Source organism: Vanacampus margaritifer, chromosome 1 (assembly GCF_051991255.1).
Source record: "Vanacampus margaritifer isolate UIUO_Vmar chromosome 1, RoL_Vmar_1.0, whole genome shotgun sequence".
Classification (NCBI taxonomy): Eukaryota; Metazoa; Chordata; class Actinopteri; order Syngnathiformes; family Syngnathidae; genus Vanacampus; species Vanacampus margaritifer.
This window is the reverse complement of record NC_135432.1, coordinates 59,685,275-59,913,647: the sequence shown is the minus strand read 5'-3', so window position 1 is coordinate 59,913,647 and position 228,373 is coordinate 59,685,275. Positions and strand designations below refer to the sequence as shown.

Genomic DNA, 228,373 nt, shown 5'->3' with positions numbered 1-228,373 from the left:
CTCCAGCTCACCCTTAACTATGAATAAGATAAACGATGACACAAACGAATGTTTGATTACACTTTTTCCCTACCAATGCAGCATAAAGTTGTCAGTTACGCTAAACAGACAGAATAAAGGAGTACGTCCTGTTTATCTTCATGATCGCTTTGAAATGTTTGGTAGATGAGGCTTCAACTTGATGACTCAGCCCAATATTGGCACGGTCTTATTTCTTGGAACTTCAAAGTGCAAGTCAACCCAAAAATGTTCTTTACAATAATATGCTCTATGCACGATAGTGTGTTTAATAATTGCGTTTGTGTGAATTGTATGAGTAAAACAGCCAAATCCACACATTTATATTCATCTCAGATGGCAGCCATTTTGTCACTCGCTGTTGACTGAAAATGACAAGCGGCCATTTTGTCACTTGCTGTCGACTGAAAATGACATCACAAGTCACCAATTTTCTGAAGCTGAGGAGTTAGTTAGTTAGTTAGTTAGATCATGTAGGTTATAATATTTCATTTCTTTTAAGTAAGTAGTAGCTGTAGTAATACATAGTGAGTGACATATTAAAAATATGGAGACAAAATATTGCACAGTGTGGTCCACAGATTGAGATGTCATTTGTTCAGGAATTTATTTAATGTGCAGTAAGAGGTTACAACAAGGGCAAATCATCAATTCTGAAATGGAGCCCATTGCTGCTGACTTTAGGTTAGAGCCCCGTGTACACCCTGGACTGGTTGCCAGGCAACCCCAAGGCAGTTCTTCCACTTTTAGCTCAGTTTATAATGCTTGTCTGTACAGTGGAGGAAATTTTTTAGTGGAATGGCAAATTGAAGTAAAACAAAACAAAAAGCAACTTGAGGGTAGTGTGGTTTTGTGGTATGTCAGAAGGGGGGAGGGACAAACGGGGAACAGTCAAGAATATACAGACGTTTAGTTGGATCCAAATGCTGAAAACTGGCATGGTCAAAATGACGTCCATAGGTAGACTTTTTGACTTTTTCTTATTCCAGAACTGCTCCTGTCCACTCGGTTAGACTCAATATATTGTATATGGAAGAAAAGCACGTGCGATTCACAGATCATAAATTTCATGTGGAAAGTACACACGCTATACGAGTGATGCACACGTGCAATACAAATATATAAACGTCTTTCTGAACATTTGCTGCTGGCTGCACATCAGACAACCCACAGGTGACTATTTTTGACATTTACAGTCAATCTCTGCAAAATCACCTCATCATAGAGTCTCTCTCTCTCTCTCTCTCTCTCCCTTCCCCCCCCCCCCCCCCCATCGGGGAAACCCCTCATGTCCAGACTAGAGGCATCCGGGCCGACCCCAGCTCAGAACTGTGGAATCTCCACATGTTCCCCCCGAGGCATACGTAGCTTGTGCATATTTCAGGCTTTACCGTCAATGCTCAGACATGACAGCAAGAGTTATGACTGGCGCAACGGAGGGAAGCTTTATTTCGCGGGGCATGGAAAGACATGCGGCATGAGGAAGGGGAGGCGAGGGTTCCCGGAACTGTTGAACACCGATGACCTGATACTTCTTTTCCCTCTTTTCTGAGAAATGTCCTTTTTTTTTTTTTTTTGGTCATCCCGTAAAGTGGAGGGAAATTGACCAAATTCGTACAATATTTATGACGCATTTGAATGTCTCCACATGGAGCAATCTAATCAAAGTTCCTATTTATTGTTTGGTGAGGACGTGCACCACATCTGGTTAGCACATGTCAAATTAGGAAAGCCATTATCTTACATATATCTTAATCAGCCACGAAGTATGCTGTGTTGAAATATACAAATTCACAGACTTGCAGAGAACGTGATAAAAAAATGGAGACTCCGGAGAAAATTTTGCATGCGCCCACTTGTTGATAACGGGAAGTGATGCCTAAACGTTGCAGGACACACAATCGTTTTTGCTTTTCACAACTTGCGTACCGGCCAGTTGCAAGACACTGAGTCACCGCTTGGCAAGTGTCAAAAGCCACAATTCATGCGGATGTCGCCACGGTGGCAGGTGGCACCTGTTGAGTGTGCCGGGAAAGAAATGGCATTACCGAGAAATATCACTTCATGCCGCTGGACGGTTTGTGGATTTAGCACCCGAGCCTCAACGGATGACTTCCTCAACTTCAAACTACACCAAATGCAACAGAACAGCACTCGAATGTGCTACGGACATCATTCATTAATATGTATCTAATAACGTGACAAAAACATAACATAAAAAAAAAAACAACCTGAGATGCAGATGATGAAATGATTAGGCTATATTTAGTATAAATTTTAATTTAACTATTAATTATTGTTAATGTGTGCAGATCAACAGATGTGTTTTGCTTGTCAAACTTGGCTTGCTCTCATCCACCAATAAAATGACTAAAACTCCCAAAAAGATTTTTAATGAAATAAAATAAAAATGTTTTTAGAAAAAACACAACTGTAACTATATTATTATTATTATTATTATTATTATTATATTATAATGAAAATGTCTTTCATTTTTTGTCACTATAATACAACAGCTTTTAGGGTTCATTTTAAATGTATTTATGCTGTTCTAAGTATGAAGTCATAATGTTACACACAAAAAAAGTAGGATGGAAAAAAAATTATGAATGTCAAAAATCATACATAAATGAAGTCTGAGCCCTGCACCCTAAGTAAGCACCAGATGCGCTGTACATTAATCAGCTAATATCACTTAATAGTCTTTAGAACCACTTCTGGTTAGCTGATAGGTACTTACAGTATTTTGATATTGATGCAGCCTACTTCCATAGCTAGCAAAGAACCAAGGTTAGTTGAGAATTGTAGTTTACTTTTTTTTAACACAAAACTGAGTGACTTTTTTTTTTTTATCTCGCACTTGACAAATACTGAAAAAGGGAGTGATATTTACTTGAAAAAGCTTCTGAAGGTTGATGCGCTCAGAAATTCTGAATAAATTTGACAGAGTTTAACTAGAATTTGTGATGTGAAAAAAATTTACTATTTTTTTCCAAGTAATTTACTAGATTTTTTCAAGTAAATATCAATCCCCATTTTTTTCAGTGTATGTATACACACAAGACTAAAACCACATAACTAAACTAAAACAAATCCTTTAAAAATAAATAAATAAATAAACTAATTGAATTAAAAAAAACACGAGTACAATAATAATAATAATAATAATTAAAAATTTAAAACCTGTGATGCAAATTTGAAAATCCGGGGAGAAAAAAAGAAGAAGAAAAAAAACAGTCCAACTTCTTATACTGTGTAAATTCACCATCGCTATTGATTCTGAAGGCCCTGAGCAGATTATATTGACACGGCAGCACATGAAAGGTGAATTAGACTAACTGGAAGAAGTGCAGTCAAGAGAAATGCTACAAAATGAAATAAACAGACTTTTGGGAAATGACAATTTCACGGATCAAATACTCAAATTTAGATTTCCCTGACAGCCCGTTACTGCGTACTTCGCTACACACGATGAAAATGTCGATAGTGAACAAACTGTACAGTCTAAAAAAAAAAAAAAAAACTCCACCTTGTAAAAGTATTACAAGCACATGTACTGTATATTTTAAACATGGCGTGGTGGGTCGCCATCGCTGAACGGCAAGAAAAATAATCCTACATGGTGTGTTTTAGTGTCCTCCCGAGCAACCGAGATAACACGAAGGTACCGAGCGCACGCCAACCGTCTGCATTTATAACTTACTGCTTGTGAGGGTTTGCCAGTTCTGCATAGTTATGGAGGCTCGTATACCAGCCGTTTCCAACTGCCGGGCCACATAGAGAGAATGAACACCAAATATTTTATTGATGATCACAGTCAGAAAGAATTTTTATTTTGGAAAATCCGGTGCATCCGCACACATGTAAAAACACTTGTCTTGTGGTAGGGTTGTAAAAAAAAAAAAAAAAAGTAAGCTATCGCGGATGGTAAAAATGATTAAAAATAAATAAATAAAGATTTTGGAGAGCTTCATTGGAACGGAGGACGAGGTCAAATGATGAGACGGGAGAAGAAGAAGATCTTAAAATTTCCAAGAAAAAGAACGCTGCATTTAAGAGACTATACAGTATACATAGTGCAGCATGTGACTGGAAGGGGCGGGGCTTGGCAGGGTAGCATGTGACAATAAGTCTACATGTAACATGTAAGTCTCTGGATGTAAATTTTGGCTGACTGAGTTTGCTTACTGCCTTTATTCTCTTGGAGTTCAATAAAAATCTGAACGGAAGTCAACCTTAAACATTTCTTGACAATAATATGTTATATGTGACCTCGCTAGTCTAAACATGACATTCTGATTAATATTACATTTTTGGAATATGAGTTACGCAGCAAAATCCAACCGTTTATATCCATCTCCATTTTGCCACTTGCTGTAAAACTTGGACTGCAATCTGGTGAAGGTGGGATTCGAACCATCACCTCCTGTTTACCATGTCAAAGCTCCACTGGACTATCTGAAGAGTTATCCAAGCGGGGTTTGAATCTAGGTAGGTAGGTAGGTAGGTAGGTAGGTAGGTAGGTAGGTCTCTCTCTCTCTCTCTCTCTCTCTCTCTCTCTCTCTCTCTCTCTCTCTCTCTCTCTCTCTCTCTCTCTCTCTCTCTCTCTCTCTCTCTCTCTCTCTCTCTCTCTCTCTCTCTCTCTCTCTCTCTCTCTCTCTCTCTCTCTAGAATCCAGCTAGAGTCGTGAGGTTGTCAGGAGACCCGAGGAAGGATCAAAGCAAAGAAAGAAAAGTGAAATCTTCAAAAAAAAAACTTCATGACAAATGGATGTCCAATGCTTAGTAAGCAATATTTGCATTTGTACTAGCGAGTTATCCAAGCGGGATGCTTCACTCACGTGTTCCTCAAGTGAACGACCCCCCCCTTTGCAGATGCCACAAATCACACACTTCCTTTAAGACCTTCAAAAAATGCGTCAGGCGAGCCCAGAAAGTTGAAGAGATAAAGACCAGGCTATGTTTGTGTTTGCCGCATTCTTAGGCAGCCGTCCCGGGCACCCAAACCGGCCTCCGTCACACTTGTGTGCACACTAGTCAAAATATTGCTAGAGTGGCCAACTCAGTGATAAGAACATAAAACATTTTAAAAAACAAAAGGATGAATTGTATACACAGGATAATCAGATTGATTGTGGAAATGTATTAAATGCTATTGTAAAGTTGAGTTCTTTGGCCAAAGTCTCGCCAGTGACTGGAATGAGCCACTCGAGATGTTGGAAATAAGAGGGACTCTTCTTTACCAAGCACAGACGATAATAAAAAAAGAAAAGAAAAAGAAAAAGTGGCTCCTGTTGTTCATTAGCTTCTTCACAGAGACGGCACCAGACGACATTGAAAGGTTTCCAGGAGAAGCGCCGTGGAATGACGGAGCAAAAAAAAGCCTCGCACATGAACTTGACTGCACAGTACACGTGTTTTGAATTAACGCTTAAATGCCACTTGTGACATTTACACACATCAACAATACTTAAACGTGGAAAAAAAAAAAGTAAAACTGCAAAAAGAAAGTCTTAAAATGATGAAATCAAAGACTTGATTCCAAGAGCAGAGGACTTCCAAATGTTATGAAATGTATTTATTGTCCCTCAAGGGCAAATGGAATTATCACAATAAAATCATGTTGTTTTTTTTTCCAGGAAAAAAAAGCAATGCTGTTCTAAGTATGAAGTCATAATGTTACACACAAAAAAAGTAGGATTGAAAAAAAAATTATGAATGTCAAAAATCGTACATAAATGAAGTCTGAGTAAGCACCAGATGCGCTGTACATTAATCAGCTAATATCACTTAATAGTATTTAGAACCACTTCTGGTTAGCTGATAGGTGAAAAATAATCGAATAATCTGTCGTTTACTTTGCTGATTAATTGATCAATCGGATTTATAAACATGTTTTGATTTCCTTTCCATTATTTCATTGAAAAACAGAACGTTTCTTAACAGTGCAGAAAAAATGCAAACATAAATCAAATAATTCAGTTACTAATTTGGTCCGAAACACGGCAGAAAAAAAGTTGATCATTGTTCTCCAAAGTAAAAGTTATTATTATTATTTTTTTTGTAATTGTAAAGACAATCAGTCTGCTTTCATGTAGAACTACATTACTGTTGCGAAGCTGAAAGTATAAGGTTTTGGACCATTTTAAATTAAAAGCAAGATCTAAAAGATTAAGCGATTATCAAAAATAATCAATTACTTTGATAACCGATTAATCAATTAATCGTTTTGCCTCTAATGAAAAGAAAAAACATTTAAGTCTTAAAGATTTGACAAAAGTTATTGTGTTATTAAGTCAGAACGTTCAAAGAATAAAGTCACGTTATTTTGACAAAAAGTTATGAGAATAAAGTATTCAGTTTAATGAGTGCGTGTCAAAATTCCCATGCGAACCTAAATGCACCATTCTGAGACCAACATTCCGTATGAATCAGATATATCATCAGCAACCTTTAACAGTTAAATCTTAATATCACACATTTTTGCTTTTAACATTACAACTTTTCACCTCACAAAATGTCAACATTAATCATATAGTCATTATTATCTTTGAATGTCTCACGATTCGATTCAATTCCGATTTTTGGGTGTGCGATTTAATTCAGAATCGATTTTCGATTAAGAACGATTTTTGATTCAAAATGATTTGATTGACAATGAATTTTGCTTCAATTTATAGATGTTCAAGGAATCGTAACGATCTACTCCAGTCTGACTCACTAATGCTAATTAGCGCTCTACTCTCAGCACTTTTATCACTCAAAAGAACGGCACCACGCTGCAAAAAAACAACTTTTATTGGAATAACTTGAACGTGACTTTTTCCTTCTACTCTCTAATGTGGCAAAACTTAACAGTGTATCAGACCGCGCGGAACCACACTGCCCCTAAGTGGCCAAATTGAGCACAACATGAACAGCGCTCCCAATAAAGGCACACACAAACAAAGGGAAGACCGTATAAAATTATTTAAATAAAATCGATTTTGGGACATTTAAAACAGATTCTGAATCGCGATTCTTAGGAGAATCGATTTTTTGTTATTCTGCTTGCATCATTTACTATCTTTTTCAGTGTAGCTCCGCCTCCAATACAAATTTCGGTTAACGCAACAGAACCGTAAGAGGGCACAGGATTTGTTCGCAATTCCACATCATGCACTGATTTATACTTCCCGCAAAGTATACTTAAATATATACATTACAGGGCTCGAGGGTATTGGACGTGAAACAGGAGACAAACATGATCATGTGCAGCGTAGACAGGGAATTCCAGCACGTGTTTAAGCGGAATAACCTATAGCTTAGGGCAAGTCTGTGCCACACAGCTACTGGGAAATATCACCCCCTCCCCTCCCCCAGCTGGTTTGATTTAGCAAACACACGCATAAGAATGTAAGGAATCCCAAAGATAGGGCCTCACAAGTATCAGGTAGAACCTCACAGATGAGATCATAGAAGAAGCATATTAGCCTGGAACCTACAGGATGACACCAACATACGGATACAGTTGTATTTATTTAGGTCAAAAGTGACAACCAAATGCATCGGAGCCTCATCTGCTACCTTTAATGTAGGTCAGTCGCGCCACGGATCTTAAAAGGAACCCAAGTGACGTGTTGACCTCCAAACGTCTCGCCGTGCGCTGACCGCGGGGAGGTGATGAAGTCGAAGCCGTAACGCAGCGGGGATGTTCTGTCAGCACATTCAAAAAATGGCCAAGAATGTTCTTACTATACACGAGCAGCTCGGCGGCCATTTCTTGGAAAGTCATAAATACGTTGATAGTCTGCTGTCCACGAGCACGCGTGCGTATGATGTGGAGGAAGAAAACATACAGCTGCGACCTACAATTTGGAGCCAAATAAATAAATAAATACTTTTTGCCTATCCCTCATGATTTTGGCAAAATTGGCTAATCCTTCATTAACTCATTCACTGCCATTGACGGCTATAGACGTAAAAAATTCATTGAAAATATTTCTATTAGTTTAACATTTTTTTCTACTTTTGTTAACAGTATAAAAACCTATATTTTATATTGTACATTTTGAACAGATATAATTTTTTTGATTAATTGTGAGTTAACTAGTGAAGTCATGCGATTGATTATGATTAAAAATTTTAAAATTAAAATTAAAAATTAAAATTTGTAATTAATCACACATTTCATATCTAAAATATCTAGTTTTTTTCATAATCTTGTTAACAAAAGTGGAAAAAAAAATGTTAAACTAATAGAAATAGTTCAAATTAATTGTTGACGTCTATAGCCGTCAATGGCAGTGAATGAGTTAAACACATTGAAATGAAATTATTAATAAATAAAGCAGAGAGGCTAACGAGAAGAGTGAATGGGAAAAAGAACAAAAAATTGTGGTGAGACATAAAAAGCATTATTTGATTGCAATTTAATAAGTATACAATAGGCATATTCATAAAATGTATACTTTTCATGCAGACTAACATCTTGCTAAAACGACTTGAGGCCATTGTGTTCACAGCAGGACTTGAACTATGACCTTCCAGTTCTTGAGTTCAAGAGTCTGGCTGAGCTACTGCCAACCCAAGTGTAGCATATATTGAATTGTTTGCTTACCTAAAAATATGCATCTTTTTGTTGCAAATAAGGCTTTGAGCTTCAAAGTTGTGTATCAGATCCAGATGGACTGTAAATACCTGGAAATAAAAGCTCAACTGTTGGTCTCATTTTCCTCTTGATGTGAAAGCCAAATATTTTCAATCGACAGCAACAATGAAGAAATTGGTCTCACTTTTCCAATATTCTTGGAGGGCTTCCACAGTCAACGGTTACTCAAATGCAACTCAATTGTTACCATGTACCATTTTAATAATATGGTAAAGAAGGACATTCATTTTTGGGGTCATTGTGTCGAATGCTTGCTCTATTGTTGTTTGTGTTTCTGTGCTGTATGTCACAAAGACCTCATTGAAAACGAGGGCAATTATCTCTCCAGATTGAAAAAAAATGTGCTAAACATTTCAGAAGAAATAGCAATATATGTTTGCAAAGTTTGAGAATTGCAATGGGTTCCTTGACACTGACACTTCCATCATCAAGCAAGATGTCATCCATCCATCAAGAAAGATGACATCCATCCAGCAAACAAGATATCATCCATCCATAAAGCAAGAAGTCACCCATCCATCAAGCAAGATGTCATCCATCCATCCCATCCATCAATTTGTCATCCATCCATCCACCCATCAAGATTTCATCCATCCATCAAGATTTCAATCATCCATCCAACCATCTATCCATCAAGAAAGATGGCATCCATCCAGCAAACAAGATATCATCCATCCATCCATAGAGCAAGATGTCACCCATCCATCAATTTGTCATACATCCATAAAGCAAGATATCATCCATCCATCCCATCCATCCATCAATTTGTCATCCAACCATCCATCCATCCATCCATAAAGCAAGATGTCATCCATCCATCAATTTGACATCCATCCATAAAGCAAGATATCATCCATCCCATCCATCCATGAATTTGTCATCCATCCATCCATCCATCCATAAAGCAAGATGTCATCCATCCATCAATTTGTCATCCATCCATAAAGCAGGATATCATCCATCTATCCATCCATCCATCCATCAAGAAAGCAAGATGTCATCCATCCATCAAGATTTCAATCATCCATCCAACCATCTATCCATCAAGAAAGATGACATCCATCCAGCAAACAAGATATCATCCATCCATCCCATCCATCCATCCATAAAGCAAGATGTCATCCATCCATCCCATCCATCAATTTGTCATCCATCCATCCATCCACCCATCAAGATTTCATCCACCCATCCATCCATCAAGATTTCAATCATCCATCCAACCATCTATCCATCAAGAAAGATGACATCCATCCAGCAAACAAGATATCATCCATCCATCCATAAAGCAAGAAGTCACCCATCCATCAAGCAAGATGTCATCCATCCATCCCATCCATCAATTTGTCATCCATCCATCCACCCATCAAGATTTCATCCATCCATCCATCCATCAAGATTTCAATCATCCATCCAACCATCTATCCATCAAGAAAGATGACATCCATCCAGCAAACAAGATATCATCCATCCATCCCATCCATCCATCCATCCATCAAGATTTCAATCATCCATCCAACCATCTATCCATCAAGAAAGATGACATCCATCCAGCAAACAAGATATCATCCATCCATCCCATCCATCCATAAAGCAAGATGTCATCCATCCATCCCATCCATCAATTTGTCATCCATCCATCCACCCATCAAGATTTCATCCATCCATCCATCAAGATTTCAATCATCCATCCAACCATCTATCCATCAAGAAAGATGACATCCATCCAGCAAACAAGATATCATCCATCCATCCATCCATCCATAAAGCAAGATGTCACCCATCCATCAATTTGTCATCCATCCATAAAGCAAGATATCATCCATCCATCCCATCCATCCATCAATTTGTCATCCATCCAACCATCTATCCATCAAGAAAGATGACGTCCATCCAGCAAACAAGATATCATCCATCCAACCCAATCTTCCATCAATTTGTCATCCATCCATAAAGCAAGATGTCATCCATCCATCAATTTGTCATCCATCCATACATCCATCCATCCAGCCATAAAGCAAGATATCATCCATCTATCCCATCCATCAATTTGTCATCCATCATCCATCAATTTGTCATCCAGCCATAAAGCAGGATATCATCCATCTATCCATCCATCCATCAAGCAAGCAAGATGTCATCCATCCATCAAACAAGATATCATCCATCCATCAACTTGTCATCCATCCATCCATAAAGCAAGATGTCATCCATCCATCAATTTATCATCCATCTATCCATCCATCCATCCATCAAGCAAACAAGATGTCATCCATCCATCCAGCAAGATATCATCCACCCATCCATCCATCCATCAAGCAAGATGTCATCCATCCATCCCATCCATCAATTTGTCATCCATCCATCATCCATCCATCAAGCAAGATGTCATCCATCCATCAATTTGTCATCCATCCATCATCCATCCATCAAGCAAGATGTCATCCATCCATCCCATCCATCAATTTGTCATCCATCCATCTATCCATCATCCATCCATCAAGCAAGCTACCGTCCATCCATCCCGAAAGGCGCACTACACACTGAACTGGTCACCATTCACAGGGCACATGAGGTCAAAGGACCATTCACACTCATTCTAACCGTCACTGTGCGGGAACGGCACCATGTCGTTCCTAACGCACCACACCATCAGGCCATCACTTGCCTCTCCGCCCACAAGTCTTCCTGCTATCGCCTGAGGTTTTTCTCCTCAAAGAATCAAGTTCACTTTAATTGTGTATCGGAATGTCAGATACACAATGAGCCAAACCCACCACACCCAGAATGTGCTTCCAACCTTTACTACCACTGCACAATACGTGTAAACATTGATTGTAATTCAAGCTTTAAGGCAGAAATCATCACAACAGCAACCCATTCAATCAAACGCTGACTGATTACTTTACTACTGCCGAAATCAACATCCCAACACTGCGCAGGAAGTCTTGCTTAAAAACTTGAAGACATTCACATGACCCCATCATCCCGTGCCTGTGTGTTGTAAATAGACGACTGGCCCCGGGCGAGGTACACCTATAACCAATTGCCAGTCAATTGCAGGGATAAACAAACAACCAGTCACACTCAAGGTATACACACTAATCACTCGTGCCCTTTGACGCAAAACTTAAGTCTTTTTTTTAAATTTATATTAATGTATTGTTATTAAATGATCATCATTGTGTTTAACCTATTGATATTGATCCTGGCAGCATGGTGGCCTAGTGTTTAGCACCTGAACCTCCTTCCATACCCCCGGAACATTGGAATAACATTTATTCTCACTATTTTACCACTTTTGAAGTTCTCACCTCGGCCTCAAAATTCTGAGGTTTGGGGTGTGAATTTTGCCTCCAGCAACGCGTGGCACTCTTTTGACTGGGTCCAATAAGGTGGAGGAATTTGTATCATTTGGCTAAAGGCTTCAAAGTCATGGAAAAGTGGGTCAGATAGAAAAATCTGGAAAGGAGGACAACGCTGGACCGCAAACAAGGCAGCACAAAGACAACGGCGTGCCGAGATCAAATAGGAGGAAGGAGGGATAATAGTAAACACGTGCAGGTCTTCAAGGCGGGGCGGGAAAAACACGCAAGGGGAAAAAACAAAACACAACAGAAAGCAATAAGCAGCTGTTAGAAGTGGCAAAAGTACTCACTATTTTAGTGATTCAACTGTTCTACTTATAACGGAAGTCAAGTTGTCCTGATTCTTCCAAATGCTAAATCAAGTGTCAATCAAAATGATTGACAGAATGAGGTGTTAGCAGCTTTTACAGACTGCAGGGGGCGCTATGCTGTAAAATAGCCTCCTTGGTATCATGGAACGTTTAATGTCCACGTTTCCACGGCGACGTCTCAAAATCAGAGGTGGATTTTACGAGGATGGAGGCCAGGAAATGGGGTTTCCGCAGCAAGTGGAGCTTGGAAATGTGTGTTGAGGGACAAGGAAATACGTTTGGTCTGTAAAGCCCACTGGATAACGTCATGGATGATTTTTACAACTTCCTATGGAGACATTGTGGGGTAGGAAGTTTTTGTAATTTTGATTTTTTTTATGGGGGTTCCCAAATCTTTTACTCCTTTATGAAATGTTTTATGAATAACTGACTTTGTTAACAGTATGTTGCTACTAATAAAGACAAAAACACACAAACAAAACAGAATTACATTTAAAAACAAGACAACCCATTTAATAGTGGGTTTGTTTTTGTCAAAAACGCTGTTCCTCGTGACCACACAAGATTTTGAACATTGCTAACTGACATGGAGGATTTTAGCTAATTTTAGCATAAAAACTCAAGGTTTGAGGGAAAGGAGTTTAAAACAAGAACAAATCAGAATTGTTAAAAAAAAACAAAAACATTTTGTACAGATTTATAGATACGGTATATATTGCCAGGGAGACTATTTTAGTCCACTCGCTGTCTGACGCTAAGCTAACCTTGGCTAACAAACGCACACACAGGGTGACTGATTACCGGTAGTTTACTTTGGCCTCAAAGTTTGGAGAAAACAACTTTGATTTGAACTCACTTCTGTTCATTTTTAGTCCTGCTTGTCAAGAAGGTAAAAGTTTGGCGGAGGACCCGGTTGCAGGGAAGCAGGGCAAGGAGGCAAAGGTGATGTACAAACAATGGACTTTAATTACTACAAAACAAAAGCGAACTCCAAACGGCAAGAGAAAACAAAACATGGCGCGGACAGCAAGGCAAAAAATGGTAGCATGACGGGAGGGAAATGACAATGAACTGAATGACACAACAAGACACACCTGGGGCAAGACACAAGTGGCTGAGGGCACTGATTGGTTGACACGAGGAAGGGCAGGATTACACTTAACAAGACCAAGGGAGACACACAACCAAAAACAGAACCCAAACATGACACTGCTAATGAAATGAATACTTGCAGTTTAATAAAACATGAAAAATAAAGTTGCCTGAAATGGGCTAATTTTAACATTTTGAATGGTTCACCATATGCATATTATTAGATTTCAGGTTGGGGTAAAAAAATAAAAATAAAAATAAAAATAAAAATAAAAATAAAAATAAAAATAAAAATAAAAATAAAAATAAAAATAAAAATAAAAAATAAAAATAAAAATTAAAAAAAATAATAAAAAAAATAAATAAAAAATAAATAAATAAAAAATAAATAAATAAATAAATAAATTAATTAATTAATTAAAAAATAAAAATAAAAATAAAAATAAAAATAAAAATAAAAATAAAAATAAAAATAAAAATAAAAATAAATAAATATATATACACACATATATATACATATATATATATATATATATATATATATATATATATATATATATATATATATATATATATATATATATATATATATATATATATATATATATATATAAGCAAATTTTGACAGTGTTACACAAAGATTCAGTGGCATTGCCAATTGATAGAGTAATATAATAGATTAACCAAGTAGAAAACCACATAAATAATTGAAAGTCTTTTAGGTTTACGTATGTTACTATCCACTTGTGGGGTCGTGAGGAACGGCGCTTTTACAAAAACAAACCCACTCAGACACAAAACATCTTCAGCATGAGGTCCGCCGGTCCATTAGTCAACAACGTCCATTTAGCAGGATTAGTCATTGCACTGAAGCGACCCACAACTAAGGGTGACCATGGATGTCTACAGGACTGAATGTAGCATCCATTAAACATAATCCTGACATGATATCACTTGTCGGGATTGTACTATTTACTGCCACCAATTTATCGTTCTCTCCCATGCATTTTTCCTCACATACGTACGGTCGGACCCCAAATTCTGAACAGTGTCTTGACTCATGGTGACGAATGAAAGCGAGTGTGTTTTATGCTTTTCTCATGACCAAAAATAGAGATGAGTTCCTGTTACAGATAAGATCATTTCCTCTGTTTGACAGAAGCGCTGCTGAATGGCTCGCATCAGCAATTTATAGCGGCCACTGTTCAGGCATGCACCAGAGAAACAGAAGAAAAAAAAAAATCCCAACTCATCGCCTCTGCACCTCTTGGGAAAAATACTTTTTGACTCACAAACTTCCTGGTGTTCTGCATCAAATGTTCAGTTTTGACATGGTTGGACACTGTTATCAGTCCCTGTCGATAAATATCATTAAGATGGCCCTCATTTATTTTGTTGATATACGACACACACACACACACACATACACAAAAGAGGACTTATCTACAAATTAGCTCGATGATATCATTTCAGCTTCTTTTTTCTCTTCTACTAGATGGACAAAAAAGTCTGAATAACGGGGTTTTGTGTATATGTTGAGAGACACATTCAGAGCATAATTACCACTATTTATAATAGTCTGAATAAACAACATGTTTGAATAATTAGAATGAAGAAACATTAACAAATTGCCCAAAAACTTTTTTTATAGTTAGATTTCTGTATGTATATATTTATGTAAGTTGACCACCAAGAGAGAGAGAGAGAGAGAGAGAGAGAGAGAGGGAGAAAAAAATAGTGCTATTTGGTATTTTAAATGTATGTAAATAAATCTGGATGGAAAAAATACCTTGGATATTAAATATAAACATATAATGTTATTATGTTGCTGAAGAAATAAATACATTTGTGAAAAATTACATAAACAAATACATTTTATATGCAATCCCATCAACAAATTGGTCACTAAATAAAAATCAAGTAAAAAAAAAAAATATGAAAAATGTAAAGAAACAAAATGTTCCATTAATTGTTTCGATTTTTTTTTTTTTGTAGTGTATATAGCTTCAACTGCCAGGGCCCATGTTTTGCATGCCAACCTTGCCATGTTGCTTTGTGGTTAATAATAATAAAAACAATGAGCGTATGTATGAGTCATATTCTTTCAACGGAGAAATTTTGTATTTACAGGACATCCCAAAATTCACTTAGCACTTCATTTGTCAATGCTTTGCTAAATAACATTGAAGCCGTGTTGCAGAATTGGCTGGCGAGAAGTTTTTCTATCCTCAACTTGCAGTTCACCGCCATTTTGAGAAGCTTATTTGCCATCACCTGCTCTAATGAAATGACATCACTTTTCTCAAAATGGCAAACTCTGCGCTGGGCTCAACTGCAGTCAGGGTTTGACTAAAAAAAAACATCAGTGGCCATTTTGCATTCACAAATCATTCACATTTTAAATATTTGATATGTTTTAATAATCAGTGCACCAGGATGGCAGAGTGTTTAAGGCGTTGGACTTAAGATCCAATGGACATGTAGTCCTTGTGGGTTCAAGCCCCACTCCTGGTAAAAATGTGACAAATGAACTACACTAACCTGTCCCACATTTATGTCTTATTTATCAAATACAATTTAAGAATATCTTCCACCATGCAAACCTTTCTGTGAATTCTAAGTGAAAAATATGTAAATTAAAGCCATGTATGTAAATGAGAACTGTTCTGCCCTGTGGTGGACGTTGGTTCTCTACTAGTGTCACTGATTAACGAGTTTCCCGTGATTCAGCATTCTCCAACATTGATCGTCTGGCTGCTATCCAAATTTTCTTAACGTTTTTGAGTGAGTCACCGCGCGTGTGTGTTTGACAAGTAGCTACAGAGGCCTCTGACACACACTTTCCACTATCTCTGTTGGGCGTTTTGTGTTACCTGAACTTGAGGTCTCTCCCCGGGCCGTTGCAAGCTGATACCGCGGGAGTGGCAGGCCGCCTCCTCAAAAAAGTAAACGACTTATTGCTGCAGGCAACATCTTAATGGATGTTTGAAATTGTTTCTATTGTTTGGTGTTGAAATTATTAGTACACTCATAATAAAATAAAGCAAATACTGAGGTGTCTCCAGGTCAACAAATTAAATTGAACTATGTATAAAAAGAAGCTTATCTATAAAAAAAAGAAAAAAAAGGCTGTGATTTTGCTCTCAATCCACTGATATAAATCCGCATGGGGATTCGACCCGAGTTGAACGGAGCATGCGCAGCGTCAACGTTTGTTATCTATGGTCTGCTTCCGCCGAGGTTGTTGGCTCGGCTTGGTTGGTATTCATCAGTGCTTTTGGCGCTCCAGCGCGGTCCTGTCAGTTGTTCCTCCCACGCCGTGAGGTCACACTCGCGTAGTCGTCCCACCTGGCTGATATCAGCAAACAATCCTTCCCTCCGGGGCGAAAAAAACTCTGCTCCCACCTCCACAATGTTTTCCATTTGAATCACAGTTTTGGACCAGTGAGATGTGTTACCGCCTTAACGCCTCGTTTGGCCTTTACAACATGTAAGCAGGTGTCCTTTGTCACATATTGTACGTCGAACCTACTTTTAAACATGGGGTTGCTGTGTGACAGATACTGACCAACAGTTTTCCAACACCATGTTTGCACTGTGCTGGAATTTTCAGCACGCACATATGGAGACAAGGCCTTAAATCGGTTTCTTTTCTTGATATGAATGAAATTGTTATATTGCTCTTTTATTGTTATAAGAGCACAGCTAACGAGTACGGAATTGACTACATAAGAGGGCAATGCAAATATTGATGCATCAATTTGTGGTAGTACTTGTCGTATTGGTTATTTCTATATTTCTGATTTTTATATTCCCAATTACAAACAACTAGTTAACAAATTGAAATTAGGTTAGTTAGTAATCACATTTAATTAGTTAACACATTCTGATTGAGAAAAAAAATGCGGAAGAATTGTAATTATGGTTTAAATAACTAGTTAACAAATTGAAATTAGCTTGGTTAGTAATCAAATTTAATTAGTTAACACATTCTGATTGAGAAAAAATGCGGAAGAATTGTAATTATGGTTTAAATAACTAGTTAACAAATTGAAATTAGCTTGGTTAGTAATCAAATTTAATTAGTTAACACATTCTGATTGAGGAAAAAAAAATGTGGAGGAATTGTAATTATGGTTTAAATATGAATTTTACGATGTACTCAGAAAAAAAAAAGATTTTATAGATACAGTACGCTGATACATTAATTATTATTTTTATTGTATTTTATTATTATATTATATTATTAGTATGGGATTTTTTTTTATAGGCTTTAGGTGAACTGATGAATACACACACGCACGCACACACACACACACATACACATACAAAATATATATATATATATATATATATGTATATATATATATATATATATATTTATAAAAAATATATATATTTTTTTAATAAAAAAAAGAAAAAAGGAGAGCAATGATGATGTCAAATCGAATGAACAATGCTGAGCTCTCCTTAAAAAAAACATATATATATATTATTTTTTTGTAATTGTATGAATGTTATTATGCTGTATATGGTATTGTTCCTGAGCGGCACAGACAAGTCTCACTATGTTGCTCACTGAGTCACCTGGTGGCCACATTAAAAAATAACACAATATGAAACGTCTTCAGATGGGCACAGTTTGCGAACGAGGAGCTTGTTTATATGTAGCAAACAGTAGCTATTGATAATATAAGTGAAGGAATAATATTGTGGTTTTACTTAGCCTATATAAATAAACATGAGCCATCTATAAAAGTGTCCAGGTAATCCAAGCTCACGTCGTCCCATAATATAAAAGCTAATAATAGCACATACGTATTCAACCAGACGCTTAAGCTTTGATGTGACCGGAAACGCCCCCCCGCCTCCCCACCCCAGGTCTGGCACATGGTGAGTATATGGAATATTTGTCCGCTGAGCTTGTGGAATGCATTTTTGTGCGCGTCTCGGATGTGACTGCGACGAGCTGTGTGAGGTAAGAGGTCCCAGGGTCCGCCCAGCGAGCGCGCGGGTGCGCTCCTCTGGTCTGCCATTGGTGCAGCCCGCGGCTCAGGAATGTCTCTCAACCCTTCAAATAGTCTCCACTCGCGCCCTAACAGGCAGTCACTCAGTGCAATCGAACTTGAGAGCATCAATTGGAATTAAAAAAATAATAATAATAAAGCACGACTTTCGACTTGAGCCTCAAGAAAGAGACAGGATCAATAATAACTGAAGGACATCTTTTTTCTTCTTTTTTTAAATCCACTTAACCCTTATTCTTTGAAGGAATCTTCTTTTATAAGGTTTGTATAATATTTACATTATAACTATTCCTCACAAGTGACACATTTGGATGTAACATATCATTCATATTCTTGTCTTGATTTTAGCTTTGACTTGAGAGAACGAGATGATGCTGCGTGGCATCTTCCTGTTGTTGATGCTTTGGAGTTGCGAGGGTGCGATATTGGCAGGTGAGAATGCAAAAAAAAAAAAAAAAAGTCATCAAATGAGTTACGGCCGCATTTTCTTTTCATAATGTATATTAAAAACGTGCATGTGTCCTTGTTCCGCAGAGAGTCGCGATGACAACAGCGTTTACGACTTATTTGATCTGGTGCGGGTCGACAAGAGGCACAATGGAGTCACCTTAGTCAAAGGGGCCGACCCATACAGCCCGGCGTACAAGATTTTGAACGCAGACCTGATCCCCCCCGTCCCCGACAACTCCTTCGGGGATCTAATCGACTCCATCCAGTTGGAGAGGGGCTTCATCCTCCTGGTCAACCTAAAGCAGTCCAAGAGGAACAGGGGAAGCCTTCTGACCATTGAGAAGAAAGACGGCTCGGGTCCCGTGTTGGAGATCATCTCCAACGGCAAAGCCAACACCTTAGACGTCTTTTACTCCACCGGTGACCATCAGCAGCTGGTGTCCATCGAGGAGCCAAATTTAGCGACGGGACACTGGAAGAACATCACGCTCTTCTTCCAGGATGACCGCGTGAAACTCTTTGTGGGCTGCGATGAAATCAACGTGTCCGAGATGGACGAGCCCATCCAGAAAGTGTTGTCCCAAGAGCTGGTGGACATCGCCAGGCTCAGAATTGGCAAGGGAGCAACTAGGGACAAATTCATGGTAAGCACTTAGGTCAAGTCTTTCTTTTCATTGCTGCATGTTTTGTTTGGAACATGTCTGTTAAATCTTCTTTTTTTTTTATATATATAGGGAGTGCTTCAGAATGTGAGATTTGTCTTTGGGGCGTCCCTGGAGACCATTCTGAGAAATAAAGGATGCGAAAATGGAGGTAAGGTTTCAGAGTATATCGCACAAGTGAGGTAGAGGGCGGAGTTTGCTCTTTCTCCAGTTATAATTATATTATATAATTAGCTTGTTATGTCCCAAATGATGATGATTTGAAGTAATAAAAATCCGCCGCATTGTGCTTGCACCTGCAGCTGTCTTGACTGACGTGCTGACACTGGGAAACCCAATGAATGGCTCCAGCCCTGCCATCAGGACCGATTACACTGGCCACAAAACCAAAGGTGAGACTTTCTCCAATAATTTGTGGATTTGGTGTCAGTTTGTTGCTCTACCTTTTACTTACTGAACCTCTCACGAGATTAAAAAAACTGAAGGTGCCAGATAGAACCATATAGTTTGTTGAACCTCCTTTTCATCTCTTCACTTGTCATTTAAGGCAGTTGAAAACATACTTGACTGGTTTGGCATTACAGTAATACTTTTTAATATATTTAGAGTGGGACCAAATAGACTAAATTTTAGAGTAATATTTACACTTGGAAGAGAGTAAAATAAAGAATAAAAATTAATATAAATAAAAGTCACTTAAGGGTTGAGGAACGAACTCACAAACTTCAACTTGGGAGACATCCAATCTACTCCCTGAGCCATGCAGCTGTGTGTTATATATATGTATATCTCATGTCAGCTGGAATCTTCCAAGAGACCAAAAACGATGTTTATGGTTTCCTCTTGGAGATAAGCAAACAGTAGGCGGGGCATAGCTCAGGTGGTAGTGTGGCAGTCTCCCAAGATGAAGGTCGAGAGTTGGTTCCTCAACCCTTGAGTGACTACTCTAAACTGAGTCGATTTGGTCCCAATCTAAATAGTCAAATTGACTCTACAGAATTTACTGTATATGAATCAGTCCATTGTTATTAACTTGTCTCTCTCTCCATCCCAGATCTACAGTCATTCTGCGGCCTCTCCTGCGAGGACATCGCGGGCCTGTTCAAGGAGCTGCGAGGCCTCGGCGTGGTAGTGAAGCACGTGACCAACGAGCTGCGGAGAGTGGTAAGCGCCGCAGAACCTCTCCACCCGCCCCCCCCCCCGTCTGTTTGCATCCAAGCTAGCGCATTCCCGCTGCCACTTGTCGCCGTCGTGGCCGCCCGTGGCCAAGTTCCTAATGAGAGCCACGTGAATACACAACTATGTTGCTTATATTTGCATCGCTCCGCTAGAGTCAGGCTATGTCTTAATCATTTTGTCGGATGGTGATTCATTTGTGCTGGAACTTTGGCAAAGTGAAAGTTTTCCATCCTCGGTCCCCAGCTAGCACACCCCCACCCCCACCCCCACCCCCTCATCCCCCTCACTCACTCAATTTCTGTTTTTTTTTTTTTTTTTTGCAGTCTGAGGTCAGCGCCAGCATTCAAGAGCAAATCAAGAACCACGGCAGTGTTTGCATCCACAATGGGATCGTGCACCAGGACAGAGAAGAGTGGACCGTGGATGACTGCACTGAGTGTACCTGCCAGGTAAGTGAAGAAACAGTTGTGTTTCCTACTGTGGGTGCCAACACAATGTGAACAGCTTTAGGCAATAGTTTCTTGAGACAAACAAAAGCAAGCAGGGGGGGGACATTTTCCCTGAATGGAGTTATGATTTATGTCAGCAAAGCAGGATTGTTGAGGTTACAATTGTGAAAATTTTTTTGGGGGGGAAGTTAAGCCCGACATGCATTCTTGTAATAATCTGACTGTCTCTCCAATTAGAACTCTGCCACCATATGTCGAAAAATCTCCTGCCCTCTGATTCCCTGCACCAACGGCACCGTGCCAGAGGGCGAGTGCTGCCCCCGATGTGGAAATCGTAAGTTTTAGTTTCCTCAAATACAGTGACGTGAGTGCCTCAACTTACGAGTTCGGAGTGGAAACGTGATTTGAAATAGAAATTAAACTGAGTTACTAACTTGAATAGAATTCAACTCGTAAGTCAAGGCACCGCCCAACTTATTTCATTCTTGTCTCCATTCCGCCAAAATGTAACGTTTTTTTAAACCCGCTCCCCCGCTTACAGCAAGTGACTCTGCTGAGGACGACTGGTCCCCCTGGTCTCAGTGGACCCGTTGCTCGGTGACTTGTGGTCGGGGCATCCAGCAGCGTGGACGCTCTTGCGATCGCATCAATAGTAATTGTGAGGGCACCTCAGTCCAAACCCGGGACTGTTTCCCTCAGGAATGTGACAAACGCTGTAAGTAAGACTTCCTTTAAATTTGATCTACTCTAGCCATGAAGGATGAGGAGTGAATTGTGTATTTGGCACTCACAGTCAAACAAGATGGAGGTTGGAGCCATTGGTCTCCCTGGTCCTCGTGCTCTGTGACCTGTGGGGAGGGGGTCATCACTCGCATACGCCTCTGCAACTCTCCGACACCCCAGATGGGTGGCATGGACTGCCAGGGAGAGGGACGCCAAACTGAAATCTGCCAAAAGTCACCATGTCCCAGTAAGTTCAATTTCATCATCACAAATACTTCCACAGTCTAGAAGAACAAACTGATCGTTGTCATTTGTCCAACTTTCAGTCGATGGCGGTTGGGGACCTTGGTCACCGTGGGACACGTGCACGGTTACATGTAACGGAGGCATCCAGAACCGCAAACGTCTGTGTTCTGATCCCGTTCCCAAATACGGCGGAAAGGACTGTGTTGGTGACGCCACCATGTCTCAAGTGTGCAACAAACAGGACTGTCCCATCGGTAAGCACATCTCAAGAGTTATTTCCAAATGACAAAAATTTGCAGACATGACACCCAACAATGTTTCCTCTGCAGACGGTTGCCTCTCCAACCCATGCTTCCCCGGCTCAAAGTGTTTCAGCTTTCCCGATGGCTCCTTCAAGTGTGGCAAGTGTCCGCTGGGCTACAAAGGAGACGGTGTCACCTGCAAGGACATTGATGAGTGCAAGGAGGTCCCCGATGCTTGCTATACACACAACGCAGTCCATCGCTGTGAGAACACAGAGCCAGGTTACAACTGCCAGGCATGCCCTGCTCGTTACTCCGGCCCTCAGCCCTTTGGAAGAGGAGTGGAACAGGCCACTGCGAAAAAACAGGTTCGAATGATAACTTAGTGCTTGTTCTTGACCAGAAATCTGTTTCTGTGTTATTAAGCTTCTGGGATGTTTTGTTTTTAGGTTTGCAAACCACGTAACCCATGCCAGGATGGTAGCCACAACTGCAACAAAAACGCCAACTGCATTTACTTGGGCGTCTTCTCTGAGTCCATGTTCCGCTGTGAGTGCAAGCCGGGCTATGCTGGCAATGGCTTTATCTGTGGAGAGGATACTGACCTGGATGGGTGGCCCAACTCTAACCTCTTATGTGTGACCAATGCTACATACCACTGCAAGAAGGTAACCTCAAACTACTACAGAACTCCAAATGGTCACAATTTCATGATATGACATAAATGGACAAATCCTCTACTTGGGTCAATTTGACCCAACTTTGGGTTAAAAAAATTGGGTCATATTGTATAAAACAACCCAGAAAGTTGGGTCATATTGTCTGTTTGGGTCAGTTTCACCCACCTTTGGGTCAAAAATTGGGTCATTTTCTATAAAACAACCCAGAAAGTTGGGTTAGATCCTCTAGTTGGGTCAATTTGACCCAACTTTGGGTCAAAAATTAGGTCTATTTTATTTTTTAATTTTTTAATAAAACAACCCAGGAAGTTGGGTCAGACCTTCTACTTGGATCAATTTGACCCAACTTGGGATAAAAAAAAATAAAAAACAACCATAAAGTGGATTGGTCCATTTTTGAATCACAATTGGGTTACTTTTGACTCAACTGTTTTCAGAGTGTAAAACAGCTCAACTTAACTCCATATGTGTTTTTTTTTCTATACAGGATAACTGCCCCAACCTCCCCAATTCTGGTCAGGAAGATCATGACAAGGATGGCCAGGGTGATGAATGTGACTACGATGATGACAATGATGGCATCCCTGATGATAGGGTAAGTAATCCCAACAGTTTTATTGGTTTAACAACGAGCCTTCCCCACAGACCAGACAAATCAGTTTTATGCACACCAATAGAAATGCAAAGTTTATAATCCCTTATAATCTAACAATACCATGACATTTTCCTTAGGACAACTGCCCGAGAGTGTACAACCCCGCCCAGTATGATGCAGACAGGGATGATATTGGTGACAGTTGTGACAACTGCATTTTTGAGTCCAACACTGACCAGACCGACACTGACAATAACGGAGAGGGGGATGCCTGCGCTGTGGATATTGACGGTGATGGTAAGTGACCATTTACAATTCCTACAGTGGTATTACGTTTCAGAGCTTCCCAGGGTCTTAAACAAACATTAGCTTGGTCCCGTTGGCTAATACAACAATGTGCTTCAACTCAACAGGCGTTCTGAATGAGAATGACAACTGCCCATATGTTTACAATGTGGACCAGAGGGATACAGATCGGGACGGGGTGGGAGACCACTGCGATAACTGCCCTCTCGAGCACAACCCTGATCAGGTAAGGTCACATCCCGGCTTGCACTTTTACCTTATTCATCTCTCAGCACGGACGGACCACTGGCGTGCTGTGAAAAAATGTCAACGATCCGTCTGGAAGCCATAGAGGCTATAAATTGACTTTAAAGAAAGAGAGGAATGTGTCAGCCTCATCCAACTTTGAATCAGATGTGATTTGAGGATCGCGGTGATGATAGCTTGCATGCCGGAACACTTAATTCCTAACCAGAGAATTGTTTCTCATACTAAAGAATAACAGTCTCCCAGTGTCCGCGCCATAAAACGAAGAATTCCTCTCTCCAACAGACTGACTCAGACTCGGATCTCGTGGGAGACAAGTGCGACAACAACCAGGACATTGATGAAGATGGCCACCAGAACAATTTGGACAACTGTCCTTACATACCAAATGCCAACCAGGCAGATCACGACAAGGATGGCAAGGGTGACGCCTGCGACCACGATGACGACAATGATGGTATTCCCGATGACAAGGACAATTGCAGGCTGGCCTTTAACCCCGATCAGCTGGACTCGGATGGTGAGTCACTCCTTCAGTCAATCCTCTTATTCTGTATTTATAATGCGGGTGCCTCATGGTATCATGTATCGTTTTAGGCGATGGCCGAGGCGATGTGTGCAAAGACGATTTCGACCAAGACAAGATCCCGGACATTTATGACGTTTGCCCGGAGAACTTTGCCATCAGTGAAACCGACTTCCGCCGTTTCCAGATGGTTCCTCTCGATCCTAAAGGAACTTCTCAGATTGATCCCAATTGGGTTGTCAGACATCAGGGCAAGGAGTTGGTACAGACTGTCAACTGCGACCCAGGCATTGCCGTTGGTACGAAACCACATATCGACATGTCACCACGTCGTTCTTGGCAAAACCTAAACCTTCTCCTCTTCCTACCAGGTTATGATGAGTTCAACGCTGTGGACTTCAGCGGAACCTTCTTTGTCAACACAGACCGAGATGACGACTTTGCTGGTTTTGTGTTTGGCTACCAGTCAAGCTCTCGATTCTACTCGGTCATGTGGAAGCAGATCACACAGACATACTGGTCTGACGTACCCACGAAGGCTCAAGGCTACGCGGGCCTGTCCATCAAAGTGATCAACTCCACCACCGGCCCTGGTGAGCACCTGAGGAATGCGCTGTGGCACACCGGAGACACACCAGGACAGGTGAGCTCTCAATTTTTTTAGGACTCAAAAGAGTCCTGTCGGTTAAAGATCGGAACACATTTGAATATGTATATTGATTTACAGGTTCGCACTCTGTGGTACGACCCTAAGAAGATCGGCTGGAAAGACTTCACCGCTTACAGATGGCACCTGATCCATAGACCAAAGAGTGGACTTATCAGGTAAGTTGTAAAAACCAAGAAAGAAATTGTGACATTTTAATTTTTTGAGTTGATCTCACACGTTTGCTCTTTGGGTTTTAGAGTTGTGATGTACGAGGGCAAGAGAATCATGGCCGACTCCGGAAACATCTACGACAAAACCTATGCTGGAGGACGACTAGGGTTGTACGTCTTCTCTCAGGAGATGGTTTACTTCTCCGACCTTAAATATGAATGTAAAGGTAAGATATAAAACGCATACACATTACTGTAGGTCTTTGTAAAACATTCAACATGAGACTCATCTGTCTATTTTCAATTTCTTTCAGATGCGTAATGCAATTAGCACATCCTGGCAAAAAGGACGATTGACCAATTTGACGATACGACCCGGGCAATGCACGTTGGAGGAATGATGAGCAAGAGTGGTATAGCGTGAGGTAACGAACGTGACCTCAGGACTTGAAAGCTAAATGAAAGTTCAATGATATTTCTGCACCAAATTCATATTGCGAGCGCAGCTCTGCTCAGAAGAATTTGGCCCCTTCCTTTGCATCCAAAAGAGGGGCCACGTTTATTGCTTTGCACACCTGAACTTTGCTGGTATCCCTCTGCGGTGGAAGGATCAAAGGGAAATTCCTTCTTTTCGTTTTCTTTTCATCCTCGAGCATTAATGTACATCTGCTGTGGACTCTAAGATACTCATTTTGAAGAAAGCAGTAGGAGAACTTTCTTTGGCTGGGGGAATATTCCTTTCTCGAAGGAGCCATTGAGGGACCATGGACAGTTCGGAATGACTGTTATGATCTAAGATTGTGAGTGCGGTTTGAGTGAATGTGCACGTATATTGGCTCCCAAAAATGACGAGAAAAAAAAAAAAAAAAAACGGCAATTTTTTTTTTCACCTTTTCAGTAAGTCACTCTTCCAAATTGACTTTATTATTTAAGGTCTTCTACATAGGGATGGCCAAACGGTAGAACTTCTCAGGTTAAGAGCACAAAAAGGAGAGCACAGGGCCCAAAGCAGGTATACTCTGCATTGCTTTGGAACGATGATTTTTGGCAAAAATATATGTAGTGTTTTATGAAGATATTAAGGGACTAAATAGTAGGAACTGGCATGGAAGCTGAGCTACATCTAGGCTATGACAACTCCTCCAGGTAGCACTATTCTCTCAGTATCGTAACACGAGTTCAGAATTTTCCATTTAAAATATTTATTTTAGTCCACACTCCATTAAATGTTCATTCGTAATAGGAAATGAGAGTCAGTCTATTTTAAGTCAAGTGTTCGATTTTTTTTTTTTCCTAACTAAACTCTTAGGTCAAAAATCAACATTAGACCCCGGACCATGTACGCGTGTGCACAGCATGCATGGCTGGTGTGCCTGAGCTTTTTGTGTATATTTCTGACAAAGGAAAAACTAAAGGATATCCTTTAAACACAATTATTACCTCATGAATGTTTTTTGTATTGAGGCCAGCAATAGATAAACAAATCGCTTTTCTTACAACAAACTGAAAGTCTTCAATTTGCTTTTTTTTTTTTTTGGACTGTACTATCATTCATGTGTTGTATATAAGATATTTTTCTAGGGGAGGAAAAAAAAAAAAAAGAAGGCCAAACAAGAAAAAATAAGGAGATGTTGTTTTGACTGTGTTGTATTTTCCAGTGCCTTTGTTTTGATAAGTTATTATGTTGAAGTTATGTCATTTGTGTAGATATATGCTATTTAAATAATTTATCTCGAAGCGTAGCCTCGTGGAAACGCTTCTGTCTGTATAAACTCATTTGCACACTGATATGAGGATGTGTTTTTATTTTGATGACGCTTTTCCATAAACATGTACCATAGTTTTTACCCCCAAAAAAGTGCTGTTTATACTTGTACTTGTTATTTTGTTATTTGTCAAGAGAAAATAAACGCTTCCAGAAAGAAGTATTTCTTGTGAATTGTGATCTTTTGCGGGGGAGGGGGGGCTGTCAAGCAAAAAAGTTGAATAGTCGAACGGATAGTTCAAGACCCGGGATGTTGTATTTACTTTGATTGAGATCTCGTCCTTACAAAAGCAAAAAGAGTCGGGCCATGCTGTGTCAAGCAACTGGAATCCATTAGTTGGGTCTGCTGACAGTTCAGAGAAAGGGAGTATCCTTGGGAGTCAACGGCAGGAAAACTCACCATGAAATTTAATGCTCTTAAACAGCACATTCATACAGATATGATTACACATCACACAAGCATGTCTTCGAACCTGCAGACGATGAGGAATTTAACACGCCGGAGTTATAAATTCATTCACTTTAGTACCGTCAACGTGACTTTTCTGCTGAGAATTGTCTCTATGAGGAATGCGTATTAAAATGGCAGTTTTCTTAGAAAATGCCAGAATTTATGATTGTTTTCTATTCATCTCAGACGCAGGGACTGCACTGCTTACTAGCTGATAATTGTGACACATTTTTAAAGATTGGTAAGCCACAATCAATTGCTGCTTTACCGCTACTCAGTTTGAAGAAGGCTGAAAATGATCATTTAAATGACGAGGCACCTGCTGAACCAGCGAGCAACCATCAATGATTTACGTCGCAGCTTGGTTTTATCAGTTTAGCACACAGGGAAACCTGGCCGATTCGAACCTAGGCATAATATCTCTACACTAATAAAGTCCATTGTTTAATTGACTCCCACAGAGCTGATTTTAACACTTTTTCAGACTTTATATAGCTCCACACTCTTGTAAAGTAGTTAAATATTTAACATTGAAGGAGACAATTTTATTTTATTTTTTTATGATAAGCAAAAAGGAAAAGAGGAGAAAAATGCAGCTGACTTGCCTTTCTCAAATTTGAAAAATGGCAAAGTTATTTCACAGTGAGATCCGGGACAACATTTAACACCAAGAATTACACTTTGAGAGTTAAAATCAACTCCCAAAAATTTAACACTGGAATTTTAACACTCCATTTTTTTTTTTTGCTGTCTTACTATGGGGCTTGGGTTTTTGGTTATGCATCAATAGGAAGTTGAGTTGTGTACAGTTAGATATGGTGCAGTGGAAGGTCTGGCCAAAGAATCCAGACAGTCTAAGAATGCAGCATGTCTCTTTACATAGAGACATTAACACTGACTCATTCTTGCCTTGTTTAGCTCACCACTCTTAGCGCCCACCCCAAAAATGCTTCATCTCTTCCTTCCCTTTGCATCACTTAACAAATTGCGAAACCAGGCAAATCTTATCTGAGGGTCCGAGCTCATGGGCTCCACCTGGTTGACATGTTTTCAGTTGCCAGGAATGTGAGATTATTCCTACTGTCGGCACGGGGTCACGACATGAGGTGAAGATTGAGAATGAAGAGGGCGGTAGGTGTCAGCCAGGTGCGGCGTTGCTACTTGCATTGGGCAAGCACAAGCAAACCAAACTTGTCAATAGAGCTAAAAATATCTCTTAACTCTTTCACTGCCAGACGTTTTCAGAAACGGGTTGTTCCCAGTGCCAGCCGATTTAAGCATTTTGAGTGATCTTTCAAGGTCCACAGAAAATGTTGTGTTTGGACTATGGAAACACACATACTACCAAATGAAAGATTGGACTCTCATCTTTCATCAGAAAAAAAAGTTTGTTTCTACCTTATTCCGTTCTTCAGTAATCAACAATAGAAAATGGTTACTTTCACCGAAATTCTCTGTTTTGAAACAAAAAACGGAGAAAAAGAGCTTTTTGTGAAACGATGTTATTTCATGCACTCTAGTGAATTGTACACTTCTTTTTGTCCATGAATGATGCCACAAACACCTAAATAGTGCTTTACTTCTGTAAAACGCTTTCACCAACAATGAAAAAGTGTTTTTTGATTGCAAAATGCGTTTATTTCCATTCAACAGTGTAACAATTTGACAAAACAATTTCGCAAACTATTTACAAATGTGTGCAACTGTGGTACTATTTACAATTATGTGGATGTTTCAAATACAGTTTTTCTTTTTGTAACACTGCCCTGCGTGCAAGGAGACGCCGCTGGACTCGCACAACAGTTTACTTTCACTTTGTCCGTTTCGCGTGCAAACGTTACACTTTCTTGACCGCCTTTTTTTCCGGGGAATAAATAGCAAGTAGCAGACTGTACACACTCCTCAGATGAATATGCATTGGACTCGGGGCACTCTCCGTCGTCCGATCGAACGTCCGCCTGTGCGTGCTCGGTTGTGCTGCGCGTTTATGACGCAGTCATAGCCGCCGCGTCAGCGGTTCCAATTTCGCCGTCAAGCTCGGATTCACCATCATCATCATCATCGATGATGATCATCGTCGTCATCAATGTGCTCTTTTAGCGTTGGTCGATGCCTTTCGTCTTGTTAGTGTAGAGCTGCTTTGCAAACGGGCACCACTTCCTCCTCAGCCATATAGCTCCCCCCCCCCATAGTCCTTAGGCACAACAGACCTAATTGAAACTTTCACCACAGATGCGGAAGGCTTCCCCCCACACGTTTCCAAAAAAAAAAATAAAAAAATTGGATGACGTCTTTTGACGTCATTGGCAGCCCTCCGTAGGTTTTTACTTGACGTCTTTAAACGTCAGTGGCAGTGAAAGAGTTAAGCAAACCTGAGAGTGCTCAAAGCTATTCATTTTCTTTATTGTTGGGAGTTTCCCCCCAAAAAATGTTTAAGAAAATGAATGTGGAGACCTTGGAAGTATGACTTGTATGACTAAATAGTTCTTATTTTGCCGTTTTGAATGCACATATCCAACTGTCAACTGGTTTAATCCATAAATAGACCAAACAGATTCCTGAATCATATTTGCTGTTCACATTTTGACATCGTAAAGATTAAAGTGACACTTAACAACTGATGAACAGTACCTTGCCATTGCAATGCTTCTAAACAGACGTCCTTAGAAGGAAGTGGCCGTTGAGCTTAGTGCGTCATTTGCAGAGACCCAAAGAGACTAGTACAGTCACAGAATGGCATGGAATTGGACGTCCTTTGTAAAGTTTCATGGATCAATCACTTGTTGTGAATTTTGATGTCAGGTAGTTCAATGCCAAACCACTCAACCAAAAAATCTGAAAATTTAACCAAGCAGATTTAGATTTTTATGAAACTTGGTGTACTGGTTGGCAGCTACGCACTGCCGAATTTTGATTTTTTTTTTTTTTGCAAAAAGGGGCGTGGCTACCTCGCTTTGAACCCTTTTATTTCAAAAATACTGGATCAATCTTTACAGAACAGGTATTGTTAGTCCATATTTTAGCAACCTTTTTTCCTTTCTTGTTTTAGTTTACCTTGAAATTGACCTTGTGGATCACCTGACCTTAACACTTTTTTTTTCATGAAATGTAATCTCACATGTTCTCGAAAACATATAAAAAGTTTCAGATGTTAATTGTTTAGTTAAGCAGCAGCAGGGAGTAAATTTCCCGTTTGCTGAATTCACTTTCCAACAATGTTTTGAGAATATTGACCCTGCAGTTCCTGAGGCATAAGTGTTAAAACAAAGCTGGCCACGCCCCCTTTTTGCCAAAAATGCCAAGAATTGGCGGGCCATAGCTCTCAAACCCCTGCTCCGATTGGACCTAAAATTTGAGATTTAGTGTTGCGCCATCACTATCAGCAAGTACACCAAGTTTCATTAAAATCCAAATCTGCTTGGTTAAACCCACTAGTTGATTTGTCATGGAATGGACCTGCTCAGCTCATTGTTAAAAATATACTAAGGCATTGAACAGCTGGACAAGTCAAATCCTTCACGATGTACAAAAAGTACTGAAATACTAAACAGTAGAGAATGTCAAATTAGGTTACAGGCTCGTCCTTGTGAAAAAAAACTAACTCTTTGCAACAGGTTAATAACAAGGGCTTGCTTGATATAGTTTTTAAAATGTGGACACTGACCTCAAGAGAATGCATAGGAGGAACCTTGGATGGAATATTTGTTGAATATAGCAGCTTCAAGCACGTATATGCGCCGTTTTATTTATAGCTCCTTACATTCAAAAAGACTCACCATAAGACTGTGAATAATTCAAGTTTTTACGAGTTCAAATTGCATATCGTGACAGTGAAATGAGTACAAAGGGCAATCTCTCGGCTATACTTGCTTCCTACTCTGGAGGTCAGGAAGCGTGATGTCAACGATGGCGCGTGGTTTGACGGACATCTTGACAGCAGGGCCTCGCCTGGAGGAGGTCCATGTTCGTGTCAAGGTTCTGGCTCCGGCTCTGTCAGCTCACAACCATCCAGCAGGCAAAGTAACTGCTCCTCACTGAGGCTGCCTGGCTCATTCTGCACACAGATACAAATATATGGAGCTTGCTGACGAGTTTCACACCAGCCAGACTTTTATAAGCACTCCAACACATACAGTGAACCACCAGCAGTCAAATAATACATCTTACATGCCTGTTCTTGCTTATAACAAGGGTAGACACTACGTATTTTCCATCTTATTTTAGCATCCTCCTTAAATGTGCTCCCTCTGCAAACATTCTTCACCGGGCATTTGCTCAGCTTTTGACTAATCACCACAAACTATTCCTTGATGTTGGATGACCCGAGCTAACAGCGCTAGTTTATTTATCATAATAATATATGGCAGCAAAGTGGATGTTCCTTTTTCATAATCTAAGGAAAACACACTCCAATTGATGTAAGCCTTGTTAGCACTTGGATTTATTTGAACTGAAAAATTTGACTCCGCACAAGCAGACCTCTGGCAATGCATGCGAGTTTGCTTCTAGCCTGCCGCACACCGAGAGCTTTGGATGCTAAACTGGGACAATTCTGAACAAATTACAGTCATTGTTTCACCTGTATACCCTTGCATACATATCAACTCATTGCAATGCAAAAACTGTGGTATTTTTATTTATTTATCAGGAAACAATGTTTGAAGGTGCCACATATACTGGGCTATTATTTTTATACTCAACCACAAACAACAAAGAGATTTCCGTGACCGCGCACAAAACATAAAGGTGAGGACGCTTGATCACTCATCATACACGGAAACGTCATTTTTGTTGTGAAAGAATTCATGCATTTCAGCAACAGAGACTCTCCACACTTCACTTATTAGCAACAGGTAGATATGAAATTAGACATATAGTTAAGTATTATTGTAAACACTAATATATATATATATATATTGTAAACGCTAATGTATAAATATACACATATATATATATATAGAGAGAGAGAGAGAGAGAGAGAGAGGTGTATATATTAGAGGTGTCAACATTTGTGTGTTATTAACGCACTGAGCTGTAACCAACGTCTTACAAATGCAATTACGCCATCTAGTGGCAGAAAAATGACCTCAACACAATTAGATATCACACTCATTTTTTACAGTACAGTACATATTTTCAAATTGAACTCAATGTTTGAATTATTATGAAATTACTGAATCAATGCCTAAAATATGCACCCATATTTATATTAGTTAAAAAGTTTTTTCTACTTTTATGTTAACATGTGTCAAAACGGGGGGCTTTAGGACCCAGATGCGGGAAGGCAGAGCAAGGAGGCAGGGGTGTAGTTCAAAAAAAAAGGGATTTAATTTCTATTAACAAAAAGGTTTCCAAAGTTCAAAAACATAAAACAAAGCATGAACTTGAACAAAAAAAACAGACAGCAACAAAACATGAACTTGAGCTAGAACTTGGGAGGGAACAGAAAACAGGGCAGCGTGACATGAGGACAAACATACATACCACAATGCACCAACACAGACAGAGGAGAGACAGCAGACTAAATACACCAACACTAATGACGCAACAAGACACACCTGGACCAGACACAAGTGGCTGAGGGCACTGATTGGACAACACAAGGAAGGGCAGGGTCACAATCAACAAGACAAGGAAAACACACAAGGAAAGCAGAAACTGAGCATGACAGAACCAAAACCAAAACATGACAGAACCCCTCCGTCGAGGGACGGCTTCCAGACGTCCCTTAAAAAGTTCAAAAACAGGGCGGGCGGAGGGGGCGCGGAGGCGGGAACCTGACACATCCCTCCAGTCTAGTCCGGGGGACGTCCCGGACGCCAGACGAGGGGAGCCCGGCGGCGCTGATCTGGAGGGCGCCCCGGACGCCACACCGGAATAGGACGGCCGTGGGATGAACATCTCCTGTCCACCCCCATGGGCCTGACGCCGCCATGGAAGAAGCGAAGAGACCCCGCACGAGAGCGGCCGAAGCCAGGAGGCCCGGGGCTGCAGAGGGTGAGAATGCCCGGGGTCCTGAAGCTGCCGTGGAGGCGCGAGGACTTGAGGCTGCCGATGAGGCGCGAAGACTTGAGGCTGCCGATGAGGCGCGAAGACTTGAGGCTGCCGTGGAGGCGCGAAGACTTGAGGCTGCCGTGGAGGCGCGAAGACTTGAGGCTGCCGTGGAGGCGCGAAGACTTGAGGCTGCCGTGGAGGCGCGAAGACTTGAGGCTGCCGTGGAGGCGCGAAGACTTGAGGCTGCCGTGGAGGCGCGAAGACTTGAGGCTGCCGTGGAGGCGCGAAGACTTGAGGCTGCCGTGGAGGCGCGAAGACTTGAGGCTGCCGTGGAGGCGCGAAGACTTGAGGCTGCCGTGGAGGCGCGAAGACTTGAGGCTGCCGTGGAGGCGCGAAGACTTGAGGCTGCCGTGGAGGCGCGAAGACTTGAGGCTGCCGTGGAGGCGCGAAGACTTGAGGCTGCCGTGGAGGCGCGAAGACTTGAGGCTGCCGTGGAGGCGCGAAGACTTGAGGCTGCCGTGGAGGCGCGAAGACTTGAGGCTGCCGTGGAGGCGCGAAGACTTGAGGCTGCCGTGGAGGCGCGAAGACTTGAGGCTGCCGTGGAGGCGCGAAGACTTGAGGCTGCCGTGGAGGCGCGAAGACTTGAGGCTGCCGTGGAGGCGCGAAGACTTGAGGCTGCCGTGGAGGCGCGAAGACTTGAGGCTGCCGTGGAGGCGCGAAGACTTGAGGCGGCCGTGGAGGCGCGAAGACTTGAGGCGGCCGTGGAGGCGCGAAGACTTGAGGCGGCCGTGGAGGCGCGAAGACTTGAGGCTGCCGACGAGGCGCGAAGACTTGAGGCTGCCGTGGAGGCTGCCGACGAGGCGCGAAGACTTGAGGCTGCCGTGGAGGCTGCCGACGAGGCGCGAAGACTTGAGGCTGCCGTGGAGGCTGCCGACGAGGCGCGAAGACTTGAGGCTGCCGTGGAGGCGCGAAGACTTGAGGCTGCCGTGGAGGCGCGAAGACTTGAGGCTGCCGTGGAGGCGCGAAGACTTGAGGCTGCCGTGGAGGCGCGAAGACTTGAGGCGCGAAGACTTGAGGCGCGAAGACTTGAGGCGCGAAGACTTGAGGCGCGAAGACTTGAGGCGCGAAGACTTGAGGCGCGAAGACTTGAGGCGCGAAGACTTGAGGCTGCCGTAGAGGCGCGAAGACTTGAGGCTGCCGTAGAGGCGCGAAGACTTGAGGCTGCCGTGGAGGCGCGAAGACTTGAGGCTGCCGTGGAGGCGCGAAGACTTGAGGCTGCCGTGGAGGCGGCCGACGAGGCGCGATGACTTGAGGCTGCCGTGGAGGCGGCCGACGAGGCGCGATGACTTGAGGCTGCCGTGGAGGCGGCACGGAGTCCGGGGACTGTCGCGGAGCCGGCACGGAGTCCGGGGCCTGCTGTGGAGCTGATATGGGAACTTGGAGCTGACGCGGAGCCGGAAGTTGCTGTGGAGCTGATCCGGAATCCTGGGGCTGTCGCAAAGCCGGGACGGAAACCTGGGCCTGACGCGGAGCTGATACGGGATCTTGGGGCTGATGTGAAAACGGGACGGAAACCTGGGCCTGACGCGGAGCTGATACGGGATCTTGGGGCTGACGTGAAAACGGGACGGAAACCTGGCCCGACGCGGAGCTGATATGGGATCTTGGGGCTGACGTGAAAACGGGACGGGATCTTGGGGCTGACGTGAAAACGGGACGGAATCTTGGGGCTGACGTGAAAACGGGACGGAATCTTGGGGCTGACGTGAAAACGGGACGGAGTCCGGGGGCTGACGCAGAGCCGGCACGGAGTCCGGGGGCTGACGCAGAGCCGGCACGGAGTCCGGGGGCTGACGCAGAGCCGGCACGGAGTCCGGGGGCTGACGCAGAGCCGGCACGGAGTCCGGGGGCTGACGCAGAGCCGGCACGGAGTCCGGGGGCTGACGCAGAGCCGGCACGGAGTCCGGGGGCTGACGCAGAGCCGGCACGGAGTCCGGGGGCTGACGCAGAGCCGGCACGGAGTCCGGGGGCTGACGCAGAGCCGGCACGGAGTCCGGGGGCTGACGCAGAGCCGGCACGGAGTCCGGGGGCTGACGCAGAGCCGGCACGGAGTCCGGGGGCTGACGCAGAGCCGGCACGGAGACCTGAGGCTCCGACGGCTGACGCAGAGCCGGCACGGAGACCTGAGGCTCCGACGGCCGACGTGGCTCGGAGACCTGAGGCTCCGACGGCCGACGTGGCTCGGAGACCTGAGGCTCCGACGGCCGACGTGGCTCGGAGACCTGAGGCTCCGACGGCCGACGTGGCTCGGGGACTTTGGACTTCGGCCGACGTGGCTCGGGGACTTTGGACTTCAGCTGACGTGGTTCGGGGACTTTGGACTTCGGCTGACGTGGTTCGAGGACTTGGGGCTGCCGCGGAGCCGGCACGGAGTCCGGGAGCTGCCGCGGAGCCGGCACGGAGTCCGGGAGCTGCCGCGGAGCCGGCACGGAGTCCGGGAGCTGCCGCGGAGCCGGCACGGAGTCCGGGAGCTGCCGCGGAGCCGGCACGGAGTCCGGGAGCTGCCGCGGAGCCGGCACGGAGTCCGGGAGCTGCCGCGGAGCCGGCACGGAGTCCGGGAGCTGCCGCGGAGCCGGCACGGAGTCCGGGAGCTGCCGCGGAGCCGGCACGGAGTCCGGGAGCTGCCGCGGAGCCGGCACGGAGTCCGGGAGCTGCCGCGGAGCCGGCACGGAGTCCCGGAGCTGCCGCGGAGCCGGCACGGAGTCCCGGAGCTGCCGCGGAGCCGGCACGGGAACCTGGGACTGCGGCGGCAGACGTGGCTCAGGGATCTGAGGCTGTGGCGGCAGACGTGGTTCTGGGACTGGCAGGATAGGGACTTGAGGCTGCGGCGGCAGTCCTGGCAGGGAAAGGGACATGAGGATGCGGCGGCAGTCCTGGCAGAGAGGCTTGAAGCTGTGGCGGCAGACCTGGCAGAGGACTTGAGGCTGTGGCGGCAGACCTGGCAGGATAGGGACTTGAGGCTGCGGCGGCAGTCCTGGCAGGGAAAGGGACATGAGGCTGCGGCGGCAGTCCTGGCAGAGAGGCTTGAAGCTGTGGCGGCAGACCTGGCAGAGAACTAGAGGCAGCGGCGGCAGGCGTGGTAGGACAGGGACTCGAGGCTGCGGCTGAGCCGATACGGGGACCTGGGGCTGCGGCGGAGCCGACACGGGGACCTGGGGCTGCGGCGGAGCCGACACGGGGACCTGGGGCTGCGGCGGAGCCGACACGGGGACCTGGGGCTGCGGAGGCAGACGTGGCTCGGGGACTGAGAACAGCGGTGGCAGACGTGGTTCGGGAACTGGAAACAGCGGTGGCAGACGTGGCACGATAGGGACTTGAGGCTGCGACGGTAGACCTGGCAGGATAGGGACTTGAGGCTGTGGCGGCAGTCCTGGCAGGGAAAGGGACATGAGGATGCGGCGGCAGTCCTGGCAGAGAGGCTTGAAGCTGTGGCGGCAGACCTGGCAGAGGACTTGAGGCAGCGGCGGCAGGCGTGGTAGGACAGGTACTTGAGGCTGCGGCTGAGCCGATACGGGGACCTGGGGCTGCGGCGGAGCCGACACGGGGACCTGGGGCTGCGGCGGCAGACGTGGCTCGGGGAGTTGCGGCTGGCGACTCCGAGCTCCAGCATCTGAAGCCCAAGGACGCCCAACTTCCTTAACCAAAGAGGACAGCAGGTCCATTTGGGCGGCCATGACGTGCTGGAGCTCCTCCTGGCGCGACAGGCGCGCCTCCTGATTCCGCATCATGGTTTTCAGCACTCCCGCTGGGTCCTTCTCTGGTTGGTGCATTCTGTCAAAACGGGGGGCTTTAGGACCCAGATGCGGGAAGGCAGAGCAAGGAGGCAGGGGTGTAGTTAAAAAAAAAAGGGATTTAATTTCTATTAACAAAAAGGTTTCCAAAGTTCAAAAACATAAAACAAAGCATGAACTTGAACAAAAGAGGGAACAAAAAAAACAGACAGCAACAAAACATGAACTTGAGCTAGAACTTGGGAGGGAACAGAAAACAGGGCAGCGTGACATGAGGACAAACATACATACCACAATGCACCAACACAGACAGAGGAGAGACAGCAGACTAAATACACCAACACTAATGACGCAACAAGACACACCTGGACCAGACACAAGTGGCTGAGGGCATTGATTGGACAACACAAGGAAGGGCAGGGTCACAATCAACAAGACAAGGAAAACACACAAGGAAAGCAGAAACTGAGCATGACAGAACCAAAACCAAAACATGACAACATGAGTATGAAACCAGAAAAAAGTATTTTATTGTACATTTTATTGTACATTTAGAACAGGTATAAAATTTGATTAATCGTGAGTTAACTATTGAAGTCGTGCAATTAATTACGATTTTAAAAAATGATCACTATATATATATATATATACACATAACCAGTGTAACTCATCTGGCGTGATGTCTAAGCAGATGTTTTCCCCGCCACCCCACTGTAGCAAAAAATAAATAAAAAATCACATTCCTGCGTCTCATCTATCCCAACAAGCTGCAGCTAATACTCTTCATCGATCATGTGCACGCTGCCCCTGAGCGGACCACCCTGTGAAAGGTAGCACAGTTTTCATTTGTTGATAGACATCTCCACCAGATCCTGCCCCCTTGCTCCAAGTACTCCACAATGTAATGTCAGCCTTCGGGTCATAAAGGCTTCGCCTGTGTTAGTCATTTATGACCCCTCAATTACCCAAACACTGTATATCATTTTCTTTACAGACACGAGTCCACAAGCAGCGGGGGACGCATTCCAGCCTCGTTGACCCCCCCCCCCCCCCCCCCCCCCCGCAGCCCTGCAGGCACTGCCACGTTTTTGTCTTTTGACATGCAAGGTGCACTGTGGACTTGACCTTCAAGAGTAAATATTTGCCTTATCCTGTCATTCTTTCCAGTATTTTACATTCACTGTGGATTAATGACAGTAAAAAAGCACATAAGAGAGAAAATAATTTTTAAAAAAAACTACCATTTAAAACAAAACAAAACCTAATCTTCCAACCATGTCCATCCAGGCACTTTGGATACACGTCACTTCCACTAATAACTGACATTTCAAATTGACCCACTTGGAACTGGCAACTATGACATAAATTGGCACACTGATACATAAAAAAAAGCAGCAATTAGATATGTCAGTAGTTTTACTCTCTCTGAATAGGCCAATAAAAGTGTCCCACTGACTGGGCATGAAATTCTTTTGAACAGCGCCAGTCGTCACGGCAACGGAGAAGGACTCTTTACATGGGGCTGTTTTAAACTGAAAAATCTCTAATTGTGGCTATTCCTTTAGATGACAGCAATGTTTTAGGGCAGTGGTCCTCAACCCTGGTCCTCGAGGACCGGTATCCATCCTGTTTTCCATGCCTCCCACAGCCAACACAGGTGATTCATATCATCAGCCATCTCTGGAGAAGGCTGATAACGATCTCCACCTGTGTTGGCTGTGGGAGACATGGAAAACAGGCTGGATACCGGTCCCTGAGGATCAGGGTTGAGGACGACTGTTTTAGGGTATGTCTACTAACAAAAATGTAGCAAAACCTGCATCGAGTATGTACAACAATTCCAGATCACATTGACCTACAAATGGTCTTCCTTAGCCACCTGCCATGTCGTATGAGAATAAAAACTTTGATAAGTAAAACTACGCCACTCGATACAGCGCTTTAAGTTTGGGCGTGCCTCAGGGTCACCCCGGTTGAACTTGAAGGTGCCCAGAGGGAAGTCTGCACAGACAGCTGTCCCGCAACCTGGGAAAAGTAGAAGAAAATGCAATGGATGGATGGGGGGGGGGGGGGGGCATTACTTATACAGTGGTGTTTTGAGATACGAGTTTAATTCGTTGAATGACAACGTTCATAATTCAGCATGGAGCAGTTTAAAATATCCGTTTTGCACCGTTGTGGGCGTAAAAACAGCCGACTTAATTCGCCGCCAATCCAAGCGGCTTTTCTCATTCTCTTAAAAATGGCACAGTCATGACATGGTAGAAGGAGAAACAGATTTGCTGGAATATATACAATAGGTCAAATCATGCAAAGTAAGTATATTGTATATATATACTTTGATCAAATTCCCTAAAAATCACATTACACTACCGGCGCCAATACTTAGACGTGGTTTCAGACACTCTCGCCATAGCTTCAGCCATGGCAGCAACATCGCTTTAAGCTCGCCGACGTCACAAGCTTCCTCGCCAGTACCCAAATTTAAACACGCATATCGCTGCCTTGTACCTCCAAAACCGTCACTTTTCAGGAGAGCCCACTTTTACTTTTTCAATCATTAACATTGCATCATCAAAAAGAACAAGCCATTTTCAACACTTTAGATTGGTCAATAATTCGTATAAATCACACCCACAAGTGTGGACTCACCAAAAGTAGAGATTTTGGGAAAAATATGAAATTTGCCAAATTCTGATTTACAAGATTTCGGCCTGATACCAGCGATATAGCATAGCATGAAATTTAAATTTTGTACGTGTTAAAATGTGTTTAAAAATGTGGGCAAATAATCATTTTTTTTTTTTTTTTTTTTTCTGGAGAGCTCAGTATTGTTCATTCGGTAATTTTACTGATTTGACATGTCATCATCATTGCTCTTTTTTTTTTCTTTTTTTTTTGTATGTGGGTGAGTATGTGTATGTGCGTGTGTGTGCGTGAGTGAGTGTGTGTGTATTCATTAGTTCACCTAAAACCTATTAAAAAATCCCACACCGTTCACCTAAACCGAACACTTCCAGCCAGAGTCGTGAGGCCGTCAGGAGACCCGAGGAAGGACCAAAGAAAAGAAAGGAAAGTGAAATCCAACACCGACCACTCACCACCCACCGGGCCACCAACCAGAGTCCCTCACCAACCCCAGAAACATCAAATAATCCTTTCTAATATCAGAAATTTTCATTTAATTCTCATTTTTAATAGCTGAATGTCATGTAATGGCCCTAAATTTGCTACGGAGATGAAAAAAAAGGACTCAAGGAAGACTTTTTTTTTTTTTTACTACTGTAACTGTAAAAGATGACCTCTTCTCCCTTTTCCTACACATTACTCGAAAGGCCAAATGTGTTCATAGTGTCTGTCTCTTGTCTACAGAGTCATTTAATCTTAAAAAAGCCTTTTCAAGAACTCTCAATCCCGTACTTTAAAGTCTCCGTAATACATCGAGACGGCAGGAGTGAAAGTCATTGTGGCACAAGTTGACGTTTCCAAAGAAAAACAAACTACACGTATGTACTTCCGGACAGCACCATTTCTTCCACTAAATTTATCGCTAAGACAGGAACAACTATGTTGAGTCTGAAAAACTTCACAAGGAAACAGAAGATTAAAAGCAGCCGAAGATAACATTTTAGTGCCCTTTATGTCTCACAGCCCCAATTCTACAAGCATCGCAATAATGCTCCCTTTGAGCTTTTTCTCTACCACCTGCTATCCAGAACCACAACCAGTGGGCCTTGTTGTTTTGTGTCCAGCAGCTAGACACAAACCATATGACCAGAGACCGTGTCTGTGTATCTGGCTCTCATGCATGGAGCCATTTGTCTTTCCCCTTCCTCTGATGGTGAGAAACTATTTGTTTTCTGTTGACAAAGGAATCGCTGGTGACCTTACGGGATTGAAGCTATCCAGTATAACTTTTGACGGCGGTACGTCAAAGATACAGTAAGTCCGCCAAACGACCGCTCGCGGTTTTAACTCCTGTGCATTGAAAGAAGGCCGCAGGTTGGCTTTACACAAATTGTGAGAAGCTCGGCTTTCGTGGTCACTGACTCGAGTCACATAAGTCAACTGAATGGTCCAACGCACCCCTGGGGCAATATTGGATCCATGTGCTCCCTTCTACACATGTGGAATTTCTTACAATGAAGGTCAACAATGCTTTCTTCATTAGTAAACACATGATATCATCCAAGATGGGAAGTATGTCAATTCTCAAGATGATGTGATGGGTTTAGGGTACCTCTTTCGGACACCTTGTCCTCACTTCACCTCAGCACTTGAGCAATATTTCACCGCAGGAATGATCCTTTCATAAATTAAAAAAAAAAAAGGCTTTCCATGCAGGAGGGAGACGCGCATAGTTCTTTTACTGGCGCTACATGTGCTGCGGTCTTCGCTTTCGTTCAAAACAGAGAATGATAGAATAGTTTAGAACCGCCACAATCCACTGGGCTACCCCACCAGGACTTTTGCTGTGTCAGCAAAATAATTGCACTTACTCGCTGTAATGACTTGTGAATTTCGTTTTTATTTTTTTTAAACAATCACTTATGATTAGAACAATTAAGATCTTGCAAACTACCTGCTTCTTCTTTGCATTATGTTTGTTGTCAAATTAAGTCAACCATATTTTACTGAGCAGCCATGGCAGTGGCATATGTACAGCTTTTCTAAATCGTGTCCATTTCTTTTTTTTTTCTCTGGAGAGCTCAGTATTGTTCATTCTGTAATTTTACCGATTTGACATGTCATCATCATTGCTCTTTTTTTTTTTTTGTATGTGGGTGAGCATGTGTATGTGCGTGTGTGCGAGTGTGTGTGTATTCATTAGTTCACCTAAAACCTATTAAAAAATCCCATACCGTTCACCTAAACCGAACACTTCCAGCCAGGGTCGTGAGGCCGTCAGGAGACCCGAGGAAGGACCAAAGAAAGGAAAGGAAAGTGAAATCCAGCACCAACCCCAGAGACATCAAAATTCCAACAAATCAGGGAGACCTCAAGAGACCAAAGGAGAGACTGAGGAAAGGAAGGAAGGACAGACGAAGAAGAGTGAGATCCACAGACCGTGTCCATTTCTAAGGCAGCGATCAGCACAAATGACTCTCCTAGAATCGGGCTACCATTTCAACATGTGAAGACCTGTGTTTTTGTCGTTGAGATTACATTTAGTTTGGTTTCATGGTATGTCACTGCCTTGCTTGTTAGGTTTTTGTTTCCACCCTCGTCAACCTGGTTGTTGGCTCTCGACAAGATGTTCCTCACTTTCTCGTCAGTTTACTTGGAGATTTTTTCTGTTTGGTGGTTCGTTGTTTTTGCTTCTGCTTCTGTCAATTGTCACATACCTTTGTCATGCTATGTTCTCAGTTGTGGTTTGTTTCTTTAAATATATATATTTTTAAATGTTTGGCTTTTTGTTCTTTAGAAAATGAATACTAAAAATATTTTTTGGAGATTACTCCTTGTCTCCAGTCTTGTGACAGAACAGATACAGATATATATACAGATACATACATGGTGTCATGTTTATTTTCAGTCTTGTTTACTCCCTGTCATGTTTAGCTTCTGTTTTCCTTGTGTTTTCCCCTTGTCTTGTCATTTCCTTTTTTATTGTGAAAAGTCTGACTCCTCTCGTTTCAGGTCACTTGCCCTTCCTTGTTTGGTGTCTTTGTCAACCCTGATCCCTGATTGTGTCCACCTTTCCCCATTACCCTCATGTGTCATCCAATCAGTGCCCTCAGCCAGGTGTGTCTTGTTATGGCATTAGTGTTGGTGTATTTAGTCGGTTGTCTCCCCCCTGTCTGTGTCGGTTCATTGTTGCCACTGTCGTAAGTCATTCGCCACGTCACGCTGACCTTTTTGCCTTATCAGGATCCATGTCATGCTGTTAGTTTTGCCTAAGTTGTTTTGCCATGTTTAGCGTCATGTTTTGTTAGTTCCGTTTATTTTGCACTTTGAAGTTAGCTTTTTGATTAGAAATTAAAACCTCTTTTTTGGACTGCACCTCTGCCTTCCCGCATCTGGGTCCTAAAGCCCCCACCTTACTGACACATGGAGGCTGATTTTCATATTCATCCCTTGCAGTGAATCGCTTCAGACTATTATAACTTGTTGGTCCATATCTAAATATAGCTACAGTATATAATATGTATTGTACTGTCATAAATATGGTCGCAAAGCACCATGATTTGGGCTGACAAGTGAGAATGAGTATGATTGATGTTAGACTAATTACGAGCAAGACCTTCTTTTGGAACCGTCCCACCTACTTTTTCTAGTTGACTTAGGAACACAGCCAAATAAAGATGCAGGAAAACTAACCTGATAAGGCCAGTCCTCATAAATTCCATGGAAATCTCATCTTTCTGGAATTGTTTGCTTTTTTTGTACTTTATTTTGAGAGGAATATGTTATCAATGACAACAATGTAAGACACGCCAAATTGTGCTTTTTCCTGGAAAAGGAAATCAAAGAACATTGCTCACGTGTGATAGGTCAGCAAAGACAAACTTGAAATACATGAAAAAATGTGCAAAACCAGCTCCGCTTATGTTTTTGTGTCAAAGACAATATATATTAAGGGTGTGCAGCTCTCCAATCTCGAGGATTTGAGAATTGTATCATTCTTGATATATGGGGTACGATACAATTCAAGATGTAACTATTTTAAAATGTAACCCCGCAATTTGGTTCAAGTTCGTGGTATTGCAATTTGACTCGATACTGTAGCTTTCGTCATGTTTATTAAAGCGCAACATGTTGAAAGTCTTCCACAGCCCTAACTATCAAGTTAATTAAATTCAAACAAACAACAAATCCTCAGCAATGCACAAACTACGTATCTCCAAACACTGGGTGTGATACAACTGAATGATGCGATGATTTTAAAATGTAATGATTCGACTTCTTCCCGATTCAAATCAGCATAAAAATAACAGCACAAATGTTACCATCTCCCACACCGGACTCATCCAAGGACCATGCGTTTTGGACTGCGATACATAAAAGGGCCAAATGCTTAAAATATGAAGTTGGGGGAATTGTCTCAAATGTCTTGATGAGACTCAGCATAAACACCGAATGAAGACGTATGTCTCAATATTTGTCTCTAATTAAAAAGACTTTGGGCAACACTGTGGCCTACTCGGCAATTCTAAAAGTTTGGGGGACGAAACTCAATGCCCTGCAGATGGCCTCTTGCCCAACATACACTGGAATTGGCTCCAACTTCTAGTTCATAACAGGGACAAGAACTATAGAAAATGGATGTACGAATTCAAAGACTTGAATATCAGAATATGGTTTCCTCTCTACAATCCAAAAGGGGACATACCATCAGAGTTTAGGGTGTCAGTCAATTCACATTTCAGCACTCACTTATGGTCACAAGAATGTGGCTGAAGATGCGTACAATACGAACAGCTTCTTCCATAACGTGGCTGTTCTCCTTTCACACAATACGGGTGAAGACTCATGGAACGCCACATTTTATGCGAAGCATGAATGCATATTGTAACTGGGACAAAGTCAAAGTAAACGTAGGTCAACAAATGTTCATGTCCACATCAATCATAAACCACTGACGATCCAAAAACAACTCATCAAATGTAAACTTCAAGATCGTTTTCATCCAAAGAGGCTGGCTGCTGAGTTCACTTGTTTTTCATTACAGGGCCGCCTTGCCTTAAGTCGATGCCGAGCTCTGCTTAAAGAATCAGTGTGGCGCCTACAGACGTTAGATTTCATGACACAGGAAGAATTGAATATCTAAAACGGATGTTAAAGACTAATGAGACCCACAATTTGATAAATGGCCAAGTTACTTTATTGCTGTCTTTTCATAATACGAGAGTCGTTTTAATAGAATTGCTTTAAAATAACACCCATCCCATTTTTACTGCGTATTCCAAAAATGCCATAAAATCATCAAAAGAATGGTGAATTTGATGGTAGCTATGAGTGTTAAATGTACTTGAATGCAAACAATTGAAGGAGTTTTTGAAACTAGACATGGTGATGTCTATTGTTTGGTTAATGAAGAATCAGAAGGATGAAGAATTACAGCATATCCATTTGTTAAACTCGGGTTGAAAAAATGTGGGTGTGGTTCTGTCTCATTCAAATGCTGAATATGGCTTTCGTTACCAGGACGACCAGGGACAGCATTTGGGCAACTCCATGTTGCGATAAAGTGAGGGCAACTCCATGTTGCCAACTGTGTGACCTTTCCGACCCTTCCCGTGCTATTTCAAGTAATGATAATAATAAATAACACATCTAGTGACTTTTTGTGGTGTGGAAACTCAAAGACACCCTGCAGAGTTGATGTTCGGCCTGCAGATGAATAGTGCTTGCACAAATTCACCACCAATGTCTAATTTAACTTGAACCAATTTCTTCCATAAGACGAACCCTTTGAGTGACTCATATGGGCTGTTTGCAATTGTTTGTCCTTTTATCCCTCAATAATGCAGTGCAGTTGGATGCTCAAGTAATTGTTACCAACTTGTTTCTTCACTGTCACATATGATTGATGCACCTGTTTGAACAATGAGGTCAACAAGCAGACGAGCACGAGTACTCTTCAGAGTAGTAACGGACCATGAGGCACGTTTAAGGTATTTAAGGATTATATTGATGTGTCCAGTACACTCAAAACACACCTTCATACAACTAGCTGTCAAAGTCTGATGGATGGATGGATGGATGGAGCAGGCTCATAGACATACCTACGTGGCAGCCATCTTTGTAGGGGCGACTTTCAAAGCACGGACATGTGTGGTGGGCATGTTTAGCATGGACATTAGCTTAGCATCAAGCAACAATTTTAGGCCATGAAAGGAAGTAGGCTAATTCAATTTAGCAGACATTCGGCTTCAACTGATGACCCCTCCCCCCCAATTAGTATATTAAAGATTTCACTGTACTTTAATAAATCTTTGAACTAATCAAACTGGAGCATTATTATCTAGTCAAACAGCAATTTTCTTTTAAACCACGCTTGTAGTTGATCTATCAGATTATGCTCGTCTAACTACTTTTGTAAGACAACGTGAACAATTTTCCCAGAACTGTTATGTAATAATAGTAACATTTTTATTAAACTACATAATCATACTGTTTCTGAGAATTTTGGACTTCAGTAGAATTATGCAGAAAACTTGCATGATACTTTAATACTTTTCACACTTTACAAGACAAGTTTGATTTATGGGTGTGTTAAAAATCACAACTTTATGGCCGTAAGAGGATTTGGGTGGGAAATTGGCCCTCCGAACTCCACAAATAAATCTTCACACACAAACAAGCCTTGTTGCACTAAACTAGACAAGTTAGTGCTTCATCCAGGTTTTAATGATGGTATATAGAGTACAATGACACTAAATTTAAGATGCAAAAATCTACAGACTGGAGTGTAAAAACCAAAAAGCTTAATTAAGCCAGGGCGAGATTTTGTTTGCATGTCATGATGCCTTGTTTGAAGTTAAGCTGTGACTGCCACGTCAGTGTTTTTATTACCCCTTAAATCTTTTATGTTCTTATTAGTCATTTGCTTCATCACGCCATGATTGATCAGCATCAAACCATATGTCTGATTATGCAATAATATTTTGGGGGTGGGGGGTTTGTGCAAGATACTCAGAGATGCTTTATGGAGGTCAAATGAGAAACAAAACATTATTTGTTGCTGAAGACCAGCAAAGTCGAATGTGTCTTAATCAGTAGTTCTTAACTCATTCACTCCCAGACATTTCCACTGGAGCAACCCCCTTCGCTCCAGTCCAGGCTGTTTTCACGGATTTGGACTGATTTTGCAAGGCCCACAGAATATTGTGTTCTATTGTTATAAAAACATGGAACCTAACAAAAAAAAAAAAAGATTAGAGTCTCTTCTTTCATCAGGAAAAAAAGTATATTTCTATCTGTTTCCGTTTTGCAGCAATTAGCATTAGAATATAGCTTCAGTTTAGTATAGTTTCATCATTATTCACAAATCTGTTTAAAACAGTGGTGAAAGGAGCTTTTTGCAACATGGCCCTGGTTGATCTCTTATACTCTGCTGCCACCTGCTGTCCGTTTTTGTAATAACAACCATTGCTTCACGCGTTCTCTTTAGTTTAGAGGCTGCATCAAAGCCTCCTGTATGCTCTAGCATAAAAAAAAAAGGTTTAAATATGTTTTTGGGACAATGGTAATATTTAAAATAGAGTTTTTGGGAGCAAATTAGTTAAAGGGGAAGTCACCACCACAACCCCCCCCCCCCCCCAAAAAAATAAAAATAAAAAATAAAAAATAAAAAATAAAAAATAAAAAATAAAAAATAAAAAATAAAAAATAAAAAATAAAAAAATAATAAAAATAAAAATAAAAATAAAAATCTTGACAATAACATGTTGACCACACTAGTTTCAACATGACAACCGTTCCGGACAGACCAAAACAAATCCTTTGGACCATACCTTGAACCTATGTACATTCACCGAATCCTCCATTATTGAAAAATAAAATGATTTTTTTTTTAAATTTGCTTTGTTTATTTGTTTGTTTTCAAATTTAAGTCAAAGGTATGGGCTTTACTAGTGAACAAAGGAACAGTGAGAGTAGCCTTTTCATCTAATCTGGCTCTCTTGGCCCTTCTTTGGTATTTGTAAATCCACTAAGCTAAAAGCTGAATGAGCTCCAAATGGTTTCCAGGGAACAGAGTGGAGCTCGGACATCATGTCTCAACTGAGAATGCCAAGAAGGCACGAAACACTACGCTGGACAAAAGGACATCAATGCATCGTTGTCTTTGGATGCTTGCAATGACGAAAGCAAACTTAACAACAGAAAGAAATTCAATAACTCTTGAGCTTGCTGAAAAATTATAAAACAAGGAAGCAATAGGTTTGTATTGACACAAATGCTGCACTGTTTATTATCATCCTCACTGGATATGAACTTTGTGCTTGTTATAATTTGTCATGTATGTGCATGAGATAAACAAAGAAGGGTGTTCTAATGAGAAACACAGGTGGTGTGTTGATGAAGTGCATTTTTGTGTTGTGAGTGTGTGAGAAAACATGGCTGCTGCCAACTCACTGTCATCTCCTGGTCCTGGCCCAGAAGGTCCAGCTGCCGTTGGATCTCCAGGAGTTGCTTCTCCTGCGTCCTCCTCTCCTTGATGTCCTGCAGGACCTTCTCTCCCGGCTGAGGGTCGCCGTCACGGCTCAGGTCAATGTCCGCGGCACGTCCCTGATAGACAACAGACGCGGGCGGGTGATTGTCACGCAGAGCCAGCGAGTCGGCGAGCATGCGGACATATTTGGGCACTGTCCTAGAATCACACTCTCAGCTGATGGCTCCCACATTTGGGAGTCCATCCATGTAGCAGTTCATCATCATTAATTTGAGTTGAAAGATTCAAATTGCTTCAAGACTTGCGAGATGCTCATTGCTGTGGCTCGCCGCTGCTTAGCAAAGAATCACATCAGGTACTCAAAACAACCTCACATAAATTACACATGTGCTCTTGGTTGACTAAGTGCAAGGCAAACTGTGGAAATGGCTAATAGGACGCTCAGACTCAAGGGATTTTGTGCGAGACAAGTGATGGAAGAAAGGTTTGGTTTTCAGGAAATAGTAACAAGCTTACTTAATGACAAAAACATTAACTATAGAATGGAGCGTTCTCTAAGATCAGACACATTTCAATTACTGTTAAGTGTTAGGCCGTCAAGCCTTTGTAACTAACAAGGGCTTCTATTCACTACTATCCATGGAGAGGTATTAGCAAATTTCCAGATAGGCAGACAGGTTTACATCCAACATATCAAACAGACACCAGGAACTCATGTAAAATCAATAAAGACATAGACCAATGGCAACAGAGCGCAGAAATAGCACATCATATAACGATCAAGATTTATATTTAGGAATGGAACAACACCGGTTGCAAGTTCAACCATCTTCTAGTAACGTTAGCATTTTGGAATAAATAACTGACATAAAAGATGGATTGGTTGATTTTTGATGGATTCAAATGACAAATGTGGACAACCGCAGTTTTATCTAGATTTGTGGGTTTTGGAAATGGAACCCAAAAAAAATCTCTCTGGATTAGATGTGACTTTTCATTTGTGCAAGTGCATGATGAACATCATTTAACCCCCCAAAAATATATGTTTTAAAGAATATTTTCAAAACAACCACTGAGTTCAGAAGGGTTTGACATGAGAGGAAGCTTTAAAGGTTTGAGTGTCGCTCAGAACTAAAGCAATACGAACATCGGAATTGGTTGCTTAAAGGGGGGGGGGTTTAGGGAAATTAAAGCTGTATGCGGTGAAGAGGATTCAAGCTGCTAACATTTCAACATTGGCCCGAAAAGAAGGATTTGAGGGGAAAAAAAATTAAGAATAATCTGATGTCCGTTGACAAGAAGAGAGCACTCCTCACTGGAGGAGAATGTTAGCAAGGAATTGGAACAAAAGCTTGAAGAGTGGATTTATTCCATGTGGGACAAACACAATGGAGTAGTGTCCTGAAGATCTACCCTTCAGCGACAATACAAATACAATAGAATATCCACACATTTCACATTGTAATACTGCATGATATTACTCTTTAGTGATGTGAATATATCGTCATCTTTTTGACACATTATTAGAAACATTTGGGCAGGGACGAGTACCGGTATCGGGGGCGATACACAGCATTAAAAAAATAATATTAGTAAAATAAAATAAAATTGAAAATTCAAGGTTTTGATACTCGCGGCAGTGGCCGAGTTTATAATCAGGAACTAAAAAAATTAAATTGATATTTTCCATTCATTTTATGAAATTTTAAGAAAAAACATATATAATATAATTTGGCTAAACTATCCTTATGATCTATCAAACCGCACTATCCCAAATTGTCTTTATAAATTGATTGGACATCGAGCCTAAGGTCATTAAATACTGAAATGTGGGAGAAACAACTTTGTTTATGTAGCTCACTATCATTGTGGACTGTACGTTGTCCACTCTGGTTCTTGCTGAATTAGTCATTGGCCAATTTAGAAATGGAGACTAGTCAGCAAATGACTTGTGGTCGGGTGACCGTTTGGACCGCTATAAATATATAACCTATAAAAGCAATGATTGGGTCAAAAATGATAGGGTCAAGCAAAGAGGAAGCTGTCAATCACCAGGGTTGTTTTGGAGTGTTAGTCCAGTGCAATTGGTTGAATTCTCCAATGTTGTTTTTTTTAGTCTGGCATACACATGAAGTTAAAATGAATGGATATTGCATAAAATGTCAACATCTCAGTAGTTGCATACAAGCTAAATAATCATTTATTAAAGATCAAACAATTGTTATGATTAACACTGGGTTGATTGATTCTGCTATAGCATTAAGTTCCACGTAAAGTTCATCTTAAAATTATTACCCTGTTTTATGATTACAATACTAAATACATTCATACAACATGGGGAAATGGCCTGAGGGACATCCTACCAGTACAATTTAAAATTACATGTGAAAGTATACAGTAATGTACGGTTGGTGGAACTAATGACAGCTTCTATCTAAGGCTTATTTAAAGTGGTCTTTACTGGAGCTCTCTTGTTCATCGAGACTACAAAATTTAGCACCATGTGCAGGTCAGACCCCTGTCATGAAAATATAGTGTTCCAACCAGACAAAAAAAAAAAAATCCAAACTAATGTCTGTTTTTATCACTATTATCTCACCATTAAATGAAAAAAAATCTGGTAGTTTATTTGCTATGGTAATGACAGTGGACCAACTAGAACTTATGAACTTGGGCTGCAATGCTGAACACTGAACAGGGTTTGACATGTGTGTCACTTTGTATTATGATGGAATATTTTTATATCAATATATTATATATGGATACATTATAATTTCAATTCAGTTCAAATTAGTGCCATATATGATATTTCCTCAAACAGTGGTCTAAGTAGTCCTATAGAAGCCTCCCACTAAAGACATAGGGAGTGTAGACACACTACCTCATAAAAACAGGGTTAAAAAAAAAAAATCCATCTATTTTCTAAACCATTTCTTTGGGTGAAATGCTAACTACACCCAAGATTTGGGCACGGCCTTTTCTGCTTGCCTAAACACGATAAGAAGCACTGACCTACATTTACAACAAAATGAATATGTATTCATTTTCAACTGTCTTTCATCCTCATTTCATAGGTTGCCTAGATTCTAGTGGTGGATATTAAACTTTTTTTGTTGTCCAATCAGATTTCAGCTTCCATGTGTTGCCATGCCAATGTAATCTGCCCAGGGCTTTCAGAATCAGAAGTGCTCGCCCATGACACAAATACACTATGACCCCCGTATGGCCCCTGAATAGTCGTATTTGTCATAAATATGTGATTGTTTACAATCAAAAGTATGGAATAAAATCTTAATTAATAATCTGTGTTAGTTTGTTTATATTGATGGGCAATAAAAACAAAACTTTCATAAATAAATAAATAAATAAATAAATAAATAAATAAATAAATAAATAACCAATGCAACACCTGAAAGCAAAAAATTAAAAAAAATAATACAGCAACACACGTGTACTTGTGTTGTATTACGGGCTGGTGTGAAGACTACACAAAAAGAACAAATGACTGCAACAATATGACACGCAGATGCCGTCGTGCAGAACAGAGGGGTCACAGGATAGTGTGTGCTTGGACATGAGGAGGAACAATCTCCAGATTGTGACCTAATTCAACACTCGTGGGACTTTTTGGAAAAAGTATTAGGACAGACCTCTGTACTACCCCATCAAATGATGGAATATCTTTTGAAAGAATGTCTTTCATCCTCGCAGTCACGTTCCATGGACTTGTCAGGATGGACTGAGGCTGTTCTGGCAGGACATGGTGGTCCACAACTTACTGACACATGTTGTTTTCCTTACATTTGTCACTCGTTTGTACATTGACCAAAGGATTTATGTTAAATCTTTCTGGTCTTTTGCCTGTTTGTTGCTTTGCTTTGCAAGAAATAATAAACGCATGTTTACATTCCTTGTCAAGGCACTGGCAAATCTGGATTGATTAGTCTGTGCAGTTGTTCCAGCTAAATGTAGTGATGAGTCACTTGTTGGAGCGAATATCAATTCTTGACCTTAACAAAGTCCAGGAGTTGTTAGCATACGCCACAGCATTTGTTCTTCTTCACGAAGCTTCTTGACATACTTCTCGGGTATTCCCACCACCAACAATATCTGGGTCACGAGACTTTTGGGAGGGATGAAAAACACGTCAAACACAATTATATTTTTCAACGAAAGTGTGTCAAACTATTGAAGAAACATCAAACGAATGATTTGGGTTTTGGGCTGCTGAGTCCCGTTAAGTCGATTTAAATTCCCCAATTGGACGAAGCAAATTTTTTGAGGCTCCAAATTGTCCTCAACTGCAAAATGGATGTCAGTAAAAATAGAAACGGGATCAATCACGCTGGATGTGACACCTCCAGAGAATATGTACTCACGTTACCACAAAGCTCATTTGACTTCCCCACAACATGAGGGAACAAAGACGGCCTGCCAACCATTATGAAGCACGAGCGAATAAACGCGGTCAGTGTGCTACTTGAATGCTTTTCAGAAGAGTAAGCAAGCATATTTCACACTCATGACCAATTTTAGCAGTGCAACATGTTCCACACAGGAGTTGTCACTGTGACACCAAAGATAAACAGATGTAGCGGCTAAATGATGACGTACCATCGCCCAAGACAAAACAAAATCATTAATGGTGATGATCTATTATACCAAGGATTTTTTAATTTTTTTTTATTATAATTATTTTTTACAAAACAAGGCTTTTGCCAAGACCAAGGCCTAAATTGTGGTCAATGCTCTTACACATTCCTGCGGGTGGCGATAATGCACTCACGGCAGGGGAGTGAACCTACCCTAGCCAAATACACCCGGAATGGAAATCCAGCCGAGCAGCAATTGATCTCATCCCAGCTAGACATAAGTCAGTTTGATTTATATAGTTATTATTATTATTATTATTTTTAATCATATTGTTGTCGTTTTGAACGTTTACAGACACACATTAAGAGCAATGTTCTTGTGGAAAATTGTAGTATTATGCATTATGCAGTGCATGCACTCAGCAGTTCTTGAACGCTCCATTTCCATTTGACCTATATTTATATCACGTCAATCATTAGCTCGGCTTTAAAGCTCCAATGTGGGCCCCTTCCTCTGTGATACATGTTCGCCAAAAACAACTGTTGCATTCAAAACAAGAGCGCAGAACACACTTGGGACCACCCATTATTTAGGTCAGTGTCAGCAAGATGCTGAACCCCCAGTTGCTCTTGATGCTGCGTCATCAGTAGGTAAAATAAGGAGACAGTGTTAAAGCGCTTTGAGTACCGAGGTAGAAAAGTATTTACTATATAGGTCAGGTGTCTTTGGGCATTTGTGTTTCAGTGTGCTTCTGTAAGGAGAAAGTAATGTAAATAATAAAATAATAAATAATAAAATAATGTAATGATAAAAACTAATGTAAATGATGTATTGTAAACAATATCGTCTTGTAAAAATGTATTTTTCTATGTCTGAGCTTTCAATTTTACAGCACTATTTTACCTTCAAGACATTCAAGTGCATTTAGCTCATTCACCTAGCGATGATGAAGCAACAGGAAAAACCAAACGACACTCACAACATATCTGTGTAGTACGGTAACTAAAATTCGAACTATAAGCCTTAGTATGAAATTTTACAGCAGCGTGGTGTAATGACGTAGCGCAGACAAAAAAAAACTTAGCAGTTGAATGAATCTAGGTTAATAGCCAAGGTGCTGACACAACTCTACAAAGTGACTTGAAAACTGTTAGCAGTTAGCTTAGCTTTGATGGCATAATTAAGCATTACAATTTGAAAACCGGTAGCAGTTAGCATAACTTTAGGTTAGCCAAGTGCTGACACAACTCTACAAAGTGACTTGAAATCTGTTAGCCGTTAGCATGCCAGTAACTTTAGGTTAGCTTTGAGGACGAAACTCAGCTTTAAGACTGGAAAACTGTTAGCAATTAGCATAACTTTGAAACCAGAAGGACTCGAAAAGCACAGTGTTAGGTTTAAGAATGTGACAATGGGTTGGGTTAAATGCAGAAAACACATTTCACTGTACATGTGCGCTTTTTACCTTCCACCTCTGCCTTTCAACAAGTGGCCACTCAAAGCGCACAAGCAGGAAACAGAATGAGAGCAATTCTGCTCATCTGCTTTGCTTACTAGGCAACTTAGAATGGACGACACATGATTTGTGTTGTTTGTGAGATTTATAACATTGCTGTTGGAAGAGAGATTCGAAATGAAGAAAAGCACACCAGACGGTAAAAGAAAGTAGGCTACTTTCCTTTAAGAAATCTACTTCTACCATTGTTTCATATGGAAGCACAACTGTCCCACGTTTGTAAACCATAAACAATTCCAAAGAGGTTGACGTTCAGATTTTTCTATCGCAATGTTTACATTATTGTTGTCTTCCTTATGTTATAATTTTATCTTAATTGCTTGTTCTCGACATTAGAAGACCACTAATTGAAAATAGTCTCTAGAGTGGAGCATGTTGCCTTTGGCGAAGTGTAACGAGTTTCTGTTCCAGCTTGGCTGAGTCACCCAACCATGGCTGGTGTTGTTCAGAACAGTATGCTCTTTCTATGCGCCTCGACTTTTTCTGGTTGCCTGCAGATGGCGCATTCAAGACTCGGCATGTGCCACGTGGACTCAGGCCACCAGCCAAGGCTTGTCCACATGCTCTGGCTTGCCACAAGCACACCCTGTGAGAGCTGTTCGGAAGCGATGGCTGAGATGGTTGACTGTGCTCTTTTTTTTTTTTCCTCATTTCTTTTCTCAGACATCTTTGCAGGCCTGACCTGTAACTGCCAAGTTCTGAGGTGCTGGGACACAGCTGTGTGCTATATCATGTGAATAGATTTGCAAGAATAAACTCAATCAACAATAAAATCTCTTTACTGCTGCATAATGTTTCTTGGAAGAAGGCAAGGCCGAACTCATAGCAGCGTAGTCGTTTGACTATCCTCTACCAATAATTTAAGCCTCATCCATCCAAAACATCTTTCTAATTTGCCATCTTCATTTTAAGACTCCCCTAACTTGTAGATGATTGCAGATAGCTGAACATTCCTGAAGTGTTAGGAGATATTCATTTGTGGGTCATCTGGACTTTTTTCTTTCTTTTCAGAAGTGAGGGTGGTCCGGATAAATCTCTTCTGAAAAGATTAAAACCTTGTGATGCATCCTAAATCCACAAATTTAATACTGCACTAACACCACATTGGCTGTTTTCAGTGTTTGCTAAACAATGCAAAGGATTTTGAGACGTATGACCCCTAAGGTAGTTTTAATTTGGACTTTTCAAGTGAGTAATCTCACAATGAGAATCCCTCAAGGCCCCTATTCTTGTTGGATCGAAGGAGCCCTTTGCTGGGTTGCTAAATAACTTATGCAGAGTTCCTTCCAGTATTTGAGGATTTATGTCTGCGATGGATGAAGATGATTGCACATGAAGGAGTTTGTTGGTTTCCCACCAAGACAGTTTTCACTCGTATGTCTGCAAGAATCTGCAGCCAGTAGCAAGACATAGACGCCTGCTTGAGGAGGATCCAGCATTGAAATATATGATAACCTAAAAATAGTGGTCTCAGTGTATAAATAATGTAGTTAAAGTAGCACTAAGGAACTTTTTAACCTTAATAAAATATTTTCATAACTCTTCTGATGAAGCATCAATTTAAAACTAGTTGAATGGTACCTTTGCCATGGCCTGAGGGGTCTGTGTCATTTTTACTGGCACTAAACAACTTTGGGGAGGATGGTAGTAACACTGCCACACAAAAAAACTACAAATGTGCTGAATGCTTTATGGCATACGTCACTTCCTCCTTAACCCATTCATTACAAAGACTGAAGTCAGTTTGAGAAAAAAAAAAAAAAAATGCAATGTGCTTGTCCTCATGGGAAATGTGGTCTTCCTTCAGACATAACAATACCGCTTTTGTCTATATGGCGCCGCCATAATCAACATAAACTGAAAGTTCCTTAGTGTTGCTTTGAACTGTCTATATTACGTAAAATAAGGACTTAGTGCACATACTCTGTGTACTGTAGGCTATTAAATACAGTGGAACTTCTTAAATTGAAGCACTCCAAGGTCCTGCAGTTTTCAATTTGATCAAACGTTCTGGGGAAAATATGTGGCTAAAGTTGTTGTTGTCAAGTGAGGCTGTTAAGGAAACGCTAAGCTAACTTTATTGTTAGTGTAAGTCTTCATGTGTCTTTGCTCTGCTAAATGGCTATTAATAGAAGCAGAAGCAAATTATCTGTAAACCAATTATTTTTAAGAGTACTTTTAAAATGAGTGGAAATTATATTGAAGTGTTTTTATAATTTGGGGTGTATTTACAGTTTGAACTAGGAAACAATAAAATACATTTAGGTGTGGCTATAATTCCTTTTTGTATTCCTGGCAGGGCTCACCCCATGAATAACTGTAAAATAAATAACAAAATCAAGCCTTTCTAGTGACCTGTGTTGAAAAATGGGACACCAAATCAAAACTTTGTTTCAAAGGCTATGCCCAATTTCAAAAATATCACTTAGCTAACATAAGGTAATCACAATGTTTTCCAACAAATGACACAGACACGAGAACATTTGAACAGACCGTAAGGACAGCCAATGTTGAATATCAAGCGCATCTGGAGGGAATCTATGCCGAAGCGTCTTTTGCACTTCCAGTGCACTTCCACTGACACGTGCTGTGAATAGTCAAGAACAATATGGCCCACGTTTTAGTTGCAAAATAGTTTGGCCCTTATCACAAAGTGACCAAATGTGGGTCAGTGAGCAATTGTTGCAGATTTCTACGCTCAATTTGAAGAGTGTCGTGACAAAACTACTAAATGTACTTTAAATGAGACATAATTAGTAAGATTGATGGGGCCTCGGGGAACGGTAGGGACAGGTTGAATTTTGCCGTTAAGCTAAGCTAATTAACAGTTTACAGGGCTCCAGACTGTCCCTGCGCTAGAATTTGAGACAGTGATCTACTTTTGTAATAAATTTGCTTTTTTTAAATTTATTTTAGTCTTGAATATTTTTTGTGACTGACAAACCTCTGCTCCACGCTTAAGATCAGTTATTGGCGATAATGGACAAATTAGCTGCTTGCCAACCCGGCTAGACACATTCAGCACTCAAAACAATCATGATAGGGCCAGGCGTTTTAAGAGCGTGAATTAAGACCGCAACAAAAACAGCTTTAAATAGAAGAAAACTTTACGAGAAGGCAGTTGCCGGTGTTTGCCTAATGGTAAGTCTTCCCGTGGTTCTGCAATTGGCTAACAACTCGTCCACGGTTTACCCCGCCTCTTGGCCAAAGTCAGCTGGAGTAGGCTTCAGTTCACCCGCAAGGCCGCAACCTTGATTAGGACAAGTCTTATAGAAAATGGATGGATATACAGTGATTTAAAACGAAAGCTCATCTACATGACGATCTCACATAAAGTTTTGGCCATGGTGTTATTTAATTACATGATGAGCCAAAAATACTTGACCACATTATGTTGGCCGAACTCACCATTCATGACGAAAACTTGTTTCAAATTGGCTGTGGTTAAAAACATAAGTGCTCATGACCAACCACATTATGTGACCTCATTGCCTTTCATCAGAATAAAGCTAACCAATAGCAAACAAACAGCTGGTGACCTTATGAAGAAAAAACAATTTGATGCAATCAAATCTAATTAAAATGATTGGAACACCATAATGCTTTAATTAGTTTTTACTATAGGCACTTTTTTTTTTTAAAGATGCCTTATGAACATGCCCTTGTGTAAAGAGCCTAAATGAATAATTAATAATTAAGACTTTTTCTTGTTGAACTTCAGAAGGGTGTTTGCTGGAGCCATAAACATGTTTTTATTGAGATCAATTCAGAGCAATTGCAAATTAAAGGGAGCGTAATGAATGAAATGAAAAAGGGCAATAATGTTATATACTGTGTAAGTATCAATGATTTACGATGTCAAACACATTTTAAGACAGAACCTTCCTAGACCTATAAAATCAAAACGTTCAAATCATGCGAACTTTGGTATAAAAATGAGTTGCTCGTGCACAGAAGACTTTGTTAAGCCTTTCCACGTGTCTTAATATTTGCCAGTGAAAGAGAAAACCTTGTTCCCTTTCTGGAGCTGGTCCTCGTCCTCAACCTCAAACAACCCTGTAATTTCGTTCTGATGAGGGGACTGACGAAATGCTGTGCCAATGTTACAATGATACAAGCCCTAACAAGCCGGGCTCACCCACGGAAAACACTGTTTTCTGCTTTGCCAGAAAGGCTACAACTACTACGGTGGCTAAACAGGAACTAGTTACCTCCGCCAAGTGCAAAAAGCTTGAGTCTAGATGTTTATTTATTGAAACATGCTACTGTTTTTACTACTTTGAAGTGGCACTTTCCATTTCTTGGATAGACATAAGAGGGAATAGTTATTAAAAGAATTACAGTATAATTTTACAGAGGATCACTCTTGACTGGTTATCCAAGAAATAACCATGTCTCAAAATGTGAACAAATGATGAGGGGGACTATTTTAAATCCAATTCTAAATAATTTCGTCTCCAAAAGGGGTAAGCTGCAAAAAAAAAAAAAAAAAAAAAGTTTGGGAACCACTGGTCTAACTGGTTCTTGTTAGGGAGTACTGACTAGTGTTAATTTCGTCAACAAAAACTAAACAAAAATAATTTTGTCAACACACATTTTTCACCGGATTAAAACTAGACTAGACTAGACTAAAACCTTCATTAATAAACAATAACTGGGGCTAAATCAGTATGCATTTTTGTCGAGTAATGAAGACGAGAAACTGGACTAAAATCTATGGATATATTAGTTCATGAGACGAAAATTATAGAATTGTGTAAAGTTTTGTCTCTGCTCATCTGTCACTTTGACATTGTCATGTGACACGCAGTGACCCCCCCCCCCCCACCCCACCCCACCCCGCCGCCTTCAAATCTGCAGCTAGCGAGTGCAACATGCACAAACACATGGGACAGACAGGAGGTGGATTTACGGTGAGAGGTAAAAAAAAAAATAAAAATAAATTATAGTTATAATTTAACATTAATCCATTGGCTATATCGTTCCAACAATAATGTTAAACCAACCGCTAACTAATGCTGGCTAATTTACTACCTTATAGCATAGAGCCATAGCTGTAATTGTGTGTGAAGTTGATTTTCATCAAAAATTTGATGTGAAATAGTTTTAGATCTGAAATGTTCAACATAGTCTGCGTACAAACAAAATACAGCGGTTAAATGATTGTCCTGACTAAAACTCGACTGAAACGTTAACAATTTTTGTTGACTAAAACTAGACGGATAAAATTATGTTTTCTTGGACTACAATAAAGACTAAAATGCTAGATTTATAGTCGACTAAAAATTGACTAAATAAAAATGGGATGAGGTTGACTAACTATGATAAAAACTAACAAGCCTGATTGAAATGGGACTAAAACTGAGACTAAATGTAAAAATGTCTGATAAAATTAACACTAGTGCAGTGTTGACCAGTGCAAGATTCTGCAGAGAAGAAAGTAAACCACAAAACAAAGCACATTTGCTCTCATGACCGCCTGCAGGTTTTACAGCGACAATGATATGCTTTGAAAGAAAATGAGTGTGGAGGCGGCATCTCTTTTCATATAAGCTGGCAGGTGAGGCATCAACAACTTTTTCGGGCCCAGGTGTGGTGAGCACCATCTTTTCATACAGTATTTTAAAGTGACCTTCTGCTTGTTCGTATTAGTTGTTACCTAGCATATTAAAAGTGTGTCATTGTAGAAGTTATTAAAAACTAAATGCGACCATCGGCGCTAATACAGAGCAGATGACAGATGGATGATAGAGAATTTGACTTTCCCGAAATCTTTTGAATCATGCGAGATTAAAGGCAAGGAGAAAAAGTAGGTCATTCACAGTAACACATCCAGCTGGCCAGTAATAATTTCATTTTTTTGTACTATTAGCCAAAGGTTCATTCATAACACGGGATTCGAACAAGGCCTGTTTTGTCTTACCTTAAACACTCAAGACAATTTCAACTGTGAGCTTTGGCGGCGAGAAGTTGTTTTTTTCCTAAAGGTGGATGCATTTAGCTGAATCAACATGTTGACTTTCTTACCTTGACACCGAAATTACCTGGTATTAGTGCACTACTTCTTGTCATGTTCACTTAACTCACATATATGATCGCATGCAGATCGTTTGGCATGATCAACCGCGCACCAGGCCTCATCTTCAACAGTTTATACATCATTTCTACTTCAGAGGATTTTGCACTAATAAAATTATCACATTTTTGGATACCGGCATAGATTCCATCTCTTGGCTTCAATTGTTGTAAATGTTTCTGCATGCTTTGGTATATTATGATGGCTCACGAAAGTACACTGTAAAATTCTCAAGCTTTATAAACCTTTTTTTCCCCCTTTCAGTTTTGTTTTAAAAAAACACTGATCCTTTCTGAACCTAGCATGTGGTGAAAATTCAGTGAAAATAAATCCTGAGATAACCCCTTAGCTCACGTTTAGAACCATGGCCAAACCTAAGATCTGCGTCTGGACATTTGGCCTGCAAATAGACACTTCAGCGCTGTTTGATGTGAGAGGGTTCTAAAGATCAGACTGGAAACTCGACCAAGAAACACGACATTTTCAAAGGAAAGGCATCAACGTTGTTAAAGCTTTACATTTACAGCAAACATACATGAAGTAAGTCAAAATATATGGTGATTAAAGGATTGCAAACACTTGGACTAAAAGATGGATGCAAAACAAGAGGGGTTCTGGATGACCAACTTATGCAATTGGTCAAAACAGGATGAAGCATTTCTTTCTGGTTCAGTAAACCAGTGCACAAAGATGACCATATCCGATGTGACCTCGGGTAAAATGTATTTATTTATTTAAAGTTTATTTTGTAAATTGTGTAAAAAGTGTAATTGCACATCCACTACAGTAGATGGCAGTGGCGCTTTCATTTTCAGATAGTGTGTAAGGAGTTTTAACTCCTCTGCAGATGTGTACTTACAACAATTTTATATTTGATTGACAAATAATACTATTTATATTCACGGCAGGGTGCTGGGGAGGGGGGTGAAATATTTTCTTCTTCCTGGGGGGGAGGGGGTGGGGGGCGTAACAAAAAATAGTTAAGAAGCACTGGTTTACATGCACACAGAAAGTATAAATGATACACATCTATTTAACTTTTGTCTGAAGATGGCAGCAATAAAGAAAACAATATTCTAGCAAGTGAGCGTTCAAACCATATTACCTCCAGCCCATCGCTGCTCACACAGGAAGTCCTGTCACCTGTTTTCCAGTTTGGTGCATAAGGCCCGTTACGAAAATAATAATTATTATATGGTATTGACACATGCGGTGTTGCTGACATCCTGTTGCTTTTCTAATTACTATTTTATTATTTACTTAATATTTTTGGGGGGTACTTACTAAATAAATGTTTTTTATATTATCTGCTAACCCCAAAGCAATTGATATACAGCAATTGCAATGAAATATGCTATTCAAGGTCCAAGTCAGTGTCTTGATGTCAACCTAAAAGAATATGCTTTTCACTTACTTGACAGAAACTGAACGTAAATGTAGTGAAAGCCTGCCAAAACATCTCCAGGGAGGAAACTTGGATTTGGGTAATTTCCATGTGCTCCTGACATTAGGCAAAGTATTTTTATCCAAGTAATAAAAACAATGGTCACATTTGAAATTATGTCACCCAATGAAAGTGCAGGTATGCTGTATAAATTGGCTGTAATTACAAAATGGTGAATGCATTAATGTGTTTGATATTTTTTTCAATCAAAGATTGATTTATGTCAAATCCATTGTGGTGGCATATTAAAGTGCAGTCTGTCATTGTCCATATACTGAACCTAATGTATTTGCATCTTAGCCACTCTGGTTCAAGGAGTCTCACACCACCTACCTTCTTTGTGCAAAATTGCCAATCATGACTGAATAATGCTGAGCCTGATGAAAAATGTTCAGGGGAAAATGCACAAGAAGCTCAATTTATGTGGAAACGGTGATGGAAAAGTGATTACCGCAGTAAGCACTTTGCCATTTTTTCCTAATTCCTAAATAGCGCTGACTTCCCAAAGGTTAATTGCAACGAATTTTACAAGATGTTGCCATTCATGCCCTGTTGTTTTGTTTTGTATTAAGCTTAACAAGATTGCCCCTCTGAATCATGTCTGCAAGAGTTACTATTTCTTTTACGGTCTCGACATGGTTTTGTGGGAAACATACCTCTTTTAAGAGTGTATAGAAGCTTTGCAGTGAGGGGAGTTCGACGGCAGGCCGGAAAATGCGAAGTTTGGAATCAATAGTAATCAGACGTTCCAAGTCGGACGTCTCCGGGGTGTAACCCTGGCTTTCCGACACCGGCACAGCCCACATGTCCCCCTGGAAGACATACATCAGTTATATAAGTCATTGACCATCGGAACAGGCCTCCTTTATTTTGTGGCAAGCTAAATAGGAGATGCTCAACATTGCATATCTGTATCTTGGTAACAAGGATGAGATAGTGGATCACGCCCAAGCTCACAGCATTGCCAACTGAACGATCTAATGCAGAATCAACTGCCCCTAGGGAGGGAAAGGGGTGGAAGAGTGGTGAGGTCACTGGTGTTCCGTGACGAGACGAGATCTAGATTACCATTGAATAATGCAACTGTATTCTCTGATCAGTGAGGAAAATTTGATCCACAATTTTCAGAATACATTGTGGATGCACAAATACAAATACTTTGTTGGCCACTCTGCTGGGTTAAAAGTAATCCAAATTGAATGAAATAGCTAACCAAAAAGAAACCAACAAATGTTGGGTTATTTATACCCACTACCCAGTAAATTGGGTTGATGATTTGACCCAGCATGTTGGATCAAGATTTTGCTCTGACGAGGGGTAAACAAAAATCCATACTGAAGAGTGAAAGTTACCAAGAAATTGGCTACCAGGTTATCCGTATAGCTTTGTTTAAAAATAACTCATTTTATCATCAATATTTTCGAAGATGAAGAAGCAACTGTCACCTATCAGGGATCTTTTGGTATTTTTTTTACACCGGATGTCCTTACCTATGCAACCTATCAATTTTTTACCATTAATGCATAACCCAGTGAATACATTTCTGATTCTGCAATGGCAAAGACTGTGCACAATTATTTGAAAGGGAATGAGAGGAGCCGCTTCTATTGGAGCTAGTTGGCTGTGTTCACGCCCACAACGGCGCAAATGCATGTCTGCGTAAATACTATTCAAAAAATGACTTTTGTTAGTGACAATGCAAAAACTTCACAACCAATTGCCATGAGCCTTTGTGGAGGGCTAGCATTTGTGCCAAATATAAAATCTAAACATTTTTGTGCAATTGTGGATAATGGATACAATCATTTACTTTCACTTTTCACTGGTACAGTCCACTTGCATTAGGGGAGTGGATACAGTGAATACAGTTCTGATTCTGCAATGGCAAAGACTGTGCACGTCTTGCACAATTATTTGAAAGGGAATGAGAGGAGCCGCTTCTATTGGAGCTAGTTGGCTGTGTTCACGCCCACAACGGCGCAAATGCATGTCTGCGTAAATACTATTCAAAAAATGACTTTTGTTAGTGACAATGCAAAAACTTCACAACCAATTGCCATGAGCCTTTGTGGAGGGCTAGCATTTGTGCCAAATATAAAATCTAAACATTTTTGTGCAATTGTGGATAATGGATACAATCATTTACTTTCACTTTTCACTGGTACAGTCCACTTGCATTAGGGGAGTGAGGCCATGACAAACATTTGTATTCATGTTTAAAGAGAAAGTTCTCCCATCTGTTTTATTTGTTTGGGGGAAATTATTATCATTGCCAATAATTCATATTGATAAATAATGTATTTGGAACATCTCAGTGTGGAGTTTGCATGTTCTCCCTGTGCTTGGGTTTCCTCCCACATCCTAAAGATACAACTTGTAATACCATATCTGAAATGGATCCAACGAATATGGACTGCTAAAAGTATTACCTTAGTTTACCAGACATAACATTCTGAAAAGATAAAAACTGTGTAAAAGGCAAACAGAGCCGGAATGTTGAGTTGATGTGTCCCATTGGATTCTACCCAGAACTGGAACTCAGTCCTGAAGATCATTCGCTGCCAAAGTCCCAGTGACATAAATAATGTTCTTGCTCTGTCATGATCATTCGCAATAGCGCGCTTTGCAATAACAGGAAGTCTTCTTCTAGCCAGTAAAATATGGAAATCTGAGCAACTGCACTCCCATCAATTTGGTAGCTGCCACTAGAATCACTGCGGTATTTGTTCAAAAAGTTAAATCATGGCATTAAGAAATTCTGGCGGCAAAGCTGTTGGGGTCTAGCTAAAAGGAAACTTATGTGAAAGATAATGATTCCTAAAAGTTGCCAAAAGTGCTATATGGGATGGTTAAAACAGAAAAATGACGATGGTAGGAACTGTATGGTCATTCTGTGATATGTCTACTGTTCAAGTATCGGCACACCCTACACCTCCACTGCAACTTATGAAAATCCATCTTCCTGTTTCTGAACGATTCTGACTACATTTCAAAGACGTAGGCAGAACCATTAGGGGAATGTGTCATAAAAAGAAACCATACCATGTGGCCTCTTATGAACTACATCTGGCTCGTGTGTGCAGCTTTTGGGTAGTGAGGATGCTCTGCCCAGTGGCCAAGCAGACGTCAAAACATGCGTAGCGGTTAGCTGTAAAACGCAGACGCGATCGTGACCATGATCAAGGTCCCCGATTCAACTATGTGAGAGGAATATTTGATAGTGGAAACAACGTTTGGTTCCCATAAAGTATAAAAATATCTTGCAGAATGTTGATAGCAGACATGGCAAGATGGAATCGCCACCTGCTAAGATGCGACTCCAGACAGAAGGGAGCAGTATTAAAGAACTTGCAAAAGTCATACGTTGCCTGTTCTGCGCTCCCATGGCAGCTTACCTCGTTGTCTGCGCCTCTGGCACTCTTCTCTTCCTCTTCATCTACGTCTCGCAGGAGCTCGGCCAGACGCTCTTCCTCTGCCTGTGTCAACAGCACTTGGCCTCCTTTGCCCCTGACAAGCTAGTGCAGCACACAACGTTGGGAAAAGACAAAGACCTTGACTGCAGACGGTTGTGTGTTTGCAAATGGACAAAAACAAATACTAGCAACAATAAAATCAGTGTCCTTAACCAGATGTTATCCAAAATCAAAAACATGCTTGCCCAAGTTTGCAGGGCAAAAACACATTACGGATATTTTGACTCTGGAATTATTTAAAAGCAAGAGAGTTTATGTGACAAATGACAATGGTCCTATCAAGTTTAAATGTTGAGTTAAAATTAAAATTATGACCTTGGCTTTATTTTATAGCAAATGGTTTTTACTTTGATTGGGAGACAGATTGATGGAAGGATTAAGAAATGGCAGACAGCTAGGCTGGCCCACTTAAGACAACTAGACAGACCCCTTAACTCCCTCTTTAACTGAGAAGTCATTGTTTGGTGAAACATAATGTACGCATATCCAGAACCTTGCTCAACAAACTCATAAAATACAAGCAGGAACAAGTCCAAGTAAACCTCAACATTTTGCGGAGCTTCATTTACTAGATAATTTTATTTGCTGTTGCTTTGCTTATAGTGTACTGTGCTTCTTTCTCATGCATTTGTTAGCTAACAGCCAATAAAAGCTGACAGAGATGATTAACGACCCATTAATTTAAAGTGGAAGTCAACCTTAAACAATTCTTGACAACGGGGTATATGCCACGGAGGAGGCGGGATTTCCGACTTTCACACATCAGCTTTGTCTCCGGTTCCGGTTTGCGACGTGTGGGCCGCGTCCCAGTACTTGCGCTTTCGCCTTTGTGACCCACGGTTGCGCGTTCCCGTCGACGGGTGCGAGTGTGTAGTGTGTCTGTCTCAATTGTCCGAAGCATTTCAGAGAGCTGAGACGCCCTGCGCGCGGTTGGGGGGCCCAGGGGTAGGGGTGCGAGTGTTGGAACGTGGGCCAGCAGTGGCGTGAAACGGCGCTGATGTGTGAAACTCGGAAGTCAGAAGTCCGTGGCGTCTACTGCATATGTTAGATGTGACCTCACTAGTCTAAACATGACATTGTGATTAATATTACATTTGTGGAATATGAGTTATGCAGCAAAATCCAGCCGTTTTTACCCATCTAAGGGGGCGGCCATTTTGCCACTTGCTGTTGACCCAAGATGACATCAATGTTGCTCAGCTCAGGCAACGACCAATCACAGCTGACTTGTTTTCTGAAGCTGCGCTGTGATTGGTTGTTTGAACTCATACCAATTTTATCTTAAGATAGACATGTTCAGTTTATTTTCTATTGTTTATTTTTTTATGTTATTAAATAAGAACAACTGATTAGTATATTAACATGATGGAAGTATTAGGGAGTAAGACTAGATATGTTTTTGTACTTCTCCCTACTCCTTTTGAACATGTAAATTATGATACTATTGACCAATTATTCTCTTTCTTCCTTTTTTTTTTTAACTTTAACTTGTATTTCATACTTTTGTTTGTATATGTTCAATAAAACCTGGGACCTGAGCAACATTGATGTCATCTTCAGTCGATGGCAAGTGGAAAAATGGCCGCCTCCTGAGATGGATAAAAACTGCTCATAACTCATATTCCACTAACCCAATATTAACCAGAATACCATAGTGGGACTGCATAGAATGTCAAAAAAAAAAGATCCTTTAAATCATTAAATCTAACAAAAAATCTTTACAATTCTAAACAATGCTTTCTGCTTGAAGTGTGAACGTGTTGAGCAGGGCAATATCTGGATATGTGTGTGTTTTACTTCATGAAACCATGACTGTGAATGACGGTATCATAAGCCATGTAACCTTACTTGCTATAGTGTGAAAATAACGGATGGATATAATTGCCAATGACTGCAAGAATCAAACACTCTATTCTAAAGGCTGGTTCTTCTGATATTTGTATTCAGACATGACTCCTAATCACACCTGGCTACCACATAGCTATGTCACTGATGTTGATCGGTTCATTTTGCTGTCTATTGTAACTGGAGGGCTGTCCCCTCGAAATTGTGGGCTGGTCTTTTGGAGTAAAATGGAGGGAAAAGATTATTACATCTGCCCCGAAAGACGGCATCTGCCCTGTATGCCAGATGTCATACAGACAAAAACACAGGGACACACTGTAGACAAACTGACAGACAGAACGGCAGACCACACAGTTGACCAACCAAACAGTTAAAAAGACAGACGGTCAACAGACAGACAAGACAGATGGACCAACAGGTCTCATCAAAGGGCCTCCAATTAATCTTTTATTTTTCCCAATGGAGCGCTCAAAAATAGAAAATGTGTTTTCCCCTCAGCCTAGTCAGACTGGGAAAAACAAACAGTGAGGAGGAGACTTGCTCCAAGTCATATGAAGATTCCTGCAACTGCCCTTGGCCTGACGTGAACTTTGACATACCTCAATATTTCTCTTGACAAAGTTTTTCTGTCTCTTTTTGCTCTGAGAGGCGTCACCGTGGCTCCCCTCGCACACGGACTCGGAGCCTTCGCTCAAGTTGTCTGCACTCTCGTCACCTGTTGGATGAGAATGTACTTTAGGTGACACAGCAAAATCTATGGAAAGCAAAGGTTATGTTCTTACTGTAGGTTGGCAATGTAAAGACATCCCCTGTCGTATTATTTCTTTATTGTTGACTTATTTCTAAATAAATACTATGTATTAAATCCTACCGCTCACTTCAGTGCTGTCAATCAGCACATAGTGTTCGAAGGGAGAAAAGACCTTCAGTAGGGGGTTACAAAGCTTATAGTGCCATCTAGTGCACATTTGTCTCTTTACAGTGCAGCATCTGCCATGATGTAACTGCATGTGTATTGTCTCAGCAATAACACACTCTATTAACCCCTAGGCGTTATTGTGACCATTTTTGGGCTTTTTGTTGGTTCTGACCAAGCCATTTCAAAATAAAATACTGCCCACAGGTTAATATGTATAGACTTACTATCTAACAGTTTTTGTAGTCTTTTATCCAGTTCAACATCACCTATCTGAGTTTGAAGCAGTGATTCAATGTCCTCCCTCTCTGGGGAGCCTAAAAGAAATAAAACACATTTTAGACAGGGAATGTGACATTTAACTTTACGGATTATCCTTTAGTTTACCAATCGGCGTTTCCAAAGCCCAAAACAGCTTTGCATTCATGGCTTCTTGGCTGCTTTCAAAGCGGCCTTCAGGTAAGTTCTCCTTTGAAAAGTACACACGCTTATTCAGAGGTAGGTAGTAGCAGCACAGTAGATTTGCTGTTATTTTTTTTTTTACTTATATTACCTTTTGGGAAAAAAATTACTTGTCAGAGTGGTTTTAATACATCCCACTTTTTAAGTTTTTTTTTGTTTAGAAAACTCATCTTGTTTTGGTTTGCCAAAGAGATTTGTCACATAACACTATTTCCCCAATCCCACGTAACCAATCCAACGTTTGAGTCAGAGCCAGGCGGTCACGACCACACACAAAGTCTCCGCAGCACCACAGAGAAGAAAAGTTCTTAAAGTGACACAAGACGTATGGCAGAAACAACACACAGAGGCTGTCATGCTGTCATCTGTCTGCCTAAAAATGCTGACATTTCAGCCTACAAGAACTCCACTTCAAAAAACACACAATTTCCTATGTTACGTCTGCCGGCGGTTAACCTATACTGTTGTTGTTTTTTACACGTGTAAACCCAAAAAAATCTACTCTAGTCTTACTTGAGTATAATTTTGGCAACAGTGAGTACACTATGGTGTGTTATTACATTATAAAAGAGAGCAACATGCACATTTTTGTTTATTTACCATTAGCTCTTGCCAGAGTTCAGCTTGGCGTTGTTTCCTTTGACGCTTGGCTTCTTTTTCTTTGCACATGCATACTGATAGTAATTCATCAAGCCTCCTCATCTCCTCAATTGCCTTCTGCAGCTTTGGGTCTTGCTTTTCTTCATCAGTTGCATTAATATCATATTGACCTGAAAGGAATCATAAGCTATGCATATACAGTACTATATTATAATTGACCTCACATTTATATTGCTACAGTAAACCCCATAAATTTAGCATTAGGCGGCTTCATTTAAACACTAGTAGTGCTTTGCTGTCATGTTGTGACATTTATAGGCAATTACTGTCATGTTGTGACATTTATAGGCAATTACAAACATTTGAAGGGTGCCTCTCACCTCTTTGCGTGGTCTCCGGAGACTCGCTTGATGCAGATTGGGAAATGCTTTCTGTACCACCTGTGCTCATTTCCATAATGAGCTATTCGCGTGTTCAGCAAGTAGGAATTTTCGAATTCTATAATGCTAGCGGTGTCTAACTCAGCTATTTGTAAGAACAATTAATCTTGAGTGGGGGGAGGGGAGAATGTTTCGCACGAAGTTTTCACTTCATTTAGTGCACCAAATTCGTCTGCTACCTCGAATATAACCACGATAGTTGTCTCATTCACGACCACAAAGGCTTTCTATTCTATCCTATTTAATGTCTGTGACGTAAACCACGCCTGTTCTTTTTACGTCTTTCGTAAGAATATAAGATACCGAAAGCGAAAAACATACCATCATTGCCCCCTTGAAGTGAAACTCATGAATTTTCCAGTTTTTTTTTTATTATAACGAGAACTCGCTGCGAAGTAAAAGCGACTCTTTTGAAGTTGTTGCGTTCAAGTGTCACGTCAAGCGTGTGGTAACTATGGACGCGAAATCTCCCGGATGTTGTAACTATGGAGCTATTCCTTGGTTACGATGGAGGCGGTGCAGGGCTCGAGCCTTTAGCTAGTTAGTGTAGCAAGTGGCAGGCTAGCGGTTACATATATATATATATTTTAAAAATGTTTAATATTATGCACAGCCGTCCGGAACATTGTAATTAAATGTCGTCGTTGTGAGGGTGGAGGGTGTACACTGCATTGAGTGTCGGTGGGTATTAGCAATTTTATCGTCCGTATTACGTAGTTTGTTTAAGCTAGGTAGCTAGCCCTAGACCTGTTTAGGTCATTTTGACGTGTTTATTAGGTAATAGTACTTGACGTCGATATATATTCATCACTGTGGACTTAGGTATATTTCAAACGGCTGCATTGGAATGAATCACTTTAACGAGCGTAATATGAAAAGCAATCTTACACTGCTCTCTCGAACCTGTCAGACCCTGTTATCATCATAGCGTCTTTTCCCTGGCATCTGTCCAACCTCTGCAGCCTACCTGAGCTGTCAAGAGTGTGCATAGTGTAAAGGAAACAGTTGTTGTTTTTTTCTCACGAAATGGAAATTCACATTGATAAATCCTATTCTTCCAGGGTGAGTTGACTGCAGGGGAAGATGTGCAATGGAAAGACAGAGGCAACATCACATGCCTGTCGGACCCATGCTCGGTTCAAATGGTCCTTGTGCTCGGTGCTGGCATTGGCGATAGTAACCACAGGGCAAGATTCAGGTAATGCATGCCCTCATAATTCTATTTGCAGGGGTTAGGACTTGCCCTGAAGCTAAAAGAGAACATTTGCAAATAATGGTCAATTTTTTTTCTATTATTGCTGCTTTATGATTATTATTACATCTGGGTGAGTCCAACCGAACAAGAGTAGTAGTTGTCAATTAGCATGAAATTCGATCTAGTATCACCAGATTGTTGTAATGAATTGTTGGAGAGATGCTAGTCTGCTTCCCGACTACTGTCGAGGTTCTCATGGGCGCTGCTGCAGTGTAAATTAAATCTTATCTTGAAAATCAAAATTGGTGCCCTAAATGAAAAAAAATATCTTAAAGTATGGATACATGTTCCTTGAGAGCCCATGTAATTAAATGTGGCATTCCCCAAGGTTCAGTTTTGGGCCAAGTACTTTTTCATCTTTACATATTTATATGCTATATGGGGCGAGGGGGCGGGTTTTTGTTTTTATGATGTACCTTGGATGTTTTTATTGCACGGTACTTTTGTTACATTTTTATGTATGAAAAGTCTAAATAAATATCATAGACAGTAACAATTATATATATATATATATATATATATATATATATATATATATATAAAGTTTGATTTGATTTGAAAAACTGTATTTAGTTTTATCAAAGTACATATACAGTAGAAACGCTTGGCTGCTACATACTTAATATAGCCTTTGTCTTCTTTCTTTTCTTTGTAGGTTGTCTCAAACCTGTCATGGTGGAGCATGGCTCGGCTAACGTGCCAAAAACCAACATGGGTTATTTCCCCGTGGGGACAGTACTAGAGTACCATTGCGACTCTGGTTACCTGATAGATGGGCCCAGTGTCCTCAGCTGCACTGCACTGGGACACTGGTCCTCTGAACCACCGCAGTGCATACACAGTGATGGTAAAGTCGCTTACCGTCGTCGCAACATAAAGCCAGCAATGTTAAATAGTGTTTTCATTGTACAGACGCTCCCCAACTTACGAACGAGTTACGTTCCGAGCGATCGTTCGTAAGGTGAATTTGTTCGTAAGTTGCTTCAGTGCTATATTTTGTATTATAATTTATGTTTAAAGAGAATACGTACAGTACTGTACTACGTATGTTAGAGAGAGAGAGAGCGAGAGACACACACAGTATGTACATGTACGTAATAAGATAAATAAAATGAAGTTTAACTTACTTTTGGAAGATGTACTCGATGCTTAAGGATTTGATGGAGGAGGAGGAAGAGGAGGATTTTATATCATGAGAGGTTCTTCGTCGTCGCTGGAATGGGCTTCAAAAGTTACTTCCTCCTCCGTAACTTCAATGTAGGAAGAAGTTGAGGGTCGCGGAGAAGAAGATAAGGGTTGATGAGTATCTTCCTTGGAGGATTTACTAGAAACTGGCCGAAAGAAGCGATCTAACGACGATTGCACAGTTTTCTTCTTTTTTCATCATAAATGATGCGGTAGCACTGTATGGCATCATTCAATTGATTTGCAACCTTTGTGCAACGTTCAATATTTGGGTCTTGCTGCTCGAAGAGTGCGATGGCTTTATCTATGAGCGACAGGCGTTTCTTCTTCTTCCTCCTCCTCGACACGTTGCTGAGCCTCCAATGCTGGGTGAGCTCTCACAGCGCCAAGCGTCGGTATTAGCGGCGGAAAGAAGCACTACAGTACTCGGAAAAAGGTGCGCAATAAAAAATCTAACTTACAGCATCTCTTTCCGAACATTTTTTGACATGCGCGCAGACATGTTCGTATGTACCGTTGTTCGTAACTCGAATGTTCGTAAGTAGGGGAGCGTCTGTAGTGCTAATGTTTGCTGTTAAAACAGAATCAACAAGAGTTTCCAATGTTTCAACAGTATGCCAGCCTCTACACTTGCCAAAAAACGGGGGCTACACCTGCCACCCCTCCCCATGTCGCAGACTTTCTCATGGCACTGTGATAGAATTCTCCTGCGATGAAGGCTACATCCTAAAGGGAGACTATAAATATCTTACCTGTCAGTATGGGGAGTGGGACGGCCCAGTACAGATCAGCTGCGTCAAAGAGCAAGGTATTTGTTGTTGGCTATTGCAATAATTGACCTGTAAAATATAACAAGATCCAATTTCATTTTAGAGTCTTAATGTGCTTGCATCTTTTAGTCTACGCGTGAGAAAAATTCAGAAGATAAAAAAATTCACTTGACCGTATTTGTTATTCTTGGTCTCCCCGGATCAATTGCCGTAAACCAGGCTGAAAATATTTGTTGCAGTGATGCGATTGAAAACAGCAGTGTCCCATGCTGAAAATATTTGTAAGTCTAATTCAAATAAAAACAACAGTTTCCCAGAACGTTTTGGTATTTCGGTCTTCCTTCCAGGATGCGTGAGGCCGTACATGGTGGAAAACAGCTGGGTAAACCACACGGAGACCAACAGGGGCTTGTTCCCCGTGGGCACCGTGCTGCAGTACAGCTGTGACCCTGGTTACCTGCCAGACGGCCCCAACATTCTCACCTGCATCTCGCCGGGACGCTGGTCATCAGAACCTCCTCACTGCACACAGAGTGGCGGTAAGACGCTCGGTCCACTGCCTTCGCTTTATAAAAAGATGTCTTGTGAAAAGACCATTCTGATGAGTACCCTATAACGTAACAGTTTCCTGAAAATGTGATAAAATTTCTATTTGATTCGATTAAACATGTTACCCCGTTACTATAGCAACACTAAAACTCTGCTCAAACGGTGAACTTAGCACATCTTTGATTGTTTGACAATAAAACATGAATATAACTTTACAAATTAAATAAAAACAAAGAGGCACATTTAACTCTAGCAGCTCTCCCATAAGTCTTTGTGGCAGAGCATTTTGAATCAATTGGGCGGAGCTTACTTTGATTAACTCTCTACAGAGTTGATTTAACACTAAATCAATCGACTGTCAAATAAATCCCAACATGACCTCTATTTAAATAAGACGTTAAGTGTTAAAAATATACTTTTGGGGTTGAAATCAACTCTGAAAATTTAACACCAAAATTTTAACACTGCGATTTCTGCTGTGAATATACATAATAGAACTGAATTGTATTCTCAAAGCACAAAATGTGGAACCTTGGAGAGAAACTGAACATATTTAAATATTACCTTATTTGTAAGTTACATTATCTGTTTTGAGAGAGAAAAAGACCCATCTGAAGATGTAATAAGGGATTTATTACACAATGATAATAATGTAACAAGCTAATGTTAATAAAATATAGATCGATCCATCCATCCATTATCCGAACCACTTATATCAGTTAGGATTTATTTTTTTTCATTGGTGAGATGATTACATTGTCAGGTTTTATTACAGTCAAGTGCAAATTTTATTGCACTTTCAGGCATTATTACAGTTTCAGGAAATAATGACCTTAAATGAAATCCACCTCCAGTGAGCGGTAGGATTACCTGTAAAGCTCAACACAATTACACATTTAATTAATTCGCTGCCAGCCATTTTCACTGAAGTAATCTCCTTCGCTCCCGGCTGTTTTACTGGACTTTGACAAATTTTGCAAGGCTCACAGAATATTCTGTTCTATTGCTATAAAAACATGGAACCTACCAAAATAAATATTAGGGTCTCTTCTGTCATCAGGAAAAAAGTATATTTCTTTACCGTTTTTACAGCAATTAGCATTAGAAGATAGCGAAGTTTCATCATTATTCACAAATCAGTTTAAAACAAGCGGGGGGGCTTTTTGCAACATGGTTGATTTCTTATACTCTGCTACCACCTGCTGGCCATTTTTGTAATAACTACCATCACTTTAAGCTTTCTCTTCAGTTCAGAGGCTGCATCAAAGCCGTCTGTATGCTCTAGCATTTAAAAACCCCATAAAAAAACGTAATACGTTTTGTGACCATGGTAATATTTAAAATAGAACGTATTTATACGTTTTTGGGAGCATATGAGTTAATTAACAATTTTTCCCCAATTTTAGTGAATTTTTAGTGAAGTTTTAACGGGTTCAGGAGTTGAGTTCCCGCTGTAAATATTTTTCTTTTTTTCCCCCCAGCTTGTCTCCCTGTGACTGAACCAGAGAACGGGGGTTACACCTGCCACCCATCGCCCTGTCGACTATTTTCGCATGGTACCGTCATCGAGTTCTTTTGTCATTCGGGTTTTGTTCTCAAGGGGGACTACATCTACCTCACCTGTCAGGATGGACAGTGGGATAGCCTCACGCAAATCAAATGTGTCAAACAAGGTAACTCTTTGACCTCCATTCACGAATGAGTCAAGTAGAATTGGACATTCTTTAAACCGCTTCTCTTGTATTAGGCCTTGAGTAGCTTTCTTTTTAAGTGTCTTAACCCCATGACTTGTCACTGAAGGATGTATGAGACCCTTCATGGAGCAACACGTTTCCTCTAATCTCACCGACACCAACATGGGCGCCTTCCCCGTGGGCGCTGTGCTGCAGTACCGATGTGACCCGGGTTACCACCCGGATGGACCCACCATCATTAGTTGCTCTGCCCTGGGACACTGGTCCTCAGAACCTCCTCGCTGTATACGCACTGACGGTAAAGGTTCACAGGTCACATTTTGTGCTTGCTGTTAACAAAGAAAAAATATGTTGCTTTTGAGTGTCTAAAACTGAGTGAAAGCTCATGAAACTTTACACACACTTTAGAACTGTAAAGAAAAATAATATTTTTGAGATTTTACATTAAACCTGTCAAAAACATTTACATTTTAGAGGTGCCACTATCCTATGTGGCACCCCTAGTGGAATCAGTTTATGACCTCCAATACTAAATTTTGAATCACACAAGTTTATTGACATTGTAATAAACAAGTGCGATCCACTGTCTTCAATTTGATTGACAGTATGCCGGCCTCCGTATCAGCCGGAGAACGGAGGCTACACCTGCCACCCCGCCCCGTGTGGAAGACTCTCTCACGGCATAGTCATCGAGTATTTCTGTGATGAAGGCTTCATCATGAAGGGAGACTATAAATATCTCACCTGTCAGTACGGCGCGTGGGACGACCTCATGCAGATCAGCTGCGTAATGGAGAAAGGTAACCGCAGTTGTGCTATTTTGTCGTTTCTAGGTAAAGCCAGACTCAATATTTGTTGGGATTAGATAAGTCCAAATGCAATAATTAGAGACAATTTGTGAGTAATAGACACCCTCGATTGTTTATAACTGCCTACATTCATATACAATTAAAAATATGCAGATAGGAAAATACTTAGTAAGGTTCTACACAAAAATGTTATCTATTATTGGAATGGTCTGGTACGCGGTAGGCAATAAGCAAGGAAGTAATATAGGCACTAGAGAATGCCATTTCTGTACAAATTGCGTGTGAAGGCTGAGAAGCTGAAAAAAAGTTGTGGAATGATATTGAATGACATGGAACGATTTAAATGGCCTGTAATTTGCTGAACATGTTGAAGATGGAATGATTTGAATCGATTAAAAAAATGTTGGAACTGCAGGTAAATATGTAGAAATTTTGAATTTTGGGATTTTGATTGAAATAATGTATGAGATGGCTTCAATGATCTGAACGTGTTGAAGTTGGAATGTTTGAAATCTGTCAAAACATATTGAGCAAGGAGGAAAAAAATGTAAAATATTCCTAATATGTAGTAGTACTTGTAATGTAATAGTACTTGTAATAGTATGATTGTAGTAGTAATAGCAGTACTTGTAGTACTTGTAGAAGTTATTGTGGTATTAGTCGTAGTACGTGTAGTAGAACTTAGTTGTAATAGTAGAAGTAGTACTAGTAGTACTTGTATTAGTAGCAGTACTTGGAGTAGTAGTACTTGTACTAATAGTAGCAGCACTTGTAGTAGTACTACTAGTAGTACTTTTAGTAGGACTAGTAGTATTTGTTGTAGTAACATTACTTGTAGTAGTAGTAGTAGTAGTAGTAGCACTTGCAATTTTGTTGTAGTAGTAATAGTTGTAGTAGTTGCATTTGCAGTACCTAATGTTTTGTCCAAGATGGCCGCCGGCAGGGGATCGATTAAGTGTAAATGAATCGTTGGACTTCTAGAAACTATGACTGAATTTCCCTCATTGTTTTCCCCTCAGACCACGATGCATCCTTACCGTTAGGGGTGCCGACTTGGTCGATAGTGTCAACAACAGCCAGCTCAGTGGCCCTCATCCTGCTCCTGGTGGTGCTCTTTGTGCTTCTGCAGCCAAAACTGAAATCCTTCCACCGGTGAGGCAAAAAAACAAGTCAAAGCAAACAACTTATTTACCATTACAAAACAGTAAATAATACAATATGTATTCTTCTTATCATATTTGTATACACCCATTGTAATAATGACATGGAAGATTTTCATTCCATTTTTTTATTGAAAGTATCCAAAAATGCTGACATTTCTGTATTATAATCTAAAGACGGGAGGAGGGCGTGTCAGGCCAGCCCGTGTCCATCGTGGTGGAAGGAGTCCAGGTGACCCTTCCCTCGTACGAGGAGGCGGTCAGCAGCAACGCTGCTTCGGCCTCGGCCCCCAGCAACGAGTCTCGCGTGCAGATCGTGTTGTCCGAGGGGCCGCCGCAAGCCACGACGCCGGAAGCCGGCCCCTCTCGGCCCTCGTCCCTCAAACTGTTGCGCCCGGAGATGGCCGCGGCGGAGGGTGCGCCGCCTTCGTCGTCCTCGTCGCCCTCATCGCCCTCATCCTCCAGCTGGACTCTGGAGCGCACCGACGACGCAGCCCTGCCGCCTAACGACCAGCACGGCCTCCCTCTGCTCGACTCGGAGGTGGACTGTTCTGATGGTGATGCCTCACTCATTGCACCTTGAATTTAGACCACGGTCCTTCGGGTTCTCATTGTGCCATAATGCTGTGCTTGTGTTGCGTGCAGTTATGCCTTTGCTGAAGGAGGCCTGAAACGCAAATGATGTCGACTCCACAACAGTGAACACGCCAGCTAAGCCATGTGTCACTCTGACCACCCCAAAGCAGAACAAAAGGGCGCCGCTCTACATGTACAGTACGTACTAACTGCATTTCCCACGTGAGTCCCCCTCACAGTCTTATGTGTACCAAATGTTTGTTTTCTCGACTGCTGCTTTAAGCACGTGACACCACGACACATCATATACGTTTGTGACTAAGCTCACTGAAGGAAGTGATTACGAATGAAATGACATATACAGACGCTCCCCTACTTACAAACATTCGAGTTGCGAACAACGGTACATACGAACATGTCTGCGCGTACAGTATGTCGAAAAATGTTCGGAAAGAGATGCTGTAAGTTAGATTTTGTATTGCGCGTAGTGCTTCTTTCCGCCGCTAATACCGACGATTGGCGCTGTGAGAGCTCATTGGAGGCTGAGCAACGTGGCGAGGAGGAGGAGGAAGAAACGCCGGTCCCCATGAAGCAGGAAATAACTTTTGAAGCCGATTCCAGCGACGACGAAGAATCTCTCATGATATAAAATCCTCCTCTTCCTCCTCCTCCATCAAATCCTTAAGCATCGAGTACATCTTCCAAAAGTAAGTTAAACTTCATTTTATTTATCTTATTACGTACATGTACATACTGTGTGTGTGTCTTTCGCTCTCTCTCTCTAACATACGTAGTACAGTACTGTACGTATTCTCTTCATTTTATTAAAAGTTCTTTTCAGTACAAACCAATGCAGGTTACTTGTACAAGCCTTAAACATACTTATATAAACCTTCAATATACTTATATAGGCTTTAAACATAAATTATAATACAAAATATAGCACTGAAGCAACTTATGAACAAATTCACCTTACGAACGATCGTCCGGAACGTAACTCGTTCGTAAGGTGGGGAGCGTCTGTATCATCAATCATCTTCCATTAGTTAATCTACTGCTTGTGTACCACCTGACCTCACTTTGCTCTCTCTAACTCGTTCACACCGCTGTCCCCAATGGCCTTATCTTCCCACTTCTATGCACACGTTTCCAAACTGAATGTTGCTTCGTCATACTACATTTGTGTAGCTTTCTCAACAAAGACACAGAAAATGTGATACCCTTAATTTATTGCTTAAATATGTACGTTTACTCTCTTGTGCTGTTGATCAGCCATGGCTTTGTTGCCACATCTTGGAACTATTTAATAGTATCTTTTTTCACTTTCACTGCCTAAGTTGCACTGCGAGCACTAAAAAAAAAAAGAAAAGAAAAGAAAAAGTGGTTACACTGAAAAGAATGACTGTAAACTTTGGTGTAATGTCAGTGTTACATTACCTGACTGATTATTTGGGCTTGTTGCTTTGTGAAAAGTGCATTGTAATATTGTATATGCAAAGTTTTATGTTAGCTTTATTATGTAGCATTTTGTCACGGTCACATTTGAGTAAATATTGTTTAATAAGTGCCAAATGAATTCATCTCAGTTCATGTTTTAAGAAACAATATGTATATTTATTGAAAAAGTGTATACAGTACAGGCCATAACAATAGGTAGACCCGAGCAAGCTAATACAAATAGAAAAATGCTGTCTCTATTTTGCCCTTAGGTGGGCACACCAGAATGAGAAGCAAAATGGCCGTTCAATTGATTCAGTGGGGAAAAAAATCATGTCATCACTGCATGTTTTTTGTAAATATTGTGTAGTGCTATTTTTGTCTTGTTAAAATACTCATTACAACAACAACAAAAAAATTTTTTTTGGGGGGTGGGGGGGCATGGAATTAATTTTGGTAGCCATGTATGGGTCTGTAAGAGGGTGAAAAAATTAGAAACACTCCACTGTAAGATGCAATACAGTTCTACCAAGCTACAATAACAATTGTAACAACTAACCGAGAGTGTCATTAAAACAATAAACTACATATGAACAGTGTAACAAGCCATCTGTGTTTACAGTAAACAAATCCATTTTTTTCCAACTTAACAAATTTAACTCATCTCAAAATATACATCAATAATCATGCCTAAAGATGTACATCATAAAATTAACCTAATGCTGTCATTTTCTGTAGGTGTTAAAAGCAGGATTACATAGGATGATATTCAATAATATTTAACAAAAACTAGGCTGTGCTGAAATACTAACTCCTGTCTTCTTCCAAAATAAAATGTTGTGTCAAATTAAATAGTGTACCGCCATCTAGTGGGCAAGAGTGGAATTACACCCAAAATAAACAGGCGTTAGAACAAGTTATTAACTGCACAGAAAGTTTGCAAAAAAAGCGAGACCGCAAATTCTGGGGTTTACTCTATTCCATTTTGGAGTATTGCTGTAGTATGACAAAATGTAGGAAATAAAAAGAAGAAAATAAATACTTTCCAGATTCAGCAGCCTTTAGCGTGATCCAGTGAAGTCCATGATGTCATCATGTTTTGCTATTTTCCTCCAAGCTTCTCAGACACTGAGGCAGTTTCACCTGCTCCTCTTGTTTCGCGTTGACATTCGTATTGATTCTTGTTTCTGTCAAATAAAAATGCGGCAATATTATCAAACCAAAAAAAAGGCTGATTTCTCGAACTGCAAGCACGCTGCTCTTCCCTTAAATCCCCCAACAAAAGCTCACACGCAGCTGTCACATTTACCCTCAGCTGGCGACTTGACCATTTGGTAACATCTGAAGCACACAGTCAGGAGAAGAGCCTCGGCGCACTGGGATGTGTAGTAAAGCAAAGGGAAGAGGAACATGGGCCCGATCACCTCTGGAGGAAAGGCCACCTTCAAGATGGTCAAACACAGCTGGATGTTCTGACAGCCTGTTTCCACGGAGACGGTCCTGCAGCATCTGGATTCAGTACAGAAAGATTGATCGTGCTTAGTGCTTAGTATGATACAAAGTACAACAACTTGAACAGTATTGTTCATAAGGACAAGCTTAAAACTGCTGGGTCAAAACCAACCCAATTTGGGTCAAAAATTGGACCGACCGCTAACTTGGGTCAATTTGACCCAATAGTCTGAGTTGTTTTGCACAGAACAACCCAATTTTTTGCTCGAAACAACCCCTAAATATTGTGCCCTTTTTTTGTACAAAACAACCCAATTTTGGTCAAATTTTTGACCTGGTAGTTGTAAGGATGATTCAACCACCTTTGATAGCAACTTTTGACTAGTCAAATCTGACTCAGAAAAAAAGAACAAAATCAGAATCAAAAGTAATTAAATTGGGTGCAATAACTAACCCAGTGCTGGGCCAAAAAGGGACCGAGCCAATGCTGGGTTATTTGTACCGACCCAGTGGATTGGGTTAAGGATTTGACCCAGCATTTTGGGTCAATAATTTGATTATATAAGGGGTAAAAACTACGCCCTTAAAACTGCTAGGTCAAAAATTGGACCGACTCGCTAACCCAATTTTGGGTTGTTTTGTACAGAAAATTGGGTTTTGTACAAAACAATCCACTCGGTTGGATCAAACATTATCAGGTCGTTTTTGACCCAGCAGTTTTAAGCGTATACCCACACTGATGAGTTAAAGCCACCAAGAAATTGGTTACCAGGTTATCAGTATAGGTAGGGTTAAAAATAATAGCCATTTTATTACCAACATTTTTAAGAAGTAGCTTTCCCCTGTCGGGTCACCACAGCAAGTCACTCAGCTTCCTTCAGCCCACTCTAATCAAATCTTCAACCCAAACTGCTGGGTCAAAGTAACCCAATGTGCTCAAGGTCCATAGCTACCCAGTGAGTTTTCTTGTGTGTACGTTGACAATCAAGCATCTGCCAAACTTACTTTGGGCTGAGTCTGCATATGGCAGACATGATGTAACCCAGTATGAAGCCTATGAGGGGCATCAGAACCGCCACGGCAATAACGTCGGTGGTCAGGATCATCCACAGCATGTCTTTGACCGCCACCCCGGACAAAGAGAACACAATGATGCTGGAGATGATCAGAATGCTCAGGCCGGACTGTTGACAAAAGGAAGCAGTTTATGTCATTTAAATGCTTAATTGCTGTTAAAATTATATGGCGTGGAGTCATGGGTCCTTGGATAAGAGTTCATCTCTAAAGGAGGTAACTGGACAGAAAAAAAGGTTAATAATTCCTGGTTCATGCAAATCTATGACTGGACTGAAAGCAAGGTAGGAGGAAAATGTTCCTGTTTGCAAACATGGCTTTAATTATCTGACAGCATGTGGGGATGATTTGTTCTTTGAGAACTTCCTGTTGCTCAATTTTTCCATTTGAATAGATAACACTCATTGATAAAAACAAATGACATGCAGTCGACAAAAACTTCGGGTCTGGGAAAGTTTTGCTAGACAAACAAATGGGGGGAAAAAAGTGACCTTACTTTCAGAACCACCGGTGTATATTTTGGTTTGTAGTGATTGAGCAAGACCCCCATGCCGCAGGGCACTAAGGTGAAGGTGAGAGCGCTGAGGATGCCCATGTAGGGCACTGCGTTCTCCAGGCCGCTGAACCCTTGACAGTAGATCAAAAGCAGCAGGGGCATCAGACCCAGAGCTGCAATGCAGGAGCATGTGGTCATCACAATACTACAGGAGAAAACAAAGAAGATTTTTTCAAAGGGACATATAGAAAATTTATGTTTTTACATATGGAGGTGAGCATCTCATGGCCTCTGGGACCTAGCTCGTCACAACCCCTTCCCATGGTCTCACCACTTGTGGGAGGGGCCAAAAGAGTTCTTGTGCACTGGGCAGCAACCAAAGGCAGGGACCTCGGCGGTCCGATCCACGGCTACAGAAGCTAGGGGCATGGAATGTATCCTCTCTGGCAGGGAAGGAACCCGAGCTGGCCCAGAGCCTCTATATTGGGGTTTACCCTTGCTACCTTTGTATATCTGTAGGTTGAATGATGATTTGCATACCTGAGGTTCATGTCACCCTTTAGGGCCAATGTGAAGATGTTAGACAGGTTTCCTCCGGGGCAGCAGCCACATATGAGCACAGTCACCGCCTTGACAGAATCCATCTTCAGTGCTTTGGCAAGTGTGAACGCAGTCAAGGGCATGATGCCGAACTGGGTCACCATGGCGATGACTACTCCCTTGGGTTTGAGCAGATGGCTCTTGATTTTGGAAATCTCCATGGTGCACCCGAGGGATATCATGGTGATGAAGAGGATGATGACGGTGAAGGTGTTGATGGCATTGTTGAGTGACGGCGGTATGTTCAGAATGCCCGTGCTCCCATTGGCCGACATGTTCCCTTCATTGTAGATGTCGGTCACATTCATCGTAGAGCTCATCTGAATGCTTCGTATACTGTGTGGGATTCACCTGACACAAAGCAAACGAAATGTTACTTCATTGGAGTTTGCACATAGTTTCACAATGAACAGGGAAAAAGTAATAAGCACACCTTTTAAGCTGTCATTGTATCTTAACTTTTCGAGAATTGCTGCAAGACCACTGAGTTATTTTACCTCCGGTGTTCCCCAAGGTTCTGTTTGAGGGCCCCTTCTTTTTTATATTACTAATTGTAATCTGTCATCCAGCCATTTTCTTAAAGAGCTCAGTTCAGTTCAGCTCAGTGTTGCGGGCGAACTGGAACTAATACAGCTGACTTTGGGCCATATTACATACATACATCCTAGACTAGTCACCAGCCAATCGCAGGGTACGTATAAGTAGAAAAACAATTCTGGACAATTTAGAGTTTTCAATGAACCAAACATACATGTTTTTGGAATGAAACTGTAAACTGGAGTACCCAAAGAAAACCCACACAAGCACAAGGAAAGCATTCAAATTCCGCAAGGAAGGCCGAGGCATAGATTCGAACTCCAAACTTTCTAAATGGGAGGCAGACATGCTGACCTCTAGTCTTCCATGCTACAAATGGAAATTTTAGTTTCACCTTTTCCTAATCTACCTCTGATTTTTGAATGGTGCAACTCCCACAACACTGTACAGTAGTTATTAAAATTTGACAATTTATCTAAACCTTGTATAATGTAATAGAAACCAGATTACAGTTTGACGTCCATCACTTTAAATGTTGAAATTGGATACAATATTTGTAAATATTTATTTGTGCTAATGAATAACAGCGACTCAAAGGAGATCAGGTTATAGTGTTCTCACTCTCAATTTAGTTTTATAGTTTATTTCCTCAATTTAAAACTATGTGTGCATTACATGAAACTGATATGCAATAGGCAAGGCAGCACATTTCATGTACAAGTTAACTAATTAAAGGTACATATTAAAAGCATTAAAAATAAAGTAGAGAAATTAAAAGTAGCTTACCAAAATTTGTAGCGAATGTACGGTGAAACTTATACTAAAAATTCCCGAAAAGACATTAATCATAGGTATTTGGTAGCATAGTTTAGCATTAATGAATGATTTTTTATATTTCCTTTTGCTCAGCTGTAAATCATTTGTAAATGCTACGTGAACGTGTTCGCAGAAACTTTAAACAACCTTCAGAAGGGTGCATTTGTGTTAAAATGTCTACAGCATTCTATCACAGAAGCTTAATTGGGATTAAAATGCCACACAATTGAATTCTAAGACACAAAGGATTAGTTATCATTGAATCACATATCACTTTTGTGAACTTAAAAAAAATAATAATAATAAATTGTTGCCTTATTATTCACATTGCTTCCCACTGAAACAGAAAGGTTTATCCCAAAGCACACCATGGGTTTAATTATTTGCTTTGAAATTAACACGTAAATAAATAAATAAAAATTCTTAGCTTTTTTTTAATTACTTAAAATAAATAACAATATCAATTAATCTGAATATTACTCAATGATAAAATAAGTATTGGACATATTTCTTACCTTCCAACTAATCCAAGCTTCAAACTTTCTGGTTTGCATCCCTACACACATTCCCCCGTCAGCTCCTTTTCTTTTGAGGCCAGACTGGAACCCTCCCTTCTGTGTCATGAGGCTCCATGGCAACATGGTGGCGCTGCTGCAGACTGCAGAGAAAAACAAACCTCCTTTTTCAAGCGCTACAACCGTAAGCAGCTAGGTTTGTTTTTGTCCCTTCTACGGAGAATTTCATGAAATTCCATTGTAGTAGTGACCTTCTTCAAAAACTCTGCATGAGGCTCCTGCCTTGATTTCCTGTTAATCAGACGGTTTAGCACTAGTTGGGCAATGTGGAATGACGCAATCTAATGAGATGTACCCCTAAAAGGCCTTGCATTCATATTGGGCTGCAAGAGGTGCAAGTGCAAACAGAGGCCCATTTGATGTTACGCAACTATGCAGTTACTGTGTACTGTAGGACTTGGCAGAAGACATCCTCTTTGTCTTTTGAACGGAATGCTTTCTGTAAACAAACACATTATTACCACTCACAAAGGACTAAAGAGCTCTAATGTGGTGGCTGCCTAATCTCTACTAGTATGGTGGAGATTAGGCACAAGATAAAGAGACCACAATTTCAATGCCTCCCAAATTATGGATATTGGTTCATTTCCTTGTTGACATAAAAAAAAGAGAAAAGACAAAGAAAACGCAAAGTTTGACTTTGAGGGTTTCTTATTATTATTATCTTCTTCTCTCCATTTCCTAGCATTTCTCTTCGTTGCACTCCTTCTAGTGCTGTATGTGGATTTTTGGTCCAAATTTAAATTGTCATGTCAATGTAATCTGCTCAAGGCCATCAGAATCAGTCATGTTGGCTGATGTAGCTTAAACTGAGACTGTTTTTTTTAACCAATCAAATTTCAGATTCAACCTCACGGGGATTTTACATCCTCTGATTGGTCATAACAAAACTTGTTCCAGTCAACTTCAACAAGTAAAAACACATCTATCATGATTTGGCATCTCCTACGAGTATGTTATATTTTATTTAAATTGTAAATTTTTCTCATGTTTTGAGAAAAAAAAGGTTGATTTTGAACTTCTCCAGATGAATTATGTGACAGTTGCATGCCATTACATTGCATTTTTGTGTGCAATTGTTTCAGGAATTGCTAAGTGACAGTTGTGGTATTTTGAGAGGGTAAGTCCACACCAAAGGCCCAGGCACCAAATGCTCCTGTGATTTTTGTGATATTCAGCGTGTGTGCACTGCAAAGTAAACCATGACCGTTTGTTATGTGTAGATGCTCTTGTGCCATATATTATATATGAATGAACTGAAGCTGCTATCGAAAGGTCCCATGGAGCCTATGATGGTGAGTGGGGGAGGGCAATTCAAAGTGAGCTAGGACACCATCTGGTCTCATAATCATAGAGACGAGCCGTGTTATTGTGCCAAACAAGCCACAATTTGCCCCAGTGGTCTTGTACTGGGTGACGACTTCTAAGGGGCCTATTTATCAAATATGACTGTTTATATTTTCCGTTATTTATACTTATCTAATTCAAGTTTGACGACTAGATGTTGATAGTGCGTAATTTTAGGATGAATGTAATCATAAATGTCCCGAGGTAGCTGCATTTGCAGCTTGTAAAACTGATGGGGAGATAAGGGTGGACATCAGTGGGCACGTCCAACCCCATGGGGCTGTGGGTAATGTAGTTTAAAAACGCGATATAGCGACGCCTCCTAACGGGTAAGTGTTTCCGAGTAAACTACTTTACCCAGGAGTCCATCGTTTTGCCCGCGCATGCGCAATGTCTGTTTTCTGATCCATGTGTAGGCGAATCACGTGTAAAGTAACCGTTCATCGTCATGTCTCTGCTGTAAGCAGAGCTTCACGCAAGATTTTTTATTTTGCCTCCGCTCGCTGCCGCTTTTGTTTTGACAGCTGCTTGTTTTCTTTTCGCATACCCCCTTTACCGAAGAATGAGCGAAAACGATGACATCGAAGTCGACAGCGATGTATGTGCCTCAGTTTCCCCCCCCTTAAAAGGCAGCTAGCTAGACAGCAACTTTATCGCCGTATTCTGCTCGGAGCTATCAGAGTTAGCCAGGTTAGCAAGTAGGGTAAGATAACGATTTTCGAATATTATTTCTTCGGGGGGACTCGTATTTGGAGTGCTAACTTGTTTGGCGTGTTAGTAAAATGGCGAACATTCCACAAGGTGTAGTGGTGGCGTCGATTGGGAGCTTTAATTGAAATTTGTTTGGCTTTTGCTCGTCCCCTTCGCAGTACAGTGTCAACCAATCTGCTCAGTCAGTGCCTTATTCGGCGATTATAATTAATTATTTTCGAAAATAACGCTTCAACTATCAAAAACTGCACACACAACATAGGTCACTCGGTAGAACATTCAATGCACAACTAATCTCGAGAGCAAGGTCAGGCCATCTGAGAGGGTTCACTTTCTTAGCTCTTTATTACGTCACTCGAGGTATTACTTCATACCGACCGAACAGGCTTAAAAAAAAAAGAAAAAAAGCCCGGCTTCATTTAATACTCAATCGGAAGAACAATATTTCGAGCAATATGCAGTGACCCACATTGCTAACCTAGCGCTGCAGGGGCTTAAAAACAGACATGGCGTGTGGGAGACGCATCCCGTCGAATTATTGGCGTATATTGCGAACCCGTGCTCCTAATTGTTAGTTGATAGATTGTCGGTTAGTGGTCTGAGACGTCAATTTTACTCCAGAAGCAACTGTGATGATGTGATCTTTTAATGACATTTGTGTGCATTTCCATCCCCATTCGTTACCAATGCAACAGTACTATTTAGTGCAAACCTGTCAAAATACTGCATCACCATTTTTAATTCCATGATGTTTTTAACGGTGACATGATTAATGCACTATGCATGTGAAATGGTCTGACATCCACAATCAGGTTATCCCTCTGTGGATGTCATGGATTCCCCATCCCCCCCCCCACTTGTTTAAGCTGCTGCTCATAAAGCCACACACTGCTTGCAGACCTGCCAAGCCTTCATCCCTTGACGTGAAATATCTTTTGAGCAGTGATTCCCAACCATTATTGAGTAAAGTTGTATATTTTATATCGTGCAAAATCTCATGGTACACCACCAGACAGACATGTCACAAAAAGCATGCACAAGTTGTGTGGACCAGTCTCAGAAAAGAGATTTTTCAAATCCAAACTACAAGTTTCCTCTACATCAGAGGTGGGCAATCTCGGTCCTCGAGGGCCGTAGTCCTGCAGGTTTTGGAGGTTTCTCACTTCCAACGCAAGCTGTTTCCAATCAACAGGCTCATTATCAGGCTTATGCAGAGCTTGCTGATGAGCTGATCATATATCAGCTGTGTTGGAGAAAGGCAACCTGCAAAACCTGCAGGACTCTGGCCCTCGATGCCCACCTCTGCTCTACATGATGGTCGCAATGTGAGCCTGAGGTCAATTTGATGTCAATTTTAGCATTACCAAGTAGCACCAAATCTGATGAAAACAGCGTAGGCTCTCTTTTGTCAGAAAAATGTTGTTTTTTTCTAGCCCCCCCCCCCCATTCTTTAGTAATCAGCAGTACAAACATAGATGGGTAAGCTGAAATTTAAGTTGCGTGTGCAATGTCAGCATTCCATGCAAGTGCTAAAACATTGCAAAAATATCCTTATCATTCAACTTGCGCTGTTGGTTTTTGCCAGCTGATGTCATATGCAAACTCGGTTCACACAAAGATACGAGTTAACGCTTCCTTCCTTGTTGCAGGCAGACAAGCGAGCACACCACAACGCGCTGGAGCGCAAACGCAGGGACCACATTAAAGACAGCTTTCACGGTTTACGAGACTCAGTGCCTTCCCTGCAGGGAGAGAAGGTAACGGCAAATGTATGTGTCCTCTCAATATTCACGCATTCTGTATTGTCAGACACACACACATGCACGCACAAGCCTCCAATAACAGGAAAAGCTTGAAGCGCAGACCCACACCAAAGTCAATAGACAAGTCTGTTATTACATGCAAATAGGACACTAAAATCTTCACAATCCGCACAGATGAGCGGAAGTCACACACTGTACAGTCAATGGACCTTGACTTTTAAGTTTCACCGCGTGGGATTTAACACCTTTCTACAAAGCTATGTCATAACTTTGCCAGTTTATGATTCACATCGTCATTTGTTAATTCTGTTCACTGAGTTTTTGATGAAACGGACTTCAAGGACTATCAAGGCTTGAAGTGTTTGTCACAGTGCAGGTTGGAATGTACAGTGAGGAAAATAAGTATTTCACCCCCTGGTGATTTTGTGAGTTTGACCCTTTACAAAGAAAGGAACGGTCTATAATTTTCATGGTATGTTCATCTTAACAGTGAGAGACAGAATATTAAAAAAAAATCCCAGGAAATCACATTATATTAATTTTAAACATTTATTTGTCTTTTATTGAGGAAAATAAGTATTTCACCCCCTAGCAAAACATGACTCAGTACTTGGTGGAGAAACCCTTGTTGGCAAGCACAGCGGTCAGACGTTTCTTGTAGTTGGTCACCAAGTTTGCGCAGATCCCAGGAGGGATTGTGGCCCACTCCTCTTTGCAGATCCTCTCCAAATCCTGAAGATTTCGAGGCTGTTGCTTGGCAACTCGAAGCTTCAGCTCCCTCCACAAGTTCTCTATAGGATTAAGGTCTGGAGACTGACTAGGCCACTCCATAACCTTAATGTGCTTCTTCTTGAGCCACTCCTTTGTTGCCTTTGCTGTATGTTTTGGGTCACTGTCATGCTGAAACACCCATCCACGACCCATTTTCAATATCCTGGCTGAGGGAAGGAGGTTCTCACCCAAGATTTCCCGGTACATGGCCCCATTCATCCTCCCCTCGATCCGGTGAAGTCGTCCTGTACCCTTAGCAGAGAAACAGACCCAAAACATAATGTTTCCACCACCATGCTTGACGGTGGGGATGGTGTTCTTGGGGTCAAAGTCAGCTTTTTTCGCCCTCCAAACACGGCGAGTCGAGTTGATGCCAAAGAGCTCGATTTTAGTCTCATCTGACCACAGCACTTTCTCCCAAGCCTCCTCTGAATCATCCAGGTGCTCATTGGCAAACTTCAGACGGGCCTGTACATGTGCCTTCTTGAGCAGGGGGACCTTGCGGGCACTACAGGATTTCAATCCATTACGGCGTAGTGTGTTACCAATGGTCATCTTGGTGACTGTGGTCCCAGCTGCCTTGATATCATCAACAAGCTCCTGCCGTGTAGTTCTGGGTTGTTTCCTCACCTTTCTCATGATCCGGTTCACTCCACGAGGTGAGATCTTGCGTGGAGCACCAGACCGAGGGAGATTGATGGTCAATTGGTGTGTCTTCCATTTTCTAACTATCGCACCAACAGTTGACTCCTTTTCACCCAGCTGCTTGCTAATGGTCTTGTAGCCCATTCCAGCCTTGTGCAGGTCTACAATCTTGTCCCTGACGTCCTTAGCCAGCTCTTTGGTCTTGCCCATTGTGGAGAGGTTGGAATCTGATGCATTGATTGATTCTGTGAACAGGTGTGTTTTTATACAGGTAACGGGAACTTAATTAGGAATACCAATTAAGTAAGAGGACTAATGTGTGTGCCTCCTGGTCACATGACCGGTCTGTGGGAGCCAGAATTCTTGCTGGTTGGTAGGGGGTGAAATACTTATTTTCCTCAATAAAAGACAAATAAATGTTTAAAATTAATATAATGTGATTTCCTGGGATTTTTTTTAATATTCTGTCTCTCACTGTTAAGATGAACCTACCATGAAAATTATAGACCGTTCCTTTCTTTGTAAAGGGTCAAACTCACAAAATCACCAGGGGGTGAAATACTTATTTTCCTCACTGTATTCACTGTGCTTATTAAATTATTTTTAATTTATTTTGCTTTCTAGCACTAGGTGGGTTTCCATCCACTTATTTTTATTCAAATTTTCAAGAATTGTGAAAATAAACCTGAATGGAAATGCTAGAGAAAGTTAAAAAAAAAAAAGGAATAAAATTTGCAAAAATGTTACGCTTAGAAAGGGTGGAAATTTCTGTGTATTGAAAAGTAAGGTACATTTGAGGAGATGACAAAATGTAAGTATTTATGAAATTAATAAAATAAGGGAAGGTTAGTGCTTATTCTTGGTGGGAAAACGGCAAAGACTTGCGTGGCTGTGCACCGTCGGGAAGATTATGCATGTGGTCAGAAGGGGAAATTCAAAATAAACCTTTAGCGTACCAAAGAATATATTGACGACAATGACTTGTTCCCGGCAGAGCGTGGTAGCTGTCCTGACTCGTAGTTGGAGCCAGTTTATATCGTCAGCAATATCAACACGGCATTCCGAAATCATGTTCAGTTTCAAATTAAGGACGCAAAAAAAAAAAGGCTGACACTCAGCCGAGACGCTCTCATATGACGTCATCTCGTGGCGCAGCCTCCTCTCCAGAGGGCGCGTCAATGACCGTTGAGAGTCCGTCATTCGATAATCGTCAGCAGTCGAGAGACACTTCCGTCATCGTCAATCCGTCAATATTTCAAGCCGAACCGTCAATCCGTCATTCTGCGATTGCGCCGCAAAATGAGCATCCGTCATTGGTTCCGTCATTCGAGGTGGGCATCCGTCAATCCGTCACCAAAATGGGACGTCCGTCATTGACCGGTTGCCGGATTTATTGACATTTACATTGACACAATAGCACACTTCCGTCCGTGCTAAATTTGTCAATTTTAAGAAGTTTTCCGTCAATCGGCAGCAAAATGGGCGTCCGTCATTGACTCCTCTGCTGGTCTCAATATTCGCAAAATAACAAATTCTCACTAAATTTGCTTAAAATTTCGAAACATGTGGATGGAAGCCCCATTACTGACCACTATAATTATTGTTGTTATACTGAGAGCTGTTTCACTCTCGTAGCTAAACGTAGAAATCAAACGCACACACTGCCCGGTACCGCAACATTAGGGTACAAAATATAGATCAAAGCACAAAAGTGATTGTTTTGGTACCCTTTACAATTGTTGACAATGAAAATGTTGTTTTGATTATGTCATGAATATGAATACTTTTGCACAATCTACAGGCGGGGGTCCTCAGTTTTCAACAGTAATGATATTTAGAGTTTTGAGGTTATAAACGCATCTCAATGGTTATCAATTACACTCCCTTTTTTTTTTGTTTACTATTGGTGGGGGTTCACTATTATTCATTTGCCAGAAATGTTGTTCATACAAATATTTAGTTGAAATACGGCTTTTGTCCAAATTAGGGTTACGTTTGTGCTATAAGAACGATACTCCGTTGTAAACTGAGGACCCCTTTTCAAGTTTCACAGACCAATGTTAACTTTATAGACATATATGTTAGTTTTAGTTGAATTAAGCTTGATGACATGATTGATTTGAGTAAATGTTATCTGATAAAAGTTTCCAGATGAGTGCACACTGTGACTGTATTGAAACTGTTTCCACTGCATTCATTGCCTTATGTCTCTCTGAAATTGTCTGCTGACAGAGCTCTGTTAAACAGGCTTCCCGAGCACAGATTCTTGACAAAGCCACTGAGTACATTCAATACATGAGACGAAAAAATCACACCCACCAGCAAGACATCGATGATTTAAAGAAGCAGAATGCACTGCTGGAACAGCAGGGTATGTATGTACACGATGACAACGGAGACCAAATTAAAAAAATAATAATAATAACAGCGGAAACTCCAGAAGTCAAAGTTCAATCAATATTGTCAGGAAAATATACTTCAGAATTGGGACAATCGTGTGACATCACAAGGCACGTCGTCATATCTTGATAAGACTTCGTCGTGTTTTTGTGATGTCACCACTGTTGTAAATGATATGAAGAGACTCATCTTCCAGGCGCACATCTCTGCATTGTCACTTTTTTTTTGTACTTGTTATGACAGTCATTTCCCTTTTTACCTTAACATTACAGTAAACTTATTTAAAAAAAAAAAAGTTACCTAACACATAGCCTGTATAGACAAAGTTTTTTTGATGGCGACAGTTTTGACTCTAGTCCGGATTTCCCTCCACCTTGAAGGTTCCACTGTTGGGTTCCGCATTTACCGAGCTTTTTGATTTGCAGTGCGTGCTCTGGAGAAAGCAAAGGGCAACAACAATCAGCTGCAGAGCAACTACTCCTCTGACAGCAGCCTGTACACCAACCGCAAAGGAAGCGCGGTGTCGGCCTTCGACGGCGGCTCCGACTCCAGCTCGGAATCGGAGCCCGAGGAGCCGCCGACTAGGAAGAGGCTGCGCGTGGAGCCCAGCTAGACTCTTCGACTGACTTTTTTTCTTTTTTTTTTTTCTTTCCCTTGGTGTTTTATTTCTGTTGCCCACCAGCCTGAAACTCTTCTTAGCTGCGTGCACTCAGCCCCGCCTTCTTCTTACTTAAGTCAGTCAGGAGGCGAGACGGAGACTGCGTGAGAGAGGTGCTACATATTGTGTATAAAATGCTTCTACCTTTCCCTAAGCATCCTGTCACTCCTCTTCTCGTGTCCCAGCGTGACCCTCCCACTCTCCTTTACTCCCCCCCCCCCCCCAAAGTGAGGCAGCTCTGCAGTTTTGAAGGACTCGCCATGTTTCAAATCTCGCACTGACCTTAATTTCAAGGAATGTGGAGACAAAAGTACGAGGCGTTAGATCACAACTTGCAATTATTGGGAGGAGTTGCTTTGATAAAATTGTCGATTGGAAATAGTTTACCGTATGAAATATATATTTTTTTCCTCTCAAAAGAATGTGATGTTATACAAAATCCATGTATTCAGTGTAGATGCCTGAAATTTTGTGTTTTTGAAGTGTTTTGTGGAATCAAATTAAATGGCCCTTATTTATAGTAAAACTCCACAATTGATGTCATTTTTGTTTTGGGATTGAATAAGACAAACATTCTGTTTTAATGACTGTCCCAACCATCAGCTATTTGCATTTTTTATTTTATTTTTATTTTTTAAATCACTGAAACAAAAAAAATAAGCACCTAATCGATACTGAATGTTACACAATACAGTTAAAACTTTATTTTTAAGAATAAACTCTTGGTTCCGTGTGTAGTATATAACCCAATCCTAAATGGTGTCACTTCTGTAAAGAAAAACACTTCCCTGAGAATATTTTTGCCTGTGCTGGGAATGTTTTTTTTTCTCTCTCTCTCTATTTCCTCCCCCCTTTTCTCAGAGGTAAACGAGTGTGTATGTAATCAATATTTGTTTGTTCCATTCCATGGAAATTACAGGTATGTTGTACATACTGCCAACGGGTGTCTTGCAAGTTAAGACATACCTTGAATAAAACTTTTATCCTTATCGGATGTATTTCTGACTTACTGTGTTTGTGTTCGTGTGGCTTCCAATTTATGGGTTCAATGCTTGGAAGAAGCAGAGAAGATCAGTTGTGCCACTGGAAGTATCACTTATTTAGCGCACAAATTAGTCTTGTATCTTGTTTTTTCTAAGCTCAGTACTGACAGGCAGAACAATTAAATGCTCTACTACTAAATAACTGAAGGCTCAATTAATCTATGTGTCTACCTGTTGCCATTCATACTCTACAGTTCGAATTTTATGTTCAATTTAATAGGCCCACATTTCAAAATATTTTTTGTAGCTTTAGCAGCTTTTGTGGTGTATTTGGTGGACTTTTACTCATAAGTTGGTAATCACTGCACAACATTGACTTTATTCTCTTTTATTAAGTAGTGTGCTAAATTTAAGGGTTTTAGTTTTTGTCTTTGTTCAAAAAAGGAACAAAGTGACTTTTCAGGTGGTGACTTTAAAGACACCATGGAATGTCGGAGATTCGCAAGTCGTGTGTGTAAAATAGCTCGTGGGTTGAAACAAAGCTTCTTGTTTGTTGTAGGTTTAAAGCTTCTTTATTAAAGGTGCATTAATACAAATTTGTTCTCTTGCTAGAACTCAAACTTGCCTAAAGCAGTCTTGGATGAAGCGTGTTTGCTTTGTTGCGTTCATAGACCATCGGTTTTTCTACCAGCTTTGAGGAGGGGGCGTCACTGTGACTTGTTCACTCAGCACCACATAAATGGTAAGTGAATTCAAATATGAACCAGCGTGTATGTATAGGCTTTTATCTCAAGCCAAGAGCATTGGCTACTCATTTCACAAGCTCAGATATTGAGTCTACGTCGCACTGGTACTTGAAAAACCAGAATTTCCGAGTTGACTTGAATCTGACACGTGTCAGCAGCCTAATTAGCGAAGACGTCAGGTGAATGCTAAACATGGAAGAGCCGCTTCTTGCCAATTAAAAGTTTTTAAACAGTCGGTCATGGCTAAGCAGTACGACATTTTGTTCCGGATTCTCTTGCTCGGAGATTCGGGGGTCGGGAAGACGTGTATGCTGCGTCGCTTCACGGACAAAGAGTTTGATACTGGACATATCTCCACCATCGGTAAGAAATTAGAAGCCATCAGACTCGTTTGACGTCTCCCTGCAACTCGTATAATTGCAACACCTGGCGACTTAAGGCGGATTTAATATGACGCTTGTTTCAGAATGTCAGCTGCCAAGACAAGTACTTTTTAAGTATTTTTCGCGTCAGGCCATGTTTACTTTTTTGTGATGTGGGGAAAAGTAGCTCTACTTGTTGGCCCGGCAGGTTTAGTCATCGCCCCCGTGTGTGCGCGTGCGCATTAGGCGAGATGTTTAAATTGTCAAAACTTGTCAGTGCCCTAAGGTACCTATATGCAAAAAATGACTATTTAGTTGTGTCCGTATTTAATGTATTAACGTGGAAAAAAAGTGAATGCATTGAAACCCTAACCCTGCTTCCCGTTGTTCTTTATTATAGGCTATACTGAAAATCCGCGATATAGAGAGACCATAATAAAACATTTTTCTGCACTATAGGCAGGCTGACGGAAATGAGCATAGATGTTACGGTACTTTAGTTCAAACAACTGCCGTTTTTGGTACTACTTTGCTGCTATTTTTGGTATATATTTTTTCTTTCTTCCAAACCCCTGTGGTGCCATCACCCAGCAAAAACACACAACTGCAGTTCCTGTCTCCTTGTAAAGTCTCAATGATTTTAACAAAGGCTCCCATAAAAGTGTCTCAGAGCGCCCATAAAATGCTTGCAAACTCAGTAGCGCATGTGCAATTCAAAGCAGGATCTCTTCCCTCGTTCCACACAGTGACTCGTAGCCTACTATTATTATGTCATCTGTTTTTCGTTTGTTCTGACTGATTTATATTCAATTTTCTTTTCTAGGTGTGGATTTTAAAATGAAAACACTAGAAATGGATGGAATCAAGGTGCGAGTACAAATATGGTGAGTTTTATTCATTTCACATTTGACAAATTCATTTTGGTTGGCCCATCTGTGTGATCGTCTGTGGTTGTTTTCAGGGACACCGCCGGCCAGGAACGCTATCAGACGATTACCAAACAGTACTACAGGCGTGCACAGGTGACTTGGCCAAACTGACGGGAATTATTAGCAGCATATGTACAGTTCAGTTGTATTTCAGTTTTAAATACATTTACATTTAGACTACCATAGTTATGCAAAACATGAAGGTCCGGGATGTAAGCCAAGCAAGCAAGATCTATTTTTGTGGTGATCCATGTTACCCCCCCCTTAAGAGATTAGTTGTCAATATTTTTCTTAATTTCTTTGTGACTAATTCATGAATATTTCGATGACATACGAGGTGTGTTTGCATGAAGGTGCACTATTTTTAAATCTGTATACTGTGATTTGTTTTTCCACCCAAGGGTATCATCTTTGTTTATGACATCACAAGTGAGGCCTCCTTTCAGCACATAGTCAAGTGGGCCACCGACGTTGATGAGGTAAGCCAATAAGAATCCTACGTTGGTCAATAAAGCGCGAATGACACCTCGCTTCTTCCTTTCCTCTGTTTGTCACCTCACAGTACGCACCGGAAAAAGTGCAGAGGATTTTGGTAGGAAACAAATCGGACGAAGAGCCCAGGAGGCGAGTGACGAGGGAAGAAGGGAGCAAGGTTGGACTCAACTTTTTCTTCATTGACACGTTTTTTTGAAAATACTCCATTATTTGAGTTAGGTAGTAAATGCTAACTACAGGCAAATTGCAAATTATTGTACACTTATTGAAATGCTAAAATTAATCAAGTTTATTTGTCTCTTAATCACAAAAGAGTGTCAAAGCATCAGATCCCATATTAATGCAAATTAACAGAAACATTTTTTATTTTTTCATTTGAGTGTCTTCAAATGATTATTTAAATTATATTATGTAGTTATTCTGCCAAACCAACATAGTACATTGCCATTTTCTTTAAAAAAAAATTCTAATAACAATTTTTGGGGATTGCCTTATGTAGATGCATTTTGTCTAAAGTTTTAGGAACCAACCATAGTTCCTTGCCCTGTAAATCGTTTTATCCTGTATTTGTAAGAGTTGGTGATAATGTGGTGAATGTTTGTTTGTTTGATTATTTATTTATAATTTTAATTATTATTTTGAGCTAATTTTTGTTATTACTTGAGAAGGAAAAAAAAGGATGTTCTTTTCCTCAGCGTTCAATAGCCTTTAACTAGTCCAAATACAAAATATGTTTGTCCTCTGACGTCACTTATTTTTAATTAGTGTTAAGACCCAAATTATTGATAAGATGGACAAATTTTGAGTTGGAGTGCATTTAAAATTGTATATTAAATGTTGAAAAAGTAACTTTTACGGGAATTTACACGAGAATGTGGAAAAAGACTTGATTTTTATTTATATTGTTTTATATGTCCAATATACTCAATTGCTATGAAAATGTATCATGTTTGGCTTTACATCTCTTAAAAAAAAATAATTTTGTTGTACGTAAGCGCGACTTAAAATTTCAAACTCAACGTTGCAGCTGGCAGAAAGGTATGGAATGGACTTCTTTGAGACCAGCGCGTCCACGAGCCACAACATCGACAAGGTAGTAGTAGTCGATCACCGGCATCAAAAACAAAGTGAGAGGGTGTGCACATGAACATGGCGCGTCCTGCATGCATTCATATGATCGATTGTATCTTTTAGTCATTCAGTCGAGTGACCGAACTGGTGCTGCAGGCTCACAAGAGAGATGTGGACAACCTACTGGGATCGCTGGATGAGTATTTAAACCAGGCCGGGCTGGACGAAGGCGGTCACGATAAAATCGGCAGCATTCGAAGAGTCTGTGGCTGTGCCAGGATCTTTTAAAACAGCATTTTCCTACTTTCTAATTGAATTCAGCTGCTTCCTTGTTTTGTTGGTGACTGTAGTCAAGTGCATTTGAGCACTAATATTCCGCATTTTACTTTCACCACTTCTATTCCTGTTGCTTTCTAAACTTATTTATAGTTTAATTTATAATGCGTTGTTGGGGTGTAAAGTGAGAGGAAGGCAGTGAATTATTTAAACCGTGAAACTTGAGGCAACAGTTGTTGTGATCCGTATGTTTGTTCCGTTTCTGAATGCGGTACAATCGAACTCCTGTTATTTGCTGGGATGAGGACGAAGCCACTACAAATAGTGAAAATCCGTGAGTAATTGATGTCCTACCCAAAAACGTTTGGCATTGCTTACAGATGCCACAAATCAAGACTGGCCTGACTAAATGAAGCTTTTCACCTTCACTTCAACATGAGGTTCTTATGACCAACATGCCATATGATTGTGCCAATGATGATGTTAAACATGGCCTTGGCAAAAAATAGGTGTGTTTTACTGCAAAATATGCAGAGGTTCACTGTACTTTGTATTTAATGGGACAATGTCAAAAGTCTACGGAGCTTTTGCCACAGATGTCATTTTAACGGCATGTTTGTTTTTAAAAAATGTTGAAGAATAAATGTTTCAAAAGTAACCCACATGCTGTCGAGTGAGTTTGGGTTTCACTGGGAGTTCATTTTTCATCGTGTGGTGAAAGATGATTGATGTTACATTTTTGATGGCTGGCATGATTTCCGTTTTCTGCACTTTTGAAACTGAGCATCCATACTATTGTAGTTCTGCAAAAAAAAAAACATTCAAATAACTTCAAATTGTATTTTAAAACCCTTTTGATTAGAGAGTATTGAATGTCTGGTGTAGATCAGTTTCCTCACACAGTCATCTGACCCCAGCTGGTCCATTGAGTCAGGTGACCACCAACTGGTCTTATCCGCAGCGCCGACCTCCCTCAAAGTGCAAAGTCTCTCTCGTGCTGCTAAGGATGGCGTTCATCGCCAAGACCTTCTACGACCTGAAGGCCACCACGCTGGAAGGCGACCCGGTGGACTTCAACGTGTACCGCGGGCGGGTGGTGTTGATCGAGAACGTGGCGTCGCTCTGAGGCACCACCGGCCAGGACTTCAGCCAGCTCAAGCAGCTCCAGGGCAAGTACCCCCATCGACTGGTGGTCCTGGCCTTCCCCTGTAACCAATTTGGGTATCAGGTTAGTTGAGCAGCGGTGTGATGTGACTTTCTTAATCCCTCCATAATGTATTTCAATGCAAAGAAATTACAGTAAACCTTCCGCGGGTTCCGTGTTTTGCAGATTTTTCTAGTTTTAATAGTGAAGGGACAGAAAATAATTCTGCTAATGATTTAAAGTAGCCTGTGTTACAGCTTGTACCTCATAATACAGCCAATGTCTAAACCGCTAGCAACAAAAGTGAGTGCACCCCAAAGTGAAACTAAAATAAATAAAGAATTGTGCCCATTTATGTTTTTCTCTACAAGGTCTCAAGTGTGGCGCACTTATAATGATTTAAAGTAGTCTGTGTTACAGCTTGTATCTCATAATACAGCCAATGTCTAAACCGCTAGCAACAAAAGTGAGTGCACCCCAAAGTGAAACAAAGATAAAAAATTGTGCCCATTTATGTTTTTCTCTACAAGGTCTCAAGTGTGGTGCACTTATAATGATTTAAAGTAGTCTGTGTTACAGCTTGTACCTCATAATACAGCCAATGTCTAAACCGCTAGCAACAAAAGTGAGTGCACCCCAAAGTGAAAACTAAAATAAATAATTGTGCCCATTTATGTTTTTCTCTAAGGTCTCAAGTGTGGCACACTTATAATGATTTAAAGTAGTCTGTGTTACAGCTTGTATCTCATAATACAGCCAATGTCTAAACCGCTAGCAACAAAAGTGAGTGCACCCCAAAGTGAAACAAAAATAAAAAATTGTGCCCATTTATGTTTTTCTCTACAAGGTCTCAAGTGTGGCGCACTTATAATGATTTAAAGTAGTCTGTGTTACAGCTTGTATCTCATAATACAGCCAATGTCTAAACCGCTAGCAACAAAAGTGAGTGCACCCCAAAGTGAAAACTAAAATAAATAAATAATTGTGCCCATTTATGTTTTTCTCTAAGGTCTCAAGTGTGGCACACTTATGATTTTAAAGTAGTCTGTGTTACAGCTTGTATCTCATAATACAGCCAATGTCTAAACCGCTAGCAACAAAAGTGAGTGCACCCCAAAGTGAAACTAAAATAAATAATTGTGCCCATTTATGTTTTTCTCTAAGGTCTCAAGTGTGGCACACTTATAATGATTTAAAGTAGCCTGTGTTATAGCTTGTATCTCATAATACAGCCAATGTCTAAACCGCTAGCAACAAAAGTGAGTGCACCCCAAAGTGAAACTAAAATAAATAAATAATTGTGCCCATTTATGTTTTTCTCTAAGGTCTCAAGTGTGGCACACTTATGATTTTAAAGTAGTCTGTGTTACAGCTTGTATCTCATAATACAGCCAATGTCTAAACCGCTAGCAACAAAAGTGAGTGCACCCCAAAGTGAAACTAAAATAAATAATTGTGCCCATTTATGTTTTTCTCTAAGGTCTCAAGTGTGGCACACTTATAATGATTTAAAGTAGCCTGTGTTATAGCTTGTATCTCATAATACAGCCAATGTCTAAACCGCTAGCAACAAAAGTGAGTGCACCCCAAAGTGAAAACTAAAATAAATAAATAATTGTGCCCATTTATGTTTTTCTCTAAGGTCTCAAGTGTGGCACACTTATGATTTTAAAGTAGTCTGTGTTACAGCTTGTATCTCATAATACAGCCAATGTCTAAACCGCTAGCAACAAAAGTGAGTGCACCCCAAAGTGAAACTAAAATAAATAATTGTGCCCATTTATGTTTTTCTCTAAGGTCTCAAGTGTGGCACACTTATAATGATTTAAAGTAGCCTGTGTTATAGCTTGTATCTCATAATACAGCCAATGTCTAAACCGCTAGCAACAAAAGTGAGTGCACCCCAAAGTGAAAACTAAAATAAATAAATAATTGTGCCCATTTATGTTTTTCTCTAAGGTCTCAAGTGTGGCACACTTATGATTTTAAAGTAGTCTGTGTTACAGCTTGTATCTCATAATACAGCCAATGTCTAAACCGCTAGCAACAAAAGTGAGTGCACCCCAAAGTGAAACTAAAATAAATAATTGTGCCCATTTATGTTTTTCTCTAAGGTCTCAAGTATGGCACACTTATAATGATTTAAAGTAGCCTGTGTTATAGCTTGTATCTCATAATACAGCCAATGTCTAAACCGCTAGCAACAAAAGTGAGTGCACCCCAAAGTGAAACAAAAATAAATAAATAATTGTGCCCATTTATGTTTTTCTCTATAAGGTCTCAAGTGTGGCACACTTATAATGATTTAAAGTAGCCTGTGTTGCAGCTTGTACCTCATAATACAGCCAATGTCTAAACCGCTAGCAACAAAAGTGAGTGCACCCCAAAGTGAAACAAAAATAAATAAATAATTGTGCCCATTTATGTTTTTCTCTAAGGTCTCAAGTGTGGCACACTTATAATGATTTAAAGTAGCCTGTGTTGCAGCTTGTACCTCATAATACAGCCAATGTCTAAACCGCTAGCAACAAAAGTGAGTGCACCCCAAAGTGAAACAAAAATAAATAAATAATTGTGCCCATTTATGTTTTTCTCTATAAGGTCTCAAGTGTGGCACACTTATAATGATTTAAAGTAGCCTGTGTTGCAGCTTGTACCTCATAATACAGCCAATGTCTAAACCGCTAGCAACAAAAGTGAGTGCACCCCAAAGTGAAAACTAAAATAAATAAATAATTGTGCCCATTTATGTTTTTCTCTAAGGTCTCAAGTGTGGCACACTTATAATGATTTAAAGTAGTCTGTGTTACAGCTTGTATCTCATAATACAGCCAATGTCTAAACCGCTAGCAACAAAAGTGAGTGCACCCCAAAGTGAAACTAAAATAAATAAATAATTGTGCCCATTTATGTTTTTCTCTACAAGGTCTCAAGTGTGGCGCACTTGTGCTAAATTTAGGGTTTCTTAACGACCCCCCCCCCCCCCCACACACACACACACACACACCAAGATATAAAAAAAAATATGATTGTGCTTCCAGGAGAATTGTAGCAATGGTGAGATCCTAAATTCCCTCCAACATGTGCGTCCCGGCGGCGGCTTCCAGCCCAACTTCACCGTCTTTGAGAAGTGCGACGTCAACGGAGCAAACGCACATCCCGTCTTTGCCTATCTCAAAGAGAAACTCCCCTATCCCGACGACGACCCCAACTCCCTTATGCAAGACCCCAAATTCCTGGTTTGGAGTCCCGTCAGCAGGACCGACGTGTCTTGGAACTTTGAGAAATTCCTCATAGCGCCTGAGGGGGAGCCGTTTAAAAGATACAGCAGGAAGTTCCCCACTATTGACATAGAGCCTGATATTCAACGATTGTTAAAATTAACCAAAACTTGAGAATGCAGACTTTTGAACACCAAGTTTAAGGCTTATTTAATGAAGGTGATATTTTAAAACTCAACAGGGATATCATCTGAAGCTTTGTAAGTGCTTAAATTATGTTGTATGACGTTTTTGTTGATTCAACCTGATGTTCTCAATACAAGGAGTCTTTGAGTTTGGACGGAAGTTGGAATGTGTATTTTTTTTTTTTGCCTACACAAATGTAGTAGTAAAGTCACAATAATAAAATGAAAATAAATAGGATGGAAAAACTCAGTCAACTTTGGTCCATAAGGGCCCCATATCCTTCATGTTTTAGAAGTTTCCCTCCTTCAACACACCTGATTTAAATGATCAGCTCACCAGCAAGCTCTGTGGAAGCCTGACCCTGATCATTTGTGACCTCTAAGTGGGAAATTATCCCTGTAAAATTATAGCTCTATTCAAGTACCATTCGTTTTTTTCCTTCAACTATTTTTTTTCTCTAGAAAAGACAGCAAGAAAAATAAAGTTTTTTTCTTATTCAAGTAAGATGACAGATTTTATTTGACAAAAATTACTTTTTGTAAGATTCTGACAGTTCTCGTAAAAAACAAAAACTTTTCTTTTTTTGACGAGCCGTTCGTAATTTTAAAATACCATTATGTCTCTCCCGTCGTAAACGGAGGACATCCTGCAAGATACTTGTCGATCATGTGTTTTCCTTCCTCTGCCCAGCAGATGGTGCTCTATACTTGATTTAAAAAATGTTGCAAGGCTTCTACAAATTAATATTCACCGCACACATACCTTACAAAATGATTGCCTGAACGTCTGAATGGTCTAAAATTGATATTGTGTACATTGCGACATTAGTACATTCACTGGTCACTAAATAGGTAAACTGAGAACCTCCAAAACATACATATGAACATTTTCAGAAATAATGATCGATTATGGAAACACTGTAAGCAAGTGGTTGGCCTCACAGTTTTGAGGTTCTGGGTTTGAGTCACTGCTCCCGACTTCCTGTGTGAAATTTACACCCCCCCCCACCCCCCCAAGCATGAGGTTTATTTAATGTAGGCTACATTATTTTTTTTGGGGGGGGGAGATAATCCTTGAAGTTGGACGGGCATAACTGACTCGACATATTCACAAATACTAATATAGTACCAAGTTCAAAAAGAAAACATACAAGAGCAACATTTTGGGAGGAATTGTGTAAATCTAAGCAGAAATATCATACATGAGCTTTCAGGGTTTATTTTGGTGTTGCTGTACTTCCGTACAGGAGATGGAAGCTCAATAGTCATGATTGTAGTTGCACTCAACAAATACTATATATATATATATATATATATATATATATATATATATATATATATATATATATATATATATATATATATATATATATATATAGTAAAAATAATTTAAAAAAAAAACATTTTCAAAACTAACAAACATGCACTACAAACTAATTAAAACTATTAAACTAACTTTCAAGACCAAAGTCGAAACGAAACTATAAACTAACTATCGTGAAAAATCTTGACTCAATAAAGGTTAGGAAACAATAATTTAAAAGATGACCGCAGACATGGAACAGGAGACGTCACAACTTCCGGTCAACCTCGCTACCACAGGTGAGCCCCTGTTGCCACGGGAACGCTTCGCTTTACGCCACTTCTCGCGAGACTTGGGCGGTTGGCAGGCGATAGGCAGCAGAGAAGCGAATGATCTCATCCTTCCAGCAGCAGCTGCATAGCGCAGCGAGGCAAAACACCAACTTTTTTTTCTATCAAACTTCCAAGTTGCGCCTCGACCGGGATTAAAAAAAAAAAAAGAAGCCGAGTAGGCCCGCCACGTTTGAAGGTTAAAAAAAAAAAGACAGCGAAAGGAGGTGGACGAGGGAGGTCGCGTGTTGCTGTTTCATGTCAAGGACTTGAGAGAACCGAATTGAACAAAAAGGAAAGGCTTCGTATTGTGTTTTCAGCCACAAGAGGAAGAGGAGAGAGAAAAGCCTCCCAGGAAAGCAGAGAAGGTGAGTGGGGGGGAAATTGGTGCATTTTGGTGGTCGCACTCACGTACACGTCTGCCGCCGCCGCCGCTGAGGACGAAGCGAAGGTGCAGCGATGAGTCAGTGTGGGAGCCCGACCCTTGTTCCCCTAATTTTTTACATCTAGAGGTTCGAGGGTTTTGATAGGGAACGAATTTCCTCATACCCCTAATCCCCAACCCTTTCGACCGTCACTGTTGCTGTCAAAAATCCGCATTGTCCCCAGTGGTGCTCCCGGAGCCCATTCACAGGTGGTACCGTGAACGTTACATGGCTGTTGATTGTTAGTTAGTTTCCATGCTACTTCAACAACGTCTCTATTTTCCACACAGCGAAATCGTCCCAGCATGTAATTGTTTATTTCAAACTCAGGATTCATAAAAGAAGTACAGTTAAAAAATCTGGATATTTTAACAACAAATGGCAATTTTGGTACACATTTTCTGCCAAAATGAAGAAACAACCATGGAATAAACACCAAATTTAGTGGGCCACAAAAACTGATTTGGTGAGCTGGGTTAGGACCCCAAGCCTTGAGTTTGGTACTTGTTCTGTAATGTAATGAGCTATTTTGCAACAAAGCCAGCTTGATTGTGTTTGTGAACGCTACGTAACCTTGTCAACGTTTTTTTTTTTTAAATGTGTGTTAATCATAGTCCTGTTATGAGTGGGAAGGCCCTTCTTGATGAGGAACACAGGCCAAAGCAGTGGTCACATGTCTGATCGAGCTGTATAGATGAGGCAATACAGCAGCACCACATAGCAAACAAGAGCTTTTGTTTATTTAGTTACAAGCATGCCACCGTGACAACCCCCAATGCTTAAAAGCACCTCCTTTTTTTTTTTTTTAAATCTTACGTAACATCCCAGCCATCTAATAAAAAACAATTTCCCCTCGTCTGCTTGAATCACAGTGTCTGTGACAGTCAAGCGAGGACGGGGGGGGCAACTTTTAAAGTTCAGCCCTGGACAAGGATCAAGCATTTTTGGCATTCTTTGAAGGCTTAGCTTGAGCCACAGCGGCATGATTTATTCCACTGTCATCTTCACTTGTGAGTCTAATCTTTGCTTTGTCTGCTTTAATTGTAACTGTTCATTCACACAGCATTTTTTTGTTCTTGCTATTTGGGCTTCTCAGGGAATCGTAAGCATCTGCTGCGTATCGCCGCAGAGGAAAGTATGCACGCTCTATTTTAATATACCACAGTGCTCCACTCGCCAGTCAAGGTTAGGAAAATACAACATTGTTCCGGCTGTTAAGATCATGTTGAGACTAGTCCGCAATCACATCAATAAGACTCCAAAGATTGTATCGGGGAAATTCCAGCGGAGACTTCAAACGGGTTTGCTTACCTGTTGCTAACCTGTAGCCTGGCATTTGGGAGGCATGCTAGCTCCCGTTTTGCAGATATCCACCAAGATTTATAGGAATTGGATAAATGATTAATGAGTTAAGGAGAATTGCTGCGAAGCCAGTAGCCACACCCCTGTTAAGACTTTTTTTGTCAATAGTTGTCGAGCAGTGTATCAGATTGGGTGTTAATTGAAGTTGTGTTGAGTTTATGGATTCGTAGCTTGAAGGACCTTAGTCTGTGAAACATTTGGGGCTCAATAACATTTCCCCCTTTTATGGAAATTCTTCATGTACTTTTTTTTTTTTTATTGAACTTTTTAGACTCAACACAATTATTTCATTTTGCGTGTGTGAGAAATTTCATACATCCACCAACATTTGCAGGAAAAATATGCTTCTAAAATCAGTTCACTGTGTTACTTGAGACGGCAGCCCAGCACACACTTAAAGGGGGCGGTTGCAGTTTTAAAAGTGAGTATTGAATGTATCCTCACTTCACTACCACAACCTGGGGTTAGCCAAAAGATGCTACAGTGGTAGCATGGATTATAGTAATGAATTGTTACTTTAGCTCTTAATGTTATCGGTTGGAAGTTTGAGTTTTTGGTAAAGGGGCCAGGCTGATTAATTGAAAAACAAAAAGGTTTTTAAAAAAACTGGAAAAAAATTGTTTTTAGCCATTTTTTAATTTTTTTTTCTTCTCTCTGTTAAGTTAAACAAATGCTAAAGGACAAAGTATTGTAAACTATTAAATATTATGCTGTCATTCACAAATTTATTGTGAATTATTATTATTAATTTTTTTAATTAATTGGCTAATTAATCAGGTATTTTTAGTTTAGGTTCTATTTTGGAATGTACAATCAATAAAAAATCGAGAGAGGTGATAAACTCAACAGAGTTAGCAAAAATGTTGCTAACTCTGTCACTTGTGAGTCCTCAGCTGAATGAGGTCCCTTGTTATGCTTCTGTTTGCTAGTTGTATGCCTGGTTGGGCTTTTTATTTATTATTATTATTATTTAAATATTCTGGAGGCATATTCTTTCAACAAAGCTCCTGAAGCCCAAGGTTAGCAGGTCAGCGGCAGGCAGCGGGGGATGTGCCCACTTGACATGGAAAATGATTGACACATCGTCAGTCAGATCTTCTGTCTCTGATTGGCTGATTTTCCTCAGGTGCTATGCTTACTTTGAAATCATGATAGTGGTCCAAAATGGAGCCAGAGAGGTCTGGTATATATATTTGCAGATCATTCTACTAATGTACCACTTTTAAGTTTGTAGTGTTTTAACAAATATGACCAAAAAAAAAAAGGTGTTTTTGATCATTGCGAACGCCACCTTCAAAGGATGAACTCCACACGAGTTAGGTCTTATTTGTTTTTGTTATACCAACACAACAGAAGGGTACAGTGCGCAATCCCATAATTAACAGTTGCCACATAAAATGAGTTGTTATCCATTTATTGGCAGAAAAAGGCCATAAACGCTCATGTTTCCATCTAAACAAACGCTCCGGTTCCAGACCTAATTCCTGACGGAGACTCTTTCTATTTTAACTCTTTGCGTTCAAAGAGTTGTTTTGTTTCATATTGCGATGTGAGAAGGAGGTTCCAGTTGCTAAATTAAGATGATGCTTCCATTGTCTCTTGAGGCGGAATAGCTCGAGCAAAGTTGCAAGGCAACAAACAACAAGAGGAGCTTTGTGCTTCGTTACAAGTGGCCGCTCTGGATTGTGTGCGATGCAATTATCCTAAGTGGCTATCCCAAAATGTGTAAATTAACTGTTTACATTGTGATTGCCGTTGTTGTTATTAAGAGCAGGAGTCTTATAAAAATAAAATTAAAATAAAAATTACAAAAGTTTTTTTTTAACACTTTGACTGCCAAAAACGTTAAATAACGTTTAGTAAAATCCTAGGGAGGAGTGCCAAAGACGTTAAAAGACATTTGTTTCAAAACAGAGGTGAAACTAACCATTTTCTATTGTTGATTACTGAAAAACGGAATAAGGTAGAAACAATTTTTTTTTTCTGATGAAAGATGAGAGTCCAATCTTTTATTTGGTAGTATGTGTGTTTCCATAGTCCAAACACAACATTTTCTGTGGACCTTGAAAGATCAGTCAAAATGCTTAAATGGGCTGGCACCCACGGCATCCCTTTTCTGAAAACGTCTGGCAGTCAAAGAGTTAAGAAAAAAAAAATATATATATATATATTTTTTTAATTAAAGAAAAGATTATTAAAAATTAGGGGCATCAGGCGATTACAATTTTTTACTCGTAATTAATCGCATGACTTCACTAGTTAACTCACGATTAATCCCAATATATTAAAAAAAATCTAGGTTTTCAAACTCTTAACAAAAGTGAGAAAAAATGTTAAACTAATAAAAATTGTTAAAATGAATTTTTGGCATCTATAGCCGCCAATGGCAGTGAATAAGTTAAGAAAGAAAAATAGTGTGGTATTGTTTAAAAAAATATAATGAAAGAGAATATAAAGAAATCAAAAGGTCTTATAATGTGTAATCAAGCAAAAAGTCATACCACACTGAATCATTTGCGTTTTGATGTGTGACTTTTGCTGACTTCTCCTGGGGGGAAAAAAAACGATAAATAAAATGCTGACATCAAAGAGCATCTGACCAATATGAGTCAGCCGGACAGTGAAAAAGCCAAATGACTCCATGATGAGCTCATCTGGTGACAGAGAGGCTTGATGGCTTTGACCGTAATGAGGTGCGACGACGGCTTTCCTGCTTGCCTCACGGTCGGAATGCTACGCTTTTGTCCTCGTCGGAAGCGTCCTCCGCGCACCGGCCCACAGCTGAAAGTGCGCGGCTGTGGGGCTACAATAGTGATGATGTCATCCTTTTCATGCACTGTCACAGAATAAAAGCAGGCAAAGAACTCGCCCCCCCCCCACCCCCCACCTGCCATACATTCGGGAAGTTGAATCCAGCAGAAATGTGCAACAATCCCGGCGTGTTTTGCAGGTGCGACGGGTTGTTGTTATATGCTTCCTCAACTTCTGTTGGTGGTCTTGAAACCATTTTGAAGTTGAAAAATCCCATCTTGACTTGTTCTTGTCATCCCGTTCCCAACATTTAAACCAACTGCCACAATTATGCAGAAACCCCACTGTAAACCCCCCTCTCGGTTTCTGCTCCAATCAGACCACATAGTTGCTGAAAATAGATGATGGAGTTAGAGAAAGAAGCCAACGGAGCAAAGAACCACTTAAAAGAATGTCAATTGAGACAAACACAAAGAAGAAAACAACTTTCCAGAGTGAAATCTGGCGTTTTGGATGCTGATGATAATCTGCCACGGGCCATTTTTTTGACATGCTCGTTATTGTCTGGACATGTCTGCCAGTTGCTACACTGTCTTTCTCGTTTTGGCCTGCGCAGTCTCTCCCTCTGGAACACATTACACACACTTCTGAGGGGAATCCAAACACGCAGAAGCCGAGTTGCAGGCCTGCGTCTCATGCCGAGCCCATGTGGGCCGCCGTGGAAAATAATTCCGCAAAAAAAAAAAAAGAGAGAAAGAAAGAAACCACAGAGGTTTTTGTGTTGTCCCCGCGGTGGGCCGAAATCCGAGAAGGAGGCAGGAATGCGCGAGAGGGCTTGTTCATGACTGAGCTTGAAGCAGCTCCCGATGTATAGACAGGTTGGTTCAGCTCGTCTTCATTCCTACTCGGTACGTTGCGTTCAGGTGCGACATGTCATGTTGCTGTGTAGTATCGCAGGAATGCTGGCACATGGCTGCCTGTACAAACACTACACTAAATTGCCACTGAGTACATTCATGCCCCAGGTTGTGTTCCCAATTCCACATCCTCTGCCTTGCGTCCATTTCCACCCTTTGACTTCCTGCTCTGCTCTTAATACTGAAAGGAAAGACAGGAGAGCAGTGTAACTCAAAGGCTTCCTTTCCTCAACCTTTCAAACAGTCTCAGGTGGACTCAGGAAAACGTCGCTCTATTTTAAAGCAGTGGTCGAGCTAATGGGGGACCTCAGTTTTTCGAGATGTGAGCAGTCGCTTGGCCTATTACTTTGACTTGCGAGAAAACAATTGTGACGTTAGCAAAAAAGATGGTGGCAAGGAACTCAACTCGCATCAAAACCAGCAGAAGTTTGGCAGATAGTGAATAAATCTTAAAAAAAAAAATGAAAAGAGTGTTCAAGCTGATTATTTTTACTCGGCTGTGTATTTAGAGCAACCATAACTTGGGTAAGTCAGCTATCTTAATGCTAACACACAATGCAAAATGCCATAGGGCTAACAGTTAGCATCAATGGTAACTCTGAGCAGTCAATATTTAAACACAAACAGTACAGCAACAAATATATACAAATAAGTCCTGGCACACTATACTTACTAGATATGAGCAGTCACTTGGCCTATTACTTTGACTTGCGAGAAAACGATTGTGATGGTAGCAAAAAAGATGGTGGCAAAGAACTCAACTCGCATCAAAACCAGCAGAAGTTTGGCAGATAGTGAATAAATCTTAAAGAAAAAAGAGGCTTCAAGCTGATTATTTTCACTCTGCTGTGTATTTAGAGCAACCATAACTTGGGTAAGTCAGCTATCTTAATGCTAACACACAATGTAAAATGCCATAGGGCTAACAGTTAGCATCAATGGTAACTCTGAGCAGTCAATATTTAAACACAAACAGTACAGCAACAAATATATACAAATAAGTCCTGGCACACTATACTTACTAGATATGAGCAGTCGCTTGGCCTATTACTTTGACTTGCGAGAAAACGATTGTGATGGTAGCAAAAAAGATGGTGGCAAAGAACTCAACTCTCATCAAAACCAGCAGAAGTTTGGCAGATAGTGAATAAATCTTTTAAAAAAAAAGAGGCTTCAAGCTGATTATTTTCACTTTGTTGTGTATTTAGAGCAACCATAACTTGGGTAAGTTAGCTATCTTAATGCTAACACACAATGCAAAATGCCATAGGGCTAACAGTTAGCATCAATGGTAACTCTGAGCAGTCAATATTTAAACACAAACAGTACAGCAACAAATATATACAAATAAGTCCTGGCACACTATACTTACTAGATATGAGCAGTCACTTGGCCTATTACTTTGACTTGCGAGAAAACGATTGTGATGGTAGCAAAAAAGATGGTGGCAAAGAACTCAACTCGCATCAAAACCAGCAGAAGTTTGGCAGATAGTGAATAAATCTTAAAGAAAAAAGAGGCTTCAAGCTGATTATTTTCACTCTGCTGTGTATTTAGAGCAACCATAACTTGGGTAAGTCAGCTATCTTAATGCTAACACACAATGTAAAATGCCATAGGGCTAACAGTTAGCATCAATGGTAACTCTGAGCAGTCAATATTTAAACACAAACAGTACAGCAACAAATATATACAAATAAGTCCTGGCACACTATACTTACTAGATATGAGCAGTCGCTTGGCCTATTACTTTGACTTGCGAGAAAACGATTGTGATGGTAGCAAAAAAGATGGTGGCAAAGAACTCAACTCTCATCAAAACCAGCAGAAGTTTGGCAGATAGTGAATAAATCTTTTTAAAAAAAAGAGGCTTCAAGCTGATTATTTTCACTTTGTTGTGTATTTAGAGCAACCATAACTTGGGTAAGTTAGCTATCTTAATGCTAACACACAATGCAAAATGCCATAGGGCTAACAGTTAGCATCAATGTTAACTCTAAGCATTCGATATTTAAACACAAACAGTACAGCAACAAATATATACAAATAAGTCCTGGCACACTATACTTACTAGATATGAGCAGTCGCTTGGCCTATTACTTTGACTTGCGAGAAAACGATTGTGATGGTAGCAAAAAAGATGGTGGCAAAGAACTCAACTCGCATCAAAACCAGCAGAAGTTTGGCAGATAGTGAATAAATCTTAAAGAAAAAAGAGGCTTCAAGCTGATTATTTTCACTCTGTTGTGTATTTAGAGCAACCATAACTTGGGTAAGTCAGCTATCTTAATGTTAACACACAATGCAAAATGCCATAGGGCTAACAGTTAGCATCAATGGTAACTCTAAGCATTCGATATTTAAACACAAACAGTACAGCAACGAATATATACAAATAAGTCCTGGCACACTATAACTAAAGGGATACTTGACTCATTTAACCATTTTCAGCAGTAAGAAGATACAATGTTGTCTTTAAAACTTCATTATGTACAACTAATACCTTTTAAAAACACATTTTACCAGTTGCTGCCGACTGAAGATGACATCATGCATTGGAAACGGGTAACGACCAATCATTGCTCAGTTTGCTAATGCCACATGACCAAACCCTGAAAACAGAGGAGTCATGATTGGTCGGTACCTGCGTGAGGTCATCTTCAGTCGACAGCAAGTGGCGACATTTGTTTTTAACGGCATTAATTGTGCATGAAGAATTATGAAGTTTTCACATTAATTGTGGACAAAATATTAGCTTTTTTACTGCTAAATGAGTCAAGTAGACTCATTTAGTAAAATAATTGGGCACAATGGAAATATAACTTTCTTGCACACAAAATACAGTAGTTTCCATCGTATTAATGCATAGCACTAGTACTGAGTAGTAAAAAAGGACACAGTTTTGCTGCAAGCTAAATTCAAATAAAATAATCAGGACTGAACAAGTGAAACAAAACAAAACAGCAAACGATGCTAATATAGCTAAGGAGAATAACTGAAAACTCAGTATGTTTTTCAGATTAGATTGAGATTTTTTGAATGCCTGTAGCTTGTGTTTTTCCAATCATTCTTGGAGACGACAACACAAAAAAAAAAAATCTCAAAAAGCAGAAAAATTCCAAACACCTCTCTCAATGAAGTCTTTAGCCGTGTTGTTCCAGGTGCACAGGTCAGATAGGGTCCGTTCATAACAAACATGGCTGCTTTCCCACAGTCTTTCCTCTGTGGCTGCCTGTTTCCTGCACCTTTCATTGATGTGTTCCTGGATACGCGCTAACACAACAGAAAGTTGGGCGCTGTGTGCGAAGCGTGGCGCGCGGGCCAACACGCGAGACGCAGACCTAGACCGTTCACCTCCTCCCGGATTTGAGCGCTTGCAAATGTGTCTTGCACACAATTGGCACTTTGCTGTTGCCATGTCTCTGTTGATACGATACTTGCCCTGAATGCTAATGAAGTGCAAGCTGCCCTCGGCTGTTTTGCTGCTAGAATTCAGCCGCATCGTGTGTTGTTTGCTTGTCTGTGCGGTCGTGGTGTTAGTTATTATTTAGTGTCAGGCAGGTGTGTGTACGGTTCAGACAGATAATATGGCGGTGTCTCTACAATATTGATATACGCCAGAAGCAAAACGTATTTTTAGAACAACTGACTGCTCCACTATGAGCTATTCTTTCTGTTCATTTTGTTTTGGATTAATTAAGAGTTGGTTGATTGGTTGAGTGAGGTGCAAGGATGATGTCATAGACGTGTTGCCATCATGGTCTTGGACAAGTCAACGCATTGAAAAATAAACCAAAGTATCCCAGGCCTACCACAATATGATTGAAAGATATTAGTGCTTGAAAATAAATTAAATGATAAACTTCACCCGTACCTGACATACAAAAATGTTGATCTCTCATTCGAGATGCACAACGTTTTTTTAAAAAAAAAATTTTTATTCCTCATGGTTATATTAGCCACTGGTGGTTTTGTTTAAGTGCTATTCATTTACAGCCTGAGAGCACTGCAGGTGGTGTGTGTAAAGAGGACTGTAATTTTTTAACCTATTCGTATTTGAACAAAGGGCATGTCTACTGTTTTTCGGGATAATTTTTTTCCCGTTTTTTTTTTAAATACATTTTTTTCCAGTTTTTTTTTTAACAAATATTTTTTTCCCTGTTTTTCTGAATAATTGTTTCTCCTGTTTTTCTGAAAAAAAAATTCAGCCTGTTTTTCTGAATATTTTTTTGACAGAAAAAAAATCAGTAAAACTGAAAAAAATATTCAGAAAAACAGACAAAAAAATACTCAAAAAAACAAAGCAACCCAAAAAAATGAGTCAGAAAAACAGGAGGGTTTTTTTTCCCAAGTGAATGCAAATACGCTTCTGTACATGTCAGACACCTAGGAAGTAAAAAAAAAAAATCCTTCAAAATAAAATAGATAAATAAAAGACACTGACAAAAAAAAGCAGCATTCAACATTTTTGATTGTATGTTCTAATAGGGAACTTCTTCAGGAACAAAGTGTTGTTTTGTTCTCTGACATGTCAGGTCTTCCCGGGCAGGTCGTGACATGGCGACGTTGCGAAAGCGGAGGAGCTTGTGATGGTTTGATTAGGTCGTTTGACAAAGGTCATGAAGCTGCCAGGCCATGGTGACAGCCTCTCCAGACAATGAAATCGCATCTACTGTAACGTAAGATGCTCCGTGCGCCCTTTGGAGTTCCCAGCAATCAAAAGCGATCCGCCCATTGATCAACAATTGCTACTGCAATCAGGGTAAAAAGCCCATAAAACCAATTTGATCACGCAGATAAATGAAGCTTCAGCCGTAATGCTTTTTAATGGTGTATAGACTCCCTATTAGAATTTCTCTTAGAGGGGCGAATGGAGGAAAACACCACTTCGGTGATGTTTTTGGTCAGGAATTAGCATTTTAACATGGCTAACAGCTCCAAAAAGTAGATTTTTCACATTGCTGTCCATTTAATAATAACACATATTTGTGGAGACTGGGGTCAAGTTGTATTTTACAATTTAAAAAATGTGCAGAATTTCACAAGTTACTTCATGTTAAAGATTTGATCGCTCTTAATATGAAAAGAGATCTGAGCTGTCACCGTCTTACAAATGCAATTATGCCATCTAGTGGCAGAAAAATGAAATCAATATCACACTCGTTTAATTTTTTAATTTTTAACTATTTTAAGAATTTTATGAAATTACAGTATCAATGACTAAAATATGCAGCCATATTTGTATTAGTTTAACATTTCCCCCCCACACTTTTATGTTAACAAGAGTATGAAAAAATATTTTATTGTACATTTAGAACAGATATAAAAATTTTAAAAACACTATTGAAGTCATACAATTAATTATGAATAAAAAAATAATAATCGCTTGACACCCCTAATACAAAAGCTTTTTCAGAAAACAGCTGGGCATAGGTTTCACAAAAAATAAAATAATTGTGACGTGAGACATTTGCTATCACTTTGAACTTTCTTTCATTTCTATTCTGAGCTACAATATAAAAACACTTCTAAAATATATGTTTGCCATCGTGTTGCCTCTTACACCTTGGGGGGGGGGGGGGCATCATAACCCCAACCCAAAGATCCTAATTGGATCTTTTTCTAATGAGCAACATCTTGATGAGGACAAAACCGCCTACACCTGACATTACTACAGGTAGTCACTGAAATTGGCACGTGCCCGCCTTATGCATTTCCTTTTTTTTCTTTTTTTCTGGAGAGCTCAGTATTGTTCATTCGGTAATTTTACCGATTTGGCATGTCATCATCATTGCGCTCTTTTTTTTTTTTTTTTTTGGGATCTGCGTGTGTGTGTGTATTCATTAGTTCACCTAAAACCTATTAAAAAAATCCAATACCGTTCACCTAAACCGAGCACTTCCAGCCAGAGTCGTGAGGCCGTCAGGAGACCCGAGGAAGGACCAAAGAAAAGAAAGGAAACTTTCCGCCTTATGCATTTCCACTCCTGTTAGGACAGGCCACAGAGTCAGCAAGTGTCGGGCAACTGCGGCACTCCACGAAAAACGACATTCCGCGCTGGAGAAAGTCACAGCGTCGATGCCTGCTACTGGCTCTTCACTGGCACATCCAAGCTGTGCTGCTGCGGTTTATCGCGGTCACGATCCTGTTCCAACACAAGCCGCATGACATTTAAAGCAGCAATCCGGGGATGCAGCGTTCGCACTATTTCTGCTTTCATTAAACACACACATACAAAGCCTACTGATGTCGGATTACGCAAGAGCAGCAAAATCTGAGATATGCCAGGAACTTTGTTTTTGTTTTGGTTCGTTCCCTCACTCAAGCCGAGAGATAGTAAACTGAGACCAACAAACTATACAATGTTATCAGGATATTTTGCAATCAATACTGATAGCAGGGCACCTACAGGTCTGCAGTGATGGAATATTTTAGTATTTTAGTACTTGAAATTCTATCGAATAATAGACTGTTGGGATTGGTGCTGGATTTCACTTTCCTTTTCTTTCTTTGGTCCTTCCTCGGGTCTCCTGACGGCCTCACGACTCTGGCTGGAAGTGTTCGGTTTAGGTGAACGGTATGGGATTTTTTAATAGGTTTTAGGTGAACTAAAGAATACACACACACGCACATGCACATACACATACTCACCCACATACAAAATAAAATAAATTAAAAATAAATTAAAAAAAAATTAAAAAGAGAGAGCAATGATGATGACATGTCAAATCGGTAAAATTACCGAATGAACAATACTGAGCTCTCCAGAAAAAAAAAAAAAAAGACTGTTTGGATTCAATACATTTTTAATTGGTTAAAAAACAATACTGAATATACAAGAGAAAATAAGACATTCCATGACCAACTAGTTATAATCAGTTTTTTTTTTAATTAAAAAAGCGATTTTAATGTACTATCCTTGTTTAATGTTTTGTTTGTTTCCTCCATGTGTAATCAGGCAGAGGATGTGAAGCTTGGGGTAAGAGATGACTTCTAAACATCACAACCTTTTGTCGTATTGACACCTCTGCTGTGAGAATGTGTTAAGTCACCGTCAACTACCCCCTACTGTTCAGAAACAGTTGTACGCTGAAGAGCTAGCTGACCTCCGACCCTGTCCTCTTTTCATAATGCACTTGCTTGGACTTGCGTATCAAATCTTTTTTTTTTTCCTTTGGTCTCTTGAGTTTTCCCTAATTTGTTGGAATTTAAGATGTTTCTGGGGTTGGTGAAAGACTCTGGTCGGTGCAGGATTTCACTTTCCTTTCTTTTCTTTGATCCTTCCTCGGGTCTCCAGACAACCTCACAACTCTAGCTGGATTCTGAAGTATTCGGTTTAGGTGAACGGTATGGGATTTTTAATAGGTTTTAGGTGAACTAATGAATACACGCACACACACACATACAAAATAAAAATTAATTTAAAAAAAGAGTCAAATCGGTAAAATTACCGAATGAACAATACTGAGCTCTCCACAAAAAAAAAAAAAAAAAAGAGAAAAGAACATTTGCTATATCGTATATCGTTTAAACTGGTATAGAATCAGTATTTTTGAATAAATGAAACCTTTAAATACATGTTTGTGGGGTTTATTAGATTAAAATTGTAATCGTCCTGAATGACTGAAAAAAATGGAGATTTTATTTTCTTGCCATATCGCCCAACCCTCGCTCCTACTACATTTCAGCAGTAGGATAAACGCTCACCCGCAGGGATTTGTATTGATTATCTTGTATAATGACCACATGATTGTATTGATGTGTGTCATCATGCACGCTTGTTTGTTACATCGATCTCGTTTCCTGAATAATTTGGTGATGTCACTGGGTCACATCATTGACTGCCACTGGTGGGCTCGCTACACGTGCACGGTGGCGCTCGGTGCATGACCGCCGCATATTTACATGCTGCAGGGCATGCGATGAGAGGAAAATGTTTGGCACCTGTTTGTACAATCATGATTGACGTTTTGATTGGTTGCCGTATGACCTCATTGTGTATCTCTTCTCGAGCTTGCCTTTATATATTCACAGCAGTGTTGACAAAATTGCTCACACTTTGCACTTAGCATAAGTCGTTTGCTTTAGTTGTAGTTTTAGTACTAAAAGAAGAAAAGAAAACTTACCCACTCCCGTTTCCTCCATGTTTTTTTTTTACGCTCTGCCATCATCTGCGGAGTTTGAAAAAAAAAGTAATGAGCCAATTTTGAGAAAGTAAGGAGTAGATATACATATCAATGTTTTCAAACGGAATAAATAAATAAGTAGTCAAGTAGAGTACCGATACTTGAAAAATCTACTCAAGTACAGTAACCGAGTATTTGTACTTCTTTGTACTTACTTCCTAACACTGTGCTTTCGCAATGCCGTAAATGTGCTGAACAAAACTGGTTTGGTTTTAGATATGTTGTGTCCCCCCCCACCCTTTTTTGGGCTGCACCACAGCCCCCCAGCTTGTGAATTACAGGCAGTAGTAACCAGTTCCCCCAGCCCTCTACCGTGCGTCAACACTGTTAATTATCCTGCTTCTACTCTCACATCTTTGCTATTTCAGTCCTACACTTGCTGAAACATTTTCATCCTAAAACACACTTGAGCAAACCAAGGAGTGTCCAACGGGGGCGCGGTTTGGTACGTCCATTATATACACTGCACAAATGGAGAATGTCTGTCTTTAGAGTATGTGCCCTGTGATTGACTGGCGACCAGTCCAGGGCGTAGTCTGCTAGAAGTCAGCTGGGATAGACTCCAGCTCCCTTCCACTCTGAAAAGGTTAAGACAGAAAATGGATGGATTGCCACTGGGGTGTTGGAAAAAATCGATTCGGCAATATATCGCAATTCTTGAATCGATTCAATATGCGGCCGAATCAATTTTGAAACATTAATTTTTCATGGAAATATTCAACAAAACGTCTTACTTAGGGTTAGGATTTACACATTAAGCATAGAAGAATGTTATATTAATGGAACATTAAGCCTTAATATTTTTATTTCAGTGCTGTTCAAACATAAAACAGACTGCAACCTGTTTGTTAAATGCTCAGTTATAAGCCTGAATTTTCAGATAAATACATTTCCATACAAATCTTACAGTGTACATGTACAAGTTTACTGATAAGTATTTTCTAAATTTGAGTTTAATAAATTCGCAATAATCAATTTATAGATTTGGATTGTGATTAATCTGTATCGAATCGTGACCTGTGATTAATCGGTATCGAATCGAATCGTGATATGAATCGAATCGCCAGGTACTAGGCAATTCACACCCCTAATTGCCACTAATGATTGATGAAAACAATCCCGTGAGAACAGTGCTCATCCTTTTTCGGAAATTCAGGTTGTAATATCAATAACAGTCGAAAGAAAAAAAGAAAGTGGCTCACAAACAAACAAAGCCAAGAACATTGTGTCTTTGGCGGCGCTAGCGAGAGAGTCCAAAATGATTCCGCAGAGCCAGTCAAAACAACATTGGCATAGAAATCCCAAAAGCTCACCTGTGATGTAAGCAGGTTACTAGGGAGTCAGAAGGTGTTTGGCCCTGCGCCTCACTAGAAATGGTTGTCATGGCTAGTGTACTCTGAAGGGCATCACTAAGGGGCGGGGGGGGGGGTGTATTAAATGTACATTTTGAATGTCACCTCAGATGGTTTGGCCTCATTAGAGGGTCTCAGGGGGCTTGTTTGTCACCAAGGACATTCATTACATAGTTTGCTCCTAATGATGTATTCTTCTAGGACAGCTGTTTCTCTTAATGAAATAGTATAGCAGCCAGTAAGGTATTTGGAGCAACATATAGTACAGTTGTACGAATAGCTATTTAATCTGAGTGTGAAATCAAGTGCCTTCGCGGCTGGAGTGTTGTTACAGTGCCGGTTGACAGGGTGAACTCTGGGCTTTGTCATCAGTTTTTGGCAAAGTGCCACCACTTGTGGTTTCAGTGCTTTTAACTTAATGACGCTCTATTATCCCGCTGCCATTCGCACACATAAACCCTTTGTCTCCACGACAAATTAACCTGCTTTTAAAGTACCAGAAGTCAGAGGTAGCGGAGTGGTTTTCAGTTTCACGCACGCACGCAATAGTTAGGCACGGATGCATAACACACAACAGTTTTTACGGTTGATTTTTTTTCCCCCGGTAACAATTCTAAACTGAGAGAAAGCCAACGAAAACAAGTCTGAGAACAGTCAATGATTGAAAAATGCGAACCCCTGCTGATATCCCCTCTTGCACCTCTTCCAGAACTGCGCCGCATTCTCTGCTTTGCATGTGTTTGAAAGTTGAAAAATGTTGAAATACGTACACAGAATATTTATTCTTCTGTCTTGTTATTCTTCTACTATACGCAAACAAAAAGTAAGGTAGCAGATCCTGTGTCAGTATACGCATTATGTTTGTGTTTCACTGTTCTCCCAGAATTTTAATAGTTGACTGAAAAGTGCGTTGGAGACTTTAGGCAAGTAGTTACAGTATGATCCACAAAATAGTTCTAGCATACAGAGCTAACACACAGCAACAGCATAATGGCTTTAAATGTCACATTGATGCGATGAACCAATGAGAAACCAGCAAGGGATTATGTCACTCGAATGGCATCAGCGTGATGTGCTTTAAACAAATCGGGTCAAACATAAGGCCAGTGTGCCAAAACCGGCCCATCGGGGTCCAATCTGGCCCGTGAGGACAGAACACAACATGTGTTTTTTACTAAAATTAACTGTTGTTGCTAGTTTTAAATGACATTCTGAAATTTGGCTGTTAGTCAAGATTTGATACACTTTTTGTTAAGAAATTTCAGAATAATGTACGTTTAATTATTGCACCAAAAAAACAAACAAAAAAAACAGGAAGAGGTTGACCTGTCACCCACTTGAGATCAAATTTGGGTGAAAGTGGACTCTGAATTAAAATGACTTTGACCCACCTACTGTAAACCCTGGCTAGCCTTGCACTAGGAATAGTACCCACTAGGGGTGGGAATCTTTGAATGTCTCACGATTCGATTCCGATTTTTGGGTGCACGATTCGATTCAGAATGGATTTCCGATTAGGAACGATTTTTGATTGGCAATGATTTGATCGACAATGATTTTTGCTTCAATTTATAGATGTTCAAGGAACCGTAATGATCTACTCCCGTCTGACTCGCTAATGCTAATTAGCGCGCTACTCGCAACACTTTTATCACTCAAAAGAACGGCTCCACGCTGCAAGAAAAACAACTTTTATTGGACTAACTTGATCGTGACTTTTTCCTTCTACTCTCTAATGTGGCTACAACTTAACAGTGTTTTAGACCGCGTGGAACCACACTGCCCCTAAGTGGCCAAATCAGGTACAACATGAACAGCACTCCTAATAAAGGCACACACAAACAAAGGGAAGACAGTATAAAATATTTTAAATAAAATCGATTTTGGGACATTTAAAATCGATTCGGAATCGTACTAAATGAGAATCGCGATTCTTATGAGAATCGATTTTTTGGCACACCCATAGTACCCACTGCAGCAGTACATGTTTTTGATTGCGTCAATGAAGCGTCAAAAGTAGAGCTGTGTTGAGCTAAAACAAAAACGTGGATAAAAGTCAGCAAGCTATAATCGGATTATTCTTAATTGATTTAAAGTGTGTGCATGTACAACATTACTTACAGTGGTGTTTGAATTTAATGGACAATTAAACCACTAATCTTTTGGAAACAAGCCCAAATTGGAGTAATACCTTTTATATCTGATATGGAGTTTTACCTGACTTGTTTTTATTGATTAGATTAAATCTTGGCAGAGATTAGAGGTCATGCATAATGAAGAGCGCTCAGGGAGGAAAAAAGGAGTGCAGTGCTGCCAGGAGAAGAATGCAAAAAATTCTAATGAGGTGACCTGGCTGCCGAACCGCGCCGGTTGGGAGCCGAGGTAGCGGAGGGGGAAGTAGAGGTCTGCTTCAGGCTGCACTTCCCCTCGCTCTGCACTCGCTGTTCGCCTCCAAGCCGCCAACTGCATTAGTGAGACGACAAGCCCCTGTTGCACATAACAAAGCCGACCGTGGCAGTACGGTTCCACAAAAAGACACTCCAGAAGCATAAACGTAGTTCATGCCTATTCCCACCCTTCTGTTTAAAGTGATCTTAATTACATCTTATAATAGGTTTACATGTTATAACTATAAATTAAAAATGTCCTCAGAAATTGCATGAAAATGTTGAGAAATGCTTCCGCTGAGTTAAACCACATCAGAAAAAAAAAAGTGAAGGATTTAACACTGATAATGCATCACAAGCGTATCATCTTCAGATAGCATGCAAATCACCCCCTTGGGGCCAGAAGCAGAACAGGGACGGCATCTGAGCAATCTGATTGGATGCCTTGCAAGCACTGTGAGGTGATGTCATTGTATAATTTCTGCATGCACTGCATTCGAGGATGGTCAGAAGTTTGATTTATGCCATTTGGCTTTTCCCAGTTCCGACCTGAAAGCGTTCGAGGCGAAAGTAAGCAGCCAAAATGGCGGATAGTGATGAATTATTATTTTTGGGGTCCTAAAAACACATTTTACTGTCATGTATGTTGTGTTACATGTATTTATGTCGAATATTTATGAATGAAGAAAGCTATTTAGTTTTATACTCGAGTAGATTATGTTGGCGTTCCCGTACACACTTCCTGGTTTGAAAGAAGTTTTATTGACAAAAGCGGACGCTAACGGGTACTATTTCTAGTACCCGATCAGCAAGGGCTTTGAGAGTCCTGAGCAGCTACCATGTAAGTGACGTGAACCACTGCTGATCTCTCATTGGTCAAGTCGTTTCCTCAATGTAACATGTGATGATACATGGCTAGAAATGACATGCTAACATTAGCTTAAACTACTGCTGTGACTCCATACTGCAATTTTATACTCCTTAGTCGTCACCTTTTTGCAGCAGTACAATAATAGTAGTAATAATAATAATAATAAAAACACATCAAAGACACTATACTGAGGATATACAGTAAATGCAGCTAGAAATGACAAAATAATTACCGGTAGTAGATGTAGTAATGTTAGCTTACATTGTTAATGTTAGCTTATCCTGTACCTGCCAAAATTATTCCAGTGTCTACTTGACCTTGTCTAACTACCACAAGAGGTCCGGTTTTTGCAGCTACCCGTAGAATCGTCATTGAAGCGTTTAATAATGATGGCTAGAAACGACAAAACAAAACACTCATGCTAATGTTAGCTTACCCTATTCCTCCTTGAACTGTTGACCCTGCAGTGTTATATGGTACTCCACTTCACCGCAGAGGTCAATTTTCTTGTTGCCTTGAGTCTCATCTCAAATACGTCAAATGAGAACAGGTCCGCTAGCATTTTGCTTGTTAGCATGTTTGTTAGCACGCGTTCAATGTGGCATCGATTTCAGTCCTTTTTGAAAGTGTCAAATTGAAAGTCCAATCTGTCCTGTGCAGTGGAAAGTGGCATTAGTGTCCATTTTGTGACAAACAGACCACCTAAGCGGTGTAATTTACTTTTTTTTTTTAGGTTTTAAGTGTCTCTGAGTCAGACATTTATTGCAAAACCTCCTTGACCACCCAGGTAATGACATTGTTTACGTTTCGAAACGGCAAGCCCATATGTTATTTTCCGATGTTTAAAGGCTTCATTCCGCCGTCTCTCCCACACAACTGTTGATGTATTTTATGGATTAGACGAGAGGAAAGATTGAGTACGGCTGTGCTAGAGATCAAAACAATGTCTACATACAGTACAGGCGCTACTCCACAACAGTGTGTGAGTGACATCCACTTTGCCAGTGTGGCGCTCCGCCCATTACTCTCCGAGCTGTGCCGCAGCGATAGCGAGGTCTAGCCAGAGCACATCGCACAATAATGGCGGTGATGAATGGTGATGCGCTGTCACCGGTTTCTCGAGCGCTCAGACGCCATTTGATGTTTACATCCACTTGTGGTCAGTTGAACAATTCGTCAGCGCGGTGCTCATCTCGTTGCGGCATGCCCGCTTTTGTCTGAAGCGGGGGCCCTCGTCAGTCGGCGCTCTGTGTAATTCGGCTGCTGGGGCTGAAGTCACGATGACACGGCGGAGTCAGAAGCTTAAAAGTTGAACAGCCAGCGTTGCGTATTTCTGGAAGAATTTGTCCCAGCATGCCCTGCTTCTTTTCCCCTTGGTTCACACAAACGCTCATCAGTTCCTCTCTCAAATTGGTGGCGTTCCAGAATGTGACTGGACGCTTATAGTATTCTTGTTTGTCTGCCAGCAAGGCCCGCTGTTTGTTGTAATGTGAAGTTTCCTGGTTCTCAGACTCGCTCGATCAGACTGGCATAGTTGTGCCTGGTTCTGTGCCAGATGTGCGCATGAGGGGAGCCAGGTTTGGTTTAGTGTGCCGGCTGGTGCAGAATCTTCCTTTTCTGAAGCCGCCTGTCCACCCAGTACAACTAGGGTATTAGGGATTGATGCTGGACCCAAAAATTGTCTTTGCCATAACATATAATATTTTCTACTAGTCCAAACACAGCATTCTGATTAATATTGTGTTTGCGGAATTTGAATAAAGCAGCAAAATCGCTGTTGACTGAAAATGACATCACAGTTGCTCAGGTAACGGAAACGACTAGAGGTGTCAAAAAGAATCAAATTATTCAACAACTAATCATTGTAATAATCGAGCAAATCGTTTAGACTGTCCAAATCCTTTGATTTCATCCTCTCGACAGTAATTGTTCTTTGATTTCTGTAGTCTTCCATGAAAGCAGACTGATTATCTTTTATGTTTTCATCAAAATAAGACATTTGCAAACATCTGCTTTTACTTTGGAAAACAATGGCCGCACCAGTAACTCAATCTGTTTCAAAAAGTTTGGTGAGTACAACATCAAATCTTCTCATGTGATATTGTGTAATTGTTTAGTTTTTTTTTTTAATCATTAAAAAATGCAAAAAAAAACAACAGTAACTGGTAAATAAACAATATCAGAAAAAAAAAGATTTTGTAATACTGTAGCCCCTTGAGATTTCTTTAAAATGTAAGGTGCATTACAAATTAAATGTATTATTATTATTATTATTATTATTATTATTAATGCAAAATAAAATGTGATCTGATTCCAGTTCTAAAAATATTTGATAGTGACTGTCCTAGTAATGACCAATCATGGCTCACCTGTGTTCTGAATTAGGTCATGTAACAAACTAAGCCGTGATTGGTCGTTACTTGAGCCCGAGCAATTGCGATGTCATTTTCAGTCAACAGCAATTGTAAGTGTCAAAATAGACGCCCCCCTGAAATGGATAAAAATGGATGGATTTTGCTGCTTCATTTATATTCCAATACAAAAAAAAATAAAAAAATAAACAACATTGCAATATTTTCTTTGAACATGTTTGTAATTTTAGTATAATTGAGATCAGACTGAGACGGACCACTGTCATTTTGTTGTAAATGAAGAATGGTGTATTTCTAATTTCTATTTTTTTTTTAGATATGATGTAATCTTAGATTGCCCTTTCTTACTGTTAAATTTGGTGCATTACAGATCTCGAAAATATATTGTCTTCATTGCCAAAAGCTGCCGCTTCACCATTTTTGGAAATGAGTCTTTACTCTGTGTCATTTCCTCAAAATTTGGCGCTGATTCAACAATGACCGATTGGATTACTCAATTTATTTAATGACCGTCATACGACACTCCGTCAGACATGCGTGACAGTTTATTCCCCTCCCTATTGGAAGCAACACTGTTGTCAAGAAAGGATGTTTCATCCGTTTATGTTTACCCCAAACCAAATCCCTCCTCGATTCTTGTTTCTCAGCCTAATCCTTATCTCTCCAACTCCTTTCGCATCTAATTCATCTGCTTTTCCTGGCAGCGCTCGTGTAAACAACCGTAGCGAAGTACCCGTGCCAGGCAATTTTCAAAGACTTCACTGTGTTGGAATGAGGCCTCACTCTTGGGCCAAGGCGGGACAGAGAGGTCTTTGTGCCTGCTGCCCATCAGGCCCATCGAGCCCTTTAGAGCAGGGTACGATTAGGGAACACGGCGAGCCAATGGGGCTGTATGGAATGGGGGCTTTCTGAAAAGCGGCGGTGTCAGCCAAACAACCCCTTTAGTCCCATTCATCCATGAAGCAATTACAAGCTTGTACGACAATCTTTCCCATCCTTTGTCGCAGCTTTGAAAACACTTTGCCCATTCAGCTCGGAAACATCCATCTTAGTTTGCATACTTAGGGCGAGGAGCGTCACTTTTACAGCAATTTGCAGAGGTTCGACAACTTTCTGAGACACCTCGGTGACCAAGATTCAGCCACCCTCCCCTCTCCTTGTTTGGGAATATTTTATTTTATTTTATTTTATTTTATTTTTCTGGAGAGCTCAGTATTGTTCATTCGGTAATTTTACAGATTTGACATGACATCATCATTGCTCTCTTTTTAAATTTTTATTTTTTTATTTTTAAAATTTGGTATGTGTGTGCGTGTGAGTGTGTGTGTATTCATTAGTTCACCTAAAACCTATTAAAAAAATCCCATACCGTTCACCTAAACCGAACACTTCCAGCCAGAGTCGTGAGGCCGTCAGGAGACCCGAGGAAGGACCAAAGACCAAATTTGGGAATATTTTTAAGACCAGTCAGGTCTTGTTCTTTGGTTTGTGTAACACGTCTGCGACTTACTCATCACACTACTCATGTTTCCTGCCTCCTACCACTGACGCCACATTTGATTTTGTCACAACTTAAGACTCTGAAAGTTCCTCTTTTTTGTGCGTCACTCACAGGTCGGGCGCGTCAGATTGGCTGCTTTTACTCTGTCTGTCCTCGAGAGGGCATTAATTATCTTACCCATAGCGCTTTTGCGCATCTCTCGGCGGTCACTTTAACCAACCTAAGGGGAAGTCAGAGCTAATTAAACTCATCTACTCAGCACATTCAGATGTCTGGAAATGACCTTCACGACCTGTGAAAGGCGAGTGGAGAATGGATGGGTAAAAATGAGATTGCTTGTTATTTTGGTGGTTTCACACAAGTGCTCTTTAATTGCCTGTCTCGGGCAAATGCTGCGTATACACGCACACCCTGCTAGTCAATTTCTACCTTTTAATCTGACAGCTCCCATTGTCCATTTCTGTCTGTGAGTGAGGAGATAAGGACTGTTTTCATGGATGCGTGTTTGTGTGTGTTGTCTTTCCGCCAAAAGCTTCCTATAGGCATCATCTGTATGTATAGTATGTGCTTGTATGCTATAATATAGGCTAAGCAGTATCGCGTAAACAATCATATGCTGTGTTAGAAGTACAGAAAGTGCAGTAGTATGTACTCTATGATCAAGTTTGATATGCAAATCCCAAATCTAGTCAACTGTATACCACAGTGTATAGTAGTAATTGTAATAGTGATGAGGTATGAGCCAATATAAGATTCTGACAGGATAACTGTGAGCAAAAATCGCTTTATTACGGTATTAAAATTTTTGAAATATTTGGCAATTTTTTTTCATATGTTATTTAATTAATTTATTTATTTTTAAACAAATTATAGAATATATAGTACAGAAGAAATATGTATCATGTTAAGTTTAAATAAATAAAAGCTAAAAGAAAAATACATAAAAGCATAACTGTTAACATTTATTATACTGTACTGTTGTAATTCTGTAGAGTAAATCAGTGTCCCATTACTGGTGAGCTATTTTTAAAACAGACCCATGGGGTACTCCTGTTGTCCTTGGGGCTTAACTAGTGCCCCCCTTTTTTTCTCTCTTTTTTTTTGCACAGAGCAAAAATTAATCTGTAGGTGGGTTTCCATCCATCAAATTTGGAAGAATTGTGCAAATGAACCTGAATGGAAACACTAGAAATTTGCTTTTTTTTTTTACTTTGTTTTTCAGCGTATTGATAAAAAGAATACAGTATGCAGATTTTTGCTATAGAAACAGGTTTTGCAAATAATTGAAATGTCAGGTGGTGTGGGGGATAAAGTAATTGATGTATTTCTGAAATTAATAAAAGAAGCGAACATTAATCTGTGTGTCCTCTCTTATCAATATTCGCAAAATAATACCAAATAGAAACAGGCATAATTTGCATGTGCGTTTTGTGCATTTTCACTAAATTTGCTTAAAAAATTTGAAACATATAGATGGAAACCCCATTAATGTAATATTTGTACAGCATCTTCTCTTACTTGTTTATTTCATACTTGTTTATTTCAATGCAAAATTCTCTTGATTGCTTATTACTTCATGAGCACATAATAACGAAAGCCTGACTTCATCCATAGTACCGTGCCTGCGTACTAGTTTTAAATAAAGTTAGCTGTGATGTGATGTTGTTGATGCCATGTGAACGCGTCGCCGCTGCAGCCCCCGTCGCAGTGAACGCTGAGTGCGTGTAGCTAATAGGATCACAGCCTCAGTCAGTCAGTCAGTCGAACCCTCATTTCCCCCCACTGTCTAACTGCCAAACTGGCTTGATTTGCCAGGCATAGGATCATCTTCTCAGATGACTTTCAAAGGGCCTGTTTGCTTCTTTTTTTTTTCTTTTTTTTTTTTTTGTTGGGGGATGTGCAGCTTGCGGTATTTGATCTTGAAGAATGCAATTCTGCATTCCAATTCACAATTGACAACTGGCAAAGGTTAAGAAGAGGCTTGCTGTCAGTTTGTAGAGGCATCCCGTTGATATTTCTCATTTTCTTTCTTCTCATGTACAATCTCTTTGCGTACTTTAGAAGTTCCTTTTGGAAATAAGAACTTAGGAAGTAAAAGCATTGTTTTTGTCCTCAGATCTAATCAGAACAGGATTACATCTTTGCCAGGTGCTCATATTGACAAAATGCTGAAACAAAACTGGATATATATATATATATATATATATATATAGTGGTACCTTGGCTCACGAACTTAATTGGTTCCCACAGAGAGTATGTGAGCCGAAAAGTTCGTCTTCCAAACAAGCATTTCCCATAGGAAACCATTGAAATGAGAATAATCCGTTCCCAGGTCCCCATAAAACACAATTTTCTACTAAAAAAGCCTTAAAACTACACAAAATATACCTAATACATAATAAATGTGCTATTGTATTGTAATTAAAGAAATACACTGTACTGTATAATAAAGTGTTTTTATTTGCAAAAATTGCAACTTGCCTTTGTGATGGTACAGTAGTTGAAGGCTTGATGGAATGGAGTGGGAGGAGGAGGGAGGGAGGGAGTTACTGTTTGGAAAGAGAGTCCTCCGGTGTGGCTTCTCTTCTTTGCTTCTTAGGAGACTCTTTATCCTTGTTGCTGACTAAAAACCTCTTAATTGACACCTGTTGCTTTCTGACTTGTAAGGTCTTACGAAACTGAGGCATCACATTATCATTCATCACGTTGATGATTCTCATAACCACAGTCTTTTCTGAATGGTACTGTTCGACAAAATCCTGCACATCACTCCATTTTGCTAACATGGTCTTGATGCTCTCACTTGATGCTGACAAACGCGCACCTCGTTCGTGTTTGTCGATGATCTCCTCCTTCTGCTCGACCGTAATTTTCTTCAATGTCTTCTTAGGCTTAACACTAGCCTTTTGTGGGGTCTTTTTCGGTCCCATGGTAGCAAAAGTACACTCCAAGAAGTACTCCAAAATGATCCAAAATGTCTACCGAACACAAACCACGTCCGCACTCAAACAAAGGGGGCGACGAACTGGGACGCCGTGAGCGTGCGTCAGCTTCTCGTGATTTCTCGTGTCGTGAGATTTGGTTCGTCCGCCGAAAACTAGTTCGTCAGCCGAGACAAAATGCTCGCGAATTTAATGTTCGTGAGGCGAAAAGTTCGTGAGCTGAAGCTTTCGTGAGCCGAGGTACCACTGTGGTGTCCATAAAGCCTCTTTACCATTTAAAAAATGTATTAAAAATGCAATTGATTAGATATTTTATATAGATTTGTTCTATTGTATTCAGCGTTTATTAAAGTTTTTTTTTTTGTCACACTGCATTTGTGTGTTTCAGGGATCCTGTTTGTCAAAGGTCAAAGGTCGCCCACTCCTTCCTTTATCTAACACTGTCCCTGTCTCCATAAATTTCTTGTGCCATGCACAAATTGACGGACGTGATGGTGGATTTCTTCCATACTTAGTTCTGTAGTTTCGCTGAGTCTGCCTATCTGATTTTGTTTCACGAGACACATTGCGCCTTCTCTTGAGGGGTAGCCATTTTGTAGGGGTTCATTCAACATCACCTCTTTGACAAACAGGATCCCTGAAACACACAAATGCAGTGTGATAAAAAAAACTTTAATAAACACTGAATACAATAGAACAAATCTGAATAAAATATCTAATCAATTGCGTTTTTAATAAATATTTTAAATGGTAAAGAGACTTTATGAATACCCTGTGTGTGTATATATATATATATATATATATATATATATATATATATATTATAATCTTCACTTCATGAATCCACAAAACGTACCTGACCAACACAAAGTCATAATTGCGCTCATGAGACTGCGTTGAAGTCATTTTGGAATGCTTGCCGGGCTTTCATGTTTTGGCCTCAGATGTTTCTGCTATAATTGCTTTGAAAGCCCGCACACCCTTATCTCAAATTGAACATGTCATTGACTTTTCACTGCATCATAAAAACCCATCAGCAGTAAAGCAGGCATGCCGGTCTGGTTTGTGGGAATCCATGTGGCTCACGTTCAAAGCATTTTTTTTTTATGTCAAAATGGTTTAATGTTTGGATGTTAAAATTTTAAGTTGCCTGTTGTAATCACTGATTGAATAAACACAGTAGACATATAGAATGTGGTGGTTTTCAGTAACGTTAGCCGTTGAAGAAATTCTACTTGGCGTACAGTCAGTATGGTGAACCCCATGGATTTGCATATTCGCCAATTTAATTTACTACATTTTTTTTTGTTTGCCATTTTTTTCATTTCAATGACCATCAATTATACGCATTCACTATACTATATTCAACTGTCTCACTGCATTTGCGTACCCAAAATTTGGGGAAAAAAAGCATGAGAAAATACCTAATGATTCTTTTTGTGTCTTTTCAGGCCAGTGTTTGGAGTAAAATCATGCTAATGGAAGGCTTTGCTGCAGCTGCTAAGTGAGGAAGTGGCGGGCTTCCCCCTTCCCATTTTTTTCCTGCTGACAATCAACCTGCTCATGAAGCCAGAGAGCATCAATCCATTCCTGAGGCGGCCATGTTTACCTGCTGAGTGCCTTTAGCCTCCGGCACTCGTGTCATGACCAGCCTTAAGCGCCCACCAATGGAGTGCACCGTCGGGGGGTCCGTCCCTGCCACCGATGAGTTTTACCCTCGCCACATGCGCATGGTCAATGGCGGCGCTGTGCCGACCCGCATGGACAACGTTCACGGCACTGTAAGTGCAGGAGTGCCGAAAATGGGCGTACGGGCGCGTGTGGCCGATTGGCCGCCGAGGAGGGATATTTCCCGTGCTCTGTGGCACTCAACCACGGAGTCCGAAATCATGAGTGTGCCTCTGAAAAATCACATTAAATTAGGATCAATTATCAGCCCTCAGGACTCTTCAATGCTGCGAAATATCCACAATACTTTAAAAAATCGAACGCAGGCCCAAGCTAACAACTACTCCACAGACACTCGCTATTTAGCGCCAGGAGACTACAGAGGTCCGCCGCGCCGAAACACACAACAGAAGCGAATCCATCAGCGCAGCAACAGCGACATGACCATCAGTGAGATGGAAGCCGGCGGAGACAGCGGAGAGGAGTGGGGACCACCACTGGGTGCCAAATGGTCCCCGCTTCACCGCGAGTATGGCAGCACGTCCTCAATAGACCAACACGGGGCTGCCGGTGAGAGCTTCTTTGAAATGCTTAAAGGCTACCAAGGGGAAGTAGACCAGCGTAGCCCGGCTCCGGATCAACTGGAGGACATGCTGAATGTTCGGCACAAGCAGGCCACCCTTGACCTCTCGGAGAATGCCACGGACGGCCAGCCGGCGAAACCTAAAGACAGGGAGAAACCTCCAAAGAGACGCACGAAATCGGAAACCGGGGGCGAGTCGATATTTCGTAAGCTTCGTAACGTGCGGGGCGAATCCGACTCGCCGAGAGCCGGATCGGACGTCGAGGACAGTCGGATGGAGGAGACGGGGCCGCCACTCAAACCGTGGGTCTGTCAGAAAGGCTTCGCCCACTATGACGTCCAGAGCACTCTGTTTGACCTCAACGAAGTCATTCAGTTGCGGCAGAATGCGGGCAGGCGGAAGAACAACACCACCACGGGGGCTTCTGCCGCCGCCGTCGCCTCGGCGACCTCCACCCTTTCGTCCACCCACAGCCTTCCGTACAGCTCTCCAAGCGGTAGCCAGGAGGACCTCAACTCCCGAGAAAGCCTGGACTCGGGGGACGAACAGAGCAACGAGATGCTGCTCAGTTGCCCTTGTTTCCGGAATGAGATTGGCACGGACGCGAACGCCAGGCACAGATTGGGAGCAAATGGGGCGGGCTATTACGGATTTGTGGGTGGCGTAGCAGGTAGCTCTACCAACTTGAACGGAGAAGCCAACATGTATGAAACCTCCGTAAACACGCACTGCACCAATGCTGGAGTAGCTGTGATGGAGGGACCGAAAGAGGGTCCGAGCACAGTCAGCGAAAAGTCCAAACAGTACATCGTGGAGCATGTGGACCTTGGTGCTTACTACTATCGAAAGTTCTTCTACTTAAGGGGTAAATGCATTTCATTTCTACCATTTATTCATACTATGTGAGTGTGTATTGTCTCAAAAGTGCCGATGGTGCATACAGTGTTCTCCCTCCACATTGCAATTATCCCATTATGGCCTGCTATATCACAGATATCAAAATATCGCGGTATTAACCACTGGTTGGTATTTTCCCCATTTTGGGCTTTTTTGCTGTACAGTGATACCTCAGCTCACAAACTTAATTGGTTCCCAGAAAGTGTGTGTGAGGCGAAAAGTTCGTCTTCCAAACATTTATTTCCCATAGGAAACCATTAAAATGAGAATAATCCGTTCCCAGGTCCCCATAAAACATAATTTTCTACTAAATAAGCCTTAAAACTACACAAAATATACCTTATTTTATGTATAATAAATGTGCTTTTGTATTGTAATTAACTAAGTCACACAAACGCACACCTCGTTCGTGGTTTTCGATGATCTCCTTCTTCTGCTCGACCGTAATTTTCTTTAAGGTCTTCTTAGGCTTAACACTAGCCTGTGGTTGGGTCTTTTTCAGTCCCATGATAGCAAAAGTACACTCCAAAATAGTCCAAAATGTCTACCAAACACAAACCACGTCCGCACTCAAAGAAAAGGGGTGATGAACTGGGACGCCGTGAGCGTGCGTCAGCTTCTCGTGATTTCTCGTGTCGCGTGATTTGGTTCGTCCGCCGGAAACTAGTTCGTCAGCTGAGACTATATGCTCGCGAATTTAATGTTCGTGAGGCGAAAAGTTCGTGAGCTGAAGCGTTCGTCAGCCGAGGTATCACTGTATTTGATATCATTTTTTTTTTTAAACACAAGGAGGCAAAAAAAATCAACAGATTGCCATAACATGAAGAGGTTTGAAATCTCACCATGCGGTAATTTCTAAATTATTGCAAATGGAACAGGGAGATTTATGCCATGTTTCTTTATAAAATGCCCATTTTGGTCACATTGACTTCTATTATAAATCATAATTTTTGATATACTGTAAATCATTGTCAAAAACAGGCATGCATTAACTCTTTGACTGCCAAAAACGTTAAATAACGTTTAGTAAAATCCTATGGAGGAGTGCCAAAGACGTTAAAAGACGTTTGTTTCAAAACAGAGGTGAAACTAACCATTTTCTATTGTTGATTACTGAAGAACGGAATAAGGTAGAAACAAACTTTTTTTTTCTGATGAAAGATGAGAGTCCAATCTTTCATTTGGTAGTATGTGTGTTTCCATAGTCCAAACACAACATTTTCTGTGGACCTTGAAAGATCAGTCAAAATGCTTAAAATCGGCTGGCACTGGGGACAACCCGTTTCTGAAAACGTCTGGCAGTCAAAGAGTTAAAAATTTTTTTTATGATTTATTGACTTTTTCAAAGCTCTAATTATGTCATATGAAAAATTCCAATTTGAATTTTTATAAACAATATATATACAGTATAGTTAGTTAGCTTCATTTACATATTGTCTATAGAAGGCATACAAAAAATGCCAATGAATATTTTGAGTAGTTGAAAGTAAAAGTATATTCATAATTAACTTAGGTGTCACACTTAAAAAGCAGAGCCCATTTTGGGTTCGAATGCCACAAGGCTGGTTAAAAAAAAAAAAAAAAAGATCCATGGGTAGAAATCATGGTATTAAAATTACACCGCTGAACACAATCTATTATATTTTTAAACAAAATATCGATTATTTGGTACAGAATATACATGTACCGTATTAAGTTTCAATAAACAAAAAATAAATGTTAACATTCTTCCGTTTTGTGTCTCCCATCACTGCTAAGCATTAATCAACAGAGCTAAAAGTCTTGCTCACTCCCTTCTCCGTGTGTAACTGCTCACCCCTCCGCTCTCTGCTCAAAAGAGAAACGTTAATTGGAGGCAATTAACTACAAACAGTTTTTTTACTCAACTCAGCAAGCAGCCAATCGTACGTAGTGTGTGCCCTCAGGAAGAAAGAAAAAAATGCTCATTACGTGACATTCAGTATTAGTGGTTCATTCTGCTATATAATGGAAATATGTGGTTTATATCGATCGTCTTTCATGAAATATGTCAGTATACTTGCTGTTCACTGTAATCCTTCACCTTCCATGCATCGTCTGCTTCAGAACACTGGAACTACTTTGGGATGGATGACGCTTTAGGTCCAGTGGCAGTTAGCTTGCGCAGAGAGAAATTGGAGGAAGACAAGGAGCACGGCCAGCAGTATAACTACCGCCTCATCTTCAGAACAAGCGAGGTCAGTCAGATTCATTTGTTGCTGTTCAGACGCTATGTGGACAAAAAAAGTTTTGGGGTACTGGACTTAATGAGCTAATTGATCAAGGGAAGTTCTGTTGAGGGCAGGTGCTTATTCGTAACCCACCCGTAGCCTGCTTCCTTCTTTTTTCTTTTTTTTCTTTTTATTATGGAGAGCTCAGTATTGTTCATTCGATTTGTCATCATTGCTCTCCTTTTTTATTTTTTATTTAAATTTTTATATATATATATATATAAATATATATATATTTTTTTGTATGTGGGTGAGTATGTTTATGTGCGAGCGTGTGTGTATTCATCAGTTCACCTAAAACCTATTATTAAAAAATCCCATACTAATAATATAATATAATAATAAATTGCCAAATGCAGAAACATCAATGTAAGTTATCACGATGTAGTGGCTCTCGCTAACAGACAGAATTAAGTTACCAGAATTAGGTTAAAAATTTTTATATACGTAGACCATGGTTTTTATAAATTTTGATATTTGGTTTTTATTTGAGGCAGATATTTTTTCCATTAAAATGTGATTTATGAGGAGGTTAGACCATTGGTCGATATTCAGAGTTTGTTTATTTTTCCAGTTAACAAGATTTTTTTTTTTTTTGCGATAGTAAGGGCTACAAGTGTAGATTGAAATTGTTTATGTGGTAAGTCAGTTGTTGTTAGGTCACCTAGCAAACACAAGTTTGGAGATAAAGGTATCCTACAGTCCAAAACCGTAGCCTGCCTCCTAACATGGAGATCAATTGTGAACATGGCAGTCTCAAGCTTGTAATAGAGAAAGTATTCCAGCTGTGTATGATAGCAAAGTGATTGAGTTCAGACCTCGAGCACTTACACAATGAACACTCTGTACTAAAATTATTTTGACTCCCACCTCTTCCTTATTTCCTCTTGAATCACAGTCTTCTGTTGTTCTCAGTAAATGATTTTTTTTTTTTTTCATGTTTGGGGAGTAGTTTTGTTTTCATAGTTTCTCATTCTCCAAGAAATAAAAACACACCACAGATTTTTGAGGTTCATTCAATCTGCTCTCTAATTCCCAACTCTAATCTCCTCCCCATCTTTGCCCATTCAGCTCACAACACTCAGAGGTTCTATCTTGGAGGATGCCGTGCTTTCCACCTCCAAGCACGGCACCGCTCGAGGGCTTCCCATTAAAGAGGTCTTGGAGTACGTTCTCCCAGAGCTGGATCTACCCTGCCTCCGACTGGCCCTCAACACCCCCAAAGTCACAGAGCAGCTGATGAAACTGGACGAACAAGGAGTAAGAGTTCTTTCAAAACATACACAGGAAGTACCAGTGATTTCAATATTGAGGGAATTGTCGTTTGTGTTTTTTTTATTCCCAGCTCAGTTTCCAGGTAAAGGTGGGGGTGATGTATTGCCGAGCCGGCCAGAGCACCGAGGAGGAGATGTACAACAACGAGATGGCCGGCCCCGCCCTGGAGGAGTTCCTGCAGCTGCTAGGGGAGAAGGTTCGCCTCAAGGGCTTCACCAAGTACAGAGCCCAGCTGGACACTAAAAGTAAACACTCGCTAAAGCATGTGTCAAAATATTGGCCCAGGGGTGCCGGATGCGGTCCGACGTGCAGCATAAAAAAAAATGGTTACTTTTAGCCTGGTCAAAATATGCTTTGATTGATTTATTTATTTTTGCCATTTGTGCGATTGGAGTGTCTCAAGCCTTATTATGCCAAATTGTCCTGATTATTTATCACTGATGAGGATGCGTTCCACAGAAAAATACACATTTGTGAATAATGAACAATAGGGCTGTGCAATGAATCGAAATTCAATTATAATTTAAATTATTACACTCTACATTTGCAAAATGATCAAATTCGTAAAAAAAAAAAAAAAAGATTATTTATACTAATTTTGAGTTGAGTTGTTTAAATGTATATATTTGCAACATTTCTATTTCATTTTAGAAGAAGCAATTTAATACATTTTGTTTCATCCAAAAGGAACTTGCATAATTATAGTGTTTAAAAAATGTTCATTTGCCTTAATTTTTTTTTACGTTAAAACAAAAAAATGATTGCCCTAATCGTGATTTCAATTATTACCAATATAATCGTGATTAATATTTTCTTCATAAAAGGAGAGCAATGATGATGATGACATGTCAAATTGGTAAAATTACCGAATGAACAATACTGAGCTCTCCAAAAAAATAAATAAATAAATTCTTCATAATCGAGCAGCCCTAATGAACAGCAGATATGTGAGAGATTACTTTCTTTTTCCCTCCAGTGAATCGCCATTTTGGGGGCCTCAACATACGCCAAGTGCAGTTGTGCGAATCCTGGTGAAAATGTATTTTAGGGGGTCCCCAACATGACTCTCAAAACTCACTCAGTTGCGCCCCCTGGAACGTTTTAGTTTTTGCACTTGACCATCCTCAAATTCAATCTCCATCGTAACCAAATTTGGATCACATTCAATTTGTAATGTACTTGAAATTTCAAAATGTGTCCAAAATTCAAAGCGATCAAAAACATAGCACACCTTCATCCCAGCAAAAAAAAAAAATGTATACAGTTAATCCCTAAATGATTAATTATCCGGAAAGCGATGAAATTGGATCCCGTGTGACCCAACCACAACACTCCAACTAAAAGAATGCAGCGTGAGCTGGAAGGTTGTTGAATGCCGCAATGCTCTGCTACGATGGCTCTGGAAGGAATTGATTTGTCATTTTTCTTTTCTTTTTTCTTTTCAGCGGACTCCACGGGCACACACTCCTTGTACACATCCTACAAGGACTACGAGCTCATGTTCCACGTGTCCACTCTGCTGCCTTACACACCCAATAATAAGCAACAGGTAAATATGGCCAGTTGTGTGTCCGATTTTGCTTGTGAGTAGCTTTTCTGATCTCATCGCAACTTTCTAACTAAGTACTTTTTGTGTTTTTGACCAGTTACTGAGAAAGCGCCATATTGGGAACGACATAGTGACAATTGTGTTCCAGGAGCCCGGTGCGCACCCCTTTACGCCAAAGGCTATTCGCTCTCACTTTCAACATGTTTTCATTGTTGTAAGGGTGCACGATCCCTGCTCAGAAAACACCTGCTACAGGTACGTCCTTTTAGTTATTAGTAATATTAGAACAAACTAAGTGGTTGTGTGTGTTCTGGGGTCACCATTTATGTTGAGCACTATTATGTCTGATTGTTATGAACGCAACACAGGTCTCGCGGGAGGGAAGGGGACGAGACGTGCGGTTTGTTTGCGTGTGTTGATGTTCTTTTTCTGCTAGCCTCGTGAGTTGTTGCTGTTCTCTGGCGTCGACTACGGCTAACAGTGGCGTTTTGTTGAGAGGAATAAACGGGTGACATCCCAATCAACATTTGCTGGTGGCGTTCTTACAAAACGTTGCAGCATGGGAAAATGGCATGTTCAGCATATGTTATGATATTTTTCAGATGGGTAAAATCTGTGGTATGGAGAGACCACTTGAAAAGCTTAGGAAACTGTGGTAGGGGAACGCTGGATAGATAAAATATCCAAATCACGGTGAATTGCCAATTGTGTTTTTTTGCTTGGTTTGGTATTCAAAAAGTGCATAGTAACATGTTGGAAATGAGTTGATTAATTCCAGCTTTGGGACACGTTTGAAGTCGGGATGTGAGAAGGTTTCTCTTTGAATGTTGTCAACTCCTGTTTCCAATGCTTTGCCAGAGGAATCGGAAAAGTGTTTTTGCAGCTAAACTTCCCACAACTCATGTCATTTTGTCCTTCTTTAGACAGTAAACTAGTGTCGACAGCGCCAACTAGTGGCACCCTCCATTTTGGCTCCATTGCAAAAAAAAAGATAATTATTCAACAGTTTCGCACAATTGTCTGAATGATAGATGAATCAATTTCTACATTCATTACTGATGTTAAGTGTTAGGCTTGCTTGTCAGTTTGGTTTTGTCAATTTTAGATGCATACTGTAGCTGTAAAGACAAAATGAAATACTGTAGACTGTACTGTCCCAAGGTTTGCAGTTAAAAAATCTGTGTGCATTTTGAGCCTTGAGGCTGACAAGATGATTGATGTAAGAAAACCAGCTATGAATAAGTCCACATCCAGAGACTGAGAATACCCACAATTATTCCCAGTAAGTCCCAGTATTGCATGGTTTGCAATAACCCCGTAAGCCCACTCAGCAGTGCATTAAGACAAAAAGCAGAGTCCGGAAGGCATGACAGAGTGAAAGCGAATGCTGTGACTATCATCCCATCCTCCTGGTCCTGTAGTGGATATGGTTGTGTCTTCTGTCTACACGCACAAAAATAAGAGTTATTTATTTAAGAGGAGGACAATTTCGGTGCTAAAGTTTTAGATATTTTTATTTTTATTTTATTTTATTTTTATTTTTATTTTTTACAAAAGGACCATTTATTTTATCATTTGTTTATAAGTAAAACAGGTATCTATCATATAATTTGATTCACCCTACTCAACAATGGTTGTTTTTAAGAACAATTTTTTTTCTGTGTAGATACTCAGGTACCCAAAAATAAAAAAAAATATTGCCAAAGAAATACTTTACAATTAAATAAAGTTAAATATTTTTCAAATACAGTACTGATTTAATTGTCATATTCTTTTAATTACAGTAAGAGGGTTTCAATGATGTTATTTTTTGCTTAACTGTATAATTATGCTAGCTGTGCTAGCTGTTATGCTAACTGGTCAAGAACATACAAACTTGATATTAACATGTCTTTTTCTGATAATGCTAACAGGGTTGCATTGTTTGACCGACACACTAAATTACGAATGAAAACATTGGAGAAAAAAATTGAAAAATACAATCGTCAGAGCAATTTGTTTGATTTTTTTCTTTTCTTTCTGGAGAGCTCAGTATTGTTCATTCATCATGTCATCATCATTGCTCTCTCTTTATTTTTGTTTTTTGTGTGTTTTTTTGGTATGTGCGTGTGTGCGTGTATTCATTAGTTCACCTAAAACCTATTAAAAAATCCCATACCGTTCACCTAAATCGAACACTTCAGATCCCAGCCAGAGCCGTGAGGCTGTCAGGAGACCCGAGGAAGGACCAAAGAAAAGAAAGGAAAGTGAATTAGCAATTAGTTTGATGATGTCTGAAGTTTTTTTCTCTTCCTCTAGACAGCGAAAACGGTTTCAAGTTTTCATTTGAAAAAATACAAAGACATCACTTTTATAGTTGCTACAGTTGCATATATGTTGAAAGACACAACTTTAGAGTGTAAAATTATGTAAAATGGGTCTGTGGTCACTCTTACATAACAGGGGAACTTTTCTGTATTTTGTGGATTTTTGAAATTTCACTAGGGGTCAGAAAATGTACTCCATTTCTGGAATGACCCATAAATTAGTTTGTGGCCGCTGCGGCTTTCTTCCACTGGCTGATTCTCGGTCTCACCATTTCCGCTCCCTCTTTTAAATGGCACACCTCCAAGCAAACACGGTGTGCGTACACATTGTCGCTACCTCTCCTCTTACCTTTTTCCCATGGCCACTTGCGCACCCTTGCACACATTTCCCCCCTCCCTCGCTCACTCGCTAATTCCTTTTGCGAAGCTCTCTCTTCACACACGCTGACAATAGAAGCGTCCGCCTTCCTTTTTACTCCCAGCCTGACACTTTTGCCTTTGGGCAGCATGAGCCGGAGTGGTCTGAAGGAGTTAGCGGCATGCACATGAAGTGCTCACTTGAACCAGACATGCATGGGATCGGGAAGGATTGTGGAGGGCAGAGTTTCCCATAGCACAGGGAGACTACTTCAGGAGCGGACGGGTCAAATTTGACGTCTGTCTTGCAACCTGCAATCATGTCAAGATTGGACTTTTTCTGATAGTTTTTTTTTTTTTGGGATGCTGTAATTCCTGGTTGGGGAAGTACCTTTTGGGTTTTTAAGCACAAAAAAAAAGGGGTGATATTCTGCTCTTCCTGGATTTCATTCTGGATGAAATTGAGAAGTGTGGGACAATAGCGGAACTACCCCACCCACAGGTGCCTTGCTTTTGCTTTAAGAGCTTAATTCCTGATTGTCAACAGTGCTACCATGGATGCCTTTCACCGATGACGTGCAAACAAATGTGGGTCCGGATGAAAAAGGGGTCTAGTTGGTCTGAGTGAGTTATAACAGCCCACTGTAGCAGGGCTATTGCAAATGAAGATTTAGGGTATTTTGCTGAAAACACTGTGGAATAAAGAGGTAAGTTCTGACTTCTTGTGGTTTTGTTGATGCAGTGCTGGATTCATGACAAGGATTTTAACAGATTACACCCACACACAAATACATCCCACATGTAGTTCCGTGCTGTATGTTTGATCGCTGCGCTTCAATTTGTTGAGTCATCTGCTTATTAATAGCCCACAGTTGGCATTCGATAATGTCCGGGTCACATTGGGGCAGAGCGGAGCATTTGAGGAGCGGCCCCGGGGGCCAGCGGGGTGCTAATCTGCCGCTTTCAACCGCTGCCCCGTCGTCACACTGGGCTGCGAAGACAGATTGCGTAACTCCGTCTTTGTGTAGGAAATGAAGGCTGTTTGCGTTTGCTAGCTCAAGCCACAGTGGCACTCGTCCAAACCAGAGCAGTGCAGAGAGTGGCAGGTTGTCAACACTGGCTGCTGCCCTGTCAACTGGGATGGGATGTATAGTATTTATATCCTGGCTTTAGTCAGGCGTACTTTGCAACATTCTTCCTACTGCCAATGGCTGTGTTTAATGAAGTGGATGCAAACTTGTCACAAGTGTCATATCATCTTATTCAAGGCTACTTTTTCTCCATACACTGACACTTTCACTTTCTCTACTAGTGACTTTGTTTGTTGTTCTGATACACTGATAAGTTGTAGCCACATTAGAGAGTGGAAGGAAAAAGTCATGATCAAGTTAGTCCGTTTTGTATCTCTTTGACTGCCAAAAACCTCAAATAGCGTTTAGTAAAATCCTATGGAGGAGTGCCAAAGACGTTAAAAGACGTTTGTTTCAAAACAGAGGTGAAACTAACCATTTTCTATTGCTGATTACTGAAAAACGGAATAAGGTAGAAACAAACTTTTTTTTCTGATGAAAGATGAGAGTCCAATCTTTCATTTGGTAGTATGTGTGTTTCCGTAGTCCAAACACATAATTTTCTATGGACCTTGAAAGATCAGTCAAAATGCTTAAAATCGGCTGGCACCCACGGCATCCCTTTTCTGAAAACATCTGGCAGTCAAAGAGTTAAGAATAGCCGTTCTTTTGAGTGATAAAAGTGCTGCAGGTAGCGCGCTAATTAGCATTAGCGAGTCAGACAAGATGATGACGATTCTTTGCAGATCTATAAATTGAAGCTGAAATCATTGTCAATCAAATCATTTTGAATCACAAATCGATTCTGAATGGAATTGCAGACCCAAAAATCGGAATCGAAGGAAATCGTGAGACAGTCAAAGATTCCCACCCCTAGTACTTGGCTCGGCGGTGCTGTTGGTTCAATTCCAGTCTGTGGCGAGGTTATTATAGATAATGACAACAAAATAGCAAAAACTAAGATTGCAAAAAAATCATTAATTTGATAATGAAATACAATGAACTGCAACCGTTTGCTGCAACTATAATTATAGCTTTGTCAATTAATTTCATACATAAGCTTTCAGGGTTTATATATTTCATTTATATATGGCAATACAGAAGAATTTTTTTTTGAGAATTGTAGTTTACTTTTACCTAATTACACAATGCTTACTATACCAAAACATGCCTAATCAAAATTAATCTTCACTAATAAACTAACCACCAGAGGGTGCTGGAACTGCACAAATGGGATGCAAACATATGTGCTGCTTTTAATGGCGTGACATGACGACGACAACATTGTAGAAATTGTCATATTGCGATATTGCAGTTATCGTTACATCCATAATGTTCATTCATTCAATGCTAAAAACAATCATTGTGAGTGTTAATGGTTGTGGTCAAACAGCTGCTCTAGATGTACCCTGTGATTGAATGGCAACCAGTCCAGGGTGTATCCTGTCTTTCGCCCAAAGTCAGCAGGAATAAACTCAAGTTCAGTCGTAACCCTGAACAGGGTAAGCAGAAGCAAATGGATGGATAGATGTTCAGTGACACACTTTGCATTTCCAATAAATCTATTAGAACAGTCATCTAGTTTCCTCTTGAATTTGAGTGGGATGACATTGGAAAAAATACAAGATGTGACACATTTGCCATGAATCATTCTTGGAGCTGATTCTCTCAAAATAAGACCATGGATGAGGAACAAACGGGGTTGATTTATTGGTTGTTTGGTTAATCTAATTTAGAGTAACTAAGTACTTGTATTTAGTTACTTCCCACTACTGTTTTGAACAGAGCAAAAAATGGATGATTGGCATTAACCTCAATAAAGCTTTTGTTTTCTCCACAGTGTGGCAGTTAGCCGCTCCCAGGACGTCCCCCCCTTTGGTCCATCAGTCCCCAAGGGCGTGACCTTCCCCAAGTCGTCCGTCTTCAGGGACTTCCTGTTAGCTAAAGTCATTAACGCTGAAAACGCAGCCCACAAGTCGGACAAGTTTGGCGCCATGGCGACGCGCACGCGACAGGAGTACCTGAGGGACTTGGCTGAGCGTCACGTGACCAACACTCCTGTGGAACCCACCGGGAAGTTCCCCTTCATTTCCCTGGCGCACAAGCGGCGGGAAAAAGTGCGACCGTACAGCGGGGCGGAGCTCCGGAGCCTGGGCGCAATTACCTGGCAGGTTCACGCTGAAGACCAAGTGGCGGGCGCGGAGAGGGAATGCCTGTTGGCCATTTCAAACGACTTTGTAATCCTCCTGGATCAGGAAGCCAAAGCGGTTGTGTTTAATTGTGCCACGCGCGACGTGATTGGTTGGTCAACCGGAAGTCCCGCCTCTTTGAAGATCTTCTACGAGCGCGGTGAAAGCGTGTCACTTCGTTCCATCAATAACAACACAGAAGATTTTGGAGAGGTGGTGAAGAGACTAGAGGTCAGTTGGGGGGGCTGCTTGAACTTGTCAGCAAACATTTGACTCATTGGCGAAATGATTTAAGATTTCATAAGACGCCAACACATACTTTACCTACATCGAGTTCCATCAATGAGGTGAACCAAAAGTAATTGCTTCATTAATTAGTAAATCCAGTTAATCTGTAACAACCACATACTACAATCAGCAACTGTCTGATTACGTAACTCAAAGCTAATGAGAGAATGATTTCTGACTAACTTTGTCATCTTTTTTTTTTTTTGCATTTATCCTCCAACTTAGCTGTTGACCAAGGGCAGCCAGACCGCAGAGATGACGCTGCGTCGCAACGCTTTGGGCCAGCTAGGCTTTCACGTCAACTTCGAGGGCATCGTGGCTGAGGTGGAGCCTTACGGCTACGCCTGGCAGGCCGGGCTGAGGCAAGGTAGCCGACTGGTGGAGATCTGCAAGGTCGCCGTGGCCTCGCTGTCGCACGAGCAGATGATCGACCTGCTCAGGACATCCGTCACTGTCAAAGTAGTCATCATTCCGCCGCACGAAGACTCGACACCGCGCAGGTATGTAATACCTCAATCTGACCTTTTGATCAGATGTGAGGCCTATTTTGCAGTAAAGCTGCGTCACTTTACAATGCACATCTGTGTAAAACCTAACAAAATAAAAGCATTTAATATTGTGCAGCAGTCTCTATAACACATATTAGCACTAATAGCTATGATGATAATAATGCATATACAGTATTTGTGGGGAAAGGGGTGAAGCTGTAATTTACAATTTTAACTCATTAACTCCCAGACACTTTCACTGAAGCAACCCCCTTCGCGCCCATCTGTTTTACTGGATTTTGACTGAATCCCACAGAATATTGTGTTCTATTGCTATAAAAACATGGAACCTACCAAAAGAAAGATTAGAGTAAAATATCTGTTTCCATGTTGCAGCAATTAGCATTAGAATATGGCTAAGTTTCATCATTATTCACAAATCTGTGGGTAAATGAGCGTTTTTCAACATGGCCCTGGTTGATCTCTTATACTCCGCTGCCTTCTGATGGCCGTTTTTGGAATAACTACCAATGCTTCAACCGTTCACATTAGTTCCGAGGCTGCATCAAAGCCTTCTGTATGCTCTAGCGTTAAAAAACATATAAATATGTCTTTGGGAGCATGGTAATATTTAAAATAGAACACATTTATACGTTTGGGGAGAAAATGAGTTAAAAAAATGTTCACAAGTTTAGAAAAATTCACTGTGCTGTCTGTCACCAATGCCTAACTTTAAAAGCTTCTGCCATCTACTGGCAGAAAAATGACCAACACAAATCAATGCCTCACACTTTTAATTTTTTTTAAACAGTACAGTAAATCTTTTTAATTTTAACTTCACATACATTTTAACTTACTGTATCAATGAAGTAAAGGATACAGCCATATTTGTATTACGTTTACAGTTTTCTACAGAGTATGAAAACTGGGGGAAAATATTTTATTGTTTATTTTATTTTATTATACATTTAGAACAGATATAAAATGTGTGATTAATTTGCGATTAATCATGAGTTGATTATTATACTCGTGATTAATTTTGCTTAAAAATTATGCCCATAGCATTTTTAGCATTACACAGTATAATATATCAAAGCATTTTGTTTCCACAGAGGCTGCTCAGAAATCTATCACATGCCCCTAGTGGACTACAAGAACCACAAAGAGGGAATGCCCTATGAGTTGAAGTTCCCCTTCCGCCCGGCCACCAACAGCAACACCAAGTGGCCGAGAACTTCCTCCAGCCCTCAGACACGGCCTGCAGGCTCGGGCGGTACGCTCATCAAGGCCCCTCCGCCGGACTTTGGTAACTCTGCTGCCATGCCGCGCAGTGTGTCCAGCGATGGCCGGCCCGTAGTTCCCAAAAGGTTGCCAAGTTTCCAAAGTGATCAATCCTAATGACACAGTGGTTATTGTATCTGACCGCTGTGTGGCGCCGTCTTGTTCCCTCACAGGTATTCACCCGGAAATGAAAACTACGCCCTCGCCTGTTCAATCGTGATGGGCCGCACACTTCACAACACAAACTCCCCCTCTGGCCTCCCCTACACTGACAACATGAGCTCCAACCACTGGAGGCAGAAGTCAATGCCTGAGGGGTAAATTCACGTCTCAATTTCTAGAAGATCACATTTACATCTAAGGACAGTTTCAACTCAACCTAAAAAACGCAACACGTTTTGAAATTTGAACAACTTTGGATGTTCCACTGTATTTTTAATGGAGTTAAATCAAGCAAAACATCTAGTCGTACTGTAAATACCCATGGCACCTCTCTTCTAGGTTTAATAACAACAACTGCCAGTCCCCTGTGTCGTCTGCGCGACTGTTGCCAGGTGACAGTGCGAGTGCCATCAAAATGGGCTCCAGCACAGGAGCTGCTTGGTCCCGAAATGGCGAGAGTGAGGTAGCATGTAGACAGGGGGAAAAAAACACTCAAGGTAAGATCACGTCTCATTCATTACAGTATTTGAATAAAAAGTGACTTGGTACAAAAAGGCTCATTTCTTGTCTGCCATGTTGCCCCTGGCAGAAACTTCCAAGGCTCTCATTCCTCGACTCGCGCCACCGGAGCAGAGTGGACACATTTCACCTAACAAGAGCGCTAAAGTGAGCAGGACATGTAGACCCTTTTGATTTTCCTGAGTGTGAAATCACACGTAGTCCACTGTGGAATGTGGAAGATTATGCAACTTGGTGCATTTTGAACGCTTGTCAATCATGAAAACCACACGACACGAGATGGATGAAAGTATTGGGACTTTCCAGGACAGTCCATCTGGCTCCTTCTCCTTACTGGGCTTCAGTTCTTAACCCTTTTATTATCAAAAATGTCAATTGACGTTAAGGACACGCCCACTGTATACCGCCAAAAACGTAAATTGACATCAACTACATTTTTTTTTCTGCAGTGCTGCTTTGTGGAAAATCCCAAAACACCCACTAACTATGCCCAGCAGATGGCAGCATCGTATCTCGTTTTAATGGACACCCGGGTATCAAATTACATGAAAACATGGCGGACCTTAGGAAATAGTTGTTTTGTTAAGGATGATGTGAATGATCAAAGCATTCGTCACATTAAATGTAATTCACAGAGCGTCACTAAACAAAAAAATATAGTGTCAAAGTCACTGTTGTGCAGAAAATGTATTTTTTCACAAAAAGCTCGTTATTTTTATTATTATTATTATTATTTTATTATTATTATTTCCATTTTCGCTTGATGTCACTCAAATTACCTATTTTCAAATGGTGATTACTAAAGAACGGAATAAAGTAGAAATACACTTTTTTTTCTAATGAAAGAATGGAATCCACTCTTTCATCTGGTATGTTTATGTAGCCATAGCACATAATATTCTGTTTGCCTTGAAAGATGAGTGAAAACGCTCGAAATCAGCTGGCACTGTATGGGTTGTTTTGGGGATAATGTTTGGCAGTAAAAGAGTTAAGAAGTCCAGTTCACATAACTACATATTGTTTCATGAAACTTTTATTATTATTTTTTCAAGTTGAAAAGCGGACTTTTGACTAACGGACATTTTTTCTTACATCACACTTGTCAGGCCAAATTTTGTTGAGTTGTAATGAATGGTTAAAAGACTACAGTACAAAACCAACACATTTATGTAAAACAAATCTATTTGTATTTGTTATAAAATACATGGGTAAAGGACCTTGGAAAATAATAATTATAAATTCCAATTTGCAGTATTGAGGGGGCAAAAATTCCAAGTAATATCTTAAAAATAGAGTATAGATAGAAGAACAGCTTCAAATTTACTTTGAGTGCACCTTTTTTAGGCGTTTTGGGCAAAATTGGGGTTAACAGCCAAGCTGAATCACCTGTGCACAAATAAGTGCTATAGAATAGTGTTTGACAATCACTACTCTAAGGTATAAACATCTCTGTCTTGTGTTTTACACAGGTGGACGCGCCGTATTCCTCCAGCCAGTCCAGCAGCAACACGCTGTCAAGCAATGCCTCAAGCTCCGCCCACAGCGACGACAAATGGTACGAGGTGGGCTCGCGTTCGGGAGTGCGAGGCGACCTGGAGCTCGGCGCGTACCTCCAGGGCACGTCCACCGACAGCGGCATCGACGCCACGTCCTTCACCGCCACGCAGAGCAGCACGACCTCATCCAACGCCGCCTTCAGGGCCGCGGACGGCGTCCCGTGGCAGGACGAGACAGGCGGGCAGGGAGGGGCCGACTCTTCGCCCCCCACTCCGGACTCGCTCGTTCCTGCTGGAAGAGGTGGCGAGAACCCGTTGAAGAGCCCCTTAGCCTTTCCTGATGGCGCTTCCTACTCTCTGAGTGACTCCGCCTCCCACTCCAGGTGTGCACTGATGTGTAATTTTGTCCTCGGCTAGAAATGCATCACACTCAAATGTATTCCAGATAAATATAATAAATAGTTTGTCTTAGATCACCAGCTTAATGCTAGCACACAATGGAAAACCCTATTGACCGGTTAGCAAATATTAGCATTGGACATCATGGATGGGATTTACTCTTAAAATGAATACACAAACGTCGTCATATAATAACGGTAATGCTCATGGGCATACATTCTTCATAATATGTGAAAAATAAGTGGAATTAATGAAATTTACCTCGTCCTTCTTCTATTCTTTGTAGTTCCCTGTACATGCATCTCCAAGTGTGCACTACACTGCCCCTAAGTGGCCAAAGAGCACACTACAGGATTTTTTCAATTATTACTATTAATAATGTATTACTATATTTTACTTGTTACTAGTTTTTTTTTTTTTAAGTTGAGTTTTTGTAGTTTTGTAGTAATTTTGAGTTTACTAATCGTGATTTCAATATTAATCAAAATAAGAGATATTGAAAACCGATTCCAGTACAAGTATTCACCTTTTCAGTACTCACCGATACCGAGTACTGATATCTCAAGTACTTTTATTTAGAACAATGACAAAAAATTGTGCACAAAGACATTTCTTTCAGATGATGATTCACCAATGTGTCAATCTGCTGCAGTATAGCGCCAACTACTGCCAAGGAGGACTTACTTGATATCAGTTGTTTTTCTCTTTAGTATCTGTATCTGGTATTGGCAGCCTTCATCAGTACCCGATACCTTAAAACCAGACCTGATACCAATACCTGGTATGGTAATATTGGTGATTGGCTGTTTTTGAGGTCAGGCCAAAGCCATGTCTAATATAGAATAGATTGCTTTGGTGCTATCTTGTGGCATATATAGGCAGAAGACATTCTCAGATTTTTACTATTTGTAGCAAATAGTAGGTGTTTACTATACTACAGCATGTATATTAAATACACTATCATCTATCATCTTATCGGTTTTCAATCACTTATATTATGTTTTATACAATATGGAGATGCTTTTCTTAATTAAATAACATTAAAAATGTGTGTTTTGGGTCGACTGAAACAGATTAAAAATACAAAGTTTCAGTTTTATTCATTGGGGAAAATTGATTTCCGAGCAGATTGAGCTCCCGGCGTGGTCATGGAACGAATGAAATCAGTCGAGGTACCACAAAACATCCTGCATCATCCCAGGCGAAAAAGTCAGATGCGTTGCGGTTTGGGTTGTGAACAAAGGATGTGCATGCGTATGCGTGTGTGTGTGTGTGTGTGTGTGTGCGCGCGTGCGTTCTCCATCCCCCGGTATCCATGATAGAAAGGAAATGCTTGAAGTTGCTAAAAAAGCAGACTGTGAGCTCAGCACTGCCCCCCCCACCCCCCCCCTCTTTTAAATCCCACTTCCTTTGAATCAACCAAAGCTCCCTTCCCTCGCTTCTTCACCCAGCCAGAAATAACTCGACGTGTACATCGGAGGCTTTGTTTTATAATATGTGCATGCACGTGCGCACACACAAATTGAGGCTCGGAAACTTCTACTTCTGCAGATGATGGGCTCGATGCAAGGACACTGTGTCCCGTTTTTTAATATTGCTGCTGAATTAATCAGCGTGCAACTAGAGAAACATTTTTATTCATCGAGCTGCTTTCTTGCATTTGAATAAGCAACTTGAAGGCAAGAAAGGGAGCAACTGGATAAGCATTTAATATAAATGACAAGATTAGATTTTGGATTTATAGTCGCTGATCTGCTGCCATGTTGTTGCAGCTGACGATTATTCGCCTGATTTAACGATGGACACGCCCCTAACGTATCATATTTAGACCCTATTGAATTCGACTTGCTAATCACATTTGTATCCACTTGATATTGTACTGGGTTTTTATCCTGGTGTTGTCCCCAACAGCACACTGAGTTCTGGCCCCCCTGGAAACCAGGAGGAGCCGGCACCCGACACCTCACCCACCTCTGAGAATTCCCCGGGGCCCAAGACCTTCTATCCGAGGCAGGGGGCCACCTCCAAGTTCTTAATCGGCTGGAAGAAGCCCGGAGGGACCGTCAATTCGATCGACTTTGGCAGCACTCGGAAGTACGTTTTCTTTGTCTGTGAATGCTTTAAGATGTGTCTGGTCCAAGTTGTCATTCAGGGCGGGGGAGAGAGATGCATCTTACTGCTTCCTGTTGTTTGACTTGATGTATGACTGACTGGGAGTGAATATATAGGCTCACTTGTCATGCTTACCCCACGCCCCCAAGACCTTTATTTTTTTCATGTGGCCAACACTGACACCCTGTGGTATGATGTAGACGTCTGAGAGCTAGTCCAATCTTTGAAAATATTATACATTTTTAATTTGCGTTTTTTAATTTCTTGTCTTTTTTTTTAAGGGGTATAATGTTGGCATGAGAGGTTTTATTTATTTTTTGTGAGTTTATAAACTCATGTTTGCAAAATATTCATGTTAAGAAAAAAAAATATCTTAAATGTTGTTTAATAATTTTTTTAAAGCTGTAGTAATATAAAATGTCACTATTGACTCATTCACTGCCATTGACGACTATAGACGTCAAAAATTCATGTGAACTATTTCTATTAGTTTAACATTTTTTACATTTCATTACATTTTTTATGAAAACCTAGATTTATAAGATATAATATCATGCGATTAATTACGATTAAACGGCCCTTATTATTATTTTATTTTCAAATTAGGCCCGTCAGGTGATTAAATGTTTTTATTGTAATTAATCACATGACTTAACTAACGATTAATCACAAATTTTATATCTGTTCTAAATTTACAATAGTTTTTTTTTTCAATATGCGGCATATTTCTGCCAGGGTATGTAAAATCATCTGATCATCACAAAAATGCAGCTGATTGAAAAATCGGATTTGAATCCAGAACCAGCTGCTTTATCGCAGTTTCTCTTCAATTGAATGACCAAAAGCACCCCTGAGATTGACATCATTATTGAGTAGAAAGCAGTGAAGTCATCCTTTTTTTTCCCTCCTCTGTCCAGACGGCACCAGAGTGACGGTCTACTGGTCAGTCAGCCGCAGCTCAGAGCCAATCTGAGGGGCTCGCAGTCGCCCCAGCGACACACTGCCAAGTCCAGCCTGGAAGAAGACTTGAAGAAGCTCATCATGCTTGACAGCCCTCCCCCCACTACCACTGAAGAGAAGGTAATGCAGGCGAGATGACTCACTTTGGGACAGTCTTTTGTTCAAGTTGAACAACACATTTTCATTGACATCAAGTGGAACTTTTACAAGTGTGTGGTGGGCTCAAACAGAAAGTGATGAGACGACGCCGGCGTGTCAATATTTGCATTTCGCAAATACACTTCAACTTGACACGTGGGAGCTTTTCAACAAAAGTTCTAACAAAAGTTCAAACAAAATCTTCAGATAGAGCTGACTACTCATTTTGTATGAGCAACACAATCACAAAATTGCACAATGTATATTCAAATACGTTTCATTTTAACTTAAAATCATCACCAGTGCTAATGCTAAAGTCTGACACAACGAGGCTGTTTTTGGACTCAGACGCAGAGGAAGAGGTGGAGGGTAAAGCAGCTTTTAATTAACAAAACAAAAGCTCTTCAATGAGAGGGAAAAAATAAAGACTATACAAACATTAACTGAAAGCGCTCCAAAAGGGAGGAAGTTCAAAACTACATTCAAAAACAAAAATCACTCTATGACTAAACAAAACTAAGCTATACAAAATTACAAACAAAGGTTCTCTCACGAGACAAGGCAAATAAAGGCAACTGGATATCAAGGCTGTGGTCTATGGCAGGCTTCAGTGGCTCAAACGAAAACACTTCGGCACAAGACAGGGAAAACGCAGACTATTTAACACATGAGGGTAATGGGGAACAGGTGGAAACAATCAGGGATCAGGGTTGACACAGACACCACACGAGGAAGGGCAAGTGACCTGAAACGAGAGGAGTCAGACTTTTCACAATAAAACAGGAAATGACAAGACACCCTCACCGCGGTGTGACAAAGTCAATACAAAATACCATTGACATGCTAATAGGAAATTAGCATCTACTTCCGGGAGTGATATTCCGTCAAATAGCAAACATTCACACATACAGACAAATATTTACTAGTGTCTTTTTTTTTTGTGTGTGTGTGTTCCCTCCAAAGCCGTTCCCTGCCCCGACGCCTACCCGACGCTCCCTCCAGAGGACCCTGTCAGATGAGAGCATCTACAGCGGGCAGAGGGGTTCCGTCTCCAGCGACAAGCGCGACACCCCCACCGACCTTCTGTTCAGCTGCTCGACCGTGCCGCGCTCCCCCACCGCCCGCAACGCAGCCAGCCGCCGAACGTCGCACAAATCCCTGGGTAAGCCTTCGCTAATGTGGCTAAACGCCATTCAAACATTGCGGTGCCGTGTCACTTGTGCACTTCCTGTTTTTTTTCCCAGCAAACCTATCTGCTCCGGACTTGGAGCGAGAGAGGGCCAAGGAGCAAGCGCAAGATCCTGCCCTCATGCCCCTCCCTGACACCAGGACGGACGGCCCGCTGGACTGGGCCCACCTGGTAGATGCCGCTAAGGCCTTTGAGGGTAAGATTATGTCGGAAAATGTCAACTGTAACTGGGGTACCCGAGCCATTTACTTTCCTGCACCTTACTGATGTATCGTCACATAAATGTGACCCGGCATCGCAAAGTGAGCCACACTGACCCATATTTTAGAAATGAAATCAAAACCGCAACGACCTCAGCTCTCCAGCGATATATCAACCATTGCACTCCGCTATCATTTTTACTCATAACGTTATTACAACATATACGAATACGTAAAATAGACACGCCCCTTTTTGAGCCACGTGCCTATTACACGACTCGAATGAATGGCAATAGGCCAATCAAAGGTCAGTATTTTGGGGTCATGAACCCTAGCATAGCAACAGTTGCTTTGAGGATTGTTTTTGGAATTCCCAGTTTAATATGAGCTCATGATGACGTAGAATTTTAGAATGAGTACGAAATTAGCAAAAGGGAATTGTTAGTTTTATATTGACACCCGTATGTAGAGGAAGTTTGACTTATTGAAACATTATTGCCTTGCATCTCGGGATTTACCTGTGCGACTTACAAATTGAGGTCATGGATGGTACACGGTTAATATGTAGGTAATGCTCAGTTACTGCCATTGTCATGTACGTTCAAAAATTCTTGGAATTTTCAGCTAGTTTCCAACTTTGAAAATCCCCTTTCAGAATTGATTGTTACAAAAAAAAATATTTCAAACTTCCAAGTCAACTTGCGAATAAATGCGTCAAAATGTCATGATTTTTAAACATATTATTCAATCAATAAATCAAACTTTATTGATATAGCAGCTTTCATACATTAAAATGCAACTCAAGGTGCTAAACAATTACAACATCCATAGTACAATAAAAAGAACCCCCTCCACACACACACATACAAAAACAAACATGACGGCGCACAGAGAAACCATGTGAGGAATGACACCCAGGAAACATTAGCTAAAAACTAAAAGAAAACAAAATAAAAACAGTTAAAATCTGAAAGAAAACAGAATAAAAGACAATATGATAAAAGGAACTGGGAACTAAGAAAATAAATAAAAGGATAATTTAAATGCCAAACTAAAAAAAATGTGTCCTGAGCATCCTCTTAAAAATGTGTGTGCTTATTTTGCTGCTTATGACTAAACAAAATGTTTAAAATCCCCGGCTTCATTTCCTATATACTAGAAACTTTTCCCAGATTTTCCATGAATTTCACAACCTACATAAAGCGCAGGTTACCGCTGCAAATAAGAACCAAAACTCCGTGGAAAACCGAGGACCCGCTGTAACGATAATGCTCATGCAATACCAATCAAAACCAACGGAGTTCACTGTTGCACTTTCTCAACTTCTAATAGTAATCTGCATGTGTGTGCGTGCTCCATCCTCCAGAGCAGAGATTGGTCTACCTGGCGGCCCAAGAGGAGACCGCCGTGGCTGAGAGCGCAGCAGGCGTCGGCCCCCAGCAGGCTGAGCCTCAGGCGGCCCCGCTTAAGCAGCCCTCGCCCGGGTAAGAGCCATCAACTCACCGGCCGTGGACCATTTGCGCTTATCTACCGGCGTCTCGGCTCTGTGCCTGCAGAGTTCATTATCACCGAAGACCACTACTGATGAATTACTACCGTTGCTCAAATTGTGGCCGACTGTGTCGCACTTACTCATTGCTTGCACGGTCCCACTTGAAAAATAAACCCTCATCCCAAATAGATATCTTTTATCCTGTAATTACTTTTTGCTATGACTGATATCCTCATAAAATGACATTGGTGTGTTCATAGTTGGACTCTGTTACTCAAACAGAGATGAACTCATTCACTGCCATAAATTATTTTTTTTTAAAAAAAGGAAAGATTATTAAAAATTAGGGGCAAAAGGCGATTAATTTTTTTTTATTTTAATTAATCGCTTGACTTCACTGGTTAACTCGCGATTTATCACAAATGTCATATCTGTTCTAAATGTACAATAAAAAAAAAATCTGGGTTTTCATACTCTTGTTAACAAAAGTGGGAAAAAAATGTTAAACTAATAGAAATAGTTCAAATGAATTTTTGACGTTTATAGCCGTCAATGGCAGTGAATGAGTTAAACAGGCTACTAACCAAAACAGCAATCCCTCCATGTCTCCAGGGTTATTATAGTTTTGATTTTGTTTTGTTTTTAAAATTTAGTTAGTTCCAATTAGGTTTCATGGTAGTTCTGTTCGTTTTTGTTGTTTTAAAAAAAAAAGATTCATTTCGTTTTAGTTGCAGTATTAGTTTTAGCTTTTTATTATTATTATTATTTTTTTTTTATGTGTGTTACTTATGCTCAATATTTAAAAAACACCATGGTAAAATTTTTTTTTTTTTTCATCCATTTCAGGGTACGACCAATCACAGCGCACCTGTTTTCTGAAGCTGAGCTGTGTTTGGTTGTTACCTGAGTAATATTGAGGTCATCTTCAGTCGACAGCAAGTGGCAAAATGGCCGCCCCCGCAGATGGATAAAAACTGCTGCATTTTGCTTCATAACTCATATTTCACAAATGTAATATTAAACAGAATACCATATTTGCAAAGAACATATTATTTATAAATTGGGGGTTGACTTCCCCTTTAAATTGAGATTTTATTTTATTTTTTCAAAAAAAATATTGTACTCATTCAGTGCCATTGACGGCTATAGACGTCAAAAATCCATTTGAACTGTTTGGTGGCATATAGGCACTCCAAATAGGGGAGTCTATCATTCACCACAGTCATATAATAGGAACCGAGCCCAAACTGCAAAAGCGAAAACCACGCCCCTCCCAAAACCTTAGTAACAGCAAGTGCCTATATGTCACCAAATAGAAGAAAAAAAAAAAGACCTCCCTTCTAATGAACGGCGTATCCCTAATAGAATCGTCGCCCTCTCTCAAGTTAAGTAAATAAAGGCCACAGGCCACTAGGTGAGGAAATAGCTCATTAAAGCTGTGCAGTAGAATCAGTGGAGCTCAGCCATTTTAGTGGCCAGGTGAAGTTGCTAACTTTTAAAGCACTTGGACAAGTGCCAGTTTGTCTGAGTTAATGTTGCCCCCCCCCCCCCCCCCATTTCACAGTGATACACCAGCCTGTTTAATGGGGAAAGTCAGCCAACTGGAGTCAATGGTGAAAGCGCTACAGGAAGACCTGAAAAAGGTGAGTTGGATCGAAACATTTGGAAGTCCGCACCCAAATTTGAATGTAGGAAGTAATATCAAGTGGACTTGAACTGATCTTCATACAAGACTAAACATCTTTATAATGACACTAAGCCCACTGAGCAACACAAACATACGCCAGCATCTCATTTCAGCATTCTCAACTCACAAATTACATTGTTTTGTAATTGCCTATAAAGGCCACAAGATGGCGCCAAATCACTTAGGATCGGCTCACTCTTTTCTCTTTCTTGTAGGAGACGGATGCCAAGGCGTCCCTGCAAATTCAGATCCAGGGCTTGCGCGAAGACAACCAGCGCCTCCTGGAGGAGTCGTACAGCGCTTCGGCCAAGCTCAAAAAGTTCACCGAGTGGGTCTTCAACACCATCGACATGAACTGACGGCAACCAAGCAGCCACAAGGGAGTACCACCACTAAAACTCAGCTGCACGCGCGTCATTTTTTAAATTTTTTTATTTGCCCTTCGACGAAAACCCATTCACGCTCTTAAAAACCGACGGATGCTTTCTCTTGGTGTTTACGTCATACCAGTGCCAACGTCATCTTTCGCCTTGTGTATCGAATGCCGGAATGATCAGCAGGGCATGCGCTCCCCCTCCCTTAAGAATTGAGCGATGGTGCGGACTTGTCCCTGCATGTCAGAGAAGAGAACCAATTCAAACAACAGACACAATTAATAAATGTCTCGTATTCCTCTGAGAGGGTTGGACGCTGTCTAATTGGAATTTTGTGCAGGACATATTGATTTTTTTTATTTGATTTTTTTTTTTATTTGATTTTTTTTCACTCAGTGCTAACACTGAATATTTTATTGGACTGTCTAAAACAGAATATATATATATATATATATATATATATATATATATATATATATATATATATATATGCGCTAAATGATCGTATCCTATTATTGTAGCTATTATTGTAACAAACCGCCTTTGTATAGCACATACTGTAAACACTGTAAAGTCAGGTATCTGTCCCGTGTAAAAAAAAATTGTACAAGCTGCAAGTGTACAGCTGCGGATGCAAACAGTTTATCTTTTGTACAAAAAATAATAATAATAATAATAATTTGAGGGTAGATTGCGGTCGTCAGGAAAATAGCTTTGATGGCTCATTTATTCCACCGTCTTGTAAATATATGATTTATTTTTCTCAGCTACTCCCCCCCGTGCCCTCCTTGGTGAGATATTTAAAGAGTATTTATGAATAAGATGATGTCACAGAAGAGAAAAAGCAGCCATACGCAGGTGGGGGGTGCCTTCATGTACGCCACACAATCAGACGCATAAAAGTGAGTGTATTTAATCTGAAAACAAGTTATAAAATATGTATATGTCATTATATGTGGGAACAAAATGTATTTGTTTTGAACTTCCAATGCATTCAAATTGACTGACGATATGTTTGAGAAGGGGTCCAATATTTCAATGGGAAGAATTTACTGGAAATTTGCTTGGTCACATTTGATATTTTAAAACAGTGGAAATTATATTCAATTAAAATATATTTACAGATGCATCTCAATAAATTACAATATCCTCCTAAAAAGATCTCTTTTTTTTTTTCAGTTGTTCAATTCAAAAAGTGAAACTCCACACGCTAAATATTTTAATGATTATACCGATTGAAACACAAAATTCACCATATGTTGTCCTTCCTAAAATTATTTTCCTATCTTTTTAATTTGTATTAATGAATGAATGTGTGATAGGCATACAGTAATTTTAATAAATTGTAATTACGACTACCTCATTAAAATTCCTGACCGGATTAATGAGAAAAATGCCATTTTAAAAAGAAAAAAATACGTCTGTTCTATTAATTAATTGAACCAATGTACAGAATCGTATCTTACTATATTTTAATGCTCAAATTATAGAAAAGAGCCACTCCTCGTCTACTGTAACGGCCTAAAACATATTTATTTCAAACATGAATTGATGGCCACGTGCAGGCCGCCATTTGCTCATCTCTGGTCAACTTTAACATGAGTTTCACTTTTTAAAGTAAACTACTGAAATGAAGAAGCTTTTTTGACCATAAAATATTTTAATGAGTTTCACCTATGTATAATATATAACTATCATTTTTAAATATCACTAGAGGTAATATTTTTGTTATATTTTGGGGGGCAGTTTATGAACTTGTTTACTATAGATTAAATATATTTATCTCGGTATTAAAGGGTGTGCCGCATATTTTTTAAATTCCTGTCAATTGAATTTATTTCCCTTCGTGGATTTAAATGAAAAAAAAAAGCAACATGTAAATTATTCTCCAATACATGAAACTGATTACGCATGCCGAGAGCCTCCAATGTGATCCTTCATCTGGTCCTGTTAAATGTCGATGGTAAAAAAAAATCGTACGATCGCAGCTACTGGTGCTTTTTCTGTGTGATTCTTTGGTAAGTGACGGACCCCAAAAAGTATTCTTTTCTATTCTTGACTCTGATACTGTGCAAGTGTGCAGCTCTTCAGAAAGACAATTTAAGACTCACCACAATTTGCACCTTTGTTGATATTTGTATTACTTTAATGACAGCGTTTTGGCAATAGGCAGAATGAGTCAGTGGCCCCTTCTTGAACCTTCATCCTGAACACGTGTGATGGCATGTGACTCTCTTTCCATTCACCTGTGATGTGTACAAAATGTTTATATCTATTAAAGATATTTTGTTCAATTATTATCCGTCTCACAGCAAGGTCATTTGTTCAATGTTGTGAGTGACTATATTGCATGATTGTGCAGGTGTACCTAATGTTGCGGCCTGTGGTTCTACTTAACTCATTCACTGCAATTGACTGCTTTAGACGTCAAAAATGATTTTTTAACTATTTCTATTAGTTTCACATTTTTTCCTCTTTTGTTAACAAGAGTATGAAAACCTAGAAAAAAGTTTTTATTGTATTTCATATAAAATTTGTGATTAATCGTGAGTTTACTATTGAAGTCATGTGATTAATTACAATTAAAAAAAAATAATCGCCTGACCTAAATTTTGATCATCTTTTCTTTTTTTAAATAATTTTTTTTCAACAAAAGAAAAGATTATTAAAAATTTGTTAAAAATTACTATTTCTATTAGTTTAACATTTTTTCCACTTTTGTTAACAAGAGTAGGAAAACCTAGAAAAAAGTTTTTATTGTATTTCATATCAAATTTGTGATTAATCGTGAGTTTACTATTGAAGTCATGTGATTAATTACAATTAAAAATAATAATCGCCTGACCTAAATTTTGATCATCTTTTCTTTTTTAATTTTTTTTTTTTCAACAAAAGAAAAGATTATTAAAAATTTGTTAAAAATTACTATTTCTATTAGTTTAACATTTTTTCCACTTTTGTTAACAAGAGTATGAAAACCTAGAAAAAAGTTTTTATTGTATTTCATATAAAATTTGTGATTAATCGTGAGTTTACTATTGAAGTCATGTGATTAATTACAATTAAAAATAATAATCGCCTGACCTAAATTTTGATCATCTTTTCTTTTTTTAAATTTTTTTTTTCAACAAAAGAAAAGATTATTAAAAATTTGTTAAAAATTACTATTTCTATTAGTTTAACATTTTTTCCACTTTTGTTGACAAGAGTATGAAAACCTAGAAAAAAGTTTTTATTGTATTTCATATAAAATTTGTGATTAATCGTGAGTTTACTATTGAAGTCATGTGATTAATTACAATTAAAAAAAACAATCGCCTGACCTAAATTTTGATCATCTTTTCTTTTTTTAAATATTTTTTTTTTCAACAAAAGAAAAGATTATTAAAAATTTGTTAAAAATTACTATTTCTATTAGTTTAACATTTTTTCCACTTTTGTTAACAAGAGTATGAAAACCTAGAAAAAAGTTTTTATTGTATTTCATATCAAATTTGTGATTAATCGTGAGTTTACTATTGAAGTCATGTGATTAATTACAATTAAAAATAATAATCGCCTGACCTAAATTTTGATCATCTTTTCTTTTTTTAAATATTTTTTTTTCAACAAAAGAAAAGATTATTAAAAATTTGTTAAAAATTACTATTTCTATTAGTTTAACATTTTTTCCACTTTTGTTAACAAGAGTATGAAAACCTAGGGGGGAAAATGATTGTACATTTAGACCGATATAAAATTTGTGATTAATCATGAGTTAACTATTGAAGTCATGTGATTAATTTTAATCTAAAAAAAATAATCGCTTGACGCCCTAATTTTTTTAATAATCTTTTCTTTCAAAAAAAATATAGATTTAAAAAAGGAAAATATTTTTAAATCTTAATCGCCTGATGCCCTAATTTTTTTAAATAATTTTTAATAATCTTTTCTTTTTTTGAAAAAATATTTTAAAAAAAGATTATAAAAAATTAGGGCGTCAAGCAATTACAATGTGTAATTTTTTCCCTAGGTTTTCATACACTTGTTTACAAAAGTGGGAAAAAAATGTTCAACTAATAGAAATAGTTCAAATGAATTTTTGACGTCTATAGCCGTCAATGGCAGTGAATGAGTTAATAGCACGAAGCCGGGCGAGTAGTGTCAGGGCCGTCTGAAAAAGTAAATGGCGCGCTGTCAATAATCTGCCAGCCGACGGCCTCTGGCTGTTTTCTTGTGATTACCTGCTGCTTCCCCACTCAGGCATCATTAATCAACCGCGGATAGATGAGTCCGGATAGGACAGACTGATGGATGAGAACAAGCGAAGAGGTGTCGGCTATTGACGTTGAGTGCATTTAGATTGAAGAAATGACACGTTACCAAGCTCCACCAACACACTGTTGATGTTGCTTTAAATCACTTTGAACGGAGCAATGAAATTTGTGACACAATTCAAGCGTAATCTGCAAATAACACCTTTGAATTCTGGGATGTCACTAAATCTTTCTCACCAAGTCTAATTGACCTCAAAAGTTTAATGTCCCTTTTTAAAAACGACTTTGGACAGAAGAATTTCAATTTGATTAAGGACTGTACAAAGTTTGAGGAGGCAGCAATTTCACCAATTTGTTTGACTAACTTGAAATTTCTTTCAATTCCAACTCAATTTGTTGTCTACAATGTGCAGTTTTGTCAGATGGGATGATGTCATTAACTCATTCAAATGGAACGTTGACGTCTATAACCGTCAATGGCAGTGAATGTGTTACATGCCTAAAGTCTGATTGACTTCAAATTTCACTCGCAATTAGCCTGATCGCTATACCTAATTAATACTAGGGATGTTCGATACCACTTTATTCGAGACCGATACCGATACTCAAATCTTCAGTACTCACCGATACTGACACCAAGTGCCGATACCATTAGTACTTATGATACATAAAATTTCCACCCCAAAAAAATGAGAGAAAAAAACTATAGCAAAATTCCTTAAAATTAAATTAAATTAATTATACTTTTTCAATTTGTTCATAAAAGTCATTTTGCTTAGAGCATACAATAAAATTAATTTTAAAAATTCCATAAATAAGATGAAACAAATAATTCAGTTGCCAGAAAAAAAAAAGTCCCAATCAAAATATGTGGTTGGAAAACTTATTTTTAAGGAATAGAGTGCAAAGAATTAAATTCAATACAATAAGCCATTTAGTAATATCTACATTAATGTATGCGTTCCCACTTAGGTTTCCCTGCGTGATAATGATTAAAACCATTCGGCGCATGAAATGACCCAATGTTGACCAGCAGAGCTTCCTTCTGCTGTCTAGATATCGCTTATACTTCACTTCCCATTGTTTCTATTTGTAGAGCTAAAACGCGAGCGTGTGTGCGCGTGTCGCTGGTGCGTGCGTGGTGGGCAGCGTCACTTTGTGTCGGCGAACAGGATGTTTAATAATTTAGCTGTCACGCAGATTATAGCAGCCTCGGCCCCTTTAAAGGAGATTGAAATATTCCAGCCTGTCACCTTGCCTATGTGGGACACACACCCACATATAGAACATACTATATATACACACATACAGATTAGAAATATTTATAGTGTACGTGAGTAATGGCGGGCTATCTAACACAATGAGTAAAAAAAAAAAGATAGAAGATGTAGCCTATGATATACCAAAACAACAGTAAAGTGCAACTAGAACACAAAAGGGTCCAATTAGTCCCGTGAGGACAGAATACAAACAGCTGTTTTCCTCTAAAATTAACTGTTATTGTTAAGTTTGTCCGCTGGAGGGCGCACTGACGACCACTTAAATGACATTCTGAAATTTCTCTGTTTCTCAAAATTTGAATCCCCCCCCAAAAAACGTTCTTTTTTTTGGGAGAAATTTTCTGATTAATCTGAAATAAGACAATAATAATACATAGGGGGAAATTAAACAAGTTTAACACTCCTATTATAGATGTGGCTAATATTGTTTTAGAGATTTTGTAACTGTCTGTATACAAATAAATGCATCTTTTTCTCAAGTGTGAAATTACACAAGTGAGCCAAATTGATGTGATGCTGCCTATTTCTGCAAGTGAGATATTTCAAAGGGCACATATTAAGCTAATGGACTTTTTATTGTTTGTTTGCACATTTAGTGGTCCACTTCCCATGCCATGATTTGTCAGTTTGGGTGGTGGACAAAGATTCAAAGCCACTTTTAAGTCAAGCCACGCCCACTTTTTTCCATTCAACCGACACCACTTCTGCGTTACTTTCTTGGGCAGTGGAGTTCCACCCCCCCACAATTGTCATCTTCATCGTAACGCGAAGTCATCCGTATGCACTTTCCCGCACCTCGCAATAGAGGGAGGCGGTTTAGCTGAGGCTAATTTACGAGAGACAATACAGTCATATCAGTCTATCTCTAATAGAAAGCAAGTCAAGTTTATTTGTATAGCCCGTAACCATACTGTACAAAAACATAATAAATGTAAATAAATAATTCATATTCAACAGAGGGGCCATTTGTGTTTTGCTCGTCCAAGATGGCTAGAACAAGTTTTGCTCCTACCGACCAACCAATCAAAAGACGACAAAATGATGATGTCATTGTTGGCCCTGCGAGGACGGTTGTGAAATCTGCTTGGTCAAAAGAACAGTCCCGTTGCTCATACAGTTTAAATTAAATCAGCTATCACTACTGATTCTGAAGGCCCCGGGGTGGATTTGATTGCCATAGCAACACATAAAGGCTGAATTCTGATTGGATGAAAATATGTAACATACTGGAGCCAGTGTGCGGTAAATGTCACGGAGGAGGCGGCACTTCCGACTTCCTGGTTTTCACACATCAACTTTGTTTCCATTTCCTGTTTGCGACGTGTGGGCCGCGTCCCAGTTCTTGCGCTTCCGTCTTTGTGCCCCTCGGTTGCGCGTTCCCGTCGACGGGTGCGACTGTGCGAGTGTGTAGTGTGGCTGTCTCAGTTGTCCGAAGCATCTCTGAGAGTTGAGACGCCCGGCGATGGGCGGGAGCGCGCGGTTGGAGGGCGCAGGTGTGGGGGTGCGAGTGTTGGAACGCGGCCATCAGTGGCCAGAAACGACGTTGTTGTGTGAAAGCCAGAAGTCGGAAGTCCGTGGCATCTACCCTATAGATAAGAGAAACTGTATAACATAGAGAAAAGACTGTTGGTAATGAATGAATACAACTCCAAGGAACACATATTGCATGCATTACAGCGAAAGGTAAAAAAAAACAAACGCATCCATTGCCATTTAAGCTTGAATGACTCCATGTCGAAGGAAGCGACATGCAAACGCGCATCCTCAAGCTACAAGTTTTTTATTATTACATAACGCAGTGATTTATAGAGATGAGGTATAAAAATAACTCCTAGCCTACTTAGGAGAATAAGCACGCTAAGCTTCCACTCGGCGGCCATACAACGTTCACAACTTAAAAGTCTGCTGCTCACGAAATGCTGCTTATTTTATACTTCGCACTCTTCTCTTTACATTCCATCTAATTCCTTCATCCCTCCCCCTTTCATAACTTGATCTCCCCTCTCTCTCTCTCTCTCTCTCTCTCACCCTCGAGCAGACGGAGGGAGAGGACGATGTGAGGATCTCCTCAACTCAAGCACTAGAGTGAAGAGGAGGAGAAATACGCTGCAGCGAGCGAGCAGGCAGCTCCTCTCTCTCATTCTCTCCCTCCCTCCCTCTTCCTCCTCATCCCCTCTTCTCCTCATCTCGCCAATGACACCATGAACCCGCCTGCCGCTTGTTGCTAAGGAGGGAGCCAAGCCGGCGGAAGGGAGCGCAGTGGACAGGACCCGCCGCTCGTTGCTTTGGAAGGTAATGGAGGCTTCACTTTGTGGCAGCTGGCAGGTGGCACACGCGCACACACATGTGGCGCACGCGCACACGCGTCACGAGAGTGGCTGTCAGTGTGCGGGGAATGACACTTGTTTGCCGGGTGGTGTGCGTGCGTGATTACACGTTGTTTCTCTTCAGTTGACAGCCCGTTCATTTGCATGATGGGGCAGTTTTATGGGGCGGGGAAGTTTTTGCCGTCCTGGAGAATTATTGATGCATCGTGGGAGAAATTTGTTTTTTTGTTTTTCTGTTGGTACACGGTGGTCTAGTGGTGCGTTTTGGGTTGACTAAATACTCTTAATTGTTCAGAGGTGTGAATGTGAGTGTGATTGCTGGTGTCTTTATGTGCCCTGCGATTGGCTGACACCCAGTCCAGGGTGCAACCTGCATCTTGCCTAGTATCAGCTAGGATCGGATCCAGCTCAGCCATTAAGGGTGTCCAAACTTTTTCCTCATACAGAAAAATCGAAACATGCAAGAGCCACCTGAATTTTTTTTAATTAATTTATCCAGCACACAAAAATCAGTCAATCAAGCAATCGTATGTTTTTTTTTTCAATTTTTATTTTTTTATTTTTAGCTTCGTATGAGGGAAATACTTCAGGATTTTGCAAGAGTTTGAGGTGTTCAGAGACCCTGTACCCCCCCCCCCCCCCCAATTTTTTTTTCCCCAACAGCCAAATGCCATCTCTACTTTCAGAACCAAAACAGGAGCAACCTGTTATATGATGACCATTTTTAAAGCAGTTACTTGGGAATTTTTCATGTCATATGTTCACAATTTGAACCTAGACACAGAACAGAAAGTGGAAGAAACCATTATTACTTGAAAAAATGAATATAAATAAATAAATATACATATCTTTAATTGTTGTTACTTTTTTGATTATACATAGTTAATTTCTAGCTTCTTTTTTTTTTTTTTTATAAATACTTAATTGTAACACTTTTTTTTTTGGTAGCGGGCCATTTAAAAAAAAAAAAAATGGGGGGGGGGGGGGGTCACACTAGAATTACAGCTTCCAAATCCAGCAAACTGTTGAATCACAGTAAAATATATGTATTTTTTTTCTTTTTTTCCCTTTAACACAGTTTGAATTATCTATATGATTTTTATTTTTTATTTTCAAGATGTTCTCCTGATTTACATTTTCATAAATCATAATCCAAGACCCCCCCCCCCCGCTTTCATTTTGCTTTTATCTTAATTTTTTTTCCTGAGTAACTATTGTTGTTTTTGTTTTAAAAATAATTTTGCCTTAAGCAAAAAAAAAAATAAAAAAATCTTGCCATCTATAATTACACCTTCCTGTTGTATTGTTTACACCACAGTTGAAAGACACCAAATCTATCATTTTCATTCATTTTTCTGTAGTCATCTTGAAAAAAAATATTTGTTGTTATGTTAATTTTATAAATTGTCAAGCTGTTCTCTGCAATTAGTGTCCGTTCGTAGGGAACTATTAACATTATATTGTTTACTTCCATACGGTCGCCTTTCTTAGCTGCCCGAGACAATGCGAAAGATTAGCTGTCTGCTCCAAGAGCACGGAAGTGTCGGCCAATGAGGGCCAGCTTTGCATCCTTCCAACACTACTGATGGCACTAAGAATTCTGGGTAGATTATTACTTATTTCACTTAAAATTGCATGAAATTAATGGCAATTTTCCATTTGTTAAATTTTTAGTTCCTGATTGTAAAAACACTGGTTTTGGCCATCGTCATGAGTACAGATTCCTTAAAAACAGGGCTGTCCAACCTATAGCTCGGGGGCCATTTGTGGTGTAAATATTGATGGTAAAACCATCACGGTCACGATTAGTCTTGATGACGTGACATGAGTTGGAAAAAAAAGCGAATAGCGAGAAGATGTAAGTGCCATCATGTTGCCGATTTGTCATATTTAGCAAACTTTAAAAAATTAAGTTTAGTTTGTAAATGGTCTAGACTAAACCCCATTTGACCCAAATTCTATTACTCAATCCAGTAGATACAAATTGAACAAATGTTGTTTACAAAGGTTTCAGTTGGTCACGATGGAGCCAAAATGTACCATTTTGATGTAAAGGTCACCAAACTTGAATGCTGCTTGAATATTTCCTTATTTCTCTCACTAACTGCACGACTGTATATTTCTGCAAGGCAAACATGAGGAAGCGTGTATAAGGCATGTAATCCAACCCCCTCACCTCTGTCTACGCAGGCCGATTAAAGGACTAACAAAGGCCTTAACCCACTTAATACACACAGGAGCCCACGGCGGCAAAGTATGTGTGAGGCAGGGTTATGAAAATCCTTTGTGGAGCGGAATTAATTCAACACGGAGCGTCGGAGAGAGGGGAGGGAGGGCGCTCGCGAGGGGAGGCGGCCCGGAGAAAGTGATGGCGAGGTTGTAAATAAATCTCCTAACAGCCGCTTTCAAAGCGCTCGGTGGGCGAGTGGGTGGGGAAAGGCTTTAATGTGGGGGATCAGAGGTAACCGTCATGTGATCAACACTTTCTAATAACAGCTTAAGTGGAAAAATAATATTTCAAAGCTGTCATTTGCTGTAAAAAAATAAATAAGTAGCCAATGTGCTAAGTAAAGCGAGGTACAACAAAACGGATCACAATGGCTGTTCATACTGCCGTAGTACCAACAGTGACCTGAGAGAGGCAGTATGGAGAAGAAATAGTAGTAAGAAAAGAAGTAGTAGAAGAAGACAGTAAGCTAACTGTTTAGTTTATCGGTAATAACAGGCCCAATAAAACATACAAAACAACTTCAATAATGTAAAGACTAGCATTACTATATGTACAAAAAACAACTGTAAACATGAAATATAAAATTTGCTGTAAAAAAAATAAATAAGTAGCCAATGTGCTAAGTAAAGCGAGGTACAACAAAACGGATCACAATGGCTGTTCATACTGCCGTAGTACCAACAGTGACCTGAGAGAGGCAGTATGGAGAAGAAATAGTAGTAAGAAAAGAAGTAGTAGAAGAAGACAGTAAGCTAACTGTTTAGTTTATCGGTAACAACAGGCCCAATATAACATACAAAACAACTTCAATAATGTAAAGACTAGCATTACTATATGTACAAAAAACAGCTGTAAACATGAAATATAAAATATAGAAATGTGTGGATACAACTTTGAGTGAGACAGACAGTTTATGTGTGCATCATTATACATCATAATAAAGTCCTGATCTGTTTTTTGTTTGACTTAGGCTTTTCTTTTCTTTTCTTTTTTTTACTGTTTCTTTACTACTCGTCATGTTATTGTCACCACCTGGTCTTGTTAGCGCTGCCACACTTGTGCCAGCCAATCAGCTCCTGCCATCTTTTTGTTCCGCCCACCTGTTTCTCATTACTCTGATTGCATTTAGTACCTCCTGTTCAGTCCCACCCTTCTTGGTTGGTGGTGTGGCTGTACTTGGTGAGTGTGTTCCCTGTGTGATGATGATACTAAAGTCTTGTTTTATTTTTGTTTTTTATTCTTGCTCTCCAGCACCGTTTTTATTTATGAACATTCAAACTTCACTTGCGTTCAGTGCCTTGCTTGCTTTCTTCAGTTGAATCCAGGGTGCAACAAATCTCTAAGTGGTAACATCTTGATATTTGTATTTAAAAAAAAAATATATATATATATATATATATATATATATATATATATATAACAAAATTTATCAGGTCTCATTATAAGCTGTTTTCAATTCATTATAATTAAATCTTCTTAAAATTGCTACTTTTACTTTTTAATTTTCCCATGTACTATAAAATAACACCCCCCCCATCCCCTCCCCAAAATAGTTGCATCTTTTTCTGACCTGTATAAAATCCAAACATGTTGCTAGGCTAGCTAGCCTACGTCGTATGATTAACTGACCAATTTCGTTCCTGCTCAAAGGTCAAGTCAACCTTTATTTACAATAATGTTTAAGATGGCCCGCACTAGTCTAAACATGGCATTCCGATTCATATTGTGGTTGTTGAAGACGAGTTAAGCAGCAAAATCCGCCCGTTTTTATCCATCTCATTTGGCGGCCATTTTGTGACTTGCTGTGGACTTAAAATGACATCAAAGTTGCTCAAGTATAACGACCAATCATGGCTCACCTGTTTTCTGAAGCTGGACCATGATTGGTTGATGTGACTACATCACACAAAAAAAAGCAGATCTTTTTTTTGTTTTGCGGCTGTTCGTTCATGTGGCGCATCTGATTTCAGGTGTGAGTGAAGATGGCGGAGGGCTCCAAAGAGCGGGCTGGCGTGGACCTCACAGATCCGGATGAGGACTCTCCAAACATGATTGTCTACAGAAAGGCAAGCCTGACTGCGACTATGAATATGCAATGATGCATAAGTCCTCGAGTACTTAAATTCTCTAGTGGTGCGGAATATTGATCAGGTTGTACAAATATGTAGAGAGCTGAAGCTGCAATGATCAATATTTCGATACTGTCACAAGTATGTGCAGAATCTGCAAACCTTGGCAAAAAGCCACGACGGGATTGAGAAAACTAATTCGTCGTTCACGTGTGAGCGGCAAGCTTGCATTCCAGTATGTGGGTCATTTTCTACGCCCATTGTCTCCTCCCCTATTGTCGATATCAGCCCCCCCCTCCCCCCCCTTTGTTATTTTCTACCGCGCTGCAAACGAACACCAACACTGCACATCTTGGCGGCTTACGTCGGAGCAAGGCTTCATTATGTAACGCCGCTCAGGCCCGGAGGCGCCTGGTTGGAGCGGCAGGTTTTTGCTTGTCAGCGTGCCGCCAGCGGGGATTTTTGTCATGTTGTGCGTAAAAGGCATGTACGACGCAATGGTCAAGGCTGACAGGATTTCTTATTTAACCCTTTATTTTTTTATTTGACTTGAAAGCGCCAATTCCCTCTTGTGGCCATTTTACGATCAGGAACTAGAAATGGGAAGAATAGAAAATTGCCAATGATTTCATGCAATTGTAACACATTCACTGCCATTGACGGTTATAGACGTCAACGTTCCATTTTAATGGGCTGGCAGTAAATAAGTTAAGGAAAAACTTGTATTGGAAATTTGGGATATATTGGTCTTTCTGTATGAGCTGCCCTTTTATTTTGGGGGAAATGTTATGTATCCAAAGTACTAGTGCAGGGGTGGCCAACCCTGGTCCTCGAGAGCCACAATCCAGCCTGTTTTCCATGTTTCCCTTCTGCAGCGCAGCTGAATCTAATGATCAGCTAATCAGGCAGCTTTGCAGAAGCCTAATAACGATCCTGATCATGAACCAGGTGTGTTAGGGGAGAGAAACATGGATAACAGGCTGGATTGTGGCTCTCGAGGACCAGGGTTGGCTACCGCTGTGCTAGTGGAATCGGTACTTGGTATTGGTGACTTATCAAGAGTTGAGTACCCGCACTGGTATCAGTCTGGAAAAAAAAAAGTGGTATCGAACGGCCTTAATTTTAGCGATGAACTGATACTACCTTTTTCGGCGAACAAGTACTTGAATTTGTGTATTTGTTGAGAGTACAGATACGTAATTGCAACTGTAGCGGTGCAATGATTAATCAACTAATTAATTATCAAATTAATTTAAATACCGAAATTATCCAATTAATTTTGATAATTGATGAATCGTTTGGATAACGTTTTCATTTTGAATTCTCAAAATGCTCGGAATTTCAGCTCGTCAACAGGGAATGTCCAATTTCTGTTGTCCTTCATGAAAGCAGACTGATTATCTTTGTTGAAATCATACTTTGGAAATCAATTATTGCCTTTTTTGGCTATTTTCTGACATGTTACGGACCAAACCAGTAACTGAATCAAAATTAATTCATATAAATTTGAAATAATGATGTCTTAATAAAGGCAGAGAAATCATGAAGGTAAAACATGTTTTTTTTTTAAACCTCTTATTTGATTAATCTGCAAAATAAATGACAGATTAATCATTTAAAAATAATTAGTAGCAACCATAATTTTAATCAAATGGTACAAAGGCACACAATTTTTCGCAGAATTAGCATTTCTTAGAGTAAAACATTTAATTACTTATTTTACAAAGTCTCGCTCACATTTTACTTAAATGGGACCTGTAACACAAGGCACTTCAGTTGTCATCTTATTTGTAACACTAGGGGGCACTCTATGAAAACATACAGTAGATGAGACGGAAAAGAAATAAGAGACTAAGAGCTTAGTTGTGGATATGTACATATGACCTCTGATAGCCACAAAATAAAGTAATAAGAAACACAAGACTACATAAAAATACCAAAATTATCAAATAAAACTAAAAGGACAACTGAAGTGATACTCATTTCTCTTCATTTGACTAGCAGGGCAGCTAGCGATATCGGGGCTTCCCTACAAAACTAGGAAGTGGTTTCCACAAGAAAAATGTTTGGCAAGAATTTAGCTGAAGACATTTGAGGCACGATGGCAGCAATACAATCACCATCAATCAAATTGGCACCTATTGGTTGTGCGCGCTGGGAGTCAAGGATAGTTTTGCTAGCCATTGGAGATGCTTGTTAAAACCTGGCACTATAAAACATTTTCATTGTTGTACACACTGAGAATTCATGAAAGTCAAAATGGTCATAAAGTGGACTTACGAGGTTATTATCGGACAGCGGCTATATGGTCATTACGGTGGTGCTAAAACGGCAAATAAAATTTTTGCACAGGATTGTACACAACTCTGCACAGCACTGAAAATTTCATGGAGGTCAAGCACCGCTTGTACGTGCTTAGATTGAAGACGCCTGTCAGATTGAAGCCATCAGACGTCCTCTGCCGAGTCCAGATTGTTCTTGTCAAGAGTTCAAACGACTGCATGTGAAATGTACGCATGCTAAGGATGTGTTGCAAAAAACTGGGCTATTAGTGAGGCGTTTGTTTGTGCGTGTACTTGAGGTGGTGCAGTCGTACAGCATCTTCCCCCCCCCCCCCCCCAAAAGAGGAAGTGAAGCAAGACGATTCAATATCTGCAGGACGCTTTATTGCCTCCGGCGGGCACAGACGGAAGATGTGTTGTGGTTCGGCTGCTCAACATACTCACTGCGTTTATGCAGCTACCTCTTTTCTGAAGCTGAGCTCTGATTGGTTGTTGCCTGAGACCTGACCAACTGTGATGTCATTTTCAGTAAGTGGCAAAAATGGCCACCTTTTGATATTGACAAAAACGGCTGGATTTTGCTGCTTAACTCATATTCCATTAACCAAAATACCGCATTTAGACTAGTGGGGCTTCATAGAACATATTGTTGTCAAGAATTGTTTTGGGGATGACGCCACATTGTCATAAGATTATGTTGTGGTCTGAGGTGTTAAAGTGGCAAATCCAGGTCCAGAAAGTAAAATACCCTGCCACAGTTTGGCTTTAGCCCGAGGTACTAGCTAACTAGCTCCTGAAGAGGGTCTTCTGCCCAGATTTAGTTATAACGGTTTTAATTTACTTGCAGTATTTCCTCAGAACTTTTATCTGTGGATGTGTCTTTGTAAGTGCTGTCGCAATTTCTGCTCGTGTAGTCATGTCTGAAGGACCTCGTCTGTTTCCACATCAATGGGCCAGTGTCTGTGGTTGAAGTCAATGTGTATTGAATGATATGCTGTAAGTCTTATCTACTTCCGGCTGTCGTCATGTGTATTGAACTCATGGCGGGCGGTTTGGAATACTACTTTTCAAGATAGTATAAGAATACTGTGAGTCCGCTGTAACTACACACTTGCGAGAGGACTGCAGCCATTTGTCTGTAAACTTGCTTGTGTCCGGAATATTCTGTAAAAGAAATCCTTCGAAGGACCTGTTCACCGATCTCCAGTCTATATTCAGAAAATCAACATTCTCGCTACCCGAACAACAACGAACACGCGGAAGACAAAGATAGTCTTCTAACACTCCCTCGCTAGCTCCCATGGTGTTCGTTTACCTGCTAGGGAGATGGCTAGCTAGCTAGCTAGCATCAATGGCTAAAGCCAAACTGTGGCAGAGTTTTCACTTTTTGGACCTGAATTTGCCACCTCTAGAGCCAGTTCAATATTGACAACTAAAAATGTTTGTATGTAGCCAAACAAGCAGTGACCCGAGAGAGGACCAAGGAAGTGAGGGAAAATAAACCTGCAACTTAATGTTAGTAGCAAAAGAGAATTGAGAATTTGAGAATTGTCCTCTAGCTCGCTCAGTAAACTATAAAGTTATAAAGTAAAGTCTTTACAGAGACTCTGCCCGCAAATTTGGGGGGTGGGGTGGGGGGTGGGGGGGGCTTCCTTAGCTCCGGCAGCCTTCCTTTGCGGCATTGCCTCCAGTGTCCGCTTCGGACAAGCATTCTGAGCACAGCCACTGCTTTATCATGTATGATGGTGTTATCCCCATCTATTCTGCACCATGGGAGCGATTATCTCACTGAAGCCTCAATGCTAAGTGCCAACGCGGCTCGCTGTCAAACTTGGCTCTGCGGTCTGATAAAACCAAGCGTACAGCTTTTCCCCTCTGCGAATGCTGCTCTGAAGGCGTGGCGAAATCCTGGAAGTCGAGTTGAAAAGCATCATAATTGGATGATGATTTAGAGTGTTTTGGCAGCGGCCACACTGTTGACAGGATTATTCACCTCCAAAACTGCTGCGAGTGAAATAAAAGGCTTTTCTCCAGCGAGGGGAGTGCGTCCTGTGCCAAAAGCTTCTCTATTGGCCGACGGTGTATTCCAACTAACGGGCGTCCATCCACTTGTGCAGTCGGTGTTTGTGTGCTTCTTAATGAGATGTAAAAGTTCTTTATGCGTACTTTGGCTGCTGCTAACGGGAAGCTTTTGTGCATGTGTCCATAAGAGCGGGGTGTCCATTCATTTTTCCAGCAAGCGAGACCACCATGTCCCACATTCAAAGCCCCTAAAAAAGCCTCCTGAGCCTCCCACTTGTCACAGTGGCTGAAAAGGCAGATCGCAGGCACATGGAGGCTCCTGGGATACCTCCCACTGGACTCGCAATGACCCTGGACGCTCTGTTGGACATGGACATTTGCAGCGCAGTATTGAGTCCGGAATCACAGCTGTGTATACAGTATTTAAATAGTCTTTTCTTGTAACATGACTGACTAAATGTGATTCTCATTGTTCCATTGAGCCGAGTAAGGACAGACGCTCCCCAACTTACGAACGAGTTACGTTCCGAGCGATCGTTCGTAAGGTGAATTTGTTCGTAAGTTGCTTCAGTGCTATATTTTGTATTATAATTAGTTTAAAGAGAATACGTACAGTACTGTACTACGTATGTTAGAGAGAGAGAGCGAGAGACACACACAGTATGTACATGTACGTAATAAGATAAATAAAATGAAGTTTAACTTACCTTTGGAAGATGTACTCGATGCTTAAGGATTTGATGGAGGAGGAGGAGGAGGAGGAGGAAGAGGAGGATTTTATATCATGAGAGGTTCTTCGTCGTCGCTGGAATGGGCTTCAAAAGTTACTTCCTCCTCCGTAACTTCAATGTAGGAAGAAGTTGAGGGTCGAGGAGAAGAAGATGAGGGTTGATGAGTATCTTCCTTGGAGGATTTACTAGAAACTGGCCGAAAGAAGCGATCTAACGACGATTGCACAGTTTTCTTCTTTTTTCATCATAAATGATGCGGTAGCACTGTATGGCATCATTCAATTGATTTGCAACCTTTGTGCAACGTTCAATATTTGGGTCTTGCTGCTCGAAGAGTGCGATGGCTTTACCTATGAGCGACAGGCGTTTCTTCTTCTTCCTCCTCCTCGACACGTTGCTGAGCCTCCAATGCTGGGTGAGCTCTCACAGCGCCAAGCGTCGGTATTAGCGGCGGAAAGAAGCACTACAGTACTCGGAAAAAGGTGCGCAATACAAAATCTAACTTGCAGCATCTCTTTCCGAACATTTTTTGACATGCGCGCAGACATGTTCGTATGTACCGTTGTTCGTAACTCGAATGTTCGTAAGTAGGGGAGCGTCTGTACAATGATGATCCTGCATACATTGTGCTAAATCAGGAAAATATTTCCTAAAGTTGCACATGAAATCAAATTGGCTAAACATGACATGTGGTTTTGTTGCAAACGACGAGAGCCCGCCAGTGACAGCCCATTATATTCTCGCGTGGCCAATTAACTGCATGCAGAGCAGTAACAGTTAATAATATACCATTGTATTTAAGAGGGGGGGGGGGGGGGCTTTTCTCAAGCGTGTTGCTAAGTCACAGCCAGGCAAGGTCCCCATGATGAAGTCAGCAACTCCTGCTCTTCAGTGGCAATATGAACCTTGAACTCGGGTTACTCCTCAGCAGATTCCACACACAAAGCAGGATTTTAATTAAAAAAGAAAAAAAGGGGGGGTGGGGGGGGGAAATCGTCATTATCATTCAAACACTGCTGCATGAGATGACCATGGGCAAATGGGTTTATTCTTCCACAACACAGAAAATGTTGTGGAGCCACAACTACTCTTAGCTATAGTTACCATTGTAATATTATTAATCCATTTACTTCCTATGAGAACTTGATGATTTACTTAATGAAGTGATATCCTTTTGAATCATGAACTGTTGAAACTGAATTACTGTAAAAAAAAAGAAAGATTGGAATCATACTGTGGTTCATTTACTGTGAATGCTAACACATTTGAAAAGAACATTAAGAAATGAGTGTTATACTGTACTCCGAAATGACCCAGAGAGTGTCGATGAAGATGTAATCACATCTCCGGAGGCTGATGTGATGATTCAGAATAAATTCCCAAATATCAGCATGATGTGCACATTTAACAGCGCAGATGCTGCAAAACCGGCAGCGCTGTTATGTAACGTGACCCTGAAATCGCTTTCCTTCCCGTTTTCAGGGCTGCTTGTTCGAACCTTCGGGGATCTCGTTTGGAAATGTTTCTCGCTAGCACTTGTCCCACTTTCACTCTCGCCGTTCTGCTAATTAAAAGGAAAATAGACTTGACTTGCCTGCAATATATTGCACAGAAATGCTAAGTGTGAGGGTTTGGATGTGCAGAAGTTAAATATTTAACTCGATTAATCACATTCACACTAATAAAATTGACCGTAGATGATCCTTTAGATTGATGGCAGATGGTGACGTTAAAGGTGGCACAGGTTGTTGGAGCAATAAATAGAACTACATGCTTTTAGTAAATGTTTGTGTATGACATTCAGAATATTTGTTCATGTCAAAATATTGAGTATTTTTTTATTATTTATTTTAGTTATGCAAGTAATTAACTGATTAGGAAAAGAGGGTGAGTGTGTGCAGTGGATCGTCCCCATAAGATTAAATGTAGAAAGAATTAACAGGTCGTCTTCAAATTTGGCGGGGAAAAAATGTTGTTGAAAAACCTTTTTAATTAAATGATTAATCACAATTCTAAGATGTGATTAATCTGATGGGAAAAAAAAAATAAATAAATAAAATGATTAAAAAAAAATTGACAGCTCTAATATAAAACAAATATGACTAGGCAATTTCAGTTTTCATATTTATATTTTAAAAACTCACAAATCTATTGATAAATGAGTAAGCAGTTATTTTTAAATGTAATCATTTCTAATTTACACTTCATGCAAATACCTTGCATTAATTTTCTTTAGCAACAGTGACTATATATATTTTATTTATTTATTTTTAAATACAAATTCCATGTGTACTTGCGGTGTGTGGAAATGGTTCACTGAAAATACAATGTTGGTGTATATAAAAACTAATTATAGCCTGTTTTACATTTTCCCCACATTTGCCTTATAATTTATGTACATAGATTTACAATAATTAATTTAATCAAAACCTTTGCCCTGAAACCACAGGACTTGATTACACATTCAAAAGGATGCCAACTAACCCCACAGATGACACTTTTTGATCGGTGTTGCTAGGTAGAAATTAGCCTGTTAGTTCTGTAGCCTAAACTTGCATTGACTGTCTCTGTGACACATTGAAGGCATAGTTGCTAGGTAGAAACTGGCCGACTTGAAAGTGAAGCTGTGACTAAGCGGCAGCTGCGTTCTGTCGGACCTCTGTGTCCTGATGTGTGTGTTGTGATTCCCTAATGGCCCCGTGGGTCAAGGCTGAAGCAGGGATGAGTCACCAGGTCAACAATTGTTAATCACCTTCCCGAGCTGGAAAGCCGGCGAGGCCAGACCCGCGCCAAGTGGCCGCGCTCCCGAACATGGCGCTGCATCCCGAATAGGACCCTTGACCTGGCCACCCATTTGCCTATTAGCCTTGCTCAGTTAAGTTGTGCCGCCACACATGAAAATGAGATGACCTTGGCTGTTCCCTTTTTCAAAGCACTTTCAGAGGTGATAAAGGGACTTGGTAGAGTTTCAAAAAGGCTTACTTTGTGTACAAAATTGTATTTATTTATTTTGTTTAATTTTTAATGTGAACAAAAAAAAATGCTAATAAGTGTTAGCTTTCAGTTTAGCCACACTGCATTTGCCACAAATCAATTCTCTACAGGTACATGAAAAATCCGCTCGTGTACAGTAATTAATAATTTGTACTTATCTCCTCTGACCTTCAGTTTGCTAATCAGATGTGTCCTTGGAGACTTTCCCGTGGGCCTACTTCCACTCCAATGGTTTCATCAATAACTCGTACGGCCGAGGACAAATCTATAATCGCATTTTTTATTTTTATCCTCCGTTTGAGCAAGTTTGTGGTATGTTAGAATTTAATGTGCGCACACAAGAGGGTCGTCCCGCAAAAACCTGGTTAATCCCTCCATCTGTTTCATCACCTTGTCAAGCGACAGGACTCTAATTTTGGACGATGCTTCTGTACTTGAGTGAGTCGTGAGGATGTAAACAAAGTAATGAAGAGTGGTGCTTGAGACAGAGTTGAGTGACTGATGCAAAAAAAGGCTGGAAAAGAGACAAAATCATGACATTATTAAATCATTTTGCACATTTTTGTCGAAATGTAAGCTACCACCAAAAAAAAAATTGGTTCAACATGCATAATGACCAACAATAAAATACAATAATGCTACATTATATTTAAGTTAAATACAACTGAACTGTACTTCAAGTAAATTATTATTTTTTGCATTTCATTTTTTTAAATGTAAATTGTATTTGTATTTAATTCTGATACTTTCGTGTACTTGTACCACACTTTCCAAAATCCCTCAATGTAGCAACCGTGTTTGGTTCAATGAATAGAAAAACAGAATACCTTGGCATGGCAAAGCATAATGAAAGTAGTGAAATATAATTATAAATCATTTGAGTTATAGGCGCCTTCCAGCCTGGGGGCACTCAAGGTCACCACCGTACAATATACTTAAAAGAACAGACACCGTGCAATAAAAATAACAGCTAATTTAAAAGAAATCAGAAATAAGACTAACTCATTCACTGCCATTGATGGCTATAAATGTCAAAAATTAATTTGAACTTTTTCTATTAGTTTAACACACACACACACACACACTTTTGTTAACAAGAGTATGAAAACTTAAAACAAATTATTGTACATTTAGAACAGATATAAAATTTGTGATTAATCGTGAGTTAACTCGTGAAGTCATGCGATTAATTACAATTCAAATTTGTAATCTCCTGACTAGACGATTGTTAAAAATTAGGGGCAACAGGCGATTAAAATTTTTAATCGCATGACTTCAATAGTTAACTCAACATTTAATCAACATTTTTATATCTGTTCTAAATGTACAATAAAAAGTCTAGGTTTTCATACTCTCGTTGACAAAAGTAGGAAAAAAATGTTAAATAGAAATAGTTAAAATGATTTTTTTGGACGTTTATAACCGTCAATGGCAGTAAACCGGCATTCAGTCAGCTGGTAGGGATACATTCTACATATTGTACACATCAATGCTGTATTGAGATATGCTCTATGCAGGGCTTTCTTTATAATAATAAATCTTTTTTTTGGGGGGTGGGGGGCAGATGTATCAAACATCACTAATTTTAATTAATCCATGAAGGGGTAAAGCATTTTTAAATAAACTTTTGCTTTTTCTGAGTGTTGCTGCACATGAGGCAGGTAAAAGTGGAACATGTTTTTTTTATTTTTTTATTTTAAGTTGAGCTGAGACACACGAGTCATTTTAAGCCCTCTTCTATCTAATGTGATTCGATATGTAGGATCGGGTGCTGCATGGGTGGTGTGAGGAACCAGATTGTGTCAATTTGTTCAACTGCTGCCGAGATCTAATTGTTTTTATTGGTGCATCATACAAGTTTCACGTTCCCAGCAATTACAGTGCTGCTGCTAATTCAGTCTGACTGATATGCGCGCCAATGAATTGAAATGGTTTGAATACATTTGATTAAATCACAGCGGGCGGCATATTCGTCCACTCTTCATCCGGGTGAATTTTGAGATTGGACGAAAAGCAGCGACGGGTCCATTTGTGGGAAGCGGACTGAATAATTGAAGCAGGTGCGGTGGCTCCCTCGATTTGTAGCCAAAAGTGGTCGCTCTGTTCCGACCGCACATTAGCTCATGCTCGGGGTGCCTTGTTGACATAATAGATAATCAATTGGCAGCGAGCCAGGCCTTTAATACCTTAAAACCCGTGTAGCGCTTTACCGTCTATTGATTCCGTGTTTTGGAGGGTTTGTGAAATTGAGCACGCTTCGCCCCAGACCACTTCAGGCTCGGTTCAGTTTCATTAAACGGCAATAAAAGGATGGTAATTAGACGAATGGGCTGAGAGCAGAGAGGGTGACGGTGTGACGAAGGCCAGCGCCTCTGCGGGGACAGACGACGAGTCTTTTTCGGGACCGAGGGCACCAAAGCGTATTGGCGTGCGTGTGTCCGCGTGTGGCCTCATGGCGCTTGAGGGTGAGATTTTCCCTCCATGTCGGCCCCGCCACCGGAATTCTATTACCTCAGCCAAGTTGGAGGTAGCGCGACTTTATTGCCAACATTTGGAAATCTGTCACCCAGCGGGGAACACGCCTCTTTAATTTCACAGAGATATTAAGCGTGAAGAAAAACATCCTCATCAGGTGAGAGGTGTTTCCAGAAAGTGGCGCTATATTGCCGGCACATGCTGCAAAAAGTTGGGATTTGTGCCAGAAGTCCATTGAAAAGTCAACTTTTCTATTCTGTAGTTAACAACTTTGGGCAACAAGTTGTAGCAACTAATTAGACATGGTGACGTTTGTCAAGCAGCGATTCATCCACTCTGGAAACTTGATGCGAGGCCGAGCCTGACAGTTTGACGCTTTATTTTAGTAGGGAAAATTGTTGAACTTGGGTTGTTTGAATTTTACTTAAGGATTATGTTTACATTCTGGTATTTCTGTGCAAGCTGGAAGGAAAAAGTTTCAAAGCTTGTTTGAAGGCAGAGGGGGAAAAAAAGCAAATCTGAAACATTTTTGACGAGCAAGTACGTTCGATCGTATTAACTAGGGGTGTCAGACGATTAAAGTTTTTAGTTGCATGACTTCAAGAGTTAACTCACAATTAATAGCAAATTTTATATCTAACAAAAGTGGGATTTCTTTTTTTAAACTAATAGAAATACGGCTGCATCTTTTAGTCAATGATACAGTAATTTAATTATTCATCAAATTTAGTTCAAATTAAAAAGATGTACTGTATTGTAAAAAAAACAACTTGAGTGTGATATTAATTTGTTGGTCATATCTGCCACTAGATGGCATAATTGCGTTTGTAAGATGGTGACAGCTCAGTGCATTTTTCTTTTCATATTAGGAGCTATAGAACTAAGTAACTTTTTTTTTTAAATTATAAAAAAAAAAACTTGAGGCCTACATTTAAACGCACACTATATATATATAATTTTTTTATTATTATTTTTTTTAATATATATATTAACCAAGATGCACCACATATTGAAACTACAATCTTTTATAAAATCAACTTAAGTCGACCTTTTGCTAATGACAAAAGACTAAGTTATGTGCTTAAGCTCAACAGAGTGTAAACATTTCTGCGCGTTTATTATGAAACGAGCACCAATGACTTGCAAAACACACTTCCTCTCTTGGCAAGAAAAAGCACAGGTAACAGGAAGGTCAAGTGTTCCGGTGTGTGTGTGTGGCAATCAGGCCACATCAAGTAATAAAACGTGTCCTTTCCTTGCACCGCCAGCCATGATAGGAAATCCATGCCCGTTGAAAGGTCAAGAGAACCTGAGCTGATTACATGCGAGCATGCAGGAGATGCTTAATGTAGAACAGGGGTCTCAAACCTGCGGCTTGGGGCCCATTTACGGCCCGTAGGATGGTATTTTGCGGCCCCCTAGTTGGCATCAGTGTTAAATGTTAGTGCCTTTTTTTTGTCACTGCCTTGAGCGTTTTGTGTGCGTTTTTTATATAGAGCTGTCAAACAATATATATTTTTTAATCAGATTAATCACATTTTAGAATTTTGATTAATCACGATTAATCGCTTAATAAAAAAGCCTTTTTTTATCTAAAATATGTTCCCGCCAAATTCGAAGCACACCGGTTATGTGTTAATTCTTTTGACATTTAATGTTATGAGGACGTCAACATTTTTGATCCACTGTACACATTCATTAAATGCTTTACTTTAATGCATGAAATTATGTTTATTGCTCAAACACAACCCGTGCTACCTTTAAAAGTAGCCATCCGCTGTCACGCTAAAGGCTAATCTATTGTCAAAATTAATAGTGCGATTAATCGGAGTTAATTCATGATAAATGCGATATTTTTTTGTGATTAATTAATCAGTTAACGCTTTGACTTTGACTAGTTTTATATCACTTATTGGCTACCCTTTCTCAGGCTCATGAGAGCTTAAATTTTCCTTTTCCTCATCTATAACCCAATTACAGGACGTGTCGAGACTGGAGGAATGAACATCACCGATAGACAGATGGTCCTAAGGTTCCACCACCTCAAAACAATCCCCTGCAGATATCACACCAGGAGTCTAAAAATGAAGACGTATCTGGCGAGGGGAAAAGTGGAACTTAAATTCAGTTGCCTCTCGCTCTTCTAAAGGCGAGCGCGCGCCGGGTAGCTCAAACGAGCATGCTTCTAAATTGGCAACGAGATAAAGCGACTTGTGCCGAGTGTGAGGCTCCCACAGTGGCTTTCAACTGCGAGCATCTTCCCTTCAAGCATCCCTCAAAATAGCTCGGCGTTATCCGCTGTCGGCCGACGCTGTCGCGCTCTCCTTGACTTTGTTTTTCCACATTGAAGCGCCTGGCTGGCGTCTGGGTTGTGTAACGAGAGTTAACCGACTGAGCCCAGAGAACAAAGAGTTGACTGGTTGAATTAAGCTAGTAAATAAACACCACCTGGTGTCTCTGCTAGCAAGTGTGGCCTAAATATCACTTGACATCTGAACTCTTAAAGCTCATGTCATGGCTGGGCTTACGCGAGTTTCCATTTTGGACGTTTATGGACCGATATCGACCATCTCTCAGCATCCCCGACTAACTAGCTACAGCTAGTAAGCCAGTGAATTCCGACTGCATTGCGGTGCCGTTGTTTTGTCATTGATTCAGGGTTAGTCTGCCATCTTTTAATCAGTTGAGCTCGGGGGCAATTACCTGGCTCACCTGTCCCTGTTCCAGGGTCTCTGAATGAGGGTTCACGTGTTCTATTCACAGTGGTTAGGGACCATGCCCTGCCACGAGTAACACAAATTAGTAATTGACATCCCTGAAAACGGTTTATACTGCACTGTAATTGCCTATAAATGCCACAAAAGGCGACGAGAGACTACTTCAGTCTAAATGAAGCTCCAAATAGGCAAACTTGAATGTCAAACAGGGAATATGCAGGCATTCGCTGTATATAAATGGATAGTGATATCAGATGCAGAAAATGTGAGGTTTAAAGGGGAAGCAAAGTCAACATTTTTCTTTACATTGTTTATGTTCTATGCGCCCCCCCCCCACCCCCCATTAGTCTAAAGATGGCATTCTGGTTAATGCCTTTGTGGAATACTAATTTTAGCAGCAAAATCCACCCATTCGTATCACTCTCAGGGAGCAGCCATTTTGCCATTTACAGTTGACTGGAAGTAACATCACAGGACTTAACTTATTCACTGCCATGAATTCTTAAAAAAAAAAAAGTATTAAAAATTAGGGGCGACAGGCGATTAACATTTTTAATTGTAATTAATCACATGACTTTACTAGTTAACTCATGATTAATCACAAATTGTTTAACTGTTCCAAATGTACCAAAAAAAATCTAGGTTTTCTTACTCTTAACAAAAGAGGGATTTTTTTTTTATTTTAAATAGAAATAGTTCAAATGAATTTTTGACGTCTATAGCCGTCAATGGCAATGAATGAGTTAAAAAGAAAACGTAAAAAATTTGGGGCGTCAGGCGATTAAAATTTGTAATCATAATTAATCGCATGACTTCACTAGTTATCTCACCATTAATCACAAGTTTTATATCTGTTCTCTTAACATTGTGCGAGTGACACCAGAGTGAAAAGCTGGTCAATGAAGTTTGTCATATGACCAAACTTGGAATAAAGGTGAACAGTGGTTGGTCGTTACCCGAGCCCTTAGGCACTGTGATGTCATTTTCAGTCTAAGTGGCAAAATGGCCGCCTCCCTGAGATGAATAAAAAATATATATATTTGGACTAGTAGGGGCATGTAGAACATATTGTAAAGTAAATTTTGGACTTCCTGTTTAACTAACGTTCACGTTGCTGAACAAGGTGACGCGTTTAAATCTGAACACTGAGCAGGTTGAAGAACTCTCATCCATGCCTCAGGTATGGAACCAACTTCATCTTCTCTTCCACGTTCTATTTCCCGCGAGTGTAATGACCAGGTGTCCCGACACCCTTGCCCACACGGCTCATCTCCCTCTTTCCACTTGCGTCAGTAGTTGGACTTGTTCAGCATATGTATGATGTAAAGCTAAGCGAGTCTCCCAGGTGTGCTGTAAAATGCAGGAGGCCGACAAGGTGTTGGAGGCGATAGCAGCCCTCACTGAATGGAAATTGCTTTTGCATGGCTCGTTTGAGTAAGCAATCTCCCCGTTGAACTAATGTGATTCGCTTCCACCCGAGCAAATGACCTTTTTGCTAGTGGTGATTCATTTTTGACAGGCCCTTGGCAACCCCCAGCCCCCTTCATGGTGCTCGGCGCAAAATCAGGACGCCGCTGATACACTTCATTTCAGACAGCTGCTCTTTTATTAGTAACCCCCCCCCCCCTTCTTTTTTTTTCGTCCTCTCCTATCGGCGCAGGGCACTTTGTTTCTGAGTGGACTATCAGGGCAGACTCCTGTTTTTACTCCACTCAAGCCCTTAGCAACATATGGAGTAGCTAACAACAGACAATTACAGGAGAGAGGGTGGGGGGGTGAGACATCTTTTTTTTTTTTTTTTTGGCCTGCTTGAGTCTCATCAGCAGCAAGGTGACTCCTCCACGCACCCCCGTGGATTAGCTGCTTTTGTGTTTTTTGCATTTTGCTCATCACTTGACTTTTTTTTTTTTTTTTTTTTTTGTAAGGGAGTGAGTTGACATTCATAATCCTGTACATCAAGCTTTATCCACAATGGTTTAGTTAAGCTCGCCAGCTGCCTGTGGTGGAGCTGTAAGTTGACAGACTTTTAATTGCTTGCCTCCTCTTATCACAGAGTTACCAGAGACGCACATAAACACTCATCCATCTGAATTCCTCTCTTTGGGGGATCCTCAACTGGCCCAGACAAGCCGCTGGTGTCCTCATCAACACTCGCTGAAGCCAATATTTACACCCGTTTGGTTCGAAGTAAGGCGCGGCATCCCAGCTGGACAATTTCGGATCTCGGGACGTTGCTTCCAACTCTGTGGGCAATCAAGTTTGGGATAATTTTTTCCTTCTCTTTGAGAGCTCAGTATTGTTCATCTGGTAATTTTACCGATTTGACATGTCATCATCGTTGCTTTTATTTTAATTCGTAATTTTTTTTATTTTTTTTTTATTTTGTGTGTGTGCGTGAGTGTGTACTCATTAGTTCACCTAAAACCTATTAAAAATCTCATACTGTTCACCTAAACCGAATCCAGCTAGTAGTGAGGTTGTCAGGAGACCCGAGAAAGGATCAAAGGAAAGTGAAATCCAACACCGACCAGACATTACCTACTAGCCACCGGGTTACCAACCAGTCTTTCACCAACCCCCAAGCTTAGTGTTAGCTAATGTGTTCTCATAGCTTTGCTAACATTAACTAATAAATGCTGATGACAAAAAAAAAATATATATATTTTTTTAAGACCACAATTTTTGAATGCCAGCAACTTGTGGTTTTGATGCTGCAACCATTCGCCACATATGTTTAGCGTGTATCAACGGATTCCTTTAAGGCCATAGAATCCGTTGAGCAGTCGCACAATCAATCTCAACCACGGTTGACTTACGGTCTCCATTTACTTAAACGATGCCACTCGGGAAGTAAGGAGTAGAATGTACAAATGTTTTCAATCAAAAATTGAAGTTAAGCACACGTTCCTAATAATAAAAAATAATAATAATTTACATACAGTGAAAGTAATGGTACAAATGTCCCTTAGCTAAACCTAATACACAATGAAGGTCTTCAGTGGAGTCTGTCTGAAATATGTTCGTTACATTTCACCAACAATTCAAACATCCTCCTTGTTTGAGGGATTTGTTGTTCTCCAGCTGCAGTCACTCAATTAACTTTAGTGCTTTGACAAGCCATCGTGACAAATGATTACAGGGATTATAATGAAAGCTATTGGCTCCACTGTAGTGTAGAAAGTCTTTCAGCAGCAGGAGCTGATTGTGGACAAGAAAAAGAGCTTTGGCGGCTGGTTGCTCATGTTGTGATGGCAATTCCGTAAGGATCATGGATGAGTGACCGTGAAGTGTTTGGATGGCGTTTCGCTTGTGGTTACTATCCACAACGGCAAGATTTGTTGTGTATGTGTACATTGGATTATGAAGGTGCACATTGGATGTTTTTGTTTTGTTTCACAAGGCACCCAATCTGTTGTGATGCACCTTGCTCTATAGGCTACTCCGTATCGGAGATTCTCATCGTGACTTGGCAACTCAAAGCTGTGTGTGTGTGTGTCAGGTTTTAGGAGGGGGATTTATTCTCACCTCACCCTGCAGAGCATCACACACCAGCTGGAACACATTCATTATTCACCCAGTATGTCTCAGAGGTCAAAATGGCACTCGGAAAAACAAGAAGAATGTCATGTCAGAGTTGAACGTTTGCCATCAAGCTGTAGACGCAACACCTTTTTCATGCTTTATGGAGGAAAACTTAAGTAGATTTGTTGGCTAAATGTTGAAGTCCCAGTGAAGGGAAAATAAATATCTTGTCATTTTGACACAACACAGATGAGTGTTAAACTATGCCGTTTTTTTTAATTATTCTAATAATCGCCAAGGCGCAGTTGTGCCAAGATAATTTGATTGGATTTATATAATAAATTGGACCAATTTTTGAAAATGGGTTGTTCACAACAACAAAAATTTATTTTGAAAACCGATTAGATCACGTAATCCAGTCTTGGTTTTAAATTGGATCAAACCCTCAGTTTTTGTTGTTCAAAACATTTTAGCAGGATTAGGGCAATTTTTATTCAAAATAATCTGGATTGTTTTGGTCCCAGTAGTGTGAATTTCAGGAACAAAATGAGATTTAAATTAAATTCTAACTGGCTGAATAATTCATCATGCAGTAAATTTCCATTTATTAATTCACATTTTATTCAAGTGATTATCAAACCATAGAAGTGAAATTTAGACTATAGTGGACACACTCTTTTCATTGATATGTAAGTGAATAGTGAAAATGTGTCTAATTGACGGTCATTATAAATACTGTACATTGATTTTCCTGAAAACCTCCAATATGTTTTTTTCCATGAAAAAATGGTACTCCCACCGCCCAAAAAAATAAAATGTTGGGGTGGGGCTGTTGTACCTTGATGATAAAAGTAAAACAATGACCCTCTAAAATTGTAAAAAAAAAAAAAAAATCTAAGTATTTACTTAATTGTATTAGAAACCTCAGTATTTACAGATGCAAAAAAGCAAAAACATTGTTCCAAAAATAGTTTCTGACAATCTCATCCCTTGCTGCACAGCGACTCTCGAAAGTCGGAGGTATGACTTCATTGTCAGTTGGCTCAGGTGCATCATTGACCTCATCAAAAAGAGCGGGGCATTCTGCTTTGTAGCAATATTGTGCAGGACAATACAAGCACATTATGTTGCACAGTCCTCGAGGTTCCACTCAAGTACTTGCTTCGAGTAACTGGGATAAAAAAATAAAACAGATTATGGGATCTGACAAGCAAAAATAGAGATTTCCAATTGTATTTTTGAGATATATATAGATATATATTTTATTTTTTAAATATACAGCCGACATATTTTTGAACTGGGCCTAGGTATTTAAAATGAGGCTTCAAAATCAAAATTAATCAAAAACACCGGTTGTGTCTACTGAAAATCAGAGTTGGCAAATCCAAGTCCAGAAAGTAAAAACGCTGCTACAGTTTGGCTTTAGCCGCAGGTGCTAGCTAGCGTGCTCCCTAGCTAGCTCCCCGGGTGCTCATTTACCTGCTAGGAAGCTAGCTAGCTAGCACAAGGGGCCACCTGCTGAAAATGCTGAAACCACACCCCCATCAATCGTCAGTCAAATACCACTTAAAGTAGCATCTTTCTTGTGTCCACACATGCCTACATGTTTGAACTACAAAGTGTCTGGAACTTTGTCAAAGCTTTCAGTGTCATGGAGAGAGTTGCTAGCCGCTAGCTCGCAAGCTAACCAGGAAATTTCTCAGCTCAACAGACGGGCGGCAGGCTCATGCCCATCGTCACCTCCTCGCTTGGTGGTGTCACTGTGTGGGTCCACTTCAGTGAAAGTCAACAGTTTATTAATCATGGCGGCACACACTCACTCCATGGTTTAACACTATATGACAGACATTTGAGCAAATACTGTCATGCTGTGCGTTCCAACATATCACTGTAGCCTGAATGACAGAAAATAATCAACACTTGGAAACGTCTGACGACACTAAGCTGTTCTGTACATTTTGGCATTCAGGGACAATAAGTTCCATATGGGTAGAGGTAGAAATGGGTAAAATGTGTTTGTAATAAGTAACAGCAGTTACACTTGGTAACTGCTGAAATGAACGAACATGCTCAATATCAGTACAAGGAAAAATATTGAACACTTTGAATGTAATGTACAGGGAAAACCCGCTTAATGGGAAAGTCAATTGTTTTCTTTTGGGGGCAGCCATTTTGTCACTTGCTGTCGACATCACAAGTACCTAAGGGCTCACGTCCCGACCAATCATGGCTCAAATAAAGAAAACAGGGGAGCCGTTTGGTTCATGTGGATATTATGAGTTTATACTGATATACTCATGAGTTTGTAGCCTCAGTTAATCAGCCAAAAAACAAACAAAAAAAACTATAATATACTAGTGATACAATGTAGTAATGTGTATAAACTGACTATATAAAGGCTAATACACTTTTAGAAATTAGAATTTTTAAGAATACATTTTGCCATCACGTAAACTTGAAATTGCGGGGATAGTTTTACTTTTCTATTCACTGACAAAATGCATTTACAGTACGAGTGCCCACCAACGCATGGGATGTTTAATATAAAATTAATAAAAGATGACGCAATAAACCCTAATTAACAATGTACCGCCTCCACCACGAGCGTTGGTTTTCATAACATTTGCATATTTGTGTGCAACTTTTTCAAACATGAACTTTCTCTTTTGGATGATGAGGAGATTCCACACTTTGAAGAGATGAGTACAACTAATGCATAAAATTCAAATAACTTCTACAGTAGGAATTTATAGTTGATATAAATGTAAGGGGGAAAAAAAGCTAGGTCAAGCCAAGTTTTATTAGCGCTCGCTTATCCAATTGTGCATTTTGTAGCAATTGAGATTTAACCTGGAAAATCCCATTTATCATGTTTTGACACTTCTGCTAAATCTCAGATCAAGTTATAATTTGTTGTGCTTATGAATGATTGTATCATTTTGTTCCCTTGGATCCAGAAGAAGCTGGATCTCCTTTTTAGCTATTAAGATCCAAATATAGATTTAGCAGGTGACAAATGTTACTATTTTTTTGTGGTCTATACCAACTGACTGGCTCACCAGTGTAATTAGCTACAGTATGCACACTGTAGTGAATTCTAAGCATGTCTACAGATAATACAAAATGATCAAATCTGAATTGCAGTTGAGGTAAAATCTTGCAAATGTTGATAGTTATAGTCCAGTCACGGGTGACAAAGGGGGTGGGCTGCAGTTCACATTTCAGTTATACTCTAGTCTCATTGCACAACACCGGGCTGCTTTAATAGCTTCATTACCGGCCTACGTGGTTTGAAAAGGGCACGGGGTTTTAAATTAATGAGTTTTTCTAACAGCCCGCCTATATCACATCATGTTTATGTCGCACATGACCCTTTAACTCATTCACTGCCATTGACGACTATAGATGTAAAAAAAATTCATTTGAACTATTTCTATTAGTTCAACATTTTTTCCCACTCTTTTCCCGAAAACCTAGATTTTTTTTTTATTGTATTAGAACAGATAGAACATTTGTGATTAATTGTGAGTTAACTACTGAAGTCATGCGATTAATTACGATAAAAATATTTAATCACCTGACGCTCTTAAATTTTAATAATCTTTAAGAAAAGATTTACAATTTTCTAAATTACAGTACAATTATTTATTTTAAAAGTTAAAAATTAGGTGTGTCAGGTGATTTTTTTTTTTGTTGTCGTAATTAATCTCATGACTTCACTTAACTCACGATTAATCACAAATCTTATCTGTTCTAAATGTAAAAAAAATAATTATATATATATATATATATATATATATATATATATATATATGTTCCATACTCTTCGCAAAAGTGTGAAAAAAAGTTAAACTAATAGAAATAGTTCAAATTAATTTTGGACGTCTATAGCAGTGAATGAGTTGAGATGGATTTCCTGTTTGTCACCTAATTAAAGAAAGCATGTTGTATGAAGCATTGACGTCTTGAGTAATGGCCTATACAATTATGAATTGAAATCAAAGCAGGCAGCTTGTTTTTTATGAATTTCTTGAACTTTCCTTATGGTAGGTATTGGAAAAAAATTGCCATTATAAAGCAGTGGTTGTGTTTATTGTTGTTATTATTATTACTTAATTCATTAATGCTTAACATTCCGTTATGCTAAATGAATGGCGTCGTCGTCCTCTCTGCTCACTACAACTTAAACCCCTTTCTTAAATTCCACCCCTCCCAAATTCCAATGATTTTTTTATTTTATTTTTGTATGATTGGCTGTCGGCCACGCCTATAACCAGCTGGCATAGGTTCCAGATCACCTGTGATCCCAGTCAGGACAAGCATTTAAGAAAATAGATGGACATGAATCCCCAAAAAGTTATGCTGCATGTTTTCCATTGGACAGCCTTATTGTGATTAAAAAAAAAAGAGCATTTTGCAACCCTTGGTTGTGATGATTCAAATTCTATTACACATACGCTGAACCCTATCGAATTGTTTCATCTATATAGCAGCACAGCAAGCTATTAAAGATTACATGGCCTGCGCCCTGCTTTTTAAAGCTCCGTGCCTTCATAGCAATTTGCACACAAATCCAAATATACCGTACGTGTGTATATATACGCTTGTGAGCTGCACAAGTGTCCTTCAGATAATAGTTACAGCGAGGAACAAAGACACGTTATCGCACGCTCGCAGCCATGTTCTGTTCTCAGAGATCCTCCACAGCTGCCATTAGAGCGTACATCCAAGAGATAGGAGGTGCCCTTCTTAACTGGGTGCTATGTTTCTCATGTGCCGACATCCTGAAGGCAGATAATGACTTCTTCTCACGGCGCCGCAACTCCAAGGTCCATTATGTCATGAGGCCAAAAGGACTTTATCTTGCTTTGTTGTTGAATTGATCACAAATGATGTCCGTGTTAGATGCTGGTGGTGCAGATGCCAAATTGTTTACAAAACGTCCATGAATGGATATTTGAGACATTTTTGGTCATTTTGAGTTTGTGATGAAGTCTTGATAATGAGTCCTCTCCATGGTGTGTTAGTGCAGCGCTAACAGCCAATAAGCAGCAATTAGCGCCTATTTGGAAGTTATCACAGGGTTAGCGTGTAGGTGAACAGTTAGCCCGCGAGCTAACCGGCTAGCTCGCGAATTAACGGCTACTAGGTTAGCCCGCGAGCTAACCGGCTAGCTCGCACATTAACGGCTACTAGGTTAGCCCGTGAGCTAATTGTTAGCTCGCGGGCTAACCTAATAGCCGTTTTTTAGTGGCTATTTGGGAGTTATCCCGGGGTTAGCGTTTGGGTGAATGGTTAGCCCACGAGCTAAAAGTTAGCCCGCGAATTAGTGTCTATTTGGGAGTTGGCAAACAAAACCTTTATCATGTTGCAAATCACAAAAGCTGTTTAATAAACATGTGCTGGAGTTTTTATTTTATAAAAAAAATTGACACCAACATTTTTTCTCTCTCTCCTGCAAATGTATATCGGTTATTGGCCTCCCTGACTACCGATTATCTGTATCGGCCCTGAAAAAAGCATATCTTTCTATCTCTATTGCTTACCATTGAGCCCTAAAAAGGCAAAACAATCTGCTGACAGCGTGACTTGTTTTTGATGTCCATTGATTTCTAGTACAACTCTATTAGATGCCGCACAGCAGTTGTTGACCTGACCAGGCTACTGCTCATAAATATTCATTTCAAGGACTTGACCGGTCGCATCTTTTACAAACTTGATTTAAAAAAACGATGTGCTTGTCCTTGAGTCTTTGTCACTTGGTCCCTTGTGGAGCGTGTTCCTTGTTTTGTGACTTTGTGACGTGTATTGCCTAATTTTAGATGCCGGGTGTGGAATGTTTGGGGCTCTGGCGGCATTGGTTGTGTAATGTTGATCCGCGCCTATGGCAGCATTTTCGTCACTCGACCTTTCTCAACTTGATACAGCTTAAGTGCGTGAAATGGGCAAAAGCACAAGGTCGGGCTTTTACTTTCACGGGAAATAAAAATGGAAGGAAATAGCTGCTGGGACTTCCGCGTTTCTGGGAGGACATTTTATTTTGACACATGAGGTTAAAAGTTCTCTGTCCTAGTTCATTATAAATGTATTTCCTGGGTTTGGCTCAAGGCCAGTGAGAACTATATATCCTTTAAAAGGAAGTCAACCTCCCCAAAAATTCTTGACAATATGTTCTATGCAGCCCCACTAGTCTAAATATGGTGTTTTGGTTAATATTGCGTTAGTGGAATATGAGTTAATAAGCAGCAAAATCCAGCATTTTTTATCAACATCAGAAGGCGGCCATTTTGCTACTTGCTGTAGAGTGGAAATGACATCACAGTTGCTCAAGTCTCAGGTAACAACCAATCACAGCTCAGCTTCAGAAAACAGGTGAGCTGTGATTGGTCGTACTGAGCAACTGTGACAAAATGGCTGTCCTCTGAGATGGATTAAAAACAGTTGGATTTTGCTATATAACTAATTATTAAATTATTATATAATTATTATATAACTTAAACTATTTCTAGTTTAAGTATTTTAACAAGCTCCATAAATTTTCCAAAAATCATTTTATTTGCGATTTGAACGATAAACAGCTGGCAATTTGGGAAAAATATTCTGGGGGGGGGGGCTAAAAAAAAAAATCAATTGTGTAAATTATGGGAAAAATATGTGGGTGCCAGACTGAATATGTATTGTGTAGTTTTAGGTTGTAATACCACCACTAGATGGTAGACATGACTTAACAGGTGGTAGTTGTGCAGTTTTGTGCTGTCCTTCAATGGTATGCATTCATAATTTATGAAAAATTTAATGTATTAAGAACACATATTTTGTCCATATCGAAAGTAGCTTTTCTGTCACATCTGGGAAGGAAGTGCGTGGCCCTTCATGACCCCTGAGTAGCACTGATTAAAAAATGGTGGGCCTTTAAATTGCCCGGTCCCTGAACTATATAACATGCGAACCTCCTCCTCACAGATTGAAGACATTGTGACAAGAATACAAGACGAGAAAGCGGGAGGTGTCTCCATCCGGACTGTCAAAAGCTTCCTGTCCAAGATCCCGAGTGTGGCATCAGGTGAGCGCAACACATTCTGTACATGTTCGGCATCAGTGACACCGCCCTCGGTAATGTGATGATAGATGTGGTCAAACATACCACTCTCAATGCGCAAAGCTTTTGGGGGCTCATTTAGATCGCCGCTGTCACAGCTGGAGACCGCTGATGTCATCGCCCATAAGACCTCCGTCACTGAGTAGAGCGCCCGTAGTGGGCCTGCTGACCTTGTCGCGCAGTAATGCCACCACTTGCCTCGCTGCTGTGTTTTTGTGTGTAGGCGCCGCCATCCTTCATGTGTGCCTTCCATGAATCATCTTTGTCTCCTGGCCGGTTGAGTCACGTCTCACCCCGACGGCATTCCAATCTCGCTCTGCAGCCGCTGCTGAGCATATGAAGCAATAATATGCTGTCCTGGAGCAGAGAAAAGCTAATCCATGTTTAGATATATGACCGGCAGCATTGCTCAGTGATGTTTTAATGTGAAAAATAATGGTAGGATATAACGGGAAAACGGTTTTTATTCATTTTTTGCCATTTTCTCCTGTCTTACAGCATACAAATACAAAGAATGTGATTTATTTTTATTTTTTTTAAATCACAAAGCTATCACTCAAATTCTAGCAAGTCTAGCTACATGTTGCTAGGCAGATTTCAGCCTTTCTCAGTGTGGTGAAAAAAAATGAGGTGCTCCTCAAAAGAATCACTGAAGTAAATGATCAAAGTGTGCATACCTTTCAACCCAGTTTAAATGTATTAAATCTAAGTATGATACATTTACACTTTCTTTTACAGCTCTTACTTTTTTAAAAGGGGTTCAAGAGTTCATAAAAAATACAACTACTACAATCTTCTTAGTCTTCATTAAAAGCATTTCAGGACATTAGCAGTTCTTCAGAAAGTGAACAAGATGAATTTATATATTTAATATTTTTTTTTTATTACAGCATTGCATTCTTTTTTGTTTCTATATTCTTTAATTTAATTTAAATTGTCCCCGGGCTGCAAGTTTGAGACAATTGACTAAAGTGAAATTTGATTTTTTTTTCTTCTTCTTCACAGCGCACCTGTCTGTGGTTTGTCACAAAAATTAACTCTTAAAACAATCATTGCTCTGTATTAAATATAAAATGTATATTGCAAAGAAAAATGGTGGCCCTATTATATATTTTTTTACTTTTTAATCATTTAGCTTTATTATCTAAAGCATTATATAAATATTTAATGTTGTGCGCATCTTATACTTCATCATATACCTTTTTTTTTATATATATATATATATATATATATATATATATATATATATATATATATATATATATATATATATATATATATATATATATATATATATATATATATATATATATATATTTTTTTTTTAATCTTCCCTCACTAGCAAATAAATTTTCTGAATATTATTGGGAGTTTTCTGCTCACCCAAGGCCCTCTTCTCACCTTTTTGTATTTAAAATGTAAAAATTAGGGGTGTATATATATATATATATATATATATATATATATATATTTTTTTTTTTCATTCGCTATTGCTCCTCATCTGAAGTCCTCTGAAACGTCCGTTTTAGACTGTTGTGACCTGGAACCAAAGCCAATTTCTCTTTCGATTGCAACTTTTGTGCAAACGGTTTCAGACGTGGTGCCGTGACCCGTTTAACGCAATGTTCTCCCCGTGAACAGGTGCGGACATTGTTCAGTGGCTGATGAAAAACCTCTCTATAGAGGATCCAGGTATGTGCACGGCGAAGTCATTACATGCAAGCACAATGGCGCTTGCTTTTAAAAGCCTCGCTTGTCTCCGCAGCTGAGGCCATCCACTTGGGAAGTCTGATTGCGGCTCACGGCTACATCTTCCCCATCTCGGACCACGTGCTGGCGCTCAAAGATGACGGAACCCTTTACCGCTTTCAGGTGAGCGGATTTATTGTGCGACGCTGTGACGGGAATCCTCGCTAAGCTTACTATTCAATTTGGAACTCGGGAACTGTTGTTTTTTCTTAGTGGCTTCCAATGTAGGAAGTGCTGACCTTTTTTCGTCACATGGACAAGAAATATCCCAAGCTGCTCCTTGCTATGACGTCAAATTGCCAACTTGGCTGACTGTACTTTTTCAAACATCAGCGAAAATGTGCTTTCAACTATGGAAGCAGTTTTTTTTTTTTTTTTAACTTTTTATTGCCCAGTCATAGCTACACATAGATTTAATGATCTGCATCTGTTTCTGGCTATTACAACAGAGATACTAGATTAAATGCAGATTAAAATCATCTTAATCTGTCTGTTCATTATCAACACAAGCGAAGTCATCATCCATTTTCTTCTTTGACGAACTGCTGCTGAAAGATGTTAAAATATCACCAAGTTCTAATTCTGCTCTGCTATTAAGAATGCATGCTAGATAGGAGCAATGAATTATTAATCGGCTTGGGAATGAACTAAGTGTGTGTAACATCGGTTGCGAGAGATAATTAAATATGGATAGCGGAGAATATAGCTACCACTTCACAGATACGACAGGGAGCGTCAAAAAACGGAGTTGCGTTTGCAGGCAAATGTAGAAGTGGGGGAGGAAATTACATGGCAATAAGATTGCAGAAAGCGATTGTTTGCCTCAACTCCAAAGAATGCTATGCTGATGATATAAGATCAAAGATGTATCCATCTCTTTCCAGTCGCCGTACTTCTGGCCTTCAAACTGCTGGGAGCCCGAGAACACAGACTATGGTGAGTCGCGTGTGCGCTGTGCACCTAAAAGCCACTTTTTTTTTTCCCCCGATGGATTGAATTAGCATAAAAAATTCATTGAAGAATTGCAGATAATGCGTTCTGTCCCGATGGGCGAAATTGGACCCATGATGGTCTGGTTCTGACCCGTACGTTTGACTCACCTGTGCACCTTGAGATAGAAGTCCAGTTTGTTCCCAGATAATACTCGTAACTCAAAACACTCAATCTTTTCCCATTGAAATGAATAGAAAAGGCGAAAAAGTAATTATTGTATTGGCGGTAAAATAACACTCCCTGATATTATGCTTGAGTGATCTATGCAGAGGATGAAGAAAATGGCTGAGTATTGTTTTGTTGCTGCACCAATCTGCACTGCAACATGAAAGGCTATTTAATGTTAGCATCACGATAGTGGACTGAAAGGCATATCATGTGATTGTTTTAAATACACCAGGTGTAATGTGTTTTTTAAGGTCCCAAAATAATTCCTGTACTTAGCCTCTCTAGCCACGCCCACACAAGATGTACATGCTGTATGTGTGACTCCATTGTCTTAATGTGTTGTTTCAACTATTAATTCATTCACTGCCATTGACGGCTATAGATGTCAAAAATTCATTTGAACTATTTCTATTAGTTTCACATTTTTTTCCACTTTTTGTTGACAAGAGTATGAAAACCTAGGAAAAAATGCATTGTACATATAGAACAGATATAAAAATTGTGATTAATCTTGAGTTTAAATAATTAATCAAACAAAAGAAAATATTGTTTAAAAATGAGGGGCGTCAGACGATAATTTTTTTTAATTATAATTAATCGCATGACTTCAATAGTTAACTTACAATTAATCACAAATGTTATATCTGTTCTAAACGTACAATAAAAAAATGTCTAGGTTTTCATACTCTTAACAAAAGTGGGAAAAAAATGTGAAACTAATAGAAATAGTTCAAATGAATTTTTTACGTCTATAGCCGAAGGTCAGAGCAAGAAAGGTCACATTTAATTATGTCATTTATTAATCTAACACGTTAAAAAGAAGTGACAGCAACAAAGAAAATGAATTGCATGTTAAATTAGGCATTTGCTTCCCTCAGAAATTGTGTGAAAGCTGAAGGATGGTCAGAGCTGAGATGCCAAAGGAATTACATGCCATCGTCTGTGCTTATCACATCACGTACTTCCTCATATTGAGTAAATAGGACCCTAGAGACGAAGAATGGGACAACATCAGCACAATGTGATTGTCTTGCCTTTGATTCATTAAAAAAGAAGAGAGAAAAAATACTGTTATTGAGCAACTTTGAATTGTAATACCAGTACTTGCCACAAGGTGGCAGGCATAAATCACAGCACAGATATTGGGAATTTTTAAGTAAACTAGTAGAATTCTCTCACTTGAAGAAATACAGACATGTTGTCCTGACAGTGTATTTTATAAAAAATAAAATCTTGCCATGATGACTTTAAATATCGCCTTCTTTTTTTTTCCTCGCAAGGTGACTGGAAATAATACACCGTCATACTCACGGGCAACTGTAAAATCTGACATTTTTCTGTCTGCGTGGCATCCTTTTGTAGAACATGATCTAGTTTTCTGAAAACAAACTAATTAGCGCCTCTGCCCTTTTTCTCCGATGTGGCCCTGCAGCCATCTACCTGTGCAAACGCACCATGCAGAACAAAGCCAGGCTGGAGCTCGCCGACTATGAGGCTGTAAGTATTTGCTCGCTGACGTTTTACTCTCTTCCCAGAAAATGCCATTATTGAATTACCAGCTTTTATGTCATCTAGCAAATACTTTTCGTAGATTTTTTTTAGGAGCACCAAGTGCGGTTATTTACTGGCAAATGAATTACTGGCCATCTCACTGAGCTCTCATTCTGATAAAAGAGCACTCCAGCGTGCGGTAATATTTCCAATGATTCTGCGAGTATTGTCCAGCTTACTTCCCCTCTGTCATATCCAGGTCACTTTATGGCTGCGGGCCTCATTAGGCTCACCCGTTTAACACCCGCTTGATGTTTTTTTTTTTTTTCCTCTTTGTAATGGGGTCATAACCGCTTTGATGACAGATGCTTGCTGAGTACTTTTATGAAGTAGACTCGAATACAATAGGTGTGTGCACAGATTGCAACCAGATCATGTGACTGTTGTCCTTCAAGAGTCAAGTCATCTTTTAGGTTACATGGAATTAAATGCATTTGCTGAATACACATCTCAGTATACGCACACCGTTGAGGCAATGTGAACAGATGTTCCCTCACGCTGTGTGATTGGATCCTGCAGGAGAACCTTGCCCGCCTGCAAAGGGCTTTCGCCAGGAAGTGGGAGTTCATCTTCATGCAGGCTGAAGCTCAAGTCAAGTGAGTCATCAGTGTGGAACTATTGTATAAATGCAAAGTAATCCAGTGGCTGCGTGCATGTTTGGGTTCCTCGCTTCAATTACGTTCCTGGACTACAACACAAATATTCATCATCCACGCCACAGCACTTATGTTTGCAACACTGCCCTCTGTTGGATAGCATCTGTAAGCGCATTTTGCCGTCTTTATGGTGAAAGTGCATTTTCAACAAAAAAATACTCACTTAAAAACATTGGTTGATTTTCTTCATTTTTTATTTTATTATTTTTATTTATTTTTTTAAGCTATTTGAATTATGTCTGGGGGGGGTTTTGTTTTGCAAAGGACTGGGACCAAAGCGCTTTACAATGAGATTGAGTCATTTTGAGTTAAACCCCGATATCAGAACCACTTTTTGTCAAAATTGCATTATTTAGTAACATTTTGCCAGACTATTGTTTTGACCAGTTTTTAAATGCACCCGTACTTATAATGTACATTAATTTAATTAACGCAAACATACATCATAATTAAAATGTTTTGAATTAACATTCTATATATTTAACGGGAAATTGTCAGTTCACCAAATTTTAATCATGTGCTAGTACTTTTTTCAGTGTACTTTTCCAGTGAAGGGTTTTTTTAATTTTAAAGTTAAATACTTTGCATATGTATGCCACTTAATATGACTGAGAATTGCCAAGAGCTAACAGCATTGATACTTGTTTTTACCAGCTAACATAGATGGAGTTTTATTTTATTTTATGGATTTTTTTTTTTTTTCTAAATTAATGGTCTCATGTGCTTATGTACCAAATTATGGTTGTTAGGGAGAATTTGCCAGGCACACTACTTTTTACCACAAAGCCCAATGGACTTAGTGATTACGAACAGTGAGCAATGAACTAGTTAGCGCTGCTTCATGTGTACAAGCTAACGCAATGAGCAACGGTTAAGTATTTTTATTTTTTTTAATCTAATGAGGAACTGCCACTTTTTAGCCCTAAAAAGGACAACCCCTCGCTCTCTCTTTTAATCAGAATCGACAGAAAGAAGGACAAGGCAGACAGGAAGGTCCTGGATAGCCAAGAGAGGGCCTTCTGGGATGTCCATCGACCAGTGGTGAGTCACTCCCAAAAGTTATACTGCTGAAATGAGAACAGAAATTAAACATGGATTGATTTATTCCCAACAGTGTTATTTTTGTAGCATTTTTTGTCATTTTCAACACTTTGATCATTTGTAAAAAAAAATACTAGTCCCAAATGGGGACTGACATTATATAGATCAGTGAAAAAATGAATTTAACTGACCAAATTGGACTTGATTAACTAGTCCAAATTCGCCTCACTTTTTTTTTTTTTTTTTTTTTTTAACAATTATTGAACATAGATGTATATTATAAATATCAGGCAATCGGGGGTAAAAACATCAAATAAAAGCACATATAGTATTACACATAGTTATTTTGAATATTTCTGCATGGATATTAATTGACATTTCTTGTTCGTTGCCAATTTCAGAGACTTAAAGTAATTTGCAATTTCAATCAAAAATAATATGGAATAAAGGTTTTCAGTTTAGAAATTTACATTTATGGATGTAAAATTATTCCAACGAAACATCCAAAGTTGACAATTTTTTGGTTCTTAGATTCCAAACCAAATTCGCCTCACAGGGCGAGCTAACTTGCGCGCAATGAGATCAGCATTTTTTCATCCTCTGATTGGTTGGCCAGAGTGGAACTTGTGATAGCCAAATTTGCTTTGCAAAATGCATCTATAGCGATTTGCACACAATAATTGGCATCTGTGGTTGTACTGAATTCCAAAATTCTAACATGTACACGGATCCGAAGCTGCTTCACACTTAGCACGCCAAACGGCACATGTCGGTGATCTAACTCTGAATCGCTTTCACCCGTCTTCCACAGCCAGGCTGCGTCAACACCACCGAGATGGACATTCGCAAGTGTCGGCGAGAAAAGAACCCACACAGGGTGAAAAAGGTGAGACGAGCTCAAACTAGTTGGAGGATTTTTTTTTGTTTTGTTTTTGCCGTTAATAAGCTCACGTTCATATCCACGACCTCCCCAGTCGGTTTACGGGGTGCCGGATGATGGGCAGAGCCAGCCGAGTCCAGTCCACATCAGCTCTCCGCCAGCCAGAAAGCTCACCCAAGAGGACGTTGAGAAAGAGGTACGGTAAATGATGGTGCCCCCTGCAGGTCCATTATATAACGATTGATAGCTTCTCATTACTGGATCTCTCCGTCAGATCTCGTTCCTCAACATCCAGCTGGGCCGACACTGCATGAAGGTTTCCAAAGTGGCCGACAGTCTCATGGGCTACACTGAACAATTCATGGAGTACGACCCACTCGTGTCAGCCGTCGAGCCCTCCAACCCTTGGATCAGTGACGATACCACCTTTTGGGACCTGGAGGCAAGGTATGGTGGAACGGGAGTTCTGAGGGTTTTCAGCAGGTTTTTCGGCTAACCGCTAAGCATGTTTTTAGCATCTTGTCTTCCAATTGGCTAATTCATTTTCTTATCACTACTATGTAGCCCTTTTCACACTGCACTTGCTCAGTATGAAAGGTTTTATATGATAGTAAAAATAAAATTTTTGCTGTTGATTTTGAGAAGCAGACAGCAAGCAGAAAAGTTATTTTGTCCAGAATTAATATGATTATTTTTCATAAACGATACCTTTTTAAAAACTCATTTGTCAACTGAAGATGACATCACGCGTGCTGAGGAAATAATCTGCCCAAACCCAGAAAACAAGCGAGTCGTAATTGGTTGTTACCTACACTCTAAAAATTAAAGTAAAACTTTAATTTTGAGGTCATTATCACCCGAATGTTGCTCAGGTCTCAGATAACAACCAATCACAGTTCAGCTTCAGAAAACAGGTGGTCTGTAATTGGTCGTTGGTTTAGCCCTGAGCAACTGTGATGTCATCTTCAGTCGACAGCGAGTGGCAAAATGGCCGCCCCCTGAGATGGATGAAAATGGCTGGATTTTGCTTCATAACTCATATTCCACAAATGTAATATTAATCACAATGGCATGTTTAGACTAGTGATGTCACGTATAACATTATTGTCAAGAAATGTTTTTAAGGTTCACTTCCACTTTAAAGCAGACAGACCGGCATGCTAAGCTAAATGTAGTTAATAGTCCGTGAGCCCTGTGCTTTTCTTTTTTTTTTTCGGTTCAATCTCAGTGACATTTTAATTATGTCCAGTTTAGTTTTTATTTTAGTTGCAATCATTGTTTTGTTTTTTTTGTCCTGTTTGGAACAGTCATGAGCCCACCCAGCAGCGAGTGAAGAAGTGGGGCTTCTCCTTAGAAGAGATGCTAAAAGACCCAGCAGGAAGAGACCAGTTTCTGAAGTTCCTCGAGTCAGAGTTCAGCTCGGAGAACTTGCGGTGAGATGGTGGTCTTTGAAACTAGACTTTTTTTCTTTTTCTTTTTTTTACTAGTCTGTATTAATGGAAAGAAAGCAATTTTGCTGGATCTGGCTTTTTTCTTTCTTTCAGGTTTTGGTTGGCAGTGCAGGATCTGAAGCGTCAGCCGCTGCAGGACGTCCCCTCTCGGGCGCAGGAGATCTGGCAAGAGTTTCTGGCCGAGGGAGCGCCGAGCTCCATTAACCTGGACTCTCACAGCTACGAGCGCACCAGCCAAAATTTGAAAGACCCCGGGCGCTACAGCTTTGAGGATGCTCAGGTGACGACCGCCGCGCGTTCCTCACGCAAACTGTTGCCATAACAACCTTGAGGCCTTGTGGACTTGACGGTCTTCTTCAGGCATGACTAATCAATTTCCACCACAAGGATGGCATAACAGACAATTTATTTATTTATTATTATTATTATTTTTAATATTTAGTTTTATAGTATAGCTTGTTTATGAAATGTGCTATAGAAATAAAGTAGCTTGGATTGTACAGTTGTCTTCATAAGACAGTCAAATCCACAAATTTCTCCATTGGTCCATCCTGCATGGATAAGGTCCTTTTCAAGTGTCACACCCTTCTTCTCCACCTCCTTCTTTTACTTCTTCTTCCTCCCCTTCCTCCACTTTTTCCTCCTTTGTCTTCTCTCCTCCTTCGTCTTCTTTTTCATCTTCCTCTCTCGTCTTCCTCTCTCTTCTCCCTTCTTCTTCTCCTCCTCCGTCTTCTTTTTCATCTTCCTCTCTCTTCTCCCTCCTTCGTCTTCCTCTCTCTTTTCCCTCCGTCTTCTTTTTCATCTTCCTCTCTCTTCTCCCTTCTGCTTCTCCTCCTCCTCTGTCTTCTTTTTCATCTTCCTCTCTCTTCTCCCTTCTTCTTCTCCTCCTCCTCCGTCTTCTTTTTCATCTTCCTCTCTCTTCTCCCTCCTTCTTCTTCCTCCTCCTCCGTCTTCTTTTTCATCTTCCTCTCTCTTCTCCCTTCTGCTTCTCCTCCTCCTCCTGTCTTCTTTTTCATCTTCTTCTCTTCTCCCTCCTCCTTCGTCTTCCTCTCTCTTCTCCCTTCTTCTCCTCCTCCGTCTTCTTTTTCATCTTCCTCTCTTCTCTCCCTTCTTCTCCTCCGATGTGAATGAAGAGGTGCTGTGTTTTAGTGATGTTCTGCTGTGAAAGCATTTTATTTTTTTGTCTATTTATTGAATTGTTCTTTGCCGACCTGTGTGTTTAGGAAAATAATGTAAATAAGAGCGGCAAATAAATGTATTTTTTCAAAATCTTCTTTTTCATCTTCCTTCGTCTTCCTCCTCCTTCGTCTTCTTCTCTCTTCTTCTCCTCCTCCTCCGTCTTCTTTTTCATCTTCCTCTCTTCTCCCTTCTTTTTCATCTTCGTTCTTCTTCTTTTCCTCCTCCTCCGTCTACTTTTTCATCTTCCTCTCTCTTCTCCCTCCTTCTTCTCTTCCTCCCCCTCCTCCTCCTTCGTCTTCCTCTCTCTTCTCCCTCCTTCTTCAAACCCTCCCCTTTCTTCTTCTTCTTCTCCTCCTCCTCCTCCTTCTTCGTCTTCTTCTTCCTCCTCCCTCCTCTCCCTTCTTCCTCCTCCTCCCTCATTTCAGGAGCACATCTTCACACTGATGAAAAGTGACAGCTATGCACGCTTTTTGCGATCCAACATCTACCAAGACCTCCTGTTTGCCAGAAAGAAGGTGAGCTTGTGACCTTCACTGACCTTTGATGTCTTGCATTCCTCATTCACGTCGGCTTTGATTGCTTCTTTCGCTATGCGAGCGCAGTCGCCACCAGTGAGGCAAACTATGACATGATTAACACATCATTAAAACTTTAATAGCCATTAAAAGTACTCTCACTCCAGTGTACATAAAATGTGACTGGATGGAAACTTTCTACACGTTTGAATCACCAAATGTTCTTTTATATTCAAACAACGGAAATGACTTTTGTTTGAAAATGTCAATATTAAGTCCATCTGGGGCAGGGAGACATATTTTATCAAATGTTCTGGCTCCAATAAAAAGGTAAAGAAGTGGAAAATCTGGTGCCATTTATGAAAGTAAAGCTTTTTACTGTTACAATTTTTTGCCAATAAAGCTTTGAGCTTACAAGTATTTTCTAAATTGTAGGATTGTATAACATAATTAAGCAGTTTCTAATATTGCTCAAGTAATCTATTAGATCTAGTTAAGGAAAAAATATCCAAAAATAACCTTACAATAGCCTTTTTATTTGACCATTTATGACTGAAACATCTTCTAATTAGTAGATTAACATTTTAGCTGTTTTTAATGGCTGCTCCTGCAAGCCTTTGTCCAAAAGTTTTCAGACGGAATTCAGGTTCAAATTTCCCGCCGTCTGTCTGCGGATGTGACATCATGTGCAGAAGGGAAAATGCAGTTTCGTTTTTCAGCCACAGGTGGCAGTAGCGATGAAATTTTCTGCGTCGCTTTAACAAATGTGTATTGGACCAGTAAAAAAAAAATCTAATCTGGTTTATGCCACAGCTACCCTAAATGAACAGCATCTGGTTGATACAGTACACTAATATTTAGAAGCATTTCAAACAAAATGGTACTTTTAATGCTAACCTATCACTGTTTAAAATGTTCAATTTTGCAGATTGTGAGAAACTGAAAGTAGTAAATCATGTCTTGATGTCAAAAGAGTTATTTACTTGCTTTTTAAAAAAACTGAATATTGTGCTTGATTTTCTTAGCTCATTTAATAAAAAGCATAACTAAGTTTAAAATGTTATTTCTGTGCTCACTGAAAATTGAGTCTGTATCAAGTCGCGTTTCATAATTCAGGATGCCTATGACCAAATTTGTTTTTTGTTTTTTTTCTTTCAGGAGAGCTTAGTATTGTTCATTCGATTTGACATCATCATTGCTCTCCTTTTTTTTTTTTTTTTTTTTTAAACAAATAAATTTAAAAAATATATTTTTTTCTTTTTTAAATATATATATATATATATATATATATATATATATATATATATATATATATATTTTTTTTTTTTTGTATGACCAAATTTGGTAATCACTCTTTTATAGTAAGTATAATTTAGTTTCTTCTTCTTTCTGAAAAAAGATATAGGCAGATGTGTATTGTAATGCGTTTTGTTGCTTATAACTCCATTTTCTCTCTGTTGTAGAACACTGTTGTAGTGTAATGTGGATCTTTCTAGCAACTTGTGCTCACGCCGGCCTTTTTGTCCCTTGCTGTCGCAACACCGCTCCTGCCACTGCCTGCCACCCTCAACCCTCCCCGTTTGTGTCCTTGACCCTTCATTTTTGCACTTCCTGACCCCCCCCCCCCCCCCCCCCCCCTTTAATAACATCACCGCCCGTCTCATCGACCCCTGTCCTTGACCCAAACCCCAAATGCCCCTCCCATAGCAACAACCTGCAGACCCTGAACAAGGCCGCCGAACCTCCTTGGAGAAGTTCACGCGCAGTGTGGTAAGTGGTCCGACGGCAGGCCGTTCACTCGCTTGGCACAAAATGGCTGCCTCGGCTATCACCATTTTTTTTTTTTTACGCTGTCACCTGCATTTAAACTTTGCAACAGTTAAGGCATCTTAAAATACTCACGAACGTATTCAACGTAACTTTTATCTGGAATGGCTTTTCCAGGGCAAGTCATTGACGGGCAAACGTCTATCAGGCCTGATGCAGTCATCCTGACACACTCTGTTTGCGGGGGGCGCGGTGAGCCCCCCCAATGAGGGGCGACCACACGGGACAGAGCTGGTCGTCGGCACCCGAACGCCGACGCTGTACTGAGCCTGCTGAGATGGACTTCCGAGACCAGACGCGGTGACGGGACGTGAGCGCAGACGGGAAGGGACGTTAAAACATGGCATGGCAACGGAGCCTCCTTACACAATGGGTTGTTTGTTGGATAAGCGGATACATTTATATTTTATATCGATGTATACTGTGTATGGCTGTATTAATAAAAGCACATTATTTGGAAAATGAATGAAGGCTGTTTGATTTGCTCAGCATGGGTCCATTCATTTGCAGCAGTAAAGATTGGTTTGTTAGTGAAATTTGCCAGACTACAACTGCAATCAAATAAAATAAAATCCCTGACCACAAGGGTTAATTAAAAACGCTTTTCTTTACAAAGTTTTTTTTTTCCCCATAGAAATGTTAGATAGGTTTGCTTTTGTTGCCTATAAATCGTTGTATGTGAATAGCATGAATGCTAGTAAGTAGGGAGACCGGGGCTAGTGGTTTCACGGGTATGTTGTCACGTTGCAATTTTCTTCTCCACCAGAGGGCGCAACGAAAAAGTAGAATACTGTACTAGTTTTCTTCATCTAAATGGTCAGGGGTTGTGTACTGTTTGAGAAGAGAATATCACATTGTGAGCTGAGATGAGTGGCAGTTATGTTTTGCACAACCAAAGTCAAAATTTTCAACCTCATATTTTTAAACCCTAACCTGAGTTTAAAACCCCAATTTGAAACCCTTACTCAACCCTGGAAAAACTACTTTGAACCCCTAAATCAAATCTGAGACCCTCATTGGAAACTTTAAAACTAGTTTAAAACCATACTTTGAAACCCTAACCCAAGTTTCAAGCCCTAATTCGAAAGACTAACCCAAGTTTGAAGCCTTACCTTGAAATCTGAACACTAAACTCATTCACTGCCATAAATTAATTTTAAAAATGATCAAAAATGAGTGGCAAGAGGCGATTAAATTTTTTTTATTGTAATTAATCGCAGGCCTCATGATTAATCACAAGTTTTATATCTGTTCTAAATGCACAATAAAACAATTCTAGGTTTTCATACTCTAAAAAAAAAAAAGTTAAATAGAAATAGTTCAAATGAAATGTTGACGTTTATAGCTGTGAATGGCAGTGACGCCGAAGACCCGCAAAAAAGAAATCCAGATCAGCTCACAACTTGGTAAGTACATGATTATAACCGTTGCTTTATACATGTAGCTTTTTATGCATGTAATGAAATCAAATCGCATTACCTTTCTAAAATAACGGCCTTTGTTGTTGTTTTTCCCTGCAGAAATTGGTTCAATTTGTGAATTTCATTTTAGTGGTAGAATTGAATGACCTGGTTACTGCATTATATAAATCGGTTTCAGTATTTTGTTACATGAAAGCATGACCTCTCAGAAGCAAATGTAGAGCATTGTGAAATTGTGCTATTGTTTAAAAAAAAAAAAAGACAAAATATTGCAATTTTTTATTTTTATTTTTCCAGAATAAAAATAGTTTAACAAAGAACTTCATTGTGTCCATTTTGACATGTATTTACAGCAGAGGATGAAACAACCACTGTGTGTTGTCCGTTTCATCTCCTCTTGGCTCCATTCCCAACATAATCACACAAACACACGCACGCATACACTTGCATCACTGCCCTTCACACAGCACCAGGGGGGGCACATGGGGTGGGCGCGGGGGATTCGGGGGGGGGCGCTATTGCTGTGTCTTGGTCGAGGTAACGATGACTTTTGCATTCAGGAGTTGATGCGGAGGACTTTGGCCACCACACCCGAGTCTCTTCGTTTGGAGCAGGTCACGTCGAAGCAGCTTGTGCGTGTTGGCTTTCGGCTTGCTGAATAAACACACATGGGGAGATGAACGTGGCGGGGGTGGGGGGGCGGGGGGGTGAGAGGGTGCCTTGACACGGAAGTAACACTTAAATACAAAGACAGAATGAATTTCAGGGGATGGACATCTATTTGTCAGACATTAGAAAGTGTGTCAAGAAAGGAATTTTTTTTCGAACATTACAAGAAAAATGAAGTTCAGCTAATATTTTTTAAATTGTGTTAAGAAATTAGTTTGAATATCAGAAAATTTAAATTCGGAGAAAAACTTTTTTTTTTTCAATAATAATATAAAAAAAAAAAAAAGAGTCCGGATTACAAGAACAAAATCTAAATGTGAGGAGAGAATTGTAATACAAAAAGCTCAAGTTCAGAGAATTGTTATTTTGAAAAGAAAAAAAAGAGTGAACTCGTAATGTAATAGTCGAAAGTTAAAAAAAAAAAAAAAGATTATTTTAATTGGTTTTGGGTGGAAAGTCATAAAAAGAAAAAAGTTGCACTAACCGTAAAATAAGTCATTTTGAGAATAAAATTATGAGGAAACGATTATACAAGAATCGTAAAATTGCAAGAATGTGGTTTTATTTTTTGCGAATAGTTTATTCCAAGAAAAAAGTTAAAAGTATGAAAAAGAGTCAATGTTACAGATTGAAGTTTGTGGTTACAAAAATAAATAAATAAATTGTGTGTGGGAGTGTACAATTATGACGAGCCATCATATAACGCGGACAAAGTTCTTTTTTTTTTTTAAATAAATAATAGATGGTCTTCATTAAAACTATCGAGGAATGATGTCAGATGCCCATCCCCAACCGATACCTTCATTGCATAATGACAAAGACCACACTACTACGCCTTCTCTCCTGGAACGCGCACACATGCTCGCACATCAACGGAATTATTGCATGCGTATTCACCAGCGTTCCTGTTACTGTGCGCTCATCGTGGGACCCGTGTGTGGCGTTATTGTCCCTCCGTGCCAGCTCTAATACAATCACATGATGCTGGCCTGTGACGACAGAGGCTGAACAATCAACAGCAGGGAGTGTTAATGAAGGATGCCTGAGTAGTTTGGCGGCCAGAGGTGACCCGCCATCGCAAAAAAAAAAAAACAAGCGGAGCGAGGCGATTCAAGTCAAGCAATGAGCAGAAAGGTTCAGAGGTCAGCTTGTATTCGTGGTGGAGTTAAGCACCAACTCTATGGCTGCGGGGAGGGTCTATTGGTCCAATCGGGTTGATGGGGGTGAAGGGGGGGGGGTATGGCTGTCAGAGCTGGTTTGCAGTGCAGAGCGGCAGGCTGGCACAGTGATGAGGGTAATGACGTCTTAGTGTCACATCGGATCACACGCAATCACACGGCACGAGCGGACAGGCAGGAGTGAGGGTAGGAGTAAAAGCAAAGGGGGGGGGGGGGTTGTCCAGGCCCAACAAGTCCAAAGGTCTTCTCGTTAGTCTTGCTGTAGTCCTCGGTGAAGCTGGCTCTGATCCAAAGTCCCACTCTAAAACCGTTGGGTCAAAAATAACCCGATTATGGGTCAGATAAGGACAGAGCCCAATTGGCGACCCAGGACAACTCCATTTTTATAGTTATTTTGTTCAAAACACCCACATTTTGGGCTTTGTATATATTTAGTGAGAAACAAACAAACTCATTGGCACGGATATCAGCGAAGGAACACACTTAAAAACGTTGGGTCAAAAATAACACAAATTGAGTCAAAAAGGAGTCCACCCAACTTCTTGGGTTATTTATTTAAACTCTAGTGGGCATCAAATACTTGGATTTGCGCACTTCATTTAACCCAAGCTTTTGGTTTGAATAAATAAATAACCCCAAAATGCTGGGTCGTTTATTTAACCCAAAAAAATGATGAGTCAAATAACCCACCAAACGACCCCCTCAAAAAAACTGGTTATTTTGTGGGTTACTCATTTGACTCTACATTTTAAATAACCCAACTTTCTCAGTTCAGTTGGGTTATTTATTTAACCCAAAAAGTTAGGTCAATATAACACACGAAAGAGAGTTTTATATATGCAACAAAACAAAAAAAAATCTTTTGTGGGTTAATCATTTGCCACCCCCTCAAAAAAAAAAAACATTGGGTTGTTTTATACATGAAATCCAAACAATTGGGTTTTGTGGCTTTCTCCTATGACCTAACTTTTTGGTTAAACAAATAACCCAACTTTTTCGGATTAGTTAGGTTATTATTAAACCTCAAAAGTTGGGTTAAATAACCCCCACCACCACCACCACCCAAAAAAAAAAGTTGTTTTGTACATACAACCCCAAAATTGGGTTATTTTGTGGGTAGTGGCTTATTTATTTGACCCAACTAGAGTAAATAGCGAACCCAACTTTTGGGGTTATTTATGTATTTAACCCAAAAAGTTGGGTTGGTCCCTTTATGACCATATCTAAGTAATTTGTGACCCAACAGTTTTTAGAGTGGATGAGATGCACACGTCTGCCTCAGGTTGACCGTAAAGGTGACAACAGTCTCACTACACGGCCCAAAAGGAAAAAAAAAAGTTTGGTGCAAAACAACGAAAAAATTTTGGGTGTTTAAGGTTATTTATTTGACCCAACTTTTTTGGATTGAATGAATAACCCCAAAAATTCCAAGCGGCAGTTGGTCGGTCCCTTTTTGACCCAACAGTTTTCAGCGTGGCGAGATCAGCTCTTCACATGGCCAGGGTAGCGTGACGGAAGTCACAAGTTGGACCGTCCGCTCCTCGTCGCGTGCGTTTAGGACCCAAATTCAGGAAGGCTCGTTAAATCCTCATGTTTACTATGTTTGATTCTCCTGTGCCGAGTGCTCCTACAACACAGGAAAGTCAAGTTAGGATAACCTTGGATTTCCTTCAATACACTGAGCTGCAATAGCCAAAAAAAGATTATTTAACGTCCACCCCAATTTTTTTTTGTAATTGCCTCTAGCCACAAGATGGTGTTAAAAAAATAAAAAACCTGACCGCCTCACTTCTGTACAGATCATTGGCCACAATATGGCACCAAAGCAGTATTTTTATATTGGATAGTGCTATAGACTTGGGGGGAAAGCAGCAAATAGGTGAGTTTGAAAAAAGTTGTTACTTGAAGGAAAGTTTTATTTTTACAAATTAAAATAATAATACTTAATAATTATTATTAATAATAATAAAACAACAAGTTGTTATGAGACTAATTTATTACATCCTTCTTCAAAGTCTGAATATGAGAATAGTAAAATTTTCAAGTTTTTTTTTTTTAATACTTTTTTTTGGTGGGGGGGGGGTGAGAAAAGTTGTTATATAATTAACAAGAGGCTGTAGTAGCTCAGTGCCTGGCCTTATTTCAAGGTATTGGTACTTGTGACAGTAGCTGATACCAATATCAGCCACTTTGTGGCAGTTTTACTATCAGGATATGGAAATTAAAAGATTAAAAAATTGCCATTCATTTCATGTAATTTGAAGAAAAGTGCTATACTGGAACATATAGGTCTTTCGTTAAAATTGTCATTGTGTTTTGGGGAAATTTTCTGTATGAAAAGTACAAGTGGTATCAGTATTTGGTATCGTTAAAGAGCTGAGTACTTAACTCTTTGACTGACAAAAACGTTAAATAATGTTTAGTAAAATCCTAGGGAGGAGTGCCAAAGACGTTAAAAGACGTTTGTTTCAAAATAGAGGCGAAACTAACCATTTTCTATTGTTGATTACTGAAAAACAGAATAAGGTAGAAACAAACTTTTTTTTCTGATGAAAGATGAGAGTCCAATCTTTCATTTGGTAGTATGTGTGTTTCCATAGTCCAAACACATAATATTCTGTGGACCTTGAAAGATCAGTCAAAATGCTTAAATCGGCTGGCACCCACGGCATCCCTTTTCTGAAAACATCTGGCAGTCAAAGAGTTAATGGTATCGGACTGAAAAAAAGTGGTATCGAATGTCTCTACTTCTTATGAAGTGATAAGAAAAAAACGTAATAATACAGTCCTTTTATTATTATTATTAAAAAAATAATAATAATAATGTATGAGAATTAAGGTCAGGACTTCAGAATGTTAGGACAAAAAAAATCATATTACAAGAATAGTTGCATTTTTCTAAGAAAAATGTCACATCATTCCAATAATCCGGTTTTAGTTGACTACACTGTAATACATTTTATGTCGTAAAATGATTTACCCACCAAAATTCAAAACCCACCAAAATTCAAAACCCACCAAAATTCAAAACCCACCAAAATTCAAAGTGTTTGGTGACAAGCTAAATTTCATTTGATGTATCCCTTGATGAAAATGTGGACAAAGTAAAGAGGGGAAAAAATGCATAGAGTTTGAGCAGGCTGATTATTTCCCATCACGTCAGCTTACCTTTCATTCACTAAAGCGGCTCGTGTCCATAAAGAAAATAAATAGACTCCTTCATCTCCAAACATTGGCTTGCGCCGTTGCCTGCTTCCTTCATGTTTCAAAGTACAATCCAGAGTCACGGAGCACAACAAGGTCCGAGCAAGATCCTTCAGCAAGATCCAGTCAAGGCTCGTAAATGACATTCAAAAAGCCTCCAAACATCGAAAGGTTACTTTGTTCCAAATTTTGGATTGCTCCAGTGTTTGTTCACACATTAATATGCTCCTTCTGTTCCAAAAGGGGGGGGGGAGTTTTGCAAGTCATTAGTTGACTTAATTTATAGATATTCATAAATAAAATGTCATAAATTAACGTCCAGTAGATAAAATACAACTTATATATATTTTTTGTCCTGAAGCGATCACGTTGTGCTTTCGGCAAACAAAAAGTAAAAAAAAAAAAAAAAAAAAAAGAAGCAGCAGATTTTTGCCAGAGATGAATCCAGATGTTTTTTTTTCTTCTTCTTTTTTTTTTTTTTTTTTTTGCAGATGGAAAAGGCTAGTGTCTATCTGTGTCGGCTGGATAATCCATTGCTGTTAGCGGCGGGCTCTTCCAGCTCGTCATCCTCGAAGCCGTGAAAGGTGGAGGCGTCGCTCTCCGACGTGGTGGCGAACAGCTCCTCGGCGCCGCCCACGTTGCCGCCGGCGCCGCCGCCGCCGTCCTCCTTCTCCTCGCCGCCGTCAGCTGGCTCGCGGGGACAAAGAGGAGCAAAATGAGTCCGGAGGGGATGAGAAGACAAAGCGAACATAGCGATTCCAACTCGGGCTAAAACTTCCCTTGAGACTCTTTGAACAATTGAAAGTTGAATGTAAATATATTAAGCCTTTCAATACCACGATTAAATCTTTAGACATTTATATAGTTATAAATGACATACAGTACCCCGCCCCCCCCCCACCATATTACTGATATAGCCCTGCTGATTATTGTGGAAAACCACAAGTAATTGACACCACCCTAAAAGTGTCTCTGCTTATATTAATAGCCTGTAAACTGTAAACACACCACAAACTACTGTCCTAAAACAGTGACTTGAATTAACACATCTCTACAAGGGGTTATTTATTTTTATTTTTTTTTTATATACAGCCCACATATTTTTGAACTGGGCCTAAGTATTTAAAATGAGGCTTCAAAATTGATCAAAAACGCCGGTTGTGTCGACTGAAAATCAGAGGTGGCAAATCCAAGTCCAGAAAGTAAAAACGCTGCCACAGTTTGGCTTTAGCCGCAGGTGCTAGCTAGCGTGCTCCCTAGCTAGCTAGCTAGCACAAGGGGCTAAAGCCAAACTGTGGCAGCGTTTTTACTTTCTGGACCTGGATTTGCCACCACCTGCTGAAAATGCTGAAACCACACCCCCATCAATCGTCAGTCAAATACCAATTTTTTTTTTGTGTATATATATATATATATATATATATATATATATATATATATATATATATGTGTGTGTATATTTCTAATTATGTATTTATTATTTATTTTTATTTATTTATTTTTATGCGACACCTCTGGGTTGATTAAAAATGTGCAAGCCCCGACCCCCCCAAAAAAAATTTTTTTTTTTTCTTTAAGTGACCAAAAATAATAGAACTAATAAACAATCCTAACTCAAAACGTTCTCTCTTTAATACTTGGTTGCGTCTGGAACGCATAAACGTCACTACTGCAATTGCAATTATCTTCAGTTCCTGCTTGTTCTTGAGCCATTTTCCCTTCAGTTGTATCTTACGCAAGTGAAATGCATGCACAATTGGATTCAGATCAGATTTTGACTTGGCAATTGACTTCTTGGGGGGTCATTGTCCATCAACACTGGGAAGCGCCATTCAATGAGTTGCGAAACTTTAGGCTGAATATGCACAGATAATATTACCCAAAACACTTAAGAATTCATCCTGCTCAAAATCAAAAGGACTACCAGATTTCTTGAGATTTGTGTGTGTGTGTGTGTGTGTGTGTGTGTGTGTGTGTGTGTGTGTGTGTGTGTGTGTGTGTGTGTGGTGTCATCATAGAAAGTGACGACAAAGAAGAGAAAGTTAGCAAATGCGCTAACTCACTTGTGCATTGGCAGGCTGTGCAGGGGGCGCCAGATTTCATGAACTTCTTGTTGGCGTTCTGACATTTCTCACAGTATCTGTTGGGAATCCTGGTCCCAAGTGGAGCCTTTGTACCTTAGAGAAATGTAAAAAAAAAAAAAACCAAAAAACAAAACACATTTAATACGGCTCCTCAGAAGTATTAATAACTTGAGCAAGAATTTCACCACGGCATGTGACATTGATTATCATGACAAGTTATTCACATATTTTTTTTATTATTCGCAGCCATTTTCACTGAAGCAACCACCTTTGCTCAAAAACATGGAAAGATTCGAGTCTCTTCTTTCATCAGGGAAAAAAAGTATATTTGTATCTGTTTCCGTTTCGCAGCAATTAGCACCAGAATATAAGCTAAGTTTCATCATTATTTATAAATCTGTTTACAACAGTGGGGGGGGGGGGGGGCAGCTTTGTTTGTTATACTCTGCTGCCACCTGGTGGCCGTTTTTTGTAATAACTATCATTGCTTTAAGCGACTTCTTCACGTCAGAAGCTGTATCAAAGCATTCTGTATGCTCTAGCATAAAAAAAAAACATTTAAAAAAAATTATAAATACGTTTTTGGGACAATATTTAAAATAGAACGTTTTTATATGTTTTGGGAGCAAATCAGTTAAAGAAAAATAACAACAAGAAAACAGAAAGGATCGTGGAAAAAGAGCATTCACATCTTTATAAGTGTGAAGTGGAAACTATTCAGTGAAATATGCAATTACGTCACTTCGTAATAATTCAAGATGAAACATTTATCTGTGTCTACATGTAACATTGTTTTGTTTTTTTAGTTTCCGGTATTTCAGGTCTTTTTAGTTTCAGCTATTTTGTTAGCCTTCGTCAACTCTACCAACCTCAAACATCCTAACCAAAACAGATGAAATACCATCGGCAAACATTCTGATTGTTACAATAGTGACTAAGAGCTGGCAGGTAATTAGCAGACTATCAATAATATTGCTCCCATTGCTTCCCTGTGGAACGCCAGAGGACAAATGGGAAAAAAATCACCAGAATAAAGATGAACACATCAAACTTTTTTTTTTTTTTTTTTTTTGCTGAACGCTTGAGCACTGAAAGGCAAAGCCGGCCAACGACATGCAGCGGGTTCTTACGTTTGTGTCTGTCAGCGGGCTGCACGGAAGGAGACGGCACAGAGCTCCTCCCCCCGGCTCGGTCCTCCTCGGCGGGGTGGGAATTGGTATAGTGGTAGCTGAGTCCCGTGCGGCTCCTGTAGCGCTTCGCATAGACTGTAACACGCGCTCATCTCTTCAATCCACACACACGCATTAAGTTGCAAAGACACCGTCGTTAATAAACTAAGTTACCTGAGGTGGTTGATTTGGAATTATTCCTTTGTTTGTATCTGTCTGGAAGAGAAAATGAAGAAAACGGCCTTAGCGAGTGTTTCCCATGTCCTCCGACTAAATCATGGTTCGAACTGCTAAAATCACCAATTCAACAACGAGGACTATTATACACACACTCTACCTTTTATCGAACCCCTACGTCTGCTCTTTTGAGTACACTACTTACTGTCACAGACGTATGGCTTGTCATCATCCAGGTCAGCCTTCCTGCGGCCCGAACCCCGACCCTAGAAACAAACATGAAACCCACACACTTAACCTTGAGCTGCATTTATCCAAAGTATCTATTTGTAATCTGATTACTTACTCTTCCTTTGCCCCGGTGTCTCCTCTTTGGAGCGTCCGCCTCGTAGTCGTCGTCGTCGTTGAAAGCATCTTCGGCCGCGTCTGCTTCGAGGACTCTCTGACGTGAGAAAGAGAAGTTATGAGGATTTCAACAGACAAGTTGTTTTTGGCCGCCTTAAGCTTGTAGTAGAATTGAAATACTGGATTTTGTTTTGAGAGTGGAAATTGTTGAACATTATTTGCAGGCTTGATGGAGGTTTATGGAGGATAAAGAGACGGATCAACGCAGCTTTACGGGGAAGTCGTCCTCCCGAAATTCTTTACAATATTTTGGATGCAGCCCCACAAGTCTAAACATGCTATTCTGATTAACTCAGTCACTGCCATTAACGGCTATAGACGTCAAAAATTCATTTGAACTATTTCTATTAGTTTAACGTTTTTTCCTACTTTTTTGAGAAAACCTAGAATTTTTTTTATTGCACATTTAGAACAGGTATAAAATTGGTGAGTAATCGTGAGTTAACTAGTAAAGTCATGTGATTAATTCTGATTAAAAATGTATCTCCTGATGCCCCTAATTTTTAATAATCTTTTCTTCTTTTTTTTTTTTAAAGAAAAGTTTATAAAAAAAAATATATATATACTTTTTTTTTTAATTAATAATAAAAAAGAAGAAAATATTATTAAAAATTAGGGGCGTCAGATGATTAAAATTTTTCGTAATTAATCGCATGACTTAACTAGTTAACTCACGATTAGTCACAAATTTTATATCTGTTCTAAATGTACAATAATCAATTTTTAGATTGTCATACTCTTGTTAACAAAAGTGTATTTATTTTTTTAAACTAATATAAATACTTTAAATGAATTTTTGACGTCTATAGCAGTCAATGGCAGTGAATGAGTTAATATTTCAGGGGGCGGCCATTTTGCCACTCGCTTTTGAGTGAAAAAGACATCACAGTTGCTCAGGGAATGGCCTATCACAGCTCACCTGTTATCTGAGTTTGGTCATGTGACGTTCACAAGCCGAGCCGTGATTGGTCATTACCTGAGCAACTATGATGTCATTTTTCAGTTGACAGCAAGTGACAAAATGGCCGCCCATGAGATGGATAAAAACTGATGGATTTCGCTGCTTAATTCATATTCCACAAACCCAATATTCAATTAGAAAGTGGTGTTTAGACTAGTGGCGGTGCATACAATCTATTATTTTTTTAAAGAAAAGAAAATAGGAAATTATAAGCCATTTTGAGGAAGGTGTCAGCTATCTGTGGATTTTGGCTAGTTTGCTTCACTGACTGAAGCTTTCAATGGAGTGTGTTTCCTGCTATTTGATTTTAAAGTGAAAAAGTGACTGCACAAAAGAGAGCCGAGCTGCTGTTGTGAAAAAGAAAAGAGAAAGTGACTTTTTGATCTCCTTTATCTAGATTCTTGCCAGCATTTAAAAGATTCTTCCTTGGCAGCTTACACCACCCTCACTTTTGTATTTTTTTGCTCAACAGTAACGAGGGTTGATTTCAGCAGAACACTGTGCACCTTTTGTAAATTGTGATGTTTAGAGCTCTGTTGACAAGTTGAGCTACGGCTAAAAAAAATAATTAAATACAAAATGACACGAGCGCACACCAGATTAACGTGAAAGAAAGCACCTGGATCTCCAGCAAACTCTCCTCGTCGTTCCTGGAATTCCTCTTGTCTAGACCTTCGCCTCTTAGCAGAGCTTCTAACGTTGTGCTCTGGGTGGGCAACGTGTCCTTGGACATGAGGCCGTTATCTGCCCCAACCCCCCAAAAAAAACAGCAACATGTGAAGAACAATCCAAACTGCAACTAAGTTTTCACACTAATCTTAAATTGTGTGCGGTTTTTTGTTGTTTTGTTTTTAAATCACTATACAAATACAAATTAAGTACCAATCACCGATTAATAAACAACAATCGGGAGAAAAATGCTTTTGTGATACATTTTAATGCAAAATTAAAATGAATAAAACTGGCAGAGTGGCTGACTGGTTAGCACGGCCGCCTCCCAGTGCAGAGGACGTGAGATTGAGTCTGGCCGTCGGCCTTCCTGGGTGGAGTTTGCATGTCCTCCCCGTGCCTGCGTGGGTTTTCTCCGGGTGCTCCGGTTTCCTCCCACATTCCAAAGACATGCATGGCAGGTTAATTGAAGACTCCCAATTGTCCATAGGTGTGATTGTGGGTGTGAATGGTTGTTTGTCTGTTTACCCTGCCTACTGCCTGAAGCTGGGATAGGCTCCAGCACCCCCTTGTGAGGAATAAGCGGTTAAAAAAATGGATGGATAGAATTAAAAAGAATCCGATAAGTCGATGAATCGATTCTAAAAATATTCGATAGCGACAGCACTAGTTTTCACACTGCATGCTTTTCTTTCAGCTGCGCTCCACTTAAAAAAAAGCAAGTAGCAATTTGCTCTTGCATCTGTTTGCTATTGTGCATGTTTCCCTTGCAAAACAAATGTGAGTCACAACCGCTACTTTCACAACCATCTTGCGCATTTTCGACCGAGGAGAAAAGGCGTTGTCAACAACGTTGCACTATTTGGATATTGTGCTGGCTCGGGGACCCGGGAGATACATCACTTGGACTTGAGCACATCATCCAGAACTCGCCTCCAACAAAAAGCGTGTAGGAGGCGGCAGGTGGAGAATGAATAAAAAGCTTGGAGACCGACACGGTGCATCTGATTTGAAAAGTCTCTTCACCACAGTGATGGCGATGCAGATGTGTTATGGATGTTGGAGAGGAGGACAGATCAGATTCAGCTGTCGTTTTATCCCCCCCACCCCACCTGGCATGCCTCCTGCAGCACAAGCGACAGAAAGCTACATAGGTGAGGAGCAGACACACAACTCCTCTGCAGCCCCTCACCATTGTGTCTGACTTTCAACTCTCCGCGACGAGACAGGGGCCCACCACCTCCCCTCCCTCGCTACTCACCCATGGGAGCCGGTGGGCTAAAAATAGAGCCGGCAGCAGCCTGCAGCACGGAGGCTGATTGTGCATGCAGCCCAAGTCGCTGCCACGCCATCAGCACGACAGTAAGCTCGCTCGCTCGTTCGCTCGCTCGCCCGCCCGAGCGCAACTTTGGCGGCTTCCTTGTGCTGATCCACCACATGCACGGCGTGCTTAGCATCCCAAATGACAAGTGAAATCAATGTGCGCGTGTCGCCTCTGCTGGGCTCTCCCTGACACAGCACACAGTTGGGGTGGGGGCAGTCTCGGGGAGGGGACTGGGGGGGGCGGGTGGTCTCAGTGGAAAACAAAAGGCAACAATGAGATGTGCTTGGGAAACAAAGGCCGAGTTCAGATGCTATCTCTACAGTTTGTTTTGACTTACGAACCATGAAATGGACAAACCTCACATGAACTTGAGAGTTGAGAATTTCCGAGACATCAAACGTACTATGTAACTAAAGACAGATTTCAAGTTGGAAAAAAATATGGCACAACAGTGACATTAGCAAGAGTTGGGCGTCACTCCAAGAGTGATGAAAAGAGAGGAAGAGAAGAAAACTAAACAGGGAGGACCCCCACAGTAACATGGGAGGAGCTGGGCAAATTGCTGGCAAGTATTCACTAGTACATGTGACAACAATCTCCCATCTTCGGCATGTCTGGGCTATACATGGGGTACGACTCAAATATTGGCAATATTTAACATGCGCAAAACATTGAATTAATAATAACGAATATTAAAATTCATGTATTCATAAATGTAATTATGATCATTAACTCATTCACTGCCATGAATTCATAACAAAAAAAAAGATTATTAAAAATTAGGGGCGACACCCGATTAACATTTTTAATTGTAATTAATCGCATGACTTCACTAGATTAATCACAAATTCTATATCTGTTCCAAATGTACAATAGAAAAATTGTAGGTTTTCATACTCTTGTTAACAAAAGTGGGAAAAAAATGTTAAACTAATAGAAATAGTTCAAATGATTTTTTGACGTCTATAGCCGTAAATGGCAATTAATTAATTAAAAAGAAAAGAAGAAAACATTATTAAAAATGTATGGCGTCAGGCGATTCAAATTTTTTTATCATAATTAATCGCATGTCTTCACTAGTTAACTCACAATTAATCAAAAATTTTACATCTGTTCTAAATGTACAATAAAAAAATTCTAGGTTTTCCTACTCTTGTTAACAAAAGAAGAAAAAAAATAACTAATTATAAATAGTTACAATGAATTTTTTACGTCTATAGCCGTCAATGGCAGTGAATGAGTTCATATTAATTAATTTAAAATATATTAATAAATGTAAATACATTTCTAATAAACTTGGAATGAATGTTGATCGTTCAGGAACTACTTGCATCCACGGCGGCCATCTTACGTTGCCACCTGCTAAGTGTGCCTAAGTTGAATAAACTGATTTTGCTACGGTAGAAAGTAATAAGCGGAAATGACATCATTTGCGTCATGATGTTGTCCGTGCGGTATTTAAATTGGTGTATTGCAATTGTGATGTACACGGCAATAACTCACGCATGTAAACAGGTTTTCCTGAATGTTTGGGAAAACTGGAATTTTCACTTTAAGCCAAATATTGACTGCATGTAAATATGAGTCCGTGAAGCATAGAGGTGTCAGAATCATGAACAATGGCTGTTTTTCTTCAGCTGCCTAGTCAAGGTGGTGGGAATTATATACAGTTCCGAATAGCAGTCTGTGTAGAACCCCCTCCAAAAACAAAAAGTGTCAAGAAAAGTCTACTAGAACATCTGAACTTTATTTGAGGTTACACGGGCAGTCTGAATGGTGACTTACTGAAATTAATTCTCAACATAGCCACATCCCCAGTTTGCAAACATTATCGCAGTTGTATTTCATTTGGTTCTCAATTAAGAAGGTTATAGGTCAAGATGGTAAAAAAAAAAGTTTGCGAATGATTGATCTTGATCTCGTTTTTACAGCACAAAAACTTGCCATTTCAACAGGGGGGTGTAGACTTCTCCTATCCAGCAAGTTACCCGAGTCCTGACTCCTGAAGTAGCAAAGGAGCCCCAGACCATCGTCACACTGCCACCCTCTGCATTTTATGTTTATGTTTAAATTTGCTTGATGATTATGCGACAAAATAATTTTAGAAGATGGCCAATACTTCATAGCACTGTATTGTCGCCTTTCTATCATTTTTTTTTTTTTAATTAAAAAAAAGGAAAAAGAGAGTAATATATAATAGTTGAAGATTTTATGAAAAAGTTATGTAGTTTTTCAACTTTGAGTTTTTTTCCTCTTCTAAATCCATGTTGAAATGCGAACGCATACGTTTCTAACCATCAGCAAGGGATCAATTAGATTATCAATAAATAGCCACGAGCAAAAATCAATAAGGAAACCAGCATCAACTACAACCGCATGGCCGTAGTTTACCTCAATGTACAACACGTGCACCATCAATGTTATTTTTCTACGTACAGATTGTTGAAGTCAACAACCAGGAAATAAACTGTGATGAATGCGATACAGTTGATACACAGTGAAACGATACCATAATATTTTGAGTTCAATGTTTATGTTGGCGAAACATCCCAGCGGGTTTGCAAGCCTTCATAGCACTGTATTGTCGCCTTTCTATCAATGTTTTTTTTTAAATAAAAAAAAAAGGAAAAAAAGAGTAATATATAATAGTTGAAGATTTTATGAAAAAGTTATGTAGTTTTTCAACTTTGATTTTTTTTCCTCTTCTAAATCCATGTTGAAATGCGAACGCATACGTTTCTAACCATCAGCAAGGGATCAATTAGATTATCAATAAATAGCCACGAGCAAAAATCAATAAGGAAACCAGCATCAACTACAACCGCATGGCCGTAGTTTACCTCAATGTACAACACGTGCACCATCAATGTTATTTTTCTATGTACAGATTGTTGAAGTCAACAACCAGGAAATAAACTGTGATGAATGCGATACAGTTGATACACAGTGAAACGATACCATAATATTTTGAGTTCAATGTTTATGTTAGCGAAACATCCCGGCGGGTTTGCAAGCCTTGGACAGCACAAACAAGTTCATTTGAGCTAAGAAACTGCTTGTAAGACACACAAGGAGATAAAAGCCAGTTACTAGCGCTAAAAAACAAGCGAGAGTAAATAGCGGGAGAATATCAAGGAGCAGCGGGGGTCAACGTAACGTCTCAAGAGACACCCAGGAGAAGGCCTGACTTGATTCCAGAACATGTATTATTAAATACCCTCTGCAGCCGAGCTCTCAGCAGAGCGAAATCTAATAAGGTGTTCTCCACACAAAAACACGGGTCATAGTTCATCCTGTGGAAAAATGATGCAAAGCTACAGTGGAATTTTTGGTGAGATTATTCCACAAATCGTGTTTGAAAATCGCATTATGAGAACGAGGAGGAAGCGCATGGCGGCGGGCGGCAACCATACCGAGCTTGAGACCAAAGATGCCCAGGCTGGGGTCGGTGGCGGTGTGCAGCCGTCTCTTCTTTCGCCAGCAGCGGGCCGGATACGTGTACATCTGCCCGGCCGCCACCCCTGCATCAGATTTTTAAAAACGGGACTTAGCAACAAGTCTATTGACTTTTGGTGGTGGTGTTAAAGAATTCTGGAGACAGCAAATGATTGCCGCGTAGGTGAAACCACAAATTGTTAACTTTATTATGTTAGCATAATTGATCAAAACTCACATTTGACTGTTTTCCGATACTCTTGTCCTTTTGGATTTGGTTTCCAGCAAATAGAAAAATCCACGCGTAATCAGCTGATTTTATTACTAAGGGTATCAGGTGACTTTTTAATCGTAATTTAAATTTTATTTATTTTTTATTTTATTTTTTTATTTTTTCTGGAAAAAATCGTAATTAATCGCATGACTTCAATAGTTAACTCACATTTTATATCTACAATAAAATGTACAATAAAAAAAAAAATCCTAAGTTTTCATACTCTTGTTAACAAACGTGGGAATAAAATGTTAAAATAATAGAAATACGGCTGCATCTTTTAGTCACTGATACAGTAATTTCATAATAATTCATAAAATTTAGTTAAAATTTAAAAAGGCGTACTGTAAAAAAAAAAAAAAACGGGTGATATTGATTTGTGTTAATATCATTTTTCTGCCACTAGATGGCATAACTACATTTAAAAGACGGTGACAGCTCAGTACATTTTTCTTTTCATATTAAGAGTTATCTAATCTTTAACATGAAGTAACTTGTAAAATTTTAAAAATGTAAAATACAACTCGACCCCAATCTCCACCAATTATATGCATTATTATTAAATGTATTACTGCAAAAAAAAATTATGTGGACTTGTCTGCTGCCTTGCGACTGGAATTCCTCCAGTGATGCTTTCCAATAAGGGGTGGTCATTATTCGCATGTTTAAAAAAATTAGTGGCTTCAAAGGAATTTTAATGTTGGATGTCATTATCTTTGTCTTATGTTGTAAAGTGTATTAAAAAATACAATTTAAAAAATCCTGTTCGGAATACTATATAGATCTCACAGCCATGTTGTTAGTGTAAGCAGCGCATAAACTACAGTAATTTGATTATTTTCTAAAATCAAATTATCACCCAGTTGCAAGAATTGTAATACAATTTTTCAATTGAGCCGTTACAGTCCACTTGCATCGGGGCAATGCGCACCTGCTAACTGGAGCACGATTTATTCACCCAGAGAAGTCAGACACGTTTTGGGGATTTTGGCAGAAATTTGAGCTCCACTGAGTGACAATCTGGTTTTATGATGTCTGCGGATGTTATGAATAAAGATGACCTCAAGTGCAATCATTATTTCAGTAATTGTTAGTTAGTAGAGTGTGTGTGCGTGTTTCCACCTGGGCTGCGGTGATGGCGTTCCATCCAAATGTAGCAGTTGTTCTGCGCCACGCCGGTTTGCGAGTCCAGGAACGGCAGACGCACGCTGCGTTCGGCGCACAGGCGGGCATTGTAGCTGCGGCACTGCTCGATGGCGTCCTTATAAAACTGGTCACCCAACCTGACGAGCAGTTGCAGAAAGATTTTGAAGTTAATTTAAATATGGATATTTTAAAGAACCATGTAGTTGAAAGAATAATGGCTAATGACTAGCATGAAAAGGACAAATTGTTTCCTGTTGAGCTACCGATTACAAATTGGTTGAGCGATTCCTGCCCGTAGAAAAATGACCATTTATCATGCGTGTTATTGGCTCCTTTTCCCGTCTGGCTTATATGAAGTGTCTCCCGCGACAAGAGAGCAGTTAAGACTCCTCAGATTTAGTTCCACTTTCCTGAGCACCACTGAGACTTTGGCTGTCCCTCAGCGTTTCAGTGTTAATATTCAGAGTGGGATGGCGAAGGATATTTCACAGTCAAACCCTCAATCTCTGCCACATGCCTGCTATGGTAATTAGCCCACTTAATTAATCTCGGCCGAGTGGCGCGCGCACAAGGGCAGGTTCTAATTTAACTATGTCAAAGATGGAGGCTAAACGCCGGGGCTGGTGAATAGGTACTATCGTCTGTTGTCTAGTGGGGGAGCCCGACGGGGCAAACCATGGCCACCGGTCGTCCTAGTTGCAACACGGCATTTTCGCGCGGCCGTACCATAATGAGCTCCTGCCACGTGTTTTCAATTACAACACGAGGGAGACAGCCATTTTGAAGGCAAACTAATGAGCTGACGGCTGCGAATCGAGTCTGGAATCGTTAAGTGGACCTGGGGAGGCGGGAGGCTTGCTTGTCCTGCGCTCACCCCCCCCCCCCATTTCTCCGCCTCCGGCCCTGGCTCCTGACAAGACAATGTGCAGCAGATGAACAGTCGTGTCAGGAATGCTGTCCGCACAAAAGCCTGATACATGGTGGCTGGGACAAAGCCACAGTGTGTGAGGCCGTGGGGAACAAGTGGACAGTCACAGGTACACTGAGATTTGAACACGATACGATGCAAAAAAATATATACTATTGGACCAATTACAGTCAGACCTCACAATCTTTCAAATGATTAGGCAAATGCCTATTCAATGAATTAATTATTTAATATATTTAATATTTTTTTATAATAATTGTATTATTATTTATAAATATATATTAATATAATGTACAGTAAAAAATATATTTATTTGTATATTTTATATTCATTTATACAAATTTTAAATAATTTAATCATATAGATTTTTTTATTAATTAATTAATCCTCTGAATTTCAGCCTCAACAGTAAATATTCAGTAAAAAAATAAAAATAAAATAAAAATAAAAATAAAAATTCTGCAATTTCTGTCCTCCATAAAAGCAGACTGATTATCTATCTTTGTGTTGAATAAAAAAAAAATCTAAATCAAAAGCTTTTACTTTGGAAAACAACGATCATTTTTGCCTATTTTCCGACATGTCACAGGCCAAACCAGTAACGAATCATAATTTTATTATATATTCTGCACTGTTCATTTTAAATAATGTCCTGCTTTTTTTTAAAAAAATACTGAGATGGAAATTAAAACGTTTGTTTTATCTGATTCATTGATTAAATCGACACAATCGATTATTCAAATAATCGTGAGGTGCTGCCCTAGAATGCATGTTATAAATCAACAACAATAATATCGAGGACGGTGAAGTATAAAGTGGATTTGCGGGGGTTCGAATGGGTCGGCCGGCAATTAGTGAAATCCATGTATATTTGAGGCCCAATAAAGAGCGATGGAAAAAATATAAATATATACTTTTTTTTAACCCAAGAAGTTGTTGGGGGGGGGGGGGGGTGGATGAAACATTCAATTAAAGTAAAACGGGAGGAAAAGCAATGTTGAAAACAAATTTACATATTCGGAGACTTGTTTTCAGCTTTGCTTTTCCTGCTGAACCGCATGTATGTGGCGGCCCAATATTATTTTAGTGCATCCATTCATGTGAGTTGGCCAACAAAATGGATAGTGCTTATATACATTCCAGACCCATCTGTAATGGGTGAAAGTCCGCCAAACAAAGAGATCACATGAAAACTCTTTAAACTTAGCAAAACGGACACACAAACACACATTTGAAACAAATGTGAATACACACACAAAAATGACAAGTATAAAATGTAAAGAAAATACTTCACACATTGTAGCGTCTATAAGTATAAGTAAGGTTTTATACAGCACATTTTAAAACACGCAGTTACAAAACACTTCACAAATACGTAAACAAGCAAAATTGAGACAGATTGGGTTCAAATAGACAAACGTAGACCAGGACGCAAATATGACACTGCTGGAGAAATCAACTTAGAAAAAAAAAAAGAATAACACAAAAGATGGGATCAAAAAGGAAGTCGATAGAAAGGCTCGACGATATAAATGAGTTTCCAGGCTTTGTTTAAAACAGCCCAAGGGTTCGGGAGCGCTAACAGATTGCGGAAGATGGTTCCACAGAGTTGGGGCTGAGAAAGCAAATGCACGGACACCTTTTGTGTAAGATATGTGCCTTTAAGAGGCGAGGCCTTTGAGAGTGAGGGCCTGGGAATGAGCTGAGGCAGAGAGAAGGTCTTGGAAGAGTGCGCTCTTTGCGATTATGCGTTTTACTGCTCTCCCAGAATTCAGTGAACGACATTGGTGACAGTGGCTCCCCTTTCCCACTTGTAGAGGCATTACAATCAGTAAGTATGCTGTAAAAATGCATTTAAAAAAAAAAAGGCTTAAAAAGTTGCAAAATCATAAAGAACCGGGATACGAAAGAAAGAATATTAAAATAATAATAATAAAACAATAATAATTGATTGCCAATTTTACATAGTCAATCAAGAAACTTCAAACGTGCATCTCTAAATGCGACATTTTTCAAACTCCAAGCTTCGCCCTTCACTGCCATTCCTCGACATCAGCACACATCAGCGATGGAACGCGACATGACATATCAGCTTACAAAAGCGCACACCAGCTGTAAATGGTCCCTGAAGTGGACTCGGCTTAGAAGGCGCACTCGAAAGGGCACGCCACATGAAAGCAGCTCTCGAGACCACTCAAGTTGAACGTCGGATACTAATCAGGCTCAGTGACTGCGTTTCAGGAGTCGGAGCGGGGGTTGCCGGATGGGTTGAGACAACAAATATGTGGTTAGTTACAAGTATTTTGGTTGCTCCAAGCTGCTCTAAGAGTCCCCAGCCGCAAAATAGGAGATCCTTCTGTTTCTTGTAAAAGGATACAGAGTCAGAGATGCTCGCCTTTTACTCATTCGAATGCATGCAAATACGCTACGCTGTTTTAAGCCTTCCTCTTCAATAACTGAATTGCATCATCAATCTCAAATCGTAATTAAGACATATTGTGAGATGGCAAGAAAATCTTTCTTAAAGACCAATTATAGGCCGGCCCGTTTATCGGTGCCGATGTTTAGCATTTTGACATATGTCAGCGTCGGCCTTTTTTGACGAATGATAGGCCGATAACTGATCAATTTCAAAACATTAACTTCATGGAACCATTTAAATTTTCAGTTAACTGCATAAGAAATGCTGCTGACCCTGGGATCGCTCTGCACCTTCTGTTTTTGTTTCACATATTTGGAAATTTTGAAAAACTCTATTTTTATTTTATTTATTTTTTTTTTTTTTGGGGGGGGGGAAACTTTATTTAATGTAACTGTATTTCCTATAGAAAAAATATCATGCTATTGTTTATGGTTGTATTTACCTTTTTCTTTTTTACACCAATATTTTCCCATTTAATGAAAATATCGGCCTCAAATATCGGTTATCGGCCCCCTTGACTACTAATAATCGGTATCGGCCACCGGTCTCACGCCACTTCCTCATACTATATCCGCAATTGCAACAAAAGTACATTTACTTGCCATTTCATTTTTTTTTTCTTTCAGCAACCCCAGGTAGCACAGTTGAGCTTGAATGACTTTCCCATCTGCTGTTTGCTGTCCATCCGCCTCAAGGCATAGAAAACACAATATTGTAGACTGATCAAACTCAACATGATTGACAACAAAATATCAACATTTCTCATGTCCGTTCTAACTTATGACCAGCACAGTTGTGTACAAGCTCGGTCGGGATCAACATTTAGAACTCACCGAGTGAAGTTTTTTTTTTTTTTAAAGCTACATTTTTAAGCGATTTTTTTCCAGTGAAAATATTATATATAATATTTTATATATGATATTTGTATTTAGACTCAGTGAGGGGTTCTTTTTTTTTATTCCAAATGAAGCAGTTCAGTCACCCAGCCTCTTCTTGTTCCACGAGCCCGTCTGTCAAAACTAAGTCGCAATTTGGTGTGGTTAAGTGAGCCTTCCAGCGCCGCTTGTGGCATGCGCTACACAAGCTTCGCATTACACAGCTAGCGTGTGCGTGAAATGGAACAAAAGCTAATCATACAACCAAGCGTAAGGCCTCCGCTATCAACGTGTTCCTGTCAACAGTCCGCCGCAGTTACATTGGCTGCGCCGGTAATGTGACAATGTGTCAACGCTCATTTTGCATGTCACTTTGCATTTCTACTTTGCCGCGGAGACTCTTCAGCGAGACGCATCCGACGTCAACCCGCAACCCAGACGACAAGTCGTACTTCATTTACAACGTTTGCGACGGCGCGCAGCTCATTCGCAGGAAGCAGCGGCAGCTACCACACCGACGCAACCAATCACAGGAAACATAGCTAGACAGTGAACGGGATTGAACCAGACCACATTTCACCACGTCGCCGACTCGTCGGTGAACAGCATACACGACTCACTCAAAATAGGCACGATACCACGAGGCAGTGCAGCTCCTTTCAGTTTGGCATGCAAATACAACATTTCCCAAAATAACAGACCTAAGCCGTACTACTACTACCACAGTGCGGCTGCACCCGCAAACACAATGCCAGTGAATAGATGACATATGTTGGGTGAGCAGATTTGCAAAATTCAAAACCGCTGAAAATGACATATACAATAAATCCTCACCATATTTCAGTCAATCTTCATCAACGGGGGTGAAGATGGCCGACATGCGCTGTGTCCTATTCGGCCACCGGGGGTGGTTCAATCGCTAATGTTAAATGCTAAATGCTAAACAAGACAATGCAAGTCACCATTATCCAAACTTTTTTTTTTTTTGCTCTGTCCCGGCAACTACTGGAAGCTGGCTGTGCCGACTACATTTCACCAAAGCGGGAAGTAGATGTAATTCCGGTATGATAAAAAAAAAAAAAAAAAACTGCTGGCGGTTATATGCAGATGAGAATGCAAACATGAATGTGGAAGAAAATAGGAAATGGGTTTATCAAATGATCACTTTGACAACTTGTGTGATTGACATACACGTGACAAAAAAATTTACGAAATGCCGGGACATGTGTAACCTCGGGACAAAATGGGATTGGCGAAATCTGCTGGGATTTGGATCCCAAGACTCAAAACAGAGACCGTCCCGACCAAAGCGGGACATCTGGTCACCCTACGTAAACAACTGGAGGCAACCACAATATATCCCAAGACGCCGTGCTGACCCTCGGTTGCAATAGCTCATCTCCTTTTAAGCCCCACCCAACAACAACAACAACAACAACAACAACAACAACAAAAGTGACAACAGAGAGGGTGAAAACGAGTTTCACGTTGTATCCCAGCAATTCAGTCAAATTTACTCCGCCTTTGTACATGTTTTCAACACTTGTTTAGGAGATTTTTTTTTTTTTTTAAACATTTATTGGAGTATGATTTTCATCCAACAATTTTTAAATACATTTATATGCACCG

The 228,373-nt window shown here is 40.1% G+C and overlaps 10 protein-coding genes and 1 non-coding gene across 32 annotated transcripts in view; 8 read left to right on the top strand and 3 right to left on the bottom strand.

Moving 5' to 3' along the window:
- Positions 1 to 15,865: 15,865 nt before the first annotated feature.
- Positions 15,866 to 15,949, top strand: trnal-uaa (transfer RNA leucine (anticodon UAA)). The gene has a single exon. It is a non-coding gene; the product is annotated as a tRNA-Leu (tRNA).
- A 2,612-nt stretch (positions 15,950 to 18,561) lies between these two features.
- thbs1a (thrombospondin 1a) lies at positions 18,562 to 27,510 on the top strand. Of its 2 annotated transcripts, XM_077558645.1 has the most exons (22): positions 18,562 to 18,723; positions 18,811 to 18,894; positions 18,997 to 19,556; positions 19,647 to 19,725; positions 19,877 to 19,966; positions 20,629 to 20,738; positions 21,077 to 21,202; positions 21,440 to 21,536; positions 21,744 to 21,917; positions 21,996 to 22,172; positions 22,252 to 22,425; positions 22,501 to 22,781; positions 22,863 to 23,081; positions 23,581 to 23,688; positions 23,826 to 23,985; positions 24,102 to 24,220; positions 24,526 to 24,760; positions 24,838 to 25,065; positions 25,138 to 25,409; positions 25,494 to 25,591; positions 25,673 to 25,812; positions 25,900 to 27,510. In XM_077558645.1, exons 2-22 carry the CDS (start codon positions 18,831 to 18,833, stop codon positions 25,905 to 25,907), a joined length of 3,519 nt encoding a protein of 1,172 aa, XP_077414771.1. In that variant the 5' UTR covers positions 18,562 to 18,723; positions 18,811 to 18,830; the 3' UTR covers positions 25,908 to 27,510. The 2 variants fall into 2 exon arrangements, with proteins under 2 accessions (XP_077414771.1, XP_077414777.1); XM_077558651.1 differs by lacking the exon at positions 18,562 to 18,723 and having other exon boundaries at positions 18,764 to 18,894.
- Positions 27,511 to 30,269: 2,759 nt separating this feature from the next.
- On the bottom strand, positions 30,270 to 70,586 carry fsip1 (fibrous sheath interacting protein 1). Of its 5 annotated transcripts, none has more exons than XM_077558627.1 (9): positions 70,011 to 70,586; positions 69,631 to 69,817; positions 68,956 to 69,037; positions 68,796 to 68,885; positions 68,252 to 68,367; positions 65,730 to 65,849; positions 62,991 to 63,146; positions 48,669 to 48,821; positions 30,270 to 31,855 (listed from the first exon to the last, which is right to left on the bottom strand). In XM_077558627.1, the coding sequence occupies exons 2-9, from the start codon at positions 69,730 to 69,732 to the stop codon at positions 31,772 to 31,774; spliced, it is 903 nt and encodes a 300-aa protein (XP_077414753.1). In that variant the 5' UTR covers positions 69,733 to 69,817; positions 70,011 to 70,586; the 3' UTR covers positions 30,270 to 31,771. The 5 variants fall into 5 exon arrangements, with proteins under 5 accessions (XP_077414753.1, XP_077414741.1, XP_077414744.1 ...); XM_077558615.1 differs by having other exon boundaries at positions 69,631 to 69,800; XM_077558618.1 differs by having other exon boundaries at positions 68,838 to 68,885; positions 69,631 to 69,800.
- On the top strand, positions 70,546 to 80,054 carry LOC144044265 (sushi domain-containing protein 4-like). 2 transcript variants are annotated; one of them, XM_077558583.1, is made up of 11 exons: positions 70,546 to 70,751; positions 71,132 to 71,268; positions 71,981 to 72,172; positions 73,124 to 73,318; positions 73,628 to 73,819; positions 75,311 to 75,502; positions 75,630 to 75,821; positions 76,129 to 76,323; positions 77,352 to 77,484; positions 77,670 to 78,049; positions 78,138 to 80,054. In XM_077558583.1, exons 2-11 carry the CDS (start codon positions 71,154 to 71,156, stop codon positions 78,161 to 78,163), a joined length of 1,812 nt encoding a protein of 603 aa, XP_077414709.1. In that variant the 5' UTR covers positions 70,546 to 70,751; positions 71,132 to 71,153; the 3' UTR covers positions 78,164 to 80,054. The 2 variants fall into 2 exon arrangements, with proteins under 2 accessions (XP_077414709.1, XP_077414718.1); XM_077558592.1 differs by lacking the exons at positions 70,546 to 70,751; positions 71,132 to 71,268 and adding an exon at positions 71,302 to 71,395.
- Positions 80,055 to 80,375: 321 nt separating this feature from the next.
- Positions 80,376 to 85,295, bottom strand: LOC144044277 (hepatic sodium/bile acid cotransporter-like). Its single transcript, XM_077558605.1, has 6 exons — positions 84,996 to 85,295; positions 83,068 to 83,478; positions 82,528 to 82,732; positions 81,963 to 82,141; positions 80,815 to 81,014; positions 80,376 to 80,692 (listed from the first exon to the last, which is right to left on the bottom strand). Exons 2-6 carry the CDS (start codon positions 83,445 to 83,447, stop codon positions 80,598 to 80,600), a joined length of 1,059 nt encoding a protein of 352 aa, XP_077414731.1. The 5' UTR covers positions 83,448 to 83,478; positions 84,996 to 85,295; the 3' UTR covers positions 80,376 to 80,597.
- A 1,489-nt stretch (positions 85,296 to 86,784) lies between these two features.
- Positions 86,785 to 94,348, top strand: LOC144044233 (protein max-like). 8 transcript variants are annotated; one of them, XM_077558571.1, is made up of 4 exons: positions 86,785 to 87,000; positions 88,763 to 88,870; positions 92,540 to 92,663; positions 93,118 to 94,348. In XM_077558571.1, exons 1-4 carry the CDS (start codon positions 86,965 to 86,967, stop codon positions 93,303 to 93,305), a joined length of 456 nt encoding a protein of 151 aa, XP_077414697.1. In that variant the 5' UTR covers positions 86,785 to 86,964; the 3' UTR covers positions 93,306 to 94,348. The 8 variants fall into 8 exon arrangements, with proteins under 8 accessions (XP_077414697.1, XP_077414686.1, XP_077414659.1 ...); XM_077558560.1 differs by having other exon boundaries at positions 88,763 to 88,882; XM_077558533.1 differs by having other exon boundaries at positions 86,786 to 87,000; positions 88,763 to 88,882; positions 92,525 to 92,663.
- Positions 94,349 to 95,120: 772 nt separating this feature from the next.
- Positions 95,121 to 98,870, top strand: LOC144044213 (ras-related protein Rab-15-like). Of its 2 annotated transcripts, none has more exons than XM_077558484.1 (7): positions 95,121 to 95,442; positions 96,265 to 96,325; positions 96,403 to 96,463; positions 96,772 to 96,849; positions 96,933 to 97,022; positions 97,893 to 97,992; positions 98,060 to 98,870. In XM_077558484.1, exons 1-7 carry the CDS (start codon positions 95,319 to 95,321, stop codon positions 98,134 to 98,136), a joined length of 591 nt encoding a protein of 196 aa, XP_077414610.1. In that variant the 5' UTR covers positions 95,121 to 95,318; the 3' UTR covers positions 98,137 to 98,870. The 2 variants fall into 2 exon arrangements, with proteins under 2 accessions (XP_077414610.1, XP_077414601.1); XM_077558475.1 differs by having other exon boundaries at positions 95,124 to 95,442; positions 97,893 to 97,958.
- A 153-nt stretch (positions 98,871 to 99,023) lies between these two features.
- On the top strand, positions 99,024 to 102,917 carry gpx2 (glutathione peroxidase 2). The gene is made up of 2 exons (XM_077558496.1): positions 99,024 to 99,440; positions 102,398 to 102,917. Exons 1-2 carry the CDS (start codon positions 99,219 to 99,221, stop codon positions 102,749 to 102,751), a joined length of 576 nt encoding a protein of 191 aa, XP_077414622.1. The 5' UTR covers positions 99,024 to 99,218; the 3' UTR covers positions 102,752 to 102,917.
- A 1,541-nt stretch (positions 102,918 to 104,458) lies between these two features.
- Positions 104,459 to 158,689, top strand: LOC144044193 (signal-induced proliferation-associated 1-like protein 1). 3 transcript variants are annotated; one of them, XM_077558459.1, is made up of 22 exons: positions 105,614 to 105,829; positions 105,916 to 106,004; positions 130,912 to 132,577; positions 134,695 to 134,825; positions 135,930 to 136,118; positions 136,204 to 136,378; positions 137,579 to 137,682; positions 137,780 to 137,937; positions 143,256 to 143,835; positions 144,118 to 144,392; positions 145,493 to 145,747; positions 145,835 to 145,978; positions 146,163 to 146,320; positions 146,413 to 146,489; positions 147,812 to 148,221; positions 150,149 to 150,331; positions 151,267 to 151,429; positions 152,411 to 152,609; positions 152,692 to 152,832; positions 154,203 to 154,320; positions 155,893 to 155,971; positions 156,231 to 158,689. In XM_077558459.1, exons 3-22 carry the CDS (start codon positions 131,104 to 131,106, stop codon positions 156,372 to 156,374), a joined length of 5,157 nt encoding a protein of 1,718 aa, XP_077414585.1. In that variant the 5' UTR covers positions 105,614 to 105,829; positions 105,916 to 106,004; positions 130,912 to 131,103; the 3' UTR covers positions 156,375 to 158,689. The 3 variants fall into 3 exon arrangements, with proteins under 3 accessions (XP_077414576.1, XP_077414585.1, XP_077414591.1); XM_077558450.1 differs by lacking the exons at positions 105,614 to 105,829; positions 105,916 to 106,004 and adding an exon at positions 104,459 to 104,762; XM_077558465.1 differs by lacking the exon at positions 105,916 to 106,004.
- A 5,251-nt stretch (positions 158,690 to 163,940) lies between these two features.
- Positions 163,941 to 204,869, top strand: LOC144044172 (regulator of G-protein signaling 6-like). 5 transcript variants are annotated; one of them, XR_013291203.1, is made up of 18 exons: positions 167,538 to 167,661; positions 168,453 to 168,548; positions 192,258 to 192,357; positions 194,035 to 194,085; positions 194,159 to 194,265; positions 195,027 to 195,078; positions 196,736 to 196,800; positions 197,374 to 197,450; positions 198,470 to 198,551; positions 199,363 to 199,437; positions 199,526 to 199,627; positions 199,706 to 199,878; positions 200,739 to 200,864; positions 200,976 to 201,162; positions 202,487 to 202,576; positions 204,040 to 204,154; positions 204,284 to 204,346; positions 204,521 to 204,869. XR_013291203.1 is itself a non-coding variant. In XM_077558422.1 (17 exons), the coding sequence occupies exons 2-17, from the start codon at positions 168,465 to 168,467 to the stop codon at positions 204,569 to 204,571; spliced, it is 1,485 nt and encodes a 494-aa protein (XP_077414548.1). In that variant the 5' UTR covers positions 163,941 to 164,217; positions 168,453 to 168,464; the 3' UTR covers positions 204,572 to 204,869. The 5 variants fall into 5 exon arrangements, 3 of the variants coding, with proteins under 3 accessions (XP_077414548.1, XP_077414539.1, XP_077414557.1); XM_077558422.1 differs by lacking the exons at positions 167,538 to 167,661; positions 204,040 to 204,154 and adding an exon at positions 163,941 to 164,217; XR_013291201.1 differs by having other exon boundaries at positions 204,040 to 204,346.
- A 1,224-nt stretch (positions 204,870 to 206,093) lies between these two features.
- LOC144044157 (zinc finger protein DPF3-like) overlaps positions 206,094 to 228,373 on the bottom strand; it is a 26,448-nt gene continuing 4,168 nt past the window's right edge. The window contains exons 1-11 of one of the 2 annotated variants that reach the window (XM_077558400.1): positions 226,472 to 228,373; positions 222,496 to 222,656; positions 221,078 to 221,185; positions 216,291 to 216,415; positions 214,652 to 214,747; positions 214,511 to 214,571; positions 214,303 to 214,344; positions 214,090 to 214,224; positions 212,939 to 213,052; positions 210,840 to 211,562; positions 206,094 to 209,298 (exon numbers count right to left, since the gene is read on the bottom strand). The exon at positions 226,472 to 228,373 is cut by the window's right edge and continues 270 nt beyond it. In XM_077558400.1, coding sequence (XP_077414526.1) covers positions 211,384 to 211,562; positions 212,939 to 213,052; positions 214,090 to 214,224; positions 214,303 to 214,344; positions 214,511 to 214,571; positions 214,652 to 214,747; positions 216,291 to 216,415; positions 221,078 to 221,185; positions 222,496 to 222,656; positions 226,472 to 226,479 — 1,029 coding nt within the window. In that variant the 5' untranslated portion in view covers positions 226,480 to 228,373 and the 3' untranslated portion in view covers positions 206,094 to 209,298; positions 210,840 to 211,383. The remainder of the gene's footprint in view (positions 209,299 to 210,839; positions 211,563 to 212,938; positions 213,053 to 214,089; positions 214,225 to 214,302; positions 214,345 to 214,510; positions 214,572 to 214,651; positions 214,748 to 216,290; positions 216,416 to 221,077; positions 221,186 to 222,495; positions 222,657 to 226,471) is intronic. The other variant, XM_077558393.1, reaches the window with a different exon arrangement.

Coding starts and splice junctions, on each gene's coding strand:
- LOC144044233 (XM_077558508.1), top strand. CDS start 88,530: ATGTTGTTTTTTTCTAGCCCCCCCCCCCCATTCTTTAGTAATCAGCAG. Junction 88,593..88,762: donor AGCAGTACAAACATAGATGG/GTAAGCTGAAAT, acceptor TCCTTGTTGCAG/GCAGACAAGCGAGCACACCA. Junction 88,883..92,524: donor GAGAGAAGGTAACGGCAAAT/GTATGTGTCCTC, acceptor GTCTGCTGACAG/AGCTCTGTTAAACAGGCTTC.
- fsip1 (XM_077558615.1), bottom strand. CDS start 70,086: ATGGAAATGAGCACAGGTGGTACAGAAAGCATTTCCCAATCTGCATCA. Junction 68,886..68,955: donor GGCTTTGGAAACGCCGATTG/GTAAACTAAAGG, acceptor TATTTCTTTTAG/GCTCCCCAGAGAGGGAGGAC. Junction 68,368..68,795: donor ACTACAAAAACTGTTAGATA/GTAAGTCTATAC, acceptor CTCATCCAACAG/GTGACGAGAGTGCAGACAAC.
- LOC144044265 (XM_077558583.1), top strand. CDS start 71,154: ATGTGCAATGGAAAGACAGAGGCAACATCACATGCCTGTCGGACCCAT. Junction 76,324..77,351: donor CAGCTGCGTAATGGAGAAAG/GTAACCGCAGTT, acceptor TTTTCCCCTCAG/ACCACGATGCATCCTTACCG. Junction 77,485..77,669: donor AAACTGAAATCCTTCCACCG/GTGAGGCAAAAA, acceptor TATAATCTAAAG/ACGGGAGGAGGGCGTGTCAG.
- LOC144044213 (XM_077558475.1), top strand. CDS start 95,319: ATGGCTAAGCAGTACGACATTTTGTTCCGGATTCTCTTGCTCGGAGAT. Junction 96,464..96,771: donor AGTACTACAGGCGTGCACAG/GTGACTTGGCCA, acceptor TTTCCACCCAAG/GGTATCATCTTTGTTTATGA. Junction 96,850..96,932: donor GGGCCACCGACGTTGATGAG/GTAAGCCAATAA, acceptor GTCACCTCACAG/TACGCACCGGAAAAAGTGCA.
- LOC144044277 (XM_077558605.1), bottom strand. CDS start 83,447: ATGAGCTCTACGATGAATGTGACCGACATCTACAATGAAGGGAACATG. Junction 82,142..82,527: donor ATACACCGGTGGTTCTGAAA/GTAAGGTCACTT, acceptor TTTTGTCAACAG/TCCGGCCTGAGCATTCTGAT. Junction 80,693..80,814: donor GGTCAAGTCGCCAGCTGAGG/GTAAATGTGACA, acceptor TTTATTTGACAG/AAACAAGAATCAATACGAAT.
- LOC144044193 (XM_077558450.1), top strand. CDS start 131,104: ATGACCAGCCTTAAGCGCCCACCAATGGAGTGCACCGTCGGGGGGTCC. Junction 145,748..145,834: donor CGGCCCGTAGTTCCCAAAAG/GTTGCCAAGTTT, acceptor GTTCCCTCACAG/GTATTCACCCGGAAATGAAA. Junction 148,222..150,148: donor GACTCCGCCTCCCACTCCAG/GTGTGCACTGAT, acceptor TGTCCCCAACAG/CACACTGAGTTCTGGCCCCC.
- LOC144044172 (XM_077558422.1), top strand. CDS start 168,465: ATGGCGGAGGGCTCCAAAGAGCGGGCTGGCGTGGACCTCACAGATCCG. Junction 168,549..192,257: donor ACATGATTGTCTACAGAAAG/GCAAGCCTGACT, acceptor TCCTCCTCACAG/ATTGAAGACATTGTGACAAG. Junction 192,358..194,034: donor GATCCCGAGTGTGGCATCAG/GTGAGCGCAACA, acceptor CCCCGTGAACAG/GTGCGGACATTGTTCAGTGG.
- thbs1a (XM_077558645.1), top strand. CDS start 18,831: ATGATGCTGCGTGGCATCTTCCTGTTGTTGATGCTTTGGAGTTGCGAG. Junction 24,221..24,525: donor TCGAGCACAACCCTGATCAG/GTAAGGTCACAT, acceptor TCTCTCCAACAG/ACTGACTCAGACTCGGATCT. Junction 25,410..25,493: donor CCGGAGACACACCAGGACAG/GTGAGCTCTCAA, acceptor ATTGATTTACAG/GTTCGCACTCTGTGGTACGA.